General features: G+C 43.1%; 15 protein-coding genes, 2 long non-coding RNA genes and 2 other non-coding genes across 40 annotated transcripts in view; 9 read left to right on the top strand and 10 right to left on the bottom strand.

Annotated features, from left to right (window-relative positions):
- Window positions 1–497: 497 nt before the first annotated feature.
- sh3bp5lb (SH3-binding domain protein 5-like, b) lies at window positions 498–19,751 on the bottom strand. 2 transcript variants are annotated; one of them, XM_058047221.2, is made up of 6 exons: window positions 19,123–19,751; window positions 16,206–16,268; window positions 11,728–11,856; window positions 10,951–11,112; window positions 9,184–9,357; window positions 498–7,026 (listed from the first exon to the last, which is right to left on the bottom strand). In XM_058047221.2, exons 1-6 carry the CDS (start codon window positions 19,360–19,362, stop codon window positions 6,433–6,435), a joined length of 1,362 nt encoding a protein of 453 aa, XP_057903204.2. In that variant the 5' UTR covers window positions 19,363–19,751; the 3' UTR covers window positions 498–6,432. The 2 variants fall into 2 exon arrangements, with proteins under 2 accessions (XP_057903204.2, XP_057903205.2); XM_058047222.2 differs by lacking the exon at window positions 11,728–11,856.
- A 68-nt stretch (window positions 19,752–19,819) lies between these two features.
- On the bottom strand, window positions 19,820–31,129 carry gtf2h4 (general transcription factor IIH, polypeptide 4). Of its 2 annotated transcripts, XM_078792224.1 has the most exons (14): window positions 31,047–31,129; window positions 30,795–30,913; window positions 30,607–30,711; window positions 29,378–29,510; window positions 27,683–27,867; window positions 27,300–27,408; window positions 25,913–25,981; window positions 25,723–25,806; window positions 23,804–23,969; window positions 23,389–23,519; window positions 22,464–22,511; window positions 22,312–22,390; window positions 21,133–21,194; window positions 19,820–20,805 (listed from the first exon to the last, which is right to left on the bottom strand). In XM_078792224.1, the coding sequence occupies exons 2-14, from the start codon at window positions 30,908–30,910 to the stop codon at window positions 20,695–20,697; spliced, it is 1,398 nt and encodes a 465-aa protein (XP_078648350.1). In that variant the 5' UTR covers window positions 30,911–30,913; window positions 31,047–31,129; the 3' UTR covers window positions 19,820–20,694. The 2 variants fall into 2 exon arrangements, with proteins under 2 accessions (XP_078648350.1, XP_078648349.1); XM_078792223.1 differs by having other exon boundaries at window positions 30,795–31,065.
- On the top strand, window positions 30,456–32,910 carry LOC131101845 (uncharacterized). Its single transcript, XR_009119327.2, has 3 exons — window positions 30,456–30,489; window positions 30,635–30,720; window positions 32,158–32,910. It is a non-coding gene; the product is annotated as an uncharacterized LOC131101845 (long non-coding RNA).
- Window positions 31,882–34,607, bottom strand: polr1h (RNA polymerase I subunit H). Its single transcript, XM_058047225.2, has 5 exons — window positions 34,438–34,607; window positions 34,033–34,152; window positions 32,968–33,071; window positions 32,068–32,177; window positions 31,882–32,001 (listed from the first exon to the last, which is right to left on the bottom strand). Exons 2-5 carry the CDS (start codon window positions 34,148–34,150, stop codon window positions 31,977–31,979), a joined length of 357 nt encoding a protein of 118 aa, XP_057903208.2. The 5' UTR covers window positions 34,151–34,152; window positions 34,438–34,607; the 3' UTR covers window positions 31,882–31,976.
- Window positions 34,608–36,080: 1,473 nt separating this feature from the next.
- mgat1b (alpha-1,3-mannosyl-glycoprotein 2-beta-N-acetylglucosaminyltransferase b) lies at window positions 36,081–45,180 on the top strand. 3 transcript variants are annotated; one of them, XM_058048075.2, is made up of 3 exons: window positions 36,081–36,434; window positions 41,149–42,262; window positions 42,471–45,180. In XM_058048075.2, exons 2-3 carry the CDS (start codon window positions 41,414–41,416, stop codon window positions 43,170–43,172), a joined length of 1,551 nt encoding a protein of 516 aa, XP_057904058.2. In that variant the 5' UTR covers window positions 36,081–36,434; window positions 41,149–41,413; the 3' UTR covers window positions 43,173–45,180. The 3 variants fall into 3 exon arrangements, with proteins under 3 accessions (XP_057904058.2, XP_057904060.2, XP_057904057.2); XM_058048077.2 differs by lacking the exon at window positions 36,081–36,434 and adding an exon at window positions 36,628–36,960; XM_058048074.2 differs by lacking the exon at window positions 36,081–36,434 and adding an exon at window positions 38,413–39,578.
- On the bottom strand, window positions 45,086–72,613 carry vars2 (valyl-tRNA synthetase 2, mitochondrial). Of its 2 annotated transcripts, none has more exons than XM_058048072.2 (30): window positions 72,395–72,613; window positions 72,092–72,296; window positions 70,296–70,380; window positions 69,610–69,710; window positions 68,059–68,180; window positions 67,915–67,981; window positions 66,792–66,889; window positions 66,600–66,681; window positions 64,922–65,041; window positions 62,734–62,842; window positions 61,632–61,720; window positions 60,001–60,091; window positions 59,686–59,813; window positions 59,449–59,552; window positions 58,596–58,677; window positions 58,452–58,528; window positions 55,751–55,838; window positions 54,553–54,646; window positions 54,064–54,134; window positions 53,875–54,000; window positions 53,688–53,792; window positions 52,633–52,701; window positions 52,479–52,557; window positions 52,124–52,254; window positions 51,201–51,353; window positions 50,838–51,080; window positions 48,310–48,421; window positions 48,032–48,234; window positions 47,789–47,938; window positions 45,086–45,893 (listed from the first exon to the last, which is right to left on the bottom strand). In XM_058048072.2, the coding sequence occupies exons 2-30, from the start codon at window positions 72,278–72,280 to the stop codon at window positions 45,825–45,827; spliced, it is 3,237 nt and encodes a 1,078-aa protein (XP_057904055.2). In that variant the 5' UTR covers window positions 72,281–72,296; window positions 72,395–72,613; the 3' UTR covers window positions 45,086–45,824. The 2 variants fall into 2 exon arrangements, with proteins under 2 accessions (XP_057904055.2, XP_057904054.2); XM_058048071.2 differs by having other exon boundaries at window positions 58,584–58,677.
- Window positions 72,614–72,713: 100 nt separating this feature from the next.
- Window positions 72,714–76,528, top strand: ppp1r11 (protein phosphatase 1, regulatory (inhibitor) subunit 11). Its single transcript, XM_058048079.2, has 3 exons — window positions 72,714–73,161; window positions 74,196–74,304; window positions 75,712–76,528. Exons 1-3 carry the CDS (start codon window positions 73,084–73,086, stop codon window positions 75,894–75,896), a joined length of 372 nt encoding a protein of 123 aa, XP_057904062.2. The 5' UTR covers window positions 72,714–73,083; the 3' UTR covers window positions 75,897–76,528.
- A 2,414-nt stretch (window positions 76,529–78,942) lies between these two features.
- On the bottom strand, window positions 78,943–86,233 carry lg7h6orf47 (linkage group 7 C6orf47 homolog). 3 transcript variants are annotated; one of them, XM_078792225.1, is made up of 4 exons: window positions 86,004–86,233; window positions 85,624–85,783; window positions 84,551–85,525; window positions 78,943–81,397 (listed from the first exon to the last, which is right to left on the bottom strand). In XM_078792225.1, the coding sequence occupies exon 3, from the start codon at window positions 85,463–85,465 to the stop codon at window positions 84,560–84,562; it is 906 nt and encodes a 301-aa protein (XP_078648351.1). In that variant the 5' UTR covers window positions 85,466–85,525; window positions 85,624–85,783; window positions 86,004–86,233; the 3' UTR covers window positions 78,943–81,397; window positions 84,551–84,559. The 3 variants fall into 3 exon arrangements, with proteins under 3 accessions (XP_078648351.1, XP_057904061.2, XP_078648352.1); XM_058048078.2 differs by having other exon boundaries at window positions 84,551–85,783; XM_078792226.1 differs by lacking the exon at window positions 78,943–81,397 and adding an exon at window positions 81,421–84,412 and having other exon boundaries at window positions 84,551–85,783.
- A 914-nt stretch (window positions 86,234–87,147) lies between these two features.
- Window positions 87,148–93,055, bottom strand: LOC144899550 (uncharacterized). Of its 2 annotated transcripts, none has more exons than XR_013627745.1 (7): window positions 92,958–93,055; window positions 92,695–92,767; window positions 91,447–91,523; window positions 91,236–91,267; window positions 90,872–90,913; window positions 90,609–90,643; window positions 87,148–87,363 (listed from the first exon to the last, which is right to left on the bottom strand). It is a non-coding gene; the product is annotated as an uncharacterized LOC144899550 (long non-coding RNA). The 2 variants fall into 2 exon arrangements; XR_013627746.1 differs by having other exon boundaries at window positions 87,148–87,787.
- LOC131102450 (small nucleolar RNA SNORD52) lies at window positions 90,762–90,831 on the bottom strand. The gene has a single exon (XR_009119445.2). It is a non-coding gene; the product is annotated as a small nucleolar RNA SNORD52 (small nucleolar RNA).
- Window positions 91,126–91,195, bottom strand: LOC131102452 (small nucleolar RNA SNORD52). Its single transcript, XR_009119446.1, has one exon. It is a non-coding gene; the product is annotated as a small nucleolar RNA SNORD52 (small nucleolar RNA).
- Window positions 93,056–93,415: 360 nt separating the features above from the next.
- On the top strand, window positions 93,416–119,281 carry sacm1la (SAC1 like phosphatidylinositide phosphatase a). Of its 2 annotated transcripts, XM_058047157.2 has the most exons (20): window positions 93,416–93,589; window positions 95,480–95,577; window positions 96,844–96,918; window positions 96,997–97,124; window positions 99,262–99,411; window positions 100,330–100,389; window positions 101,798–101,831; window positions 101,915–102,016; window positions 110,451–110,536; window positions 110,609–110,695; window positions 110,879–110,947; window positions 113,095–113,174; window positions 113,344–113,442; window positions 113,536–113,674; window positions 114,732–114,801; window positions 114,883–114,955; window positions 115,131–115,224; window positions 115,386–115,478; window positions 115,577–115,634; window positions 116,272–119,281. In XM_058047157.2, the coding sequence occupies exons 1-20, from the start codon at window positions 93,561–93,563 to the stop codon at window positions 116,406–116,408; spliced, it is 1,761 nt and encodes a 586-aa protein (XP_057903140.2). In that variant the 5' UTR covers window positions 93,416–93,560; the 3' UTR covers window positions 116,409–119,281. The 2 variants fall into 2 exon arrangements, with proteins under 2 accessions (XP_057903140.2, XP_057903142.2); XM_058047159.2 differs by lacking the exons at window positions 93,416–93,589; window positions 95,480–95,577; window positions 96,844–96,918 and having other exon boundaries at window positions 99,330–99,411.
- Window positions 119,282–120,942: 1,661 nt separating this feature from the next.
- On the top strand, window positions 120,943–128,319 carry LOC131101804 (tRNA selenocysteine 1-associated protein 1-like). 3 transcript variants are annotated; one of them, XM_078792227.1, is made up of 9 exons: window positions 120,943–121,115; window positions 122,783–122,880; window positions 122,948–123,062; window positions 123,146–123,195; window positions 125,174–125,305; window positions 126,028–126,144; window positions 126,935–127,133; window positions 127,211–127,244; window positions 127,640–128,319. In XM_078792227.1, the coding sequence occupies exons 1-9, from the start codon at window positions 121,092–121,094 to the stop codon at window positions 127,798–127,800; spliced, it is 930 nt and encodes a 309-aa protein (XP_078648353.1). In that variant the 5' UTR covers window positions 120,943–121,091; the 3' UTR covers window positions 127,801–128,319. The 3 variants fall into 3 exon arrangements, with proteins under 3 accessions (XP_078648353.1, XP_057903144.2, XP_057903145.2); XM_058047161.2 differs by having other exon boundaries at window positions 122,963–123,062; XM_058047162.2 differs by having other exon boundaries at window positions 120,945–121,115; window positions 122,966–123,062.
- A 1,341-nt stretch (window positions 128,320–129,660) lies between these two features.
- eny2 (ENY2 transcription and export complex 2 subunit) lies at window positions 129,661–132,757 on the bottom strand. 3 transcript variants are annotated; one of them, XM_058047301.2, is made up of 5 exons: window positions 132,514–132,656; window positions 132,354–132,424; window positions 132,134–132,204; window positions 131,878–131,952; window positions 129,661–129,820 (listed from the first exon to the last, which is right to left on the bottom strand). In XM_058047301.2, exons 2-5 carry the CDS (start codon window positions 132,419–132,421, stop codon window positions 129,744–129,746), a joined length of 291 nt encoding a protein of 96 aa, XP_057903284.1. In that variant the 5' UTR covers window positions 132,422–132,424; window positions 132,514–132,656; the 3' UTR covers window positions 129,661–129,743. The 3 variants fall into 3 exon arrangements, 2 of the variants coding, with proteins under 2 accessions (XP_057903284.1, XP_057903285.1); XM_058047302.2 differs by having other exon boundaries at window positions 132,354–132,440; window positions 132,514–132,647; XR_013627747.1 differs by having other exon boundaries at window positions 129,673–129,820; window positions 131,794–131,952; window positions 132,354–132,440; window positions 132,514–132,757.
- A 12-nt stretch (window positions 132,758–132,769) lies between these two features.
- Window positions 132,770–162,211, top strand: nudcd1 (NudC domain containing 1). The gene is made up of 10 exons (XM_058047300.2): window positions 132,770–133,016; window positions 137,439–137,593; window positions 138,829–139,014; window positions 144,474–144,657; window positions 144,874–145,065; window positions 150,832–151,039; window positions 151,109–151,253; window positions 151,622–151,750; window positions 158,088–158,247; window positions 159,508–162,211. Exons 1-10 carry the CDS (start codon window positions 132,902–132,904, stop codon window positions 159,795–159,797), a joined length of 1,764 nt encoding a protein of 587 aa, XP_057903283.2. The 5' UTR covers window positions 132,770–132,901; the 3' UTR covers window positions 159,798–162,211.
- Window positions 162,212–168,727: 6,516 nt separating this feature from the next.
- On the bottom strand, window positions 168,728–171,418 carry trhrb (thyrotropin-releasing hormone receptor b). The gene is made up of 2 exons (XM_058047866.2): window positions 170,581–171,418; window positions 168,728–169,513 (listed from the first exon to the last, which is right to left on the bottom strand). Exons 1-2 carry the CDS (start codon window positions 171,343–171,345, stop codon window positions 169,082–169,084), a joined length of 1,197 nt encoding a protein of 398 aa, XP_057903849.2. The 5' UTR covers window positions 171,346–171,418; the 3' UTR covers window positions 168,728–169,081.
- A 13,624-nt stretch (window positions 171,419–185,042) lies between these two features.
- LOC131102322 (uncharacterized) lies at window positions 185,043–186,402 on the top strand. The gene has a single exon (XM_058047891.2). It carries the CDS (start codon window positions 185,227–185,229, stop codon window positions 186,163–186,165), a length of 939 nt encoding a protein of 312 aa, XP_057903874.2. The 5' UTR covers window positions 185,043–185,226; the 3' UTR covers window positions 186,166–186,402.
- A 14,710-nt stretch (window positions 186,403–201,112) lies between these two features.
- eif3eb (eukaryotic translation initiation factor 3, subunit E, b) lies at window positions 201,113–207,829 on the top strand. Its single transcript, XM_058048017.2, has 13 exons — window positions 201,113–201,251; window positions 201,620–201,737; window positions 201,981–202,098; window positions 202,170–202,212; window positions 203,592–203,696; window positions 203,841–203,966; window positions 204,030–204,154; window positions 204,223–204,349; window positions 204,420–204,521; window positions 206,388–206,497; window positions 206,566–206,668; window positions 206,752–206,886; window positions 207,759–207,829. The coding sequence occupies exons 1-13, from the start codon at window positions 201,114–201,116 to the stop codon at window positions 207,795–207,797; spliced, it is 1,389 nt and encodes a 462-aa protein (XP_057904000.2). The 5' UTR covers window position 201,113; the 3' UTR covers window positions 207,798–207,829.
- Window positions 207,830–208,240: 411 nt separating this feature from the next.
- pleca (plectin a) overlaps window positions 208,241–237,363 on the top strand; it is a 75,326-nt gene continuing 46,203 nt past the window's right edge. For 3 of the 9 annotated variants that reach the window (XM_078792228.1, XM_058047995.2, XM_058047996.2), the window contains exons 1-4: window positions 208,242–208,819; window positions 209,143–209,180; window positions 210,363–211,289; window positions 217,960–218,173. In XM_078792228.1, coding sequence (XP_078648354.1) covers window positions 208,657–208,819; window positions 209,143–209,180; window positions 210,363–211,289; window positions 217,960–218,173 — 1,342 coding nt within the window. In that variant the 5' untranslated portion in view covers window positions 208,242–208,656. Of the gene's footprint in view, window positions 208,820–208,943; window positions 209,052–209,142; window positions 209,181–210,362; window positions 211,290–217,959; window positions 218,174–220,691; window positions 220,904–225,837; window positions 226,035–234,701; window positions 234,929–237,363 lie in introns of those variants that run through there. The other 6 variants (XM_078792229.1, XM_058047992.2, XM_078792230.1 and 3 more) reach the window with 6 other exon arrangements.

Raw genomic sequence — 237,363 nt, forward strand, 5'->3', positions numbered from 1 at the left:
GGAGCGATGAAGAACTCATTCATTCATTCATTTATTCATTTTGTAACGCTTTTTCCTCACGAGGGTCGCGGGGGTGCTGGAGCCTATCCCAGCTGTCTTGGGGCGAGAGGCGGGGTCCACCCTGGACTGGTGGCCAGCCAATCCCAGGGCACATATAGACAAACAACCATTCGCACTCACATTCATACCTATGGACAATTTGGAGTGGCCAATTAACCTAGCATGTTTTTGGAATGTGTTAATGTTCTTACACACCAACTTAACACTCAAAAGATATAATTATGAAACCAGCTCAGCTCATTCATTTACTACCGCTTTTTCCTCACGAGGGTCACAGGGTTGCTGGAGCCTATCCCGGCTGGACTGGTGGCCAGCCAATCCCAGGGCACATATAGACAAACAACCATTCACACTCACATTCATACCTATGGACTATTTGGAGTGGCCAATTAACCTAGCATGTTTTTGGAATGTGGGAGGAAAACGGAGTACCCGGAGAAAAGCCACGCATGCACGGGGAGAACATGCAAACTCCACACAGAGATGGCCGAGGGGGGAATTGAACCCTGGTCTCCTAGCTGTGAGGTCTGCACACTAACCACTGGTCCGCCATGCCGCCCGATGAAGAAATATGAATGAATGATCACCGTTATGTGGTTGACTACAGCCACATACATATTGAATATAGGAATATTGAATATTACTATTATTATTGCGTTCAATTCTCTCCTTTCATTGCGTTCTTTGCCACCTTGTTCGGGTGATGAATGGCATCACAAAGGGCATCCTGACCGCTTTTCATCATCGGCGCAGTCATCCATCTCCTTCCACACTCCAAGTCCATCAAGTCCCAATATGACTGCTCCCCTCCTCCGTCAGACGTCACCTTCGCCCACCGCAGCCATAAAATGACAGCGGCCGTCCCGTACTTCCACGACCGTGTCACCGCACAGCTGCAGCTCCGTGGAAGCGGCGGCGTGTGGCGGCCACCAACTGACAAGTCATTGCTTTGTGATTCATGATGGTGGACGTGTCAGCGGTGGATTGACTTCAAGGGTCATTTTGAGGCGTGGCAGTAGATCTGTTCAGGAACATCGACAGTCGAAGAGAAGGATGCCGTGAAAGCTTGGAAGAGTTTGGATGACGATTGATTGTCTTCATCACATGTTCTCTTTTTGGCACCATGGACCCTTACAGGAGAGTCCTAGAACGCTATTATTATTCACATATATATATACCATTATTTTCGTATTTGATTCATCTGAAGCTTCCTTAACGGAGTCATCAGTTCGGCAAACACAATCACTGCAGGTCAATTCCAGTTTCATTTGCTCATATGTGACCCGTGTCTCATTTTTTTCAAAAAAGAACATCATGACGGCAGTAAAATGTGGTGGTGGTAGTGTGATGGTCTAAGGCTGTTCCTTCAGGACCTGGAAGGCTTGCTGTGATAAATCTTGAAGGAGAAGGACCTCCACCTGAAAGCAACTTGGGTTCTAGAGCAGGACAATGATCCGAAACACACCAGCGAGTCCTCCTCTGAATATGAAGACTTTGGAGTGGCCTAGTCCAAGTCCTGACCTAAATCCTATTGAGATGCTGTGGCCTGATGCTGGAAAAACCTCCAATGTAGCTGAATGACAACAATTCTACAAAAGAGACTCATTGCAAGTTAGCACAAACGCTTGATTGCAGTTGTTGCTGCTAAGGGTGGCCCAACCAGTTATTAGCTTTTTCACACAGGGCCGTGTAGCTGTGGATTTTTTTTTGGATTGAAGTCGGAGTTACTCAGGGAAGCCAGTGGTTCATAAGCTAAGAACGACAGTCAGGAGGTAGCTGGGATTCAAACACTGACGTGTCAGCTTTCAGTATCCTGAAAGGTCTCAATAGCCACGTTTACATGAGTAGTTGGAGTACCCGGGTGTGCCAGCAATGTTGGCACTCTTCAGCACTCTCTCCTGTGCAAGCCAACTATGTGTTTTGTTGTGCTCTGTGAGAAGTATGAAGTTCCATTCAAGTTTACCCAATGTCAGACGGCCGTTAGATGCCTCCTTCCCCATTAGAGAGTTAGTTGACATTCCGTTTCTCCAGATCCAAGTCCCTGCTCTTAGAGAGTTGACATCCTGTTTATCCAGATCCAAGTCCCTGCTCTTAGAGAGTTGACATTCCGTTTCTCCAGATCCAAGTCCCTGCTCTTAGAGAGTTGACATTCTGTTTCTCCAGATCCAAGTCCCTGCTTTTAGAGAGTTGACACTCAGTTTATCCAAATCCAAGTCCCTGCTTTTAGAGAGTTGACATTCCGTTTATCCAGATCCACGTCCCTGCTTTTAGAGAGTTGACATTCCATTTATCCAGATCCAAGTCCCTGCTTTTAGAGAGTTGACATTCCGTTTATCCAAGTCCCTGCTTTTAGAGAGTTGACATTCCGTTTCTCCAGATCCAAGTCCCTGCTTTTAGAGAGTTGACATTCCGTTTATCCAGATCCAAGTCCCTGCTTTTAGAGAGTTGACATTTCGTTTATCCAGATCCAAGTCCCTGCTCTTACAGAGTTGACATTCCGTTTATCCAGATCCAAGTCCCTGCTTTTAGAGAGTTGACATTCCATTTATCCAGATCCAAGTCCCTGCTTTCGACTGCCACCCGACTCTCTGGGCACAAAATGACATCATTTGCAATCACGTGACAGGAAGTGAGTAATATCTTTACTTTAGGTTTGGTGGAGAACGTCTTCTTTGAGGGGGAACGTAAGCCTAAATGTTCGTTTATCATTTAAATACATTTAGAATTGTTTTATGCACGTGAAACTATAATTGTTAAACAATAAAAACATGTTTTGTCTTAACAATTTTGTCTCGATGAATTGGAGTTAAATTATTTACAAATCAAGACTTTATTTGGTCAAAGCTTGACCTTCTGGAATGGATGAATGATGCTAACCAAGGTTCAGCTGTTCAGCTTGTTAACAGACCGCCGGGGAATTATTGCTCCCTGCTCCGTCGGCGCCCACAAGGCTTCGCACCAGCACACGCTTTCCCCGTCCCATCTTTGTTGCCCTTTCCAAGCTCCTTCTTACCTGAATTCCTTACTTTGGAATACTTTCAGCTCCGCCTTGGAGGCATGCATGCCAACCCCTGCTTATGCCATTTCCAGTATCCCTTTTACGGTCACCATAACTCGGAGTTGTGCGTTTTCCTGTGTTGGTTGTTCTCCTTCCCATATTTTTTCCGTGTTTTAGTGAGACAGCGTGGGATGGGGCAATGAGGCACACTTACACACATTTTCCATGCAATTTGTTTCTTATATTTTGCCCATAACGGGTTTAGTAGCTAAACAATAATAATAAATAATAAGGTGAAGGCAAAACAGCCTTTATGGCACAAGGGCCAGTGCAGTTCCACGCCACTTTAAACTAAACAACTAAACAACAGAATTGATGAAAACATAATATTGAACTCACCATTGTATTTCTATTTTGTATACAATAGTTAGATATTATTTGACAAGCTACCAACCGGTAGATGCAGATGTTAGCTTTGTGCAAATGTACCCTTAAAATATATTTGCTTTAGTTTATTCCCAACATGCAAAACAATGGACATAGCAGTACATCATGTTTCTACTTGCATTTCTCCGAAAAAAAAGTGGAGCTTATTTAATCCCACCCCTTCTGATAGTTATTCACTTCCTGTGTTAGCATGTTCCGCTGTCAATTCCAACGGTTTAGAGTACAGCAGGGGTGGGCAAATATTTTGACTGGTGGGCCGCATTGAGTTAACAAAATTGTCCGGGGGGGCCATAACATATATTTAACATACACACTATTTTATACTTATAATTTTTCTAGATTTTTTTGGTCTAATTTTATCTGTAAAACTTTTTCAGGAGCACTTTAAACATCAGTCATTTAATATATCATACATTTATTTATATATATATATTGTTAATATATATATTTTTTCTTGTTATTTATTTTCATTTAATTTGTAATTTTTTTTTTTTTTTACTAAATAAGACGTCCGACTTGCAAGTTATGTTGCCAGATTGTATGTTAAAATTTGAAATACTGCAACAGGCGGGCCGGATTCAATCGCTTAGTGGGCCGCATGTGGCCCCCGGGCCGTAGTTTGCCCACCCCTGGAGTACAGCCTCAATTTGTGAATAACTTGTTCAGCGAAACAAATGGATAAAGTACAGTGGAACCTTGGTTATCAGCGATCCCAGTTAGCACGTTTTTTGTTAATGTCAAAAATGTATGTTAAAACTTTGTCCCAGTTTGGGCACATTTTCCGGTTAGCTTACAATATGCCGCCTGTCTTGTGTACAAAAGTCACCTTTGTCCCACGTCGTCATGAGTTGTTTATTGTTTTCAAATTAAAGTTTTACGTAGATGAAACTATTCCAAATGCATGTAAATGATGAAAATGATGAAAAACATGTCAGCATACGTTTACCTTCATCGACGACGTGATTGATGCCTATTTTTTGTTGTTTTTGTTGAATTCCATCGTGTTTTTCTCCATCAAAATGCTGCTACTTGCAACTTTCTCCGGCTCCACTTTGGCAGTTTGAGGTGACAAACACTATTGAATTCAGGAAATAATTCATAGGTTTTGATGTGTTGATCTCGCTGCCACGTGGTGTCTTTGGCAGCAATCACGTCTTCAGTGAAGGTAAAAGCATATTTCAATATTAACATTCATTTTGAATTGTTTCCTGCATGTACAGCTAGAATTGTAACTTCATAAAAACATGTTTTGTGTTCACAGTTTTGGCTTTTTGGAAAGGATGAACTCGATGTTCATGAGGGGAACATTGTGGGGAACATTGATTTGGTTAAAGTACACCAGGAGTAGCGCCTTCTAGAATGGCTTTGTGATGATAGGCAAGGTTCACCTGCACCGAGATGACAAGGCACAAGGTAAGAAAATAAAGAATGGTAAATAAATACAAGAGATAAAAGACATCAAATAAGGGAATCAAAGTCACCACAACTTTCATAATAATCATAATACATAAGACATGTTGTATGCTAACATAATCATGCCGCGGTGGACCAGTGGTTAGTGTGGTGGCCACACAGTCGGTAGACTCGTGTGTGGGGTTTCTCCGGGTGCACCCGTTCTCTCCCACATTCCAAAAACATGTGCCTGGCACCGTCCAGGGTGTACCCTGCTTGTCACCCAAAGTCAGCTCGGATAGGAGACCCTAGTTCGACTCCACGCCATCTCTGTGTGGAGTTTGCATGTTCTCCCCGTGCATGCGTGGCTTTTCTCCGGGTACTCCGGTTTCCTCCCACATACCAAAAACATGCTAGGTTAATTGGCCACTCCAAATTGTCCATAGGTATGAATGTGAGTGTGAATGGTTGTTTGTCTATATGTGCCCTGGGATTGGCTGGCCACCAGTCCAGCTGGGATAGGCTCCAGCACCCCCGGACCCTCGTGAGGATAAGCGGTAGAAAATGAATGAACGGTTGGGGTGTTAAAAAAGTATACCTTTCAGTGAGTGACGCTTAAAATAATAATACAGTCATATATTCTGTAATATATATTACAATATACATTATTAGTTTAATAGAATTTTACAGACAATTTTTTGTGTAAAAATGATTTAAAAAAATATGTTATTTAATATTATAAAAAATGCTTTCTGCAGTTGAGGACATATGGTAAATGTCCTTGAAATAGCGGAAAAAGGAATTTTAGTGAATGTGAAGTCATTTACTATGTACTATGTACTATGACATCATCATGGGAGACTGTGATGGCGTACTTGGACTTCCTCCCACAAAAATATGCTGGCCACGCAAAATCGGGGGTCCTCCATTTTGTTGGGCCCTACACGATATTCCAGGTTAGTATAAATGCCCCCTGAGGAGACACCTGAGCACCTTAGCTTGCTTCGTGGAAATTGCACTTTTATCATCCACAATCCTGATGTGACACATGAACACACATCTTTCTCTTTTCTGTGCATTCTAAAGATATAAAAACAGGTAAAAAGAGGCAGCAAACAATGGTTGGGGAAAAGGTTCCTGACCCCTGGGCGAGCTGCTAGCCTAGCTTCGCCACACACTTGCTCAGAGCACGTCAGCGCCAAACTCCCAATGCCTTGGGCCACTAGAGGTAATTAGGGGTACCGCTAATTATTGGGCTGATATCAGCATAGAAATATCGGTTATATCGGCTGATATCGGTATTGGTTTTCCCAATCATGAAAAAAGATATTTAATGGTATTTGAAAAATGGGCTGATATCAGCATAGAAATATCGGTTATATCAGTTGATATTGATATCGGTTTTCCCGATCATGAAAAAGGATATTTAACGATATTTGAAAAAATGCTGTATACAGCATATGCAGATTGTGTTTATTCTACCACAGGAGGTAGGCCACGTGACACATATTGGTATCGGCTGCTTCCTCCAAACGTTAGAGACTCACACTTCTGCGGTGCTTCTTTCCAAAGCTTTCCTGCTTGTCTTTGCCCTCAGCCGCCTCCTTCTGCGGGGGGGTGTCAGTCACCTCCACACCGGGCCCGGGCGAGTTCTTCTTGCTCCAGTCCCACGCCTCGCCAAGCACACTGCCAACATCACTGAGGTCACCCAGGTGATCGACGGAGTCGCACTTCTCCAGGTCGGATGCGATGGTCTGCAGGCTGATGATGGACAAGCGGTCTGAGGCGCCACGTTCTCCCTCCAGCCGCTCCCTCTGGCCCCAGCCGCTCTCCCGGTGCTTCTCCACCCACAGCCGAGTTTTCTCATTGTCCACCCAGGCGGTCTCCACTCCACCCACCCCCGCAAAGCTACAGCTCGGGACCCCGACAGGCACTCGGATCTCTGCCTCGGCGCCGACTGGAGAGCTCCGGCCCCCGCACGTGGTGGGACGCCCCTGACTGACTGGGATTCGTCCTCTCTGCGCGTGGATCTGCTCGCTGATCTGTTCAAGGTTCCGCAGAGCCACGGAATAACGTGTTTTCACTTTGGACACGTGCTGCTCCAGTTGCACTACTTTGGCCTTTTGTTCCTGGAAGATGGCACAGCAACCGTCTTAGGGTTTGGGGTGCCCACGCTCCAAAAGGAGTAGGAAGAAGCAAAGCTTATTAAATCCTACCCCTTCATCTGGTACTTTTACAATCACTAACTCTTACATTTGTTCACTTCCTGCTTTCCATAATACAGTTTAAGGTGTTTTTTTTTTAAATAATCCACCTCGTACGGAAGTACTTGTTGATATGAGCATCCAATGCCATAATGTGTACCATAGTAAGTGTCAATATAGTGATATATATAGCACATCATGACTGGTTCAAGACTCTTCATCCTTGTATTTAGCAAACATCAACTGCTTGTATTGTTTCTTGAATTGGCTCATCGTTGTGCATTGTTTGATTTCCTTACTCAATCCATTCCATAGTTTGATTCCACACACTGAAATGCTATGGCTTTTTAACGTATTCCTAGCATATATGTGTTTCAAATGTACTTCTTCCCTGAGATCATATTTCTCCTCTCTTGTAGAGAAGTATTGGATGACATTTTTAGCTAATTGCTTATTTTTAGCCTTATGGATTATTTTAGCTGTTTGAAGATGAACTTTATCAGCAAGTTGAAGTATTTGTCATTTTACAAATAAGGAGTTAGTATGTTCTCTGTAGGCGGCATTATGAATTATCCTTACTGACCTTTTTTGCAGTACATTTAGCCAGTGAAGATTGCTTTTATAGTTATTAGCCCATATTTCCACACAATAAGTAAGATATGGTAGAACCAGAGAGCAATAAAGAGTGTGGAGTGATTTCTGATTTTGCTTTGTTCAATATTGAAATATTTCTGGCCTTATGTTGTATATTTGTAATATGAGGTTTCCAGCTCATATTTTCATCTATTGTGATCCCCAGAAATGTATTTTCCTTCACCCTTTCAATGTCTACACCGTCTATTTGTATTTGTTGGTGCATGTCCTTTCTGCTGTTACCAAACAGCATGATTTTAGTTTTACTTACTTTTATATTTTCTTCTAATAATTATGATTTTATTCCCATATTCTTTTTACTTTATTTCCATAATATGATCAAATTTTCCACAAATTAACATGTTATTCGACCTTCAAAAATAATCTTTCATATTTCTAAATATGCTACAAAAATTTCCTCATAGGATACAACAATATTCTGGTCAAATGACAACTTCTTTCTCTGAATCATTTGAAAAAGACTGCTGAGTTGTCCACTAACAGGCTGGATGAACACACGTTGTGGGTGATCGCCACTCCAGGGCCCCGTTTCACGAAGCAGGTTCAACCAACTCTGAGCCTAACCCTGAACTCTGAGTTGATCTACTCTGAGACAGGAAACTCTGAGTTACGGGTTTCAGAACAGGTGATTTCATTTGGTTCAATCAACACAGAGTTTGTTCACTCTGAGTTAAGCGTGTGCACCACGAATTTAAAAAGCCCTCATCAATGGAGCCCCGTTCCCTCGATTCACCATGGGTGACCATGTAGTTGGTCTACATTTCTCATCAAATGTCTTTACACTTAAGACACCACATAAAAAGTAACTGGTTTTCAGGCAATTTTCACTTGTTTCACGCACATTTTCAATTGAAATAAGTAGAAATAACAAACTTGCTCCACTGACAGATTTTTCAAATTATTTTTTTAAGTGAAATGTGATTGAAACACGTGAACATTGTCTAAAAACAATTTACCTTTAGGTGTGATTCGTTTTGATCAGAAATTAGACATTTTGACGAGAAATAAGACAAATATTGTTGGTATGATTTTGAGTTTTTGCAGTTTGATGCAGTCTGACATTCAATCTACCTGCACATTGATGCTGTGAATGGATTTTCTGTTCACATAGTCTCCTTCATTTTCTGAAGGAGCAACGATGGGAATGTGCGTCCCATCGATGCACCCTATCACACCAGGGAATCCTAAAAGAAATTAAAATGACAAATCCCAGTGTGAGGTTGCAGCACCATGTCATTAACTGAATATGATTTATAATCATACATTTTAAGTGATTTCTACATTCACCTGCAATTCAGGGTTAACATACTCAGAGTTTTCACTAAACCTGCTTCGTGAAACGGGGCCCAGGTGTCTTACTTTGAGCTTATTCTGTCATCGTGCGACGTCGTGTTGAAAACGTGACGAGAAGGACGGCTTCATACGCACCTCAAGAATGTGGTTGAATTGAGCCTTCAGCTCAAAGTAGGGTTTGGACTTGACGATGACCTTCTTCAGTGATTTCTGCAGGGTTTGGACTCGGGCCTCTGCGTCCTGGCAGAGCTGTGTGACTCGCTGGTGCTCTCGCTCACTACGGAAGCGCTCTTCCTCAGCTTCGTTGACCTGATCCACAAAACAAATGACGTCATGGTACATCACACGTGACATTTCCACAAAGTATTCCCACTTCCTCCCTCATTTCAAAGACACGCATGACACCTACACCTCTCCATGTCGGTGTCAACGTTTAGACGCTGGTCAGATGTTTACTTCACTCTTATCCTGGTCAATCAGGGTCCATAATGATGGATTTGAACAGTTCTGTTTGTGTGATGACATAACTTACATCGGTGCTTTTTAAAAACAACAATTGGGTTTGGATTTACTTTCAATTCTCACAAGGACACAAATATTCATCAGTCTGAAATATACTGTGACACCTTCTCTGATGACTAAAAAACTAGGGAGTCAAAATGTACAAGCAAAGTCAACTCATTTTTATAATATTCCAATAAAAAAAATCTTTTTCCCTTAATATTTCAAGTCTGTGCTACTAAAAGGACTTTTACTCATTATATTATGATTTTTTTTATGATTTTTTTATTTTTATTTTTTTTCTTAATATTTTGACATTCTGGTCAAATCTAGCTGGTTTTTTTCCATTTCTAATGTTGTTTTTATTCCTTTCTTTAACTTTTCCAAATAATTTCTTCTGGTAAATTTTGTGACCTTCTTCCATTTATATTTGGACTTTTTTGTCAACGTAACTTTTTCCCGCAGCCTAATTTTCAAAAAATGTGTTTGTTTCTCCAACATTATGACTTAGACAAAATAACATCTTTTTATAAGCAACTACAATGACGTTATTTTTCCTCATAATATTACATTATGCCTGTAAAACTATAACCTTTTTCTGTTCATATTTGACTTTTATTATGATAAAATAAGCAGTGTTTTCCCCATGTTTGCTGTTGTTGGCGGGGTTTTTTCTTTTAGTTAAAAAACAACAACACAACAAAAAAACAGCCACAGGTGCCAGGGCCACACTTTGAACACCCCTGCTTTAGTTAGTTGGAACTGACTTAATGACACCTCAATTCCATTTTGCTTCAATGACATAAAGATTTGCATTTTTTCCCCCAACTATTTATTCAGTTCTCAACGACTGATGAACATCTCCAACGCCAATAAAGACAAACGTGACAAGCTGACGTTTGACAAAGTACCGTCACTTTATGTGATGTTACATCACATAATGTACTCGCTATTTTCGGAAGAGAAAATGTCCATATTCGGGCCGTCAAAAATCAATTTATTTCACTGATTACTTTAACATTAACAGAGCAAAAACACCTCGGGTCCAACGTCCTCACACAGTCACACGGTGCCAGACATTGTTTTAGAACTTCATTCTGACCTCAACACACAGCAGTACAATGCCAACACCGTGTACTTTATGTATCTCCAACACGTCTCTACCACATTTAGCGTTTCTCATTCTTATTACAAGAATGGCAGATGCATCATTTGGGGCTCTTTAAGCTTACAAATATATACTTTATACATACATAAATTACATATTTCACATGTCATTGTTAGTGGTGATTAATCGTGATTAATTAGTTATGAAACTGTGATTAATCTGATGAATTTGTTCAATCCTTTGACAGCCCTCGCGGATGTCCATTTCTCCCACAGCAGCACCGCCGGGCGTACCTTTGCTGTAGCGTGGTTGAGCATCTCCTGCCAGGTGGGGTCCATGGTGTTCCTGTCGGCCAGCAGACCTTGCTCTGCCACATACACCATCTCTCTGGCTGCAGTGTGCATGGACACGGCCCTCTCATACCGGAGAGCCGCTTTCTGGGTCTCCTGCTGCGCCTGAAACATGAACAGCAGTAGCTTGAGCGAGAGGCCGGGTCCACCCTGGACTGGTGGCCAGCCAATCCCAGGGCACATATAGACAAACAACCATTCACACTCACATTCATACCTATGGACAATTTGGAGTGGCCAATTAACCTAGCATGTTTTTGGAATGGGGGAGGAAACCGGAGTACCCGGAGAAAAGCCACGCATGCACGGGGAGAACACACACAGATAGCCAAGTGGAGGTTCTAACCCAGATCTCCTGACTGTGTTCAATCTCCAGCATGCTAACCACTGCTCCACCGTGCAGCCCGACACTTATCACACACAATAGAAAACGTCCGTCACCGTGTGACTGGGTTTCAACGTGACGTTTGTGTCGTTGGTCAGCAACATGAAAAGTTGTCGTTGTGAGTCATCTCTGGTTTGGAGAATTGACCATTAGCAGTAGATTTCCACAAAGTAGGACTCCTACTTTAGAAATGGCACCAAATTTGAAGTTATGAAGTGTTTGTACAATGTGGACATGGCACCCTGCAAGGTGTGTGAGAAAAGGTCCTTTTGGAAAGAAAGAATAAGAATAAGAATGAGAATGAGAGTGCATGCAGTTCCATGAGTGATGGGCACCTCTTTGGCCAGCCTGCGTGCTTCATAGTAGGGCCTGGCCTTCTCAATGCAGGCCCCCAGCTGGGAACCCTGAGCATTCAGCTTTCTGGCAGAATCTGTGAGGATCTTCCTGTAGCTGGACCTTGCATCCTGAGGAGTACAGTAAAGTCTCGTTATATCGATATCGGTTATATCGAAGTACTGCTTATTACGATACTATTTTCATTTCCCGGCAAATTTCTAGTCTTTTATGATATAATTAGTTCCGTTAGTACCATACCCGGTTATTATGAGAATCCGGTTACTACGATGCCCTTTTCATCTCCCGCCAGCCAATTTGGTCTGCTTATATCGATACAAAAGCAGACATTGTTCTATACCAGGGGTGGGCAAACTTTTTGACTGGCGGGCCGCATTGATTTAACAAAATTGACGGGGGGCCACCTGGAATTATTGTATCTGTAAAAGTGTCATGCAATCTGCTATATGGGCACTTTGAGATCATTTATTTGATGTAAAGTAAGTTATAAATTTATAATAATAAAGTGATTATTATTTGTTATTATTATTATTTGTTATTATTATTATTATTATGTGCCTGTGTCCCTTTTTTCAGGAGCATTTTGTAAATAACAGACCGCATCAAATAACGAAATTATTAAATCTGTAAAAGTGTTATGTAATCTGCTATGTGTGCACTTTAAGATAATTTATTTGATGTAAAGTGCGTTATAAATTTATAATAATAAGAATCAATTTATTATTATTTGATATTATTTTTATTATTATTATTATTATGTAAAGTGTGTTATAAATTTATAAGAAGAATAAATTTAGTATTATTTTATATTATTTTATATTATTATTATTTATTATTTTTTTTATTATTATTATTTATTTTATTTTTATTTTTTTGTCCCGTCCAGCCATTGGGGCAGATAGTATTGTTGATCTAAATGCCCTTACATGCTAGACAGATTTGCTCTGTGTCAGGAAAGGTGTTGGCTACAACTTCCCTGTACCATGAAATTTTATTTGCCGTTATTTGATGTTTTTGTTATGCCATTTGGAGCGACTGGACCGGAGCAAGAAGAAGAACAGAAAAGAAGAGGAGAGAAGAAAAAGGTGGGGTTGGGGGGGGGCAGTAGAGGGAGAGACAAAAACAGCAGCAACAAGAATTCCCAAAACAACAACAGTGACAAACAGAACAGTTAAATGTCAATGATGGCTAAGGGTCACACTGGAGATGATATCAGTGAAATGAAACAGTCCAACTTACCAGTAGCAATAGTAACAATGAAGACATGACCCATGATAGTAAACACAATTGCAACCATACGGTTACAGTAATTAAAATCTGACTGCTTGACATCATTATTACTGTAATAATAGCATACAAATACTATATAAACATCAGGGATAAGATAGTAGTATAGTTGTATAGAGAAGCACCCATGTGCTGTGAGTGCCCATATGGAGGTGTGTTGTGTATGTGAATGCGAGTGTGTGAATGTGTAATTGTCACTGAGAATGACAAAAGGAGAGAGACTGCCTTCTACCACCCAGCAAACCCCGCCCCGCGCAGCCAGGTCAAGCCCCCACTGCCAGAGATCCTCCGGCCCCGTGGGTGCGGGCAAAGCCAGGGCCGACTCCCCAAGACCCGCCCCCGAAGCAACTCCCCGAAGAGACCAGCAAGGCCCCCGTCCCCATGAGCAGGATCAGGCCCCCTCCCAACACACAGCCCGGTCCCCGCAGCAGCCACCACAGCGCAACAACCCCAAGCCACCACCGTAGACTTCCGGCTACCAGCAGCGCGGACCCCACCGCCTGGAGGCTGGTGAAGGCCCCCCCAAGGGCACGTTGGCGCCCGCGACCCAGGACAGACCCAGGGGGGTAGCGCCAGCCATGACACCAGGGCAAGCCCCGGTGTCAGCTGGTTCCAGCGGGACCCCCAGGAAGGCCAGGCAGACCAGACCAAAATATCCTGCAGCCCAGGGCACCCCGAGCAAGCCGCCAAGCCCCAGCAGCCAGCGGGCCAATCGCGGGGGTAGGCAGTAGGCTCTCCGGTCCAGCCCGCTACACCTGTGTGTGTGAAGATGGTATTGTGTAGATTGTGCAATTAAAAATAGGCCTGCCCCGTATGGCTGACCTATGTGTGTGGTGTATGTGTATGTGTATGTGTGTGTGTGTGTGTGTGTGTGTGTGGAGGGAAGCTGAGCAATGGTGGGTCCCATGCCTGCCCAGATCCCCCCCAGAACTGAGTGTCTAAGGTGCGGTTAAAATTGAAGGGTGACCAAGCCAGAGGAATGCCGAGGACAAAAGGGCATCCGCAAGGAAACCCTTCGCCCCCGGCAAAACCAGTTGCAGGCCACCCCCCAAAGTCCTACATGTATGTGAGGTGGTGCAGTGCAGCAGGGAGGATCGGGGCCCCACACACGCCCACCCCGCACTACCGGCCAACCGAGCCGGGCAAGCCAGCCGCCCGGAGCAAGCCCCGGGCCACAGGGCCAACCACGTGCCCCACCCAGCCCATCGTGGCGGCCAGTCCGGCCCGCCAGCTCCCCCCCGGAGGGCCCCACCAGAGATTGTGCCAGCTACGCCACCCCCGGACCACCAGGAGCCGCGGACAAACCACACGCCCCGAGGCGCCCCGGCAACACATCCGTCACCATGGCAGCCCAGGGAGTGACACCACAGAGACCGCAGGAGAACCAGGACCCGCATGGGGAAGAGCCCAACCCCGCCCCCCGGGCATGTGAGCCAAGAGTGCCAGGGCGGGACAGAGACACACACATCAGGCAGCAGAGCCCACCAGGTAGACGACACCCCAACAGCCGCAAAAAGTGAATGCCCCCCCAGTCCTACCCTCCACCACAGCGCCGACCCGTCTCCACCACATCTCCCATCCACCCACGGACCCGCCGAGTAGGACACCCCGGAGGCGGGAAGACCGCCACCAGACCGGAGACAGAAGGGGCCAACCAAACACCGGCAAATAGCAGGGGCCGCCCGTGAGCCACCGGCCAGCCCCACCCCCCAACCCTTGGTCGAGGACCCCCACGACCCAGAGCCCACCCCGCCCCCCAAGCAAGCCCCCCACTAATCCCGGCCCGCGCCGCGCAGAGCACCACCCCCACCGCTATTATTATTATTATTATTATTATTATTATTATTATTATTATTATTATTATTATTATTATGTGCCTGTGTCCCTTTTTTCAGGAGCACTTTGTAAACAACAGACCACATCAAATAACGAAATTGTTATATCTGTAAAAGTGTCATGCAATCTGCTATACGTGCACTTTGAGATCATTTATTTGATGTAAAATGTGTTATAAATTTATAATAAGAATATTTTTTTATTATGTTACATTATTATTATTTGTTATTATTATTATTATTATGTGCCTGTGTCCCTTTTTTCAGGAGCACTTTGTAAATAACAGACCGCATCAAATCTGTAAAAGTGTTATGTAATCTGCTATATGTGCACTTTAAGATAATTTATTTGATGTAAAGTACGTTATAAATTTATAATAATTAGAATAAATGTATTATTATTTGATATTATTTGTTATTATTATTTGATATTATTATTTTTATTTTTATTTATTTTTATTATTATGTAAAGTGTGTTATAAATTTATAATACGATAAATTTAGTATTATTTTATATTATTTGTTATTATTATTTTATATTATTATTATTTGTTATTATTATTATTATTATGTGCCTGTGTCCCTTTTTTCAGGAGCACTTTGTAAACAACAGACCGCATCAAATAACGAAATTATTATATCTGTAAAAGTGTCATGCAATCTGCTATATGTGCACTTTGAGATCATTTATTTGATGTAAAGTGCGTTATAAATTTATAATAATAAGAATATTATTATTATTATTATTATTATGTGCTTGTGTCCCTTTTTCACTTTGAAAACAACAGACCGCATGAAATAACAAAATTGATAAAACCGCCAAACCATGAAAATGTCGGCTCACGCCATGATGCCACATTGTATGTTGACTTTAAATGAAATACTTTGGAAAGAACAGGCGGGCCGTATTCAAACACTTGGCGGGCCGGATGTGGCCCCCGGGCCGTAGTTAGCCCACCCCTGTTCTATACTATAGAACAATGTCGAGTGCATTATTGCCCACTTTTAATGCAGTTCGGCGCAGGATCGGATATATCGACAGTCCGGTTATATCGATATTTTTTCCGACTCCCGACAATATCGATATAACGAGACTTTACTGTATTCGGATATGAAAATGAGTACAAACCAATCCGGCGTGACTCTTCAAGCATCAGGACAAAAAGCTGCCTACACAAGCCGAGAACGTGTGCACCAGGATGCCACTTTTGGAGCTGGGCTACGTAGTCACTCGACTTTTGGGGTTAGGTTTAAGATTGGCCTGGTGTGATCACACCCTGTAGACCCTCAATACGCTGGCAATTAAACGTGGAACCGATAGATCTTTGCTTACTCACATCCAACTGAAGCTCAAGCTTGTTGATCTCATCGCTGGCCTGGTTGAGATGTTCCAGTTCCTCCTGGGAAACACAGGGAAAGTCCTGAGTACTCTACCATATTAACCCTTAAGTTAAGTTAAGTTGGTCCTAAATGACCCAGTCAGGTTGTTTTCTCGAAATATCTTCGTAATGAAACATTTTTATCATTTCATATTCCAGGCATTTTTCAGAAAACATGTTTTTGATATCATGCCATTCACATTTTTAACTTACCTTTTATACATTTAAAGAAATTTTTGTTTTAGTCTTACTACCCCAACCTTCCATAAGTGGGTCCAAAATGACCCAGTCAGGTTGTTTTCTTGAAATATCTTCATAATGAAAAATTGTTGTCATTTCATATTCCAGGTATTCCTCAAAAATCATATTTTTGATATCATGCCATTCACATTTTTAACTTACCTTTATGCAACACACAATGGATCCTCACATTTTCTATTGTTGTACGGGGTCATTTTCTTTTTCAGAGATGTAAAAAAGTGAAAAATGAAGATGTTTCTAACATGAAATCATTCTTGTGTGGTCCTAAATATAATACTAAATATCATACGAGTGATTATTCCTAACCAAAATGGCAACATTGGCATAAAAAGGATTGATTCTAGTATGGGTGATTTTTGAGCAACTGATGGAAGAGTGGAGGGTCCAGTCACTCATGCATCTAAGGGTTAAGCAGCAAAGCAACACAACACTTTAGCATCTAAAAAAGAGGGGGGGGGGGGGGTCTATGACTCCACCTCTCTCCCACATCATAAGCATGGACGACCCAGCATGTCTCCAGAACCACCAAATGGGCACCACAGACCAGCTCAGGGATACATTTTGGATCTTGGGCCTCCTCCTGATGTGCAGCATGACCTGATGGAGCACACATTTTGAGGCAGGATACAAGAGTGGTGATGAAGGGAAAATCCATGTCTTATTTTGACAAGTGCAACATCCACCTGTCATTTGACTGCTTTGTGGCGGCTCATCGAAGACTTCTTAGATTCAAGTTCCATTCCTCTGTTTTCTATGCCACTTATCCTCATTAGCATTGTGGGGTTATGCTGGAGTCTATTCGAGACGACTTCGGGCAAGAGGTTGGCTACAAGTGGTGTGTCGGTCATGAACGAATGGGTCAAAAGAACTGTTTCTTTTTTGTGAGCTGAATGAACAAGGTCACCACCTCTAAAATACCCGTTCAGTCTGTTCAATTGCAAATGTTTTTTTTTTGATTGACTGGAGAGTCAGTTCACCTTTCCTTTGGCAGGGCGGGACTATCTGCGTGCTTGCCTGTCTCATCCTATCGTCTGACTGAAAGACCGAGAAATTGACCGACACTCGACAGTTGAGTCGGAACGAACGTGAACATGAGTGAACGGACTGACTGGACACGGCTGACCGGATCTATGCACAGGGGGAGATCACAGGCTAACCACCAATTGACCGGATCGTTTAACTGAATGAACCGGTTCACTGAAATGAAGGGTTTTGCCCACCACTATGGGGTACACCCTGGACCGGTCGCAGGGTACATACGTACAAATACTCACATGCATACCTATGGACAAGTTGGAGTCGCCCATAAACATGCATGTTTTTGGAATGTGGGAGGAATTAGTTGTACCCGTAGAAAACCCACGCACACATGGAGAGAACATGCAAACTCTACAGAGATGCACAAGTGGAAGTCCAACCCGGGTCTTCTCGATCTCCTGACTGTGTGTCCAACATGCTAACCGTGCGGGTCTGAAGGGGTCACATAGAAACTAGAGGTATGAATATCAGCACTGAGGACGATTGAGTACACGTCTCCATCCACTGCCAGTGTAGTCTAAATTAGTTTTTTAAACAATTGTCTGGGACCAGTGCCACTTAAGGGTCAGTTAACTGGCAGAAAATCAGGGCACAACATCCTGTGTTGTTTCTTCTTCTTATCTTTGCAGGGGTCAGTGCGGGAGAACCAAAAGGCCTTGAGGAATTGACCATGATTGACCATTATTTAGTCAGGAGGCAATGAAGATAATAGGGTGAAGGAGGAGGTATCTGGTCCGGGAACAGGATCCTGATCCATCCCCCACACATACCCCCAACTCCACCCCAGCTAAGGCGATCTACAAAAAGCTCTGGGATGCAAGAATCGGGGCTGACTTTCCTTCTTATCGTCGGGAGGCTGCAGGCGGCCATTGGAAGAGAAACTCCTGTGTTTTTGTGATTTTATTCAGTCTGACCAATTTTACAATACATGATTTTAACTTTTACTAGTGTGTGAGTTTTATTCCTTCTCATAAGTGGAGATTAAAGAATACGCTTGGGGAGATGAAATTGACTTAAACAAGTGGTCTTGGAGACCTGAATTCGGTTGAGGAGAATTTCTTCTCCAACACCAGCAATATAATACTTTAGCGATGCATGCAATTTTCTGGTGATATGATAATTATTTAATTCGAATAAATGCGATCCAATATGACATGGTGCAATTTCTTGCCATATGATACAAAAAAGCATCATATACTCATGTACTCATGACCTGACCATAGTGATGTCGATACCACTGATTTTGTTTGTGATCTGATAGGAAGATTCAGGCTGGTATCTGCGATACCGATACAAATTCACCTCATATGTATGGTACATTTAAAAAGTGATGTATTTCATATTACAGGATAAAGAATACAATGACACTATTAAATAAGACAATAACCGTTTCAATTCATGAAAAGTGCGTGATGTCTCAAAGTGGATGTAAATGTATGTCTGCTTCATCGGTGACTGCCTTTTTTGTAGCCGTAGCTAACATATTTAACATATTTATTCAATATGTACCGTCCTAAATGACTAAATAAATATGTATTTAGCGGCGTATTAGAGAGAAGGTCGTTTTCCGTCCTACCTGAATTCTTGGGTCCAGCTCCTCCTCGTATTTGTCAACATCCTCATCACCTCCACTTTTCATGTGGTCCTCTCCGCCATGTTCACACTTCACATCCTTCAACCTGCCCGCCTGGTCTCCGCCTCTTCGCCCCAACATCACGGTGCTCCCTTCGCCTCCTTCCGCCTCCTCCCCCGGGGTGTTCTCCCGCTGCTGGCACCCCGCGCCGGTTTGACTTTCACGCGAGGTTCCGGGCTCCATATGGGGCCTGTCGCCTTCGGTTCGTCAGCGCTGGTCCACAAAACGAAGCTCGTTCGAATCCTTCGTTAACAATCGTTCAGTTTCAGTGTTGTTGTTTTGTTTGTTTTTTTTACATGCGACAACTCAGCGCTGAGGTCGCCATGTTGTTTCACTACATTACTACTCCTCCGTCCTACTAGCTTAGCGGGCTAACTCCAGCCGAGCTTCTCCTGACAGTGGTTACACGAGACAAGACAAGAGGCTGGCAAAAACAAAACAATACACAACTCTTTGTCTCCGTCTCATAAATATTATTATGGCACGGTGCCTGAGCTGGAAGGACGGCAAGAGACGTAATCAGGACGGCATCCTTGCTCATAGATTTTGCAGCAAAACGTCTCCATCAGTTCATTAACAGTTCCATCTTTTTGAAAATTACTGATCATTCGTATTTTAATTAAAAAATTGCACACATGGAACATAATTTCCGTTCAAAAGCAGATATTGAGAGCTATGCTTAAGTCTCTTCAACATTTTTTAAAATTCCCTGAATAAAAGGTTTCATTTAAAAAGTGCACTTTGTGTCCAGTTGTGTTGTCATTGACTAATATTTACATTTGATGATCTGAAATATTTGTGACAAAAAAAAACACTTCACACCCCTGTATATATAAAACTGAAAATCATGTGAGGCGTTACCTTCTATTTGTGGTCGAAGCCGACATCCTCCAAAAAGCTTTGGAAAAGTCTGTCAGCTGCTTTGCAATACCGTTTACCACTTCCTCGCCAACACCGTGGAAAGATTTAGCAGAATGTGCACCTATTCCAATACCTATTCTGTATTTCCTGTGCTTCCCAACTATGAACAATATAAGGAAGTCTGCCCCTCTGTGACATCACAAAGGCGCTTTTTGACCACGCCTTTTGAAACGGAGCGTTTTGAGCCATCCCAAACTTTTTTCAGTGCTCACTTCCAAATGCGCAAACCTCATTATCTGATACTTTGCCATCGTTTAACAACGGAATACAACATTCTAACAATATTTATAGGTCAGAAAAGTATAAAAGGTCCCCTTTAAGAAAATTATTTTTTTTTTATAACACTGAAATCATACAGAAAATACATTTCTAATACAGTTGAATGGACAAATACACACATTTATTTGACGTCATAATGAGTTTGGTTCTTTTTTCACCTCCCCGGTCTGTGTCACTTTCAATAAAAGATGGGTGTAGACTCCTTCCTAAAATATTAAGTGATGATGTCTTTTCCACATTGAAGAGGAGTACAGTACAATCAGTACAATCACTGCCTTCATCCGTTTGACAGCAGTCATGTGTGCTCGTCCCTGGTTACGCGTGACTCTTCTGTTGTTTCCAGAACCTCTTGACCTCACTGTGTCCGTGCGGCGTCACCACCATCACCCTGTGAGTCACGTCCTGCCACACCAGACACCCAAGTCCCTGCGCCAAAGCAACTCCATTAGAACCTTACAGTATTATCATACAAGTCAAATACTATGCCAACAGCAACAGTACAAGGTCTTTTACAAAATGTTTAGGAGTTGATTCCATCTCTAAGAAGTCAGAGGTTGACAGTTGGAAAGGGAAGTGTTGGAAGGGATCATGGAATCTTTTTTCTAAAGCTCTTCAAAGGCAAAGAAAACAATAATAATATTCATTGGAAAGAAAATCCTGCAGGACTGATGATAAGGTGCAGTTCATTCATTCATTCATTTTCTACTTGATAGTAACAATAATTGAGTTTGTAATGTCATGTCTAAAACCAACCTGAGCTCTGTCTCGAAGCACCTCAAAGTCTGCCTGGGAGAGGAACTGGTTGTAAAGCACTCCTACAAGACCAAGAGATCAAAAGTTGAAGTCTTGTGACTCAAACTGGAGAAAGCATGTGAGTGACTGGTCAATTAAGTCATTCACTAACAAAGAGGTATTGGCGCGAGAGGCACAGAGAGGTGATGATGCAACTCTACAATAGAGATCATGTTTGGTGCAGTTTGAAGCTAAAAAAAAAGAAATGATTTCACCTCCCTGGTTTCCTCGCTTTATTTGTTCACTTTAAAAACTCAAGAAAAAGGAAAAAAGGGGAAAATGTAAAAAATAAAATAAAAATAAATAAATTTAAAAAAATAAAAACTCAAGAAACAATGTGGTCCAATATTTTTTTCCATGACTGTAAAGGTACTCCACCAGGTTTTTGGCTTCATATGTTTAGAAGAAGGGCTGCATGGCGGGTGAGTGGTTAGTGTGCAGGCCACACAGCTAGGAGACCCGAGTTCAATTCCACCCTCGGCTATCTCTGTGTTGAGTTTGCATGTGTGGGTTTTCTCCGGGTACTCCGGTTTCCTCCCACATTCCAAAAAGGTTAATCGGCCACTCCAAATTGTCCATAGGTATGAATGTGAGTGTGAATGGTTGTTTGTCTATACGTGCCCTGGGATTGGCTGGCCACCAGTCCAGCTGGGATAGGCTCCAGCACGCCTGTGACCCTCGTGAGCAAAAGCGGTTGCGAATAAATGAATGTATCCTTTCACTGTTTTTGTTGAGAACTGATATTTTGCTGAAACTGACCCATGTTCTACCGCTGAAAAATACTTTTTTGTGGTTTCTTTTGGTATAGACCATGTCTATATAGCCTAAGAACACAATCATTCAAAATGGCCGATACCAAGAGGGACCATTTTTGAAAAATGGCCGGGTGAGTTAAGTGAGTGTGAAGTGAGTTCACTTTTTGGGGCAATTTTGCCCATTATCCACGATTTGAACACACCCACCCACAGAGCGAGGCGTGACGAAAGTATAAGACAGGCAAGCACGCTGATAGTCCTGAAGTGACTCTCCAGCCAATCATAATAGAATCATCTGCAACTGAACGGACTGAACGGGTATTTTAGGGGCGGTGACCTTGTTCATTCCGTTCACACAAAAGACCGACACACCACTACTGCTCACCCTCTGTGAATTGTAGTCTATCCCTCTCCAGCTCCCAAAGTCGGATCTGATCTGTGATGGTCGGAGGAAGTACGGGTGTCTGCAGGACAGGTGAAGACGCTCCCAAGTTGAGACCCGGACTGTTCAACACCATGGCTGCAGCTCATGCTTACCTGCGTCAGCATCACGGGGTGTGCTCGGGTTCTCAGGAAGTGGATGATCTGTAAAAATGGAAAGAACTCTTACAATGCATATGTGAAGTCTTGTTCATTTGGCACTCATCCGTAACCAAGTTCTAGACGCTCCCCTGGACCTCAACTTTCTCTCATATCATAGAAGCTGCATTATCATATTAGTTGGTAGTTATAATGTTAGGAGAATAATGTCATCATTAGAAGACGAGGACAGCTGAAATAGTCAACTTGCACATAGGTGCCTGTGTGCTAACCACTCGTCCGCCGTGCAGCCCAGCAGCACTTGGTAATGGTAATGGTAATGGTTTTATTTCATTTGAACATGCATCAGATTCCAATTGAGTGCATCCCATAATCAGTTCCCAGTTCCACATGTCCAAAAGGAGTAGGAAGAAGCAAAGCTTATTAAATCCTACCCCTCCATCTGGTACTTTTACAATCAATAACTCTTACATTTGTTCACTTCCTTCTTTCCATAATACAGTTTAAGGTTGTTGTTTTTAATAATGTACCTCGTACGGAAGTACTCGGTGATATGAGCATCCAATGCCATAATGGGTACCATAGTAAGTGTCAATATAGTGATATATATAGCACATCATGACTGGTTCAAGACTTATCACATTGAGAAATGTATCATGGATCCATGTGATCCGCATCAGTAGGAGCTGATTTCAAAAATATCAAAGTGATATCAGTTGCATCCTTTATTTTTCCATTATGTGTCATTCTCTGAAAAAATATTTTGGGCACCCCTGCTATATTTTAATGTGAGAACTCTGATTTCCAACTGATTTCGCCATCTCTACCACTTGGAGGAGGTTTGCCAAGCTGGATAAATCCACCAGATGGCGTCATGGCAGTAGATGATAATAGAAAACATTTGGACGAGTAAGTTGGGTACCTGTTGAGCGGTGATCCCGTTAGAGATGGCCTGTTGCACAGACTCTCGTGTGACCTGAGCCACGACCACATTGGGGAAGCGATACAACATTTCACTGAATAGAGCCACCAGAGCAATCTGAAGTTCTGAGTCTGGGAAGGACACACAGTCAGGGTCACAATCAAATAAGGATCACTTTTAGATGCAATATCGGATTCACTCTGGTGCGACATCAATTTGCTTAAGAAGCACATATATCCATGCTAACAATGCCTTCCTTCCAAAGCACAAATAGGAATGGCAAATGAGATGGGTTCTTCTCCCAAGAAAACTGCCTAATTATGAACATGATAAGCACAAAATGGCAGGTTTTCCCCACAAATGATGAAACAATGGGGATCAGTGTCGGTTGTAAAAGCAGGGTGTTCAGACCAACTTGTGTAGGCGTAGATGCGATAATTAGTTTCAACCACAATGAAGCCTGCATCTGCGGTGCCGGGAATGGAGCCACAGTTGGAGGAGGAGAGAGAAGAGGAGCTGCTCGTAACTCCTGCAGCCAGACTGATGGCCAGCCTGGTGGGATAGTACCGCCTCGACTTTCTCTGCAAAAACCACACAGAAAATAATAGGATATGTATGTAGCACCCCGTTAACAGTTGGAGTTACACGAGTAATGTCATGGACCAAAGGCCAAATCCATGAGTTGAAAAGGTTTCCTGTGGTCCTGAAACACTGGCTGAAGATAAATAAGCTATGCAAACGAGAAATGCATGGTTGGAAATAACCACACGGTGCACCACGAGGCATCGTCCAATTTAGTTGACGATACTCAAACACATTAAATCTAAACATTAGCCAAATAAAACTGTGACCAAGGTGAGTGGAGAGTAGAAACACGGTAACGCCCCAATCGCCATTACTGAGCAGTGGCATCCAAAGTCAAAGGGCCACGTTCGGCCAGGAGCTTGTTTCTAGTGGCTGTCTGCATATTTAAACATAAGATTAATAGCGATAACAGTAATCCCTTGTTTATCAGGCTTCACTGGTTTCAGACCTAAGCATAAGTGAATTTCCACAAAGTAGGATTCCTTACTTATAAATCAAATATGTTCCAAGATAGAGCATAGAAAACCTGTTTACATGGACATGAAGTAACATCTTTACTCGCTCATATTAGCCAATATAATAACAGTCCTATAGTCACTTTTACACTCCTATTATTTATTGTTTACAACACATTGGTCAACAATTATGCTTCAGGGACTCAAGATAGCAGCTAGCTAGCAAGGTAACGAGTTAGCCTCAAATTTATTTATTCTAAACATTAGAAGCCAAAAATGTACCACTTCCACATGAAATGGGAGAAAAACCTTTTTTTCCACTCTGTGATGTCACACATGCCATGGCTGACTTTGTAGTGTTAAGGTCATGTCATGTCTTGGTTAGGGTTTATGTTTTGTTTCATTGCTGCCGCCTAGTGACCAGAATACTACACATAGTACTCATACTACTCATACTGGAGAGGGAGTGAGAGATGACAATGTTTGCATTTTACTTAATGTAGCCATTTTAGAAAAGAAAATACCATAGCTAGAAAAAAAAACCACTTAAAAAATGGAATGAAAATGTTGAAAAAAGGAGTCAGCTTTGGGCATGCTTGATGCCGGTGTTTCCAGGAGGCCAGTGGGAATGGTGTTCCGGGTGGTGAAGGGCATCCGCTGTCTGGAAGTGATGTCCATAAAGGCGGCGGTCAGCTGATGAACAGCATATTTCACTTTGTTTGTTTGCCGACTCTGAACATTTTGTATCACTGCCATATCTTCTATTAGCATTTTAAAGCACTGCTTAGAACCTCAGTGCAAGATGTCAATTCCTGACATTTTTAAAACATGTATGCAGTCCTTGGGAGGGAAAATGTTTGGACACCCCGTCAAGTACCATCATCGACTAGTAAAATACACTACCTTGTGATCATCTCAATAAATTGGAGAAATTGGAGTTCAGTTGAGCCGAAGAGACCGATTAAAGGCTCAGGAAGTTATTTTGAATCTTTTGATTTGAGCATGACGCAGTGGAACAGCAAGTAAAGTCAACTTAAGTGATACGTACAAACAATAAGAGTTATTAAAAAAAGACCTTAGCGACATTTTGCACCATTCAAAGATGTTGCCTGTTTCATCCAACCAAATGCTTTGCTGTCGGAGAAGACACGCAGGCAAGGCGGATAGAAGCTGGAGCTGTTTTGCTGCGGCATCATTGAGCTTCTCCATGAGGACCATGATTTGGTTTCTCATCTCAGCAACTGCTACTGTAAGGGCGTGTTAGCAGATCTTTCCCGTCCCTCTCGGTGCCTACCTTCCTTTGGAAGACCAGCCCAAACTCCCGAAGGTGCTGCAGAAATGTGAGTAATGACTCGCTCATGCCCTCCACTGAGTAATCCTGAGGCCGAAAAAAACACACACCCACAATCAGAACACGGCGATATGCTGACAACATATATTTGTACACACAAAGCAAGACTAAAGGTCCACTGCTGCGTACTCACCCTGCCCAACGTAGAGAAGCTGAGTTGAAACAAGAATGACAATATCTCCACCAGGTCCATCCTTCTGGACTACAACAGAAAGTGAAACATCACACGTGGAAGTACGCTCGCCCTCAAACAGCCTGTTCATAGCGGCCCGTTTAGTAGCGCTGCCCTGCTCATGCTAACAGTTCATCTTTTTATTTATGGGAAAACCCGACCACCAAAATACAGAACCCCCTTGGCAATTGGCGCTTTGAATTTGGATGTTCCATATTTTTGGTCTAAATGAAGCATTTTAAGACTCGTTATGACTCATTTCCTCCGCCAGGGTTGGCCGTCACAGATTGTGTTCATTATTTTTATGGACAGAATTTGTGGTGCAGCCAGGGTGTCGGGATCCGGTCTGATGGCTGCAGGATCGGGTCTATGTTGCCCTGCTGGCTTCATCTGGTTGCCTGATCTTCAGCTCTCACTGGAGCAGGATGAGAATCAACACCTTCAAGCCCAAGTCCATGGTTCTCCCTCAGAAAAGGGTGACGTGCCATCTCCAGGTTGGTGACGAGGAGTTTGGGGTCTTGTTCACGAGTGAGGGACGGCTGGGATGTGAGATCAGCAAGCGGATCGGTGCGCTGTCCGCCGTGTGCGGACCCCGCATTGGTCAGTTGCGGTGAAGAGGGTGTGGAGCCGGAAAGCAAAGCGCTCAATTTACCGGTCAATCTCAGTTCCTACCCTGACCTACAGTCAAGAGCTTTGGTCACCCTTGGAGATGAGCACTGTCATCCAGGAAAAACTCCCAAGTGGAAGCGCTACTCCTCTGCATGAATGGGAGCCAGATGAGGTGGACTGGGAAGGACGCCTCCCGGACGCCTCCCTGGTGAGGTGTTCAGGCCTTGTCCGTCATCTTGCAATGTAGTCCAATCTTTGGAAAGGTGTTTGTGATAGCGCTACACACTGTAAGGATCCACTTTGATCAAAAGTTTCAAGATCGATTGCCTTGAACTTAAAAACTGCATCATGTGCATTTCTTCCTGATGTGAGCATGAAGTGCAAAACGGTAGCTCTGAAGCATACGAGATGTTGCCAAATGAGAACGTGGGTTGAAAGCGTGAAAAAAGCAGTGGCTTAAAGGCCTGAAATGATGGGAAATCCTTTTCCACAGACTGAGCCTATTTGTTCATGAATTGTGTAGATGAACAGTGAGGTGAGGTGCTAAAGCTTCCAACAGCAGCTAGCATACATGTGTGCGTCTTGGGCTGAACAAACACCATGGCACCCTCGGAAGATCTGCGCCAACTTCCTCTGTTCATTTTTTGTATAGCGATTATATACATATTGCATGTTTATGCTAATCAGAGTAAAATCAATATTCTCCAGTTGTAAAGGAAGAACACAGACAGAAAGGTACCTGAGCGGTCTTGAGGTACTGTAGTGTAAAATACCACAACTGAGAGGGCGTGTCCAGGAGGAGGAACTGGAAGCCTGCAGATGTGATGTAAGGTGCTTCCCCCGCCTCACTGAAAAACACAAACGGTAATCCCTCATTTATGGCACCTTGTTGCTTCCCATGATGACCATGATTTCCTGTGAAAACATATCTTGAATGTGGTAAATGGCTTATCTATAATCCAACTGCTAAAATATTCCATTTATAAATAAGAAATCCTAATTGGCAGAAATGGAAAGTAAGCTTTTCCCAATGACAGAATGCGCCTTGAACATGAAATGATTGACAGCACAGTGGCAGGTCCTGGAAGGGTGTGTGTGTGGGGGGGGGGGGGATTAACATACCTTTTCATGAGGCCAGCTTGAGTCAGCAGCTGAGCGAGATCCTGACTGATGGCAGCGGTGGGAGAACCCACCATAAAGTGCAGGATGACCTCCCAGCGTTCCATGGCATAGCGGTCCAGACTCTCGATGTCCCGAGCGTGGCGGTCAGGACCGAGGCTGCTGCCCTCATCGGCCCACGCTCGGCCCCCATACATTGCAAACAAAAGAACTGTGATGAACACCCCCCCTTTTTTCTTCTCCCTTGCATGCAAATTAGGTTGAATTACAGAGCGATGCTAATTGCCCCGTGAGACTGGTGCAGGAAATACTGCATTATGATATATTACTATTATTATTAGTATTATTATCATAGCAGTGCTAACTTTGACAATAATAAAGTTTAGCATCAATTTGTGGACAATGAACACGTCAAAACACAGCTCAATTCTTATTGACTCCAATTTTCCATTTAAAAAGTCAGATTTTTTTCATTGTACTTTTCTTACAATTCATTGATGCTCAAAGATATTCTAACATAGACCAAATCAACCCCTTGTAAGAAGTGCCCAATGTCATTCCCTGAAGCTGCGAACACCAAGATAGGTTGACTTGCACTTAACCCTCCTCTTGTGTTCGGGTCGGCATCGACCCGTTTTACATTTTAATGCATAAAAAGAATCCCATAACATTTGTTTATTGCATCAAGGCTTTTTGACTTTGTCATGAAACTCTATTTCAACAAAATAAAACCAAAAAAATCATTTTTACTACATTTTAAAATGGTCTGGTTGAAATTATGACCACTGTATTGTTAGGGTCGGTTTGGAGCCGGTTATAATAATATGACTTTAAAGCAATATTTTGAGCCAAAACTGAAATCATAAGTGTACAATTAGCCAACACAATGACAACCAGCTCCTCTTCTCATCATGGAAGCTTCAGGGGATTCTCATTTGGACCGCTTTTCCAGTATACCAGCAGAAAAACAAGGTTCAGACATGTGAGGTGAATTCACTCATTTGATTGGCAGATTTCACTTTTACAATTTGGATCATGGAAGGAATGGCAACAAGTACAGTGAACCAAGATCTGGACCACATTTTTGGTGACAAGGAGGGAGAGGACAGACCAGCATAGCCATTGAGACGAGCAGGAGGACAACGTGGAGTATGATCCAGAAGACACAGATGATGCGAGTCAGATGAAGAAGTTGCTGGTGTGAAAGCTGTTCCAAATCCCTCAGTAATAGCCAGGTAACAAAAGAACCTTCAATTATGAATATGATTCTTTTGAGGTTCTTTTGACCATTTTTGTAAATAGAAATGGAGGGGTATAGTGACAAAAAAGGCCTCCCTGCCCACACCAAAAGTATTAAAAGCAACATTTTTATGGATGAGGAAGCCTAAGAAGGTAACCAAGACATGAGAAGCAAATTTGATGGGAACTTATTGTTTTTAGTGTATTTTATAGCTGATTTAATATAATAACAGGTCAAAACCGACCCGTTAACATAAGAGATGATACCAGAAAGCTAACACAAGAGGAAGGTTAATGTGCGCTTCCAAAAATAGCAGTTCCATATTAGTGGATTATCGTTCATAGAAGCCATGCCATTGGCTCTCTGGCCGCCCTGTTCCCGTGTTCTACTTTACAAGAGCGTACAGGAGTGAGACGGCCATGTCAAAGAAAGAGAGGGAAAGAAGGGAAGCGGACGTACCCCCCCAGCAGCGCTATCCTCAGGTTGTCTTTGAAGACGGGGTTGAGGATATATCCCTGCAGACCACCCTGCAGCTGATGACTGTGCCAGAGGCGTAGTCCTGCCAGCACCGACACGCATTCATCATGATCCCTGTGGGGGGGGGGGGGGGGGGGGGCGGGACCACCAAACATTCAAACCATTAATGGACACTCTTGTTTCCATGACAATGACTGTCTTTTTCTGTCTTTTCCCCCTCGTTTTGGCTCTGCATTTCTTTCTCTTTTCCGCTGTGTTGCTGCGTGCCATCGCCTGTCCATTGTTGTGTATGTGATGAAGATACTTTATTGGATCATATCCACTTGGGAAAAAAACGACTGGATCTTCTACATGAATCCATGATTGCAATTTGCTTATGGTTGTTTCAATTCAAACATTACTGTATTTCATGTTTTCCTTTTTATTGTATATTATTGTTGTATTTATTTGTGTATATTAACTGGATATGCCGTTTATGTCTAATTGTAACAGAGTTAAAAATGCACTTTATTACTTTGTCTAAATGTGTGAATTTACTGTCATTTAGTAATTGTTATGTGCATTTGATCTCGGTGAGTTATTTGTTTTTTCTTATCCTATTTTCTCAATTTTATTGCTTTCCTCGTATTATGCCTTATTTCATCCTGCCACTTCTGTTCAACTTCCGTAGTTGCCCTCAGCTCCGATAGTACTTCCTCTCTTTGCCACACAACATGCTTGGCATCGATGAGGGGGGCAGAAGTGGTCAGAAAGACAACTTTTGTTTCATTCTTTTGTCCTTTTGGTCTTTTGGTCTGGTTGGACCACCTACTTGACTTCCTCACCTCTTTCTTTTCCTCTGACTTGAAATAAAGCCAACTTGTGTATTTTCAATCCTTAATGTTATTGTTATCTTGTCGTTCTAACAACCCCCCCCCCCTCCCAAACTAGGGTCAATCACTACAAGACTCTGCCAACAGACGTACTGTATCATGAAATATCTTTTAATGCATTTGGTTGTATATCACTTTTCATTTACAGTACTCACAAGGTTGTTGTCATTTATTCCATCATTATTTTAGTTTCCGGTAAGCATATCGTAATGACACCGGAGGTTATTATACATATAGTTCCTGTATATATATATATATATATATATATATATATATATATATATATTTCCTATATATACATATAGGAAAACTAATTTAAAAAATATTGGGTTACTCACTTGTGGCTCTCTTTTTTCACCCACAAAGCCACAGCTGCCTGCGGGAGAGGCTGATCCAGGAACAGCATTCGCATCACATAATTTTTAGCCAGAGATGGAAGCTCCCTGTGGAAGGTGAAGATATCATATTATCAAATATAGTCCATTAATTAATTATTAATTGTGTCCTGGAGTAAAACAACTTTTACCTGTAGACAGCCAGACATGTTGCGGGATGATTATAAAGTCGGTCCAAAATCTCCGGACCCAGCTCTCTGAGGTATTCATGCAAATTCTTGCACTGTAGCTGGACTCTTAGCTTCATTTTCTACGGGAATAAGGAACGGTCATTGGACCTCATATTAAGTTGAAAAGCTCCATACTATAGCATAACTAAACGGCACATAAAGACGGCATAGTTATCCTTGTATATTTCTGCATGGACATGCTAGCCATGTTACCTTTCTTTGTGGTTGGTTGGCGTCCTTCTTCTCTGACAACACGGGCTGCTATACAACTGGAAGAATGCCGTACTGCCATCTAGTGGATGTTTTTAACATAAGAAATGCCTTTATTCTCCATCAGTGGGGAAATGTGCCATTTTTGACTATTGTCATAAGATTACACATTTTTACAACTATTATACTTTCTCTTTGTAAATTTCCATCTAGGAATTATGACTTTATTGCTATAGTTTGACTTTATTCTTGTAATATAACTTTTTATGCAACAGAATCTGTAATAGTTATCCTAATCAAATGTTATTTTTTTTTCATATTACATTTCTCCGTGAGATTACTGTTTCCCTCTTAATATTTTGACTATGTAAAATGTAAATGTATTTCTGTGTAATGTAAAATAAGGCAAAATTATTTTTGATCACTTTTTTTAATTTGATTTTTTGTGGGTCAATTTAAACATCGCAAATGACCCTCGGGCCGCACATTGGACACCCCTGCATTAGTGACGATATAATGATGTAGTAGTATTCTAGTGTTCTCACGGCCTACAGCTATTTTTTTATTGGCTCATTACACGTTCTAAAAATATGATTAATATTTATTAAGTCAGGGTTGGGCAAAGGTTATAAAGTAAAATATGAGAAAAAATGTACGAGTAGAAATTAGAAATATTTGTTAAAATAAAATCCAAGAATAAAAATAAAGCAAAAAAATTCATAATTACATTTCTATATGACCCCTGGTGAAAAATGTATGGAGACCCCTGATCTAAACAGCAGTATAAATATTATATTGCCATCTTTTGTAAAACGTATAATAATGATATGAGCAAAACTTGGTTTTGGAATATTTTAATTTGAAAAAGATGAAAGAAAAAGTGAAATGATGTGACTGGCCCAACTTGCATCATTGGAGAGCACTGCAATCTTCTCAGGAGTCCTCCTTCTCTTGGTACCTGAAACCACACAATCCCAATCATTAGCAGAGTCCCGGGTTGCCGAGGTTGGCGTGTGGCTATTACCTGCAGTGTGTACACGTGAAGAAGACGGTCTGGCCTTCATCTGCAGACCTCATCTGCCTGGTGTGGTAAATCATGCCTTCTTTGTTGCAGCGAGAGCATCGTCTGTCGATCTACAGCGGTGGGGAATCATCAACAACCCAGTGAGGACAAGTGGAGATCTTTTCGTCTCATAATTTGGCACTTTATTGCTAGTTGTTCATATGCTTGCTTTTTTCCCCCCTAACAGTTCTTGGTGTTAGCCGTTACAATAACGATGTCGCTGTAGTTTGGTTTATAGACAGGTTGGTGATGCAAATAGAACGTTGTTATGTTTTTTGGAGGTGCAAAATGGCAGTTTTCCTTTAAAGTCGTGTCAAATCTTGCAGGGTTTTTTCACTGTGCCTGTGTTATGTGGCAATGCTGGTTTTGCTGTGGTAATGATGGCAATTTCTTTTGAATTCGTTTTCATTTTGGTGAATGTATTATTTTATTTGTATTGTTGTAAGTATTTATTTATATCACTATTGTGTTTAACATGTCACTAAATTCCATTACAATACAATACAAGGCATCATTCATGGACTAAATTTGTACCAGTTTGGCCAACATTTAAGCCCTGGAACCATTTCAAACTGACAGATTTGGCACTGGTTTTGGATATTATGTCAACGATACAAAACTGTACTCCTAAATTCCTTATTTTGTGCATTTTTTCTGTGACAAAAGCAAACAACAAAACAAATGCACACAAAAACAGAACCAAACTCAGAATAGGCAGAGCTGAGAGTGAGAGTGAGAGGAGAGCGCCGGCTCCCACTCCATGCGAATCGGCTCTTCTGATTCACTAAAACCCTTTTGCACATGACACTTGACCAAAACAAAAATCCAGAATAATGCATCCAGCAGGAAATGTCATCTTACCACAGGCCCCTTCATTTCAGAGTCCTCACTGCTCTCCAGAAGCACAGAAGACCTGTCCGCTTGATTGAAGACCACCGTAGAGTGAATTTCTCGACCTGAAAATGCTAAACAAATATAAAAAAATATATTTTTTTTTAAAACAGCAGTTCAGGCTGTTGCAATACTCAATGAATTGCACGGTAAATAAAAACAGACACAATCATTTTTCCAGCCGTGATAGGTTGACATGTGCATGCGTGTTTATTTTTCTCCTCTCTCTACTGATCAGGCCTAAATGAGTAGATTGCAGTGTATTGTTGTGCAAGGTAACATAGGAAGGAAAAAGATGCTTGCAATGCCAAATGCCTGCCACAAATGAGCAAGGTGAGCCTGCAAACATAACTCTATGCGGTCGGTTCTCCCGCTTGTCATATGTGTCCAACAGTGTTGACTGTTTTCTCGGAGCTGTGGTCTTGTCATTTTTTCTAATGCTGCTTCAACGGGAAACAAGTTTTGCACTCAGCTGCAACTTTGGCATACATCACTTCTAATCCTTGCTACTTTGTTAGCATGTTAGCATCCTCTGTTGTTGTGATTACATACTAGGCTCCGTGGACAAGCTGCAGTCCATATAATCTGATCCATTTTTTAAAGCAGATATCAGAATGATATCCAATATCAATATTGGATTCAGACACACACCCCTGCCATCAACACTGCAGGGTCAAAAACAAATGCAAAAGAAAAATCATGCTAACAAAAAAAACCACACAAATCCCAACACAACTCCATGGGAATAGGCAGTTAACGTCTGCCTAACTGGTGTTTGTTGCCATAAAATTGCAGCATTTGAATGGAAGGAATTCCCCAGGGCATAAATAAAGTATCTATCTGTCACTGAATTGTTTTAGATGCTTGTCTGTATATTTGGAATTGTTCTTTTGCATATGTGTATGACTACTTACTGTGTAAGCGATTACAGATTTGTTGACATTTTCCACATGCATTTTAATAATTTTGCTATTGTTTTGGGGTTTGACTCATTTCTGTGTTGAAAGTGAGCTTGGAACATGGTAAACAACATACCTGATACAGGACTGGAGAAAGAACAGCGGGGACAGCAGACTGTGTCTTGCATTCCCGGGAGAGGGAGAACATTCCCACACTCCGGGCAGAAGTTGGGATCGCCGTCAAAATAAGACATTTCTGCAACGGAGATAACCTGTCCGTTCAAGTAACCTTCCCTCTGGAGGCTAAACGTTTGTTTACATCATGTTCACATACTAGTCAAAATGATCAGCAACGGAGACTTAATAGGTAATATCAATCATAGCGTGTTGAAAATGTAGTGGACCAATTGTTAGCTAAAACAGCCAACTTTGGGAGGGCTTGAGGGCAACACGTGAAGAGAAATACTGCATTTGAAAAGAATAAACACATCATTAAAAAGAAGGATAATAGAATACTACAACAAATTATATACATACACACCTTCGACAAACAAACGTCGGGTTTTTAACTTCAAAGCCTCCACTTTACTGTCGTCCCTCTCACAGCGAGTTGATGCGTCGCACAGATATGACGTCACCGTAAAACGCTTCAGCGCTGTTTGTTTTTATTTAAAATGTAGAAATATATTTAATTTAGATTTTTAATTAACTTTACAGTCAATAACAATAATATACTCGCACATGTAAAAGATGAAAATATTAAAAAAACGACGACAAACAAACGTCGGGTTTTAACTTCAAACCCTCCACTTCACTGCCGTCCCTCTCACTGCGAGTTGATGCGTCGCACAAATGTGACGTCATCGTCAGCGCTGTTTGTTTTTATTTAAAATGTAGAAATATATTTAGTTTAGATTTTTTATGAACTTTACAGTCAATGACAATAATATACACGCACATGTAAAAGATCAAAATATAAAAAAAAACAAGTACAAATTCTCTCTCTCTCTCTCTCTCTCTCTCTCTCCGTATGCTGTCGCCCAGCTGTGTTTGGACTGGTGGCCAGCCAATCACAGGTCACGTATAGACAAACAACCATTCACACTCACGTTCATATATTCATGTTTGAGAGTTTAGTGGATCAGCTTTAGCTAGCAGGATAAAAGTCACGGCCTGTCAAGCCACTGTAAAACGGTTCTGAAGCCTTGGGTGGTGAGGTTTTATCCAACTGCAACACACTGCACTTCTCGTTCTTATTCTTAAATACATTTTGTTTGTATTATGCTGTTATAACAAGAAAAATGCAACAAACTGATGGCTCTTGTGTAAAGGTTGCTGATCCTTTACATTACAAAATGACAACAGTTTTTATTCTATTTCTGCTTTTGTGCTTTCCTTTCCCAACTATTTCTACAATATGCTACTAAAATTATGTTTTTTTTTCAAATATTAAATTAATCTTGTAAAATTACAACTTTTCTTGTTAGGTCCCAAATGTCTTGATTTTTCAAGTTTTTAAAGTTTTCTTGTTAAATTATAGTTTTCTGTACATAGAAAAAGTTTGAACAGAACCATCCATCCATTATCTGTACCGGGGTATGTAGACAGGGGTATGTTGGAGCCTATCCCAGCTGACTTTGGCGAGAGGCGGGGTACACCCTGGACTGATCGCCAGCCAATCGCAGTTTTACCAGAACCAGAAGATAAGCAATTGTAAAGTGTGTGGATGAGATATTTCTAGCAGTTTGACTTTCAGTTTGTCTGGCGAGATAAACATGCATGTATGTGAGATTATATATATATATATATATATATATATATATATATATATATATATATATATATATATATATATATATATATATATATATATAATGCTAATTATATATATAATGCTAATTATATATATGTATATATATAATGCTAATTAAGGTAAGCAGAAAATAGTTTCATCTGGGGAAAAAAAACATAGTAAATATTTTAAAATTGTATTTTTCATCTCACCTTCATGTTAAAATGTTTTGTGTTAACATTTGGGCTGTTTGGAACGGATGAGTTATTATTCCTATATGAAATTTTGATTGTGTAACGAATGAATGACTCCAGCCAGGTTTCCACTATATTTTCGTCTGACTGATCTTCGGCTCGACTCGGCTGGGATCGTTCCACACGAGTGAGCAACCCGGAAGTGTAGTCCAATAAAAATGCCGTCATCATACACAAGTGCTTCAAGTATCCCGAGGTCGGAGCAGCCGGAGCATGAGAAACTAAACCACGACAGCCTATGGGTTCCTCGCTGCCGAGGGACGCCGCGGACACACAACAAACATTGTAACGTAGAGTATGTTCCGTTCATAGCGGCGACGCTGCGGGGCCGGAGGTGGCTGTACCGACGCGGCGTCTGAGCCGCGAGTACCAGCATCGAGATGAGCCGTGGAGGACATATGGAAGCGGACGCAAGGATGGCTAACCTCAGCTAACCGTGCCGTGTCTTGCTGTGAATCTTTGCACAATGAAAGGCAGACCGGCATGTTCGAGGTGAGTGACATCCCGCCGCGGACTGCTTCGACGGCGTCCGTCCCGCAGCCATCAGGCTAACGTCACGTCAGCATAGCATGCTAATTGCTTGTTTGGGGCTTTTACGGTCTCCTTGACGGTGTACCACCACGGGAGGCGCTTCGCACTTCTGGCCGCCACTTAACGAGTCGTGTTTGCGGCGAGGTTAGCTTCTGCTTTGGCGTTGGGTGAATGATGAATAAGCGTTAATTACGGGATGGAAAGTGTACGATAACATGGCCGGACAGTCACGGAGACTCCGCCGCGATGTGACGTCTCCGCGGGCTGGTGGTGCCCTTCCACCCTTCCAGGCAGCTCCACGTCTGCTTGAAGGCAAGAGGGGGGCGTTGAAGGAGGATTTCAGCCGGTCTGGGTTGTGAGGCAGCTCCGGTTCCCTCCCACCGCCCTTCCTCCCTCTTGTCCACAGTCATCACCCTCTTTTCGGCAAAGCTCAACTTTGCAACGGCTTTCTTTTCAAAGGGACGACAGTGATCCGATCTCAGGCCAGGTACTGTTTTAGCACCGGTTATTGTTGATTTTGATGTTTGTACTCCTAGCCCTCACATGTGTTTAGTCCTCATTTTTCATGTGTGTTCTGTGAAAATAGACGTTTTGTAAAATATAAACATGACTAGTAGATCTGTTTAGAAAGCGTGGATGCGTGGAGTCTATTCAATCACATGGCTCCAAATATCAAGAGAAAGCAGGTGTAATCTGACTGGAAAAAGTTGTGATTTTAGTTGAAATGGTGAAGAAAAAATATTTTAAAATGTTTTAAAGCTGATGACATGAGATAGTTAAAGTTTTTGGAAATTTTTTGATTGATGTGACAGGAAGAAAATGTACAAAAAGTTGAAATAGTTCCAAACAGGGGATGTCCCGATCAGGTTTTTTTTTTTTTGCCTCGAGTCATTTGATTTTGAGTATCAGCTGATACTGAGATCCGATATGTCTATAATACAATAGAGCAAAAAATGAAAATGTAATATAAAAACAAACAGCCCCTCAACTTACCTGGCAGGCATGTAAGCAAATAAGAAAATAAAAGTGCCTCAGTATGTTCTCTATCTTATGGAGCGCTGGCATGTCATATTGGGGTTCCATAAGCTCCATAAGAATACCAAATCCTGGGTTTGATACAAAGGCCAATGGTAGGTCACTCATTGTTGTCATTGGGCTACCTTGACTGTGATGCCCAGCTCCTTTTGCGTTGCCCCCTTAAAATGTCCTGCAGCGTGGGCTGAGCGGTCTCGGGCCAGGTTGCCAGGGTAAACTGGCTGTATTGTGTCTGGTGTTTGTCTTTGAGGCGTCGTATCAGGTTTGTTGTGCTAAATGCAGCCACTTCCTTCCCACATCTGGAGATCGCAGGTTGACATATTTCACACTTGGGAGGTTTTTGTGTCGGTCATGAACGAACGGATCAAAAGAACTAGTTATTTTTTTGTGAACGGAATGAACGAGGTCACCGCCCCTAAAATACCTGTTCAGTCGCAAATGCTTTTTTGTGATTGGCTGGAGAGTCAGTTCACCTTTCCTTTTGCAAGGCGGGGCTATCTGCGTGCTTGCCTGTCTTATCCTATCATCGCGCCTCGCTCTGTGGCTGGGTGGGGTTAGCTGACTGAAAGAACGAGACCGAGAGATTGACCGACACTCGTGGGCCGTTCATTCTTTTTACATTTATATTGTTTATTTTAATATTTTTGGTATGTTTAATACTCATTTTCAGTCTGTTGACATTTTGTACTTTTTATTATTGTTTTTACTGCACCTCAAGATAGTAAAAACCATTAAAAACCTTATATTTTTTGTTATTCCTACTATAATTTTATGTTACAAGGATTGGGGGGGGTGCAGCGGTCACAGCGTTGGAAGGGCGGGTAACACCGAGACGCTCAAATCTGGAGGGCTGTCATAATACATCCGATTTCAAGGTACATCATCACGTGTTGCGCTGTTGTCGGAACGAAATGATCCAGTTGAAATGAACGGTTTTGCCCACCACTAAAATACTCCAGACCGTAGACCCTAGTCGCACGCCCAGCTTCAAGCTGCTTTCGTGTTCCGCTTGGCTTGACAGCATTCAACCAGTAGTCACGCCGTACATGTTGTAGTATATGTGGTACGGAGTGAAGAGGTCTCACTCGCTGCCATCTCATAACTATAGATCTGACAATAAATATACATATATCTGAGTCCTGATCGGGAGATAACGTCCGATTCCCATTGAGTCTGAAAACATTGCAAAACTGTTCATGTAATTGTAAAGTTGGTTAGAGCACTTAAAGTCAAAGTCTAAAATTCATTCATTCATTTTCTACCGTTTATCCTCACAAGGGTGACGGGGGTGCTGGAGCCTATCCCACCCTGGACTGGTGGCCAGCCAATCCCAGGGCACATATAGACAAACAACCATTCACACTCACATTCATACCTATGGACAATTTGGAGTGGCCAATTAACCTAGCATGTTTTTGGAATGGGGGAGGAAACCAGAGCACCACACATGCAAACTGGATGGCTGAGGGTGAAATTGAACCCGGGTCTCCGAGTTGCGAGCCCTGCGCGCCAACCACCCCGCCACTGTGCAGTCGGAACCAGTATCACTGAAATTCAAACAATGGCCAACCCTAGTCGCCACTTGAAAGGGTTCTGGTTCAGCTTTGCTGAATGTTTTTGTCGTATGAACCCCAACCTGAACATAATCCCAACCTGTGGCTAGTCCTGCCCTCCAAGTGTGTCCCATCCATCCTTACAGGATTATTGGGTCTATATTTGTCATGGCTAATTGGATGGGTTTAGCCTTCCCAATGCTGTCGAGCCCACGTGTAGTCAAAGGGATCCATGAATGTGATGTTCCAGTAAGTCATTACTGCCACCAGAACACTGCGTGGTACACATTGATGACCCACAGGCTGTTTACACTGACCAGAGAATGTCCACAGACCTTGCTCTTTTTTTTTTTAGAGGAAGTTGAACTTTGAGCGAAAAGCAACAACTGATATTGACGAGGCTCATTTCAGTCGGGTGTCTGCACTGTTAGGGTTAGGGTTAGGCAGGGGAACTTCATCTGGAATTTGGGCTTCATTAGCCGTCATCCAAACCAAGCTGATGATACTAAAACATTTCGTAAGTATTCTTTTACTGTGTTTTATAGGCAATGTCTGTTTTTGACGTTGTATGGACCATGTACATAAAGTTGATGATTATTTTCATGTATTTTAATATGGAGACATTGCAATTGCAACTTTAAAGAAAATACTTTGACTGCTACAGGAAGTACAATACAGTAATCCCTCACCACTTGGAAAAATACTAGTCATGCTGTTTTGTGGTTGGATATGTTTAAGCAAATATTTTGTATTATTTGCCTAAATTGAGCATTTCAAACATAAAAACGCACTAAAATACAAATACAGTTGTCCCTCGTTAATGGCCGTTCATTTGTTCTCGACCCCAATGTGAATTTCCTCCAATTAGGATCCTTTATGAAGTGACTATTTTCACACTTAGTAGTAGGAGCTAACAAGAGCTTGTGTCCTAAAATGGTGGGCTAAGCAAAGGCAAAGTGGTGAAAAAGAATCCAAGTTGTTTCATGCGCCTTGGAAGACTCCTCTGAACTTTGACCTTCTGGGTCTCGGCTTTGGAGTTAATCTCAAAGTTAGAGCAGGATGCGCTTATCAGGCTGTCTGCTCGGATAAAACGTCCGTCACTGATGCATGATCCACCATGCGGACATTTAGCATTTAGCATCTGGAATGCAGTGTTTGAACAGTACATTATTGACTTATGGTTATTTTCATACTTATGGTTCAGCTGTCAATATCAAAGTATCAATAAAAACCCTTGTAATATGTTAGTAGCTGTTAAAGGTCCTCATGATGTCTCAAAATGATGTGTGGAATTGACCAGTACTTCCTTGTTTATACCAGGGGTGTCAAAGTGAAAAATCACAGGATGTGGGCAATACTTTCACATGTTTTCATTTGAACTGATTTTTAAACGTTAGTCTTTCTCTTAGTTATATTAGAACTTTTCCTATAACTTTCAATTGGATGCTGTTTTGTCTTGACTCTAAAATGGCCAACTTTGCTAGTTTGCAAGTTTTTCTTCCACTTGTTGGAATAACTCCGTATTGCCAGTTTTTCCTTCATCCGGTCTTGAAATTGAGTTTGGATCAAAAACACAGTTTGCTTAGCAGTCCGGTGCCGACTGCTGGCCTCCATTTTTAAAAGTGAAGAACGTCTGAAGCTGCGTGTTACGTCATATCGGAGCATGCGCTGAAAGAACGTACCTGGGAAAACTTTCAACAGGAAAAGATACAATTAAATTATTATAATTAAACTTGGGACATGTTTTATATAGATACATATATGTTCTTTTTTTAATAAAGTTTATTTTGGCTCTCTTTGAGGTAGTATGTCTTTCCTCTGAACATTTAGCGTTTGTTGCTTTGAGATACCAGCCGTTGGAGGATGGCCTTGCTAACGACTGTAGCGATATAGTTAAAAGTACCCTTGTATTTATGTAGTGCAGCTCCTAAAAGTACTGCATTCTTTTCAGGTTTACTCTTTACTGCTTGAACAGATTAAGACTTGGCATGAATGTTATGTTTGTAATGATGTCATCTACATCAACGTCCATTTGCTCCTTGTTTCATTTTTACTGATGATTTGTGTTTTTTCTGCTCTGTTTCCAGGACGATGGCCAAAGGATAACACTGAATGAGTCACATCCCCTCTACCCAAAGTGACCCCATTTACCCCCACCCTACCCCCCCTTTCCTTTTTGTTCATCCTTATCCTTATAGAGTCAATAATATGATTGTGGGATGATGTGATTTGACATCAACTTCCTGTCCAGCCAAGCTTTCCACTTGGGCCTTTTGGATCGGATCTTTGGCCCGAGCACGTTATCCCTAGCTGGATCTTTTCCTCAGTTTACCCCCCCCGCGTCCTTGGGCCATGGTTCGAAAGAAGGGTTCCTTGATACTATGTGGTGCTTTTCTGTTTGTTGCGTGGAATGCTGTGCTGCTGCTCTACCTTTGGGGTCGCCCTCCAATTGGCCGCCTCGGTGAAGGTGGCGGTGCTGAACCAGGAGGCAAAGAGGAGTGGGATGTGATCAGAGGGAAAGGAAGCCCGGCCAGCCTGGCGAGTGAGGTGATCCGTCTGGCAGAGGAAGTGGAATTTCAGCTGGAGACCCAGAAAAAGCTACTAAAGGTGATCGAGAGCCACAAGGCGGCCTGGTCTAAGTGGAAAGATGTTGGCAAAGGACAAACGGGTGTTACCGAAAAAGCCAATTTGGATGCCGATCGTCAGCCGCCAAAGCCTGCGCTCCCGTTGAAAGACGAGGCGGACACCAAGGATCCAACTCCAAAACAGACGCCCCTGACTTCAGCCGCTCCAGATGCTCTGCACCAATCCCACGTCAAGACGGTCAGCACCGGAAACGGCCAATTGGCAACCTCTGCTGCCAGCCCGGAAGTTGTCATTCCCATCCTAGTCATCGCTTGCGACAGAGTCACCGTAAAACGCAGTCTGGATAAACTCATTCAGTACCGCCCTTCCCCACAACTGCACCCGATCATCGTCAGCCAGGACTGCCGCCATGCCGAGACCGCCAGTGTCATCGACTCGTACGGCCCTCAACTGACGCACATCAGCCAACCGGACCTCTCGGACATCAGAGTACGACCCGAGCACAGGAAGTTCCAGGGCTACTACAAGATTGCCAGACATTACCGATGGGCACTCAACCAAGTGTTCAGCACGTTCTCCCATTCCGCCGTGGTCATCGTGGAGGACGACCTGGAGGTGAGTCCAGGGTAGAACCACAGGGTCATTTTGTCACACACTCTTTTTACTGCTAGCTACTAGCTACTAGCACTCAACTAACAGTCAAGTTTAGCTAGCAGACGCCACACCAGATCAGTTCCCAGACCTTCTTAAATACTTTGACCTTATCTTTGTAGTCTTCTTCATCCCGTCATTCAAACGAATGAGCATTCCCGTTTATGTTCAGGTGGCTCCAGACTTCTTTGAGTACTTCAGAGCCCTCTACCCAGTCCTGCGCTCGGACCCGACCCTGTGGTGTGTATCTGCCTGGAATGACAACGGCAGGGACGCCTTGGTGGATCCATCCAAAGCCGGTCTCCTCCACAGGACAGATTTCTTCCCGGGTTTGGGCTGGATGCTGCTCAAGGAGGTTTGGGCCGAGTTAGAACCCAAATGGCCTTCGGCCTTCTGGGACGATTGGATGCGTCAGCCAGAGCAGCGCAAGGACCGCTCGTGCGTTCGGCCAGAAATCTCCCGGACTATTACGTTTGGGCGGAAAGGGGTCAGTCTAGGTCAGTTCTTTGACCAGTACCTTCGCTATATTCGACTCAACACGGAATTTGTGCCTTTTACCAAACAAGACTTGTCTTATCTGCTGAAAGACAAGTACGATGACCAGTTCATTAAAGAGGTTTACCGTACGCCGCTGGTGAAGATGGAGGAGCTGCAACATGGAGGAACTTTAAGGGGGCCGGGTCCCTACAGAGTCAAGTATTCAAGCAGGGACAGTTTCAAGGTTCTGGCCCGAAATCTGGGGGTGATGGATGACTTGAAGTCTGGGGTCCCACGGACGGGCTACAGGGGTGTTGTCAGTTTCCTCTTCAGAGGTCGAAGGGTGTTCTTGGCTCCGCCAGAAGGTTGGACGCAGTACGATGTCAGCTGGAGCTGAGGCTGATGCTAACAAATAGTCCGAGTGGGAGCACGCTTTCCGAGACCAAACACTGCACTCCGGCAGGGGTGGGGGGCTGTGAGCTGGTCCGTTTCTCACTCAGGATCAGCTGGTGTGGAGGCCACCTCAGAGTTCAACTTTCCAGCTTTGAACCACGTTTGGCAAAGTGCCTTGCTTTCCAGTCCCGTTAGCTTAGCTGTGTTCTTGCATTCTGTTGGTCCGTAGCGCTCAGCCCCAAGGTCACAGCCGCTGTAAATAACCTTGGCGGGGCAGTACCGTTGGGATCGGACACGGCCCGGAAATGTCATGGTTCACTGTCATGATGACAACGTGGACGCCAAGAATGGGAAGAATCGTCACTCTGGGAACTGCACACATGGAACCGACATCGACTCCTCTTTCCATCTCCGCAACTCCTTCAGGGGTGCCCAAAGGGGTGTCCAAAGGGTTTCCAGCCAGGACGCATCCTACAGATTTGGGAGATACGCTGACAAGTTCGATGTAGAAAAGGCCTGTTATTATTCAGAACAGCTTACTCTTTCATATATATATTTTCTATCATTTTATTTTTTATATATTTCTTCTGAAAATAATCCCAGTCATTTCTTGTATTATGACTTCATCGTCATATTTTCACTTTATTCTCATTTTCCAAAAATGTCAACAAATTTTTTATGATTTATTTTTTAAATGTCAACACTCTGGTGCTGAAATGACGTTCTTCCTCACATTATTACTAATTTATTTTCTTTAAATTGCCACTTTTTCTCACAACAACCCAACATTTCTCCCGTTACTTTTGACTTTATTCTCAAAATGACAACTTTTTCTACTCAATTCCAATCATATTTTCACTTTATTCTTATCACAACTTCATTTTCCCAAAATTTTCCATAATACAGTCATCTCTCGTTTATGGTGTTTGGTTGGAGACTCCGCCACAATAAGTACATTTCCTGAAAGTAGGATGTCTTATTTCCCAGGGAAGATTTTTGTAGTTGGGATCATAGGAAAGCTGTTTGCTAGCTTCTAAATACGCTTTAGCATTAGCGTTCATTCACACGTATTTGCTACATTTAAGGATGCTGGAAATGACACCCCCCCCCATTGCTCATAATAACACCTTCATGGTGATTAATGATTAATTCATTTAAAATGTGATTAATCTGATTAAACTAAACACCTGCATTAGACCTGGTCCCCAGTCTTGTGTACGGTGTTACCCTCGGACCGGAGGATGAGTCTTGAAATTTGAACCAGGATGTGGCGAGGGGGGGACTTTGTTGTGGGCGGCAAATGGTCCCCAGGCTGCACCTTGGACACCCCTGATCTGGAGGCTTTTGCCTTTCATGCAACCACTGTTCTTATTTATTGTTCCTCCAAGTTGGTCGGGGAACAAGACTGTAAATGTGGAGTTCAACCTGTGCTTCTCATTCCCGTCATACTGGATTCTCTACGTTTTCCCAAGAGTCTTTGCACCCTCACCAAAAGCTGAAAGAAAGCAGCACACATGCTCTTTCTTCTTCTGTGCTATTTGACAGATGGAGAGTTCCGGGTTTGTCATTTTGGTAGATACCATTACCGACCATCTCTTGGTTTGATTGGTTGATTGTCCACTGTAGCGTTAAAAGGCCAACGTTTCCGTGTCATATTTGTCAAAGTTCAGAGTGTTCTGAATCGGAATTTGACCACTTGAACTTGGTTGGTCCGTGACTAGAGTGAAGGATGAAAGCTGAAGTTGGACGACTTTAGCCAAGCAGAATAACGTTTGACGTTGGCACCCTGGCGGGGGGGGCAGTTATGGCTTGACCACTTGACATCCCAAACCATGGTTTGTTGAAAAACCAATGATTGTCTGCTTTTGTCTTTACTTTCAATGATATGATTATCACTGTACTGTCAAGCTTTGGGGGGGGGGGGGGGGGTAATCCACCATCTGTCATATCTGTACGGTGATATGAAAAACACTGCCCGATGCGTTTGTAACGTTCAAACATTGGAAATAAAATCAACTATTTTGATATTTGTGCACATATTGAATCGGCCTCTTTGTATGTGATTACCTTAAAGGGGACTTTACTATTATGCTAACTTTGCTGTTGTGGAGTTTATCTGGCTTACAGCCACGCCCATATAAGGAAGTCTGCATACATCGTTTATGAACAAAGTTAGCAGCACAATCGAGAATTCTTTCTCTGCACTTGGCAACGTGACTGCAGAGTGGGCGTGCCTGGAGGCGGAGCGTGGGTGGAATACGCGGGAAGGAATACATCCAAGCTTGCGTCTGTCCATTCGCATGTCACGTCAACCACGTTAGCCTGACACGCTAATGCACGCTCTACAACGAGGACTGTTCTAAAGCAGGTGCTCGTTTGCAGCCCAGGGATGCTTTTTTTAGTGGGTCGCAACACGTAACATACATTCTACATTGCATGACGTAACATACATTTCAAACATTCAAGAGAAACAAAAAATAAAGTTTTTAGCATGTGTGAGCAAAGTGGCATTCTTTCATTTTCCATGATGTGGCCCCCCCACTGGATAAACGCTTGCTCTAAACCAGGAGTTCAAAAACTAAAACCACTTCTACCATGATTGCTATTCTTGTTATGATTATGATGAGATTATGATTTCCTGCTGGTGGAATATCATTCATTTGCAAGTCTGCAGCACCTTCAGCTGATCCTCGATCGTCCTCAATTCCTGCTCCAAGGCCGACACCTAAACACACCAGGAAGACATGGAAGAACACATCAGTTACTTTTCCCTTCGTCAGGACAATTTCATTCCACATCTACGAACATTGGGGATTTTATATTTCATACAGAACAATAATACAGCCATCTCCAGATTTGCTTTTTACAGTGCATCCGGAAAGTATTCACAGCGCTTCACTTTTTCTACATTTTGTCATGTTACAGCCTCATTCCAAACTGAATTAAATTAATCTCTTACCTCAAAATTCTACACAAAATACTCCATTATGACAATGTGAAAAAAGTTTTTGTTTTTGAATTTATTAAAAATAGAAAACAAAAAAAATCACATTTACATAAGTATTCACAGCCTTTGCCATGAAGCTCAAAATTGAGCTCAGGGGCATCTTTTTTCCACTGATCATCCTTGAGATCTTTCTACAGCTTAATTGGAGTCCACCTGCAGTAAATTCAGTTGATTGGACATGATCTGGAAATATAATAACTGTCTATATAAGGTCCCACAGTTGACTGTGCATGTCAGAGCACAAACACCAAGCATGAAGTCAAAAGAACTGTCTGTAGACCTGCGAGACAGGATTGTCTTGAGGCACAAATCTGGGGAAGGATACAGAAACATTTCTGCTGCTTTGAAGGTCCCAATGAGCACAGTGGCCTCCATTATTCGTAAATGGAAGACGTTTGGAACCACCAGGACTCTTCCGAGAGCTGGCCGGCCTTCTAAACTGAGCGATCGGGGAAGAAGGGCCTTAGTCAGGGAGGTGACCAAGGCCCCGATGGTCACTTTGTCAGAGCTCCAGCGTTCCTCTGTGGAGAGAGGAGAGCCTTCCAGAAGGACAACCATCTCTGCAGCAATCCACCAATCAGGCCTGTATGGTAGAGTGGCCAGACGAAAGCCACTCCTTAGTAAAAGGAACATGGCAGCCCGTCTGGAATTTGCTTGATTTGATTGATTCAGCCTTCCTATTTTTGGAAGGCACAGCAGGTGAGTGGTTAGCACGCAGGCCACACAGCCAGGAGACCCGAGTTCGATTCCACCCTCCGAGTTTGCATGGGTTTTGGCTTTTCTCCGGGTACTCCGGTTTCCTCCCCCATTCCAAAAACATGCTAGGTTAATTGGCCACTCCAAATTGTCCATAGGTATGAATGTGAGTGTGAATGGTTGTTTGTCTATATGTGCCCTGGGATTGGCTGGCCACCAGTCCAGCTGGGATAGGCTCCAGCATGCCCCCACCCTAATGAATGAATGAACTTTTTTCCTCCTCACATTTCCTTACTAGGTTTGTATGGTTCTCATAATGTTCAGACTTAAAAAAAATAATTTCTTTGCCACTAAAAATATATTTTATTCATCATAATATCACAACGTTATTCCTGCAGTATTACAACTTTATTCTCTTCATATTTTAACTTTGCTCAAATGCTGATTCCTTCCATTTTTGCTGTTTTATTTTGAAATGTTCTTGTTAAACGGTATCGTGACAACCTGGCCTCCCTGGACCCCTTTGGTCTACTTTTCACAATTAGCGCTCCGCTTTCCATGTTGTTTTCACCTCTAAATGGCATCGAGACAAGGCCAGCCTAGCCCGTCTTTTACTCACATGGGAAACATGCGGGTCGAAAGAAAGAAGTGCTATGTTCTAATGTTCCAAGTTGGGCCCCCCATCCAGTAATTAGAGCTATATTCAACTATATATTCAACTATATTCATCTTTTATGTCAAAGCCAAATGTTTTCCGTCTCCGGTGACAAGATTATGAACAAATGTATGCAAGAATGAAGGAATATCAAATCATAAAAGTACACATTCATAGTTGGTTCTACTGGAGACGGGAGACCCGGTTTATGATGGCGGTGTTCAATCTGCGTAAGAGTGCCAGTGATGTGCACACAGCTCACCTTACTGTCCATCTGCTGCCTGACTTGCGCCGGGACGTTGATCGGGTAGTCCGGAGCTTGAACTTTAGCCAGGATCTCCTCCAGCTTGGGGACAAGCTTCCGTCTCCGCTGGGAGAGCTGGATCACTTGATTGTCAATGTTCACGCCACCCTGGGAGATGGTTGCAACGGCTAGCATCATTAGCATCATTAGCATATGGACATACACAGTCAATGTTTCAGATCACCAAAAGGATGCTGGTACCTGAACGAGAAGGTGCAGCTGACACGTGTGGTCCACCACCCCAACCAGGCAGCCCTCTGGTGGGGGAGGGGCGTCCAGGGGGGAGAGGCTTTGCCCTTCTTCAGGACAGTAGACATTGACACGCGAGACCCGGCTCAGGGTCCAAACAACAGATCCAAAGTCAAGGAGAACCTGGGCCTGACCCGCTGAACACACAATCCACACTGCGGCACACAAACATTGGCAAGAACGTACACACTTGGCACACTTTCCACCGCTGACGACCAACACTTACTCACTTTCAGGCTTTTCCTTGGTCATCCCACACTGGGCCCTGAGGGAACGAGCCACTCCGATCACTTCCTTGACCAGAAGGAAATCCCTTTCCACTTGGGGAAAATACCAGTGTTCCTGGCGGGACGGAGGAAACACAATAAAACACAATAAAACACAATAAAGCTGCTGAATGGGCTAAAATGGCTGCTGAGTGGACAAGGTCAGCAAAAGGATCAGTACTGGACAGTACTCGGAGTTCTGTGTCAGTTTCAGGCGCCAGCAGGCTACTTCAGCTGCTCATTCGACCAAAATCCATCCTATTTTTCCAGATCACGGGTGGGCAAACTTTTTAGACTCACGGTGAACAAAACACGACACATCCACAGCAACTTAACGCATCCTATAAATCAACAGCTAACGGCTAGCTTAACACAGCACATACCTTAAACCGCTATTTAGTGCCGCAAGGTATGCCGGGTAGTCCAGCAGCAACAGCAACTTGAGCTATGCGCAATGAAACGCCGGAGTACATCCAAAGTACGTCAACGTCCCCTCTTGCTTCCCTGACGACGGTGCTACCCAGCATGCCTTGTGGCAAGACTGTATGGATGTATTTGTATGGATATTTACTTATTTACACATATTGCGGTAAGTCGGTCACGTGTTGAATTTTTTTGTTGTTTGTGTCGTCTTTTTATACAAGCTTTGAAGTTGAAGGTTTTTTTTAATAATGTTGGAAATGGCCGTTGGGCCAGATTAAGACAGTTTCCCACGGACTGCAGTTTGCCCACCCCTGGTCTACATGGATTACGTTGGCATCAAAGTGAGTCAGGAACCGTTCTTGGGTGGTTGGGAGAAGTTGCTTTCAGAGTAAAGGTACGTAACGTATACTTTGGAGGAAGTCCTGACGCCTGCTGGACTTTCTCAGGTTCCCTCAAGCCTTCTTCAGAACTACTCAACCTCTCCTCTCCTTCAAGTTGTTCATTAGCTAATGAATGCTTGTTGATTAGCTAATGAATGCTTGTTGATTAGCTAATGAACGCTTGTTGATTAGCTAATAAACGCTTGTTGATTGGCTAATGAACGCTTGTTGATTGGCTAATGAACGCTTGTTGATTGGCTAATGAACGCTTGTTGATTGGCTAATGAACGCTTGTTGATTGGCTAATGAACGCTTGTTGATTAGCTAATGAACGCTTGTTGATTGGCTAATGAATGCTTGTTGATTGGCTAATAAATGCTTGTTGATTGGCTAACGAATGCTTGTTGATTGGCTAACGAATGCTTGTTGATTGGCTAACGAATGCTTGCTGATTAGCTAACGAATGCTTGCTGATTAGCTAACGAATGCTTGTTGATTAGCTAACGAATGCTTGTTGATTAGCTAACGAATGCTTGTTGATTAGCTAACGAATGCTTGTTGATTAGCTAACGAATGCTTGTTGATTAGCTAACGAATGCTTGTTGATTAGCTAACGAATGCTTGTTGATTAGCTAACAAATGCTTGTTGATTAGCTAACGAATGCTTGTTGATTAGCTAATAAATGCTTTTTGATTAGCTAATGAATGCTTTTTGATTAGCTAATAAATGCTTGTTGATTAGCTAATAAATGCTTTTTGATTAGCTAATGAATGCTTTTTGATTAGCTAATGAATGCTTGTTGATTAGTTAATAAGTGCTTGTTGATTAGCTAATAAATGCTTGTTGATTAGCTAATAAATGCTTGTTGATTAGCTAATGAATGCTTGTTGATTAGCTAATGAATGCTTGTTGATTAGCTAATGAAAGCTTGTTGATTAGATAATGAAAGCTTGTTGATTAGATAATGAAAGCTTGTTGATTGGCTAATAAATGCTTGTTGATTGGCTAATAAATGCTTGTTGATTGGCTAATAAATGCTTGTTGATTAGCTAATGAATGCTTGTTGATTAGCTAATGAATGCTTGTTGATTAGCTAATGAATGCTTGTTGATTAGCTAATGAATGCTTGTTGATTAGCTAATAAGTGCTTGTTGATTAGCTAATGAATGCTTGTTGATTAGCTAATGAATGCTTGTTGATTAGCTAATGAATGCTTTTTGATTAGCTAATGAATGCTTGTTGATTAGCTAATAAATGCTTGTTGATTAGCTAATAAATGCTTGTTGATTGGCTAATAAATGCTTGTTGATTGGCTAATAAATGCTTGTTGATTGGCTAATAAATGCTTGTTGATTGGCTAATAAATGCTTGTTGATTGGCTAATGAATGCTTGTTGATTAGCTAATGAATGCTTGTTGATTAGCTAATGAATGCTTGTTGATTAGCTAATGAATGCTTGTTGATTAGCTAATAAATGCTTTTTGATTGGCTCATGAATGCTTGTTGATTAGCTAATGAATGCTTGTTGATTAGCTAATAAATGCGCCTGCTTGTGAAGGCTTTTTGGCGCCATGATGACTGCAGGTGTTTCCTTCCTGTTAGCCACGATGGTTAACAGAGGAAAAACAAAGATTTCAAGCATATTGAGCCATGTATTTAGCGGCGGCGATGCGGCGCACGAACGGTACCAGGTGAGAGGAGTTTGGGTAAGGCTGCAGACCCAAGCTGCCCTGGGCCGCCTCTTCGGCTCTGAAGGTCTGGAGCCTCTGCCACAGCTCCTCGGTGATGAATGGCATGAACGGGGAGAGGAGGGCCAAGGTCGTGGACACGCAGTGGTACAGGATGACGGCGGGCGCCGGTCTCGCTCTATGCCCGTCCCCGGTGACCGCCGCTTCCTCACGCCGCTCCTGCAGCAAAGGCTTCACACTCTCCTGCAACGCGTACACACAAAGGGGCGTGGCTGACGGATGCATCGCATTGACGACGTTAGCTCAGCTCAGGTATCAGGGGCTCCTGCTCCTCGGGTCCCCTTGGGGTGCACCCCTCCTCACCATGTAGACGTCACACAGGTTGTGGACCCAGAAGGAGTACAGGGCAGCAGTGACGGTGTGCAGGTCATATTCTTCAAAGGCCTTCTGGCATTGGGCCGCCGTGCTGTACAGGCGGGAGCAGATCCATCGATCCATGCTGGTCAGAGGAACCGTCTACAAGGCAAACATGGAAAAGACATCCAACGTTGACATCCTGATACAACGTATGCTCTTCAAAGGATACTTTTGGGATATCATGAAGGATGTCAACATCTACTGGATTGGCTCGTGAGTGTAAAGGTGGCTATAGGGGTGCTATTTCACGCCTAGAGGACTCTAATCATTGCATTATGAAAGGTTGCAAATAGGTTCCCTTTGTCCTAACTACCACCATTTTCCGACTTTGCAGAAATTCACTTCCCACTGTTGGGTGTGGAGCCAATCAACCGCCATAAACGAGGGATTACTTTATTCCAAAGGGAATAACCTTCTGTTTCATTTGAGTCTTTGGCAAGTGTTTTCAGTATTTAGGCCAAACTATAGAATAAAATTCCAGGAAAAATTTAATTCTAATTGCAACGGAACATCATGTTTTCCTGCTGCCATCAAGGTTATTTGTCTTTGAGATAATGGCTTCTTCTGCCTGCAAGGTCCAAGCCAAACACCAAGCCACCAAGCAGCACACTGACAGCTCAAAAGTGTTGCACGGGACAGGATGAACAATACGGACTTCCTGTTTTTCCCATCCCTTTTGGATACTGAAGCAAGTCAGCACATTTTGGGGCAAACATCTGGAGAAGGAAGCTAGCCTTTGACTACATCTTATAAACACATTTTGTCTCATGTTCTTATCCAAAATCATGTAGAATACTACAATATAATCATCTTATCATATACTATATAGTATAATATACTGAGAAATAATCAGACGGCGACCGTGGTACCTCCTTCAGCGTCCCCACTGGTGCAGTGCCGGCATCCAGGGCTCGCAGGGTGAACCTCAATGTCTGCCACATCTTGTTACAGAAGTGTCTGCACTTCAGGATCTCAGAGATGGAGAGACTGATGTCTTGTCCTAAACAAGATCAAGATCAAGGTGGTCCAGGGTTGTCTAACTCGGAGACAGGGGGCCAAAACCAGACCAACATATTCAAAGAGTATGACAGAAGTGGGGATTATTTGTACATTAAGATAACTTATTACAAAATGGACGTCCATTTCAGACCACATCATCTCTTCCTGTATGCTATCCGTATCTCCAAAGATCATTTTCTGATGTGTGAGACGATCATCACTCACCCTGGACCTTGTGAGAGCAAAGGGCAAATCTCAAAGCGTCAGTTCCACACTGAGGGATCCCCCGGGGGAAGTCTTTCCTCTGTGGGAAGCAGATGGAACGGTTAGATAAGAGAAAAGGTCACGAGCACGCTCTGTCCTTCACAAAGGATCTGACCTGAGCTTCCATGGCGACCACCTTCTCCCTGGGATCAAGGTTCCCCTCCGTAACTTTCTGTTGGAGCCTCTGAGAGGAAAACACACAAACGTCGTTGAAAGGCATTTTCACAATCAGTCGTACCTTTAGCTACTTGAAGCTACTTGTTGGTGTGTACTACATTGGATTTCCAAGATAGAATTGCTCTTTTTTACCCCCATTCTTGCTAGTTTTCAAATAAATGTACATTATATGTATGTAGAAATATTGAAAGTTTCTCCTTAAATAAGCCTTATTTGCATTTTGTCATACGTTGACTTTATTCCCCACAACCTGCAACTTTGTTTCAATTGTTTCTCATTAAACTACAACTTGAAAAAAAACCACATTTTTTGGTGAATATTTCAAAAATCTGATTATTTTTCCTCATTAGGAGTTTATTCTTGGAAAATAAATGCATTTTTTCCTGTTAAGATTTGGACTTTTTAGAGTAAAATTACAGCTGGGTTTTTTCCTTTTTTGATGTTTGTTTGAACTTTAATCTTGAAAATGTCCTTCTCGTAATTATGACTTTATTTCCATAATATTTTGACTTGATTATCGTAATACATTAACGTTTTGCACAACCATAATTTGCCCCAAATTTTCAACTTTATTATTTTGTGTTTTTCATCATCTTTTTTCCAATTTCAATTTAAAAAATGGGACATTATTTTTCCTCATAATATTATTCTCCTAAAACTACAAGTTTTTTTCTCTTAATATTTTGACTTTGTCCTTCTAAAATGATAACTGTATGTTGTTTTTTTTATAGTTTTGTTGTTAATGAAATATGATGACACCTAGTGGCCAGTGTATACAACTACATAACATCACAAAGTCTTTTAATGCATCTTGTGAATGTCAAACGTGTACATTTTAGTTGAACAATGCATATGCTTTGACTAATAATCAGCAACAGTCAAGCATGAAACAACATAAAGTGGATTTATTCATGAGTATATTTTTGCCACGCCGTGATAAAGTGAAAGGGGAAATTGGAAGGTATAAAAATGGCGAGGGTTGACTGTACACACCTCCAGGGAGACTCCATGTATAACATCCAGGGGGTCGATGACGTTTCCCAAAGATTTGGTCATCTTCCTGCCATGTTTATCTCGGACCAAAGGGTGAAGTAGAACCTCCAGTAGAAAAAGGAGAAAACACGCGATGATGAAAAAGTATGAATATAGCATTTTGCTATGCATGTATTTATTCACGTACCTGCTGGAAAGGCAACTGGCCTGTCAGCTCCGTGCCCAGCATTACCATCCTGGCCACCCAGAAGAATATGAGGTCGCTGCCCGTCTCCAGGAGGGAGAGCGGGTAGAAGTGTTGGAGGTCACTGGTCTGTGGAAAGGAGGTCATGTTTACATCCGTTGGGCTGCCATTTTGCTGGAGGTGGTGCCGTACCTGCCGAGGCCAGCCCAGCATTGCGAAAGGAAACAGCCCAGAGGAGAACCATGTATCCAGAACATCCGGGTCTGACTCACACGGGGTACACATACACAAAAACAAATCAATAATCAATAAACAATGGCATACCCATATCAGCTTTATGCTGATGATGATAATGTTGGGGGATTATTTCTACCTTTGTTCTTTGGACTGCAAATATGTAAATTGGAATGCAAGCGTCAGCTATGTGTGCACGTTCTAAAAATATCATCTAACAGCTGGCCTTCCTTATATGGGCATGCCTGAGTACAAGCTGTAGGCATGCCCTCCTCCCCGCTCTGCTGCACTGTTTTGTCCTGGGAGTGTGAGTGTCAGGAATAGGTGCTGATTCTGGAAGACCTAGAAAGCTTCCTGTGCGCTTTATGGTGTGGCGCTGCTCTATAAGAGTCCAAAGTAAATATTCCAGAAGATGTGGAAACGCTTGAGGTTCATGAGGTTAGTCACCCTGAGTCAGGCTGATGTCTTCTGGCTGCACTCCGTGTTTGATGGCCGCTCTCTTACGGGCCTCCTCCTCGTTCCGTCCCCACATCCACTCTTCCTGCATAAGTACACGCAAGTTATGCAATTTCCATCATTAACTGGAACACAATTTTAAAAAGGGACAATATTCAACAATGACATGCTTAAGAAAAAAAAAATACAGTAAAGTCTCGTTATATCAATATCGGTTATAACGAATTACTGCTTATTACGATACTATTTTCATTTCCCGGCAAATTTCTAGTCTTTTATGATATAATTAGTTCCGTTAGTACGATACCCGGTTATTATGATAATCCGGTTACTACGATGCCCTTTTCATCTCCCGCCAGCCAATTTGGTCAATTTGGTCGATACAAAAGCAGCTTAAATCAATCTTTGCTAAAGGATTTCAATACCAAAAAAGAACACGGCGAACGGCTGCTTCCAGTCAACTTTATTTTTCACACTTCCACCACCAGAGCACAGCACACACACCGATTCCAGCACTTCCTGGTTCACAGGTCATGCTCAACCCGCCCCACATAGCTGGCCAAACACATGCCTGCAACAGAAGAACCAACTGACATAGCATACACACCTATTCCAACGAAGACACAAGCGTACAAATACATGTATTTAATTGTGTTCAGATATCTTTTTATCGCTTGCAATAATCACTGTTTTTCATATGTACATGCTGGCGTTCGTGGTTTCTCTCGTGTTTATAGATTCTATACACACGAGAGAAGTTTAGTCTGCTAAACATACTGCTAATATGAATGCGCTAGCAGCTAGGCTAATACAGCAGTGAGGAGCAGAATGTGGAAAACTTGTACCCTTTTTAAATTGTTTTTCAGGAAGAAGCCAACTGCAAGCGCAAAATAACGATGGTGCATTCACGGCACCTGGGGAACCGCATATGGGGTGCAGTTTAACATGAATAAGATTTTACCGATACCCACAAACGCATCGAGATGAATCCGCATCTCACCCGTCAACTGCATCCATAGCCAGTGAATGAGCCGACGCACTGGCATGGATTAATAGCGATTAATTTCCACCCCCTTAGTGGAGAAGCTTCAGAAAAGTTGCTAACTGGTGGATGGCAGCAGGATGATCAAATCATTCATCATCAAAGGATTATTTGGTATTCATAATTTGGTATTACTACCGGCCCTACCTGTTGTTGGTCACCAGCACCCAGGACCTTCACTCTGTAAGCAGGGATCCGATGCCCCCACCAAAGCTGTCTGGAAATGCACCAGTCACTGCAAAGCAAACACATATGCATCGTTTACGTCCCAAACAATCCCAACATGGATGCCTTCATCACCACAAAATATGACTGGTGAGATTAATTCTTAAGTTCACAACCATCGTTCGCCATTCTCCAACACATCTTTCCCGGTTAGCTCAAGGCAGCTAACAATGCATGGAATGGGACACACTTTTCACCCAACACCAATCAGGTGTAAGCCACCGTGATATTGATTAGAACACATGCAGCACATGGCGCTAAAAACACAGTCCGCCTAGCGTGTAAAAACATAACTCATCATTTGGGTGCTTCTTGTTTCCCAGTCAGTACAGATTGGCGTCCTATCGTATCGTTTTGGAGCGGGGCCCATTACATCACAGCGGTGGCGTCAGGCACCGTGTCACTACACCGGAAAAATAGTTCTTTGTTTTAGCTGCTCCAATAACAACAGCTTGACTTGTATACAGGTCAGTCAGAGGCCTTGCAGCTCAACAATCACACTGTGTTCAAAGAGAGAAAGCTTGTTTGCCTTTGCCATCAAGAGCTCAAAAGCCCAAAAAAAATGACATTCAATTCACGTTTTTGCCAACATTTTGCCAACTTTGGATGAGATGAAAAACAGCCTATTTCACTTTAACCCTTAGATGCATAAGTGGGTCCAAAATGACCCGGTCAGGTTGTTTTCTTGAAATATCTTTGTAATGAAAAATTGTTATCATTTCATATTCCAGCTATTCCTCAAAAAACATGTTTTTGATATCATGCCATTCACATTTTTAACTTACCTTTTATACATTTGAAGAAATTGTAGATTTTGTGTTACTACCCCAACCTTCCAGAAGTGGGTCCAAAATGACCTCCATGCATTTTCTATGGAATCCAATAGGAACCTTTGATTCTTATCAACTTTGGCTGTCAGGAAGAAATGAAGTGTAGACCACACAGACTATATCAGAAGTGTCACACCTCAGGAAGATTATTTCACACATCAAGTGTTCATACATGCAAGTATTATCTTCATATGATATTGTGTGTGTGTCCTTCATGATAGTGTTCATATTACTGATCAACAAATGAGCCTACTTTATAACTAGCTGACACGAGCTGGCTAACATGACTATATGTATTGTTGGCCATACTTTATCGATAGCTAACACTAGCAGGGTTTTTGTAAAATATAATATGCAGTATAGGTATTACACCTGTCAGAGATACTGTCAATCTGGAATACTATAGCATTGGCATAGTCAAGTATGCTATAGCATTAGCTATAGCATTATTCCTAACCAAAATGGCAAAATGGCTTCAAAAGGCATTGATTCTAATATGGGTGATTTTTGAGCCACTTATGGAAGAGTGTAGGGTCCAGTCATTCATTCATCTAAGGCAGGGGTCGGCAACCTTTACTATGAAAAGAGCCATTTTACCCAATGCCCACTGAAGAAAAATAGCCTGGAGCCGCAAAACATATAGTATGTTTAAAACAACATTGGAGGGAATTTGGGGGTATCAAAGTAGTTCAGATAAGAAAAGACGAGTTGGAGTACTCTTGCTAGTTTTAGAGATAAACTTACATAAATGTATGTGTAAACTACTGTAAACGTAAAAACAAGTTCCCATGCCGCTGTTTTTAAATTATCTCGAATTTATTTTTTAGATTTGTAGGTAAGTATTACTTGTTTTTCTTCATGTACTGAACTGGATAGCAGTCAGAACTCACTCAGGATGCATTCATGGTCTCAGACAAAGTTGGATTTTTTAAAACTCATTACAAAAGACGTGCATTTTCCCCACTCGGGTGTTAAAAATATTCAAGCATCGCAAAGGGAGCCACAATAAAGAGGCTGAAGAGCCACATGCGGCTCTGGAGCCGCAGGTTGCTGACCCCTGATCTAAGGGTTAAAAGTAGACTTATTGCTGATATCCGGCCTTTGTATCGACTTGTGGACTCCTATAGAGCAGCCAGACACAATAACCCGCACAGAGAGCTTTCTAGATCTTCCAGAATCTGCACCTATTCCAGCTGCGTTTCCTTGGATTTGCTGGCGACTCCAGGCATGCCCACTCTACTGTGACCGCTCCCACTCCCAAGCTCTGGAGGACGTCTGGACTACTGCCAAGCCCCACTTTCTCATTTTGTGAGAAGGAGTTGATAACAAATGAATAAACCTTTGGACAGCCACTTGAGCTCATGAGCTACTAACTGGAGACTAACTGGTTGGTACACATTTATTGGGTGCAGACAATCTCGACAACACCTGGAGCGGAAGTGTGGTCGTTCCCTGTTTTCCACGAGACTGCCCGTGTTTAAAAACACCCGGGTAGACCCACTGAAAAGGCTGTTAGCAACTCCACACATCAGAGAGCTTGTACTTTGCATGCATGCAGGTAACACTGGCTCCACTCCACATAGACAAGCCGTTTTGCGTCATGACTTCCACCAAATGAGCTTATGACCAAGAAACCCCAACCACTTCTGCCTGATACATTTATTTGTCAGAAAGTGGAAAATGCTTGTTTGTTATACATGTTTTGTCTCACTCCCATTTCATTTTTGCATTATTGGAGTTCTACTTCAAACATCCGATGATCCAACAGTGCAAAATGTCAATTCTGCTCTTACCTGATGTTGGACAGCCAGTTTTTCCACGTTTTGGTGTAAAAGTGGGGAATGATTTCCAGTCGGCCATCCTCCACCGCCTGATAATAAAATGGTTTGAGAGGTTGCATGCCAGCAGGTTACCTGTGTGGTTACCTGTGTAGTTACCTGTGTAGCTTTTCTGGCCATCTCCTTACAGCGGACAAACCATTGCTCCTTCAGAAGAGGCTCAATGACGTCCCCTGAGCGGCTGAGACAACGTGGAGGAGAATCAGGTCAATAACTAAATAAATCAGTCCTGCAGGACTTTTTCAGCCACAATAAGGCAAGATGTGGTAAACAGTGCTCTTATTTTGAAGGCTGAAAGTGTGTTGGTTAACTCTGGACTCCCACTGAATTTGTCACAGCTGTCCATTTGGGGGATAACTTTTTTTTTTTCTCTGGTCAAGCTGTGGGCTTCCGTAGCCGGCGCAGGAGCTCGCCGATGCGTCAACCGGATCAAGCCCGGAGCGGCAATGGATTCAGTATGAGCTTGGGGTGACTGTTAAGACGGCTCACAGCTGGCCTCCCGGCGGAGCTGGAGGGGGTGGCCGGGCACCGGGAAGTCTGGGCTTCCCTACTGAGGCTGCTGACCCCGGGACCCGGATAAGCGGAGGAAAGTGGATGGATGGAATAGAAGTTGTAATTGTTGGAAATTAACTTATTACAGTCAGTCATGCATTCATGAAAACAAGGGATTGCTGTGACTCCATTACAAGCATGGAATTCCATTTGACCTTTGTCCATAAACATGGAATAGAAGATCCTTGTCAACATGTCATATACAACATGAAGCCAGAAGCCAGAAAGACGGCATTAGGAAGCAGCACTGCAAATATTTGCCATATCTGCAAATCTGTTTCTCTTCTTATGACGATGAACATGGAAACTCATCTTTATGGAGATAATCACGGGCACCGTTGGAATACAGCCATTGTATTGGATTGTTGTGTAATTGGTGTCGGTGTGGAACGCAACCAACCTGCAAACGGGTAAGGCCATAGCGTGACCTTTCTTCCCTCTGAACAGCTTTTTCTCAACCAAAGCGTCGACTACCATCTGTCTAGCGTCGAAACGCTTTACTCCCTTTAACGATACAAAGAGATATAAAAAGATGTTTATCAAAATTTGATGGAAAAATACTTTACAAAACTCAAATCTATAAGGAGATATATGGTCATATAGCCCATAAATGAATACAAGAATGAAGCTCACACACCTTCATCCATTGACCACACAGTGGAGTCATCTTCCCATCTCCTCCAATCACGGTGACGCGTGGTAGTGCATGTCTCTGGGACAATAAGAAGTCCGAGTGGTCATGAGCAGGTGTGACCTTCACTGCGCCTACGCAAATATAGAAATAGAAATATACTTCAGCACAACAGTTTCTTACTCGACCATATGCTACTTATGACATATAAAAGATAGCTCACTGCCATATGCTACTTATGATATATAAAAGATAGCTCACTGCCATATGCTACTTATGACATATAAAAGACAAAAAAAGATGGAAAAAAAGTGTGGTGACCTGTTCCCAGCTCCATGTCCACCATGGCATCAGTAACAAAGGGCAGCAGTCTGTCAGTGAAGGGGTGGCGGCAATGCTTTCCATGGAAAGCCTGAAACGCAAAAGTCATTCAGGATACAGGATTTCATTCCATTTTTCATAGGCAACTTTCCCAATCCAGGTGAGTTCTCTTCTTTTTTTTTTTTTTTAACATCCCATCGCAATGGACAATATGCCCGGGGGCCATTATAATAGTATTAACCATATTACTATATTATATCGCACGGTGGAGAGTGGTTAGCACATAGGCCTCACAGCTAGGAGACCTAGCGTGGCTTTTCTCCGGGTACTCCGGTTTCCTCCCACATTCCAAAAACATGCTAGGTTAATTAGCCACTCCAAATTGTCCATAGGTATGAATGTGAGTGTGAATGGCTGTTTGTCTATATGTGCCCTGGGATTGGCTGGCCACCAGTCCAGCTGGGATAGGCTCCAGCACCCCCGCCACCCTGGTGAGGATAAGCGGTAGAAAATGAATGAACGATTTGGGCCACATTTACAGAAATCAATTCAATAAAAATGTGAAAAAAGGAAAGTTACACACAATAAAGTTACATATAATATGAGAATATTGAATAGAATATAGTTAGAATAAAGTATAATTATAAGGAAAAAGGCAAAAACAGCTTTAATTTTATAAAACATTAAGAAACTAAAGAAAAAATTCACAATTTTATGAGAATAAACCTGTAATATTATGAGAAAGAGTAATGTCATTTTAGTAGCATAGATTTGAAATATTCAAGAAAAAATGAGTAATAAAAAAGTGGAAATACTATAAGGAACCAAACAATTAATTTGTCATTTGTGTAAACTTTGGTTAGGGAAAAGTTATAATATTATGGGAATTAAGGCCAAATATAATGGGAATAAAGTCATAATATAAGTACATTTACAGAGAATATTTCAAAAGGGGACATGTTTTAAAAAGTAGTGAAAAGGTAACTTTTTCTAAAATGTAACGCATAAGACTGATAGAAGTCTGTGAAATGTTAAATGTAAGCCTAGCTTTGGTCCTCCCGCTTAGCTTATCTCCACGTGTTGCTTTACAAAACAGCAAAGTAGCCAACTTGGATCCTTTCATTTTTGACTTTGTGGCCTTTGTTGGAAAACCTTTGGACATCGTGGCCACGATTATTGTATTCACGCAAAATAGCATTCCTTATTTATAAATGGTATATTTTCATAGTTAAAAGGATAGCAAATCTGGTTCCGACCTTCCAAATATCCTTTTTGACATGAATATAACCCTCTATGCATGAAATGACACTCCTATTCATCAATATGGTAGACATTATAAGAGGAAAGACAGGAAGTGATGTCAGGGGTTACGTTGGCGTGGATTACAGTTGCATGAGCAGCCCGCGTTAGAGATTATTGTGCCTGTTGTTTTGCCAATCAAGTCTGGTGCTTGTGTGTCTCTCTCCACATTACTCCGCTGTAACATGACTGCCTGAGTGACCAGTGTAGAATACACACCGTCACAACATCATTGAACGAGTCATCTGATAAGTCATTAGTATATGTTGGAAAAATACTGATAGAGTGACGCCGCAAAATGCCAAGGAGTTACTGCATTAAAAACATCTGGCCTGGTATCGAGGATCACTCGGATGAACAGCAATGGCCACATCGCCCAGCATGGTCTCTGGACGGGTTGTCGACACTTCCACCTCTCCATCTAAAACCAAAGGAACACAGCAAACCTTCAACAAAGTGAATAGCTTAAGAAGTCACGCTTCCAGGAATAAACTGTTCACATCATAAAACCTTGAGGACGTGTACAGGTTTTATTTTTAGAACAACGTGTTAACATTGATAAAGTGTAAGCTCAGTAAATGTTAAAGGATGGACCCCTTTCCAAATATAGTCATGGGAAAAAAAAACTCAAACGAGGTCTGTCAACTTATGCTGACATAAGACAGAATTCCAATACATGAAAGCACTCTGGTGTTTTCTACGGGCCGCTGTTTATTTCCCCCTTAGGGCAAAAGGTGTCCAAAGTGTGGTCCAGGGGCCATTTGGGTCCCAAAGCTGTTTTAGCCATTTTAAATATAAAATATGATTTAATAAGAAAAGCCAACAAAAATAATAAAGCAATAATTTGACAAGAATAAAGTTAAATTCATGGTTAGTTGACCGCGTTTGGGGGAAGACCTGTAACATCCCAACCAAAGCAGGCAGCCAAACACCCGCTTCCCCTCCATTCCTCAAGCTCACCCATGCAATCACAAGTCAGAGTCACAAGTCTGATTAAAAAAAAAAAAAAAACTCATTACAAAGATGCATATTTTCCCCATTCGGGCCTGGAGCCATGGTTTCCTGACCCCTGTTTTAGTTGCATAAAGTTAAAAATAATAATAATAAATAATATGAGAAACAAACAAAACAACAAAGGGAAAGTTAGGTGGCTGAAAAAGTTAAGGCTACAATTGTTACAAGAATAAATTCAAAATATGATGGGAATAAAGTTATAATATTACGAGAAGAAAATAAAATAACTGTAAAGCTGTAATTTGACTAAATTTTGAAGTACTAGGTTGAGGTCAGGGCTCTATGCGGGCCGGTCATGTCCTTGTGCACCACTCACCCAAACCAGATGGCCACGGCCACAATAACTCTGGACCTTGTGGTTGCTAAAGAGGTGTCTGGTTAGGTGCCATATTTCAACCCCCCATCAACACCGGTACTAACCGCAGCCTTCTAAGGGGTAGGCGAATGTGACCATGGTTCCAAACTCCACTTTGTGTTGATAGCCAGGCACAGACAGCATGGTTTCTCCAGATAGTTCCTTGGAATCGACCTGATGACAAAACACAGAGGAAGACCATCAAGTCATATTTCAACATTGACTATTTAGAAATAGTGAAATATGGGGGGGGGCGGGGGGCGGGGGGGTTACAACTGCAGTTGGTGGAGACTGAGACTGGATTCAAGTAGATCCCGCTATTTATACGGTCCGCTCCAGCACCCTCCCCGTCTCTCTTCAGTTGTGACAAAGAAAGCTAACAAGCTAAATGCATGGTAGCGCCATCCAGGTTTAACCCTAACAATGGGGCCCAGTACCACTCCGTGGGCGGGGCCAAATCAGACAGTGGAAAACATTTAAAACATTTTTGAAAAAAGGTTTTGCTAGTAACTCCATCCATTTTACATGAATACATATCAATTGTGGAAACATGGGCTATTGTTTTACTGATTTTCCCAGCCAAATGGTGCCATTTGCTACATTGTTAAAGGGCTGGTCAGCCAGTGCTATCATCCATAATAAAACCCTACATCGCTTTAGCCCTCAGGTCGTCTTTGGCAAAGGTTTCAAATGTCGCAGAGATAGGAACAAGCCCATCTCGTTGTAGCGATGCTGGCGTCTCATGTGGCTGATAAGGTTTGATGTGTTGAAGCTCCGTGTTTTTCCCCATGTGGTGCAACTATCATGTGAAAGGTCTTCCGAGGACAGTGAATGGTAACGGTGAAAACGACTTTGCACATTCACGCATTCATACATAATAGCATAGTTAGGAAGTCAGGACGTCATTCAAGCCAGAACCGCCACTGGAAGGCATAAAGGTAACTCCCATCGGATCTGCTCTGACCCCACACACCCCCAGCATGGACTGTTCTCTCGCCTGGCATCGGGGAGAAGGCTCTGCAGCATCCGCTGTAGGACGACCAGATTCAGAGACAGCTACTTCCCCCTGGCCATCAGACTGCTCAATGCCAAATAAGACCCCTTACTTACATTATTATTATTTATTTAAATTATTTAAATTATTTGGGCAATTTACTGTTCACGCTGCACTTTACATTATGTTGTTCATATTTGGTGTCTATTCTATCTATTTATTCTCCACATTATTATTATTATTATTATTATTTATTATTACTTATCTTCTTTTGTGTCTGTTATTATATGGGAGCCAGGCAACAACATTTCGTTGGCAATTTCACTACTGTGTTTTTGTGCAATGACAATAAAGGGAGTCTATTTAATGATAACTTCAAGTTCATTCATGCTAGCAAACTTCCTGCCACGTACACATCAAACGATGACATGATCAACTCCAGGCTCGTCATTTTAATTTAGTAATATTATATTATTATTAGAATATTGTTGGAAGCTACTTTTCTGATTTGGTTCAGTACAGTCAGACAAAATGAATAAAAGGGTAGTGCTTTTATTGTGAAAGGGGCGGGAAGTGTGTTGTTCGTCTTGAGCATCCTTTCGTGTTAACGTAACAATGTAAGGACAACGTCAGTAAGCATTAGTGGTGTGTCGGTCATGAATGAACGGGTCAAAAGAACTGGTTCTTTTTTGTGAACGGAATGAACGAGGCCACCGCCCCAAAAATACCCGTTCAGTCGCAAATGCTTTTTTTGATTGGCTGGAGAGTCAGCTCACCATTCCTTTTGCGGGGTGGGTCTATCGTCGCGCCTCACTTTGTGGGTGGGTGGGCGGGGATTCTAGCTGACTGAAAGACTGAGGCCGAGAGATTGACCGGGTCTATCTCTCCGTCTCGGTTCCACACCGGGGAGCTGAGACGCTCGGATCCGCAGGGCTGTCATAGTACTTCAGATTTCAACGTACGTCATCACATGTTGTTGCGCTGTTGAGTCGGAACGAAGGTGAACATGAGTGAACGGAATGACTCGACACGGCTGACCAGGTCTATGCACAGGGGGAGATCACAAGCTAACCACCAATTGACCCAAATGACCTAAATGAACGGATCTTTTTACGGAATGAACCGGTTGACTGAAATGAATGGTGTTGCCCACCACTAGTAAGCATTCAGTTGCATTGTCTTTCTTTTCTACACCACAGAAAATAGCATAAAATGACATGACCCCACCAGACGTCCATGGATGGTACAGGTTTCATCACCTCTATATCGGAGATTGCCGACTCCAGGGCACAGCTCCAATTGACGAGTCCCTCTGCGCGATAGATCAGACCGGCGTCACACAGACGGACGAAGGCCTCGGTTACTGCCTGACTGAAACCCTAAAAGCAAGAAGACAGCAACATCAAACATCACGGCCAACATGGACAGCGCTATTGTTACCACTGAATGGAACTAAGGTTGAAAACACCACATTGAGATCACTTAAAAACATCATTTGAAACAAAAACATGATGAAAAAGGATGACTGTGACAAAGAGTCACACGAGTCCAAGTCTTGCTTGGAGCTACCATACAAAAAAACCTCAAAAACTCCTATGTCATGTCTGTCAACGCAACCCCTCATCGCTCAGAATAACGCGATTGGAAAAGTGGGATTCAAATGTTTGACTAGTAATAAATATGTACGTTTTAAACAAATAAATATTTTAGCTTGACTGACATATTCAGTTGACTTTTAGTACAAATATACATCATTTACCTTGCTGTGAAGTAAATACAGTATAAATGGCCATGCTACAGACATAGTTGCTAGTGGTGATTAATCATGATCAATTAGTTCAAATCTGTGATTTAATCAAATTAGTCATTTGCCAGCCTTATACACATACACACATTGTATAATCATGACTTAACAGTAGGCAGGTGCCTCAATGTGGGCACCCCAACAGAAAAAACACATCAATTTTTTGTAGAGAAATAAATGCTTGCTATAGTTTCCAGTCAGGGTCTGGATTCTGGTTCAAGGGATTTTGGACCATTCCTCTTTCCCAAACATCTCCGGTTGAGTCAGGTTTTATGGTTCCGAGCATGGAAAGCCCGCTTTAAATCAATAGTATTTAGGTCTGGGGACCGAGATGGCCGTTCCACAACGTTCCACAATGTTCCTCTGCATGGATGCCTTAGTAGAATTGGAGCAGCGTTTAAGGTCATTGTCTTGTTGGATGTATCAACAACAATCAACAACATGCCGCTTTCAACTTGAAGATTTCCAGTGCCCCCACTGCCACCCACCACCAAATGTTACTGTGGTTAGCAAGGGTTGGTCTTGGAATGCCGTGTTCTTCATCCGCCAAGCAACTCCATTTGACTTTCAAATTGTACCTCAAGCCACTCCGTTTGTGGCATGTGATCAGAAAAGCTTCTTCCATACGACGTTCCCGTACAGTATCTGTCTCTAATCGTTGAAGGATGCACAGTGACACCAGTGGTCTTCCATTTCCTCTCCATGTTCCTCAGAGTGGAACCTGACAATCTTTTTCTTTCAGGTCATTTGACCTGTTTTAACCTTGAATACGCTTTTGTCACGATTGGCTTCACTCTTGTATGCAGGTCAAAGGTCAATGAGCTTACCAAACTCATTTTGTGTGCCAATAATTAGTTCTAAAGGTATTCAAGTGAATAAAAAACAACAAGGGTGCCCAAATGTATGCACCTGCCTACTTTTGTTGAAATAATTACTGCACACTTTCTGTAAATCCAATTAATTCATTTCAATTGTCACTTGTCACCCATCACCGTGTTGGTATGCTATATGATATATTTATATTTCAATTTCTGATCCCAACAAGCAGTCATTTATAGAGGAAGATTTTGACAATGACCAGGGGTGCCCAAACTCTTTCATACATGCCAGCTTGTGGAAAACATCCATCTTACTTCATCCATAGTGAAACAGGCTCTGCTCCAGTCCAGGGAAGCACCGAGTTTTCTCAACTGGTGATAGATCTCCTCTCCCTTCCTAACAGCAAAGCAGTACAAACGTGTATTTAGTGGCGGTGACATAGCCAGTACAGCAGTACCATCAAGTATCATCATCAAGTATATACGTATAGACCAGAGAACACTCACTCGTGTTTCCATTTCCAAACCTCCTGTAAAAATTCTTCTCTGGTGAAATCTTGTCTGTGCTTCGCCGTTTCCTGGAGCAACATCCTCTCCACCACAGTCTGAGTCCAACACATAATATTAAGACCGATCATGAAGACCTTCACTACCAATATTTGCTATTGGAAGTCAGCAGTAAATGTGTTTTGACAGCTGCTTTTCCTCAGGAGTGTCCAACAGCGATTCCGGCCACCATATTACGATTGTATTTGGAGCGTGTCATGAGATCCAGTTGGGGGGGGGGCATGCACAGTGATCCCTTATTTATCCCAGTTACCTCCAGACACAAGAATTTGATTACATATACACCTTATTTCATGTTATTTAACATTTAACACCTGCAACAGGCTGGACTTAAAAGGACAATAAAAAAGGTTTACATGTGACTTTTCTTCTCTATGGAAGTACAACAGTGATAAGCACCTTCCAGGTCATGCTTTTGTTTTTTTAATCATTATTTTTTCTGAGCTGTTTTTAATGTTATTGGATTTATCGGTGTGATGTCATAATTCCCTCATATCGGTCTGATAATTGCCATGCACCCCTAGAAAATACATTTAGAATAAAGCCTCATGGACAAATATGAATATGTATTTTATGTTACTGATTTTGATATTTTTGGTCAAACAGTATTTTCATTCATTCATTCATTTTCTACCGCTTATCCTCACGAGGATCGCAGGCGTGCTGGAGCCTATCCCAGCTGTCCACCCTGGACTGGTGGCCAGCCAATCCCAGGGCACATATAGACACACTCACATTCATACCTATGGACAATTTGGAGTGGCCAATTAACCTAGCATGTTTTTGGAATGGGGGAGGAAAAGCCACACATGCAAACTCCACACAGAGATTGCTGAGGGTGGGATTGAACACGGGTCTCCTAGCTGTGAGGCCTGCCTGCTAACCACTCGAACACCGTGCAGCCCCAAACAGTATTCTGACTCATGTAAATCAGCTAAATACCAGGTGACATTTTCCCATCTTTATTTCAACAAGTTGATGAGGTTCTATGCTGTCAGTCTGCCCCACGGTGACAGAAAAGAAGATGATGAAATATACGGGAGTAGAGAGTCAGCCATCTTACCTGAGTTGCTATGCCTGCATGGTCGCATCCGGGGATCCATAATACTCTATAACCCTGCATCCTCCTCCTATTGAACAAAACCAAGTAACATTACTGCTTTGTGTCGGCCGATGCCATCTGCCATTCATCAACTGTTGGAGGTACCATCGGACCACAGCATCTTCTATAGCTACAGTCATAGCATGGCCCAGATGAAGAGTCCCGGTGACATTTGGTGGAGGGATACACAGAACAAAGTTCTGATCCACAGCATGAGGCACTTTTGCCTGAAAAGGAAATATATGATATATAATATATGAGAGGACACGCTGCCTTGCTGATAGTGTATACTGTATCCTAATGGTAGGTTCACACAGACAAATATAGGCAGAATGCAAATAAAACATGCAGACAAACACAATAAAGGTCATATATTCATTTGTATTTGTTTGATGGAAAGAAGTAAAGACTCAAAATGGGGATGAAATGATGACAAAAAGGAATTGCTGTCATTCCAGACAGTATTTTTCATGTCATGATAACATTACAACAATGGCAATGATCACAAAAATATTAGATATTTTGATATTTTGAAAAAGCCATCATTTGTGGAAAAGCAAATTAGTAAGAGAAAGAGTACGCACAAACACCTGGCACTATCAAAGATTAAAGGTCGTGGTAAATAAATGTTGCTATTGCTGCCATACTTGACATATGCAACAAATGATATCATATTCTTTGATAAACTGTCCAAAGGAAGGGGAGAAAGGTAGCACTGAAGACATATTAGCTGTGGAACTGTTTACAATGATATTATTGACTGCTTGATGTTGGTTAAAATTAGTATTAATATGAATGGAACACATATTATTATTATTTATTTTTATTTCTGCATGCCATCATTGTTTGTCAATGTAAAGTAGGAAAGCTCTTATGTCAATACTGGTATCTCATACCGGTATAATACTGGTATCTCATACCGGTATAATACTGGTATCTCATACTGGTATCTCATACTGGTATAATACTGGTATCTCATACTGGTATAATACTGGTATAATACTGGTATAATACTTGTAAGAGCCAGTCAATCGTAGAGTTTATTTATGCTATGATGCACACCTTAAATATTGTTTGAAATATGAAATGGGAATATTTATTTTAATCAATTTTTGTTGCTGTTTTTGTTTCAAATAATGGTGCTGCTTATTATAAAAACTCCATTCAGGTGTGCGGCCAGGCACATGTTGGGGGAGGTGCTGTGTCACACGGTGAGGTGGAAGTTTTGGACTGCTGTGGAGGCACACGATTTTCTTTTACCGTGTCTGATTTGAGTTATCTTTTTTGAACAATTAACCTTTTTGTCATAGCATTCTATAAAATAAAACCTTTCATTTTTTGCAACTATATGGACTTTGTGTGGATCTCATCGATTGGACACGAGTAAACCAGGGCCTCACACAGAGGTGTCAATCTGCACCTACAATACTGGTATCTCATACTGGTATAATACTGGTATCTCATACTGGTGTAATACTGGTATCTCATACTGGTGTAATACTGGTATCTCATACTGGTGTAATACTGGTATCTCATACTGGTGTAATACTGGTATCTCATACTGGTGTAATACTGGTATCTCATACTGGTGTAATACTGGTATCTCATACTGGTATCTCATACTGGTATAATACTGGTATCTTTGCAATATCTCACGTGATGCTCGGGGCTGAAAAATCCTTCTTTCTCCCACCACTGATACCAGCTGGACTCCACATAGTCTGGACTGTACGAGGATGGGAAAGGTCCTGTTGTGTCTGCAAATGGCCATACGTGAGAAGACATTTGAAAAGCTGCATGGAGTGCCAAACTATGTACAGTGGCTATGGGGGCAAATGCTCCAAACAGAGAAATGATCAAAAGCTCGTTATAAACCAGTATCTGTTAAGGATAATGACTTTTTGCCAGGTACGAGTGTGAAATGAGTACCTTGTGTCGTTATCTGTATTCGTCAACAATTGTAAACATTATTTGAAACCAAATAAACCGCTGTTATGATAATAATAATAATACAGCTCACTGTTTTTGTCGTATGTCTTTGTCTAATTACGTCAGGGATGTCCAGGGGTCCGTTGATATTAAATTGCTCATTTTTGGACCATTGTTGTGGTCTCCTATAGAGCAGCTACATACTGTTCATTTTTTTTTCAACATTTTTTTCCACACCAGGTGCTAACTTCACGGTAGTCTGGCAAACGTCCATTTTGTTTTGTGACCTAGGATTTTGTCACTTATTTTCCCAGTGATGTGCTTCTTGCTTTGGTTTGGATCGTTTCTATGTTTTGAGCGTTTGCCACTGTTGGTCACTAAACTAATGTCGTAAAAACACAAACAATACACACCTTTCTTTGACCCGGGGGGGGTGGGAACAGTGTAGAGAATTCTCTCCTTCTCCCTCCATTTTATGGCAAGTTCTTCATCAGCATTCTAAAACCAAAACATGTCAGAGACTATGTTAAAACAGGCAGATCAACTCACTCACACCTACCAAAAGGAAAGCACAACATAACGGGACTGTGGGAATATACTGTAGCTTTAGTCACTACAACTCCATATAGCGATCACTTATACAGAATATATGAGGAGGACATGAGTGCTTGCTTTGCTCAATCACACTGTGCCTCATTGCAGCGTTTTTTTTATTCATCTGCGCTACTTGTACGTCATAATTCCTTCATATTGGCGCGATTATTATTTTGCACCCCGACTAGAAATCTTGCTGCTGTGTATAGCGCCATCAACGCGTATTAATGCAAGTTTCCAAATCGCATAATGCGAGTATGCTAATCTCGTTTTTAAAAAGTTGAACTCTATCCGTCCATCCATTTTCTACCGCTTATCCTTACAAGGGTCGCGGGGGTGCTGGAGCCTATCCCAGCTGGACTGGTGGCCAGACAATCCCAGGGCACATATAGACAAACAACCATTCACACTCACATTCATACCTATGGACAATTTGGAGTGGCCAATTAACCTAGCATGTTTTTGGAATGGGGGAGGAAACTGGAGTACAGGGAGAATATGCAAACTCCACAGGGTGGACTTGAACTCGGGTCACCTAGCTGTGAGGCCTGTGCGCTAACCACTCTCTACCGTGCAGCTGATGATTTTGAACAACAGTGTCCAAATGCCCCCCACCTAAAAGAGTAGGAGAAAGCCAAGCCAAATTGCTAAAACATTTGTTTACTTCCTGTATACAACATAGGCCATTTACCAAACCGGAGTACTCGGAGAAAAGCCACACATGCACGGGGAGAACATGTAAACTCCACACAGAGATGGCCGAGGGTGGAATTGAACTCAGGTCTCCTAGCTATGTGACCTGCGTCCGAACCACTCGCTCGTCGTGCAGCCCTGAACACAATCTAAATAGACATTAAACATGAAGAATTACGACATCATACCAATAAACCCAAAAACATTACTAAACAGCCTGGATCTTTTAAAAAGCGCTCCAATGACGCAAAATGACCTGCGCTGTAGGGTGAGAATGAGCAAATCAAGCGCTCTTTTTCTCCTGCCTTTGACACGCAAACTCACTTGTAAACAAACATGGCATCCATGGAGTGACATTTCTTCACTGTTTTGCAGGCTAGCAACACCAAATGTTCTACAAACAATTAACAATGAGGGACAAACATGGAGCTTCAACATATCAAACCTTATCTTATCAGCCACCAGCATTGCAATCATACCTGGGGCTTGTTCCTATCGCTACGGCTTTAGAAAAGCGCTAAAGTTTGTCAGAGATGACCCCCAGGGTTAAAGCTGTCAGTGTACGCTCCCCGTTAGGCATACAGTAGTCCCTCATTTATAGCGCTTTATGGGTTCCAGACATAACCGTGATAAGTGAATTTCCACAAAGCAGGATTCGCCTGGGTGCTGCTTGGGCCCCCATCCCATTGAAAAGGAAGCACCATCTTATCACATAAGGAAAAACAAAAGGAAGAAATAAAGTCCATTGTAGTTCTAAACCTTTTTGTTTCTCATGTACTTTACTCACTTTTTGTGTCTTGCTCCTACAGCATTACAATTCCAAATGCATCATAGGCCAATGATGCAACCATTAGCCTCCATGTCAGCAGTGTAGGCTCACCAATATATGACAATTCTGTGGCAAACTGTAATGAGTACTTACATTGTGTTGAGTTGACAGTATGGCATTTTCCCTCTGTTTTTTCCGCTTTTGCTTTACAGCTTGAAGACGCAGATGCGGTCTTGACTTAATGCTTGGTGAGGTTGAAGGCGAGATACTTGAACAGAGTCGAATTACTTCTGTCCGCGCCAGCCTTTGAACAGAACATGCCCTCCACATCCTTAAAGGCATGCTGCTCCTGCTGCTGCTGCGATTTCAAATTGACAAGTGGAAACACAGTGGATTGGATATCAAATGGAAGAAGGATGTTTCAGAGCTGGCTGCTCATATTTACGTGATACTTACTAGTGCTTTCCACAGCGGTGCCTTCGGTGACCTTTCAATTTTAAAACGTTTCAAACTATTTAATGTAGTTTTTTAAACAAATCAAATCACCACAGCAACGCAATGAATTGGGACATTTTTTAATATTTGCTGAAATCTCCTAATAATCTCTTCAAATGCCAGCAAATTGTGTCCCACACATTTTTACTGAACAGACAACAAGTCCTACCTGTCCGTCAACTAATATCTTCCCCCGACATACAAACAGAAATACAGCATCCGGCTATTTTTCAAAATAAAACAATTCAATTGTCGTATACTCACCCAAACTGCAACAGGAACGCGTCAATCGCTGGTGTTTCGTCTACAATATAATACTATGACTGCTTACTGTGCGCTTTTTTATTATATGTTTCAGAACGTTGTGATTTTACATTAAATAGTTCAACAACATTTCACACTTCCGTTTCGAATCTGTCAACATTTTGTTATCTCCTTATTCTTTACTATATTGGTGGTCCACATCCCATCAGAGTGCTAATTCATCCGCCCTTCTGTTTTTTCAATATTCGGTTTATATCACCGTCGATTGTTATTGACGTTTTCGAGACAGGCGATCAAGAGGCGACTGGCGACTGTCGGACGCCAAACAGTTCTCGTCGTAAAAGTTAGCTAACGTTAGCGTTAGCGTTAGCGAAGCAGCCGCGGGGATGGCAGAGGTTCCTGGGACGTCAAGTGAGACGATAACCGAGACCGTTGAAAGCAGCACGCCGCCGCCACCTCAGCAGGTAAAGCACACGGACTGCACTTCTTCGGCTGACTGCGCCTTGCAATCACTTGCAATGACAGTTGCTAACCCAAACAAGGCCTCGCTGCACCTAAGCCCAACCTTGCAGACGTTAAATGTTGGCCACCTGAAATAACAAGCATCATGCTGGGGACCAAAAGGCCGCGTTAAGACCCATCCATGTATTTGGGCCTAAATTAAGCATTTTCAAGCATAAAAATGAATGAAGTACAGTATGAATTAAAGACGTTCAATTGATGCATTTGAAGATTTTATGATATGCAAATATGATCTATTTGTGCCCTGTGATTGGCTGGCGATCAGCCAAGGGTGTGTCCCGCCTCTTACCCCAAGACAGCTGGGATAGGCTCCAGCATGCCCCCTAATGAGGATAAGCAATGTAGTGTAAAGGGTGTTATTTAATGAACGAGGTTGACGCCCCTAAAATACCCATTCAGTCCGTTCAGTTGCAAATGCTTTTTTTTTTGATTGGCTGGAGAGTCAGTTCACTGATCCTTTTGCAGGGCGGGACCATCTGCGTGCTTGCCTGTCTTATCCTATCGCTGCGCCTCGCTCTGTGGGTGGGTGGGGTTAGCTGACTGAAAGGCCGAGAGATTGACCGACACTGTCGGTGACCTCGTTCAGGCCGTTCACAAAAAAAGAACTAGTTCTTTTGACCCGTTCGTTCATGACCGACACACCTCTAGTCATCACGTGTTGTTGCGCTGTTGAGTCGGAACGGGCTGACTCGACACAACTGACCGGGTCTATGCACAGGGGGAGATCACAGGCTAACCACCAACTGACCCAAATGAACGGCTCTTTATACTGAATGAATACGGAGTGATCCGGTTGACTGAAATGAAGGGTTTTGCCCACCACTGCTTCTGTGTGTGCTTCCACTGTCTCCACCCACTGAGGAAACAGTGACTGTATAACTGACAAAAGGGCTCACTCTGTTCATGCCGTTGTTCTACGGACCAACTGGTTGCGTGTCGACACTGCTGTCCTCATGAAGTATTTGTCACGGTTCAGGAGGGCCGCAGCCTGACAATCAAGCTGAGGAAGAGGAAGACGGAGAAGAAGGTGGAGTGGTCCAGTGACACGGTGGACAATGAGCACCTGGGGAGGAGGTCTTCCAAATGTGAGTGGATCTTTATGAATCATATTTGGATAACCAGAAAGACTTTGACTGACGTGTCCTATTTTAAAATCCATAACTGCATTGTCAAACTGTCAAACGCAATCTTAATTGAAATGATAAAGGAATAATATGAAGATTATTTGGATAGCAGATGCGCAGCTCACTTTTTAAAGTGTGAAAAAGCCACAAGGCATGCTGGGAACACCAAGTGCACTCGACCCCAAGAAGAAGTTGCCCAGCATGCCTTGTGGGGTATAAATGTACTCGGTGATGTAGTTACATTGGAAAGGCGTACGGGATGGCTCAAAATGCTCACTTTCAGAGGGCGTTGTAAAACCCTTCTTTTGTGATGTCACAGAGGGGTGGGCTTCCTTATGGGCGTGGCTGTAGGTGAAATTCACAATCGTAGTTGGTGATTCCCGGCAAGAGAAAAATATTCTCATTCCGTTTTTGTGGACGTCAAATATCCGCCAAAGTGTTGCTGAAGTTGGATGTTGGATGGAGAGATCCACGGTGCTCACCAATGTCCCACCAAAAACGTGTCATGACATTTCCACTACCGATGTTCTGCCAAGATTGTCCGCCGTCAGTAAACGCGGCACCCTCACGTCCACCTTCTGAGCTCCACGACACCAGCGGTGCCTCTGACACAGTGTGTCCGACAGTGTGTGCTCCCCCTCGTGCAGGCGAGATTAGAGGAGCACCAGGGTTGCCTCCACTTTGAGTTCATCCACAGTAAGTCGGGGGTCTCCATCCAAGAGATCATGAGCTCCTAAACACTTTAATTAGCTCGCTAAAGACTTCAGAAGAAAAAAAAAAGAATTCATTTATTGTCAACTCCTATACCCGCCATATTGGGCGTGCCTGGGGGCGGGCCGGGCTGGGAATAAATTAAAACAGAGCGTTTTGGCGGGAAGCACGTATCCAAGGACATACAGCTGGAATAGGGGCAGATCCTGGAAGTTCACGTTCAAGTTCACATTCCAGTTTTCTGTGTGTGTTATTGTGTGTAGCTGCTCTATAGGAGTCCACACCTCAATGAAACGGGTGGATAAATGATCATGATAGGTCCCCTTTAAGAAAAGTACAAGGAAAAAATCAAAACACGACACATTTAATTTGGACTAGGTTACTCCTCTGCACCCTTCTGTGTATGCTAGAAGCCCCGCCTCCACCCACTGGTACCAAGACACTGTCTGATTGACAAACGGGTTGCTCCATTCATGCCATTAACAGCAAGGTTCTGAATTCAATGCACAGAGTGAGTGCTCTTCCTGCCTGTATGGAGGAAAGAGCTGTGGAAAACGTATGTGTGATTAATGTCTGATGAATTCATGAATTTTCATGGCACGTTTTAATCTTGCGCCGCCACAGTTTTCCATACTAATCCAGTGTGCTGCGTTTCAGGCTGCTGTATTTATGAGAAGCCCCGGCAGTTTGGAGAATCGTCCTCTGAAAGCGAGGGAGACGACGACGACGAAGGGTGCGGCAGCGCACACTGTATCCTTGGCCACGGTCGGAGGGATCACGGACAGAGGGGGTCCGGGGGAGCCACGGTGCCCGCAAATTCTGGAAGGTCTCATGCTCACTAGGGGGCTCTGCAAAGGGGGAAGGGGGGCTGTATTTGGGGCGAGGGGAAGCCTTCCTCATCTGAGCAACGCCACAAAGCGACTTGAAGTTGAGCCCGATGACAGAAAAGGACAGAAAGATCCAACGCAGCCTTCATCGTATGCTACTGCCGCCCCCAAGGTGACTTCATCCCACATATCCATCGTGTCGCACACACCGCGTCTGTACCGATCACTACTCAGGTGTGTGGGGGGGGGGGGGCAGTGACGGCCTTGACGATGATGATGTTGCACTTCCACAAGCCAGAGTGTCCGCTCCAATGAAAAGTTGCCATCGTCGGCCACTTCCTCTAAATCGGGGGCGTCCATCTGTCCTCCAACGGCCAGCGGAACGTTCTAAAAAAAGGAAATGACAGCAAGCTATGCAGTTGTGGTGTGGTTCTTAGTGGTGTTGTTGTGAAGGTGCATGACTGCTGGCTCAAGCTTCGTACCCATATCGCCACTTGGCACAACTCACATGGCATTTTTTTGATGATACATATGTCCCACTTGCACAGTGATTCACCATCATCATCATCATAATAAAATGTACATTGGTCTTGTACTGGTAATGTGTAAATACAATAAAGCATCATACCAAGTGAATGTTCATTCAACGTTTTGAAGTGTGATTCCTGTTTGCGTCTTGTGTACACTACAGTAGTAAAACATCACGTCTTTTGCTTCCTGTGCTTCAGGGGGAGAGAAACACGGATACGCCACATAGTGGAGTGACACCGGACATCATCACAGTGCTTTCGTTTGATTAGGTTCCGGTCTGAAATTATGAACGACCCATGTATCTCAGCGCTTCTACTTTCTCATTGATTAGCCTTTTTATCGCTTCAATTTTGAACTTGATTTTCTTATTTGTCAGGAAAATGGAATTATCTATAGTTTCTTCCATTGTACAAAATTGGGGAATTTTTGACAGTTTTTTTGGATGTTGGTGTTTCCAACAATAAAATATGAGGTTAGTCTGCCTTCTTAGTACTATTCCTAATAATACACTTGATAATATTCCTGATAATGCCCCATGTTGCTCTTTTATTGTTATTTATCTAAACAGAACAGAATAATCTTAATAATTAATTATTAGACATGTTCAAGATTGTTGTCAACATATTTTTGTCAGTTTTTTTGTCGCATCTTTTGTTTGTAGTATAATACATTTATTGTATAATAAAAATGTAATATTTTTCGATTTTTTTAGACCTTTTGTCATCCGTGGACATTTCATTCGGTACACGGTAACTCTGTAGCCGCAAGCTGGAACAAATATTGATGGGAAACGGACAAAGAAAGGAGTATTTACATTGGTAATGTTAGCTTCAAAGCCCTGGCAGATGGCTCTTGTAGCAAGACCAAAGTTATTTGGATCTACTGTCGCTGTTTTTGACTTACTAGGAGGCCATTGCCTGCCAGAAACCGGAGCAGTGCAGGTATCGTGTATTGCTAGGTTGCTGGTACATAATTCACCACGGAACCATTGACAGGGGAGTGGTTGCCACCCGGAGGGGCGGGCGTGAGGAGACAGGGGTGTTGTTGTTGTTGTTGTTGTTGCTGCTGCTGACTTGGCTGTTATGTCTGACGGGGCGAGGAGTTTCAGTTAATGTTCTGTAAAAGAATAAAGTTCGCTCCCGAGTTCGACACCCCGCCTCAGACTCCGGTTCTTCGGCGCTTCAATTGTTTTTATTGACATATCCATGCTACCTTGGCATAAGAGTGGCCCAGCTAACCAGTGCTAACCACATTTTGACATCTCTGATGATGTTAGCATTGAACTGCCGGCTAAATTGGACTTCCGGCTGCTATTGGCGGGATGTCTATGTGATGACGTGGATGAAGTCCAGTGTTTAGCTAGCCTTAGCCATTTAGCATGGAACTACCACAATGATGCACATTAGCACTCGAAGTAATCAAATCTTACCTTAATGTATTCCCACATAGTATCAGCATTCGGCAGAAAGTACGAGGTGAAAGAAAAAGGGGTGAAGTCCATCCAAATCCATCCAATACAGCCCTCTTTGCATCGGACAACGGTAGGATGGTGCGTTCAATGGCCGTCGAAAAAGTAGCAAATCGCAATAAACATTCCAAAACTGTGGACATAGTTAGAATTTTGTAATAGAATAATATTGACTATAATATACTGATTAATTTCTATGTATTTTAAAACAGAAATTAAATGACAGGTTTGCAATTTGGATGAAATGTTTTCTGACTGCCCTGTTTTAGCTATTTTCATTTGTACATTTCATGAAGGAAAGGTGCATTGAGGCAATTCTTTCATAATAATCCTTTTTCAATGTTCCTAAATAGGCTTTTTTTACTCAAACATTTAAAACCAGTATCATAAATAAACAAAGCTTATTTTGAGCGGACACAAAAGCATGTTCGTGTGAGAGGTCTCACTCACTCACATTTTGGATTTGCTGAACGTTTGTGGGCGAGTTTAAGAGCTAATATGCTAATAATTCATTCATTCATTCATTTTCTACCACTTTTCCTCAAGAGGGTCTGGGGGGTGCTGGAGCCTATCCCAGCTGTCTTGGGGCGAGAGGCGGGGTCCAACGGGGACTGGTAAATTGATATCGTTTTACATGAAATTTGATGTCATTAGTTGCACATGGAATGCTTTAGCACAAAGCACTTTCCCCTACTTATTAGAGATCAAAACTTCTTTCCATCTGCGTTTAAATGTGATTGTCAGTTAACTATGGACAAAATGCTATTAATCCATTGACAGGCCTCGTATTCATATGTATCATTCAACATCGTTAAGAAAGGAAAATCTTGAAAATGATCAGGGGTGCCCAAACGTTTCCATACCACTGTATATTACATATGGCCCAGTGCTTCAATGTGTGTGTGTGTGTGTGTGTGTGCGCGTGTGTGTGCAGGTCCTCGTCCCGAGTGAGGGAAAATCCCATTTCCAACATGGGGGACCCCTGCTGTATAGGACATATGATAATATCATACGTCATAAGCTGTCCAAGTGATCAACTAATGGAGTCTTGTTTTTTCCAACACATGCAGTATTTAATATCGTAGAAACGCCAGTCAGAACGTGGCAGTGGAGTTGTACGCCACGTGAAAGTACAACCACAGTAACAAAGCGAAAACAAGGATTCTTGTTGCGTCTGTGCCTATTAAAATGTCCATACAGAAATTCCCACGCCAGCTTATGGATCTCGACAAACGACAAACAAACGGCTTCAATGTGAGGAAGAAGTTTAGTGCGGACTTGGAGCAATTCCCACCACCGTGACCTTATCACCGCTCTGCATCAAGGTCATTTCCATCACACGCGTGTTGGGTCTGATAGCAGTATGACGCAATCAGCATGTCGTGCTGTCAGGACTAAAAGTACTACAAGTATTTATACTGGAGTAGGATGTGATGTTCAGCCTCATTCTTGAAAGGAGGACCAAGAACCTCCAACCTATCTGCAGAGCAGGGGTGTCCAAAGTACAGACTGGGGGCCATTTGGGGCCGGCGGCTGTTTTTTATTGGCTCGCAAAGAAAATACCCCAAAATGTCCCCAACAGCAAAAAGGGAAAAATCTGCAGTAATTTTACAGAAAAAAAGATCAAAAAATGTAGAGAAAATACTATTCATATGATATATGACGTAGGATACAGTTGAAATATTAACATTTTAACAGATTTAACAGACCAGAGTTGGCTAGCTTTTCCGTGCCTGACAAAAACTAGCTAACTCTGATCTATAAAGATAATAAAGATCTATAAACTGTTTAGAATGTAGGAATGGTAGACCAAATCAACCTCATTATTTTTTTAAGTTGGAATATTATGAGTAAATTTTTTGGAAATTAGGTTGTAGCAAAAGATTGAAGTCAAAATATTATGGGAATAAAGTCGTATTCCACCATTTTATATACATACATACACACACACACACATATACATATATATATATATATATATATATAAACACAGTTGTAACATAAGGAGAAATAAAACAAAACATGTAATTTTTGAAAAATGACATTGGGGAAATTTTTTGTATTACGGAAATAAAGTCATATTAGGATAAGAAAGGAATTAAAGCTGGAATATATGAGAATACAAATACAAACAAAAACAGCAGACAAGGAAAAAAAGCTTATGAAAAAAAAAAGTTTATGAAAATGACGTACAAATATTAAGAGACAAAAGGTGCAATATTATGAGAAGGAAAAGTAACATCATTTTAGTAGCACAGAATTAAAAAAACATTTGACATTTGAATATCAGAATTGAAGCAACATTAGGTTGGGGGAAAAGTTGCAATATTATAAGAAAAGTCATATTACAAAAAGAACAATTCCAAAAAGAACTTTCTAAATATTTGGATCAAAAACATGAAGGAAAACTAAAGAGTGAAGACTTTCATCGATATGCCAAAGCTGGGATGCATTTTTTCTTGAAATCAATTTATACATAGAATTTCTTAGCATATGACAAAACATTAAAGTAGCAGCATTCAAGTTGCATTTTTCACAATGCGGCCCTCAGTTTGGACACCCCTGCTTTGGTGCAAAGCCCATCTTCGGGTTAGGTCGATCCAACCCTTTGGTGGCTACGTGGGTACGACTAGCTGCTTTCAGCAGCACGCCCATGGATCTTGCTAGCGGCAGGTGGATACGTCCTACGTGTGTCTCATTCACCGCTACACCGATAACCAATAACCTGGCTTAGGAATCAACCTTTTGCACGTGGTTGTGGCAACCCAAGTGTAAAGCAGCTTCTCCCATCGGAAGCGTGCCGAGACAAAGACAGGCGTCGCCATGACGGTGAACGCGGGCATCCTCGCAAGCTCCGAGAGAGGAAGTGTGACGTCCGGCATGATGGAAGCATGGCAGTGGTTTTATCAGCGACATGGGAAGGTCGTTTGGGAAGAAGGCAAACGGGACAGTATGTCCTGTCGTGAGGATTCCACATCCTGTCCATGTCAATCTGGGAAGGAAACCGCCAAGTAACCCAAGGACCACCTGGACCAGTCCTCATGCTAGCAATAGCAATAGCGGCGTGCTGGAAAAGAGGCCGCTACAGGCTAGACGGAGATGCTCACAGCTCTCCTGGCATTCCAATCAGGTGGTGTGGAGTCACAAGTGGAGTCATGCCCCCCCTCCACACGTCAAAAGGCAAAGTCCAAAGGCAGATTTCAAACAGTGGGCTAGAAGTTAGCAACAGCTAGCAGGCCGATTACAAACGTGATCAACTTTCAGCAGTTATCGATTGTGTTCTTTTAGCTTGAATCTGCTGTGACTTTCCAATTGGGACCGCACCAAAGACCCCCCCCCCCAGTACTCCACCTTCTACCATCATCATGGTGGTGACAACTACAAGATAAGCTGACAGCACAGAAGAAAGTGTTGTGTAATTAATATACGTGCAATGCAATGTCCAAGTGGCGCACGCTTGCTCGTCCTGTGTGATGTCCTCCATGGTCAAGGACGCTCGTGACAGCTGGAATTCCTCCTGGAGAAGATGGAACACAGAGTACACTTCAGATGGATCGGGAGGATTTGACTTGGAGAGAATGACACTAAAGTGCTATTTCATGACAAGAATTCCCTCCTTGACGACATATTAGGGTTGGGGCAGGTTTGGTCATTTGGGGGCCAGAAAAAGCCAGCCGTGACCCCCCCACGTGCACGCATTAAAATCTCCCCTCAATGCGCTACACGGCGACAATCCTTTCACTTCCTGCTTCCTGTGGGAGAGATCCATTGCAAGTGCTTAGAAAATGTTCTTATGCCACCTTGTGAAACTGCACCAAACATGATCTCTTCAAGTGTGGAGTTCCATCATCACCCGCTAAAAGGGTCAAAGACATAAATACGTCTTTGGGAGCCAGCGCTTGGGTTGAAAAAAGAATAACGTCTAAATACGTCTTTGGCAGTGAATGAGTTAAGAAGCCAAATAGGTACCACTTCCACACAAAATGGGAGGACATTTTTTCACCCACTCTCAATGTTGTGTCATTACTGCTACCCAGTGACTAGAATACTACATATGACTTGTATTACAATATAGTTTGGCTCATATTGGACTATATTCTACCACCAAGCAGCAATCATTTCTTCATGACTTTCTGCCAAAGAAATATAGATATCTATATACTATATGTATAGGTATCATAGATACCATACATATAGCGAGGCAGCAATAAAGGCTGAACAGGAAGCGTGATTTCAAGTTGAACAGGATGGCAGATGGATTTCCAGAAGTGGCAATTAAAAACCAAATCTGGAACGTTGCCCGAAGTGAAACGCTGTAACCTTGAGGAGGAACATTCCCATGAGCAAGGCACCTCGACGATAGCGCCGTGTCTTCACAAACATGACCGCCCCCTCCTGAACTAAACATGTTGAGACATGGAATAAACTTTGACTCTTGTCACCCAGCGACAGCAATAGCCAGTTAGCGCAGCTCAGTGGACCATTGGGGACACAAAATGGATGGATGGACCATTGTGCTTTCGTTCTTGTTAAAGGAGCAAGTGTTTTGGTTGGTCTCTAGCTAGTCAGTCATAAGATCACTGGAACAATGGTCTTACAACAGGCACAATCATAATAATCATCATCATAACCATAAAAATAATACTTCCTGTCCGCCAGCCATTGGCTCCACTGTCTTCATGGTTGTATGGATTCTTGGTAACGTCCTAGCATGCTAAGAGCCGGCCAGAGAGTGCCAGCTCCTTTTTCTTGGCTCCCAAGGTGAACATTCCAGAAGGTTATTTTGGTGGGGGCGTTCCTCGGCAGCCTGCATTGTGGAACTTGAAGCAGCATAGAAGATACCTTCTTCTAATCCAAACCCTGACACTTCATTGGTCTTTTGGGAAGAGAAATAATATCTCTCAATAGGTCAGGGGTGTCCAAAATGCAGCCCAGGACCTACATGCGGCCCGCACTTGTTGTTTTGATTGATTGATTGATTGATTGATTGATTTATTATTATTAGCTCATGGCATATTCTTAAAATAGAATAAAAAAAACATAAATTTGACACAGCAGAATTCAAAATATAAAGAGCAAAAAGTCTGAATCTTATTGAGAAAAATATTTTAATAATTTGACAAGAAAAACCATTTTAGTAGCATAAAAATATTGAAATTCGTATTAGGAAAAACTACATTCAAATATGAAAATTAGGATGTGGAAAAAGTAAGATTTTTTATAATTAACAAAAAATGAACAAAACAAAAAATAAGTTGGATTTTTTTTAAAAAGCAGTTTTCTTTTACGAGAAGGAAATCAAAATGGGGGGGCAGTGGCTGAATTTTAGGTGCAAATTGGTGGGCATGTTTGTGTCAGTCTACCCCTGGGCAGCTGTGTCCATAGATGTAGTTTACCACCACCGCTGTGTACTTTAGTAAACAGGCGCTATAGAAATACTATACTAAATACTATTATTACTACTATTATTGGGGGTGAACAGACTCTATACTGTGCTTCTCCTGATATTAGTATCCATCCATTTTCTATGCCGCTTATCGCAGGGGTAAGCTGGAGCCTATCCCAGCTGACTTTGGAAAATGTTGGAGTACACCGGTTGACTGCTTTCTTTTTTATCCCAGTTTCCAAAATGATGGAGAAGCTATTCAATAACAAGTTGGTCAATTCATTCATTCATTCATTCATTCATTCATTCATTTTCTACCGCTTAGCCTCATGCTGGAGCCTATCCCAGCTGTCTTAGAGCAAGAGGCGGGGTCCACCCTGGACTGGTGGCCAGCCAATCCCAGGGCACAAATAGACAAACAACCATTCCCACCCACAATCACGTACATCAGTTATCGGTATGATGTCAGTCTTATCGATATTGCTTTGGAAAAAATGTGTTTCTCTAATTAGCATGATTAAATATTAAGCATAAAATGCCGCAATTTTAGAAGAATGAAGCTATCAGGAAGGGGCAAAGCTTTTTCTCCGCCGTATGAGTAGTCAGTATGTAAACTGGAGAGCCGCAGGCGGAAGTACTGCACTGAGGGTCTCCAAGAAGAATCCTTGTGTTCAGTGTTGGTGGTTTACCACCATGCACAAAATGTCACACTTTATTGACTTTGCTGAGCTAACCTAAAGTAGCATAGCCTTACTTCCTGTCCTTTCTGTCTACCAATGGCGACATGCGCTTCAAATTCATTATTGCATGAAATGGCTTGAAATCAGCTTATAAACACGCAAGCAGTCACCACACTGGTGGTGTTTGGCTTTTTAAGGATGAATGATGAATTAACAACACCAGATGATACCATCGGAAACTGCTTGTCTTGCATGTCTTTGCTCCAAGAGCAGAGAAGGTGGACCTGCCAGTCACCACGCTGGGATACTACACAGAATTCACGGTTACGGTTACGGTTATCTCTAATCGGAGTGGGTACAAAACAAGAAAATCCTTCTTTGTGGTTGAAGCTGCAGGTGCGTCTTATCTTCAGGTCCGATACCTTAGGCCACATCAAATAAGATTGAGGAAGTGGTCCAAGGATCCCTGGAAGCCACATAAGATGAAATAAAGGCGCATCTTATCTTCAGGTCCGATACCTTAGGCCAGATCAAATAGACAATAAGATTGAGGAAGTGGTCCAAGGATCCCTGGAAGCCACGTAAGATGAAATATGAGGCTTACCAGAAGCTTTTAACTTGTGTTCATCTTGTCTTTGGAACAAATGAGCTTTTCTTTCCGGTCTTCATCCATCAAGTCCATTTCCTTGTTCTCCTCCTCCGTTACGGCTTCATCTTCTTCCATTCCAAAGAGCACACTCTTTTTGACGCTGACAGAGATGACCAACGCTTGCACAATACCGTAAATCAAAGCAAACTCTGGGAGATGCTCCTGGATCAGCCAAAGTAGTCCTGCCATTCCGACCGTAGACACAAAGAACATGGCCATGCCATGCAGCCAGAGCTTCAGCGGTCCCTGGAGCCCCAGAATCTCCAGAATCAGCTTGACGGGAGGCGATACGATCCACAGGAATCCCACCACAAACAAGTCAAACAAGTGGCGGAGGAAGTTAAAGCAGATCTCGTAGTGCTCTGGGAATAGTTGCATATTCTTGTTGTGCACAAAGAGTCGGAAGGGAGATGTTAGCTTGGAAAGCGGCGTCGGGGATGGAGGAGGCGTTCCATAGTCAGAGAATTCCCCGTCAATGTCGCTGCTCTTCACGTGACATTTCCTTTGCCTGAGCCTTGGTTGCGTCGTCTTTGTCCAGGGAAGGGAAGCCGTCGGAAGATACTTAGTCCACCATTTGGGAACGGGTTGAACAGCTGCTTGTGGTTCTTGTTTCCCTGCTCCCAGATCTTCGATTTCCACAGGCTGAAGCTTCTCCTGAGCCTCCCAGTACTCGTCCTCCACAGGACATTCTTCTTTTTGCCGATTCCATCCTCCCCAAATCCAGGAAGTCCAGGTTTTTGGACTTGCGGTACCTTTGCTGGTGTCACTCGGCTTTCCCACCTCAGCTTTGGCCATCACGGTTCTTTCCGACACAGGACTGTTGCCCCAGGGGCGCAGCCACCCCCATGCTCTTCCAACCACGCCTGCCATTCCTGCTCTGCTTAACCTGACAAATGTTCTCCTTGGATTGTCTTCTTAATTTGGTGGAGGCTTATTGGAAAAGCACAATCCGGTTAATACAAAAATATGGGTGCGCTTCTGTCATAACATGCTTGCATTGCTTTATCGTTAACACACAGAAAACATACTATTTCCATATTCCGATTTGGCCTACACCAAGTCCCTGGAATGCGGAAGTAAATGGCGGCCAGAGTCGATTTGGTCGATTTGATGTTTTGATGTCATCCAGCTGACTTTGTTGTTCGTCCAACTTGTCCGACGTTGCCGGAGTCGCTTCACTCCACGAATCTGCAAATGTGACAAAACAATTTTGGTCAAGTCGCGAAGTCGTCCTTTCCACGTCGACTGTTGAGGGCAGCTAACGCTGCTCACATCTGCATGTTTGTTCTTTCGATACGGCACAAGTTAACGACTCATAGAAGGCATAACTACGCTGTGGAATCTGCGTAAATACAAAAGTAACCACAATAAGTGCTAAAATTCATTTTTGCGATAAAAGAAAGATCACCTTCATCGACGTTAGCCGAGTGTCACTGCTAGCTCTTCTGATAGTTAGCTCGCATTCCTGCTTCACCACCCTGAGGCCAAACCCCCAAACTTCGGGATGCTGTCATAGACTCGCCAATCAAGAATTTTGAAGTAGTTTCCAATTCGTGTAAGGCTTGCGGTGGAGACTGGAGCACAACTTGCCAGTGAACTCAACACTGGATGCACAATAGAGATGCACGTATCATTAACGAGTTGTTCATAACTGCCTTTCCCTCCGATTCTACACGAATCAAAGATTATTGAACATGTGCGAGTCCCGACACTGTAGGAACTCCCTGAGCTTCCGTTTCGTCCTGAGAGTATCCGATTCACTTCGGTGGCTCATAAATTGAGTCAGTAAAATGAATCGTTTCCCAACACAAATGCGCAATACAGGATACAGAACAGGGCGGACTACCGGTCTACGATCCACCTTCAAAATAAAACACGTTGACCTGTTTTGTTGTGACTTCATATCCGCGTCCATTACAAAAATACAGTTTTGTCTTGTCTGGCTCTACCCCGGGGGTGTCCAAAGCACGGCCCATGGGTCATTTCTTCAAAATCTAATTTAGCAAAAAATTTTACAAAAATGAGAAAATATCTGACAAAAGGCATTTTAGTAAAGTATAACAACAAAGTATAAGACAACATTTTAGTAACAAAGTTAAAAAATGTAAAAGTTGTAATATATTTCTGGAAAATTGCGGCAAAACCATTTGACAATTCTGACTAATTTAAGTGACAAGTTCAGATAATTGGAAAATGTATCGAAAGGCTCTTTAGCATCCATCCATTTTCTATCCCGCTTGTCCTCACCAGGGGGGTATTTGACAAATACCAAGGTGCCCTTGCACCCTTTCATTTGTCAGTGTGAGGCCCTCAGTATAAACAAACATTTTATACCCCTGGCCTACACACTTGCTGGTTACCATCAACTATATTCTCTCCTGGATCGTCAGTCAATGTTGAAAGGCATGTTTATGCGACTAAGGTGAAATGTCAAATTGTCATTCATTAAGAGTTCTCCAAATTTCTAGATGCTACAGATTTACATGTCTGAACGTTTAAATGACCAGTCAAAACAAAAGTCAACCATTTTAAATCACATTTCATAAAAAGCAGACTGTTGAATAGCTTTATTAATAAATTGATATCACAACAAATGTTTACAGCATAGCTACTCCAACCAATTCGGTTGGATAACTTTGAGCAAACAAAGGAACATTTCAGCCATGTTCCATCATTAAAATGCTTAAGTTGGGTATGAGAAGGTTGTAAACATCAAGCCTTCCATAAACCGTCCATTCAAAGCAGTCAAGTTGTGTCCCCGCAATAACCTGTGAAAACACAGACGGAAACACACAACAAAAGACAGTTTCAGTTTCTTACCAACACTGAAGTTGCAATTCTTGGGTAAACAGATCTCCAGTGGTCTGCGTGTCTCAGTGCGCTGCGAGTATAACTTCATTTAGGAATCAGTTTAACCTACTCAGTCATCATTGACCAAACAGACCATCATACTGAAGACCAAGTCAATCCATTTGTGGGAGAACAGAACATAGGATGGGGGTGTGTACAATGAGTCATGGTGAGAATGATGAAGAGGACCAAATGGTGGAAGCTGACAATAACAAGAAGAGTGTTGTAGGGTTTTTAGGCAGGAGTTGACGGGCTCTGGATGGTCAGGAGGTGCTTCCAGATGATTGGACAACTATAGCAAATGGGATGAGGGAGACGGTAGGAGAGTACTTGGTGTGTCATCTGGAAAGAAAGCAGACAAGGAGACTTGGTGGTGGAATGGGGGGGGGGCAGGAGTGTATACTAGTGGGACGTGGAGAGTACAGAGTACTACCGAAGAGTACAGAGAAATGAATGCAAAGGAGAAAGTAGAGGTGGCAAAGGCCAAACAAGAGGTCTATGATGCCTTGTACACCAAGTTGAACAGCAAGGGGGGAGAGATGGATCTCTACAGGTTGGCAAGGCAGAGAGGCAGATGGGAAGGACGTGCAGCAGGTTAGGGTGGTCAACAATTAGAACGGAAGTGGACTGACAGATGCCAGTGGAGGTATGGGAAGATGGAAAGAGTACTGTATTTTGAGTCTTTAATTATAAACCAGAGAACTCCATGAAATATGCACAGCATGTAGCTTAACGTCCGCCCAAAGTACAGCACTTAATGAATGAGGAAAATGAGAGAGAAGGAAGAGAAGAGGTGTTTGCTGCTGGACAGGAAGTAGCAAAGAATTGTAAAGAAGTGAGAAGAGCATTGAAGAGGATGAAGAGTGGGAAGGGACTTGGTTGTACAGATCCAGTATTTTCTATAAGAATGTTAATAGACAAGTACAGAGGGAGTTACATTGGGTCTTTGTAGATGTGCCACAAGAGTTTCAGCTAAAATGAAAGGAAAGGTATACAAAACTGTGGTGGGACCAGTCATGTTTGGTCTAGAGCAGGGGTGCTCATTAAGTCGATCGCGATCTACCGGTCGATCGCGGCGTGACATTAAAAAAATATCCTAGCATCAATGCTGTCACTTGATTGCTATACAGGGCAGCCATTCAGATGACAACTGAATGTTGCCCTTCCGGTGACCAATCAAATCAAACAACGTCTCTAAGTGCAGCAGAACTTACGATGTCAGCCTCATCCATCCCCGTTACTTGATTGACATACAGGACAACCAATCAGATGACAACTAAATTTTGACCTTTAGGTCACCGCTCATGCGTAAACAACAATGCAAAGTGCTAAGCTAGTCAGCGAATAGCGTCAGATTTTAAGCCCTCGCTAAAGTTTATGGTCACTAAAATGAGTGAAGTAGCTGGACCAAGTAAAAAGGCAAAAACATCACTTCCATACGGAATGGGAGGTGGACTTTTTTTCCCACAATGTCTTTTTCGAAGTGCGTTTGCCTGGCTAACCTGGCTATCAGCAGCTACTGTCCGGACTATGCATCCCTGGCTGATTCAATTCAGTGCAAGTCATCAAAGTAAACTCAGGTAATTACAAAAAATGTTAATAGTTAATTATGTGTGTTTTGCAATATTGGCTCATTTGGTTAAGTAAGGTACATCAACATACATTTTATGTACAAATAATCCTCAATACATTTGAAAATAAATAGATGTTTTGCATTTTTGTAGTGGGTAGATCATTTTGACTCGGTCATTTTTAAAAGTAGCTCGCATGCTGAAAAAGTGTGAGCACCCCTGGTCTAGAGTAAGGATGGACCGATACATGGGCCGGCCGATATTTGCGTTCTTTAGTTGAATCTGTATCAGCCAATACGCGTGTGGGTTCGCCGATGTATTTTTCGGCCGCATGATTTACAGAGAGGCATCCGCCGGGCAGCTTCGTGTTGCCAGAGGACCCTGCAACACACGGTACCCCTCCCACACTGCAAGAGTGGTGAATCACTGGGGTACTTTTAACTTTTAATTATCCTCTAATAGTTAAACTTGAACATGGAAACATGAACGCCAAGTGCATACAATATATGTGCCTGGAAATATAGTTTAGTTTGGGTGTGAAAGGCAGGAATGCTGCTGAATGCTTCATCTTTAAAAGGAATTAGGGCGCTGTTGATGTAGTTGGAGGCTAAGATGTACAGCTGTTCCCAACACCGCTTTCATGGCAACCTTGGCAATTCAGTCCCATGGTGTTTGGACCACTTTCATTCAGACAACGCCAAGCTCAGGTTGAACGCGTGTCGTGTTATGCGCACGGGTTTGGACTTTGAGAGAAATGTTTTATATATTGTACTAAATTGTGTCAGTGCGATGTGTTTGTGTGTATGGAGGCGTGGGGGGGGTCTCACTGCGGAGGAGCAGTTATCACATCAATGCTAGATAAAACTTAAACTATGACAAAGGTTTTGCACATGGTTGAATAGTTATTCCTTTTAAAGTTGACAATGCCATTTAAATGTGTGTTTACGAAAGCTGAATCCTACAGTGTTTACATTTCAATAAATATTTGTTTCAACTTGAGACCTTGAATATTTATCATTGTCATTTTTTCATGTAAATTGAGGGAGCAAAAAAGCAGTATCGGCACAAATATCGGCCCAAGCAAAATCGGCCATCAGCTAAGGGTGATTAAAAAAAATCGGTATCAGCAACAGCCCAAAAAAAACCATAACAGTAGATCTAGTCTAGAGACAGTGCCACTGGGGAAAAGACAGGAAGCAGAACTGGAGGTGGCAGAGATGAGGATGCCGAGGTTCTCATTGGGAGTGACCAGGATGGATAGGATCAGGAAGGAGTACATCAGAGGGACATTACATGTTAGAGGCCTCGGCCAGACTGAGATGTTGGGACACGTCCAGAGGAGAGATAGTGAATATATTGGTAGAAGGATTCTGCCAGGTAGGACGCGTAGAGGAAGACCAAAGAGGAGCTTTATGGATGTAGTGAAGGAGGACATGCAAGAGACAGATGCAGAAGACAGGGTTGGATGGAGGAGGTTGGTTTGCTGTGGCAACCCCTGAAGGGAAAAGCCCAAAGAGTTTTTTCCAAGGAACTGAAGGTTATTTCTACAATGGTGTCAGTTGATCCATCTGTATTCTAACAAATATACTTACATCTGCATGGATAGCATCCTTTACTGTGCCAGGAGCTGCAACATTAAAAATGTGAGCTCAGTCGTGACAATTCCGAAATTGATGTAAAAATGTGAAAGGCAGTAGCCCATTGTATGCAATATCACGTGAATTTATTGGTTTTACTGCGTTTTGTGGTCAGTACACTGTGAAAACAACTTCATGCCGTTTTTCAGAGACTCTAGTCTATAGCATCATCATTCCACATTTAGAGCAGGAACATGCCTGTCAGTTGTCAAACATACCTTGCGAGACAGCAGTGGTCCCGTTGCACCCTTTAAATACACCTGTGGAGGTCAAATATATAGAACATTAAAGACTACACAAAGTAGCAGAGTAAAAATCCATATATCCATCGTTATAATGCACAGAAAAGGGAAAGATATGTCTTCATGTTTCACACGGAATGTGAATGATGGGAAAAATAAAAAGTGCAGTTCCCCTTTAAGTGTAAAAAAAAAAGGATGTGAATTTATTGGGTTAAAGCTACTGCGTTTTGTGGTCAGTGCACTGTGAAAACAACTTCATGCTGTTTTTCAGAGACTCTAGTCTATTGCATCATCATTCCACATTTAGAGCAGGAACAGGCCTGTCAGTTGTCAAACATACCTTGCAAGACAGCAGTTGACCCCTTCATACACCTGAGAAGGTCAAATAAATATAGATCATTAAGACTACACAAAGTAGTGGAGTGAAAATCCATAAATGCATACTCAGGTGTACTGTACAACAGCTTCATTGTGTATTCAGAGACTCTAGTCTTGCAATTCATCATTGTAGCAAAACAATTACATCAGTACAAGATCAAGCAAATACTCACCATCCATGAGAGAGTAGTAATCCCTGGACCAGCATAGCTCAGGGGCTACTTTCCGGGCGATTGTATCCAAGCATAACCTTCAACAGATGTACACATACCAAGTAGTGTTAGCATAGCTACACAACGCTTTCAAATAGGGCTGGGCGGTATGGCCCAAAATTCATCCATATTCATATATTTGGGTTGCATATCAATATACATCCCCATATTTTTCCCACAAAGTGAGTTTAGACAAAGATCAAAGCTAAATATGGGCGCAAAGTATTAAAATGTCCATTTTATAGAATAGACGCTGAAATAGAATAAAATAGAATCTCTATACAGCAACCTTTATACCGTCTTCACGGTTCACTCCCGCTATGCAGCGTCGTCTCTGCATCGCCAGTCGCTCAAAGTTATCAGCTTCTCCCGAGTGCAAACAATCGCGCAAGAAGCTCCATTTCCCATATCTGCAACCTTGTTTTATGGGCTCGGTAGGGAACCAAAAAGTCAGAATGTAACAAATAAAGTAATATTAAACACTAAAAATGTTGGGCAGCGCCATCTTGAAACATGAGACCTTATCAAATCCAGTCTACTTAGATATGAACGATGTGCGTGTTTGTGCTTAAAATATCAATATTTTTGAAAAAATTATATCACTAAGCCATAATTTAAATTCATTCATAGAAAAAGCAGTTTGATAGTCGTCATTTTACAAACCTCATATTTTAGCAAAAAATCTGACAGCGAGCGTGCACAATCTTGTAGGAGGTTCCGTGCAGACGTCCTTCAAAATGCTTTTTTTGTATGAGGTGTGTATTAAGCCATCGGCAAAACAGGATTAGTAAATTAGTAAAATTAGTAAATATATTGGGAGTGTGTAACTAATCTCAGCTTTACCCAACAAGTGGACCTGATCTGAATTATCTATGGCCCCCTGGATGATAATTGCACCAACACTACATTGCCCACAATGCAACGGTAGCCCGCAAAGTTGTTTGATTAACAGCAACCCCTAGTAGACTTTCAAGGTTTTCACAGCCTCCGTGGGTGGAGCACAGCTTTTATCGTGACTCGATATTAAAGCTATAGTGACCAAAGGTACCATTTTTAATATACTTTAATATTTAGGGTACAGATGTGAATGAGGTGTCAAATTCAAGTATACTTAAGTACACGGACTTCCCATTCATACACACGCACCATCTCATTACAGATCTGCAGTCAAGATGATGAACAGGCCACATAAATCTTAATACCACTCACCTCCTCTCGTCTCGTAGGAGTTAGTTCTTTCGAGACACGCCATCATCGATGGGGATATCGTTGCGGACATTGTCTGAAACAATCATAAAATCATTAAAGACCGCTTCGAAGAGACAAAAGTCAACTTTGTTTCATTGCCAAACCACGTTCTACACAACAGCGCTAAAGTATTACCACATAATAATCCATTCCCAATCCTTCAAATGTAATGAATAAAACAACTATACGTTATTCTGGTTGTGAGCGATATTAATTATACATACACAAAGGACCGACGTGTAATCCCGGCAGCCATTGTACATACACAAAGGACCGACGTGTAAACCCGGCAGCCATTGAACAAAAGAGAGAGACTGAAATGGCTTCCATAGCTTTAAGCGGGGTCCTTCATAGCGTGTTATAGCTGTCCATGGCAGTGCCTGTTACTGGAGAGCAGCAATGCAATGCAGGAAATGTATTTATTCTGTTTAAACCATATATAACGACGATATTTATACTAAACAAAATTGAAGCCAATATGCGAATTAACTGATTGCTTCTCATTAAAGCAACGACAAATGGCATTCTAACCTAGGACGATTTCACACTAACTTGTAACGTTCTATTTCTTACGATTATTGTTTATTATTCTGCACTTATTGATCAAAATAAATATGCACATTTTGTGAAATATGCGTGCGTGGATTATTATACAGTATCACATCCGGATTTGGGTGCGGTAGCTCCGCCAAAGTCACGCCTTCGGTAGTTGCCAGGTAGTATAGAAATCAGTCATTTAAACAAGAGGGTGCCACTTGTACGACCTGGCAACACAAACTCAGAAGCTGTCAAGTCTCACGGCGCTCAGGTTTGGAGACGGAACAAAGATGGCGACTACCTATGAGAGATACAATCTGTAAGTACATGAAATACACATTCATCTAAAACACATGAATTCGACGTCTGCCAAAACGCGCTTACTAAGTGTGCGAACGCCCCGGTAGCTTAAAGCTGGACTAAATAGATGTTAGCATGTAGCCTAAATGACACAATAGCTAAAGTTCGCAGACAGGCTCGGCTGGTACAGCAGGAAGTAGCAAGTTTAACTGGCCCCTAATGAATGAGGAGAGCTCTTCTGTCCCCCCAAGTTGATATGGCAGAATATGTTATTAACATAACACACAGAGCTTTTGTTCTGTTCGTAGCCCTTTTGAAAATTGGTGCGTTCAGCTCGCAGTTTAAGCAATATTTTTTTTCAAACAACTTTGTCATTTGCCATTTCGGTGTGTCGATAATATCACATGGAGATGAAGAAAGATGTTTTGTACAGTAGTAGTCTTCTCCCCTTGCCCCTTACGTGTTGATTGTCATCTTCTTCTCAAACATTTCAGGAAACTATTGTTTTTTTAAATGATTAATGTCATTATTTAGGATTTTTTAAAAATTATATTGAAATTTATATTTCAATTATTTGTAATTATTTATTTTTAAAAAAAATTTATGTAGTGGACAATATTGTGGTATTCATAATAATATCAAACAAAAAGACCACGTTGTCATGAAATACCAGTCCCTCATTGTTGTAACATGGTTTTGCAGTTCATGAAATAAAAGAGCACAGGAATAATACTACAAAAACCCAGTGCAAGTTTTCAGCATGTAGGAATGTCGGTGTGGCCGTGTACAGAGTATTAGTGTAGTTTGGATTATGAAAGTACAATGGTGTGTTTGACTACATACAGTTTGTCACTGTGACTGAGCAAATAGTCACATGGGGGGATGCTGATTTTTGTTTCATCAGAGTCTATTAATTATTCAGAAGGTTAGTTTGATACATTTTCTCTGTCACTATGTTTACTGTGTGACGTGTACTTTTTTTTTAAAGTGTTCATGACACACAATAACAAAATGAAAGCACTTTTCTTGTCATACAGACATTCTCAACACAGAGAGAACACACTACGGCCTTCAAAATAAGAGCGCCATTTGCCGACCAACTGTGTAAACAATATAAGAGTGTCTTAAGCATTCATATATGCATCTAGAATTGCAGGCAGTCAGTACATCTTAATCACAAGCACAGGCATTGCAGTTTGTTGAATATTTAGTAGTGACCAGGCTGCCACTTTGTTACCAATCAATACATGTTTTACAATTTTAAACAAGTGTTTGTAGCTTTTTATACAACACTCAACTGAATTTCATATTGCGATACATCGCAAAAATATATGCTGAAGTCCATATCGCCCAACGCTAGTAACAAAATAATTGTCCTAAAAGATTGCCATATGGGACCATTTTCAGCAAACCCCACAAAAAATGGTCAGAGCACTTGGGAAATAAATGGAGGACATTTTTCCAACAGGTTCTACAAAATATCAAAGACTGATCCAAAAAATGTAGGATTATTTTTGTGTGAATTGTAGTTTTGTAGTGTGGAATCATACTGGGGATTTTTGCCCATCATCCACAATCCCTGTGAGACATGAACACGCATGTCTTTCTCTTTTCTCTGCGTGATATAAACCAGCTAAAAAGAGGCATGCTATGAGATGCAGCTACTCCGCCTATAAAGCCGTCTGACGAAACCCCCAAAAAGTGGCAACAAGGCTCCCCTGACATCATGTGACCTGCATATGAACCAGGCGACTGCAACATTGTTGTTGTTGTTGTTGTTATTTTTATTAACATTGTTACGCCAAAGAATTGCATGACTGGAGTCATGGATGACGCCTCGCCACGCTACACTGGCGAGCTGCTGTAGCTGCCATGAAATGAAATCTTATTTTTGCCTCATTTTCTCCAGGCACACGACTCCAGAGAGGTTTTTCATTGAGGCCTGCGATGAAGGGGCCGATGCTGTCCTGGCAATAGACAGGGTCTCCAATGAGATGAACCTCACAGGTAAGAAGCATCTTCACACAGACTACATGTTGCGAGCAACCTCCTTCATCTCATCCTAAACTTGCTCAATAATGTTCCTGCCTGGTGACTGCGCTGGCCAATCCTGGAGCATCTTCTTCCCTGTCAGGAACTTTGATATAGAGACTGAAGAATGACAACAAGCACCATCCTGCTGAAAAATGGACCCTCTCTTGGGATTTGGATGCTAATAGGCAGCAGGAATTTCAAGCCAGTTAAATGGTGTTGCATTTGTCAAGGTCCACAGCTTGCAGAAAGGATGGACAGCGGTTGATTGAAATGGACCAATGAAATTGTTACATGAGCAAAGATGGCCGACATCAGAGTGTTTCATCGCTTCTGTTCTTTAAAGTGAAGCAATATGTGGGCTTGCAAATACTGTATAAGCAAGCAAAAAGCGCTTGGGAAAATAGCTATAACCAGCATGGTTCTGAGGGCATCCATGTTTTTTGACGTAAAAACGAGTCACGTGAGTGACTTCAGCATGCGTTGTCGTGGGTCTGCTGGGAAACATAAAACTCTATTTATTATTTATTATTGGCGTTATTGGCGTCCATACCCAAACACATAATCACCCAAACACTCCATCAGATCAGATTTTTCTCCAAATGTACACTTTGGCGGAGGTTTGGAAAACCTTTGTTTTTAGTACCAAATATCTCTGGAGTCGTGAGGATGATGGGCCAAATGGTGGGCAAAATAACTTCATTTGATGAGGTAGCGCTGACGTGTCGACAGTTGCTAATAGCCTTTTTCACGACAATTGGTGTACCTGACCGTGTTTTCTGGTAGTCCCGCAAAGAAACCGTGAAATGACCACATTTCCACTCCCAATGTTGTGCCACTCTTGGAGTTCATACACAGCAAGCCAGCAAGTCAGGGGTCCCCAGCCAGTAGGTCAGGAGCCACCAGGAGCTCCCAACCACTTCAACCAGCTCTCCAAAGGGTTAATTCATTTATCATCCTACTCCTATTCCGGCAAAATCAGAAAGTGGTGTTTGGCAGTGGTCCGATCCAGACGTCCTCGAGCGAGCTTGGGAGTGGGACTAATCACAGCGGAGTGGAGGAGGGCCTGGTTGGAAGAAACTAGAACAGAAATACAGCTGGAATAGGTGCTAATTTGGAAGCTCTAGAAAGCTTTCTGTGCGGGTCATTATGTGTAGCTGCTCTATTGGAGTTCACAACTCAAGGGTGGAAATGAGCATAATAGGTCCCCTTCTAAGCATGTCATTATTGGTGTTTTCCCAGGTAAAAAGGATATCCCTTCCTCGGCGGTGACCAGGCCTATCTGTGGCATCATGGGAACCATTCGCCTCGTTGCTGGTATGCACTGTGCTACGGGATGCTGCACTGTCATCTTCTGTTCAGCATTCTAGTGACGCACTGGCTGACTTTGCATAGGGATGTACCTGATCGTCATCACCAGGAAGAGGAATGTGGGCAACCTCCTGGGTCATGCTGTGTGGAAAGCAGTGGATTTTGATATCATCTCTTACAAGAAAACCGTGTTGCATTTATCAGAGATCCAGGTATGAGAACCTGTGCCATTGACCATACCATTGACAACATGTTCTTGCTGCAAGGCAGCAATGCTAAACACACTTGTAGCATTTATCAGTATGGCAAAACAAACCAAAAAAAATGCGAAAAATGATTACAAACTCCATAAAGCTCTATTCTATTCACCGCCGGAGGATTGAACCAGCAGCCATCACGTTGTGAGACAACCTCTGTGACCTATGCCATGACGCCGACGCCGTGCGCAAAAATAAACAATGTGTTCCATGTAATGTGTAGAATGAATTTGTTTTAAATGGGAAATATTGGATTATGGATTACGCTCAAAGATCATAACACGCTTTATACTCATTGAATGACATAGTTACAACCTGTAGGAAGTCATTGGAAGTAGTTCCAGACAGAGCGAGCAAGCATGCTGCTCCTGTGGAACACCATATCAGTCGTGTGCAGATATCATTAGCAGCAGAAAAAAACCATACCGATGGGATCAGATAGTATCTAATTTTTATGCCGGTATTGGTTGACCAATATTTTCTGTATTGCCATTCATTCAAATAAATCATGAAAAAGACATTCATTCCCATGATGTGCAAATACTGTAAACGGCTGACTGGAACTACTTAGTCTGTCATTCTGCAATATATTCAAAAATCCACGTCTTAATAAGCAGTCCGTACATTGTGCTGAAGCAGTAGAGAGAACAATGTCCTATGCACACTTGAAATGGAAAGGCTAAGAGCATACGGAGTGTTTGAAGACATGCTGTAGGTTTCACCGTTGTGCTTAGTGGCTTTGCAGTTTAATCCTATTATTCCAGCAGGCATCCACAACCCAAACAGGCTTGATTCCCTCGTGGATTATTAGTTATTAACTTCATTTATTTGTCTGGACGTACATGGACTAAATGAGGTTGCGCCAATTCCAAAAGATTCCTGGCAACCTTGTGAAACACAGAATCTTCGATGCGTTTTTGTCCATTTGTTGTTTTTATGGCAGCTAATTGTTAAGTGAAAAGTTCATTTCCTTTAAAGCAGGATTCAATATTAGGAACGTTTTTGTGGTTGGAGCATAGAAAACCTGTTTTGACTTTTGAAATACAGGTTTTAACATCATTGCAGCTCTGCAGACATGAAATAACACATAAATAGTCACTTTTACATTCTTATTATTCTTTGTTTTCATCGCATTGGGCAGGATACTGGATTGCTGCAGAGTTGGCTGCCGCTAGCATCGTAAACTAGCGAGCTAACTAAGTTTAGAATAAGTCAATTGGAGAGAGTAAGTGAGAAGAAGGACGCGTCCGTCTCGGCCATGGCGCGTCAGCTCTGCTCTGCTGGCTAAGTAGCCAGTCTCCATGAATAGTGTGAAATGTAATGTAACATCATATCTCATTACATTACTGAGGCCTAGTGTATACTACATATCATTTGTCTTTAAAGATTTCTTCACTAATAATAGTCACAAAATCCTTTATTAATTGTATTTTATTTTTTACAATCCAACCTCTATAACCACCTTTGACGGACGGTCTGTGATGGTTGCTGTCTATTAATTGTACACTTCTTCCCTGTTGTCAATGAATGGAAATAAATGATGGATGATTTAAATATATTCTTTTGTTGAATGTAAGCAAATGCAAATTTAGGGTTGCAAACCGATGTGAACTGTACCACTTTTGAGAAGTGCTAATTAAGGAACTCAAAGGATGAGCCAATTCAAGAAATAATACCAGCAGTGGATGTTTGCTAAATAGAAGGTAGAAGAGTTTCAAAGAGTCATGTCATGTTTATTTGTTCTTAAATATGACTATTTTGATGGTTATCATGGTTAGCATTATGTCATATATGGTTACATCGCCTTATACATCTGTATGTGGAAAAAAACAAAAGAAAAGTCATACTAGGAAGTGAACAAATGTAATGGGTAGGATTTGTAAGCTTTGCTTCTTCCTACTCCTTTTGCAGATGTAGAACTGCCAATTGAATATATGACACATTCCATTGTAACCTGATGCATGTTCAAATCCCATTAAACCTGAACTTTGAAAATAGCAGCTGACCCCTCCATAGCTGCTACTGTATTTGGGTATATGCTGGTTTGCCACGCCCATATTTGTAAAAGATGTTGTTTTCTGTCCTTTTCTAGTCTCAGGAGAATAAGACCTTCCTGTCCATGCTTAACAATGTGCTGACTACAGACGGTTTCTACTTTAGCACTGACTACGACCTGACACACACCCTACAGCGGCTGGCCAACACCAGCCCCGACTTCCACGAGATGAGTCTGCTGGAGAGGGTGAGTGGTCCAACCAACCACGTTCCATTTCATTTCACTGATTTAGTTCCATGGGGACAGAAATATTTAGGGTATGTTGGAAGGTCTGCAGTAACATTGAAAGTACTCCCTGCCACTCACACAACCCTGACAGTTCACTGCGCCCCCCTCAGGCGGGCCCGCCCCACTATTTGAAAAGCACCGCAGTATGATGACATGTGTTCAAGAAAAGCCAACTATTGAAGTCCATAATGACATATGTATCTATTGATAAATACTGCGTAATACAGCTTACTGCACACGTACTGTATGTATGGACACCCTCCACTGTGTAATACAGCTTACTGCACATGTACTGTATGTATGTATGGACACCCTCCACCGTGTAATACAGCTTACTGCACATGTACTGCACATGTACTGTATGTGTGGACACCCTCCACAGTTTTCCACAGTCAACTTTGATACAAATTGGCTTCAAAATTTGCTACGAGGTAAACGCATGTAAATACTGAGGAATAATGAGGTCATTTAATTTGTTTCTGTTGTAGAAAACAATTTGACATCAAAAGACAAAGAAGCAGAGAACAACATTTCAGCTTTGATTTCCAAGTATTTGCATTTCAATTGGATACACAACTTAGAAGCGTTTTGTTTCAACTCCAGATCAGGGTATTATACTGTATAGTATACTAGCTATTACGATGCCACTATCACAAGGTTTAACTGTACATTTCTAAGATAAGATATGCCTTTATTAGTCCCTCAAGGGCAATTTTCTCTTTGTTTTTTTTCTTATTTTTTAATGTATTTCTTCCTGCAAGCAAACAGTCATGAGACCATAGCCTATTTGCTATGGATTTAGTTCCATGGACAAAATGACCAATACAGGTGACAGGATGTCTCACTGAGTTTCTTATGCAGCCGCTTGTGTTTTAGGCCGATCAGAGGTTTGTGTGGAATGCAAATCTCCTCCGAGAGTTGGCAGCACAGCCAGAGGTAAGCTGTCTCTCCAGGTGCCACTTGCTTGCTTTTTAAACCATGTATTCTGGAAAGATGATTTTTTTTTCTTTTTTTACACACACTGTACATAGTGTGGGGGCATGAAATGTGAAATGACACTACCTTTTGGAATTTTTTTTTTTCCTCACCCTAACGAGACCAAAAGGGCCACTTTGGTAAATTGAAGTTCAGGCAATTTCATTTCCCCATTTCGCATTTTCTTTATTCTCCTCTTATGAGAAGGGGAAAAAAATATTCCAAAACTGGTGTTAGATTTATGTTTAGTTTAGTTTATTTCCAACATAAAAGAATACAACAAACGAACAAATCAATACAAAATTAAAAAAAAGAAAATACATATGTGTATACATATATACATATAAACACATATATATATTTACTATTTTTATATTTCATTATTATTATTTGATAATAAGTGATTGCTGTTTTGAGGTTGCTTATTATTAGTCCAAAATATTGAAAGACAAGCTGTGTGTAGCCTTCCGATCTCTAGGCGTCAGTAATTAAGAATTTTTAACCCTTAGATGCACGAGTGACTGGACCCTCCAGTGGCTCAAAAATGACCCATACTAGAATCAATGCCTTTTTATGACAATTTTGCCATTTTGGTTAGGAATAATCACTTGTATTATATTTAGGACCACACAAGAATGATTTCATGTTAGAAACATCTTCATTTTTCACTTTTTTACATCTCTGAAAAAGAAAATGACCCCGTACAACAATAGAAAATGTGAGGATCCATTGTGTGTTGCATAGGGGATGCATGCGTCACACACCCAGAAGATCTTTAGTCCAACCCCGTTACTGCCTCTCCATCATCAAGCATCTGTAGGACCATTTCAGCTGTGTATCAAGCAGCCAAGGCATGGATGAGGAAACAAAAGAGTAATGGCCAACAATACATATAGTCATGTTAGCCAGCTAGTGTCAGCTAGTTATAAAGTATTATAATTTTTCATTTCGAAGATATTTCAAGAAACAACCTGACCGCGTCATTTTGGACCCACTTATGCATCTAAGGGTTAATTACCTGATATGATTTAAATTCCCACTGCATGGAGTAACCTTGGTCCAACACGACATAGTGACAAAGTTCTCCTCCTGGATTGGTTTTAGCTTGGTGACGAATGTCCAAATGGCCTCTCACATCTGTGGGTTTTTGTGTATGAGGCCAACAAGCCACCCCTGGACCACAATCATGACAAAGCCAAAAGGTCAAAAAGCTGCTGTTAGATGTGAAAATGTAAAGACACATCAGCACACCGGGGTGCTGTAATTCTTCATCCTTGAATGTCATTGGACCAACAGTGTTGTTATCAAGCATCTTTGCAGAGTTGTGTATTCTTCCAAGCAATCCTAACAATATCTAACTTCACCTTAGCTCCATAGGTTTGCACTACCGGTAGTACATGGCTGTATCCTTTTTATAAATATATTCCACTGAAGATGCTTTTTAAATGAACTCTTAACAGAATTGTTCCTTAATGTATTGCTCCAGTTATTGTCATGAAACCGTGTCGGATAAATGGGAAGATCTTTGAATGGATCCTTATATCCCGGAGAAGCTGCTTCCGAGCTGGTGTCAGATATTTTGTCAGAGGTAAGGCACAAAGCGAGCCAGTTAAACATCCACTTTGCCTGATGTTTGTAGTTCCAATATGCATTTACCGTATGCTGTCATATGCACCTATGCAGCACGTCTCTAACACGGTCATGAAGGAACAAAGATGATTCATCTTACAGAAATTGTGTACAGATTTTTCTAACAAGCGTCCGTGCATTATCAAGCTGCAACATGAAGGGACGGTCGGTCTATGAATGGCACTAACGAGGCTCTCATCACGGTATCTCTATCCAGTCCAAAGGCCATCACTAAAATGTACCTGTGTTTGCCCGTACTATGACCCACCCACCTGTGGACCACTCCATTCACAATGACTACGCCATACCTGCCCTGTATGCTCAAACTGGGATTCCTCTATAAAGGAGTTAGCATGTTCTCCCCGTGCATGCGTGGGTTTCCTCCCCCATTCCAAAAACATGCTAGGTTAATTGGCCACTCCAAATTGTCCATAGGTATCAATGTGGGTGGGAATGGCTGGCCAACAGTCCAGCTGGGATAGGCTCCAGCACCCCCGCCACCCGCGTGGAGATAAGTGGTAGAAAATGAATGAATAGTGACTTTTGCACTCCTGTTCCCCAATGTAGTAGCCAAAATAAGACAATGTAGACTCACACGTTTGCATTGAGAAGAGAGTTCCTTGTTTTTTTACTTCATGGACTTCTTGTGGTGGCTAACATAACATGACTGACACTTAGCAACCGCTGGGGAATACTACATCACATCACTACGGCAAATAATAGACCACAGTCAAGCATATAACAGCAACTATTTATGAATATATTTAGAAAAAAACTGACACTGCAAAATTGAAAGCACAACTGTACCGTTCTCTGATACGCTTTGGAGATGGTTCCTGCTGGAGGAATAACATTCCATGAATGGGCAACAGCTCTGGTGGACATTCCCTCCGTCAGCAGGCCAATTGCCCGTGCTAATCAGTGGTATTATTGTGCTCTGTGATAAAACTGCACATATCAAAACCTAATGAACATTTTGATATGTCTCAATGTTCCTAAAAACTCAACGTCAACGTGTTCTTAAACCTCAGAATTGTTTGTAGCTCTGTTGTTAAAATGATGAAGCCCATCCCCTCGTCAACTGAAAGCGTGTGCGGGTGAGCTGAAGGAACACATGATTAGATTTGTTTAAACAGCCCATCAGTGCCCATAAGAGGCCACGAGACTGCAGGGTCGGGAACAGATGCTGTTTTTTTTTGAATGACTTGAAATTGCAAATGAATTGGAGCACAGCAGGGGAAGAAATCCTAGACTAGAAAATATTCCTGAGAACGTTGTAAGCAGGACCAAACTTGCTTTGAACCATTGGTGAATGAGACCCAGTATTGAGAAGAATGAAGCCTTTTGTGTACATGGGTGTCAGGTTCAAAATCCCGACACTTGTAAAAAACACTGCCTGTACAAAGGAAGACACAGAGAGGTGAGTTTCTTTTTACTTGCAAGGAGAGTGATCAGGAACCGTTCAGTAACAATTCGCCACCTCACTCTGAAGCAGCTCCTGCCCTCTTGCCTTTTTATTGAAGGAAGGCCCTGGTTACAATCAGGTTTCAATGGCTGAGGGAAGGGGGGGTTTAATTATTCCAGTTGAAACCAGTTTCTTCGCACAACATGTTATCCATAATGTGTGGATATCTCATCCTTGGCATGTGATTCTCTGGGGACACACACACACATATACCTTGAGGTCATATCTCCTTCTGACTCGTGCCTATGTCCCCTGAGGGTGTTAAAACTATCTGCTGAGGAATGTTCTGTCATGTTCTGTTTTCCCTTAATCATGATGTACACCACAAGTGCAGGCGTCACAGCATTAATCTTACATTGTTATGTGAGTGATATGAAGCACATGTACAGCGTTAATCTTACTTTGTTATTTGAGTGATACGAAATGTTTGTAGGTCATAAGAAAAATAGGTCATAAGAATATAGTAAAAACAGGTCATAAGAATATAGTAAAAATAGAATAACTTTATGTACAATTCTTCCAACATTTCCCTCCTGTTTATTCATTTTTCACTATATTCTCCCATCCTCCGTTGACCTCTTCTTTTTTTAGATTTTCAGTCCTGGCAAGTCCGAAAAATGCCATGATGTTTCATCATTTATCTCTTCAGTTTCGGTGTCTTCATTGTCGCTGTCTTCTTGGGGCTCCCCTTTTGGAGTAAGGAGCGCATACATTTCTGACACCTCTTGCTTAATTGGTTGGATAGTAGTGGTGCACAAAACCCTAATGCAACAACATCCACATAAGGTGAGAATAGCTGCAAATACAGCGATTAACATTAAAACTGACTATCAGTTGTTTATATTTGCCAAACACGTCTCCAAAACCATCCCACATTGACGTGTCAACTCCAGAATGGTCTTTCATCTTGCTGTTAAGGGACCTTAGACCTTCTAAGGCCTTGGTGAGACTCCCGTCCGCTGCTGTGTTGTTCGGAATGAACGTGCAGCACTGATCACCAAAAAATGGCACATACTCCGCCCTTCTCCGCCAGGAGCATGTCAACAGCAATTCTGTTTTGGAAAGCCATGAGGGAGGTAGCTGACAGTTGTTCATGGATGGCGGAGAACCCTCTTTCAGTGTTGTTTCCTAATTTCTGCACGTTATAGTGGATGTAGTTGATTTGTCTACATTTTTGTTAATTGTGCACCACCAGCAAATTGATGATTCGAAACCCGCTGCTATCTGGTTGACTAATTTGTATTTATCAGGGACTCCTCTCGGAACTCCAATACTGTCTATGTTGGTGGGATCATTTTTATCCCACCCTGACACTGATCTCTTTGATTCTGGGTTTGAATGTTATGTCTACCATCTCTATTGATTGACACTGAGTATCATTCAATCTTCCTAATTTGATTCCAACACCTGTCCTGTTTATGCATGAGAAATTTCCTACAGCTACCTTTTTAGAAAATACTGGTTTTTGTTTTTTAGTGGAAGTAAGAGGATAGACCTTATCCCATCGTGAACAATATATATATATATTTTTTTTCTTTTTTTTTTTTTTTCTTTCTTATGCAATGGTTTTATTCATTACTTCGATCAAACAATCTATTCCCATAGTTGAAGGCATTACTTGTAACAGTGGTCTGGCTCCCATACATACTACATAATCTCCATAATTTGACATGTTTGCTGCCTGTTCCACTAGCAGCAGCCAGTTATTACTTTGTTGTGAAATGCCCGTAGTGACCTGAAACCAATCATCTGTATTTCGAATTACGGCTATTTTAACTCCAGCGTGATGTGTGTAGTTATTTGTGATTGGCAGTTCAACAGGGGTCATAGATTTTTGCAAATAATTATAGGGGTCTGCCCCAGAAGAGTAGGCCCATAAAGGGAAACCCCAACACGGGGTATTTAAAATAGTGCCCAATGGTTGGTCATATGGGTTGAGCTTAGCTGAGCTAAAAGCAAATGTCATACTTAATATGGCCCCATGTTTCTTTAACATAATTTTATTATGGAAATGCCTGGCTTCTAATGTGGTACCAGGTGCCCAGTAATCACCTTCCTGTGTGGTAATCAATGTGTCCCAACTTAAATCTAACAAGTGTCCAGTAACATACCACCAATAACTAGCATATGTCTCCCCTGACACCTGATGTCTATTTGTAAATCCTTTCAACGATGATATTGGTATTTGGAGTTCGGTAGTCGAATTTGGGGCTATGGTCATACATATGGAGTTGTTGTATGCCCACCTAATTATCCAAGGTGTTTGATCTGCGTTTGTGATCGGCTAGGGTCCCCACCCTTCTTTTCTGCATGTTAACATTTTTTATTTTTATTTTTTCCATAGTGGCAGTGACATCACTATTATTGCTCCGATCAGTCCTCCTACTGCTGCTAATTAATTACTTTTTATTTTTTATTTTTATGCGTCTGAGTGATCATCTTACCAGCAGGCTTGCAACCCCTCCTAATAACGCAACAGAGTTGTGGACAATCTTCACCGGTTTGAGACGACTGCAAACTAGAATTACAGCCCCCTTTGTAGCCGGACTTCCTCTGAAGGTTGTTGAGGAGCTACAAATCTACAGCAGATACCACAATGCTATTATCATGACGCAAATAGGTACAGTTAGGGTAAATACTAAGATGGAGATGCATAATTTAGTCATAGTTTATCACTTTAAATTTTTTCTGGAATACCATAGCGTGGAATTATGTCTTTGCATAGAGCTACTGTTAGTGCATCTGGATGTTTTGTAGGAAACAGTTCTATCCATTTTGAAAATGAGTCTATTATCATTAAACAGAATTTTTCCCCTTCACTGTTGTTGAGTTCAATGAAGTCCATGTGTATTTCTTGAAATAAGTATTGTGGTTCTTTGAAATTGGCCACGCCGAGGTTGCAAGCTGCCCTGGGCATTGTGTTTTGCACACGTTAAACACGCTCTACAAAATTTTTTTGAATAAGAATTCAATCCCTACGTAGTAAAGTGGGTGTTAATAGCACACTATTGTGCCACAGCACATCCCTCCTGTTGAGACATGTGTAAAACCATGGCTCAAAATAGCGTCCCACTTATGCAATTTTTTGGCAAGATTGTTTTATTATCTGTCGACATATTAACATTTTTGTCCAGGATTGCTTTATTCCTTAGCCAGTGGTCAATTTCTTGCTTTGGACTCTGTTGTTGCATGTCTGCCAGGATCTCAAAGTGTACTTGTAATTTTTTCTGTGTTAAGAAGGTTCAGTTCCTTTAGTGTCGCTTGTTTTACCATTTTATCAGCGAACATATTTCCTAAAAATATTGGATCTGAATTATTAGTATGCGCCGTGCCTTTACATACAGCAATTTGTTTTGGCAATTGCACTGCTTCTAGTAAAGTTGTTAATAATCCTGCATGAGTTACTGGTTTTCCCGTTTATGTTATCATACCTCTGTTTTGCCAATATTGTGCAAAGATATGTACTGTTCAATATTCATATTGGCTATCAGTATAAATTGTCACCTTTTGACCTTTCATTAATTTGCATGCTTCTGTAAGTGCTATGACTGCATAGCCTGTTATTATTTTTCCCAAATAATTTTTCTTTGAGGAACCATCTACAAAAATCACACCTTTTTGTTAGAATGGAGAAGAATGCCTGATGTCTACTATGGTGAACCATGTGACATCTGTTGGTAAAGAATTTAACAATGTGTGTGGGTCAGGCACACAAGGTGCTCTCGCCACCACAGCTTGATTTACAACTTGTCCTATATCATTCTCCATCCCACAGAGAGTGGCACTTTTCTCACTGGGAAAATAGGGATGTTACATGGTGGGTTATCGCATTCTACTAAGACTTAAGTTTTTTTTTAACAAATCTTCTATTGCTGGTTTTATTCCTTCATATGAATTTAGTTTTATTTGGTGTACTTGTAATTATACTACTGGTTCATCATTTGGTTCTGGTTGTATTTGTTAAGACAAGCCTAGTCATGCTGAATATAGCTTTTGGATTTAGCGAATTCAGCAGCGTGTGTGGATCTGCAACACACGGAGATCTTTGGATTACTGCGTTGTTTACTGCTATTAAGTCCTGAACCATCCTCCACCCTGTTGATGGAGGTGCCTTTTTCACAGGAAATATTGGTGTGTTTACTGGGGAGTCAGCACATTCTATTAGTACATCTGCCTTCTTTAGATCTTCAATCACTGGCTCTATTCCTGCCATTGCATCTGGTTTTAGAGGGTATTGTTTTATCTTGGGACGATGCTCTGTTTTGGGTCTAATTATGACAGGTGCTGCTCCTTTCGCTAATCCTACGTCTGTCATTTGAGGTGTACACTGCGGGGGTTGCTCTCCTAATTCTTCATTTGGTGCTGATGCTCCCACTGGCTGTTCCAATTGTTGCCTCAACACGTTGTAAGGACCTGAATATTCATTATCTTCCCTCCTATGAAACGTTACGGGTTTTTCTTTCTCTTCACTTTCTTTTTCTTTCTCTTCACTTTCTTTTTCTTTCTTGTTCACTTTCTTTTTCTTTCTGCTGTCTTTCCTTCTCCTGTTTATTTATTTATTTATTTATTTATTTATTTTATCCAGACTTGTGTCTGCTCATAATCTTATCCTCCTCCCGTCTAAACTTACTCTGAACCTTCACAATATTATCCCAACTCTGCCCTTCACACACTTCCCACGTACCATCTGTCTATCTTCTTATCCTGACTTTCCAAACCACTCATAACCTGACCTTCCACAAGACCAAACAACTCACTTTCTTTTTCATTCTCTTCTCGTTTTGCTTACATTTCTTTTTTATGTTTTGTTGTAACTCCTTAATACATGCTGTAGATAATTTTCCGTGAATTTGTACTGTTTTATCCAATAATATAGGGGGTCTACTGCTAGACTATCCTCTCTGCACGAGAGTTTTTCAAGGACTTTTTGTTTTTCTTTACTTTGTCCCTTCCCCATTTTGAACTAAATTTGGACCCAGTGGTTCTTAACACCTGTCGTGTTCTAACACTGGGGTTATTTTCAACAAGATGGTGATCAACAACCTTTTGTGGTAAAATTCTCTTCAACCTTTTCAGGTGGAATTTTCTTGCCTACAAGCATCCACAAAGGCTCACCATTTGTTTCTTGTTGGTTTGGTATAAAACACAGTTACCTAGTGGTAATTGTATTTTCATTCATACATTCACATTCACACTTCGCGCGTCTTTATTTTCCAGCCCAGAGGACTCCGCATATCCTATGTAGAGTTTAACTAGTCTGTTTCAACTAGGGGCGTCTACTCCACCTACGGAATTTAACTGTCGGACCTGATAGAGTCTAGAATTGTCAGGGTTTGTACTTCTTCTTCTTTTTATACTTTTTCTCTATTTTGCTTTTCTCTTCTTCTTCTATTTTACTTATTCTCTTCTTCTTGTTCTATTTTACTTATTCTCTTCTATTTTACTTCTTCTCACTTTCATTCTTTTTAAACAAAATTTGTACTCACAATCTCTGTGTCTCTGGATTTCCTTCAACCTTCGGATCCCAGCCCGCAAGAGAGGGACCAGTCCCGGAAAGGGTCTTAATGCTGTGGCCACAGTCTTGCCTGGATCTCGCTTGCCCGCTGGGATCGTCAGGTGTCTTGGAATCCGGCTCGAAGGACCAATAAAATGTCAGGTTCAAAATCCCGACACTTGTAAAAAACACTGCCTGTACAAAGGAAGACACAGAGAGGTGAGTTTCTTTTTACTTGCAAGGAGAGTGATCAGGAACCGTTCAGTAACAATTCGCCACCTCACTCTGAAGCAGCTCCTGCCCTCTTGCCTTTTTATTGAAGGAAGGCCCTGGTTACAATCAGGTTTCAATGGCTGAGGGAAGGGGGGGTTTAATTATTCCAGTTGAAACCAGTTTCTTCGCACAACATGTTATCCATAATGTGTGGATATCTCATCCTTGGCATGTGATTCTCTGGGGACACACACACACATACACCTTGAGGTCATATCTCCTTCTGACCCGTGCCTATGTCCCCTGAGGGTGTTAAAACTATCTGCTGAGGAATGTTCTGCCATGTTCTGTTTTCCCTTAATCATGATGTACACCACAAGTGCAGGCGTCACAGCATTAATCTTACATTGTTATGTGAGTGATATGAAGCACATGTACAGCGTTAATCTTACTTTGTTATTTGAGTGATACGAAATGTTTGTAGGTCATAAGAAAAATAGGTCATAAGAATATAGTAAAAATAGGTCATAAGAATATAGTAAAAATAGAATAACTTTATGTACAATTCTTCCAACAATGGGAAGATTTTCACATCAATGGGTTGTAATTTTGTGGGTGTGCCAACACACCAGGGGAGGTGTCCACATCTTGGTGCAGTGACAATTTCATGACAAAACAGCAAGCCAAAAGGTGCGCCCAAAGCTGGCCACCTTCACCCTCTACTCCAGCCTGCCAGTAGTCAATTGGCTGACAGGCGGGGGGGGGGCTGCGAGTACAGCATCAAAGGTTCTTCTAGTTGGCGTTGTAGAGCAGGAATGCTGGTGGCAAACCAGCAGGATGCCCGGATGATCTCAATGCTGTCTTTTTAATGGAACTGTCAGGAACAGATGACATGTCCCTCAAAGTGGTTTACGTGGTGCATGATGAACATGGTGGCCTCCGATACACAGTCCAGTCCGGCGAATTTAAAAAGACAATGAGAGGCGTTCATTTGATTGGTTGAGATGACACTCTGCTGTGTTAAACCCTCTCACGCCTTCTCTCCTCCATGGAGCTGTGGGTGCGCGGCGCTGCGCCTGGTCGACAAAATTGGAGTTTAGGCAATGAAAAATGGGAAGAAAAACAAAAGTGTATAAGTTTAGATTTGTGTATTACTGTGATTGACAAGGAAAACTGGCATGTTGTGGCTATACTATGTCAGCCCCGTTCTCTTTTCTTCAGGCATTGACTCTGAAGGCCATGCTGCTAACTTTGTGGAAACGGAGCAGATAGTTTTGTACGAGGGAGCCAAGGCTTCATTTGTGCAGGCAAGTACGATGTTTGGTTGAAGGAAAGTTCAACGTGTTATTGACAATGGCATTTCTATTTGTATCCCACAGACACGAGGTTCTATGCCCTTTTACTGGAGTCAAAGGCCCAACCTTAAATATAAACCAAAGCCCATCATCAGCAAAACAACAAGCCATGTAAGGACAGGACTTCGGTTTGTGTGTTGTTCTTTCAACAAAGCTCAGAGGTCCTTTCTTCGTGTAGACCTGGTGCACCCACCACCAGGGAAACGAGAAGATTACGCTTTCCTCCATTCAGTCTTTAGCGGAATAAAGACCAGTGTTAAATGTTGATGCTAACCACCAACCAACATTTTTCAGATGGATGGTTTCCAGAGGCATTTTGACTCTCAGCTCCTCATCTATGGGAAACAAACCCTTCTTAACCTGGTAAGCTATGTTCATTTATTTTATTTATTTGGACCAAACATTGGAAAGGGAAATTAGACAAACACACACACAGCAACATTTTTTGGAAAAAACGCTGGTCACAACTGTGTATATATATATATACATGTGTGTAGTATAAATATGTCGGGAGTCGGAAAAAATATCGATATAACCGGACTGTCGATATATCCGATCCTGCGCCGAACTGCATTAAAAGTGGGCAATAATGCACTCATTGTTCTATAGTATAGAACAATGTCGAGCAGCTTAAATCAATCTTTGCTTAAGGATTTCAATACCAAAAAAGAACACGGCGAACTGCTGCTTCCAGTCAACTTTATTTTTCACACTTCCACCACCAGACCACAGCACACACACCGATTCCCGCACTTCCTGGTTCACAGGTCATGCTCAACCCGCCGCACATAGCTGGCCAAACACATGCCTGCAACAGAACAACCAACAAACGCCAGCATGTACATATAAAAAACAGTGATTATTGCAAGCGATAAAAAGATATCTGAATACAACACAATTAAATACATGTATTTGTACGCTTGTGTCTTCGTTGGAATAGGTGTGTATGCTATGTCAGTTGGTTCTTCTGTTGCAGGCATGTGTTTGGCCAGCTATGTGGGGCGGGTTGAGCATGACCTGTGAACCAGGAAGTGCGGGAATCGGTGTGTGTGCTGTGCTCTGGTGGTGGAAGTGTGAAAAATAAAGTTGACTTGAAGCAGCTGTTTGCCGTGTTCTTTTTTGGTATTGAAATCCTTAAGCAAAGATTGATTTAAGCTGCTTTTGTATCGATATAAGCAGACCAAATTGGCTGGCGGGAGATGAAAAGGGCATCGTAGTAACCGGATTATCATAATAACCGGGTATCGTACTAACGGAACTAATTATATCATAAAAGACTAGAAATTTGCCGGGAAATGAAAATAGTCGTAATAAGCAGTACTTTGATATAACCGATATCGATATAACAATACTTTACTGTATATATATATATATATATATATATATATATATATATACGTATATATATACAGTGAGGGTCATAAGAATTACACCCCCTGCGATTTTGTTCTCCCACTTAGAAAATAGGAAGAGATCTGAAATTGTCATCATAGATGCATTTCCACTCTTAGAGACATAATCTAAAAATAAATCCAAAAATCACATTGTATGATTTTTTTACAATGATTTATTTGTAAATGACTATGGTTCATAAGTATTTGCACCCTTGAGAATCGGCAATAATTTTGACTGTCAAAGAGCTCTGTCCACCCTAAAAAAGTCCACCTTTACCCCACGCGTAACCCCCCAACTACCCCCCCTTTGAGCTCATTAATATGACCTGTCATAATCCAACTGCTCCCACGGGCAAGACGAGAGAGCTTTCCAAAGACACCAGAGACAAAATAGGAGAGCTCCACAAAACTGGAAAAGACTACGGAACAATTGGAAAGCAGCTTGGTGAGAATAAATCAACACTTTTCTAACACTGCAGTTTTTAGAAAAGGCTAAACATGACTGCTAATCTACCTCGGACCGGGGCTCCATGTAGCATCTCTGATTAGAAAAGTGATGAATCAGCCCAGAATGACATGGCAGGATCTGGTCAATGACCTGAAGAGATCTGGAACCACAGTTTGAAAGTCTACTGTCAGTACAAGACTATGGCGTAATGCTTTAAAAGCATGCATTGCATAGAAGGTTCCCCTGTTGAAGTCCGCACATGTGGGCTCATCTAAAGTTTGCCAGGGACCGTCTGGATGATCCAGAGGGGTCATGGGAGATTGTCATGTGGTCAGATGAGACAAAAATGTAGCTTTGTGGTTCAAACTCCACTCGTGGTGTGTGGAAGAAAGAGAAGGCTGAGTTGCATCCAAGAACACCATCCCTACCTACTGTTAAGTATGGGGGTGGAAACATCATGCTTTGGGGGTGCTTTTCAGCAAAGGGGACAGGACGACTGTACTGTATTAAAAAGAGAATGAATGGGGCCTCGTATTGTCAGATTTTGGACGACAGCCTCCTCCCCTCAGCCAGAGCATTGAAGATGAGTCGTGGCTGGATCTTCCAACATTCATGAAACATCAGTATTTCATAAGTATTTTTTATCCCACATGGTCTATTTTTTTCAGATAAATCAGAAGGGTTCTGAAAAGCCACTTGAACAGGCATTTGCCAAGATGGTGTCCAGTATGAACAACGGTATGATCAAGTAAGTTGGGCTCATTTCATCATGTTATTTGGACTTTTTAGATCTAAAATATTTGTTTCTTTCATCACTATCCTAAACATTGTTGTGGTGTTGACATTTTAAGGATATTTTCTTTGACAGCTTTCCAGTCGTTATGATTTTTCAGACAGGTATCTTCTTCTATATTTAGTTACGTAGCCTTCGACTTCCACAAAGAGTGCAGCCACATGAGATGGGATCGTCTCCAAATCTTGGTGGAAGCGGTTGCTGAGACACAAGATGAATACGGGTATTCTATCAGCAGCTTCATGAATGATGTCATTGCTATTAGGGTAGTGGTAGACGTCAAAGAAGAGGGAAATTAAGTTCTTTCTGTGTACAGTTACTTCATGGTGAACTCGGACGGAAAGGCGCTTGTCCAGCAGAAAGGAGTCTTCCGCAGTAACTGTATGGACTGCTTGGACAGAACCAATGTCATCCAGAGTCTATTGGCACGACGCTCTTTACAGTCTCAGCTCCAGGTACCACATACCACATACCAGCACAAAGTACACATTTAAGAGCCGCCTTTCTGACACAATATGATTTATAATTTACTTGGGATTTAAAAAGACTCAGGCTGTCCCAGATAAGTTTCACCCTGCTACTAAGTACTAGCAAAAGAAGAGAACTGTAACGCGGAGGAAGATATTCAGCTTTATTTAGAAATGATGAAAATGTATGAAAGAATAGCTGACAAGCTGGCGGTTAATGAAGGGCCCATGCTGAAACTCATTTGTGCCACATTAACGTTTAGGAGGAGTTTTCCTATTTCCCAATGGAATGGTATCCATGGAAAGGAATATTCCAATCTCTTGTCTGCGTGTGCCGCTATAATCAGACACAATAGTCAGTGGGGCATGCCCAGTAAAGCGTAAACACCAACACCACGTGCTGGATTGGTGGCCAGCCAATCCCATTCCCACTCACATTCATACCTATGGACAATTTGGAGTGGCCAATTAACCTAGCATGTTTTTGGAATGGGGGAGGAAACCGGAGTACCCGGAGAAAAGCCACGCATGCACGGGGAGAACATGCTAACTCCACACAGAGATGACCGAGGGTGTAATTGAACTCCGGTCTCTTAGCTTTCAGGCCTGCGCATTAACCACTCTGCTGGTATAAAGTATAATAATTATTATTATAATAATAATAACATGAGTAATACACATGTCGTGTGAGGCTGGAGAACAAGTTCTGTGGTGCGGTTTGGATGATTGACAGGTTTAATCATTGCAAACAAGGACAAAAAAACGTACGGCATCTTCTCCTCCACACAAGCAGCTCTCGGGTGACGACGTATCGACGTGCAGTTATTGCATGGACGTACCGATGACATTGACGCCTCGTTCAATGTCATCGATACGTCGATAGCTAGTTAACCAGGTTTTATGTGCTAACTAACTACTATGTGCTAACTACGGAAAAGAATGAATTGAACTTGACCAAATTGAACCAAATAGCCACAATAAAAGAGAGATTACTGTACCTGTAAATTCAATGATCATTGTATACTTTATCACCGTTTGTCCTCAGAGAATGGGGGTTCTCAACGTGGGACAGCGGCTTGAAGAACAAGCTGACTTTGAAAAGATCTACAAAAACGGTGTGGTAATAAACCCTTTGTGGTGGCACGGCAACTATTGTGTTTGAGTGTAACCTCCAACTGTTGCTGCTTCCTAACCAGCCTGGGCTGACAACGCCAATGCATGTGCTGTGCAGTACGCAGGAACCGGAGCCTTGAAAACCGACTTCACAAGGTACACTAACCGTTTTGTCTTGGTCGGTCTGCATTCTGAGGTTCATGTGCTGTACGATATGGCGCGTGTCTTGTTGTGTTATTAGCACACTACGTGCTGTTGGATCAATCAATCATCTCATCGGTGGTGTTGATGTTTCTCTCCATTTCCTTCGCAAAACCTTTTTGTTCCACAGGACAGGCAAGAGAACCCGCTGGGGATTATTGATGGATGGTTGGAACTCCATGATACGCTACTACAAAAACAACTTCTCTGACGGATTCAGACAAGTATTTTTCATATACCTACCATTGTATTAACATTGGTTACCAAGTGTGCGCATAAAGCATGTAGAATAAACACAATCATATAATATTGTGCTTGGCTTTGGAATAGAATGTGACTTAAGATCAATTATATTATCTCCATTCTTTTTTTTTACGTTTTTCAGGATTCAATTGACTTGTTTCTGGGTAATTTTGCCCTTGATGAATCGGATGGCCCAAGTCCTCTTCGGGTGCAGAAGGACTGGAAGTTTCTCACGGTTAGTTGCTGAGTATTTATTATTATTTATTTGTTTTTCAGCTCCCCATCATCATGTTGGTGTATGAACTAAAATGAACTATGATTCCTGTTTTTCAGCTCCCCATCATCATGTTGGTGGCATTCTCCATGTGCATCGTATGCCTTCTCATGTCTGGTAGGTTGCTAGGTTGCTCGACTTCTGGACAGTCCGTAGCAGGGCTAGGGAACCTTTGGCTTGCGAGTGCTTTTGATGAGACTCTGACATTTCTTATACATACATACATACATATGTATATAAATATACACACATGCAGCTCCAAAATGCACATTAATGGTAAGAGGTATTTAATTATTGTGTTGTTGTTATTAATGTAGCATTATTGGTTAGCTTCAGGATAAAGTTATTAAAAATAAATACATTTAGAGATTATTTTTATTGTGTTTTGAAATTGTAGATGGTAAATTGTTTCTGAAAAATAGATGCATTTACTTGTACTCTATTAAAAACTAGGCTATAACTCTCACGGAAATACATTTTAAAACATGTGGCTTTCATGACTCTCTTGACTCTAATAATGTTAATATGCGTATTTAGAAGCTTGTAAATACGTTTTCTATCCTCGAACTAGCAAAATATTCAATTCATAAATAAGGAATCCTACTTTGTGGAAATTCACTTCCTGTATCACGGCCGGGTCGGGAACCAATGAACCGCAACAGAGTATGTCATTGTTGGGATGGGTGTCGTGGTTTTTGGCCTCTGTTGGGGAGTAGAAGTCCAGCTTGATGATGGATCTGTTGTCGTCTGTCAGGTGACACGTGGACAGAGACCTTTGCTTATGTGATGTTCTGGGGAGTTTGCAGCGCCATTACAGCCACCATCATCTTGTTTAATGGACAAGACTTTGTGGACGCTCCCAAACTTGTTCACAAAGAGAAGATGGACTGAGCGGGCTGTGCCTGCACCACCACCCGCATACCTCAACACTGCTGTTCTTCCTCCCTTTTCCATGGCGGTCCGGTCCAGTATGGAGCGTCCATGCCTGCCTCCATTCGGCAAAGGTTTATTCCATCACCGCATAACACATCACTCCAATGGCCATTCCTTTCTGCCGACGACGTCGGGAACGACACAGACATCTGATTTGATATACACGAGGTCAAAGGTCATGTCAAGGTTTGCGTTGGGTCAGTGCACCACTTATTCCGGCTACCGACATACATTTCCACACGCTGTCAACTTTTCCAGCTTCCGGTTCCTCACACTGCTCCTCCAATTTACTTCATAAGATTCAATCATGTTAATTAAGCGTTCCGTTCCCGTCGTAGTATGCAAATTGTATACTTCAATAGTTCATCCCTTCAAATTTAAATGTCCAAATATGACCAAAATGGTTGGTGATGGATCAGTAATTGATAACTGTCTTATGGAGTTTAAACTATTACAGTATGTCAAGGCCGTTTATGAATAATGATAATTACTGGTCCCGTAATATCTGATTGAAAGTTGCAATATGACTTTAGAGCTTTCATGTCTTCTAAGCATTCCAAGCACCGGACTAAGTGGAAAATTACTTTCATTCTCTCTCTCTCTCGCTCACATACATACACCTTCACACTTCTAATTCACTCTTATCACAGTTTTTCAAATATACAAATATATATTCATCAATAAATCATGTTGTTTTGCGGTTGAATACAGCCTGTTATTAGTAAAAAAAAAAAAACACACACACATTTATACAAATGTTAATTTTGGGGGTGTAAATTAAGCGTTTTCCAGCATTAAAATGGCTAAATGAAGTAAAATACAAATACAGTATGAAGCATTCAGAAGACTGATTCAAACACCTTGTGACATGTGGGGTACACTGGTCAGTAGGCGTCACTAATCTTACTGTAGTGATGGGTGCAAGAACAGGATTTTATTTCAGGTGTGAACGAACTCACAACAGGGACAGTAATCCCAAACACGAGCTCCTCTTGCTGCCATAACCACTCCAAGCTAGACCCAACTCTCAACTCCCAACGTCACTTCCTGTTGGCTCAGGTCTAATATGTCTGAAAATGTCTTATTTTCTATCTTGGGTAGTGTTGTGGTCACTATAGGGGTGTTATTTCATGTCAAGAGGGCTCTAATGCATCTCTACAAGGTCGTAAGCAGGTTTTCTATGCTAACTATGAAAATGTTCCATTTCTAAATAAGGACCCTTGCAAAGAGGACGGGTCTGGAACCAATTAGCATGTATGAACAAGGGATTACTGTATTGTGTTTGTCAATGGCCGTTGTTTATTCATTGGCCTATGAAAGCACTTCTCTTCCTCGTGGTTTGCAAAAGCTGGACTGACACATTTGTTACACACAAAGCCATTTTCTTTTTTTAAAGCTGATCTTGGAATTGGCAAGACTGTCAGATGGATGAATGGTGTGCAGTACAACATCAGCTAATACAGTACATGTACCAAGCACACAAGGTCATCATACAGTATGGGTCATTCTCCCGTAAGCGCTACCAGAGACTAGTGGTGTGTCGTCATGAACCAACGGGTCAAAAGAACTCTCGCCTCTAAAATACCCGTCCAGTCCGTTCAGTTACAAATGCTTTTTGGTGATTGGCTGGAGAGTCACTTCACCTTTTGCAGGGCGGTACTATTTATCCTATCGTCGTCTCCGTCTGTGGGTGGGTGGGGTTAGCTGACTGAAAGACCGAGAGATTGACCGACACACGGTGACCTCGTTCAGTCTGTTCACAAAAAAGAACTAGTTCTTTTGACCCGTTCGTTCATGACCGACTGACCTCTAGTCATCACGTGTTGTTGCGCTGTAGAGTCGTAACGAACGTGAACATGAGTGAACGGACTGACTCGACACGGCTGACCGGGTCTATGCACAGGGGGAGATCACAGGCTAACCACCAATTGACCCAAATGACCGGATCTTTTTCCTGAATGAACCGGAATGATCGGGTTCACTGAAATGAAGGGTTTTGCCCACCACTACCTGAGAGGGTCACTTGGAGGTACTTAGACGTACCGACTACAGTGAAACATACTGCAAACACATTAAATAAACACGGGAAAAGCTATTGAATACTTTTTTGTGTCTTGTGTCGGGCTGGTGACGTCAACGCAAAAAATAGATTAGAATAGAATAGAATTTAAAAAATGGTGCCGCCCGCCTCGGTACCAAATCACAGCAGGTTGGGAAGATGAAAAGATCTTGCAATTGGATGTCAAAAGTATGGGAGTACTTTACACTTATAGGAAACTTAAAGGTGGTCTGGCAAGTAGAGTACTACCGCGATGCACCAGCACCAGGAAGTTTTCAGCAATGAAATATACCAAATGATCACATGTTCCTGCATGTTTTTCTTCATCAACTGAAACAGAACAATTGTGCTTTATTTTTGTATGCAAATGTGTTGGAAAGTAACACCTTCAATTTTTGTTTGCTATGTCTAGCTTTTGGTACCCCTTTCAGGAGAATGACCCACGTGTCAAATATGTCCTATTCATAAAAAGAATGGAAGGAACATTATAGGTATTCATAATATGCGACAAAAATGATTCAGTACATACACAATGTTGTTTTCTTTTATTACCATCTTTCCTCAGATAAATGTATACAGTACAGAATTAGCATATTTTGGTTCCAAGGTGAAGAATGTGTACAATCATTGCAGGTTTGTATTTAGGGTAGTGGTCATGTATCAATGTAATATGGACATTGAAGCCTAATTATATTGCTTATATGGGATATAAAACGATACAGTGAATAAAGACTTTGTTTTTGTTGCAGTCCAATGTCATTGTATAACGATCAATAAACTCAAGTCAACCCACTTCCTTTTCAGGATGATGGCTGCCGAGGCACCGCAATGCTGCTTCTGTCCATCAGTGGGCACCAGAGAAGCCTAAACAGAGGCTGACGTAATTGCAGCGCCCCTGCTCGTATTGTTACTATATTTCTGAAGCTACCTTTTGCTTTGGGATGATTTGAGCGTTCTTTGTAAGATAACACCATAAGGTTATGTTGAGTGATGACCTTCTGCAATTTCCATTGGGCTGACAAGCTCATTGTGACTATTTTTTGACAGCTCATGATTGGTTCCTGTCAAATAAAGAGCTACCACGACTGCTACATTTTATCATGTGGATAAAATGTGGCTTATAGTCCCGCCGGTACACAAAACAAGGAGGAATGACCACCACTTCGAAGTCACATCTTGTTCAGATGTCTTCTAAACACTCCAATGATGGTGACATGGCCGCAAAGCATTAGACGTCTTTGGGATTCAACATTTCATAGCAACCCAGCAGTTTTTACAGCGTCGTGTTCAATAGTGATGGCAAAGTCGGAACAGTGTTCTGGTATGTACCGAAACCTATAGCGGAACCCATTGACTCTGTGCTTTTTGTGGATTTGGACGGCGTCCTGGCGGCCAGCTGGTCTAAACAAGAGCATCTGCATCACCTCACCATCTTCTTTTGGCCAAGTCTTGCGTCTTCTTCGTCTTTCTTTTTGGGCTTTTCCCACAGCAGATCAACCGCCTCCATCCAAGCCTGTCTTCTTCATCTGTCTCTCTCATGTCCTCTTCCACGACATCCATAAAGCTCCTCTCCTGGTAAATACTCACTTGGTCCATGACTTGGCCTAACGTACATTTGCATGACCTTTAATACTGCATTCTTGTGGGCTACTTGTAAATACTCACCTGGTCCATGACTTAATGCTTGATAACTCTACTGTATTTATTTGGAGACTTAGACGGATTTACTTATGATGACTGCATCACTAAACACTTCTGAAATGTAATACTTTGAGCAGACTCTGTTAACACTTTGACTTCTATGATATCACATACTAATTATGTTGAAATACTATTGCTAAATTGCTACTATTGCTAAATCTCCAATCTCGTTGTACATCTTGTATAATGACAATAAAGGCATTCCATTCCTAAATCACACAATAATATTGTTATAATGCTCTGTGAAATGAAGTTAAAATCCCTCTGCTGTTAAAAGTGTAAGTGCATGATGCTAACTCAATAGCTACATGATTCAGAAACATCAGTAAAAGTATTTTTTATCCCACATGGTCTATTTTTAAATAGATAAATGAGAAGTGTTCACTTGAACAGGCATTTGCCAAGATGGTGTCCAGTATGAACAACGGTATGATCAGGTAAGTTGGGCTCATTTCATCAGGTTATTTGGACTTTTTAGATCTGATTGGATTTGGTCTTCCTCTCCGCCTCCTGCCTGGTAGCATCCTTCTACCAACATATTGACCATCTCTCCTCTGGACATGTCCCAACCATCTCAGTCTGGCCCATAACTGACTTCATCTCCAAGGCCTCTAACATGTAATGTCCCTCTGATGGACTCCTTCCTGGTCCTGCTCCTGATCCTGATCCTATTCATCCTATCCTGTCTATTTGTGCATGGCAGCCCCGTGGTGATCATGTGACATACACGAGTGACGCATTGCGTTCGTTGGTGACGTCACCGCGTAGCAGCGTGCGTCCTTCCGTCGACGTTTTGTTAGCATGCGGATGCTAAACTCTTTTGTTTGGAATTGAGCCTTATTCTAAATGATAGTTTGAAACGATATACTGTCGACGGCACCATGAGCACTCTCTGGATGGGAAACGTAAGTTCATAGCTACTTTTCTTATTCTCATAAATATTGTTACTGTATGACTTGGCGCCCATGTTAGTTAGCCTTCCATGCTTGATAGGGAATGTATTCCTTTCCACACTATTTCCATCCAACAGCCAAGTGTGTACAATGCTAACGGTATACCGTGGCTATTTGTCCTGGAGGTACACTAATTGTCTCATTGTCCTGGAGGGAGACGAGACTGTCTCAAACTCCAGGCAGTCCTATGTTAGTGGAAGACAGGATCCCCCCCCGACCCCAAAGGAATTGAACTGCCACCATCACGACGTCATTTGGGGGGAAATACATGTACTTACATGTACCGTGTACTTTTTAAAAGACAGTTTTCACCTTCCAAAAAGCAATGTTAAACTATACAAAATGGCGGCGACGCCGATCTTGAAGTTAAGTTAGCTTCGGATTGGATACACTAACATGTGGTAGAAGCTAATATACTTACTGTGCTGACGTTTGTCCACTCAATGATTTATGTGACACTTCTCGGTGTGAAGATATGTTAAAGTATGTTAGGTTACCTGAAGCCACTATTGTTTTTGTCAAACCTTCACTCTATCAATGGACGTTTCTCTCTGTTTTCCTTCTCTTGGCCACATTAGACCTGCTCTACTCGGCTTTACAGCAGCTAAAGCACATCAGGCCCTAAAAAGTACCAAATCAACGTTATAGAAATACACACATCAACAAGTTAGATATGCAGTATTCAGCTGTGTACATGTTGATCAATCCACAGGTTTATTCATCCGGATTTGGAAAGTCTTGGCTTCATGCTTTTCTAAATGGACTTCATGGATTCATTGCTGGAGCCTATCCCAGCTGTTGGGGCAAGAGGCGGGGTCCACCCTGGACTGGTGGCCAGCCAATCCCAGGGCACATATAGACAAACAACCATTCACACTCACATTCATACCTATGGACAATTTGGAGTGGCCAATGAACCTAGCATGTTTTTGGAATAGGGGAGGAAACCGGAGTACCCAGAGAAAAGCCACGTATGCACGGGGAGAGCATGCAAACTCCACACAGATGGCAGAGGGTGGAAACTAACTCCGGTCTCCTAGCTGTGTGGCCTGGCACTAACCACTTTATCGCCGTGCAGCCCTAATATGGACTTGAAGCTATTTATTATTTATGCAGTTCCTGTCTGTTTGTGCTTATGCCAGCCTGTTGTGTCCCCTTCCAGTTCTGGAATTAGATGGCTATCTGAATTCCGTCCATTGCCGCCACACATATTTGCATTTACTTGTTATGAACAATAGCCACAATGTCACCAGCAGAAAATGTAGTCAACCTAACAGTTGAATGCTGAAAAAGAAATGAAATATTATTGTACACGGAAGTAAAAGATGGAGTCGGGTTAATGACGTCAAATCAAATGACGCTCTTCATCGTAGCTTTATACGGTAACCAAAATGACCAAATCTTTTCTTGCGATTATGTTCTCCATTACAACCACATCAATAAATATACTGTAAAAGTCAAATATACAAACCTAAAATTGATGAAGTATTGAATAGCGTCATTTTGGAGTCTGTCACATTGTGGCCAACATCATTGATTGAATTTTTAATTTCCCTTCAAAAAAAAAAATCCCAAATGCAATGAAAGTTAAATTTGATATATTTTTTCACTGGATGCAGCTGGACTCCTATATGGATGAGAAGTTCATCACCAGAGCCTTTTCCACCATGGGAGAGCAGGCGGTCAGTGTTCGAATTATACGCAACAAGATAACAGGGTGAGTGCCAAAAGCACACATGCTATGGCTGCTCATGTTGCTGTCAATGTAGTTTGACTTTAAACAGTGTCCCATCCTCCAGCAGCGCTCTAGGCTATTGTTTCGTGGAGATGGCGGACGAGGCCACGGCTGAGAGGTGTCTTCGCAAAATCAATGGGAAATCACTGCCTGGAGCCAGCCCGGTATGAACAAAATCCCGGGAAATGTTTTGTTATTATTCCAGCTTGATGACACGTTTGATCATTATTGTGCTTCTACCTGGCAGCCCACAAGATTCAAGTTAAATCGAGCCACCTTTGGAAAACAAGAGACTGGGTGAGTCCGAACAAAAAGCAGGATATCAATCAAAAGGCTGAAGACACAAAAACCTCCAGTGCATGTGGAAAGTTCACACAGGGCTGGAATGTTGACTTTTTACCATACGGTCATGTTGTGATGCTCTTTCTCCAAGATCTCCCCTGGGAAGAGGGCAGTAAGAGGTTTATCGGACCGTGAACAGAAGTCTAAGCGTCATTGGGATGAAAAGCTGTATCACCAGAACAGAACAGGGTAGCACATCATGTGTTGTACACGCATCTTGCAATACAACCCACTTTGGTGTTCACAGCGTCACCCTTAGTGACCCTTAGTGAGTGAAGCGTGGCTGCTTTTTCCGTTGGAGTTAATACCTGATGTCCAAGCAGTGATGGTACTTTTGTCACTAATGAGTAATCTCACGCACTAATTTTTCAAAACAAGTCATCTGATTTGAAGTTGCTTCTCCACAGTCACTCCGCGTTGCTATCGCTAATCGGGATGGCTGTATTCAGTTGGCCCTTTATTTTCCAAAACAACATAAGACCCTTACTGTCCTGCCGGCAGACCTGGCTACTCGTGTGAATGTACAGCAGTACTTCCTGACAACTCTTGTTCTACTCCCTTTTCTGAACCCGATGGGCCTCCAGTGTCCACACACCAAACAGCAGCTGGGAAGAACAACCCATCCAACGCCACACTATTTTACAGCAAATAGAACGCTTTTTGTCTCTCCTATGAGGTTCTTATTTCTAAATAAAAATACTGTTCAAAGAAAAGTTAGGGCTGTGGGAAATACTCTATTGTCATGCAGACATTGGCAATTATTAATCCATCCATAAATGTCAATCAATGCCGAACCAAACAAAAGTAGAAGTGCCGCCCGGACAGTTGATGTTTGTGCATCTCTTTAAGCGTAGACACGAGCTGGACAAGAGCCCGACGTATGCTAGCTTTGTCACAAGCTTCAAATATTTTGGGAACACGACAAATATGAGAAACCACATAGCGCGTTTCCACATGGACGAGAACCGAGCTGAAGTTGCTGCCACCCAGAGAACCATAGAGCAGGTGATCAATACATTTCAGCCCAACTCTTCAGTCAGTTGCAACTTTTAGAGCCACATTTGGTAGTGGAGTCCCACTCGCTCGCTCGCTCGCTCGCTTGCTTTACTAAAGTCTATACGAGAACCACATGAATATGGTGACATTTGGTAATCATATCCATAGTGTTACTGGTATACTTGACTTTTCCCACTGGTTCTGTACAGTGGGAAGTGTGTTGGTAGTAACGTTCCTTATCAACGTTCCACATAAGCATTTATACTGGGATAAGTCTTTTTTTCTTATGGAAGAGTCCATAGCAGTATATCCACATATGGCCCAACCCTACTCCTTGGTATCATAATTTTTTGTTTTTTTATTGCATGTAACATGACCTTGGGTGTTTGAAAGGCACCAACAAATGAAAATGTATTCTTTTGCCAGGTTTCTAGTGTTTCCCCTTTGCGTGTTGGTTTTTGTGAATTTGGAGTTTATCATATTTAGCACATTTCTCCTCCTCCAATGCCAAGTACCTCCACACACGACTCCTGCTTCCTGCCTCATCGATAAGCTTTTCCTGTACTTATTGAAGCCATTTTTCTTCTTCGGCACTGCAGAGAGAAATATGCAACCAGTGTTGTGAAAAGTAGTCCAAAACACCCGGACCATGGAAACGAGTGAACCAAGCCCAAAGTCACTTCCAATAAGCAGACTTAGCATCACTGCTGCTCTTCCTCATTGCTTATACACGTTATTGTTCATACAAGTCATATTACTCATGTCAGTCACGTCGATACGTTTTGCCGAGGGAAGTGGAATATTCAATGTATATTTTCCCTTTCTATTGACTTTGTATGAAAGTAGGATGGTCCTTGTGAGTACTTTACAGATAGTGTGTACATTGGTACTTCATATGTTGTCATCTATTACCAAGCCCTTCTCCCTTTTCTCTTAGTCAGATGTATTCTTTGTTTGTGGGAGATCTGACTCCAGAGGTGGATGATGGGATGCTGTACGAATTCTTCTACAATCGCTATCCTTCTTGTCGTGGAGGAAAAGTAGTGCTGGACAGCATGGGAAACTCCAAGTAAGTTGGTTTTTATTAGCCAGATAGGAAGTGGAAACTTCCTGCACTGCCTGGTCTAAAGAAGGTCACCACTTGGATCCACCATTGCATGAAATCATCCACCATTGCATGAAATCATCCACCATTGCATGAAATCATCCACCATTGCATGAAATCATCCACCATTGCATGAAAGCATCCACCATTGCATGAAATCATCCAAGTATGTGACAAGCGAGGCTAAGTATGTGACAAGCGAGGCTAAGTATGTGACAAGCGAGGCTAAGTATGTGACAAGCGAGGCTAAGTATGTGACAAGCTAGGCTAAGTATGTGACAAGCGAGGCTAAGTATGTGACAAGCGAGGCTAAGTATGTGACAAGCGATTGTTCATTCTCCCGACAAGAAGAAGGTGACAGGCAACACAAAACACGATTGAGCAACGTTGTGTGTCACTAGGGTTAAAATTGGAGATGGTATCGACGGATATCAGTGAAGTAGGACGGTATGGACAGTATTTGCTTTAAACCGCTGATCCCCTTGAGTATCCAGAACAAGCATGTCTGGCGTGTGTGGGACTGCTGTCCCGTATTTATGGCTAAAACGGGAAAAGCCAGCCACTGTTGGTGGTGAGCACTGTGGGCCATGAACGCATCATTGTGGCGCCACTACATTGTTTATAAAAGTGTAGCTGATAATTGTTGTGTTGGAGTAACACGGCGCACCATATCATTCTTCCTGCAGGGGTTGCGGCTTTGTTCAATTCCCAGACGAGCGGTTGCAGAAGCGGGCATTGGACGAATGTCAGGGAGCTGTGGGACTGGGAAGCAAACCTCTGCGCCTCAGCTTGGCGGCTAACAAGTAAAGTAACTTTCTTTTCTGGGCTTACCTTTTTAAAGTGAAGATGTTTTAGGACACCCTGAAATTCCAAGATTCTAAAATCACCAGCGTGAATCATGAAAGTGGGAGTTTTTCCTTACCCTTGAGCAAGGCATGGGCGAGTCATCAAACAATATCATTGGCTCATTTTGAGTGTCATCACCTCATTGGCCGTCACCGGAACAACTGCCGTTGTGATGGGTCTGTGAGTATGATGATAAGTTATGAAGGCTGGCCAATAATTCCCAACTCCATATTGGCATCAAAATGGTAGACGTTGGTGTTGACTTTTTTGAAAAACGCAGACATTTGAATGTTCCCATGGCCTGGATGACACCATGGTTTTTGCGTCTGATTGTGCTGAAGTAGGCTAGCTCCTCACATTGGCCTCTGGGACACCAGCCCTCGGGCAAATCCTCCTCGATGTGAAACTTCCTCTATGGAAAACCTGGTCGTGGTTTATTTAACACTTTGGTCATCAGACACGAGCCTGCGGTTTGTTGTCCTCCTGTTGGTCTGTCTGGCTTCTACACCATATTCTGTTGGGCCCATGTCACAATAAACTTGGCAGATTGGCCTGTTGTAAAGCCAAGGTGTTGGAGCAGTCAACCATGCAGGTCATCTGTCCGACAGGACAGGTTAAAAAAATCAAGTTGTTTCATGTTTTTTTAAGCCCTATTTAACAACAAGTTCAGTGGTATTTTTTCCTTCATGTATCCTTAAAATTTCCCATCTGATGGCAAAAGTGGGCGTGTGAATTCCTGCTGTGCAGTTTAAGGAACCGGCCCCCACAGACGGAGACCAAAACCTGGCCATCGGGCACCTCCTACACGCCCACCTATGACCAGTACAGCCAGTACCAGCAGCAGGCCTATCCCAGCTATTACTCCTCCTGGGGCTACGATCAGACCGCAGCAGGGTACAACTACACCTATCCGCAGTATGACTACTCGCAGTACGCCCAAGCACAGGTACCTTCTTGTACTGCATTGTTCTCTGCATGACGGACGTGGGAATGATGAATGATGACACCTTTGTTGTGTTTCAGGAACCAGAAGTACCTGAAGATGACGGACTTGAAGGTTGGTGTTGCTGCTTGCATGTTGGGGATTTTAAACAGGCATTTAGCAGGGGGGGGGGGGGGGGGCTGCGTTCAGGTAGGTGGTCCTGTGGTTACGTCTTGGACTCCCACTTGTTTTCACGCTGGAGCCTATCCCAGCTATTTTCTGGCGACAGGCGGGACGCACCACTAAGCCATCAAACTAACTTTAGTTTCTCGTCATGAGTCCAACTATAAGCTCTTACTACCCTACTACTATCAGAGTAACATCAATAAAGATGGAAGTTGCATCCCCCCCCCCCCCCGCCCCCCGCATAGCAGCCCCCTGTTAGCCCAGTGAGGACAAGCGGCACAGAAAGAAAAAGACTGCATTTCAGTCCAGTCACATGTACTGAAGGTTTGCTGTTTGTGTTGCAGATCCATCACCACATCTGGATGTGGTGGAAACCAACCAGAGGTTCTTGGAGAACAGTGAAGAACTGTACGATGCTCTCATTGAGTGTCCTTGGATATCAGAGGCCTTCTCCTTGGAACAGGACCAAGTGGCGGCTAGCATACCGGAACCGCTTTGCTACTAGTCCATGAAGTTGATTTCCATCCGTCTGCTGGACTTTGGACAACATGGTCGCTTTTAGAAAGGAAAAAGAATGTTGGCGTTCAGGCGACACCGTGGGAGCAAGAATGCTCACAAGATGACCCAATAAAAACTGGTGATGGCAGTTAATTGGTTGAATATTAATAAATAGAATATGTTCAGAATTTGAGCGTAGAAAAACAATGTTAGTCATGTAGACGTGAAATAACAGACGGCTGCTAAGCTAACTAGTTAGCCTTTCATTGAATTATTCCAAACTTAAATGGCTTCAAAGTGAGGGGCTAAGAAGGACAAAGAACGGGACAACTTTTTCTGACCATTCCGTGTCGGACTCCACTTGGCCAATAGAATAAGGGCGCCATGTAGCAAAGGTTAGCTTTCATTTGTACGCCGCAGCAAATGTCCATCTCGTGTTAATATGAAACATTTCCACAATCTTCTTGTCAAATCACATGACAGATGTTTCTATTTTGTGCTATAATAAACAACTGCAAGTGTTGCATTGAGTGATGCTTCTTTTGCCCCCTCCAGCCATTGGGGCAGATGGTGGTGTTGATCTAAATGCCCCCATATGCACACCTCTACCATGTAGTGGATGGAGGAACTACTATGTTGGCATGTTGACATGTTGGCATCAATATTACTGTCATCATAGCATAATGACATCATGGAGAAGTTGCTGAGATGTGCAGAGAACTACTTATATACTGTCTATATACTGTATATATATATATATATATATATAAGTCAATGTTTCATGTCAATATGAAACGGAGAGGGACGGCCACCTGCCACCCAGAAAACCCACACATACACGGGGAGAACATGCAAACCGAGGGTGGGATTGAACTCGAGTCTCCTAGCTGCGAGGCCCGCGCGCTAACCACTTCACCAATCAGTATCGTCTAAACCACCAGTCAGCATCCAGAACAAGCATGTCTGCCGTGTGTGGGACTTCCTGTCTTGGTGAGAGCGTTACGTGTTGTGGCAACATTTCAACGTCATCTTCTTGTAATCGGCCTTCTTGCTGTTGTTTTAGTCCTGTACTGTGTTTTTAGAACTAGTTGAACTGTGGGCTGCAAATGTCCAAAGGGCCCCACTTTAGACGCATCCAATTCCACCCCTAATCAGGAATCTTTTTTATTCAATTGTTTGTCATCTCCCGGAACCATCTGCACAATGACTCATCAGTTTTCGTTCATTCGTGTTGGCGTTGACAAGGATTATCACCAATGCTGGTTTTTCTTTGTTATTTGTTGACACACAATGTGCATCATCGGGGGTGGACCTGTTCTTGTGGTTTTGTTTTTGCCATAACCTCCCACCGTGTTCATTCAATGCCCGTCCCCAGAGCCCCAAAACTCTGAGCGCTAAATCTAGTTGTGTTCCAAACCCTCGTGGCGACATATTTTCTCAGAAGCGACGATCAACAAATCATGCCTTTTCTGCCGTCATTGGACTTTTCTTGTATTCAGGGACTTAACAGCTGGTATTGATCTGCGGGTTCTGTTCAGAGCGGCTGATAGTAATGCTGAAAAGTCTGCCCGACCCCAAAGCGGTCCCAAGCCGTCAGTGTACAGTCGCCTCCCGCGGCGCACCGGGAGCATTGTGGAATCTATGACTCACACATGCAGGGGGCGCCATGGCGCCAGGCATTACGACTCATTGCTACTCATTACTACTCATTCCACTCAAGCCTCGTTCTGACTTGGAGTATCGGCGCTTCTTTGTGCATCAACACCAAAATAGGTGGCCTGACTTTTATTTCTTTTTTCAACCCCCCCCCCCCCCCCCCCCAAAAAAAAACTGTCATTGATAACACATGACAGCACATCATACATAAATGAAAACACTTGTTTTAATGTCAACATGGGGGTGTGTGTTGGGGGTTATTAAAAAAAATACTGTGGACAGCAGAGGTAGCGTTCACAAGGTTGCATGTTGAGCTAGAAACGCTCGGATTCTCTGCAGGAGCTCCTTTTTCACGCTGTCGGGAACGAGCGCTGCAGAAAGACACACACAGACATACATGTTAGAATTCCAACACCCGGATATCATTGAAAACATTTGCCTGGGTACTTTTCATATCATGTACCAGTGTGAGCTACATTAGCTTGACACAGACCTGCCCATGTGTATTGTTATGTAATATTTCTGCCATATAACGTATTGAATGCTTAGCCATGACGCGGTCTGTGAGCACACGCCATTTTGGACTGTTTTGTTTATATTTACATTGGCCACCAAACACCTCAGTAGGTGTCGATTGTCAGGATGAAGGATCTGTTGCGCCTCCAGTGGTATTTTATTTTTGATTGTTCGATGAATCAACTTATTGATTATCGTCACAGGCCTACATACGGTTGAAATATTTTTAAAAATGTACTTTCGTAAATAGTGGTAAAAACACACAAATCTTGTGAATCCATCCATCCACTTTCTACGCCCGCTTATACTCATTACCATGGGTATACTCATGGGTATGCTGGAGCCTATCCCAGCTGACTTCAGGCAAGAGGCGGGGTCCACCCTGGACTGGTGGCCGGCCAATCACAGGGCAAAATTGGGAAAAGAAGAGCAAAGGGTAACGTTGGCGTTTCTAATAGGCAATCACAAAGATACCATTTTTCTTGAATCTTTTAGGGTTAAGTTGCTGCATGATGACTATAGTGTCCTTTGTAAGACGACACCTTGAGTCAGGCTTATATGGAGTCATGACCTCCTGCACTTTCCCACGCTTGTTGTGAGTTGGCTCATACCTTGTGATTAGCTTGCGTGAAAGAAAGAGCTACCATTTCCTGACTGACTTGCGAGTGGCACAGCATTGAAATATTGAGTTCTGAAGTAAAGGACACTTTAGTCACTAGTTGAAAACATGGCCATAGGTTAGCCCAGGGGTGGGCAAACTTTTTGACTCGCGGGCCGCATTGATTTAACAAAATTGACAGGGGGGGGGCTTCTTATTATCACATACTATTTAATCATGAGCTTATTATCACGTACTATTTAATCAAAAGACCATTTTGTTTCCAGAAAATGTTCAGTTTATTACATGCAGCAGTCTTATCTTATCAATGTCTGACAATTAAAGTTCCATTAATCAAGTTTGGGTTTTTTGGTGACTGGAGAAGCACTTGGAACTAAGCACTCGTGTGCTGTTCTCTGATTGGTTGTTTCACGGGCATGATACCAGAGCAGCGCGCTCTGAGTGGACAGCTACGGGGGCTGATACTGGACATGGTTAAACTCTGGGCTCAGGTTAAGCCCTGGGCTTTGACACAGTATCATTTCGGCCTTTTCCCGTATCATTCATGGTTTCTAGGGTAAAGGGACAATTAATACTGTAGTATGTGATAATCTATAGTATTTTACACGTAACAGCCCATTTTTACAAGTAAAAGTGTCATGCAATCTGCTATTAGTGCACTTTGAGATAATTTATTTGATGTAAAGTGTGTTATAAATTAAATTTATTATTGTTATCATTTTATTATTATTATTGTTATTTTTATTATGTGTTTGTGTCCCTTTTTTCAGAAGCATTTTGTAAACAGCTGTCTTTGGGTGAGAGGCAGGGTACACCCTGGACTGGTCGCTAGCCAATCACAGGGCACATGTAGACAACCATTCACACTCACATTTCTACCTATGCACATTTTGGAGCCCAGTGAGGATAAGCGGTAGAAAATGAATGAATGAATGAATTTTGTAAACAACAGACCACATCAAATAACGAAATTGATAAAACAGCTACTTCCACCGTCAAAAGGTTGGCTCAAGCCGTGATGCCAGGTTGTATGTTGAGTTTAAATGAAATACTTTGGAAAGAACAGGCGGGCCGTATTCAAACACTTGTCGGGCCGGATGTGGCCACCGGGCCGTAGTTTGCCCACCCCTGGGTTAGCCTCACCGCTTCATGAGAAGTATTGTTTGTACAGTGTAGTATAGTTTGAATAGTAATGGTGGAATAACTCACCAAAATGCTGAAAGATGCCTTTTTACTCTCAAAATGGAACGTAATTGCACATTTAATTGTCAATGTAGCTACGAGTGCCGTCACCTCTCCCTTTGGGTGTGATTTCTGTGACCAGGTCCTCCACGGTGACATGCTCCAAGCCTTTTTCTCGAATCACGTCTGGGAAGAGACAAGGAATGCAATGGGAAGAGACAAGGAATGCAATGGGAAGAGACAAGGAATGCAATGGGAAGAGACAAGGAATGCAATGGAGCGAGCACTCAACAGAGCCAAGGTTGGCGGCGGAGGACAAACATTAAAAACATAGATTAAAGCAACTTTGAAAGAGTAACTTGCGCACCTTTGCAATGTGCCTTCAGTTGATCCTTCCATCCACACTCCACCAGCTTTGCTCTCAGCAGCTCCTTCAACCTAAGGGACCACATTTAGTCAAGGACCGGGTCTCATTCAGCACTTTGTGTGATTTAAAGTGAAGACTCAAACATGTAAACCAAGCATAGATGTTCACAATAAGGCCAGATCGTGTAAGTGGAGGACGTGTCTTGAGTGACTTTTCTTACCGCTCCCGTTCCCCCATTTCTATCAGCTTCTGGTTAATCGCAGCCCTCATCTGGGAGTCTTTGCTCATGGTCTACCGGGGAAAAACACTATTTACAACATGTAAATACACTTCCATGGAAAAGGAACAATCTCTTTAGCACGCAAATGAGCGCCATTTACCTTCCTTGGGATGTATCAGCTGGGGAAGCGCACGGTCCCTCATTCAAATGCATCCGCCAAAACAGAAACATCACAACATTAGTTCCATCTTCGTGGTCGATGCTCGGGGAAATGAATACAACGTGATCTTGCACAAACCAAACTAAACACGAATTAACACGCTTAACAGATCAGGATATATATGACCATAACTGTGATTATCCATTGAGTTGATTAAAAACACAACAACAACATGCCGCCACAGGGCTATTTCCGGTTCGCCGTCAAATGTCCTCGGCTTGAAAAAAGAGGCAGACACGTCACAGGTGCTTGGCAAAAAACAACCTCCTCCATACATTTGGTCAAATCTGTCCCATAAATATCAACGGCTAAAATAAAGAACAGCATCATGGCTGCACCTAATTATTCCCTGAAAACCAACAGAGAGCTGTTGGACCCCAACTTTGAGAGCTACCGGCTGTCTCTGGACGCCATACCGACGTACAACGTAGAGCTGGACGCTGGTGAGACAAGCTAGCATAATGAGCATAAACACGTCAAACGTATTATTAACGTAATATTGCCGATTTTAAAGCTTCTTAGCGTTGTGGCAGTCGTTGTGCAATGTGGGCACCGTTTGAAAAATGATACAAATGGCTTTTAAACTAGCTTTAAGCTAGCCAGTGCTTGAAAGTACAGCTAAAGTCATATAGAGAAATATAGATCATCTCATTTTATATTCATACCTGTATATCTATATTTGGAGATGCAGGGAGGAAGCCTCCTGAGGCTTTGAACCATTTCAGTCAATTGTTGTAGAAGGGGTTCGGATTTGATTGATTTGTATTCAAATGAAGAAAGTGACGTCACGCAGGGGCCTCCACACCCACCAGCGGAGGATGAAATGGAGAAGGCAGACAGACCACCATCCTGGCACTGCCAAGCAGATCAGACCACAGGGAGCCAAAGCCGGGTTTGCAACCACAGCGCTGCAGGACCCAACAGTGCTGGGACGTCTGAGGTGGCGGAGGTCGCCCTGGGAGGGAGGTGGACCCCAGCGCAGACGAGAGCCGTCCACAAGTAAAAGCAGCAGCAAAGTGCCCTGTAAGATCAAGCGGCCAAAGGCGAGCGACCCGGCAGGCTGGCGGAAGCTTGATGCGGAGTCGAGTCAGTTGTTGGAATTGAGCTGAGAGCAAGCTCAACACCTTTGGCGAGATTATCTTGGAAGGATGCAAGGAGAGGTTCGGCAAGGTCAAAAAGAGGCAGCCCCAGGGAAAGGAAGGAGGGAGAGGGACATGGAGCAGCTTGTCAGAGACGGGTGGAAAGCTCCACCTGAGGAGAAAGCTGGCCTTAAGGAGCGGTGGGAGGAGCTTAGGCAAAGCTCTCCAGGCTGCACAGGGTGGAGAGGATCAGAAGGAGGAGGAAGAGAGAACCAGCTTCCTTAAAGACCCATTCAAGTACGCTCGGCAGTTGCTGGATGAGAAGCGGAGCAGGAAGCTCGATGCCTCCGAGGAAGAGCTGGAGAGGAACATCAAGAACCAGTATGGTGACAACAGACGAGCCATCCCGCTCGGCTCCCCAGGATATGTCCCACGCCCAAACCCACCAGCGACACAGTTTCACACCTCCCCACCCAAGTTGCGGGAAGTGGAGGATGTCATCAGGAAGGCAAGGTCAGCATCAGGTGAGGATACTGTGGAGACTCATGAGGACAGCTTGGAGGAGCCAGCAAGGACCACCAAAGTGGCAGCAAGCAATTGGTGTATTCATAGCAAAAGAGGACAACTCCAGTACCATCAGCCAATTTAGAAGCAGTGCCTTGCTCGACGTGGAGGAGAAGATGTTCTTCTCCATCCTGGCCAGGAGGATGACCAACTTCCTCATGGCAAATGATTACATCGACACAAGCTGCCAGAAGGCTGGAATCCCTGGTTTCCCTGGATGCATTGAGCACTCCTCCATGATTTGGGAACAAATCTAGCAGGCAAAGAGGGAAAAGCGGGACCTGCACGTCGTGTGGCTAGATGTCGCCAATGCATAGTTCAGTGCCACACAAGTTGATAGACTTGGACTTCTTCCATGTTCCAGAGTATGCAAAGAACATCATCACCTGATACTTTGACAACCTGCACAACTGGATGGCAACGGCTAGAATGAGGAACCGCCATGGGATGCGCCATCTTCCTTTCGAATTCCTTCCGAGTCATCCACAGAGGGGCCAGGCAGGTCGTTGGAGGGATCAGGCTACCATCAGGGGAGAGGCTCCCACCACTAAGGAGCTACATGGACGACATCACGACCATCCTTCAGACAGCACCATGCACAACACGACTCCTCGAGCGTTTTGACCAGCTGATCACGTGGGCGAGAATGAAGGTAAAGGCAACAAAATCAAGAAGTCCTTCAATAAGGAAAGGAGTCCCCCAAGTCAAGACCACCTTTGTGGCGGGAGGAGAGCCAATTCCACAGCTTGCTGAAAAGCCACTCAGGAGCCTGGGGAGGCGGCATACTGTGGACTTGGATGACAGACAGATGGGAATGATTGGAATGCGGGTTAAACAACAACTTGCCTAAGGGCTGGCAAGGACAGACCAAACCAGCTGCCAGGGAAGCACAAGACGTGGTGCTACCAACACACACGATACCAACGTGTGATGTGGCCACTTAAGATCTGCCAGGTCCACATTTCAGAGGTCAGCAAGATGGACGGCCTCACCAACAGATACATCAGGAAGTGGATGGGACCTGGCTGCTCCTCAGATTGGATGGAACATGCTGGAGCTCCCTTTGAAATCCATCAGTCTCGGGTACAAGCAGGAGAAGGCACGCCTTGTACTTGAGATGAAGGACTCTGCTGACCATCTAGTAAGGAGTCCAAAAGTCCCAACCCGCACAGGCCGTAAATGGAAAGCACCTGCCGAGGTAGAGAACGCCATCTCCAGCCTGCAACACAAAGAGGTGATGGGGTCAACCCAGGTAGGTCGCACTGGCCTAGGCTGGGCAGCGCCGCCACTTTTCTGGTCCAAAGCTACCATGAGGCAGAGGAAGACCACGGTGGTGGACGAAGTCACCAGGGTGGAGCAGGAGCACTTCCGCATAAAGGCGATATCCCAGGGCAGCCAAGGAGTCTGGACACGATGGGATTCTACTGTTAGCTGGGCAGACATCTGGAGGACGCCACAGAGCAGACTAAGCTTCCTGATCAGAGCAGGAACCTCACTCAGTGGTTCAGGAGCGAGGTAGGCTGTCCGCTGTGCAGTCCCACCAAGGCTAGCCTCCAAGGTGGACCCAGGGACGGTTCTGGTGGTGCCACGACCAGGTGCTAGCCAAGCTGACAGAGCACCTTGAAAGATGCAGATGCAATCGTAAGGCCGACGCTAGCTGCTTTCGTCAAGCCAGGCGAAATGCGCAGAGCACCCACCCGGGGAGTTAGCATCCTGAGACCAGGCAAGGTGTGGCAAATGTTGGTGGATCTCAGAAGACAACCGGTGTTACCGAGAGAGATCATGACAACTACTCTCAGCCCAGATATTGCCATGTGGTCTGCAGTGGAGAGATCAGTCCACTTGATGGAGCTAACCATCCCCTGGGAAGAAGCATGGCAGCAGCCCACCAGGGCGAAACATCTGTGAACGGTGGCCTCCAGCTGATGACCCTGCAGCTGCCTGCATCGGCACTGGAGGAGGTGCGACAGGCCGGAAGGTCGAAGCAGGAACCAACAGCCGACCTGTGCAACAATCTGAAAATACACTTTCTCTACAATTTTTGCTTCTTTGACACTATTTTGAAAAAATGATTTCACATGGCACCGAGTATGCAGGCCCTTAGGTGCCTCCCTTTTAGGGGTGGGCAAAAGCGTTCATTTCAGTGAACCGGTTCATTCAGTAAAAAGATCCGTTCATTTGGGTCAATTGGTGGTTAGCCTGTGATCTCCCCCTGTGCATAGACCCGGTTCGCCGTGTCCAGTCAGTCCGTCACTCATGTTCACGTTCGTTCCGCCTCAACAGCGCAACAACACGTGATGGCGTGACAAAAAAGAACTAGTTCTTTTGAGCCGTTCCGTTATGCCAATCAAGCTAATAGCTAGCACACTAGCACAGTAAGGAAGGATACTGCAAGGCCACATGGTCTCCAGCAAGGCCACATGGTCTCCAGCAAGGCCACATGGTCTCCAGCAAGGCCACATGGTCTCCAGCAAGGCCACATGGTCTCCAGCAAGGCTACATGGTCTCCAGCAAGGCCACATGGTCTCCAGCAAGGCCACATGGTCTCCAGCAAGGCCACATGGTCTCCAGCAAGGCCACATGGTCTCCAGCAAGGCCACATGGTCTCCAGCAAGGCCACATGGTCTCCAGCAAGGCCACATGGTCTCCAGCAAGGCCACATGGTCTCCAGCAAGGCCACATGGTCTCCAGCAAGGCCACATGGTCTCCAGCAAAGCCAGAGTTCCTAGGCATACTAGAGGATGAAATACACATGAATGAAAATATATTCTTTCAAGTTATTTTCTGGATTTTCTTTTTGATATTTTCTGTTTCCATGTTAGAATACGCCTCCCATTAGAAGTATAGGATGATCATGGTCCAAACCACCAAAATCAGCCAGGGATCAAATACTTTTTATTCTCACTGTACAGCTGGAATGGGTGCAAAATGGAAGAGGTTTTCTGTGCGGGTTATTCCATGTAGCTGCTGTAACTCAACACAAAGGGTCCAAAATGGGCATAATAGGCCCCTTTAAGCACCGACTCTGGCGGTCTTCTGGGATTCATAGAACCGTAGTTACAGTCAGAACTTTTGTAAGAAGAAGCCAGTTTTTTGAGCGGCTCTTTGAGAAGATCAGTTCCTTAAGATCCAACTCAGTCAAGCTAATGAAGTTGTTTTAAGTCCAGTAATTGGAGCAGCAATGAGGCTTAATAGGTCTTTTGGCTTGTCATTTGCGTGCAGCTGTGGAGGAGGTGAAGTTGAAGGATTGTCAGTACACGCTGGAGCACATGCGTGCCTTTGGCATGTACAATTACCTCCACTTGGACCCCTGGTACGAAGATAGCGTTGTGTTTGTGGACTGCAAAGGCCGAGTTCTCAGCCTCACCGTGACTTTGGTAAGACTTGACTAACATGTTGTTTTTCTTAGCAGGATCCTGCACCTTTACATTATGCCACCGGTGTCCAAACTTTTTCCAGCAAGGGTTGTGCTCTGAAAAGTCAGTGGAAGCCACTATTTTGTAAAGCATAGAATTAATGTATCGTTTTTTTTAGTCTTTAATATTATAACTCCTAGCCTTAGTTTTTAGCCTGATTGAGCTCACTGTTTTGATTAGATTAGATTAGATTAGATTAGATTAGATTAGATTAGATATACCTTTATTGATCCCTCAGTGGAGAAATTTACATTGCAAAGAGGACAGAACCAGTTAAATAGTAAAAAAATAAACAACCTAAAAAGTATAAAAAATTTGACCCAGGATTATATACAGTTACAGGATAATATGAAATGTATGAAATATATGACCAGTATATACGCTATGAGATCTTGCTAGTAAATGAAATATGAAATATGAAGCATTAAGAATTTTGCACTTGGAACTTGATCAGATATTGCACAGTGAATGGAGTCTAGAATAAGTATAGCGAATATAAAAGTACTGCACAGATGTAGTACATAGCAGTGTAGTGTATTGGCAGCAGTGCTGGTTGTACAGCCTGACAGCTGCAGGAAGAAAAGACCTGCGATATCGCTCCTTCACACACTTGGGGGTAAGCAGTCTATCGCTGAAGGAGCTCTCCACTGCTGTCAAAGTGTCCTGTGGGAGGTGGGAGTCGATCTCCAACATGGATGGCAGCTTAGCCATCGTCCTCCTCTCTCCCACCACCTCCCAACCCAGGGCAGAGCTGGCCAGTCTCTTCCTGTCCGCAGCCCAAATGCTGCTACTCCAGCAGATTACTCCTTGGAAAATGGCTGACACCACAACAGTCATAGAAGACCTCCATCTTCTGAGCAGGTTCCTTGTTGTTAATGTGTAGCGTCACTCAGTTATCGTGTTTGGACCTTTTTACGTGCGTGCTTGCATGCTGCTGGCTCATTCCCGCCCCACATGCTGCAGGAAAGCATCCTGAAGGCCAGCGGAGCAGCTTGAGGTGCTCAGGCCCTCGCCATGGCAACACTAATAAGTCACAATGTTTATGTTTGTGGAGGTTCTGTTTGGAAGCAAGGTGCTTTCTTCAACGTCCTAATCAAGTGGCCGACTTGGAGTCCCAGAGAATATGGTGCTTTACATCTGCATTGCTGTGGGACACTCCAGTCAAAAAGCGCAATTTCTTTGTGTTTTGAATGCAGGACACGGCGCTAGGCAAGCCAAAAGAGGTCTTCTGCTTAGAGACTGATGCCGCCGCACACGAGGAGCGCCTCTGCGCCTCCCTCAGCTTCACGTCGGCTACTTGGGCCGCCCTCTCCGACGGGACCGGCAGACTGTACCTCCTTCGCACGAGCCAACGGGGGCAGAGCACCCACTGCAAATGGGAGGTGGGTGCACACTCACTTTGGGGTTTCTGGTTCATGGATGATGGTGGTGGCCCATCACTACAAAATAAAAGCCCTACACCTTAAAACTAATGTCAGGTTTAAAAACCCGACACTTGTAAAAAACACTGCCTGTACAAAAGAAGACGCAGAGAGATGGTTTCTTTTTACTTGCAAGGAGAGTGATCAGGAACCGTTCAGTAACAATTCGCCACCTCACTCTGAAGCAGTTCCTGCCCTCTTGCCTTTTTATTGAAGGAAGGCCCTGGTTACAATCAGTTTTCTGAGGGAAGGGGGGTTTAATTATTCCAGTTGAAACCAGTTTCTTTGTACAACATGTTATCCATAATGTGTGGACAATCTTCATCCTTGACATGTGATTCTCTGGTGATACACACATACCCTTTGAGGTCATCTACTTCTGACCCGTGCCTATGTCCCACGAGGGTGTTAAAACTATCTGCTGAGGAATGTTCTGTCATGTTCTGTTTTCCCTTAATCATGATGTACACCACAAGTGCAGGCGTCACAGCGTTAATCTTACATTGTTATGTGAGTGATATGAAGCACATGTACAGCGTTAATCTTACTTTGTTATGTGAGTGATACGAAATGTTTGTAGGTCATAAAGAAAAATAGGTCATAAGAATATAGTAAAAATAGGTCATAAGAATATAGTAAAAATAGAATAACTTTATGTACAATTATTCCAACAACTAACTTCAAGACAATGTTGACTAATATATTGTATAAATGTATTCACAGCATATTTTATATAGTTTATTGTTTACACGCTTATTGACTACTATTACTCTGAAAACAATTTAAAACATCTTAAGAATGTTTCACTTCATTTCATTTTGAAAAACATGCACTGGAATCGCCAGTCTGCCGTGTCGGCACTTGCTCACGTTGGGGGACTCGGCTTTGTTAGCGTCTTCGCTTTATTATCTCTTTATTATCATGCCAATACAAATAGTCAGTAAAATGTTTATCAATCGATGAGAGCTCGTCACATGCGAAGGCACTCCCGTTTCAATCTCATTCCACATTCTGGCATCTTTTAACCATTTGCACTGCCTGCCTGGTTTTAGCTCCCTGGGTCACGGTGGATCAAGTGTCATATAACAATCCAGCTGGCTTGTAATAATAAGAGAGGGATATGCCGTTGTTAGTCCCACCAAGGGAATGGAAAGGTGGAGATCCCAGCGCGGCCAGCAGCCAACCACAGCCAGCCACAGCCCCATGCAGTTGCCATTATCAATTTCACAAAAATTAAGTCAAAATATTATGAGGAAAAATCTGTTATCTAACTGGAAAAAGTCATAATTAGTATATGAGAATACTGTTGTAATAAGGTTATAAGGGATACATTTATAATGTCATGTGTAGCATAAAGTTAAATGATTAAAGAAAAACATTTTTTTTTTGTAGTTGTAATATGAAAAACAAATGAAAAAAATCAAATTGTAATTTAGGTTGCAGAAAAACGTCTATTTTGAGAAGAAAGTCAAAACATCATTGCACTAAAGTCATAATATCACAAGAAGAACATTTACGAAAAGAAAGTTGAAATAGTTGTAAAACAGCTGTAATATTCAGAGGATATACTCATAATATTATGAGCATATGTCATTTTAATAGGGTCGTTGGTGTGAGAGAGACAGATGCGGAACACAGGGTTGGATGGAGGAGATTGATTTGCTGTGGTGACCCCTGGAGGGAAACGCCCAAAGAGAAAGAAGGAGAATGTAATTTTAACAGCATGGAGTTGAAGTATAATATAAAACACCATTTTTTGTATTATATAATATTAACATGCTTTAGGTTGCGGAAAAAGTTCCAAGAAGAATGTTAAAATAGCTTGGAGGGAAAAACAGCAACAGCAGAAATGGAAAAAAAACAGCTGTAATTTTACAAGGAAAAAAGCCCAAACAGAATAAAGTCGTATTCTATTGAGAAAAAAGTCACCATTTAACCACAATAAACTCTTAAAAGTCTGATTAAAAATGTCATTTTACTAACATAGACTTGAAATATTAAAGAAAAACTATTTTGTCAATACACATAGTCATAGTCCTAATAATAACTTTTTGGCTATAAAAGCCATATTTCTAGGTTCTTTTTTCAAAGCGACCGCTTGCTCCCAAAGACGTCCATCTATTATATGGAGAGGCAAAAAGAGGAGATGACACAATATCTGATCACAATAAAAGAGAGCATGTTTGGTGCAGTTTTAAGTGGGAAAATGGCTACAAGATGGCAGGAGTGCATTTTTCTAAGAACTTGCGGCGTTCCCATATTAATGCGCGGTTACCAGGAAGGGAAAAATAACAGAGTCTTGAAGTCTTGAAGAGATTATATACATTGAGGGGAAATTGAAACACATGCACACACATAGTTCAGTTCCAAATGTGAAAATGGGGTTACATTTGTCAATAAACTCTTATTTTTATGTAAAACAACAATTATTTTGATCAATAAATATGGCTGTGTCAAAGTGAAAGTTATGCTTGAAATGTACCTGTAGCTGTTTTTCTCCTTTTTGTTAAGAACTGATATTTTGTTGTTACTTTACTATTACAAAAGAATAGAAAAGGTAGAAAGAAACATTTTTTGAAAGATGAGCATCTAACCTTTCTTTTGGTATATTCCAATATTCTCTGTGCCTTGGAAAATCAGTCAAAATCATGAAAAAGTGCCTGTACAGAGAGGGGGCGTCTTTTGAAAAATGGCTGGGATTGAATGAGCGAGAAGAACATTTACAAAAAAGAAAGTGGAAATATGAAAAAAAACAACAACTTATCATCTTACTAATGATGCGCTCTTTCACTGATCTCACAAGAAGTGTTAAGTGTGTAAATAGAATTTAAATGTTCATTCATTCATTTTCTACCACTTTTCCTCACAAGGGTCGCGGGGAGTGCTGGAGCCTATCCCAGCTGTCTTCGGGCGAGAGGCGGGTTACACCCTGGACTGGTGGCCAGCCAATCCCAGGGCACATATAGACAAACAACCATTCACACTCACATTCATACCTATGGACAATTTGGAGTGGCCAATTAACCGAGCATGTTTTTGGAATGGGGGAGGAAACCGGAGTACCCGGAGAAAAGCCACGCATGCACGGGGAGAACATGCAAACTCCACACAGAGATGGCCGAGGATGGAATTGAACCCTGGTCTTCTAGCTGTGAGGTCTGCGCGCTAACTACTCGTCCGCTGTGCAGCCAGAATTGAAATGTTGTGGAATAAAACTAAAATAAAACTTTTCAAGACAGCGTTAAGCAGCACTGACCCCTAGTGGCGAATTCTAATCTTTTCGAGAGTTAGTTTGTGTGTCCATTCAGAACTTGCTCTTAATCCAATATGTGCTCACATAACTTCATCACAACTACAGTGCATCCGGAAAGTATTCACAGCGCTTCACTTTTTCTACAGTTTGTCATGTTACAGCCTCATTCCAAACTGAATTAAATTAATCTCTTACCTCAAAATTCTACACAAAATACTCCATTATGACAATGTGAAAAAAGTTTTTTTTTGACATGTTTTGAATTTATTAAAAATAGAAAACAAAAAAAATCACATTTACATAAGTATTCACAGCCTTTGCTTAATACTTTCTTGATCCACCTTTGGCAGCAATTACAGCCTCAAGTCTTTTTGAATATGATTCCACAAGTTTAGCACACCTATCTTTAGGCAGTTTTGCCCATTCTTTTTTGCAATAAGTCTCAAGCTCCATCAGGTTGGATGGGAGACGTCTGTGCACAGCCATTTTCAGATCTCTCCAGAGATGTTCGATCGGATTCAAGTCTGGACTCTGGCTGGGCCACTCCAGGACATTCACGGAGTGGTTCTGAAGCCAATCTTTTGAGATCTTGGCTGTGTGCTAATGTCTACTGTCTATATGGTCAAGGTACATGACCAGTCTACTGAGGTCAAGAGCGCTCTGGAGCAGGTTTTCATCCAGGATATCTCTATATATTGCTGCATTCATTTTTCCTTCTATCCTGACTAGTCTGCCAGTTCCTGCTGCTGAAAAACATCCCCACAGCATGATGCTGCCACCACCATGCTTCACTGTAGGGATAGTATTGGCCTGGTGATGAGCAGTGCCTGGTTTCCTCCAAACATGGCGCCTGGCATTCACACCAAAGAGTTCAATCTTTGTCTCATCAGACCAGAGAATTTTGTTTCTCATGGTCTGAGAGTCATTCAGGTGCTTTTTGGCAAATTCCAGACGGGCTGCCATGTTCCTTTTACTAAGGAGTAACTTTCGTCTGGCCACTCTACCATACAGGCCTGATTGGTGGATTGCGGCAGAGATGGTTGTCCTTCTGGAAGGCTCTCCTCTCTCCACAGAGGAACGCTGGAGCTCTGACAGAGTGACCATCGGGACCTTGGTCACCTCCCTGACTAAGGCCCTTCTTCCCCGATCGCTCAGTTTAGAAGGCCGGCCAGCTCTAGGAAGAGTCCTGGTGGTTCCAAACGTCTTCCATTTACGAATAACGGAGGCCACTGTGCTCATTGGGACCTTCAAAGCAGCAGAAATTTTTCTGTATCCTTCCCCAGATTTGTGCCTCAAGACAATCGCAGGTCTACAGACAGTTCTTTTGACTTCATGCTTGGTGTTTGTGCTCTGACATGCACAGTCAACTGTGGGACCTTATATAGACAGTTATTATATTTCCAAATCTTGTCCAATCAACTGAATTTACTGCAGGTGGACTCCAATTAAGCTGTAGAAAGATCTCAAGGATGATCAGTGGAAAAAAGATGCACCTGAGCTCAATTTTGAGCTTCATGGCAAAGGCTGTGAATACTTATGTAAATGTGATTTTTTTGTTTTCTATTTTTAATAAATTCAAAACATGTCAAAAAAACCTTTTTTCACATTGTCATAATGGAGTATTTTGTGTAGAATTTTGAGGTAAGAGATTAATTTAATACAATTTGGAATGAGGCTGTAACATGACAAAATGTAGAAAAAGTGAAGCGCTGTGAATACTTTCCGGATGCACTGTAAGACACTCCAGAAACTGTCCAGAAACAAAAATCTGTCTCTAGTCAAATGCTACCTGAGCTATTAACATCGGACCTGATGTCTGCTGTGCCAAGCCGCCGATCAATGCCGTGCATACATTACATGAGGAATTTAGCAAAAAAATGCTAAAATGCTAACAGTTAGCATGTACCATCAGGCAAGAGAGCACCAAGTCCCAAAAGTGTTCAGGCAGTCCCATAATGTCCCTACATGGCAGCGCATACCCATAACTAACCATCCCGAGGAATATTAAGATGGGCTGCTGTGCATTGACTGCTGCTTTGCAGTGCATGCCCATAATAATAATGGTGTTGTTAAATGAATGCCTCTCTGCATCAGACCAATACTTTATAGGCGGCAGAGTGCCAATGGTGGTGAATAAATGGCTGATTTGTAGTGTTTGTCTCATCAGCCTCTGTTCAGCGAGGACTTGGGGGAGCCCTTCATCATCCTCCATAGCACGGCACACGTTCAGGCGGGCATCCACACCATGGAGGTCCTGCTGCTCAGCATCCTCAAGGACACCCAGGAAACCACTGGAAGTGGCTACTCTGTGTCACTTGAGTGGATCACCGTCGCCAACACGGCAGGGCCGGGTGGGTACTGATTGTGCGATTTCCATGTTGATTAAACAAGCAGAGGGTGGACACGTGCAGATGCAAACTCAGCCATGCTTCACCGTCTGATGGATTGAGGAATCCGGCAGTTGCTGATGTTGCAGAACTTTGCTGTCAAATCTGCCAAGAAGCTGTGACACATTGTTCTTTTAAACGCCACCTCGGGGACTCATATAGGAAGTGTCCTCCTCTCAGGTCTGGAGAAGAATTACAAAGTGACGAAGAGGCGCGTCTTGAGGGGGAAGTCGGTGCCTCATTACGCTGTGGTGACGCCACGTGGTGATGGCCTGATGGTGGCCTCAGAGAAGCCGTTTGTCTTCACGCACGTCGACAGCCGTCCCGTCAAGCAGCCCGCCACGGAGGCCATGGAGGTGGAGGAGACGACAGGTGGGTGCAAGGGGAAAGGATCACAACTGATTTCACAGGCTTTTACGGAGCCACCAAAACAAGACAAGATGGTCCAACATCACCATACAGTTGACGTTCGATTAACACTTAGTTACGACAAAAAAAAACAAAAAATCAATAACTAATAATAATAACAACACATGCAAATCAACTTTTGCAAGCTCAACAATTTATCATTAATATCCAATTTAAGGTTCAAGTACGGACTGAGCTTTTTTTTCTGCATTCATACATTTTTATTTTAAATCTATGAGTATCTGCACAACCTTTTCAATCTTGTGATTGGGAATTCCCTTTTTTTGTGTGTGATTGGGAATTCCATATTTTTACACAATTAATCAAAATACACATTAGTTTTAGGCCAGGGTGATATTTTCAAGATATCGATATTTGCTTGGTTAGCATGGTGGCCACACAGTCAGGAGATCAGGAAGGCCTGGGTTCGAATCTCCACTTGAGTTCAGATGTTCTGTGCGTGCGTGGGTTTTGACCCCTGGTTTCCTCCGACACATGAGCATGTTAGGTTAATAGGCGACTCCAAGTCGTTTGTAGGTATGAATGGGAATGGTTGAATATGTGCCCTGTGATTGGCTGGCCACCAGTCCAGGGTGTACCCTGTTTATCACACCAAGTCAGCTGGTATAGGCTCCAGTAAACCCCCACCACCCTAATGAGGATAAGCGTCATGGAAAATGGATGGACTTTTTCCACCATTTGTATTGAGTTGTGGACTCCTGTAGAGCAGCTCCACGCAGGCTTCAGCATCTGGGATGAAAGAAGTAGTCAGGAAGGAATAAGCAGTATCTTGGTCGGTACTTCCAATTCACAGCAGTAAAAAAAATCTTTATCACCACCTTAAAATGTATGAAGCTGCACACTGTCGGCTGAGTTCCCAACGCGTTTCTCACGAAAGGGAAATTGCTAAGACGTGATTTCCATTGAAACAGTAGAAAAAAACGTGTGCTTTAGAAACCTGCTGAAAACCATGGACTCGCGATGTCCAGTGAGATCCGCAGTCACAACAAGCTCTACCACAAATGTACTACACTGGCCAAGCTGACGGACAAGTGCCGGCATTTGGTCTCCTCTTTGGCTACAGAAGAGGAGTCGGCTGTAAGAAAAATGCCTTGGTGACCCTTAAAATAGCCAGTAGCACATGTAATCATATGGATCCATTTCACCCATGGATTATTGGGATCGGTATCAGCAGCATAAAACCCTGATCTGAACATCCGTAGACTCCATATTTGTTGTTTACTTTTATTGAAAAAAACAAAAAACTGAAAGTAAAACCAACCATTTTCCGATCTCTTCAGGAAAACTTAGTCTAAATCGTCCTCCATCCATACATTTTATATACCGCTTATCCTCACAAGGGTCGCAGATGAGGGTCCTCACTGGAGCCTATACCAGCTTGGGGCAAGTGGCGGGGTACACTCTGGACTGGTGGCCAGCCAATCCCAGGGCACATGTAGACAAACAACCATTCACACTCACATTCATACCTATGGACAATTTGGAGTGGCCAATTAACCTAGCATGTTTTTGGAATGTGGGAGGAAACCAGAGTACCCGGAGAAAACGTATACACGTACGGGCAGAACATGCAAACTCCACACAGAGATGTCCAAGCGGAGAAGCAAACCCAGGTTCCAATCTAGGCCACCATGCCCGTTTCATCCTGTTTCCGGTAAATCCGGCCATCCAAATAAAATTACGCTAGCACTACATGCATGGTTAAACTAATTTAAGCTTAAACTTAAGCTCATTTGAAAAGTTAAAGGGGAACTGAACTTTTTTGTTGAAATAGGTGTATCCCAATGACAGCGTTGTAAACTACTTGAAATGAACTTGTAATGCACAGAAAAGAGAAAGAGATGTGTTCATGTTTCCCAAAAGGATGGAAAATGAGGGCAAAATTCCCCCAAAAGTGCAGCTTCCCTTTAAAGTCAGCGTTCATGACACCAACATGAGAGAGACACACAAAACCAAATCCAAAAACCAAAACCACAGCTGAACAAAAAGAACATTAAGGCTAGTCTCAATTTTGCCAGTAAACATCTTGATGATCCCAAGACCTCTGGGAAATACTCTGTGGTCTGACGAGACAAAAGTTGAACTTTCTGAAAGGTGTGTGTCCCATTCCATCTGGCGTAAAAGGAACGCCACATTTCAGAAAAACAACATCATAGCAACAGTCAAATATAGCGGTGGTAGTGTGATGGTCTGGGGCTGTTTGCTGCTTCATGACCCGGAAGACTTGCTGTGATATTAACCAAGGCCTAGTCAAAGTTCTGACTTGAATCCTATGGAGATGCCGGGCCTGCAGGGTGGCCCAACCAGTTATTAGGTTTTGGGTTTAGGTCTCTGCAGCCACATAAAGGATATGTGTTATTTCATTACAGCTGCAAATTAACTTTTTCATATTTAAATATTGCATCCATTCCGAGATTCAGGACTTCAGGACAAATTCAAAAGCCTGAACCAGAGCCCCCCCCATCCCATCTACATATAATATACACATACATATAATATAATATAAAATACACATAATATTTATCTTTTTATGATCTGAGCCGAGCTTTCACATCCCACTCTTTGCATCAGCTCCTTTTTATCAAGCAGTCGTAGTCGTACCCCCCCCCCCCCCCCCCCCCCACACACACACACATACGCCTGCTGGTGGAATAATGGCAGCTCTTTTAGCCGCTCCTTTCATCAGCGCTTTCACGGAGTCAAGAGAGGAGGCCCTCGCCACACTCATGGGGCATGCAAATGGAAAATGGCACGACCTGAGGGTTTTTTTGGCCAATATTTGACCACATATAAAAAAAAACATGGTTATACAACTAAAATCACAGCTTTCATCTCCATCTAATAGGTATAAATGTTGATTCAATCACTTAGAGAAGATGAATGTGTTCTAGTTGATTGACAGGTATGGGGTTAAACTGTGTTTTACTAAAACGGCCCCCACCCCTTTTACGCCAAGATTTGGTGTGATTATCTTGGCGTGGTCAAAGTATTGCACACATTGTGTGATGACTGTGGTCAGGCTAATTCTTCACCATGCATGGGCGTCATTGCCAGATAACGAACGTTTAGGTCCCCTACAGTAGTGCTTCACAGTGAAGTGAACCTATTATTCATTCGCTCCTCATCCACACACTGGTGGCGGTATCTACATCTGTATCACAGCTGCCTTGGGGTAGAATGCTGGAAACGTGGCTGCTAAGTCGTGCCTACAACCTTGGCGACCGCTACCGAACATTCATTGACACTCATACACCAGTGTGGCCAGCACTGGAGTCTCTGGTGTCGCTCTTTCATTGCTTTGGAATTGTTGAACTGCATTAGCGAGACTTCCCGCTGCTGTGGTTGGACACGGCCAGACAGTCATTACAGACAGTAACGTAGACCTGGAGCAAAACCACCGCTAGCGTCCTGGAAACATGCCCAAACCCCACGTAATAGCCACGTTTAAATGAGGAGTTTTTCCTCTTTCCGAATGGAATCTTTTCCGAAAACAATGGTACCCATGGAAAGGAATATTCCAATCTCTTGTCTACATGCGCCGCTATAATCAAACAGAATAGTCAATGGGGCATGCCCGGTAAAACGTAAACATCAACATCACGTGATACCGACTTATTATATTACTCCGTATTACCAGTTTTTCCTTCGTCCGGTCTTGAAATTTAGTTTGGATCAAAAACAAACTTTCCGCAGCAGTCCAGTGCCTGCATTTTTAAAAGTGAACGCACCCGGGATAAATTTAAACAGGAAAAGCATAGAAGGGTTTAGATTGTGTTCCACAGATGGCGCTAATGCACACGAAAGCTGCTTGCCAACCGACAATAAACAACAGAAGAAGAAGACAACTTTCCGTTTGAGCGGGTACAAGATACCTCAATCGGATTGGGGAAAGGAATATTCCACCCCTGGGAATCCCATTATATGTTCATTTTTCTTTGGGAATGAGGTGTATACAAAGGTTCAATTCTTTCCCTTTGAGCAATTGGAATATTTGGCTTCATGTATATGTGGCTAATGGCACATTTACCCATTACTGACTCATTTTTTAAACATTTAATTTCTATTTTAGCAGGTGTTTGTTTGTTTTTTTACTCTTAAACTTTAGATGAGCTGATGTAACATCTATACAGCCTATTTGACTCTAACGCCCGTTTGCAATTAATTGTTTACTCAGTTTTTGTCTCATTCCCATGAAGGTTTACTTAAGAACCTTGTTACGATATGAACTCTCTTTTTCAACTGGTCTTCCATTTTTGATTAGGATTGTATGTGTCTTAAGAGGCGGTGCCGTATTTCAAAGAAAGAGATTTCTGGAATGTGCTTCTGTTTGACAGGAATGATAGCATTACTCTTTTAGTATTTCCCTGATTAAATCCTCTCCAACCCAAGGGAGGAAATCTTTTCACCCGAGGCTGCAATGCGGAGAAAGGAGCAAAATGTAGTTGCCTGAAGGGAATCAGTCGCGGGGCGTCTCTCCCTTTCCCCAGGTCATCAAAGGACAGCTTGTTGTTTGTGAACATATCACCATCAACTTGAGTGCGAGACTGCAAAATGGCTTGTGATGGAAGCGTTAACAGCGGGGCAAAGTCATTTCTTCAAGCCTTGTTGTTTGGCCTCTCAGCGGAGAAGCTAAAGCAGGAAAATTGATCAGGATCTAACTGGCCAGATACTGCATGTATCTCACTCTATTTGACGCTACTCTTATCTATATGTATACGTTAGGGTGCTCCCATCCATCGGCCGCAGATCGTATCAGCTAATATCAGTGAAAAAGGACGTTATTGACATTTGCCGATACTTGCTGTCAAACGCCCATCCCATTCACCAATCAGCTCCGCCCATGTTCTCCCGTTTTTTTTTTTTAACGAGGGCTCGTTTTAAGGAGTATCCGTTACGAATAATCCATTTTTGCCGGATACGAGTATGAAACAAGTACATTTCATCATTATCCATATTGGTGTTTTAAAGATAATTATCATGATGTATTCACTCTTCATGCTCTGTGATTGGCCAGTCATGTCCCTAGGCGGCCACAGAGGAGCTGAGGGGTGTCTCACAGGGTGCAATTGGGAAATTGAAAACGGCTCAGGTTGCCTTGGTCACACTGCCGAACAGTTTTGGTCATATGAGAATAAAGTCATAGTTATGAGAAGAAAATAAATGTAAATTTAAAGGGGACCTAATATGCTATTTTTTCCACCCTTTGTATTGAGTTTTGGACTCCTATAGATGAGCTACACACAATAACCCGCACAGAAAACTTTGTAGATCTTCCAGAATCTGCACTTATTTCCTAAGATTTGTATTACAAACTTTGGCATTACAAGAAGAAAGCTGGTAACAAACAGCAATAATGCCAAGCAAAAACAGTAATCTTGCAAGAATAATATCAAAATATTAGAGAAACAACAATAAAGTCCTAGTCTTATGAGGAAAAATGTTTTTTTCACCATTTTTGATGACAAAGTTGTCATTTTTTGACAATTTGATTGGAATTTGGAACTTCTTAGCATATCTACATGTGTGCTTTACAAAACATTAAAGTGGAAAAGTTGCTTCCTTAAATGTTTCATTATGTGACCCTCCCTAGAAAAGGTGTACACAGTACACGTATTTAAGCACACCCATGGAAATATTCCATTTTCAGTCAGAGCCTTTGTCATCACAGTGATCAGTTTTTTGACTAACTCCAGCAGCTCTTGCATCCAGACCCCTTCTACTACTGGCAGCAGACGGCGGAGGACATCACGGCCAGCGTGCGCATGCCCGAGGGCATCAACAAAGAAGCCGTCCACTTCCGGCTGATGGCGGACAACATTAGCGTTGGTGTGCAGGGCTTTGCTCCCTTACTGGAAGGCCAGCTGTACGCCTCGGTGGACCCAGAGGCCAGCACATGGATCTTCAAGGAAGACAAGAGGTGTGCAAACCTCCTCCATCATGCATTTTTACACCATTTAAACGGAACCCTTATTTGCTGTCCCCTCAGCCTGGAAGTGACCCTTCAGAAGCATACTGAGGGGCCGATGTGGCCTGAACTGGTTATCGGCGACCGCAGGGGGGAGCACGTGATGAATAATGAGCAGGCCGCCCTCATCCATGAGAGGCTGACCCACCTGACCTCCGAAGACCTGGTGAGGCCCCTGTCATGCCACTGAGTTAAATACTGTATGTTTGATGCCCAAACTGCAGGTTCTTGGAGAAGGATAAAGTTTGAAGAGTACTACATCCCTGTGGTACTTGGTGTAGAAAGAAGTCTTCTCTTACTGTTTGTTTGACCTCCCCTTCATTCAATTTGTCTTCTCCAACTTTTAAATGAACCTCCGTCCTACCCCCGCCCCCCACAACACAACCCCTTCAGTTGCTCCGAGCCCCCCTTCAGCCTCCGCGTTAGCATCGTCTGTTCCCACTGGAGGACCTCCATGCTAAGCAGGCCCTACTACGCTGCTAATCGATGCAAACACCGCACTGACCCGCCTTCTCCATCTCCTCCCACGGCCAGCATAGCGCCAAACCTGACAGGGACGAGCCAGCCTGCAACCCCCAGGAGCTGGAGGACTGCGACGGCTTCCCAGAAGACACCTCCAGCCTCACACACTTTGATGGCGAGTCGCTCAAGCCCACTCAGGTGGTGAGTAGTAAACACTTGAACATCAACGCTCACATTCTGTTAGCACCTTGGACATCCTTGAGCACCTCCACCCCCGCAAGTGTTGATTCACAAGGCAGTCAGGTACTTTTAAAAACACTTCAATTGCTATTTCCATCACACATTCAGGAAAGGAACCGTATCTCACCAGTTGGACTACCAATAATCAATAATCAATAATGTATTTAGAAATGTTTCTATTTGTGGGAGTGCGACGTCAGACGTCACTGTTCTCATACCCCCCCCCCTCCCAAACTAACTGGGGTGATGGCTCAACTGACGAGACAACAAATTCTGGTTTCATTTGTGATTGCAACCATTGAACTGACTTTTGTAAATATTCCCACATTTACAGTCATTTAATATTGTTGAAAATGTTCAGCTTACTCTGTGTAAGTGGGCTGGGTAGTCTAAAATGACTTATCCCCCCAAAGCAGCCGTGCTGCATGATCGCCCCTCCCTTCCCTCAGTCAACATCCAATCACTGTTAGTATGCAAATGAGCCAAGACGCAGAAATAGAGAGTGGCCCATTAGACAACTAAAAACAAAGATTCATATAATATTGGTTGTTAAAATCTTGCTGTAGGATATTTTATTTTGGTTTCCCCCCTAAAGAGTTGTGTTTGTGTATATATACGCACAACACACCATCTTGTAAAAAAATTATTATTATTGTTAAATGATTTATGTTGGCATTCATGCTGCAGCAAAGGTGTCATTTGTCATTTAAAGCCACCTTCAAATGTGTACTGTTGTGTGTTTGGCTTCAAGTGGACTTGCTGTAAGCAGCAGGAAGTACTCTGGTCGTCGGCTGGCTGCCCTGCATGGTATCCTCCAAGGTTAACAACGCGTCATGCTTGGCTATTTCATCACAAGCTGAGCAGTCGCGCGGAAAACATGTGATGACGTTTTTTCCTCCGCTTATTTTCAGTCAAAACTGACCTTTTTTATACTGTTGCAAATCTGTAGAGAATATTTTGGGGCGATAGAGTAAGGTTCGGTCTGGTACTATTTCTGGTAGAGGTGGACCCCAACCCAAATACCATGTTCAGCCAATGTAATGAGTGACTGATGTTCAGCAGTCGTGGCGGTGACACAACGACACAGAGCAGTCTGCCTGCCCCTCACAAGTCACGGAGGAGGAGACGGAGGAGGTTATTACTGTTATTACGGTTAGTACTGTGGACTAGTCCACAAACTTGCTGAAGCCGGACACCTTTCCAACGTTACCTGGTGGTGTGGAAGAGTCAGAAGAACAAGCAGTCAGTAACAGTTTATCAGGGTCTTCATTTTGGGGAAGTCATGGAGCAAAAGCAGTTGTCTGTGTAGCATTATAGAGTGTGCATACAGGTAGCAGGGTTGCTAATAGCCGTTTCCCACCACAATTATTGGCCGCTAAACACTGGTAGTCCTGCACAACACATTACATGTTACTGATGATGTAGAAAACTAAGGCAAAAATGCTAAAGCTACTTACCATTGAGAGACATATTGAAGTAACCTCTTTTCTTGACAAACTTTGGACTGTCCGGTATCAACTTCTGGATCGGATTCGGGATCCTGCACAGACGGTATGGCTGAAAACAACATGGAAATAAAAGAAATCATCGCCGTGAATGCATTAAAACAGACCGTTTTTGCGAGAAGCACAAAGAAATATAGCTGAAGAAATACCAGCTTTCTGTGCTGGTCATTGTGTGTCGCTGCTCTATAGGAGTCCACAACTCAATCCAAAAGGACGAAAAATTTGCATCATAGATCCCCTTTAAAACATAACTTGAAGGAGTAGTTGAGATGTATTTTTTGACATGTAGTTGTATGACAAAATTAGAGAAACAACAAATTTAGACTTATTTTCCATGCTAGAATATGACTTTTTTCTTTTAATATTTTGACTTTATTCTCGTAAAATTCCAAGTTTTTTTTAAATGTTCTATTTCAACTTTCTTCTTTTACATTCTCTTCTTAGAATTATGACTTTATTGCCTTAATATGTATTACTTTATTCTTGTAACAACATTTTGTTCCCCAACCTAATTTTCCATAAATGTCAACTTTATTCCAAGTACCATCATTTCCGATGCATAATGTGCTGTTTTTTCTCTTTCTTAAACCAGAACTCTGCGTCTTATACAGTGATGCGGCCCATTTATGACCACGTTCTAATCTCATGACATCCCCTTTACTTCAGAACTACTACTGATCATTGAAATCCTGCGCTGTAGCCCTTTCTTTGGCAGGAGCCAATTACGAGCAATCGATGCACTCAGGACGTCCAGTACGCTCAGACTGTTATATTGAGTAATGTAATGACCTCCTGCAATTTCAAACTGGCTTTGAGTGGACTCGTGTACCCCACCATATGGCATTTTATGACATGGACATGGTGCAGTGCAGTGCATATATATATATATATATATATATATATATATATATATATATATATATATATGCCGTATGGACACGTCTGTTTTTCTCTGTAAATGTAGTGGCTTTGGCTTGAACAACGGAAATGACTGTATACGACTAAGATAGCATTATTTTTCCTCATAATAGTATGAGTTAATCGAGTGGTTAGCGTGCAGGCCACACAGCTAGGAGACCACGAGTTTGATTCCACCCTCGGGCATCTCTGTGGGTACTCTGGTTTCCTCCCACATTCCAAAAACATGCTAGGTTAGACTCCAACTGTTTATATGTGCCCTGTGATTGGCTGGCGAACCAGTCCAGGGTTTACCCCGCCTCCCGCCCCAAGACAGCTGGGATAGGGTCCAGAATGCCCACGACCCTCACCCTAAAATTGTGACTTTTTTCCTCATTCGAATAGGATTTTTTTTCTTGTATTATTTTGACTTTGAATAAGACTAGACTAGACTAATAATAGACGTTGGAGGCCCCCCTGTTTTAAAGTTTTCTTTTAGACACTAAACTTGTACGTTTGTTCTGTCAAGGAAAGCATGGAGTAAAAAAACCAAAAACCCTAAACAATCTAAACGGCGGATTAAAGTGGATTAAACGGAAAGAGCATCCTCCCGTAGTCTTCCATCATTGAAGGATGACCTTGTGAGCTTCTAATGAAGAGGAAGCTGAATGTCCACAGCTAATGTTCCTCTTTCACTTTCATTTTGTGTCCATTACAAAGCTCCCACAGGAGTCCACTCTACTGTGTAATGAATGGAAGGCTTATAATTAGCGTGGATGTAAGCAATGCTGAGTCTTTCCATTGAAAGCCCTTTTAATGTTCCTCTGCTGCCCACAAATAACCAGAAGCCTTTTGAAGACCACCAGCATCTGTGCAAGCGTGTGTGCGTGTGTTTGTTTATCTCAACCTCATCCGGAAAGCCTTCCCCTCCTGTTTTTCTTCACCTGCTCATTGTGTCGGCCTGAATGCTTGGCCCTGCTCTCTGAGATATCTGCTGACCTTCTTTTCTCCCCTTTCATCTTGAAATTGTAGCACATCCCATTCATTTAGCGTCTTTTGTCCATCCGTCTCTCCGCGGCCACGCTCGCCGGCGAAGACGGAGAATGTATGTGAGTCACGTTTAGTAGACTTATTCTGGTTGCTCTTTACAGTGGAGCCAATTGTTCAAGTTGAAGTCATCGTCTAAGCGGTGATGTGCAGCGCTCCCCTGCAAGGTGTTTGTGTGGGGGGGTTGATGACATCATTTTGACAACATTTTGGAACCCCCGGTATAGAATAACAACAGCGTTACCTCACTATCACACAAACACGGAATATATGTAAAGAATTCAAACAAAAAAGGTATCTTGGTGAAAGGTAGGCACCAGGCCACCCTTGTTTGGCCTTCAGAGGAAAATCTGGCACTTTAGTTTTTTGTTGCTTTTATAATGTCACCCCTTTCACTCCACTTCTTTAGAGCTCACAGTCCTTGTAAGCTTTTGTGATTTGGGAACAGGTCCTTGGTCATTTATTCTGAAAAGCCACAGCGGTGTTGCTAGCGCAGCTGGAAGTGTCCGCCAATAATAATTAGATAACGTTTCTTTTCCAATTTATTCAACAACCTCCTGGGGAATTGAATATCGTCGATTGGCTATTCAACACACCAAAATGCACAATGAGTGGAGGCTGGAATATTATTTTGAAGATGCATTTATTGGCTTGCGGTCGATTCAAAAGGTGAATAACAGACATGGGACATGGGTGAGCGCCATAGATAAAAGTGTTAAAAACTAAAGCATTTTTGGAAAATGAGATTGGGGGAACGTTATACATAATATAATGGGAATAGAGCCAAAAATGTGATGAAAATGAAGTCAAAGTATAGCAAGAATAAAATGTACAAAGGTGATATATTATTTGATATATTTGGAATATTAAAGAGTGAAAGTGGGGGGGGGGGTGATACTAATAATAGGATTTGTTCTATTATATTATTTATAATATATAGTCATGGAAAAAATGATCCGACCAGCCTTCTTTCTTCAGTTTAATGATCAATTTGAATGCCTGATACAACTAAAGGCGACATAAAACAATGAGAACAATAACAGCTCATAAGTAGGGTTGGGCGATATTTTTAAAACATAGATTCTTCCATTAATAAGAAAATGATTTATACCGCTACAAATAGATACATGAGACCAATCAAATGCTTTCATGGTGAGAAGGAACGTTAGTGTGGGGAAGTATTTACTCGGCGGACCTCCCGACAGAAACGGGTTAAAGTGGTGACAAACGCCGCCGAAATCTGGCTGAATCTCCTCGTCCACAGCGTGAATAGGTACTAGCAGAGGTTAGCTTCATTTCGGACGCCAAGTCGTTGTGTGTGTGCGTGACTCGGGCTCAATTAGTATGGTATTTTTTCCTAGGTTGGCTGTTCCTGCCACTTATACTCCAGAGCGACTTATACATGAAAAAAGTGTTTGTTCCATAAACACTGGACGCCTTTTCTGTAGCTGTAGCTGAATAAGCAACGTGTTAGCATATCTTACACCTACTCAGCCTGTTCTCTATTCTTTTATTCATGTTAGAACTTGCCTTCCAAGATGGCGTAATGTCTGTTTTGGTCAAGTAGTTTGGAAAATAAATTACCTGCAAAAAAATGCTACTTATACTCCAGTGCGACTTATGTATGTTTTATGTTTATGTATGTTTGACTTATGTATGTTTTTTTTCTACCTGATGTGGATGAGTGGTTAGCATGTTGGCCACACACTGAGGAGATTGGGAAGACCTGGATTTGAATCTCCGCTTGGTCACTTGTGTGTAGTTTTCTCCAGTTACTCCAGTCTACTCCCACATTCCAAAAACATGCACGTTAAGCTAAGTTAAATGGCGACTGGAAATTGTCCGTTACACTCCAGATTGTGCAAATGAAGTCTATATGTGCCCTTCCATTGGCTGGCTGACCCCGCCTCTCACCCAAAGTCAGCTGGGATAGGCTCCAGCATACCCCTGCTATCCTAATGGAGATATTCAGCATAGAAAATGGATGGATAGATTACGTAGGGCTGGTACTTCTCCAGAAGAGACCATCTACAAGAAATACATTTTTACCTGCAATTGGGTCTTCATCTCTGCATCCTGGGCTCGCACCGTGAAGCTCTCAAGCCCGATCCTGGGATCGCACCGTGAAGCTCTCAAGCCCGATCGTGACAGTTTTGGGATCCTGAAAGTTGGATCATATTGCACATGTGAACTCTCTTCTTCTTCTCGAAGTGAAAGTGGGAGACACGCAAAACAGACAAACATTGCAAATGGCAAAATATTCAAGCCACCAAAATGATGGAGTTCATTTTCATTTATTTTGTGATTCATGATTTATTATGGTCCCAGCGCAAGTGCTCACAAGATATTTTGTGACACCCCTAATAATATTATTTCATGCCAGTTTGTGGGACAATAAACATTAGAAGACACACCTGCATCGTTTTGTCATAGTTTGGTCTTTTACTTTGAAAAATGAATGCTCATATTGAAGAATGCTCAGGCTCCCACATTCCTTCACCGGGTTTGCATCTCCTCTCCGTCACGCTTGGTTAGTGTTCATACCAGAATGCTCCCATCTTCCTCCTCCTCCTCTTCCTCCTCGCCTCCTCGCCGCCTCGCTTCTGTGTTTGTCAGCCGACAAGCGTGCCGACTGCCAAATAGTGCAAAAATGAGTTTTGGAGTGGAGGCGTGATGGCTGGAAGGCTTGTACTGGGGTCCACGGGGTTAGGTGGGATGCTGGGTGTTTTTCAGTCCCTGACAGTCTCGCTCCACGCCTCAGTGGGATCATCTCATGCACACAAAACACACGGCAAATGGTGGCCATTATGAATCATAAATAACCATCAGTGAATGTTATTCTGCCACAGGTGAATCTGGGCAGCCATCAGTACCTCTTCACCGTGGATGTCCATCCCGCCCAGATGCCGTGTCTCTGCCTGCGGCACGACGTGGACGCCCTGCTGTGGCAGCCCCAGCCCGACCAGCCTGCCGACATGTGGGAACACGTCGCCACCTTCAACGCCCTGGGTAAGACAGACGCCCGTGGTACCCCGGCTTATTTTATTTGTGCGGCCAGCGGCGAGTACGTTTGGACCGCCACAGCTCCATTTGTGGCATTTTCTTTGGAACTAACAAATTGTAATTGATTGACAGTCTGTCTGGCTACTGGTTCCAACGTTGTACTGTAGATGTACTGTAGATGTACTCTAGATGTACTGTAGACGCACTGTAGATGTACTGTAGATGTACTGTAGATGATGGCATTATCACTCTACTCAAAAGTGAGTATATGTGTTGAATGTTGTTGCTGTGGACATCAAGTACACGCAAAGCACATACGTTTTTGATGAAAACATTTCTCATCTCTTGGACTGCTGTCAGTACCCTTGGATTAGCCGCCATGATGTCTACTTGCCGTGTGCCACTGCCGGAAGCCGTTTGATTCCCGTTTGACAGCCGCGTTCATGCCTTTCCATTATTAGTCTGAGCAGGTTCCTGTTTTGCTAGCGGCATGCTGATTGCCATTTGCTGTGTCTGCGTGTATATGTTATTTATGATCACTGTGAGTCTTCAAAAAAGATTTGATGGTAAGACGGGGTGTCCAAAGTGCCGACAATCTTATTATTCATCATCATATTATTATTATTCATCATATTATTTTATTACTGCAATACTGCAACTATTAGAAATCCCACAGTTTTTTAAATCAATCTGAGCTGCGATTTGTCCTACTTTTTGGACGGTCATTGAACGCACCATGGACCATAGATGTATTTGGATGTGTTATTCTCTCGCCTTCATATTTGCTCCGGAAAGCTGCTCCGATGTGGGAATGGAATGCATAAAGGTAAGCTGTGATGACTTTGGGATGCAGTTCTTTATTAAATATGGGATATGACTTCATAGCAAATATGACAAAGCCGCCATGCTTGCATCCTTTCATTTTTTGTACGCCGTCCTTGCTGGAAAAGGTTGTGTGTGTTTAGCATGTAATGATCATTTTGGATCATGAACGTCGGCAAATAATCACTTTGCATGTTTTTGTAGCGAGAGCTGGAGGCTCACAAACTTTATTAGTCTTCATTAGGGGGGGTTGAACAAAAGCTGGCTGGTGGGGCAGGACTACATTGGCTAATCCCATTTTAGGAGAGTGGAAAAGATCATTGGTTTTCACTTTGTCATGTGACACGCCCACCCCCGTCTTCAACATTGTGCGTGTGTGTGTGTGTGTGTGTGTGTGTGCGCGCGTGTGCGCGTGTGTGTGCGTGTGTGTGTCCCCCCCGGCAGGCTATGTGCAGGCCTCCAAGCGGGACAAGAAGTTTGCCACGTGTGCCCCCAACTTCTCCTACGCCTCACTGTGCGAGTGCCTACGCCGTGCTTTCATCTACCGGCAGCCGTCCCCGGTGGACGGCGTCCTCTTCAACCGGAAGCAGGGGCGGCAGGTAGGGCAGGTTGCCAAGCAACAGGTGGCCAGCCTGGACTCTGACAAAAGCATCCTGGGCTTCAGGGCCTCCAACGAGAGGCTGTACGTCCTGACTGCTGCTCACCTCTTTGTGCTGAAGGTTAATAATAATTAGATGGGAAGCTGAGCATCCAAAAATACTCTACAGTACATCAGGGCTGTTCAAAGTGTATCCTTTGACATATTGGAGAAATAAATGCATTATTCATGACATATATCACACAAATGTGTTGTCATCTATAACTCAAAGCCGAGAGCTTTTGCTCAGATAGCTTAGCATACGTTGGATTGTTTAGGCCACCTCTGCCTTCTGCCCACAGACTGAAAGTCTTCCATGTCAAATGTCTGCTTGCATTAGCTGAATACACAAAACGCTGTGTTCCAATAGAGAGCGGTGCCGTTGGATAACTACATCACGTCTTTAAGTGAATGAAATCCACACGCTAACGTTCATCTAAAGTGGCGACTCGTCAATGCAGGCTTGTCGTTCCACCGTTATTCCACATATTCATCATTTCCTCCCCCCCTGTGTGTCCATTAGATTTGTTAGCGTTTCTCCATAGCTGGACTTCTTCCAGCATCCCTCCTTTGCTGCTTTGACAGAATTGAAGCCTTGTTTCCATGAATTGACATCGTCCATCTCGGTCTGAGCCGCAGCTATTATCGCCATGTTCCGTACTCACTGGGATGTCTACGGATACTCACACAGCCCTTGAGTGCAGTGCAGTGCAGTTTAGTCCAAGCACAGTAATAATTAAATATTGTTAAATGAACATCTGCACAACCAAATCTTACCTTTATACATTCCCGCATAGTAGCAGCATTTCCGACCAAACATGAAAAAGAAAATGAAAAAACGTCAGCACACACACAACTGTGGTGCGTTCAAGACGCCGTTCACAGAAACACAATGGTCCATATTTCACAAATACTTACAAATGTTGTTGTTGTTGGTGGATTTTTGATTTATTTGAACATACACAAGCTTAACATTGTGCTACATCAGATATTACAATTCACAACTAGAAAATTCCTGCTGAAATGTTGATGGGCATGCAACCTGTGCTGTGAACCTCGGGCCCGTGTCTGCTGTGCCACGCCGCCGAGCCATGCCGTGCATACATTACAGGAGGAATTTAGCAAAAAAGCTAACATGCTAAATGTTAGCACACTAGCATCTAGCGAGATGGCACTCTATAGCGAAAGCGTCAACACGGTCCTACAATATCCCTGCATCATCCTTTAAACAGGATACAGCTAAAATGTTAGCATGCTAACAGTTCACATGGTAGCATCTAGCAAGAAAGCACCAAGTCCCAAAAGTGTTGAGGCAGTCCCATAGTGTCCCTACATCATGCCATGTGTGTATTTGCCTTTGGACATGAGTAAATTAGCTTAAATGCTAATATGCTAACGGTTATCATGCTAGCACCTAACAACAGAGCCTCAAGTACCCAAAGTGCCAAGGCTTTCCTATAACCTCCCCGCATAATGCCATGTGTGTATTTGCCTTTGGACATGAGTAAATTAGCTAAAATGCTAATATGCTAACGGTTATCATGCTAGCACCAAGCAACAGAGCCTCAAGCATCCAAAGTGCCAAGGCTTTCCTTTAACCTCCCTGCATAATGCCATGTGTGTATTTGCCTTTGGACATGAGTAAATTAGCTTAAATGCTAAAATGCCAATATGCTAACGGTTATCATGCTAGCACCTAGCAACAGAGCCTCAAGCATCCAAAGTGCCAAGGCTTTCCTTTAACCTCCTTACATAATGCCATGTGTGTATTTGCCTTTGGACATGAGTAAATTAGCTTAAATGCTAACATGCTAACGGTTATCATGCTAGCATCTAGCAACAGAGCCTCAAGTATCCAAAGTGCCAAGGCTGTCCTATAACCTCCCTGCATAATGCCATGTGTGTATTTGCCTTTGGACATGAGTAAATTAGCTTAAATGCTAACATGCTAACTGTTATCATGCTAGCACCTAGCAACAGAGCCTGAAGTACCCAAAGTGCCAAGGCTGTCCTATAACCTCCCTGCATAATGCCATGAAGACATGAAATAACCTGGGATGTCCGATATAGGCTTTTTTGGCAATAACCAATATGCCGATATTGCCCAACTCTCAATTTTCAATTACGATATCAACCAATACGATATGTGTAACATATGTTTTTTTTGAGTTTACATAAAGTAAAGTAACAATACTTCTAACTGAGTACAGTTGGTTTTTGGACTATCTGAGTAGCTCATTCATGTATTATGAATATTTTTTTATATAAGAATACATTTGTATTTTTGTGCCTTGATTTTTTTTTTGAAAGATTGAATGTATTTTTAGTTAAAGGCAGTATTTTATAGCTGATGACATTACTACTATGTGGGATCAAAGTTCTTATGCTAACCAAATGAGAAGATGAAATACATTGTTTCCCAAGAATACTAGGGTGTGTTTGAGCGTATGGATTTATTACCACAAATTGGGGAAAGACCCAAATGATCAGACGGAACAAGAGAATATACCATTGAAGACCAATAAAAGCTGTTTATGTTGCTGCTTTATGTTGATGACTTTATGAAAATATTTGATTACGGTTAATCACAATTTGTCCATAGTTAACTCGCAATTAATTGCATTTCATGGTAAACATTTGGATGTGCAACTACAACGATAATTACATCAGATACAGTCAGCAAGCAAATTTTTGTCTGACTATTTTTCAGTATTATTAGCATATTAGCTCTTGAACTCGCCCACAAACATTCAGAAAATCCAAAATGTTTTTGTTTATTTGTGTGAGCTGAAAATAAGATACTGCTTTTCAATTGTAAATGCCATTTATGAACATTGAGAAAGGATTATTATGAAAGATTTGCCTCAATGCACTTCAATTCACTTCATGACATGGACAAATGAAAATCGTCTTTAGCAAGAGAAGAAGTCATTTCAAAGCTAGCAAACCAGTTTATGAGCTTTTAAATAAGGTTTTTCCACATTATTAAAGCCCTCTAGACATGAAGTAACAACCCTATAGTCATTGTTACACTCCTATGACCCTATTTAGTTCCGGAGACATAATAAGAGGAAATTGAAGACCTAGAAAACGTTTTATCCTCTACAGTTTTCATGAAATAACACTTCTAACGGCACCTTTACGCTCCTGCTGCCCAAATGCGTGTATTTGCAATAACACGGAATATCTCACGTTGATCAACAGCCTTGCTTTTTGCTGGTTGTGTCTCTGGAAAAGCTCTGCTTTAATCCAATTGGCTGCGTTCAATTGAATCCCACCGTCCCGCCCCTTTTCCTTATTAGCAACACATGCTTGTTGTGTTGCCATAACTCAGTTCCCTCACGTTCTCACGGCTTGTCAGCCCAAGTCAAGGTCCCGGGTGACGTCACCTGACAGGCCGAGAGAGCGAGGCTTGCATCACGCCATCGTTTGGACTCCAGAGTTGCTAATATGCTCGTGCACTTTAATCCCGCCGTCTTGCAATTAGGTGGTGATAGAATTAGCGTCTAATGGGGAACAATGTGATGAAGGTGATGAAATCATGGCGGGTTGGGCCAGTCGAAGACTCCATTCAAATATGACAATATTTATAATAATATAGACAACTTATGTCTGACTTCAATTCACTTTAAGATTTTAGTTTCATTTCTTTTATTTGTTCAAATTTGATTTGTCGTCTTCATTTCCTTGACAGGATGCCTTAAGAAATTCCTTTACGATGCACATTATGGACATAATTAATAATTATGGATGTTCATGTTTCAAAGGATGACTTAACGTCTGATTACTTCAATAAATAATACATGAAAGAATAAACATAAATAAATTTAGAAAGTGTAAAAATACATACTTTTATTAGTGTAAAAACATTTCATTAAAGACTTAAATATGATTTTTTTGTTTGTTTCTTTCGGCTGAGAAAGTAATACAAATACATTAAAAAAATACTTAAAAGTGTAAAAATAACAAATTTAAACATTTAAATGACTTAAAGGGTACCTGTGAGTTGTGAGCAGCTGTAGCTATAGAGCAGCTACACACAATAACCAGCACATAAAGCTTTCTAGAGGAGAGGAGCGCCGCTTGGGGGAGGGCAAAGGGGCAGTTTTACCACGCCTTTTGGAACCGAGCGTTTTGAGCCATCCCAAATTTCTTTCGGGGCTCACTTCCAAATGTCCAAACCTCATGATCTGAAACTTTAACACCAGAATACTACATTCTAACTACATTTAGTAAAAGTCATATATATTTATCTTCATCTTATATATGACGTACGTATATAAGAGTAAAGCAACTTAATGACCACAAGAAGATATATTTATCTTCATCTTATATATGACGTATATAAGCGTAAAGCAACTTAATGACCAAAAGAAGATGCGGGTCTCAAGTTGAGACCATTTCAGAGGCGCCAGGACAAGGACGATTTCGTTCTCGTATCACAAATGAAGAAATGTTATTTCCAACACAAAACTTTCAGCACATTCCCACTGTTGGCACGACCCGGCGTCTCTGCAACGAGCGCTCACGGGCCATTTCATTAGGTACATCAAATGACACCGAATGCAGGAGCTGCCTTTACTAGGATCCTAACGCCACCCTCGGAAGACATGGAGCTTAGCTAATCTTAGTCTCCTTTTTTGGACAAAGAAAAACTCCTGACTGAAGACAACTTTATTTTGAACACAGCACAGTTTGACCGTCGGCAGCACATTTTATGCAAATAAACAACATCCATGTGTTCATGACAGGCAATAATGAGTCACACTGAAACATTGTTTTCCACGCCATAAAGGTCACATTCATAAGCATTCATAAGCATAGGCTTGCAACATCTAATCAGCGTGTGTGAAGACATGCCCGCTGTCAACATATTCCACACACACATGCAAAGAGTAATTATATTTCATCTCCACTTCACCGATGCACATATAAGCACGGAAATAAGCACAGAAAAGCAAAGAAAACCCAACTTCTTTCATTCTTTCATAGCAACAAACGCATGAAAACAACAAGCACAAGCGTCAACGCCAACCACCATGACAAACGTCTTACTGATGGGGGCGTCATTAGCCGCTACACCCGCTGCATTCGTTTGGACTTAATTAACATCTTGTCATTCTGGGATACGGTTGCTAGGAGACCTGGACCGCTACACAAAGGCCTTCTTCCATCGCCACTGTTGGGCTTTTTTGGTGATTAGGATGGCTAACCTACCAGGGGTGTCCAAATATTATTTTACTTTCACTTTTCTTTCTGCATTTATTTGAATTCAACACGCAAAAAAATCACTCCAGTGTGGCTGAAGATATGCTCAGCCAGGGTTTATTATTATTATTATTTTTAATTATTATTATTATTGGTCTGAGGCACAAAAAACTAAAAACAAAAATGAAAAAATCAGCAGTAAAAGAATGAAGTCATAATATTGAGAGAAAGAAATCATTTTACCAGCATAATGTAGTATGAAAAACAAATTATGTCATTATAGTTAAATTATGTTGTTAAATATTAAAGTAAGATGTTATTTTTTTTAAATCCTAATGTGACAAAACTAACGAAGTTTGCAAAATATATATATATATATATATACGTATATGTATATTAAGTTAGATAAAGTTATGTCATGACTATGACAAGAAAATGAAGAAATAATAAATATAAATATAAAATAAAATATAAATTAAATAATTGGACATTTAAATGAAAAACAGCAAAAATGAAAAAGAAACAGCCGTAAATTTCTGATAATACTTTTACTGTAAAGAGAAAATAGTAAAGATTTTAGGTGAATAAACTTGTAATATTGTGAATTGTAGTGATATGAGGAAAAATGTAATTCTCCTTGCATTTAGTTGAAATGGAATTGGGGGGACCTGTTGTGCTCATTTTTGGCCTTTTGCATTGAGTTGTGGACTCCTATAGAGTCGCTACACACAATAACCAGCACAGAAAGCTTTCTAGATCTTCCAGAATCTACTTCAGTACCTATTCATTTATTCCACCCACAGTCTGCCTCCGGGCACGCCTACTCCACTGTGATTGGTCCCACTCAGCTTGTACAGGACATGCCCATATAACTTCTGGCAAGAGTCACTGTGAAGTCACAGTGAACTCTCTGAAACCAAACGTTTCCGAGCCATCCTAAACTTCTTCCAGGGCTCACTTCCAAATGCGCGAACCCCGCTATCTGAAACTTTGGGATGGTTTAACGCCGGAATGCAACATTCTAACTACTTTTATGGGTCAGAAAAGGGGAATAATAATAATAATAATAATAATAGGTCCCCTTAAATAATTTTTTTAAAGGCATAATGAAGAAACCCATTTTGAGGTAAATTAGGCTGGGGAAAGTTGTATTATGGGAATAAAGTCAAAATATACTCAGTTAAAGTCATATTATGAGAAGAAAATGTAAGATTACTTTAAATATTACTTTACTTTAAATATTACTTTACTTTAAAATAGTTATTATTATTATAAATTATAAAAACAACAACCACAAAAAAAGGGGGGGGGGCTTTTATTTTTAAACCTATATCACAAATCTGTGATGTTATTGCTTGAAAATATTAATTTTAGCATTTCTACATGTGTTGCATTACCAAATATCAAAATTCCATTTCATTTTTCACTATATGTAAAAGTTTGTCTAGCTAAGTTGTTAAATATGTCAATAATTCGAATTGTTAGTTTGACATTCAATATTTCACATTTTTCACTTTTTAATGTGGCCCTAAACCTCCTTCATAATATTTGATTTTATTCCTAAAATATTCCCCTGAGGCCATTTTTTTAAAGCTGCGGTATGTGAATAGCACGAGCCCCACACTTTGGACACCCCTGCTCTAACCAGATGAACTCTAAGAAGACATTTGCGGGCTGTTGGGCACAGGCCAATGCAGCAGGTGGCGCTATAACCATTAGAGTGCAGCGTTTTAGCAAGTCAAAGGCCGAAGAAACATACCTGCTAACCCTCCCATTTTCCATCCATCCATTTTCTACGTCGCTTATTCTCATTAGGGTCGCGGGTGTACACTGGAGCCTATCCCATCCATTTTCCTTGGGGAAACGCCCCCCCCCCCGCTCAAATAGTTTCCTGTAAATCTTTCATTGGAAAAAAGCCCACTGAGTGGTAACAGGACCCATGCTTGAGCCGCAGGCAAGCTGCCAAGACAATGGTGCATGGCTTTGGCCGCAGGCAGGTTGCCAAGACAATGGTGCATGGCTTTGGCCGCAGGCAGGCCAGTCTTTCCACCTCGTCACTTGAAGGAGAGGATGACTCCCTCACTTGTTTTCAAATGCAAATGTTGCATAAAAGGTTTCCAGTGGAAGCCCGTTATGTTGACACCCCTGACACATACGTACCTGGAAGTGGTTGTGGACATAACCATAACCATAACTGTTGGAAGAATTGTACATAAAGTTATTCTATTTTTACTATATTCTTATGACCTATTTTTACTATATTCTTATGACCTATTCTCTTCTACCCACATGTGTTTCATATCACTCACATGGCAAAGTAAGATTAATGCTGTGTCCTTGCACATGTGTGTACATTATGATTAGAGAAAACAGGACGTTCTCATAGCAGATAGTTTAATCACATCCTTGAGAGGGAATAGCTGCACGCGTCAGAAGTAGATGTGACCTTGGTGTGTGTGTGAGTATGTCCAGGAGATTGTTTTAACTTGTTTAGTTAAACCCCCCTTCACTTAGAAATTGAAATTGTAACTAGGGCATCCCTAACTAAATAAAAGGCAGGAGAAATGGGGACTGTTCAGAGTTGGTTGGGAGGATTGTAACAGTGCAGTCTCCATCATCTCTCCTTGCAAGAAAAAGAAACTCATCTCTCTGTGTCTTCCTTTGTACAGGCAGTGTTTTTTTTACAAGCGTTGGGGTTTAAACCTGACAATAACCATAACCAAAATCAAAAACCAAAGCAGGCATTTGCTTGCACACAATAATTAACAATTTGTCGCCCCATGGCCGTTTATTTAACGTGTTTCCTCCATTTGTGCTTATTTTCATTCATATTCTTTAGTTTTATTTGTCTATGTGCCCTCGACTACCGACCGACCCGTTCAGGGTCTACCCCGCTTCTCGTCTGAGGTCAGCTGGGATAGGCTCCAGCATACCCCCGGAATAGGAAACGTCAAGCCATATTTCTCTGTTATGATCGCGTCCCCACAGCATCTGCCGCTATTTAGCGTATTTTCTGGAATATAAGTCGCTCTGGAGTATAAGTCGCACAAGGCCAAAAATGCATAATTAGGTAGAAAAAACCATAAGTGGCTCTGGAGTATAAGTCGCAGGAACAGCCAACCTATGAAAAAAAGTGCAACTTATCGTTCGTACCTTTACTCTGACCTGAAGACATCAAGAAGAATGCAACATTATGCTTGGAAATCCCATGAAATCCACCCAAAAGTTGAGCTTGAATGAGAAAAGCCTCTGAGAGAGCAGACCAATCACCATAGTTCCCCCATTTAGCGATTTACACCATAATTATTATTCCTATATTTATTTCATGTACACATTTAGACTCCCTCACCACAACAACATAACATTAGCAAACGGATTGATGATCATATCAATATTAGTTCAGTCGTTATTCACAAAAAATGTATTTTCCGTGACAGTGGTTTTCTTCTGGATCTAGCGGGTTCGCGTTCGGGCTATTTTATACTCTCATCCAACAGAGCGGCTGCGCTACTTTCTGTTTCGAACAATAAAGTTTTCGTACATGTGACAATTTTTCTTTCAGTGATGAAAAAGCTAAAAATCAAGCTTTTATTCTGGAGCTTATTTTGCTCTGAAAAGGAAGTCCCTGCAGCTTCATGGCTCGCCAGTCGTTGGCATTTCACACTGTTAGCGATGACCAAGCTGGTAATACTCGTAATACTCGTCAACTTCATCGTAGAACATTTGGCGACCACTTTGTTGACCAAAGCAGTCAGCCGTGTGTGTTGATGTCGACTTAAGCGGAGCGTTTGTTCAGGAATAATTAGAACACGGGGTGGGGGGACTTAATGAGTTGCCAGATTGTTTCCAGGTTGTTGACGTGGAGGTATTCCACTGTACTACAGTACCATATAGTTATAACACTCATATTCACATTTACATGGACTTCTAATGTTACAACGTTAGAAGGAGTCCATGATGTCCTCAGACATCATGGACTCCTTTCATCCCAGAAAACCGATCTGAACTGATCTGATGGCTTTTGGGGAATGTGTCCAGTGGTTTGGATCTGGTCTGTGGAAGGCTGTGAGTGACCCAAGATGGCATCTGTGCAACCTTTGCAGGATCTCCTCTTCAGTCTTTGGAAGATTTCCGTCACTCTCAAAGAACTCAAAGAAGAACCTTCTCCCGGACTCAAGCCTCAAGCTTGAAGTCCACTTTCCCATCAGAAGAGGAGCGGGGGTACCGGTTCTTGTGCTCTGACAGCAGCTCATCGGTGACGGTGAGCTCCTCCAGGTCGGTGGTGAAGTGCTCCGTGCTCTCCGCCATGGACGTGTCCTTGGTGGCGCTGTAGCTCAGCGCCACGCTGTAGGCGGCGGAGGGTTTGTCGGAGCTCCGGCGTCCACAGCCACAGATCTTGAGGAAGGCGGCGCGGAACTTCTGCGACATGGCATTGTAGATGACGGGGTTGACGGCGCTGTTGAGGTAGACGCACACCCGGCAGAAGAGCAGGAACCAGCTGTCCAGGTACGGGCGGTCCAGGAAGGAGTTGACCACCACCAGCGTGCGGTACGGCATCCACAGGCCGGCGAACAGAACCACCACCACCGCCAGCATCTTGGTTACCTGACATCGCCAGGACAAATTCACATTCTAAGACGGTTGCTGGAGCCAACACACCAGCTACTTCTTCTTTGATATTATTATTATTATTATTATTATTAGCGTATAGTTCCGTCAGCGGAGAAGCAGGGGCGTCCAAACTTTTCCATGTATCAACACGCGACAAAGACAACTCCTTTTTACCACCAAAGTGACGCTGATGGCGCTTAGCCATTCACATGAAAGCACAGCAAACACAACATTCATTCATTCATTTTCTACCGCTTATCCTCACCAGGGTCACAGGCGTGCTGGAGCCTATCCCAGCTGTCTTGGAGCGGGAGGTGGGATACAACTATAATTTTCACTTAAAAACAAAGTGGGATGACTTTTCTGTAAACATTAAAAAAACAACAGTTTGGAGCATAAAAGAAAACAGTCCGAGTGGTTAGAGTGCAGGCCACACAGGTAGGAGGCCCGAGTTCGATTCCACCTGTGCGTGCGTGGGTTTTCCTCCCCCATTCCAAAAACATGCTAGGTTCATTGGCCACTCCAAATTGTCCATAGGTATGAATGTGAGTGTGAATGGTTGTTTGTCTATATGTGCCCTAGGATTGGCTGGCCACCAGTCCAGCTGGGATAGGCTCCAGCACCCCCGCCACCCTGGTGAGGATAAGCGGTGGAAAATGAATGAATGCCAGTAAATGAATGAATGAATCAAACGGTGCTAACGTTCCCATTTCTATGGTAGTTTTAGCTGCCTTTCCTATTTATAGTATTTGCAATTTTAGCTTTTTGCGTTTTTTGTTTGCCATCTGTTCTCATTGCAGTTTTTAAATGACATTTTTGGAAGTCGGACCACGAAAAAAACCCAACATGCATACCACAAGCGGCCCCCGGGCCGGACTTTGGACACCCCTGCCTTAGCTCAAACGACATGAATTAGATGACAATTCCTGTTTAAGTCTGCCAGCCTGTTAGTAGTTGTAGTAGTACTACAGTAGCAGTACTTCTGCCTCCTATGATTTTCCGCGTGTCGCACATATCATCACGCCATCGGGTCCCTAAGGGGTGTCCATGCAGGGGCGCACCTGTCTCCTGGAGGCGGCGGTGGAGCCGGAGTTCCCGCAGCCGCTGCTCTTTTTGCCGCCGCCGCCGTCGTCGCGGGGATCCTTGGCGTCTGAGGGCAGCGGGTTGAGGAAGAGGATGCGCCCGATGAGGCCGTAGAGGACGGCGGACAGCAGCAGCGGCACCGCGAAGAAGACGCCGAAGTCGAAGAAGTAGACGGGCAGGTAGAACTTCCTGGAGACGCGGTAGCCGCACGTCGTGACGGCGGCGTTGTCGTACACCAGCACCTGCAGGTCGGCCAGGTAGAACCACATGACGCAGTAGACGGAGGTGAGGGTCCAGACCAGCAGGATGATCTTCTTGGCGCGGGACAGCGTGCACAGGAACTGGGCCCTGATGGGGTGGCAGATGGCGATGTACCTTTCCACGGTGAAGGCGGTGATGGAGCACGACGAGGCGTTGATGCCCAGGTACTGCAGGTAGGTGATGCACAGGCACCCGGAGTGGCCGAACACCCACGAGCCGAACACGCCGTCCGCGGCCGCGGGCAAGCCCGCCGCGACCAGCACCGTCAGGTCGGCCGCCGCCAGGCTGACCAGGTAGCAGTTGGTGGGCGTCCTCATGTGCTTGGTGGTCAGCACCACCAGCACCACCATGGCGTTGCCCGCCACGCCCGCCGAGCAGATGAGCAGCAGCACCGCCGTGCTGACCACCTTGTACGCCACGCTGTGGTCCGTCCACACGCCCAGGGTGCGGTTGAGCCCCCCCGGAGCGCTCGAGTTGTCCATCGTCGCTGAGCCGACTGAACGCCGACGAGAGCGCGCCGAGCGAGCGGATTTTACGCGCGGGTCCGACGGCGGATCGGCGGGCTCCCGGAGGGGTGACACGTGCGAATTGCCCACCTTCGGTGGGGCGCGCGCTCGTGGACGCGCGCGGAGAGGAGGCGCCCGCGCGCTTCCGCGGGTGGAACCGCGCGTAAAAGTCCTTCCTGGTGCTCGTATCTGGCGTGCGTGTCATTTAGGACTAGGAGATCCGAAGGCAACCTCAGGTGGATTTTTAAGCCCTCAAATCCTTCGGGTCGTTTTCCCCGCTGAAAGTTTAAAGATCGTTTTTTATCTCGCTCGGAGAAAGTTAGAAATATGACATCAATAATTGAAAATATGACATCAAGTCATCGTTGATTACAAATGATGAGAAATGATGAGAAAGATGAGATAAAACTACTGTAACTGTAACATCAAAAGTCATCATTATGTGATGAAAAGTGGAAATAAATCATGAGATGCAAAGTGCGCATGTGACCAGCGCAGTTTCTATCTCGTCATTTCGACTTTTGAATTCCGGAATTTGTACTTTTTACGTCATAAATGACGTACAGTTGGGATATGATTTTTTATTTCTTTATGTGACCTAAGCAGGTTTCCCTGGTTTTTAGCCCATCATAACATATAATATATATGTACTTTTCACTGTACGGACATCTTTGTTGTTCCTCCCCCATCCGGTCATTGGGTCCACCTGCACAACAGATGGGATGGAACACTTTTGACTGACAGGTATCCATTGAATAACGTGTATTTTGGTGGTATTTTTGGTGTATTTGATATGTATTTTATTGGATGGGGTGTATTTATTAATATATTTACTAGGCCAAACTGCACACACACACACACACACACACACACACACACATATATATATATATATATATATATATATATATATATATATATATATATATCCCTTATAATGAATGGATGTGACAAAGAGGCGCAGACCAGTTGTTGTTTTTTAACGGCATGTCCTTCTGCAGTTGTCGCTTCTGTGGCCGGCGTCCACGCGTGGAGGCGGGATAGGCTCCTCCACACCAACTGTGCACGTCCGTCAGAACGCACGTCTGTTTTATTCACAGCTCTCACTGTGCTGCCCTTAAGGCAATTTTATAAGTTAATGGGTTTAAATAAGCTGCACGGAACGTTGTGGATGTTACCCACGTTGAGTTATCACGCAGGAATGCCGTGAGTTTGACTGCATTGTGATTTATTTTGGCATATTTGGATATAGTTTTTTGTGATTGATTGGGCTTGGGGCATTTTATAATGTAGCAGCCGCTCAAGATGTTGAGATGCACCTTTTCTGTTACAGTACGCACAGACATATCTGTAAAAGAAGACAATTAAACTTTCCAGTGGAACTCCAGGGTCTTCGTTCGTGGTTTAGCTTGGTGTCACCAACATCCCCGTTGAAAACACTACACTCACAAATGCATCTGAACAAGAACCATGTGGCCGGTTCTCATCGGGGGCTTAAGAGGTGAGTCAAAATTCACATATTTGGTGTTCGTTGTGGCAAATCTCATTCAATCTTCCGGGTAGACTTGATTGCTGTGACCGCATGTGTCAATCATCCTCTCGGGTCAGCGGTTCGACTCCAGCAGCTGGTGGGATCAGTAGGAAGGTTTTTACCGCCACCTAGCGGACAAGGGTGTCCAGCACCCTGCATTTAGAGCAGGTTAGCATGCAGCACTCCTGTCTAAGGGAGCATTTTAACGGAGCCCGGCCTAAAAAAGCCCGGCCTAAAGAGTCTAAAGCAGGGGTGAGCAAACTATGGCCCGGGGGCAACATCTGGCCCGTTCTTACCAAAGTATTTAATCTAAAATTAACATCCAACCTGGCATGGCTTGAGCCGTTTGATGGTTTAAGCAGCCTTTTTTCCATCAATTTGGTTATTTATTATTTGGTTCTGCTGTTTCCAAAGTGCTCCTGAAAAAAGGGACACTAGCACATATACACTGGTATGAAAAAGTATCTCAACTTTTGGAATTTCTCACATTTGTGCATAAAAACACCATCAAATGTGATCTGAATCTAAATCACACAGATTGAAAAACGGTGTCTGCTTGAACTAAAACCACCCAAACATTTATAGGTTTTCATATTTTAATGAGGATAGCATGCAAACAATGACAGAAGGGGAAGGAATAAATAACTGAACCATCTGCTTAAGGAGACTTAAATTGAGACCAGTTTTTACAACAATTGAAGTCAGGTGTTTGCCCAATCACTGATGAATGGCTTAAAGCTGCCCCGCCCACTATAAAACACACACCTGGTAAGAATTGTCTTGATGAGAAGCATCGTCTGATGTGCACCATGGTTCGCTCAAAAGAGCTGTCTGAAGACCTGCCATCAAGAATTGTTGATTTGTACGAAGCTGCGAAAGGATACAAGACCATCTCTAAAAGTCTGGATGTTCACCATTGGACAGTCAGAGAAGTTGTCTACAAATGGAGAGAGTTTGTCACTGTTAATTCTCTCCAAAGAAGTGGCCGTCTACCAAAGATGACGCCAAAAGTTTAGCGCAGAATACTCAGAGAGGGAAAAAAGAACCCTCGAGTGTCTGCTTAAGACTTCCAGAAATCACTGGCACAGTCCAATATCCGTGTGCACACATCAACTATATGGAAAACTGTTGCCAAGAATGGTGTCGGCGACCCGGACCCGGATAAGCAGAGGAAAATGGATGGATGGATGGTGTTCATGGGAGGACTCCACGGAGGAAGTCTAAAAAAAACATTGTTGCTGGTTTAATGTTGGCAAAAAGGCACTTGGACACTCCACAGAAGTTTTGGCAAAATATTTTGTGGACTGAAACCAAAGTTGAATTGTTTGGGAGGAACACACAACGTCACGTGTGGAGGAAAATTCCAAAGTTCATCAGGATGTTTTGCAGGAACACCTGAGGTCGTCTGTCGGACAGTTGAAGCTCAAAAGAGGATGGATGCTGCAACCAGACAATGATCCAAAACACAGAAGTAAATCAACTTCAGCATGGTTTCAGAAGAACAAAATACACGTTCTGGGGTGGCCAAGTCAAAGTCCAGACTTGAACCCCATTGAGATGCTGTCGCATGACCTCAAAACAGCAATTCATGCCAGACATCCCAGGAATCTGACTGAACTACAGCAGTTTTGGAAAGAAGAACGGGCCAAGATTAGTCCTGATCCATGTGCCAGACTGATCTGCAGCTACAGGAAGCATCTGGTTGAAGTTAGTGCTGCCAAAGGGGGGGGGCACAAAATATTCAATGTGATGGTTCAGTTCCTTATTCCTCCCCCTTCGTCATTGTTTGCGTGCTATCCTCATTAAAATATGAAAACCTATAAATGTTTGGGTGGTTTTGGTTAAAACAGACACTGTTTTTCCATCTGTGTGATTTTGGCAAAGATCAGATCACATTTGATGGTGATTTTATGCAGAAATGGAAGAAATTCCAAAAGGTCCAGATCCCTTTTCATCCCACTGTAGCAGATACATGACACTTTTACAGATACAATAAATCCAGGTGGGCTGTTACGTGTAAAATATATAGTCTGGACCGCCGTCAATTTGGTTAAATCAGTGCAGCCCGCAAGTCAAAAAGTTTGCCCACTCCTGGTCTAAAGAGTGAATTAAGAAAGAGCCATTTTCAGTGGCCTTTTATTGTACCCATGCTGTCTAATCAGCATCTTGATATGTTTGTTTTCTTTACTTCAGCTCATGAAAAATGGCAGCAAAAACAAAAGTGTCGTATTCATATTTGTGTTGATCTCCAGCAGGAGTTCATTGTTGGCCAAACATGTCTTCTTTGGAAACAGCCAAGCCAAAGATGATGAATATGTCCGTACAGTATGTGACCATATAGTGCTGGATGGTATATAGTACGTATATATATTCCCTTTATGTGCAGACATTGGACATGTTTGTTTGTTGACAGATCGTTTTGAAAGCCTGTCGAGAAAATCAAGGTCAAGCCCAGTCGACTGACCCTGACCTCCTTCAGCGTGACGCCGAGTCCATTAGTTTCCGCTGACAGGACGCTTTTCACTTTACTGCACACTGCAGATAAAATCCAGCACACACGTGTGGTGCTTTGCACTCTTCTGTACAGACGAGTCGGGACTCATGGGTACTCGTCTCTGTTCACTCGTTCACACGCACCCCTGCTGTTGCTGCCGAAATTATCAAAAGGGAACCATCAAAAGTCCAGGGAAGAAAAATGTTCATGTCGGCTCATTAAAACGAGTCAGAAATGAGTCAATGTGGCGGCCAAGGTGCGACCATTCTTCACATACAGTCACGGGAAAAAGGACGGCAGGTACAACTAAAGGTACATTTTTACAAATGGAATATGACAACAAAAGTAGCTTGTAAGAATTTCAAGCATAGTGTCTTGATAATAACCACTTCTACTCGTGCGACCATTCCTCACATACAGTCATAGAAAAAGGATGGCGGGTACAACTAAAGGTACATTTTTACAAATGAAATATGACAACAAAAGTAGCTTGTAAGAATTTCAAGCATAGTTTCTTGATACTAACCACTTCCACTCGTGGTGGTACCAGCCACCAAATGAACAGGAAATGGAAGGTCTAATAATAAACCTTGGGGTGGCCACGGCCACACCATTGCTCCGCCACTGCAGCTGCACGCCGTATTGGTTTCTACATCACACTACAATGCATGTACACAGTAATTCCGTGCCAAAATCAACATATTTATTTCATATTTCATACAGGGTTAGGCAAAATGATCTGACACATTTGAAGGTTCAATAAAAGGCAAATAGTGCAGTTTTCCTTTAAAAAGGAATATATATATATATATATATATTAAAAAATATATATATGAAACATGTCCCCAGTTTAATTATGAAATATTAGCAAGATTGAAATTGATCTTTTCCTGTTTAAGTTCTTTCAGCGCATGCTCAGATATGACGGCACCGGACTGCTGTGGAGAGTTTGTTTTTGATCCAAACTAAATGTCAAGACCGGACGAAGGAAAAACTGGCAATATGGAGTTATTCCAACAAGTGACAGAAAAACTCGAGGAAGCAGATGTTTACGTTTTACTGGGCATGCCCCATTGACTATTCTGGTTTATTATAGCGGCGCTATCCTTTCCATGATACCATGTTTTGGGAAAGGTGTGAAAGAGGAAAAAGTCCTGATGTGAACGTGGCTACTGACTCACAGGGACTTGGCAAGCATCGACAGCTCGCCTGCCAAATGTGATGTGCATGCGTGAGTTTTTGCGACGGGTGATGAAAGTGAAACGCGTGCCGGATTCACTTGAGTGAGACCCTCTTAAGAACTCGACTCAGCAAAATTAGTTTCCCATCACTAATTCCTATCCTTTCTGACTTTGACAGCGCCGTGGGTCCCTCGCGTCCATTCCCGTACACCCCCCCACACCCGCCATGGAGCGGGCCTGCTGGTTGCGAGCGTCCCCAGAGGATATGACCGATCACTTTGCGTCAGCAAGAAGCCAGCCCTGCTGTCCTGGGTCTGGTTTTGGGAGTACAGTTGAGCCATCTTTGGCCAGGGGAGTCGGTTTTCTCAGTAGTGCAGATTGTTTGCGGAAGGAAATGATGTTTAATTTTTCAGTATTAATACAAGAAAATGATTGATTGTTTTTGATGGATTATTGTGTTTGTCCTGAACTGCATTGGACCACATCGATCCCAGACCCGTTTTGGTTGGCCGTACGTGAAGCTTCTTGAATGTGTGACATGATCTGCATCTACAAACATAAGCTAAGTTAAGCTCGTCTTTTGACAAAACCCACAAGCGTTTTATGATGAATTGTGTTCTTGTGTGAATATGAATATACCCCCAGTGCACGCCATCACCACCAACACAAAATGATTTTGCACCTCACGCTTGCTGATGGATATTTACTCAGTAATGGTTGTGTTGACCGCCATCCCGGTTCGCCAATCCAGATGTACCGTTCCCGACTTCCATGCAATGTTAAAGATACGTGTTGTCCAACGTAGTTCCACAACATCCATCTCCTCCCTGGTCAGCTGCTTCAGGAGTCCCCGAGCCATCCTGCTGGGGACTCCTTCTTCAGTCTGATGGTAGCCCTCACCTCTGGTGTCCACCATGGTGTTTGGAGTTTGCCCCCACAGCTTTGATGGGCTGCCTGAGCAACGGAGGCCTGGAATACGACCCATTCCGACTCAATATCCCGGTCCTCCCTCAGGATGCCAAGGAAGCTCAGCAGAAGGTGAGAGTTGAATACTCTGCCAGACATTCCCAACGTTTGGGTCTGGCTTTCTCCACTGTCATGTGACCCAACTCAGCTCAGAGTCAAAAGTCTTAAAAATAAAAATTACTTTTATAAATGTGTTAAAAAAAGAAAAAGTCATGAAAATCTAAATGACTTAAATAATATTGTAAAGTAATAAAAATGATTTAAAAGTGCTAAAAAATGAACTAAAAAAATTAAAGAAAAATTACCTAAATAAAAGCACAAAAAGTAAGAAAAATGACTCTAAAGTGTAAAACTAATAAAAATGACTTCAAAAGGGACCTATTATGTGTTTCCACTTTTCTGACCTATAAATGTAAACGTTAGAATGTCGTATTCTCCCGTTAAACCAGGCCAAAGTTTCACATCATGAGGTTTGGTATTTGGTAGCGAGGCCAGAATGAAGTCTGGGATGGCTCGAAATGCTCCCTTTCAAAAGGCGTGGCTAAACTCTCCCTTTCTGATGTCACAGAGCATATATATATATGTGTGTGTGTGTGAAATGTAAAATATATATGTGAAATGCCCTTGACAGGAACTCCAACCACTTGTGCGCTTATCTGCTTTTATATATGTGTGTATATATATATATATATATATATATATATGTATATATATATGCTTATCTGCTTACGGCCATGTCTATATATATATAACATATATATGCTTATATATATAATATATATGTCTATATATATATATATATATATATATATATATATATATATATATATACATGTATACATATACACACACATATATATACAGTGAAGAAAATAAGTATTTGAACACCCTGCTATTTTGCTATTTCTCCCACTTAGAAATCATGGAGGGGTCTGAAATTTTCATCGTAGGTGCATGTCCACTGTGAGAGAGATAAACTAAAAAGAAAAATCCAGAAATCACAATGCATGATTTTTTAACAATTTATTTGTGTGATACAGCTGCAAATAAGTATTTGAACACCTGTGTATCATCTAGAATTCTGACCCTGAAAGACCTGTTAGTCTGCCCATTAGAAGTCCACCTGCACTCCATGTATCATCCTGAATCAGATGCACCTGAGGTCGTTAGCTGCATAAAGACACCTGTCCACCCCATACAATCAGTAAGACTTTAACTTGTAACATGGCGAAGACCAAAGAGCTGTCCAAAGACACCAGAGACAAAATTGTACACCTCCACAAGGCTGGAAAGGGCTACGGAGCAATTACCAAGCAGCTTGGTGAAAAAAGGTCCACTGTTGGAGCTATCATTAGAAAATGGAAGAAGCTAAACATGACGGTCAATCTCAATCGGAGTGGAGCCCCATGCAAGATATCACCTCGTGGGGTCTCAATGATTCTAAGAAAGGTGAGGAATCAGCCCAGAACTACACGACAGGACTTGGTCAATGACCTGAAAAGAGCTGGGACCACCGTTTCCAAGGTTACTGTAGGTAATACACTAAGACGTCATGATGTGAAATCATGCATGGCACGAAAGGTTCCCCTGCTTAAACCAGCACATGTCAAGGCCCGTCTTAAGTTTGCATATGACCATTTGGATGATACAGAGGAGTCATGGGAGAAAGTTTTATGGTCAGATGAGACCAAAATAGAACTTTTTGGTCATAATTCCAATAAGCGTGTTTGGAGGAAGAAGAATGAAGAGTACAATCCGAAGAACACCATCCCTACTGTGAAGCATGGGGGTGGTAGCATCATGCTTTGGGGGTGTTTTTCTGCACATGGGACAGGACGAGTGCACTGCATTAAAGAGAGGATGACTGGGGCCGTGTATTGTGAGATTTTGGGGAACAACCTCCTTCCCTCTGTCAGAGCATTGAAGATGGGTCGTGGCTGGGTCTTCCAACACGACAACGACCCGAAGCACACAGCCAGGAAAACCAAGGAGTGGCTCCGTAAGAAGCATATCAAGGTTCTAGCATGGCCCAGCCAGTCTCCAGACCTGAACCCAATCGAAAATCTTTGGAGGGAGCTCAAACTCCGTGTTTCTCAGCGACAGCCCAGAAACCTGACTGATCTAGAGAAGATCTGTGTGGAGGAGTGGGCCAAGATCCCTCCTGCAGTGTGTGCAAACCTGGTGAAAAACTACAGGAAACGTTTGACCTCTGTAATAGCAAACAAAGGCTACTGTACCAAATATTAACATTCATTTTCTCAGGTGTTCAAATACTTATTAGCAGCTGTATCACACAAATAAATTGTTAAAAAATCATGCATTGTGATTTCTGGATTTTTCTTTTTAGTTTATCTCTCTCACAGTGGACATGCACCTACGATGAAAATTTCAGACCCCTCCATGATTTCTAAGTGGGAGAAATAGCAAAATAGCAGGGTGTTCAAATACTTATTTTCTTCACTGTATATATATGCTTATCTGCTTACAGCCATGTCTATATATAACATATATATGTTTATAGATATAATATATATGTCTATATAATCAGCGCACAAGTGGTTGGAGTTCCTGATTCCCTACCAGCAAAAGAAATGCATTTTCATCTGCCAAGGGCATTTCACACTGGACTGTGAACATGGGCCACTATGCAGCTGGACCAACCGACAAACTGCTGCTGAAACAGAGCTAAACACAAGTTATCACAACAAGCCTGTCAACACATTGGAAAACCAGGAGTTCAGTATATAGAACAGTATACAATATAACAGTCTGACCCTCAGTCTGTCATCTTACACATAAAACTAAACTCATCGCACAACACCTTAATACTGAGATATCTCGGAAATACACCAACATGTACCAATATGAGTGTAAAATTGAAAAAAGTTTTCTGACTGGTACCATTGGGGTGCTGAAATGTTGTCAGCCTCCCTCTGGGCTCCTTTGGCTCCCTCTGGTGGACAGAGACAGCATTTCAGAACCACCAGTATGTTGCTCGTCTTCCAATGAAATGCCTTGCTCAGAAAACTTGTATTAGTACATCATCATAAACATGAACACATACGTCTTTCCCTTTTTGTGCGTTCTCACACGCATTACAGAGCTAACAATGCAAGTCAATAAAGCCGATTTTGACCATAAAGCCCTAAAATAAAAGAAAAAACATGCATGTGTTCCATTAACCAAGCTACAGCAATATAATATATATAATATATATATATAATATAATATGTGTTGTAGCAGCTAACAAGAAAAAAATGTATTTATCATCTGGTGGAGTAACACAACGTCCGACTCGTCGACTACTTGCTCTCCATTTCGCTCCAAGACTCAACAAGATGCTTGTTTGCTGTCCATGTTTGGCATAAGGATTGTGGATGATGGGCAATTGGAATTTTGTCCATCATCCACAATCTTTATGTGAAACATGGACACATATTTCTTTACCTTTTCTCTGCATTCCAGCGCTAGAAAACAAGTTATTATGAGATAGCTAACAATGGATGTCATTGGAACGACTTATTTTGATGCTAAAGCACTCACAAAAAGAAAAAAAACAAAACAAAAAAACATTTACCCTTTCCATAAGTGAGTTGTTTGTTCATCAAAAAAGAATATTTATCTATATTTAACACGTCATCTTGCTACCCTCTTGTCTCAGCATCATTCATAGACGGAAGAGTGGATGGCTAGCTCTTCATTTCCCTCCCAAGACTCAATAAGATGCTTGTTTTTTGACCTGAGGACTAGAGCACACGTCTTGTGCTGGAAGATACGGCCATCCCAAGGAGGGCGGACATAAGTGCTGTTGCTGTATCAATGCTGGTGTTGTTGACGGTTGAAGTATGTGCATGACAAGTATGCGCCTAGGAAATAAGTTTTTGTAGTGTTTTAAATCATCAAGTACAGATACTGCAATGGTTACAATGATTGTAATTATTACATATATTAGTGCATGATCACAGCATTTATATCAAAAGATGGATTTTTTTGATGCCTTCATAGCCAAACTAGATGTGTCACAATGACATGCATTGTTAGCTAGCTCATTAACCCGTTTTCTCGTATTATAATGCACAAAAAAGGGAAATAAATATGTGTTCATGTTTCACATAAGGATTGGGGAATGATGGGCAAAATTATTAGAAAAGTGTGGTTCCCCTTTAAGTTGCTGTGTGATGACTTTAGTGTTGTTTATAGTCAGACTGCAATGAAGCGTGTTCTATGATACCACTCATGTTCGGAAGACGGGAGAGAAGCAAATACAGTAAAGTCTCGTTATATCAATATTGTCGGGAGTCAGAAAAAATATCGATATAACCGGACTATCCATATATCCGATCCTGCGCCGAACTGCATTAAAAGTGGGCAATAATGCACTCGACATTGTTCTATAGCAGGGGTCGGGAACCTTTTTGGCTAAGAGAGCCATGAAGGCCAGATATTTTAAAATGTGTGTCTGTGAGAGCCATATACATTTTTGTAAACATTGAATGCAATAAAATGTGTGCATTTTTATGTAAGACCAACAGTTTTAGATATAATGGGCTCTAATTGTGTAGACCAGGCACACTACCCCACGCCAATGGGGTGTGGCCAGCACACTTTCGTGAGCAGCGCAGTGTCTAATAATAAATCAAATACTTGTTGCCATTAATACAACTTCTGCTGCTTCATAATTTTGCACCATACTCAGTATATTTCATTCTTTTGGCCATCTTTGCCAGAAGGCTTGGTTCTGCAGCTTTAGCTAGGTGACTATTTGACTAAAGGAGAAAAGTTTATATTTACATGTTGACATCTCAATGACCGAGGTAGACTACCGCATTACCCAGTAATAATCGAGTTTTGGTGTTTGACCTGGAGAATATCAGGAAAGATGGATATGGTCGGCCGTATTGCAGTAAAAAATAGATGGACGGATTAAAATGCATAAAAAAGTTGTTGATTTTTAATATTATTTTTAACAGTCATTTCTGTGATGTTTACTTTAAAATGTTAGCAAAAATACATTTTTATTGTGGTAAGAAATGCTTGAGAGCCAGATACAGTCATCAAAAGAGCCCTACCTGGCTCCCGAGCCATAGGTTCCCTACCTCTGTTCTATAGTATAGAACAATGTCGAGCAGCTTAAATCAATCTTTGCTTAAGGATTTCAATACCAAAAAATAACACGGCGAACGGCTGCTTCCAGTCAACTTTATTTTTCACACTTCCACCACCAGAGCACAGCACACACACCGATTCCCGCACTTCCTGGTTCACAGGTCATGCTCAACCCGCCCCACATAGCTGGCCAAACACATGCCTGCAACAGAAGAACCAACTGCGTTCGTGGTTTCTCTCGAGTGTATAGAATCTATACACACGAGAGAAACCACGAACGCCAGCATGTACATATGAAAAACAGTGATTATTGCAAGCGATAAAAAGATATCTGAATACAACACAATTAAATACATGTATTTGTACGCTTGTGTCTTCGTTGGAATAGGTGTGTATGCTATGTCAGTTGGTTCTTCTGTTGCAGGCATGTGTTTGGCCAGCTATGTGGGGCGGGTTGAGCATGACCTCTGAACCAGGAAGTGCGGGAATCGGTGTGTGTGCTGCGCTCTGGTGGTGGAAGTGTGAAAAATAAAGTTGACTGGAAGCAGCCGTTCGCCGTGTTCTTTTTTGGTATTGAAATCCTTAAGCAAAGATTGATTTAAGCTGCTTTTGTATCGATATAAGCAGACCAAATTGGCTGGCGGGAGATGAAAAGGGCATCGTAGTAACCGGATTATCATAATAACCGGGTATCGTACTAACGGAACTAATTATATCATAAAAAACTAGAAATTTGCCAGGAAATGAAAATAGTATCGTAATAAGCAGTAATTCGTTATAACCGATCGATATAACGAGACTTTACTGTAAATATGTTGGTTTGGCGTTATGCCACTCGGGGGGAGAAGAGACAAAGGCGGGTGGAGAACTAAAAAAAAGGAAATAAAAACGACGGGCGAGTGGTTAGCGTGCAGACCTCACAGCTAGGAGATCAGGGTTCAATTCCACCCTCGGCCATCTCTGTGTGGAGTTTGCATGTTCTCCCCGTGCATGCGTGGGTTTCCTCCGGGTACTCCGGTTTCCTCCCACATTCCAAAAACATGCTAGGTTAATTGGCCACTCCAAATTGTCCATTGTGAGTGTGAATGGTTGTTTGTCTATATGTGCCCTGTGATTGGCTGGCCACCAGTCCAGGGTGGACCCCGCCTCTCGCCCCAAGACAGCTGGGATAGGCTCCAGCACCCCCGTGACCCTGGTGAGGAAAAGTGGTAGAAAATGACAAAAACGATAAAACGACAATGATAAAAACGACAAAAGTTTCACAGTCACGAGTACAGCAAGGCTGCTACTGTCAAGCGAGGAGAATACATCAACTTAAATGTTGCTTAATGTTCAGGAAACAGAATAATAAACATTCATATTTCAAATAGTTTTTGTCGGGGGGGTATGTAAACATGGCAGTTTTAGTTTTTGGTGGAGGTATGTAAACATGGCAGTTTGGACAATAATGACACTGATTTTCAAAGCACTGCTGCTCTATAAGCTGTACACTGACTACTTTAAAGTGTATCCCAAGTTTACTGTATAAATATTGCTGTCCCTTGACAAGACATACACGCTACTTGGTGGGACATGACTTAGCATCCACATCAAAGGATGCTTCAACACATGAATGAAAGCTTGGAAATAGCAAAGCTTTTTCCTCTCCCGTTCATCCAGAAGGTGTTGCTACTGCAGCAAAGGAGGAATATCATATTTTCACACCTCCAGCAGGACGCCAAATGAAGGAGAAGCGTGTTCAAAAAAATCCCCTGCCAGCATGTTTAGTGTGCTTCACCTTGCAGCGTGTCCACGACATGAAGATGAAGGTTGAAGGTTGGACTCCCAGCACAAGCACAAACAGTTGGGGAGCTCTCAAGTGTTTTATATTCATGACCTTTGGTAAAGTCTAACCTACATCTGCTGCAGCGCTCCTCTGCACGTACGCACACACACACACGCACACACAGTCAGAAGGATTTTCATAAGGAGCTCAGCAAGTGGAAGTATAAAATCCCCCCTTTTTTACGCCACTTTGCAACATTTATATAAACCTTTTCATCTTACTTGACACATTGCTGCTTCGCTTTCAGAAACCTAAGAACACAATTATTATAATAATAATTGTTAAAACTACTAATATTATTAATTATTATTATTTTCTTCAAATGTTTATATCAACAAATGGGTAATATAATCAGGAATAAAATAAAAGTGAGGCCAAAGTCAAAATCCAAACAACAATACAATATATTTGTTCATGCTGCAGTCAAAGATCCTCCATATGACAGGATGGCTTTGTAAAATGCAAATCAAAGATCGTGTATTTATAGGACTCTGCAGTTTTGATGGCCCCGCTGCGAAACTTTATTCAAAAGAGATATGACAGGAAAACTACTGCAAAAACGCTACAGTCAAACATCCTTTATATGACAGGACAAGGACTCCGTGAAAAAAACCCAGTCAAAGATCCTCTAGTACAGAGGAGCATGCTGGTGTTTAAAAAGGCTTGTCAATGCCGTTTTTAGATGCATACTAAAGAATTGCCTGCCAAAGATCCTCTATGACAGGACCACCCGCTCCAAAATACAACAGTAAAGATGATTTTTAAAGTTAGAAAAGGGCATCATGCGTGTTCTATTTTTAGTAACGAACAAGAAACAGCCAAACATCCACGCACAGGAGTGGGAGGGGCCTTCCCACCAATTGACTCATCTTCTTTCCCGACGCCAAATCCCACCGATTGTCCTCCGCGGGAAGAGAAGAGGCGCAGGAAAGAACATGCGCCGCGGATACTTTGCAAACTTTGGATCCACGCGTGCGTCTCCCCATGGGGGCGAGGAGAGCGTCTTCAAATGGCTCACCGGAACTTGGACGGAGACGACCCCTCCCCGGAGCGGACAGGAGCATGTGTCACCCAGGCATGCCGCAGCGGTCCCGCCGGAGGAGCAGCGTGGGCGCCGCGGACGGAGAGCATGAGCCCAGCCGAGGACGAGACGTCTCCCGAGGGGGTCCGCCTGATGGGTCCCACGTCTTCAAGTGGACCGCGTGAGGACGAGGAAGAGGAAGAGGAGGAGCAGGAGGACGTCCCCGAACTTTACTATCCAACCGAGGAGGACCTTTCTTCCGAAGGCTCCGGTAGCTCGGTGGATTACGGCTTCGTCGCCGCCGTCTCCTGCTTGGTCACGGGCATCTCCCTGGTGGCCATCTCCTACGCGGTGCCCCGGGAGGCGCGCGTCGACCCGGAGAGCGTCCCTGCCCGGGAGATGGAGCGCCTGGAGCGGGACAAAGCCCGGCTGGGCGCCCACCTGGACCGTTGCGTCATCGCCGGGCTGTGCCTGCTCACCCTCGGCGGCGTGCTGCTCTCCACCCTGCTCATGGCGTCCATGTGGAAGGGCGAGATGATGCGCAGGAGGGCCTTGGCGCACGCCCGGCACGCGCCAAAGTTGTACGGGTCTATGGGATGGGGGGCGGAGTCCGGTCCGGTTCGGGACTCTTTCCCGCATTTGTCTGACGAGGAGCCAGAGTTGCTCAGCTGAGTTTGGGCGCTGGACTAACAACTTCCGCTTTCATTTGGCGCTTCCGTTTGGTGGAATGGCCACAGCATTAGGTACCCCTGTTGTCATCATAGCCGCTACTACCGTGCTAGCTTTTATCCCTAAACATTATATAGATATTATTTGACCACATTAAAGCATAGCATGATGGCTTTGTGTGTGTTGTCCTTTTTAATCACATGGAAAAATACTAAAATGATGCCGAAAGACCATAAGGTGGCTTTTGAACACACTGGAATCAAATGACTAGTAGTAGTGCAGAGTATTGTACGCCGTTATGTAAAATTATTATATGAATACCTCTCTGAAAAGCTCAGCTCATGAATGAATGAATGAATGAATGAATGGTTTGACGCCCTTTAATTGTGTGACCCAGGCTAAATACTGTGTGTGCTAAATACTTGATAAAATAAATCATGCTATTATTGGATGCATTTGCATCATGGCTATAAATATCAGTGGACTCATGAGTCACGCGAAATATAAAAAACATCTTCTATTGTAGTATTTGTGTAGTAATGAGTATAAGAAAGAGTAGAAGTACTCCATGAGGACACTTAGTTGAGACTAAAGAGTCCACTTTACAGGAAATACAAGCTAACTCAATTGGACTGCACTTTTACGCTTTGCTGTAATTGGGTAGTGACTTGGACACACACATGCACACACACATGCACATGCACACACATGCAGGGTAGTGCCACAGGAGACCTAATTAGATGTTTCGGTTGAATGCCAGAGTTTAGGCCAAAGGCACTTGGGGGCTGATGTTTGACGGCAGATGTTGTGTTGCTAACAGCGCATCAAGCGTCTTGTGTGTTCATTTAACAAAAAAAACAAAAACGCATCTGCAGTGTTTGGAGAGCAATGTTGCATCTTCAGCGTTGTTGGTTCAAATGGCCACTAGAGAGATGAGGAGAAGACTAGCATACACGAATCATGAAATTAGCATCAGCACGTAGAGGAAGGAGTGTTGTCATACGGGTCGTGTCCAACTTATGGAGCAAGTGATTTGTGACGCCCAGTTGCCTGCCGCCTACCCTCCACGAGAAACCATAGCTTTTAGATTGTGAGTGCAGTATGCCACTTGTGTGCTGCGTTTGCTTCATGGAAGGCGTTCGTAAGTTTCACTCACTGGGAACTTGTGAAGCCGACTCACTTCCATTGCAAGTATAGGGCCATATGCTAACGTCCATATCAACATTAGCATATGTCACCATATGAACATGCTAACATAAATAAATCACTTCCATTGCAAGTAGGGTTGGGTGATATGGACGTTAGCATATGTCACCATATGAACATGCTAACGTAAACAAATCACTTCCATTGCAAGTAGGGACATATGCTAACGTCCATATCAACATTAGCATATGTCACCATATGAGCATGCTAACATAAATATATCACTTCCATTGCAAGTAGGGTTGGGTGATATGGACGTTAGCATATGTCACCATATGAACATGCTAACATAAACAAATCACTTACATCCGGTCTAACAAGCGTTTGAATCCGGACTGCGAGTTGTTTCCAAAGTATTATATGTAAACAAGCTGGCAACACGACTTCCAAGGAGTCAATCTGAGACACCTTTTTGATGCTTTAAGTCGCCTTTCACAAGCAGCAATAAAGAAAAGTACTTCACCCGTGGGGCCAAACAAACGACTATGGGACACAACAGAGTATAAAAGAAAAGAGAAAAGGGCTAAATCAAATATTCCAGAGCTTCCTTCTGGGTTTTTTGTTTTTATCACATGGACATGGTTTGATAGAAATGTAAGAAAAATAGTCTGCATTCTGACGTTCTCAATAAAGCAGATTTCATTTGGAGTTGAGTATATTTTCCTAAAACAAGACGAGTGGTCCTTCAGAAATAACGGCAGCAAGATGTTAAATGAAGCTTTTTTCAGCTGTGACATATGACTCAAAACAAGATGTTTTCAACTCCCTTTGACTTAACTAAATCTTCAGGCTCTGTTGTCTAAGAAAAGTTCTTAAAGTCCCACTGAAAAATGACTCTTTATGTCATTCTGTCTTATATTAAAGGGGATCTGCTATGCTCATTTTCGGCCCTTTGTGTTGACTTGTGGAGAGCAGCTGCACACAATAACTCATACAGAAAGTTTTTTACATCTTAGATATGCCTCCATCAGCGTAAACCAGCGTACACCAGCATGTTCCTCCAGCTAAACCAGCACAGACCAGCTGTTCAGTTCTTGATTTTCTTCCCACCGAAAGGGATCGCCAGGAAGACACGTTGTTATAACTCAATGTAGACTTTTATTCATCTATTTATTTACTTTATCTTCTCCAGCAGATTTGTCCACAAATGATGGCTGATAGGCTACACAGCCGACGAGCGGTTAGTGCGCAGGCCTCACAGCTAGGAGACCAGGGTTCAATTCCACTCTTGGCCATCTCTGTGTGGAGTTTCCTCCCCCATTCCAAAAACATGCTAGGTTAATTGGCCACTCCAAATTGTCCATAGGTATGAATGTGAGTGTGAATGGTTGTTTGTCTATATGTGCCCTGGGATTGGCTGGCCACCAGTCCAGGGTGTACCCCGCTTCTCGCCCCAAGACAACCGGGATAGGCTCCAGCACCCCCGTGACCCTCGTGAGGATAAGCAGTAGAAAATGAATGAATGATGCAATTCAACATGATGCAAATAAGCAAAAAAAAAATCAAATAAAAGGTGGAATTGAACCCTATTCTCCACTAACCACTTGACCGCCGTGCAGCCCATTTGTCACGGGCGCGCTCGACGGTGTTGCGGTGCGACCCTAGGATGCAGAGAGCAGGACCAAATGCAGGTAAATTATATTTATTTAAAGCAATAATTGCAGCAGCAGCGAAAACACAACTCGACTTGCTGACGGACAAACCAACAATGATCCCACACCGGGAGAAGCGCACACCTGAACTAAATAAGAGAACAAATTAGGGACAGGTGTGAATGATTAAGGAAACAAAGGCAGAGGCGGCAAAACAGGAAGTCAAGTACAAAATAAGAGTGTTCAAAAGGGAAATCAAAGCCCAAACGGGGAACATAAACAAACTGTCACCTGGAAACCCACACAGGACGTGACAGTACACCCCCCTCAAGGACGGATCCCAGACGTCCAAAACAGAAGTCAAAGAGGGATGGGTGGTGGGGGGACCGGAGGTGGGTCGCCGACGGGACCCTTCTGGGGGCCGGCCGGGGCGGCAGGCCCGGCGGAGCCAGCAAGACCCCTCCAAGTGATGGAGGGAATGGTTGGGTCGGCGGAGGTGGTAAGCACTCTCCGGGGGGCGCCCTCGACTATGCGCGGGGTAGGCCTCCTCAGGGGGGCGCCCTGGGTGCAGAACCTGAGCCCCGGCAGAGAGTCTAGAGGTAGGCGGCGTCCGGCCCTGACGCGGAGACGGCGAAGCAGCAGGCGTCCGGCCCTGACGCGGAGACGGCGAAGCAGCAGGCGTCCGGCCCTGACGCGGAGACGGCGAAGCAGCAGGCGTCCGGCCCTGACGCGGAGACGGCGAAGCAGCAGGCGTCCGGCCCTGACGCGGAGACGGCGAAGCAGCAGGCGTCCGGCCCTGACGCGGAGACGGCGAAGCAGCAGGCGTCCGGCCCTGACGCGGAGACGGCGAAGCAGCAGGCGTCCGGCCCTGACGCGGAGACGGCGAAGCAGCAGGCGTCCGGCCCTGACGCGGAGACGGCGAAGAAGCAGGCGTCCGGCCCTGACGCGGAGACGGCGAAGAAGCAGGCGTCCGGCCCTGACGCGGAGACGGCGAAGAAGCAGGCGTCCGGCCCTGACGCGGAGACGGCGAAGAAGCAGGCGTCCGGCCCTGACGCGGAGACGGCGAAGAAGCAGGCGTCCGGCCCTGACGCGGAGACGGCGAAGAAGCAGGCGTCCGGCCCTGACGCGGAGACGGCGAAGAAGCAGGCGTCCGGCCCTGACGCGGAGACGGCGAAGAAGCAGGCGTCCGGCCCTCACGCGGAGACGGCGAAGAAGCAGGCGTCCGGCCCTCACGCGGAGACGGCGAAGAAGCAGGCGTCCGGCCCTCACGCGGAGACGGCGAAGAAGCAGGTGTCGTCTCTGCCAGAGCCTCTCCATCTGCTCCAGCAGGCCCTGCTCCTCGTCTTGCCGGTGGAGTGGGCTGTGCCTCCTCACTCCCCCCGCAGGTGGCGCCATCCTCCCTTGCTATTGGCAGGCTGGGCTGTGCCTCCAGCGTAGCCCAGCAGGTGGTACTAGCCCCCCCTCTCGTAGGCGGATCCCAGACGCCGTCATCAGAGGGAGCCGAAACCAGGGAAGGGAGGAGGGGGGCTTGGAGGAGGGTCACTGGCTCCTCCAGGCCAGCAGTCCCGGCCGCAGCCACTTGTGTAGGCTTGAAGCCGCGCGGCTTGGGCACAGGCGGGATCAGGGATGCCACGCAGCTTGGCACGGGAGCCGGGTCTTGGGAACCCCAGTGGCTGCGCGGCTTGGGCACAGGCGGAATCCGGGGTGCCACGCAGCTTGGCACAGGAGCCGGGTCTTAGGAACCCCAGTGGCTGCGCGGCTTGGGCACAGGCGGAATCCGGGGTGCCGCGCAGCTTGGCATGGAAGCCGGGTCTTGGGAACCCCTGGGGCTGCGCGGCTTGGGGACTGGAGGAAACTGTGAGGCCACACAGCTTGGCGCGGGAGCCGGGGTTTGAGGAACCTTGAAGCTGCGTGGCTTGGGGACTGGAGGAATCCGTAACGCCATGCAGCTTGGCACAGGAGCCGGGTCTTGGAAACCCCTGGGGCTGCGTGGCCTGGGAACTGGAGGAATCTGTGATGCCACGCAGCTTGGCACGGGAGCCGGGTCTTGGAAACACCTGGGACTGCGTGGCTTGGGAACTGGAGGAACCTGAGAGGCCACGCAGCTTGGCACGGGAGCCGGGTCTTGGAAACCCCTGGGACTGCGTGGCTTGGGAACTGGAGGAATCTGAGAGGCCACGCAGCTTGGCCCGGGAGCCGGGTCTTGCAAACACTTGAAGCTGCGTGGCTTGGGGACTGGAGGAATCCAGGGCGCCTCGCCACTTGGCACGGGAGCCGTCGGTGGGTGCACGACCGGCTGCGACTCGGCAACAGCGAAAGGATACAGCTGTGCCGAGGCGTGACATGGCGAGGCGGAAGAGGGCGGCCACACCTCTTGACGACGTGCCGTGCGTTGGCGACGCCGCCGCGTCGGAGGGTGTGCAGCGGGTACTGGGAACACCGAAGTCATGGGCACTAACGTGCAGTTCGGCCCCCATACCATAGTCCCCAGCTCCTCCGGCGTGTACATCGCACACGCCTGCTCCAACGCCTTGAAAAACTGCCGGGTCCACTCGTCGAACTCGAGATCACCGTCGGGCTCGTCGAAGCCGGCAGGGCAGGAGGGCGGGTGCACCTTGGCTTTGCATGGAGGAGAGAACGAGCGTGGCTTCGCCTTCCGGAGCCGCGGCTTGCGTCGGCGTCGCGGCCGGTCTGGAGTGTCGTCGGTGGGTCCGGGATAAAACCACGCCATTGAAGCGAGCGTGTCGCCCGGCCCGCGCACCATTTCCTCCAGTTCCCATGGCGGTCTCGCCATTTCCTCCTCTTCCAAGGCTTTGAGAAGCTGCCAGGTCCAAAAATCACTCTCCGCGAGGTCGTCGTCATATGGTGGGATCATTCTGTCACGGGCGCGCTCGACGGTGTTGCGGTGCGACCCCAGGATGCAGAGAGCAGGACCAAATGCAGGTAAATTATATTTATTTAAAGCAATAATTGCAGCAGCAGCGAAAACACAACTCGACTTGCTGACGGACAAACCAACAATGATCCCACACCGGGAGAAGCGCACACCTGAACCAAATAAGAGGACAAATTAGGGACAGGTGTGAATGATTAAGGAAACAAAGGCAGAGGCGGCAAAACAGGAAGTCAAGTACAAAATAAGAGTGTTCAAAAGGGAAATCAAAGCCCAAACGGGGAACATAAACAAACTGTCACCTGGAAACCCACACAGGACGTGACACCATTGGTGTGACAACACTGAAAACATTGCATATCACTGTACACAGCACACACACACATATATATATATATATATATATATATATATATATATATATATACGTACACTGTACGTAATGCATACACTGTATGCATTTGTATAAATATACATCAATAAACCGCAGTCTTTTATAAATTTAATGAGTAGTTATAAGTAAGATAAGTGAGGGTTAATCTAGGTAGTCAAGATAAGACCATCAAATATTAGTGTGAAGTATTGTTGTGTGCCGTAGTTTATAGTATAGTTTTTTATAGTAACGCCGCACATTGAAATCCCTCAACGATGACAACAGCGACTACATTACCCAGCATGCAATGTGAACAGAAAGGCAACCAACCAGCACCACAAACAAGAAGTATCCTTGTCCCATTGAAAGCGCTACAAATCAACGCTACGTGGATTCAATTAACCCAACATCAACACACAAGGCTGCACATAACGGCGGACATACGCACCAGCGGCACCAAAAATGGACGTAGATGTTTTAGCTTACCGGTGGCGTCTCCTCCCGACAAGTCGACCCGCCAACTCTGTGCTAGCTCCCGCTTATAGTCCGTGCTCATTCATTTCCACCATCATTTGGTGTGTCAACCAGTTCACTTCGAATCAGGCAAGTTAAAAAAGTAGGACAAATCGTAGCTCGCATTAAACATTCAAAAACTGTGAGATTTCTAATGAATAGTTATTGTAATAATAGTATTGTAATACAATAATATTTACAAGTTTTTTTTACAGTTTAGCTGGTCGCAAACTGCTGAGCTAAGTTAGCCATTGCCACTAATTCATGCTATTGTTAGCATGCTATTTCAGTGTGTTTAATGTACCGCTTATAGCTGAGATGTATGTTGCTGTGCATTTGTTTATGTTGCTAACTGCCAGCTTTATAAACATTGCAGTAGGATAGCTGAATATCATTCATTGTTGCCAATAACATGTAGTTAAAGGCAAATTGGCTATTTGACAAGTGTGTATCAAACTAGTAGCCCTTCACATTCATCAGGACCCAACAAGTAACTCTCTGTTTCAAAAAGGTTGATGACCCTGGTCTAAAACAGAAATGCAAATAAAAACAATAAGTGGATATTCTTCTCACTCTCTTTGTAACGATAAATGCTCAGTACATTGTTTAATAATAAGGATCGACCGATATGGTTTTTTTTCCCAGCCGATGCCGATACCGATTTTTTTCCATCACCCTTAGCCGATGGCCGATTTTGCTTGGGCCGATATTTGTGGCCGATACTGCTTTTGCTTCCTCAATTTACATTAAAAAATGACAATAATAACAAATATTACAGGTGTCAAGTTTAAACAAATATTGATTGAAATGTAAACACAGCAGCTTTCTTAAACCACACATTTAAACAGCATTAAACGCTCGGTTTGAAAAGGCGTGGTAATCTATTATCCACAGTATGTAGGTGATGTCATGTGGGAGGCGTGTTTGGATGGCAATGGGGTCGGCGCCATGACGTCGTGTGGATGCTCCACGATGTAAGAGGATGGCGGCCCTGTGTAGGTTTTTAATTGGCGTCTGTTTGTTTGGCCAGGAGGCTTTTGCAGACACAAAATCAAAGCTCTGATAAAAAGCCTCATGCAGTCAACACACACAGTCATCAGTCAGGGCAGATGGCAGCAGGAAATAAAGAGTATTGCTTGAAGATTTATTGGGGTCAACAGCTAAAGATGTGCTTGTTGAGTATCAAGAAGAAAAGCCTTTCATCGCCACAATATTATTATTATTATTATTTTGCTATGCCATCCTTTGGAGACATCCAGGTATATCTCAGGAAGCCTGTTGGAGCGTTAACGACTTATTCAATAAGCATTGTCGTTAGGACATTGTTGCATAGCAACCCCAGGCTGCAGGCAGGAGAGCGACGACCCGAGCTTATGGAGATTTGTCTTAAAAAGAAAAGAGTTGGGAACAAAATCACGACGCCTGCGGTTCATCAGCTTAACTCCTTTGGCTCGAAGGATTAAAAGTGCAAAAAAGGGGCTGCGATACCTGTCGCCTTAACTCAGGCAGACTGGGACTTTATCTTCACTTCTGCTGCTTGGAGACCACATCCACAATGCTTCCTCGTGCAGGAACCACCTGCTGAGGCCTGCTGGCTGGAAGACAAGCCGAAGGGACATTACCATAGTAACAAGGTCGCCCTGTTGCTACGGAGGAACGTCTGCAAGGGGAAAGAGAAGAGGAGGAGGAGGGGGGGGGGGCATCGTGGAGGATGTGGGCGCTCTCCATCCTCCTCTCCTCTCAAAGTGACACCGCGTTTGGTTTACTCCTAGAAGGTGCCGCCAGGTGCCTCTTGTCTTCATCAACAAGTGAACAGGAAGTGCTTCCTTACGTCTGCACCCACGCGCTATTCATTAGGAACACATGCACTGTTCCTGCCATGCCACAGCACTGCACTAAATATGAGCTTAATGTGGTAACTGCACTCACTTTATGTAGTTTATGTAGTGGGGATTTTGTATAGAAGTGAATATCATAATTCTCGGCAGCAATGGTTAAAGCGTTTGATTGAAGGAAAAGTTGGCATCCTCACAGTGAGGCTCACTTTTCACGGTGAAATCAAGTCGACATCTGGCAGTGGAGCACATTACACGCTCGCTGGAAGTTGGAAAATCCTATTAGTCCTCAATAGAAGTTTTTTTTTTACTATGGATTTTTCTAGAAAGATTTTGGGTTTTCATTTTTGCTTCACTAAGTCACTGACTTGGTGCAGTCCGCCTTTTTGTTTGAAGCAGTTTGAAGGCTCCAGTTCACCTGGTACCCTGAATGTTTTGCACTCAGCACCTCCAAATCCGATGCCATGGTTCTCTTGGCACCCTCTGGGCTGGGAGGAAGGTAGTATCTGGGAGTCTTGTTCACAACTGCAAGGCTGACAGTTTGCAGTAATGCGGTCCCTGTACCTGATCTTCATGGTGAAGAAAGAGCTGAGCCCAAAGACAAATTTAACTTTTCCCACCCTCAACTATGGTCATGAGCTTTGGAGATCACAGATGCAAGCGGTCTAAACATGTTTTCTCCGCAGGGTGGGTGGACTCACCCCAAGGGATCGGGTGAGGACCTTGGCCTTCCAGGAGAGGCTCACAGTAGAGCCGCTGCCTGGCATGCCTCCTAGATGCCTCCCTGGTGAGGTGTTCCAGTCGGGAGGAGATGCTGTTGGGATGTGAGATGTCTTACAGCTGGCCTGGGAACTTTGGAGATGAAACCTCTCCTCAAACTATGGAGCCCAAAACAGACCACTTATTAATTAAGCCAGATTCATCTCTCCTTATGTGTTCTATTAATTTCTGGTGATGAGAAGGAAAAAAGACTCACAAACTGGCATTAGATTTTCCAAAATGTATTCAAATCCTATTCAACAAAATAGAATTGGACAATGACTCAGACAGAATCGAATAGCAGCTTTCGGGGGCCGCCAAGTCTCTTCCCTTGTCCTCCCGAGATCACCACAAAGTGAAAGAGAGTTTCTCCGTCCCCCTTAACTAAGATTAAGATTAAGATTAAGATATGCCTTTATTCGTCCCTCAGTGGGGAAATTTGTATTGCACAGCAGCAAGAGTACAGAGTCAGTTAAGCAGTACAAAATACACAATATAGAAAAATAAACAATATAAACAGCCCAAGTATTAACAGAAATCAACAGTTTTTCCCAGAGTTATATACAATACAGTATGTAGATAATATGAAACCAGATGAGATATGTGACCAGTCTATACACTGAGATCTTGTTAGAGAGTTAATATGAGGCATTATGGAAATACTTCACATAGAACTTAGTATATTGCATTAGAGCCCATAATATTGCACATGGAGGTTTATCAGATATTGCACAGTGAATGGGGTCTGGAGTAACTATACTGACTAAAAGCAAGTATTACACAGATGTACATAGCAGTGTAGAAGTCTATTGTGAGCGGTGCTGGTTGTACAGCCTGACAGCTGCAGGAAGAAAAGACCTGCGATATCGCTCCTTCACACACTTGGGGTGAAGCAGTCTATCGCTGAAGGAGCTCTCAAGTGCTGTCAAAGTGTCCTGCAGGGGGTGGGAGTCGTTCTCCAACATGGATGATAGCTTAGCCAACATCCTCCTCTCTCCCACCACCTCCACTGGGTCAAGAGGGCAACCCAGTGCAGAGCTGGCCTTCCTGATGATCTTATCCAGTCTCTTCCTATCCGCAGCCGAAATGCTGCTGCCCCAGCAGACCACTCCCTGGAAAATGGCTGAAGCCACAACAGAGTCATAGAACGTCTTGAGGAGTGCCCCTTGCACTCCAAAAGACCTCAGTCTCCTGAGCAGATAGAGTCTGCTCATGCCCTTCCTGTAAAGTAACTAGTCTCAGACGATCCAAGATCTCCAGCATCCTGTATTGTGATATCCCGTTCCTTCTGCTGATGAGTAGAGCTGGGTTAAACGATTATTTTAGTCATTGTAGTAATTACTGGTCAGCAATCACTAGGGTGTCGGGTCTGGACAGCAATTCTGTACAGGTGAGCCCAGTCTAAGGAGGGTTGGTCCGCATCCACATTGATGTCTTCTTTGATTATTTGTAGCCACGTGACACATGACAAATAAGCGGGTGTGCATGGGGGGTTGTGTAAGATTAAGATATGCCTTTATTCGTCCCTCAGTGTGTATGTGTATCAGTGGGTATGAGGACATGCGGTTTACAATGCATAAACACTTATGAGCCTAGAAGTGGCTACAATGAAAGCAAACATAAGCACAAGGCCTGCTACAGTCCACATTAGTTAGCAACATGCGCACAATTGAACAGCAAAACATCGAGTGGCGATGCTAACAAGGCTAACTAGCCAGGCAGTTAGCAACCAGCTTGGTGGTTGGATGAAGTCGCAATCTACAGTTAGGTCCATATATATTTGGCCACTGACAAAAGTTGTGTTTTTTTTACCCTTTTACTGAAACATACTCCAAAGATGGTGATATCATAGACATGGACAAGTGCAGACTCAGCTTTCATTTGAGGGTATCCACATTCAAATTGGATGAGGGGTTTAGGAGTTTCAGCTCTTTAACATGGGTCACCCTCTTTTTAAAGGGACCAAAAGTAATTGGACAACTGACCAAAAGGCTATTTCAGGGGCAGGCTTGGCCATTCATTCCTGATATCAATATAAATGAAGTAGATATAAGGCGAGGAATTGATCTGAGGTGTGCAGTTTGCATTCGGAAGATTTTGCTGTGACGACAACATGCAGTCAAAGGAGCGCTCCATGCAGGTGAACCAAGCCATCCTTAGGCTGGGAGAACAGAAAAAACCCATCAGAGAAATGGCTACAATATTAGGAGTGGTAAAATGTACACTTTGGTACATCCTGAGAAAGAAATCAGGCACTGGTCAACTCAGCAACGCAAAAAGACCTGGACGTCCACGGAAGACAATGGTGGTAGATGATAGCAGAATAATTTCTGTGGTGAAGAGACACCCCTTCACAACAGCCAGTGACGTGAACCCGACCTCCTGGAGAGTGCTCCAGGAGGTCGGAATATCAATACCCAAGTCTACCATTAAGAGAAGACTGCACTAGTAAATACAGATGGTTCACTGCAAGTACAGGCCACTCGTAATTCTGAAGAATCGAACGGCTAGATTGGACATTGCTGAGAAAGATCTAAAAAAGCCAGAATGTTTCTGAAAGAACATTTTTTGGACAGATGAAACCAAGATCAACAACCTCTACCAGAGTGATGGCAAGAAAGCACACTACATCCTGGGTAAAATACAGGGGAGGCAGTGTGATGGCCTGGGCCTGCATGCCTGCCAGTGGCACTGGGTCACTCGTGTTTATTGATAATGTAACACAGGACAGAAGCAGCCGGATGAATTCTGCTGTGTTCAGAGACGTTCTATCTGCTATCTGCTATCTGCTCAGATCCAGTCAAATTCAGCCAAATTGATTGGGTGGGGGTCATCATTCAGATGGACAATGAAGCAAAAGATACAGCAAAAGCAACCCAGGAGTTTATTAAAGCAAAGAAGTGGAATATTCGTGAGTGGCCAAGTCAGTCACCTGATCTCCATCCAATTGAGCCTGCATTTCACTGTTAAAGACTAAAGTTAGGACAGAAAGGCCCACAAACAAACAGCAAATGCAAGCTGCTGCAGTCAAGGCCTGGCAGAGCATTGGAATGGAGGAAACCCAGCGTCTGGTGATGTCCAGGAGTTCAAGGGTCCGAAAAGTCATTGCCAGCAAAGAGGGTACCGGCATGCCGGAGGACGGCCAACCCCCAAGACCAGCGAGAGACCACACCCCCGGTGTCGGGCACTGGGGACCAAACACCAGCGGGCCCAGAGGTGCCCCCGCCAGCCATCCACGTTTGACCTGATCTGAACTTCTTGCTGCCCCTTGTTCAGTTTCCATGTCAACCAAAACATACTTCAAATGCAAATAAAGAAGACGGCAATGTAAAACAAGTGTTCACTTGAGCACAACGCTAAAGCACAACATAGACCGAAAACATGCATGCATATGCAAAGTAAATACAGTAAAGTCTCATTATATCGATATTGTCGGGAGTCGGAAAAAATATCGATATAACCGGACTGTCGATATATCCGATCCTGCGCCGAACTGCATTAAAAGTGGGCAATAATGCACTCGACATTGTTCTATAGTATAGAACAATGTCGAGCAGCTTAAATCAATCTTTGCTTAAGGATTTCAATACCAAAAAAGAACACGGCGAACGGCTGCTTCCAGTCAACTTTATTTTTCACACTTCCACCACCAGAGCGCAGCACGCACACCGATTCCCGCACTTCCTGGTTCACAGGTCCACTTTTTTTGGTATTGAAATCCTTAAGCAAAGATTGATTTAAGCTGCTTTTGTATCGATATAAGCAGACCAAATTGGCTGGCGGGAGATGAAAAGGGCATCGTAGTAACTGGATTATCATAATAACCGGGTGTCGTACTAACGGAACTAATTATATCATAAAAGACTAGAAATTTGCCGGGAAATGAAAATAGTATCGTAATAAGCAGTAATTTGTTTTAACAGATATCGATATAACGAGACTTTACTGTAACTTATATTATAACTTATAATCATCCGTATGAAGTCATCACTTGATTATGTAATCACTGGAAAATGACATCTATAGATATATAGACTTCCTTTATTGTCATTGCACAATAACACAGCAGTGAAATTGCCAACGAAATGTCGTTGCCTGGCTCCCGTATAATAATAAATAATAATAATAACAATGTGGAGAATAAATAGATGACATCAAATATGAACAACAATGTACAGCATGAACAGTCAATTGCTCAAATAATTTCAATAATTTAGAATAAATAATAATAATTTACAGTTTTGCGTGTGCGTGTGGGCAGGTAGAGGGGCTTATTTGGTATTACTATGTTGCCCACTCTGACATACTGGCTTCTATCTGTGAGGAAGTCAAGCAGCCAGTTGCACAGGAGGTCTTGAGGCCCAGCGGCTCCAACTTGCATACCAGGTCCGGGGGGATGATCGTGTTGAATGCTGAGCTGAAGTCCAGGAACAGCACCCGTACGTGGATGTTTCTCTTCTCCAGGTGCTCCAGGCTCAGGTGGAGAGCAGTGAAGATGGTGTCCTCAGTGGAGCGGTTTGGCTGGTATGTGAATTGGAACGGGTCGAGGGATGGGGGGAGTATGGGGGTGTTAATGGTGGATGTGAGTGCAATGGGCCGAAAGTCGTTTAGACATGTAATGGATGGTTTCTTGGGCACTGGAATTATTGTGGCAGACTTGAAACACACGGGGGAGTGACAGCCTGGGCCAGTGAGGTGTTGAAGATGTCCGTGAGCACGTGGGCCAGCTGGTCTGCACATTCCTTGATCACCCATCCTGGAATGGCATCGAGGCCTGCAGCTTTCCGCATGTTGACCTTCCTCAGGACTCTCCACACTGCAGCGGTATCCAACCTGACTGCCTGTTCATTGGGGTGGGGGGTAGCCTTCCTAGCAGGGTTGTTGTCCAGAGCCTTGAACCTTCCAAATAAGTTATTTAGCTCATTGAGGAAGCTGCTGTCATTCTGGCAGGGTGCAGGTGTGGCTTTGTAGCCAGTGACAGACCGGATGCCCTGCCACAGTTGTCTGGTGTTGCATAGGTCCTGGAAGAAGCTTTGGATCTACTGACTGTAGGCACGCTTTGCTACTCTGGTGGCACGGTTCAGATTTGCCCTTGCTGAGCTGAGTGGCCCGTGTGATAATGGTCTTGGTGACTGTAACCTCCTCCATGCACCACTGTATGTAGCCTGTTAATCTTTAACAACTCAAAAAGTAGATAGCACAAACGTTCATTTTAACTGCACAAAACAGCACTAAAATATATAATATAATAAATATGTAATATAATAATACAATAATAATTATTAGTCTATTTGACCGGACTTTTGAGTGGGGTGGTGGGCCAACTTCACTCAGGTTAAGATCTCGACGACAAGGAAGTAAAAGACTCAAATGGAAAAGACGTGATGCAGCTGAAGTCATAATTAACTAACCCTACTAATAACGTAGATTATAGATGATACAAAAATTCAACAATATTAATCAATACAGTTATTTCATTAAACGGTATGATTTAATCAACATACACAAATTACTAGTGAATTGTGAAATTTAATCAATTATTTTTTCTCCAGTATTTATCCATATTTACAGTATGTCTTGATTTACTTATCCATATCCCAGCGTATATATTTTCAATGTACTATTTGATTTTTTTAAGTTTTTAAACCAAACAAGTCTATGTTGTGACTTAAAAAATGTTAATGTCTTTATCATTTTTTTCTTCACACAATAAGAACCGCGTTTTTGTTTTTTTTAATCCGACAAGTAAAGGCTGGGAAAGGAAGTGACATACATTTGCTATGTTATACGCGATTGTCAATAAAGTTTCCTTTTTCAAAGCAGCCAAGATGGCGGAGTACGACCTGACAACCAAGATAGCACATTTTCTCGACCGGCATTTGGTTTTCCCCTTGTTGGAATTTCTTTCCGTTAAAGAGGTGCCTCTGTTTCCATGTCGGATGTGACTTAATTATAGCGAAGCTGTTTTATTTGGCCATTTCATTCGGGGAAATGAGTTTATAAGCCGGTCAGCCACTGCCTGTTAGCTTCCAGTCACGTTGGCTAGTTAGCTGGCCTAGTTGAGGCTAAATTTTATAATTGTAAATAATCGCTCCCGTTTTTGTTCTTGTTGTTTATTTGCATGCCTTACTATAGTTTGCATAAGAGCAGCAAGTAGTCTGACCTAAATGTGTTGTCAACTTATTTATGGGTATTTGTTAGCCTAGCTAGCTATACATTAGCATTGGGTATTAGGTGTTTGTGATTTAGAGGAACCGGCAAAACCATGTGTCTTTCGTGCAAACAGATCTACAATGAAAAGGAACTTCTCCAAGGGAAGTTGGATCTTCTCAGCGACACGAACATGGTGGACTTTGCCATGGATGTGTACACAAATCTTTATCCTGACAAGGATATCCCACATTGTAAGTAGACTAGCCAAGCAGAGCGTGATGTAGCATATGTTGCATGCAAAAATAAAAAAATATGTTATTTTTATAAAGGACGTATCTCCAGTTGAGCAATTTTGCAATCAGCAGTAACTAGTTGTAGATTCTAAAAACATTTTCACTTGGTTGATTGGTTTGTCCAACCCAAGTACACACTGTCTTAGAAATAACTTTTCACACCCTATGTGTGCTATTCTTACTAACTGATGTCCCCGACAGCTTTGAGAGAGAAGAGGACCACCGTGGTGACTCAGCTGAAGCAGCTCCAATCGGAAACAGAGCGTATTGTCAAGATGTTTGAGGACCCGGAGACAACACGGCAGATGCAGTCCACCAGGTCGGCATTCTTCTTACAAAAATACAACAATGTTACAGTCGTAGCTAAAATTGTCTTTTATCACCCAACAGAGATGGGAGGATGCTCTTCGAGTACCTATCTGACAAACACAATGTGAGTATTGAAATCTCATCATTGACTCCCTCTGCTAACTGCTTTTAATATCTCAAAGCAGGCGGAAACAGTCACTCTGTTTCCATAACAATTAACTGCCTGCAGAGGACATCACTCACTCACGATGTACAATTGAACATACAAGGATCTCCATTTACAGGCACTTTACTGCATTTTTGTCAGAGAATATTTGTATTTATCATACAAGAGATATATGAATAGCGAGTCATGTGATTTATGATGTATGTATTGTTCAGGGGAGGCAAATTCAACTATTCACTTTTTTTTTTTTTACATTAGTCTAATTTTTAATCTCGAACTTTACTGTTGCTGCATGCCAATTGCCTTTTTTATAAAATCCACTTTCATGCATTGGCTCCTTGGACTTGACTTGTCGGGGTTGGGGAAACAATGGTCCGTCACACTTAAGCCTGTCATGGTAACAATTTTTGCTCGTTGACAACTGTGCTACAAATTGTTGTCTGAAAAAATGTTGATAGACCTTTTTTTCATTAATTATATGGCGCAGAATGTATGCCATATAGCCGTTATTGAATGGTTACATTTCTTTTACAATGTAGCAAGCAGCACTGTTCATGAGTGTGCACCTTTTTGCGTCTCAGAAAGCTTTGGCTAGAGGGACCAAGGCTGTGTTGTGCCTCCAATTGCATTTGTTTTTCCACAGTTGGGAAAACTGAAAAGGATGCTTGTGTGTCAGGTGTGCATACAAGTTTGTCGTGTTCCCCTTCTTCCTCAAATGCTACATATCGGTTTGTCAGTATTCATGCCTTGTTGCCTACCTTGTTCATTCTTTGGAAAAACTAAATATTCCCACACTTGGGCTGTTGCATTAGCATTAAAACCATTGTTGCGTATGTGCCTTCATTCATGTTAGTGTATGCTTTCTCAAGGCTGATTTGCTGCTGTATCTACTCACGAGTAGCCCCGCCTCTCTAATGAGGTTGAATGACATGGTTCACTCTCTCTGTCATTTCATCATAGAACCAATGCGCTTACACTGATACAGAATGAATTGAATTATCATCCAGCCTGTGTGGTACAGATATACGAGGAAATGCTGCATGCTGAGTAGCGTAAAGTAGATGGTCTTAACTTATGGTTTCACTGGACACTTTTGGTTGGCTTTTCTCAACGAGCAGCAGGTCCTGCTGTGGGCTGCCCATCTAAAAGCACTCAGAGGTGGCTTCGTCTTGCTTGTAACATTAAAAACTCCAAGCAGAAGTGACAGGAGAAAGTTCATTTGTGTCTGTGAACACATTTGTGTATTCAGGCATACGCTAATCATGGCCAATTAATGCAAATGCTGCCATCAACTCCACTAAATATTACTTCAATCTTTCTATGTTGCGATTCCTCAGTTCCGCCAAGAGTACCTGGACACCCTGTACAGCTACGCCAAGTTCCAGTACGAGTGCGGAAACTACTCTGGGGCAGCGGAGTACCTCTACTTCTTCCGTGTGCTGGTAAGAAAAACAACACAGGACCGATTTTATTAGCTTAAAAATAAATGTCAGCACAGTGGAGCCTCTAACCTTGGACTGTAGAGGTTTCACTGCATGTGTTTTATTACACATCTGTATGCACTGACTGTCTGGCTCCGGTTTAAGGTTCCGGCCACAGACAGGAACGCCTTGAGCTCTCTGTGGGGTAAACTCGCTTCGGAGATTCTCATGCAGAACTGGGAAGCTGCCATGGAGGATTTGACGCGACTGAGAGAGACCATTGATAACAATGTAAGCAAGCATGTTGGTTCTTCCAGCTTCAACCGGAAGAGTCATTATTGTCCTCCTTTGCAGTCGGTGAGCTCTCCTCTTCAGTCGCTCCAGCAGAGGACGTGGCTCATCCACTGGTCCCTCTTTGTCTTCTTCAACCACCCGAAAGGCCGAGACAATATCATCGAGCTGTTTCTTTACCAGCCCCAGTGAGTGGTCATGGTAAACATCTTTGACATTAAACACCATCGTCCTCCTACAACATCACATCTTGCAGGTACCTGAACGTCATCCAGACAATGTGCCCACACATCCTGCGCTACCTCACCACCGCTGTCATCACCAACAAAGATGTGCGGAAGCGCAGACAAGTGCTCAAGGACTTGGTGAAGGTCATTCAGCAGGTAAGGTGGAGGATGCCTTTGAACGAGTGCCGCAAATGCCTGCCTGCTATTAAACACGTCTTGTGTGTAGGAGTCATACACGTACAAGGACCCCATCACTGAATTTGTGGAGTGTCTCTACGTCAACTTCGACTTTGACAGTGCCCAGAAGAAGCTGAGGGAGTGCGAGTCGGTAAGGACCGGTTTTCTGTCCGTCAGGCATGAACGGACCTCCTTTGCTGTGTGAAGTCCCGCCCCTTTAACTTCCCCTGTGTTTAACTTTTACTCCGCCTCAGTGAATCCATGTCTGACCGATTCAGCTGTCAGCTTCGAGTGTGTGCTGTCACACTTGGGGGCTCACATAAATGCAACATTGCTTAGCCTTTTAGCCGCTTCGTGTCAACAAGTCCGCCTCGCTTATCCTGTCCGAAAACAGCATGGCAGATTGTCAGTTGTCAGGGTTCATTTTTTTTTTGTGCCTGAAGTGATGAAGATGGGTCAAGTGCAGATGTGGTCGCTATGATGGGTGCAACGATTTGTTTTAATAACGATTTCATGATTCACAGTTGCCAATATGGTTCAAGGATGATGGTTTATTTTGAACGATGCGACCTGAAACGATTCTGTAACTTTAAATTGTCACTTTTTAGCCTAAAATTCAACCAGTCTGACTTTGAAATACCTGGATACCTGACAGTGCAGGTAAAATTTCCTGGATTCCTGTCGTTTTTGTAATGTGGCGGAAAATGTGGCTAAACAACAATGTGTATCCGTTGGAACGCGGCACTTGCATATCACAAAAAGAGTACCCCCTGATGGGCCATTGACGACGTGCGGCAACAATGAAATCTCCATGCTTGCTGGTGTGGCTGATGGATAAAAGCGCCATGCGGTAAGCTGCACACACCTTTCCCAATTGCCACCTGTGGTATTTGAAGCCGCTATCTTGTCTAGGTTGTGTGGAACCTTTTTTTTGGGTCCTGTTTAAGCATTGGGGCAAATGGTATTATTGTTCTAAATGCTCTTACATGATAAACAGATTTGCTCTGTCGGGGAGAAGTGTAAGCTACAGCTTCCCTGTTATATGGAGTATTATCTGGCTTTATTTGATGTTTTGTTGTTATGCACATTTGGAGCGGCTGGACCGGAACAGGAGGGAATAGAAAAGAAGAAGAAAGAAAAGACAGGAGTGTGGGGAAGAGGGGTGACAAAACGAACAGCAATGCAATGGCATTAACAGAACAACAGGAAAAAAACTGGACTACATCAGCAAATGTCTATGCTAGTTATAAACCATCATAACGGACAGGACAAAGTAATGGTAATGGTTTAATTTCATTTGAACATGCTTCAGATTACAATTGAGTGCATCACATAATCTCTCCTGTGACATTGCCTGTCACGGTCTTAGTCACGAATCATGCCTTCATGTGATGAAGCTCTACTCAAGACACAAAAAGGCCAAACACGCCACTTGACGGTTTTGGGTTGCTATAAAAACACAAACGTTTAGGACTAAGATATGCTGACAGTGCAGAAACACTCCCAATTTAACACACACTCGATCCCGAAGGCTGCTTAATGACTTGACAAGAACAGCTCATAGGAGGCGTTTAGGGCTGCAGCTATCGAACATTTGTCATCGAGTGTTGTACTGACATTTTTGGCGATTAATCAGACAATTGATTGCGTTGATTTGGTTAAAGAGCAATAATTAATTCTAAAGAATAAATTAAACAATTTTATAACATTTAAATAATGAACCACCTGATGGTTTCATTTTTTTATTTCTTAATTTGACTTTGGGCATTGTGTAACTGGTGATTATTTTTAGGGCTATATACACTATTTACAATTGGACTGTTCTTCAGGGAGTCTAGTGTGAATGAAGCAGGTCAACAAAAAATACATTGAAATGAAATCATGATATGTGTTTTGGAAAAAGGGCTCAGTGGAACGAAATGTGACAAAACAACCAGCCAATAAAGCAATGAATGAATGTTTTGTAACATGACTGCAAGGATGTTTGTATGAGATAACGGCCGTGTGTTCCTCTTAGGTTCTCGTGAATGACTTCTTCTTGGTGGCGTGTCTTGAGGACTTCATCGAGAACGCACGAATCTTCATCTTCGAGACCTTTTGCCGAATCCATCAGTGCATCAGCATTAGGTGCTTGTCACACCACGCGTATTTAAGCATGGATTTTCCTGAACTCACCAGTCGTCTTCTCCACTCAGCATGCTGGCCGACAAGCTCAACATGACGCCCGAGGAGGCCGAGCGGTGGATCGTCAACCTCATCCGCAACGCCAGGCTCGACGCCAAGATCGACTCCAAGCTGGTGAGCACACACGGCTGACGCAGACTCAAAATGCCGTCTGTCTTTTTTGCTTATTGACCACTTCTGTTGTCTGCCCTCCTCAGGGTCATGTGGTGATGGGCAACAACGCCGTGTCGCCCTACCAGCAGGTCATCGAGAAAACCAAGAGCTTGTCCTTCCGCAGCCAGATGTTGGCCATGAACATCGAGAAGAAGGTGGCTCACAGCAACAGGAATGAGGTACACCGTTTTTATTTGATATTTTTATTGATGTGTATATTATATTTTATGACTTCCCCCTATTGTCACCTTTACACTCCTAATGGCCAACACGGTAGACATAATAAGAGAAAATAAGCCTCGTGCTCGGCGGTGCTGCAATAAATGTATTGGATGAGTGGATGGGAAGTGATGTCAGGGTTCCGAGTGGTTTGAACTAGATTACAGCCGCAAAACTAGCCCGTTTCATGATTATTACGTCATTGTGTCTGTCAAGGGATAATTCAAATGTGTAATAAAAGTGTGTTGTTCCTGTGATCAAGTCTAGTGCTCGTGTAACTAGTGACGCCTAGTGGCCAGTGTATAATACTACATTAGTTTATTTTAAGCTTGAAAACGCAGAATTTAGGCCAAGAATGCACAACATTAGCTTGAATATAGTTTTTTGTCTAGTAGCCAATAGGTAACCACCAAAGGCATTTATTGATTAATTTTGGAAAAAACGCAATAGAGTGAGGCCACGATGTTGGACACATGAAGTGGCGTGGGACGACTTTAGTAGTAAAAAATATGCACATCCCTCAAGTGACAGCATAGTATGTGCTCGGTTATTATATAACCGTATAACCATATTATATATTGACATGTTAAGCATACTCAAATATTTTGGCAACTAAATTGCCTTTTAACTTGTGGAAGCATGGAACGAGCCATGACTTACTGGTGGTCAGCCATTTTGGGACCATTCCTAGGTTTTCTTTGTTTTCTGGGCCAAGTTCTAATGAGGGCCGTGTTTGATCCTGTGTGTCCACACTTTGGCCACTTTTTCCATTGAAGACTCGTTCAGCCTCTCCTCTTACTCAATTTTTGTTCCTACTGTCTCGTTTGCACAGACGCCAAACTGGGCTGCTCAAGACTCCGGTTTCTACTAAAAAAAGAGAAATAAAAGTGGCTTTTTGTGGGATGCTGGACTCTGTTCTTCTTCCAGTGGTGGTTCGCGGCTCAAACAGGCATCACAGGAGTCATGCAAGGGGTATTGATCTTTCAGATATGTCTCCTTTATTATTACCCCTTTTAGCTCAAATGTTATTTTATACCCCACATATTCTGAAAGCAGAAGAAAATGTCAAATCAACATTAAAAGTTTGGCCTCTCCCTACAAGTGTTTTCTTCCTTTAATTCCCTCATTTGTCCACTAGATGATGCCATCGTGTCAGTTTGCTGTGTGACGTGGTCCACTACGGATTGTGTAATGTGTACTAGTTAAGGAATACCGACTATGGGTACTTGACTTGAATGCAGGTTGGTCATGTTACTGTTTTTCACTTTGTGCTTTTTACACCACACCTCCTTACAATTTCACGTCACTGTTAAACTCGACGTGGAGTTCTCTAAGTTGTGCAAATATTTGGCTTGAGAAAGCAGCCATCAAGCATTGTCAGGGCACCATGGTGCCATTTAAAACTGGTTTGTCAAATGAGTCTCCTGCTTTGTCTGAGGGCAAAGTGCCTGAGGTGCATTTTCAAGTTCTTTTTAGTGGTGTGAGGATTCCCCTCAGATGTCGAGGCTCTCAGGGAGAGGCTGCTGGCCACGCCCCCTTCTCTCTCGCTCCTTTTCCTTTCCAGTAAAATGCAGCCGACTTGCACGCAGGGCTGACGTGGGCTGACAGCTGGAATCCATCAGTGTGCGGTCGGCCTGCTGGCTGCTACTTCCTGCTCCCGTTGCAGACGCCATCCGGCCCGCTCCACTCCGCTCCACAGTGACTGCTCCGTTCCAGAGGGACTTTTCATCATGGACACGCTGACAGTCTGGGCTGTCACTAACCCGGCTGTGGCCCGGCTCCTCTGGATCCTGGTCCTGGTGTTGGCCACCCTGCTGGTGTGGTTCTTCTCCTTCTGCTGCTACACATGGAACCAGAGCTCCTCCTCGGCCTCCATGGAGCGCTACCTGGCAGGTAGGCGGACTCTCGCTTCCTTCCCCCGCCCTCCTTTGTGATTGGCCTGCACACGTTCTACTTCCTGTTTCCACTCACTTTTGCTTTCCTGTGTTCGTTCTTGGGTTGTCTCAATTGTCACTGCATGCTTCCTCTCCAAGACTTCTGCAACCGCACTGGCTCTGCTGCCACTTAGTGGCTGGAAATATTTGGGTTGGCCACACAAAGGCTCTCTTTCACACACATAATTACGGTACTGACGTTTACATCCAGAAAGTGAAACTATACACTGGCTTCATGCTTCAATGCAAACATTCCAACAATCATGCTTTCTTTCCACGCAGTGATGGTGAAGCGCCCTGGAACTAAAGCTCCCACTCAGGTGAGCAAACCTGCTCCTAATTGCATCAATTTACGATCCATGTCCGCATACGGTACCGTACATGCCTGCAATGAACTGTAATGGAATTCTCTCTCACCTGTAGGGGTCCTCATTCGCTTTCACTTGAGGGCCCATATGCTGGCCCAATGACGTCACTGTCACGCCCCTGACTTTTTCCAGAAAAAGCACCTGATAAATGGCTCTGACTCATATGCAAATATAACTAAATGGTACTTTTCGCCCAGTTATGGAATAAAAACAAAAACTAAACAAAATAAAAACACCCCAGACACCAATAAGGTACACCTATATCCTTAAGTGCAAGGCTCTGGACCAAAACCTCCAAAGAACTTGCATTCTTCCTTTTTCCTCCAAAACGTCACTTCCTGAGGTGTTTGATCATCTTTCAAAAAAACTGGCACACCTTTTAGAGCAAGTTTTATATTCTACGTGAACACCATGTAGACCACAACTACTGGGCCTACTGAGCCTACTGGGTCTACTGGGTGTATTGGCACATGGTATCTGGCCGGGAGTTCTACCAGGATGCCACTGGCGTCGTGGCGTCATTATCAACAATTAAATAATACAATACAAATCATGAGTTAAATGTTTGATATTAAAAACAGAGTAAGTATATGTAATCATTTTAGGCTTTTCTGGTTATGGGGGAGAAGTTGATCAAATATTTATTGATATTATATAGTATTATTATTTGAATTGTATAATACATGCATTTTTGCCCGTGTCCTGGCTTGGAGGGAATTTTGGGGTATCAAAGTAGTTCAGATAAGAAAAGTACTCTTGCTAGTATTGAAGATAAACTTCCATAAATGTATGTGTACACTTACCTGATATGTTTAGTCTGGAGCAACACCTTTTTCCCTCCACGTTTACCTGTGTGAGAGAGAAGAACTCGACCAGGATGCGTTCATGGTCTCATACAATGTTGGATTTTTAGGTCACTACAAAGTCGTTAATTTTCCCCCACTTGGGTGTTTAAAAAAAATATGCAAGCGTTCCCAAGGCAGCCACAACAAAAAGACTGAAGAGCCGCATGCAGCTCTGGAGCCTTGTGTTGCTGACCCCTGGTGTATGATATGCCTCCCTCGCTTATTAAAGGCACTTTCATTTGTAAAATCCATGCAAATGGATGCAAATAGTCTTACTTTGTTGTTTCAGAGGAAGAAAAGGACCAAAGAGAAGCACATGGACATCTTCCTGGAGGAGGAGGTGGTGAAGGATGCAAAGGAGATGAAAAAGGAGGTGGTGAAGGACGCAAAGGAGGTGAAAAAGGAGAAGCTGGTGAAGGATGCAAAGGAGATGAAAAAGGAGGTGGTGAAAGGTGCAAAGAAGACTAAAGAGAAGGAGGTGGTGACGGATGCAAAGGAGGTGAAAAAGGAGAAGCTGGTGAAGAATGCAAAGGAGGTGAAAAGGGAGGTGGTGAAAGGTGCAAAGGAGACTAAGAAGGAGAAGGAGGTGGTGACGGATGCAAAGGAGGTGAAAAAGGAGAAGGTGATGAAGGATGCAAAGGAGATGAAAAAGGACAAGACTGTGAAAGATGCAAAGGAGATGAAAAAGGAGAAGGAGGTGGTGAAGGATGCAAAGGAGAATGTGGTGGTGAAGGATGCAAAGGAGATGAAAAAGGAGAAGGAGGTGGTGAAGGATGCACAGGAGAAGGTGGTGGTGAAGGATGCAAAGGAGATGAAAAAGGAGAAGGTGGTGAAGGATGCAAAGGAGATGAAAAAGGAGAAGGTGGTGAAGGATGCAAAGGAGATGAAAAAGGAGAAGGAGGTGGTGAAGGATGCAAAGGAGATGACAAAGGAAAATGAGGTGTTGAGGGATGCAAAGGAGATGAAAAAGGAGAAGGAGGTGGTGAAGGATGCAAAGGAGATGACAAAGGAAAAGGAGGTGTTGATTGATGCAAAGGAGATGAAAAAGGAGGAGCAGCAGCAGCAGCAGCAGAAGAAGAAGAAGAAGGTGAAGGTGGTCCTGGAGCTGAAGGAAGCGAAGGAGGTGGCGTCCAAAGAAGTACACGAGTCCCCGCACCCCTCTGTGAGGAAGAGGCGGCGGCGACCCCTCAAAGTGGAGAATGTGACCTCACAAAAGGTGAGAGGAACCACAATATTTGTTTCTCTTGGTCTCCTTTAAGGTCCATTATTATTATTATTATTATTATTATTATTATTATTATTATCCATTAGGAACTATAGGGCCAGGTGATGCAGACAGTTGGAAAGGTTGAGTAATACCGTTTGGTTCGTGTGGCAAAGCTTTGGATTGCATTTTGGGATGTGAAAAATAAAGCAGCAAACAAGTGAGGAAGAGGGTATTTTTGGCGCTCCGTGTACATACATTACTTACTGTAAGAAATTATTCAAAAGGCACTTTTACATGTGACATGTCTTTGGCCCCTAAGGGTTATGATAGATGCTGTATCCATCAAAAATTCCCAATTGTAGATGAAAAGTCATTTTCTCACGGAGGAGCCCCCAGACAAAGCTGGCACGGGGACCACACGATGGCATGCGGAGCGAAGCAGCACACTGAAGACACAATAACAAACAGTCATTGTGTTGCTTATTGCCCTTTCATTGCACTCGGAGCTTTATTATTATTATTAGGATTACTGAGGCTCGTTCATATAAAAGCAGCTCTTAAGATGCCACATGGACAAAAGTATATACTAAGTACACAGCTATTATTCCATGACGGGTGGTTCATTATTTTCCTGGTTTTGACCTTCAGTTTGGTCATCAAAGGGGGTGGGACCAGAGAAATAGAAGCTTTGGAAGCAACTGCAGATATTTCATGATAGAAAACAAATTCATACATTTATGTTTTACAATTATCTATAAATGATATATTTTATGGGATGTAGAATCATACTTGATATTTTATAATTAATATTGAATAATCTGAATATATTTTGTAGAATTCTTTAAATCATATATTTTATGGCAGGTTTAGAAGGTAATTCAGACATTAAATATAAAAATGTTTCATTATAGATTCTAAGAACATTTTAATGATAATAATGTTTAATAATGCCATACATATATTTTGTAGCATTTTAAAAACATATTTTATAGTAGATTTGGAAGGTACATTGAATATTTAAAACATGTTTAACATATATTTAATATTAAACCTTTATTATACATGTATTTTTAATGTTTTATTTGTGTAGCGCTTTTCAAAATACTCAAATACGCTTTAGTGAATAAAAATAGAGTCGAGTTGACTTTTAGAACATTTAATGATATGAAAAATATTTTATATATTTTCAGTTCTTAATAAATTATATATGTATGATATCCTTTCCGATTAAAGTTTAGAAGGTACTTCAGACATTTAATAAAATACGAAATATTACAAAATTATCACAACATAAATCATGTTCAAGAACATGAATATACAATAAATACTCTAATATAAATAGATATTTGCCTACAAATACATTATATTTGAACACTATGATCAATAAAGTTAAAGTTTTACAATTTAGTCCATGTATTTTGTGGAAGATGCAACTTTTCCTGGCATGGTCACGTGCTCAGTGCCCCACATTGGTATAGTATGTATATAGCGTATAGTAGGTGCTGTACCTTTAACACTGGTATAGTATATACTATGTAGTGCAGGGGTGGGCAAACTGCCAAGTGTTTGAATCCGGCCCGCCAGTTGCTTTCTAAGTATTTCAACTTTTAACATAAAAACTGGCCACATGACTTGCAAGTGGAATGTCTTATTTAGTTAAAAAAAACAACAAAAAAATTAAACAAAACTGTCAAATGAAATGACATAGTTTGATGTGGTCTGATGTTTAAAGTGCTCCTGAAAAAAGGGATATGAGAACATACAGCTGATAGTATAACACTTTTACACATAAAATTAGACAAATAATTCAAGGAAAATTATAAGCATAAAATAGTGTGTGTGTGTGTGTGTGTTAAATATATGTTCTGGCCCCCCGGGCAATTTTGTTAACTCAATGTGGCCCACGAGTCAAAATATTTGCCCACCCCTGATGTAGTGTATAGTAGGTGCTGTACCTTTAACACTGGTAGAGTATATACTATGTAGTGTATAGTAGGTGCTGTACCTTTAACACTGGTATAGAATATACTATGTAGTTAGGGTTAGTAGGTGCTGTACCTTTAACACTGCTATAGTATATACTATGTAGTTAGGGTTAGTAGGTGCTGTACCTTTAACACTGGTATAGTATATACTATGTAGTTAGGGTTAGTAGGTGCTGTACCTTTAACACTGGTATAGTATATACTATGTAGTGTATAGTAGGTGCTGTACCTTTAACACTGGTATAGTATATACTATGTAGTGTATAGTAGGTGCTGTACCTTTAACACTGGTATAGAATATACTATGTAGTGTATAGTAGGTGCTGTACCTTTAACACTGGTATAGAATATACTATGTAGTTAGGGTTAGTAGGTGCTGTACCTTTAACACTGGTATAGAATATACTATGTAGTGTATAGTAGGTGCTGTACCTTTAACACTGGTATAGTATATACTATGTAGTGTATAGTAGGTGCTGTACCTTTAACACTGGTATAGAATATACTATGTAGTGTATAGTAGGTGCTGTACCTTTAACACTGGTATAGTATATACTATGTAGTGTATAGTAGGTGCTGTACCTTTAACACTGGTATAGAATATACTATGTAGTGTATAGTAGGTGCTGTACCTTTAACACTGGTATAGTATATACCAGGGGTCGGCAACCTTTACTATCAAAAGAGCCATTTTACCCCCTCACTCACTGAAGAAAAATAGAATGGAGCCGCGAAACATAATTTAACAGCAGAATATAGGGGCTGCATAGCGGTCGAGTGGGTAGCGTGCAGACCTCACAGCTAGGAGACCCGAGTTCAATCCCACTCTCGGCTATCTCTGTGTGGAGTTTGCATGTTCTCCCCATGCACGCCTTAAGAAATGTGTAGCAACATGCTCACATCCAGAGCAATTTGCTAGTCTCCCAAGATTTTGATTGAGGGAATTTTGGGATATCAAAGTAGAGAAAAAGCGGAGTTGATCAAGTACTCTTGCTAGTATACGGCCTCACTGAAAGTCAGATTTTGTTCAAAAGATGCATATTTTCCTCATTTGGGTGTTAAAACAAATATTTGAGCATTGCAAAGGGAGCCACAACAAAGAGGCTGAAGAGCCACATGCGGCTCTGGAGCCGTAGGTTGCTGACCCCTGGTATATACTATGTAGTTAGGGTTAGTAGGTGCTGTACCTTTAACACTGGTATAGTATATACTATGTAGTTAGGGTTAGTAGGTGCTGTACCTTTAACACTGGTATAGTATATACTATGTAGTTAGGGTTAGTAGGTGCTGTACCTTTAACACTGGTATAGTATATACTATGTAGTTAGGGTTAGTAGGTGCTGTACCTTTAAGTCGTGCTATCCCACCCATACGACATGTAAGACATCGTCGTGTATATATATATATATATATATATATATATGAATATACGTATATGGTGCGACACAAATAGTATGGTGCAGTATGGTGTACTCGCTTAAGCACCCCCCCCCCCCTCCCCCATCCCAGTAGCAGCAGCCAGGACGCAGGCGCGCCTCTCCCGCTGCAGAGAGAGGAGGATGAAGGCGATTTAAATAGGACGCTTGCTTTTGATTGAAATATAAAGAAGCTCTGTCATCGTACGGGACCATCACAGAAGCAGAACTTGCTGCGGACCTTTGTGGCGTGAGTACCGTGATGATGAGATCGGCAAGTTTCATGTTCGCCGGTCCTGCGGATGACGGCGGGGCGGGGTGTGTTTGCATCAGAAGCCGGGCAGAGAGCGAGCAGGTGCAGCCTGCAGGTCTCTCCTCCCTGCGGTACCTCTATTCCTGGGGTATACATCTATTCCTATACCTCTATGTGGTCCTGGGATCAGCTCTATCACTGCGGTCATGCTGTGACAAAAAGTAAAGGGGTGGATGAGGAGAGCTCTTAACTTGCTCTCCTGGCACCTGCTGAGGGTTTGAGCTTGTGTTGTGGTAGGCCTCCATCCTTAGAAGATGGATTTGTGTCATCCATTGTCTTCACATCCATTATGAAACACGTACATAGTAAAAAGATTTAAGAATATATTGTTTAGTGTCACATGCCTGTACGAGTATGACAATTCTAATGAGGGTTATGGTGATATAAGTGAAACAAATTATATGATGACTTGTATGATACCAATTTGACAATATAGCCACGTTTACACCAGGAGTTTTTCCTCTTTCCCAATGACCTTTCCGAAAACAACTGTATCCATGGAAAGAAATATTCCAATCTCTTGTCTAAATGCGCCGCTATAATCAAACAGAATAGTCAACGAGGCATGCCCAGTAAAAGGTAAACACCAACATCACGTGTCAAATAAAACTGAAGAAAATCCTCTCTGATCTTCTCAGCCTGTCCAAGTGCTAGCTGGCATACGCCCAAAAGAACTTGACACTTGGAAAAAGTTTCATTTAACTCGCCCGAGCCAGTCTAGTGACCAATCATATGAAATGTAGCCTTATAGCCAATCAGAAGGGCTGAAAAAGAATGTGACGACCTGGAAAAGCAGGTGACTGAAATCCACAAGCTCCTCAACATGGCGCACGTGGGTACTGCAGAATGAGGCCAAGGACATTGAACTAACTCTAAGATGTTCGCTCGGCATGTTGACATTAATCCACAGCGAGCCACTATGCGCCACCATGCGCCAGTCACATAATCTTTGGCGCCAACTGGCACCTGCCCAGTGAACTCCTAGCATCATTGGCGCAACTTGGCTCGTGCCGTTACATTCCAGTGGATTCCAATTGTTTGGTTCAACTTGGTAGACACTTTGCGCTGAAGTGGCGAGACGAAAATTTTAAGCATTTTGAAATGTTCTTGCCACCAAACTCATTTTTTTGATTGGCTGGAGAGTCAGTTCACCGTTCCTTTTGCAGGGCGGGACTATCTGCGTGCTTGCCTGTCTTATCCTATCGTCGCCTCGCCCTGTGGGTGGGGTTAGCTGACTGAAAGAACGAGACCGAGAGATTGACGGACACTGTCGGTGACCTCGTTCAGTCCGTTCACAAAAAAGAACTCGTTTTTTTGACCCGTTCGTTCATGACCGACACACCTCTAGTCATCACGTGTTGTTGCGCTCTTGAGTCGGAACGAACGTGAACATGAGTGAACGGACTGACTCGACACGGCTGACCGGGTCTATGCACAGGGGGAGATCACACGCTAACCACCAATTCACTGAAATGAACGGATCTTTTTACAAAATGTAGCGGAATGATCGGGTTCACTGAAATGAAGGGTTTTGCCCACCACTACTCGGCGCCACAGCAAATTGCATTGGCGTGAACTGGCACTAACTGGCGCCGGCCCAGTCAACTCCTAGCATAAGGGGCGACACAATCTCAATTCCGCACCCCAAAGGCTGAGAAGCACCATCAGCACCTGGCCTTCAGTGTGGCTTAACTGTTAACTGTTTAAGTGTCTTAATCTCAGTTATCTAAATACAGAAAGATACTGTAAGTATTACACGTTGTGGTCAATGTACTTGTTAATGCCTGTTCACAGCATGTGTATCAAACCATAAAGCAGAGGTTTTTTTTTTTAGTGTTTCATAGTTAAAATAGGTAGGTCCCAATGATGTGCATTGTTAGCTAGTTCATATTGATTCATTTTCTCTTGTTATCATGCACAATAAGGAAATAAATATGTGTTCATGTGTCACAGGGATTGTGGATGATGGGCAAAATGATTTGTACTTTTCAAACATTTATTTAATTAGTAAAAATAAACAGAGAAGGAGCCCAACCAACAATACCAGAAGTCCAGCCCATAATACCCACAGAGACAAAGACAAAAAACAACTAGCATGAGAAGACACACAAATACATCATCCGAAAAAAAGATGTTCTCCTTAAAAGCCTCCCTTACTTACTTTTCGTCTTTAAATAACTACATTCTATGCTCTACATTTGTGACATCCCCTATAGGTTGAAAATGGTGTTCCAAAGGTGTTCCAAAGTTACAGTGCATATTTTGTAGCGCTGTGTGAGAAATAACAGTACAGGCAACACAGACATTTTTACCTTTTTTTCAGGAGTAGAACGGTGCTAATTTATTCCCAACTGTAAATACAGTACATCTTGATGTACACTCGTGCTAGAAATCTATACAAATAAGTAAGGAGTTGGAATGATATCGATACAAAAAACTCCTAATCCTGTCTAGGGAAAAAAGAAACCTTGAGAAGGGACCGCAGAGATAAATTGAAATAACATAATAGTCCAGTTCATAGATGAGGTGATATTAGGTCGATGATAATACTGAGATGAAATTAAGAAAACACGCCATATAAGATCTGAATAACATCGTTTTGGAGTGATACTACAGTAGTTGTTTTATTAGAGCCATCCATGTAAATATAGCGGAGTAGATATCTACAGTGCTTAGCAGCAGAAGTCCTGTGGGGATATTTCTGATTTTTTTCATACTCCCGGCTGGCTCTCATCCAATCAGAGAGTCTGTGATGGTGCAGCCAGCGCCCAGTGGGGGGGGCACGCTTTGTACCGGATGGTGACTCAGCAGAGTACGTCCTTCACATGCACACTCCTGCACAAGCTGCAGAGAGACAGTGATGCTATACTATACTATACTATACTATACTGTACTGTATTAGGTATGTTTATTTACTCACTCAAAGTTTCCAACAACATGCACGTGATGTCTGTGTCTGCATGCAGGCCATGGAGGAAGTCCAGGAGAAGCTCAAGAGAAGGCCTCTGGTACGGGCGGCATCCGAGGAGAGCGCGGGTGACCTGAGCTCAGCGGGAGGTTCGCCATCTCTGGGGGACACGCTGCCGTGGAACCTGCCCAAACATCACCGCATCAAGCGCTCCAAGTCCGCCTCGGGGGATGTGCTTGACCCGGCCGAGCGGGCTGTCATCCGCATCGCAGGTATCGAACGGGGTGATGGCTCTGTCCCGTGTTTGGTCACCATTCAGCCATGTTTTGGTCACACTTGGTCGTGTTCCGGCCGCGTTTCCTTGTATTTTGGTCACGTTTGGTCAGGATTTGACCGTATTTCAGTCGTTTTATCACAAATCGTTAAGTTCAGTCACAAGTAGTCAGGATTAGTCATGACCGTCTTACAGTCATGTCCACTCATGTATAGACAAGATTCGGTTGTGTTTTAGTCATTTTTGGTCAGGATTATTCATGATTCTGTTGTGTTTCGGTCAAGTTCTGTCATATTTGGTCATGATTTGGCCATGCTTTTTTGGTGGTTTGGTCACGTTCAGACACGTTTGGTCATGTTTTAGTCACGTTCAGACACGTTTGAGTCGCGTTTGAGTCACGTTCAGACACGTTTGAGTCGCGTTTGAGTCACGTTCAGACATGTTTGGTCATGTTTTAGTCACGTTCAGACATGTTTGGACATGTTTTAGTCACGTTCAGACACGTTTTGGTCATGTTTTAGTCACGTTCAGACACGTTTTGGTCATGTTTTAGTCACGTTCAGACACGTTTGAGTCGCGTTTGAGTCACGTTCAGACACGTTTGAGTCGCGTTTGAGTCACGTTCAGACATGTTTGGTCATGTTTTAGTCACGTTCAGACATGTTTGGACATGTTTTAGTCACGTTCAGACACGTTTTGGTCACGTTCAGACACGTTTTGGTCACGTTCAGACACGTTTTGGTCACGTTCAGACACGTTTTGGTCACGTTCAGACACGTTTTGGTCACGTTCAGACACGTTTTGGTCACGTTCAGACACGTTTTGGTCACGTTCAGACACGTTTTGGTCACGTTCAGACACGTTTAGTCACGTTCAGACACGTTTGGTCATGCTTGAGTCACGTTTAGTCACGTTCAGACACGTTTGGTCATGCTTGAGTCACGTTTAGTCACGTTCAGACACGTTTGGTCATGCTTGAGTCACGTTTGAGTCACGCTCAGACACGTTTGAGTCACGCTCAGACACGTTTTAGTCACGCTCAGACACGTTTTAGTCACGCTCAGACACGTTTTAGTCACGCTCAGACACGTTTTAGTCACGCTCAGACACGTTTGCTCATGTTTGAGGCACGTTCAGGCACGTTTGGCCACGATTTGGTTCCGATTGGTCATGTTCGGTCACGATTGGTTGTGATTCAATTGTGTTATGTTGGTGTTTGGGCCATCTTCATCATGTTTGGTCACATTCGGTCATGAGTCAGACAGGTTTTGATCATGTACACACTTTTGGTCATGATTTTGTTTGGCTTTTGTCACGTACAGTATGGACACCATTTTGTAGATTTTTGTTGTGCTTTTGTCACATTCGGTCATGTTTTGTCACTTTCGGTTACGCTCGATCACGTTCAGTCACATTCGGTCATGATTGGTCATGATTTGGCCTTAGTCAGGTTTCTGTGGTGTTCAGACACGTTTGGTCATGTTTTAGTCATATTGGGTCATGTTGGGTCTTGATTTGGTTGGGTGTTGGTGACAGTTGGACATGACTTAGTCATGTTTGATCATGATTCGGACATGTTTTGGTTGTGTTCAGACACCTTGAGTCATGTTTGTTTGTGTTTGCTCATCATTCAGACGTGTTTCGCTAATCTTCAGTCATGTTCTTTCAGGTTTGCTCATGTTTGGGTTGTGTAACTAATGAGGTGTCCAGTCAGTGCTTCAACACTTCCGCATAGATCCATTTACAAGTGGCCGTGTGGTATGAAACAAGACTCCCCACCCCTCAACCTCGAATCCCCCACTGCCTCAGATATTGATCAGTCAGGGTGGGGTACTGCAGTATTGTGATGCCACACAGGACATATGATAGCTGATCTACTGGTGGGTGAGGAGTTTTCGAAGTCCCCATGTGATCATAGCACCTGTCAGAGACGCTAGGATGGCCCTGCCACTTTATCTCAGCACTCATGACTTATCAAGCCTTTTGAGAGGCTGGCAGAAGAACACAGCACCCCCTTAGAGGCCCCCATCTTGTACCAAATGACTTTGAATGATATTCTTATGAGCAGTGGTTTGCTCTTTTGAAGGCTTCACTACGCATCATGAAAAAATCCATGACATGTCCTGGGTTCCAAGTGTGTGCTCAACTTCAAAATAATGTACAGTATCCGTCACTGCACATCTAATGACCCACTATACGGTCGTGTCGAGGGGAGTTTACACTGGAGTGCCCAGCATGCCTTTTGGGCGCTTGGTAAAATAATTTTTACCAAATTTGCGCTTGCAAATAAATTGTGAGAGAATGGTCAGGTGTTATGAATGGTGGTCCAAATGAAATCTTGTGAACATGGTTTGCCCTCATCAGAAGGTGCTTAACCTTTTTATCGTCTGTTTGTCTGTCAGGCTTATGCAGGTCTGCGCCTTTAAGAGGAGGGTCTGACATGATACTGTGTGTGTGTGTGTTACTGGGGGGCATAGGCGGGGGCGTTGGAGGGACTTGGTGGGCACAGACGGTCAGGCCAGGCCATCACCACCAACTGGCACTTGAATTTCCTCATTTCCGTTTATGTGCGCAAAGATGAGTGACAGCGAGGTCGTGGCAAGCGTGATGGAAAGCATGCGTCCCCTGGAGGAGTGCGCCAAGCCGCCCGTGCTGACCCCAGGTCAGCGTCTGCCGGAGGAGCAGGACTACATGCAAGCCTATGAGAACGTGAGGGAGAAGTATAAAGGTACAGTGCACATTTGTCACGTAATTTAACTGGTTTACATGGAGGAGGAAGTGGAATACTTTCACAATAAAGCGCACCAACTACCTTTTTTATAAAAGGGGGTGTGTCTGTGTCATAAGTGTGAGTTCATAAGGGAAGGAACGTTTGTGGAAAAACAAACAAAACTCTTGAGACAAGCCTCCAACATCTAGACTCTTTCCCACGCGTCCCCCCCCCCACCCCCCACCCCCCCATGGTCGCCGCTATTTCTGCTGTGTTATCACTGTAGATGTTTGGCCCAAATGTGTGTATTGTTTTGTCGGGTGCTGCTGGCTGATCCACATTGAATGCAATCCAAACATTGGTTGCTGTATTTTGAAGTACTTCCTGTACTTCAACGCCACCTTTTACTTAGTCAGCTGTCTTTCTGTAAGTTACAGCAGGAATGGTAATTGGAATGCTAAGCGACATTCACAGACAGTCCCGTTATAAAGTGCTTATGAGCAAAGGGGAACAGGTAGCGCCAAACCTCCAATATGTTCATTTCAAAAGTGGTCAATCTATAAATAGTAATAGTAAACGTAAATCTATCTCTGGCAGTTCAAATTCTTTTGTGGCGGGCTGCAAATGTTTAGTTCCACTTGCCACAAGTATAAGTTAATTCCAGCAAGCTGATCCATTCTAGCAAATCAAAGGATCCTCTGTGAAGTAAACATCTAAAAACATCCTGGCAGGACATGTGCCACACCCACATCTTAGACCCCCAAAATACACACTTGGAGAGAAGCAAGCTCCAGCTTAGTGTGTGCGTGTGCGTGTGTGTGTGTGTGTGTGTGTGTTTGTGTGTGTGCAAATGCCAGCACAGTTCACGTCTGAAGCGGCAATGTGATGAGTTTGTTTTGGGAATGGCTGTCAAACCCCCCCCCCACCGCCCCAATGCCGTGACTCCTTGCGTTGCCTGGGATCACTTTCATAGAACGCCAAAATAGTTATCACACACACACAGTTGTGAGTGGAGATAATAACCAGGTGTGTCATGTGACTATGGTGTCTGCGTCCACCGGGGTGATGGCCACCCTCCGGTGACAGAGGTCAGACTCGTAAATTACCTCCGCATATGTTGGCACCAACGTGGCATCCCGCAGCGGGACAGAAGAAGCTTCTCGATCCTGTGAGACTTCACAGTAGCTTGAGACCTTTGTGGCGTCCAACCGCACTGGGAACCCAAAAATGGACTCCTCAACAATTATTTCTAAGATGAAGAATTAAGATTGGAGGTCATGTTCCAGCTACGTTCCCTCACATTTGCTCATTTGGTCACGTTTTGGTCATGTTCACACACGTTTGGTCATGGTTGGTCGTGATTCGGTCATGTTTTGGTTGCGTTCAGCCATGTTTCCGTCACTTGTGGTTATCATTTGTTGTGTTTCAGTCATGTTCAGACACGTTTGGTCATGGTTGGTCGTGATTCGGTCATGTTTTGGTTGCGTTCAGACCTGGTTGGTCGTGATTCTGTCATGTACAGACACGCTCATGTTTGGTCCTGTTGGTGATGATTCGGTCTTCTTTCAGTCATGTTTCTGTCTTGTTTCCGTCCCATTGGTCACATTCAGTAATGTCTGGTCACGCTTGGTTGTGTTTTATTGTCTTTTGTTCGTTCGGACATGTTTGGGCGATGCTCAGACACGTTTGGTTGTGGCTTGGTCGTGTTTGGTAACATTTGATGATAATTTGTTTAGGTTGTGTTTTGTTTATGATTTGATAATGTTTCTGCTGTGTTTTGGTCATGTTTGGTCAAAATTCATATCTGTCATGTGTGGAATGATGACTGGAAGCAATCAATTATTACGGAAGCGAAGATTGAGGGACAGTTTGGGACTGGTGTCTCAATACCTCTGTCCCCCAAAAAGACAACTGTATTTTGATTTGTGACACCAGGATGTAATCAGCGTGTCCTTTTGGGGCTGTAATTGATCTGGGATATGAGTACCAGCGGGGGAAGGGGGAGTATTAGTGTCTTCCTCCAATCTGAACACAGAGCGTTAGCAACAGCTGACATGAATTATGCAATCTTGCGCCTAAAAACAGAAAGTTCCCAAGAGCTTTGAGTCGTGCTTCACCTTCCTGTGGATTGGAGTGGAAGCCCGGAAAGGTCAAATGACTTATTGGAAGTCTATTTCTGGGGTAATTCTATTATCACATACTATGCATGCCACCACCTACAGGGCTGGAGCAGAACTGTACGGGCTCGTGATTGTTTTTGCAAAAGCAGATTTTGTTCAAAGTGCAGGTGCTGGATTTTAAACATGAGGCTGCCGGCTTTTCATCCCTCTTGTTGCGAGAACAATGGTGCTAAGACCCGAGGCTCGGGCATGCCACAGCTAGCCCGACTCATGCATGGAATGTCAGCAATGGGACTGTCCAGGTTATCCGACAGCCCCCCTCCGCTTTGTCAGCTCAACTTTCAATGACTCTGATTTAAAGCATCAAGTCATCCACGTGCTCAGACGGTGCCGCACACAAACATCCGCCAGGCCGCATTCACATTGTGTCTAATCTGGATCAAATCCACAGCAGCCATTAACCGCATGTACACATTGTTCCATATTCCATTTGGATAAGATTTGACATTGTATTATTATTATGATATATATCCAGTAATAATAGAGACACATTTTTCAAATGATGTCAAATTTTTCGGGCTGCAGCTATGGAATATATCCTCCTGAAAATGGAAAAACGTTGTACGATTTGACTGCACGCAGAACAAAGCGGAAGATGTTGAGCTAGTCTAACTGGTGTGACTGGAGCAGACAAAGAAAGATTAGGTTTGAATGAATTTGTATATTATAAAGGTTTTGGAAAAGTGGAACCAAATAACAATAAAAGAGAAGCTATGACACGCATCGCCACCTAAAACCGCTTACAGTTGACATGATGTATTGGCCTAGTGTAGTGTAGTGGCCTATAAGAGACCATATTGAATGCAAACTGGTTTTCTTGATGTGTTTTAGTCTCTGCATGTTGATTTCTACACGCCCTGCAAACAAAAGCCACAACGACAAGCCATGTCGTGTATCATGCAATCAAATCAATTGGTCAATGCGGAGGTACGTCTCCGGAAGTTCTCTGGAGCGTTTGGGATTGTGACCAATCACAACAGAGTGGCCGTACCTCGAGGAGGACTGGGGTGGAGTCAATGAAACGGACCATTTAGCTCTCAATACGAATGCACATATGGATTGGGACATACGTATGGATCTCCTTAGGGTGCCATCTTCATCCTCCACACGACCATTTGTGTTTGTGTCACTTAGCAAATCATTAAAGGCCCCTCCCATATCTTATGGGACAGTGTAAACTCATTCACATGATTGACAATCTCACATCTCTCATATCCGTGATTTGGACTCATTGAGTCAAAGACCTGGGTGGAGTTCATCAAAGTAGCCCCTGGTTGTCTGCCAAAATGGCCGGTCCAAACCAAAATGGTTGACTTCCAGTTTGTTTTCAATCACGGAACCTGGAGACTTTTTTTGTGCGTCCTGTCATAGACCAGTGACCACCAGCAGGACCAGTAAAATATCAACAGGTTCACCACAACAAAAGTTAATCTTAATCTTAATCTTAATCTTCACCACAACAAAAGTTGATTCACACGCAGTCATGGACTTCACCGTTTGTCTCTTGTCGTTATGTCGGGTTTGGGTGCAAACTTGTGAAGGTGAACAAGCTCTCAGTGTGGTTGTTGAATTCTGCAGCTCCGTGTGAGGAAAGAAGAGCTTGTCTGCATCCAGGTGACGCTTCTCCTGGTTAGAATCTGTCCACTGGCTTTGCCAGCTTGGTCAAATAGTTGTGGGTGTCATGTATCCGTTCACTCATTCATTTATTCATTTTCTACCGCTTATCCTCACGAGGGTGGCGGGGGTGCTGGAGCCTATCCCAGCTGGACTGGTGACCAGCCAATCCCAGGGCACATATAGACAAACCATTCACACTCACATTCATACCCACTCCACACAGAGATGGCCGAGGATGGACACTTGATGGTGATTCTATCATTTCAACCTTTATAGTTGCTCATTAGATGGATGGATAGATATAGATAGATAGATAGATAGATAGATAGATAGATGGACTTTCTTTATTGTCATTGCACAATATGACAGCAGTGAAATTGCCATCATGAGTACTACTTATTAGGGATGGGCCAGATACTTCAATTACAAATGAGCCTAATTGGCAATGACGCACAGGAAGGATATTTGTATGGGTGTCTTTTTTTCATGTCACAAGCAAGTTGGAGCTGCCCGAGAGGGACGAAACAGATAGTGCCAAATTAATTTGTGGCCGTCCAAATTTATTTGCACGCCGCCCCCCAAATGAAAGTATGGGAAACACTGCATTTTAATTCATGTGGATATTGTTTGTTGCTAAAAAAAAAAGTTTTTTAAATCCAATTAGTTAAGTCCGATACTTGTTTTTTTTTGTTGAAAATCAATATGCCAATATTGTCCAAATCTCAATTTCCGATATCAATATCGGATGATACCGATATGTGTAACATGATTGGGACAAAATCCTGATAGCGATATCCAATTTTTATAGCCACATCTTAACTTAAAATAGAAAAAAAAATCCTGAATAAAATATGTGTACCCTGCTGACATCCGTGATGCTTTGTGCCGCTTTGTTAGGCACGTGGAGTAATGTTTTTATGGCGGATAATGCTGAGTCAGCAACAATGAGCATTCAATGTAAAATGTATGCATGTTGAAAAGAAATGAAACATAAGCAGCCCCTCCTTATGGCGCTGGTGACCTCTACAATTCCTGTCCTCATTCCCAGTGCAGCAGCATCAGGACGCTGACACGGGATGTTGTCGGGTGGGGCTGGAGGTGGAGAGAGTGGAGGTGTGTGGTTTTTTTTGTTGCACAATTTCACCAATGTGTGCAAGGCAGGAGGGGGAGGGAAGGAAGCAAACACAAAGCTAGACGGAGGGAGAGCGAGAGGCAGGGAGAATAAGCTTTGCTTGTCCACGGTGGGACTGTTCCATCCTCATCCTCATCCACATCCTCCAGCCCGCCTTAGCGAAAGCATCACAGCATGGATCCTTCCAGGTCCATCCAGCATGAGATCAGCTCTCTTAAAGGTACAGTCTCCTATTGATCATCGTTCTTCTCCTAGACGAGGCTGTAAAAAGTTCATTTATTGCACTTGCAGTGTGGAAGTGGGACTCCGGGCCTGTGGATGTCTTTTAGTGGCAATGAAAAGCTTTTTGTTCTCTTTTGTGTCCCGCTGAAGGGGCCTTGGGGGGGGGGGGGGGGGTTGGGGTTTGAGCAAGTCTGTGAGAGGTTGAGCTGCTGCTGTTGCTGCATGCGGCAAAAGCTGAGTGTCCGCTGCAGCATCGCCGTGGCAACAACAGCCAGCCACCCGCCACTCTGGGAGCAGGCGGGATATGGAATATCTGCTCTATTCCCATGTTGGGATGATGCTCTGATCATGTGGACTTTAAAGGGGGTGTGGCCACCAGCAGGATGTGTTTGGCCAATGGGACATTTGATTAGGTACACTATTTAAACGCGACCCAATGAAAGATAATCACATGAAGTTTAGTATTATTATTATTATTACACAGGGAAAATACTACACTACTCCAACTGCACCTTTTCACCATTTTCACGACTAACCCGCATAAATGAAAAGACTTGATTTTAGGAATGCGCCGATTCACATTTTCCCACTTTGGAACCAATCACGATACCGAATATCTGCAATAGCCATGCAGTTCTAGAGATACAAGAGCTCTGTTTGATTTCATATTTCATGTTTCCTGTTTCACATGCGGCCCACCGAGCGTTTCTAAGTATTTCAACTTTAACATGCAAACTGGCAACATGACAAGTCGGATGTCTTATTTAGTAAAAAAAAAGTAAACAAAACTATCAAATTAAATGATAGTTTGATGTTTAAAGTGCTCTTGAAAACATGAGAACAGCTGATAGTATAACACTTTTACAGATCAAATTAGACAAATAAATCAAGGAAAATTACTATAAGCATAAAATAGTGTGTGTGTTAAATATATGTTCTGCCCCCCCCCCCGGACAATTTTGTCCACAATAGTTGTCCACACCTGGCTTAGACACAAAGGGGCTTCTATATATAAACGCATTACATTTAACAATTTTGGAGTCATTTTTACTTGCATGAAAATGGTCAAGGAAAGCATATCTCTATCTGACCACAAACTGCTGAGTCAGCATGAATTCTATTTGTGTTACTAGGACTTTCAAAGCGACAGCGACAGAGTATAGCAACATTTTAAAGTGCATGAAATGCTGACCAACCGTGGCACTATGCAACTAGTTGTGTCTCACCGATTCTGTAAAAATGACACTGGAAGGTTGCCTACAGCCACAGTTGCCAACAGAGGCAATTATGTGTTTTGTTACATGTCGACGCACCTGGCGAATATAGGAGACTCTGCTGCTAATTGGTTACTACCATGTCAATAGACAATATGCTTATTGTGGTTGTTTACGTTCAGCCAAAAGCTGTATTTGTCCTTTCTGGATCTCGTTAGCTTCTAGTGTAGAAGCTAATGTGGTGTTTTGGGAGAGCTGCATGGCATGAGGTGAAGCAACGGATTTTAGCGGCTTCTGTGTGAATCTTAGGAGCATTCTGGTCCAACAAAAAGACCCAGTCTTGCAGAGTTCTGGCCCACAGAGATTGGCCAGTTGGGGTGGGGGGGCTTGTTTTTGACTGCGGAGACAAAAGCTCCCTCACCGCCCCAATTGAGCGCTCTCCAAGGAATGCCTCAACATATTGGGAAAACACGGCTTTCTCTCTCAGGTTCTGATCATTTGCAAGCCCGCCGTCACCTCAGCACCACCAGAAGACTCCACGACTCCACAGACACTTGCTTCTGAATGGACCCACTAGCTACTGATCAGCTTTAGTTCTTGACCCAAATCTCATTCTGCCCTGAATACCAACAAGCTCAATAAATACAATTTCACCCTTTTTTGCACTTTTGCACCCTTGGGTTGCTTCCACTTGTGGCGATCCCCTAAAAAGACGCCACTCGACCCGTGTACGGTGTCGTGTTGCACAAGTGTGTCACTCACGCACTGTTGCCCTTTGACATTTGGGCCAGTCCACTCTTCAGGTTTGTAGACATGAAAACACAGCAGTGTATACTGTACACACCCCCGTGGTGAAAGTGCTAATAAAGATAGCTGACATTGGGTCGTAGAAAGGTGAGCAAACCGGAAGTGATGTCAGGCTTGTTTTCTATATCATATTTACTATTTATAATGTTTACTTTAATATTCCATTTTCCATGTCCAAATATCATAATAGCTTCTCCACGCTGAACACTAGTTTTTGAAGAACTAAAAAACTTGTTCTTTTTTGTGAACTGAATGAAGGAGGTCACCGCCCCTAAAATACCCGTTCAGTTGGAAATGCTTTTTTTTAATGGGAATGATCCAGTTGACTGAAATGAAGGGTTTTGCCCACCACTGACTGTAACATGAATGAACCAATGAATTATCTTCCATATTTCAAGTGAATTAACATCATAAGGTTTATGTTTTTGAGTGGCTGCACGGCGGAGATGTGGTTAGTCCACAGGCCTCACAGTTAGGAGACCCGAGTTCAATTTCCCCTCCATCTCTGTGTGGAGTTTGCATGCGTGGGTTTTCTTTGGGTACTCCGGTTTCCTCCCACATTCCAAAAACATGCTAGGTTAATTGGCCACTCCAAATTGTCCATAGGTATGAATGTGAGTGTGAATGGTTGTTTGTCTATATGTGCCCTGGGATTGGCTGGCCACCAGTCATGAATGAATGAATGTTTTTGATGTGTGCAGGAGGGGGGGGGGGTACATGGCTTCAGGTCAAATGACCGAAGGGGTATGTGACTGTCAAAAGTTTGGTAACCACGGCGATGGCCAACTTGACCTGCATGCAGTAGATGGAACCATCTAGAACGGACCCACTGGATCCATGTCTCTCATTGATTTCTTCACTGGCCTCCGGTATTCGTCGCTGCAATCATATTGGGATTCTTGCATGACTTGAACCCATCCAGCATGCCTCAGCATTACACCCTCCACCCCCACCCCCAACGCTGCTGTACTTCCGGCTTGCCAGGAATTAGCCAGCATCTCCTCCTGCATCACAGCCAAGAGGGCTCCGTTTATCCTGCCATTAGGGCAACGTTGCTGACGCACACTTTCACACTTACAGGACATCTCAGATGTCACTTTGGAGCTCAGAGGCCTCTGCTGCTAATTTGAGTGACAGGAATTCATGCTAACATATCCTGCCTCCTCCTATCCGATATGGGAATGGAAGAAGTCTCCATCCTGATGACACTGTGTGGAATTCATGACTTTTAATCACGATAGAGATGATTAAATGATGATGTCATCTCTTTTTTAGAGGTCATGTGATCTTTGTAGGGGGACTAAATGACTTTGCTAACGAGGGAATATGTTTGAGGCGCTTTAGTGCTCTACCTAGAGTGGCCAAAGGAGGGCGCTGTTGGCTGGTTGCCGTCATAAAGCAGTGGAAAATTATGCAAAGATGCTTCTTTTCACTCTTATTTCTTTCAATTAGTGTGAATCCAATCAGACATCCAGCCTCTAAGGCCCTGGATCTTATAACTTATCATTTCAAAGGTTGCTAGCTAGCTGTTTATGATGGACATAAATAAATAAAGAGCCTATTTATATTTACTATTAGTTCATTCATTCATTTTCTACCGCTTATCCTCACGAGGGTCACGGGGGTGCTGGAGCCTATCCCAGCTGGACTGGTGGCCAGCCAATCCCAGGGCACATATAGACAAACAACCATTCACACTCACATTCATACCTCTGGACAATTTGGAGTGGCCAATTAACCTAGCATGTTTTTGGAATGGGGGAGGAAAATTTTATATTAGTATTAAAACATATTAAAACAAGTTAAAAAGCATTTAAAATGAATATATAGCTCATGTATAAAATATATTGGTGTTGAAATACAAATAAAACAATTCAAAGTATATTTTATTATTTCCTTTTATTATAATAATGTAGCACTAATATAGCACGTTCTGTCAGATTAAAATGTGAAATAATAAAATCAAATCTCTAAATTTCTCATGTATTAAATATGATGGTCATACACAAACAATTTCCTTTGAGGTTATATTTCATAATAGATATTATATAATCTATATCATCATATAGCTTCATTTCGGTTATTTTATGATTACATTATGAAATCCAGTCTAACCTTGAATGAAATTAGCATGATTTATCAAATGATTTCATGACCAATATATTTCATACATGAGAAACTTCTTTAAAAGTTATGGAATTGTTTGACATTGGAAGCTTTGCCAGTAGTCTTCAGGGTCTACAAAAGGCCGCAGGACCCCCACAGGTCTCAAAGGAGACCCGTTCTAGACCAGACTAGACTAGACCCCCTCCCTCTCCCATATTTCTTGTTGACAAGGCGACCTCAGTCTTGACTCTTCCAGTGGCATCCAGGGGGATTTGGGTGGGTGGGGGTCAGTGGTGTTGGAGTCATGCTAATATAGTTTTTTTTCCCCTTCATCTTTATGCATGCATGTGTGCGTGCGTGCGTGTGTGTGTGTGTGCGTGTGTGTATGGTGGTCAGTGTGACTCGTCGGTAGAAATATGTGCCTTGCAGTGAAATAGGAAAAATTTAGTTACTTTAGTTCTTTTTCTAAAGTGCTGCCAGTAGCAGCGATGTTAGCGTTTCAGCTTCCACTGTACGGGAGGGACACGTTTCCATGGTTACAGGCCACGCCCCATTCTGGCTTCTTCTTTTCCTTCTGGATAATTTTCCTCTCTCACACAGAAACACACTGTCACACAAACTCCAGTTTAGTCACCTTTGTGCTAAATCCACGTTTTAGTAGTCAGAGTTCAATTTCCTGCTAGCATAGCAGTCTTTCTTTTCGACATCTTTCAAAGCTTAGGATATTATATGTGCTGTTGTTGTTGTGTTGCATAACCAGTACCATTTTTTGCATGGAAAGAGAGACACTATTCTGCCACAAAACACAACATGCGGTGTCCCACAGGGCTCACTTCTAGAACCCCTACAATTGAAACGTTACAAACATGTCTTGTCATGTGAATTCTTTCTAATTTAACTTTTTGCTCTGTCGTCAAAGTAGGATTACGATATCGACTCCCAGCCTTGTTGTTGTTCTCCAGACGTGTGAGCGGAGCCCTTTTCTCATCTGCGAGGCTAGGCCTGTAGGTTAGCATCCGTGTTTACATTTTACATCCTGTCCTGTCCCATGAAAATCCAAAAAGAGCGTCACCCAGTGTCTTGTACGATATAAAAGAGTACGCAGTATTGTTCCAAATAACAAAGTAACAGGTCCTTCTGATCGCTAATAGATGAGCACATTTTGCCTGGGCCTAACAAAGAGAAAGAAAGCCTAAAATGGGGAGCAGTAAACGGTCTAGCGTCATGTTCAATATCAACTGGTTACTCCATTGTGTGTGGTATGGATGTAGCAGGTAGTTTGTGATTACCTGACTAAACCAAGTCGTTAGTCGGGGGGGTGCACACGCTTGAATGAGAAGAAATGTGGTCTTGCACCAACTTGGTAACTCAGACTTAAACATTCAATATTCTTGCTTTTTTCACGTCTGAGCCGTTTGCTGGAACAAACTAAATCTGTTTTTTCTGCTTGTTTGTTGAAGAGCCAGATTGGGTGAAAGGTGAACAACCTTCCCAAGAATCCCCTCCCAGATGTTCCTGTACGCTCCCACGCCTGCAAGCTCCAAGTACTGGACTTGCTTTTAACAGCTTGGAAGACAACCAGGGCTCTTAAATCCTTCTTCATAAACCGTGGTCAGGAATGCAGTTTTCTTCCGTGACTGATGTTGGAAAACTGCAAACAGACAGCGAGAATTCCGATTATTTGGTGAGGCAAAGGTTGCGGTGGAATTAGTCTGTTTTTTACGTTTGGGTTTGATTGTGGTACATCATCTGTTTTTTTGGATGTGACGGCACAGCTGATGAAGAGAGACACCTCTCAGACGTCCATCACTCTCTGCTTGGCATCTGACACTTTCCAAGTTGTGCCATTTGCTCAGTCATCAGGGAGCATGTTTGCACCAAACACGGGTTTACCTTTGGACCAGTGGGTCTCAAGTGGTGGATTGCAGCCTCCAATTGGGCTCAGAAATGACTTCTGGGTGGCTTGTAGTGACCTATTTTCTTTTGTTCAAATCCAAATGTTGCGCAGCAGATGGGTTTTTACGACCACCAGTTGGTTGTGTTGGTGTTGATACGACCTGGAGAAACTAAAGTCTATTAGTGATTTTTCCTGTGAAGCCTTTTAAAAAAAGATATGAAATATTAAATGTATTTCCTTCCCCATTCCAAAAACATGCTAGGTTAATTGGCCACTCCAAATTGTCCATAGGTATGAATGTGAGTGTGAATGGTTGTTTGTCTATATGTGCTCTGGGATTGGCTGGCCACCAGTCCAGCTGGGATAGGCTCCAGCACCCCGCGGCCCTCGTGGGGATAAGCGGTAGAAAATTAATGAATGCTATGAAAACGACATTGTTTACCTGCCAAATCATTTATTGTTGTAAAATGAGAGCTGTTTCTTCCTAGCAACTGATTGATCCACGACTTTCCGCTCAAACGCCGGTTGACCTTCTTCTAAATCAATTAGTGTTATCATCACGCCGTTATCTTATTCCACCGTCGCCATCTTCTTGTTGAGTCGATAATGTGATTTGCTCAAGACAAAAGCGATGATCTTGTCCTTTTTGATGAAGTTGAACAAGAAGCAGGCGAGTCAGTTGACTTCCTGTAGGACCATTATGATTATGATTGACAATTAGAAAGGTTGCTAAGCTTGTATCATACACTGCAGCTTCACTGTTTGTCACTCGGGTATAGAAATATAGAAAACACAACATTTTAAGCCCACAAGGCATGCTGGGTTGGGTAAGTTTCTCCAATGTTTGAGCATATCATGCATCATCGTTATTCTAGACATGACTAACAGCTGCTAAAAGTAGGAGTTTGGTCGGGCAAACGGGAGTCATGTTTTCCCAGCAGGGAGGGTGCAGGCGGGCAGTAGTGGTGCAACATGTGGCTGCGCCCCCCCCCTTTTCACGTGTCTCTGGGCCGGGCTGCTGGCTGTCGTGGCGCACGACAAAGCAGCCTCGTGAGCCGCCATGGAGGTGCTGCGTAGTCCGGACTTCATGGAGGTCCTCATCCAGAAGGCTCAAGGTAGGAAGGACACTTCTGTCTTTGGACCAAAAGGTGTCAGCACATGCAAGAGGACGGCAGCTTAGCATCTGTGTGTGTGTGTTCAATTCCGTTTTCCTCCCCCATTCCAAAAACATGCTAGGTTAATTGGCCACTCCAAATTGTCCATAGGTATGAATGTGAGTGTGAATGGTTGTTTGTCTATATGTGCCCTGGGATTGGCTGGCCACCAGCCCAGCTTGGATAGGCTCCAGCACCTCCGCCACCCTTGTGAGGATAAGCGGTAGAAAATGAATGAATGAATGAATATATATATTAAATATACATTTATACAACAACAGATGGGGGGGGGTAGGATTAAATAAGCTTTGCTTTCTCTTACTACTTTTGGACTAAAACTACGAGTTGTACTATACGTATGGTGTATGTAATTTGCATGGCTGTTCAGGTAAAATGAAACCATGACCTTACCCAAAAATGGGTAATTCCTAATCAAATGAGTAATTCACGATGCCGCAGTCAAGCTTTTTCCCCCGTGGCATGTCTTGGTAGCTCACTTCCACACAGCAGAAACGATTGCTTCTGTTTAGAGGAAAAGCGAGAGGACGACACCGCCCAAGACGCTACTTGGGGCAAGACATGACACCGCAGGAAAGGCTGCAGTAGTGCTATGGCGCTAGCTACAGGTGATGGACTTTTATGATCCTACCTGAGCATCACCACAAATGACCACTAGGTAGCGTGGTTGTCTCCTTTTTTCATTCTCATCATTGCCGTCATTTAATGGACGTTGTCAGTGACAAAAAGTGAGCAAAAAGCAAAGAAAAATGCTTCGAAATGCCAACAGGCTTTTGTAATGTCCCATGACGTATGTGACACGAGAACCCTGCTGCTTGTACTTTTATTTTAGAGCCCAGAAAAACCTTTTTTGTTTCTTTGGGCTTTTTCCAGATTTAAAACTGAAATTGAATGTCGTGTTCCTGAGATTCCTTCCGACTTCCCAGCATACCTTGCGGCACTCCTGAATATTTATCTAAGTTGCTAAAATGATGTGTTTTGAGGTCGTGATAGTGCCAAGTTTATTTGCGGCGGTCTAAATGTGCTTATGGCGAGTCGCCTACTAATAGAAATGGATGGGGCAAAACAGGAAGTACTTTTACCTATAAAGCGGTACGTTGGTGTATGCTTGTTAGGGGGGACCCTGGCTGGTTCACAGATGTTGGTGTTGGCTGGAGGTGTTTTTGGGTTGCCATGGTGACAGGACAGATGCTTAGCAAGCAGAAAGAGAACTTTTCAGCCATCAGCAAGAAATGTGACTGAGCCGCATCATGTGGACGAGGAGCAGCGGCGTCAACGCTGTCCAACTTTCTCCGGCATCCACAGAGGACTCTTTGTTTGAGCGCTTTTCCGCCCTTTGTCCAGATCCTGTTTTTTTTTTCCCCCTCCCTCCTGCACACATGGAAGCCATCCAGCGGCGCTTGTCAGGAAAAGCAGCGAGCATGAGATGCTCTTTCCACTGAGGAGAACCTCGTCAATGACATGCAACGCTTCGCTTTGCACTTCCCGGCCGAGCCTCCGCTTTTGGCTTCTTTTTTTTTCGTCAGCCTCTGTTTTTCCTAGCAGGCCCCCTCCTCCCCCCTTGGGTTGTGATTAGAACTCCCAATGTTGTGAGGTCAGGACTGCCGAGGCATTCCAGCTTTTTCTCTAAAAGTGGTGAGCACGCGGAAGGACAGGATGGACTTTTGCTGCTGCGTCTGTCCAGGATCTCCTGGTGGTAGGTTCTTGTTTTGCTATTTCCAGCTTCTTTAAACTCCTTCTAGAACATTTCCCAATGAGAACATCTGCTTTTGCTCCCCTGGCTGGTGTTGACGTGGTGTTAATGGATGCCGAAGCAGCGTTTATGGACGCGTCCGTGGGTGATCGTGCACTTTTAGCGTGAGGATGCTGAGCGCTGTTTGTGTCGCACGTGTGGGGAGCGGCCTGACTCCTCCCCGGGAGGAGGGTGGGAATTCCAGACATCTGTTCAGCTTCTTCTCTCAAATTGTTGGATGTGCCGACTTCTCTAGCTTTTTTTCACATACTAAACATTTTTCAATGTTTCTCTTATTCAATGTTCTATTTGCAATTCATCCTCACAGGCGGTCTGTCTCTTTAAATCCAGGACATACGCTTAACACTTCATTAGGTACCTCTAGTACCACTAATACACACTAAGGCCAGTATTGTATTAACATTGCAGCAGTGCAGCTACTTTGTACTGCATCAATATCAGGAACAGGAACAGGAATATTTTGGTGACCAAATGGATAAAAACAGAGCTGTGTGCACGCCAGGCCACCAGTTGGCGACATCCTTTGGTCAAAAACATTATGCATGCCCAGCAACTTCCTGCCGGGGTCTGTGTGTTGAATACACTGAAGTGGGTTGTACAATTTTAATAATAACTAGAAAATTCCCGCGGAAATTTTGATGGACTGGCCACCTGTGCTGTGAACCTCGGGCCCGGTGTGCCAACGGCTACCGCGGTAGCACCTAGCAAGAAAGCCTCAAGTACGGAAAAGGTTGATGCAGTCCCATAGTGTCCCCACATCATGCCAAGTGTGTATTTGCCTTTAAACTTGAGTAAATTAGCTAAAATGCTAAAATGCTAACATGATAACGGCTACGTGCTAACACGTAGCAAAACAGCCTCAGGTCCTGAAAAGTTTGGGGCAGTCCTACAGTGTCCCCACATCATGCCATGTGTGTATTTTCCTTTAGACATGAGTAAATGAGGTAAAATGCTAACATATTAACAGTCATCATGCTAGCACCTAGCAAGAGGGCCTCAAGTTTAGAAAGTACCAAGGTTGTCCTATAACCTCCCCACATCATGACATGTGCTTAGTAGCCTTTAGGCACGAGTAAATTAGCTTAAATGCTAACATGCTAACAGTCATCATGCTAGCACTTAGCAAGAGAGCATCAAGTTGAAAAAGTGCCAAGGTTGTCCTATAACCTCCCTACATCATGCCATGTGTGTATTTGCCTTTAGACATGAGTAAATTAGCTTAAATGCTAACATGTTAACGGCTACCATGCTAGCAGCTAGCAAGAGGCCCTCAAGTTTAGAAACTGCCAAGGTTGTCCTATAACCTCCCTGCATCATGCCATGTGTGTATTTGCCTTTAAACATGAGTAAACTACCTTAAATGCTAACATGCTAACAGTCATCATGCTAGCACCAAGCAAGAGAGTCTCAAGTTTAGAAAGTGCCAAGGTTGTCCTATAACCTCTCGACATCATGCCATGTGTGTATTTGCCTTTAGACATGAGTAAATTAGCTTAAATGCTAACATGCTAACGGCTACCATGCTAGCACTTAGCAAGAGAGCCTCAAGTTTAGAAAGTGCCAAGGTTGTCCTATAACCTCCGTACATCATGCCATGTGTGTATTTGCCTTTAGACATGAGTAAATTACCTTAAATGCTAACATGCTAACGGCTACCATGCTAGCACCTAGCAAGAGGGTTTCAAGTTTAGAAACTGCCAAGGTTGTCCTATAACCTCCCTACATCATGCCATGTGTGTATTTGCCTTTAAATGTGAGTAAATTAGCTTAAATGCTAACATGCTAACAGTCATCATGCTAGCACCTAGCAAGAGAGCCTCAACTTTAGAAAGTGCAAAGGTTGTCCTATAACCTCCCTACATCATGCCATGTGTGTATTTGCCTTTAGACATGAGTAAATTAGCTTAAATGCTAACGGGTACCATGCTAGCACTTAGCAAGAGAGCCTCAACTTTAGAAAGTGCCAAGGTTGTCCTATAACCTCCCTGCATCATGCCATGAGTGTATTTGCCTTTAAACATGAGTAAATTAGCTTAAATGCTAACATGCTAGCAGTCGTCATGCTAGCACCTAGCAAGAGGACCTCAAGTTTAGAAACTGCCAAGGTTGTCCTATAACCTCCCTACATCATGCCATGTGTGTATTTGCCTTTAAATGTGAGTAAATTAGCTTAAATGCTAACATGCTAACAGTTATCATGCTAGCACCTAGCAAGAGAGCCTCAAGTTTGGAAAGGGCCAAGGTTGTCCTATAACCTCCCTACATCATGCCATGTGTGTATTTGCCTTTGCACATGAGTAAATTAGCTTAAATGCTAACATGCTAACGGCTACCATGCTAGCACCTAGCAAGAGGGCCTCAAGTTTAGAAACTGCCAA

The sequence above is a fragment of the Doryrhamphus excisus genome, linkage group LG7, assembly GCF_037039965.1.
Source record: "Doryrhamphus excisus strain RoL-2023G ecotype Guam linkage group LG7, RoL_Dexc_Guam_v1.1, whole genome shotgun sequence".
Classification (NCBI taxonomy): domain Eukaryota; kingdom Metazoa; phylum Chordata; class Actinopteri; order Syngnathiformes; family Syngnathidae; genus Doryrhamphus; species Doryrhamphus excisus.

Excerpts from the sequence above, each read along its gene's own strand:
- lg7h6orf47 (XM_078792225.1), bottom strand. The coding sequence starts at position 85,465 with ATGGCAGGCGTGGTTGGAAGAGCATGGGGGTGGCTGCGCCCCTGGGGC.
- polr1h (XM_058047225.2), bottom strand. The coding sequence starts at position 34,150 with ATGTCTTATTTTGACGGCGATCCCAACTTCTGCCCGGAGTGTGGGAAT. Across the intron at positions 33,072-34,032 it reads TTTCTCCAGTCCTGTATCAG|CATTTTCAGGTCGAGAAATT; the intron begins GTATGTTGTTTA and ends ATATTTGTTTAG. Across the intron at positions 32,178-32,967 it reads CTGAAATGAAGGGGCCTGTG|ATCGACAGACGATGCTCTCG; the intron begins GTAAGATGACAT and ends CCACCGCTGTAG.
- vars2 (XM_058048071.2), bottom strand. The coding sequence starts at position 72,280 with ATGCCTTTAAGGATGTGGAGGGCATGTTCTGTTCAAAGGCTGGCGCGG. Across the intron at positions 61,721-62,733 it reads CTACCCCTTAGAAGGCTGCG|ATGGAGAGGTGGAAGTGTCG; the intron begins GTTAGTACCGGT and ends CTTTGGTTTTAG. Across the intron at positions 58,529-58,583 it reads CTACACAGGTAACTACACAG|GCGGTGGAGGATGGCCGACT; the intron begins GTAACCACACAG and ends TTTTATTATCAG.
- sh3bp5lb (XM_058047221.2), bottom strand. The coding sequence starts at position 19,362 with ATGGAGCCCGGAACCTCGCGTGAAAGTCAAACCGGCGCGGGGTGCCAG. Across the intron at positions 11,113-11,727 it reads CACGCAGGCTGGCCAAAGAG|GCGCAGCAGGAGACCCAGAA; the intron begins GTGCCCATCACT and ends TTCATGTTTCAG. Across the intron at positions 9,358-10,950 it reads TCAACCACGCTACAGCAAAG|GTCAACGAAGCTGAGGAAGA; the intron begins GTACGCCCGGCG and ends TTTGTGGATCAG.
- LOC131102322 (XM_058047891.2), top strand. The coding sequence starts at position 185,227 with ATGATTTTTAAAGTTAGAAAAGGGCATCATGCGTGTTCTATTTTTAGT.
- ppp1r11 (XM_058048079.2), top strand. The coding sequence starts at position 73,084 with ATGGCAGAGGTTCCTGGGACGTCAAGTGAGACGATAACCGAGACCGTT. Across the intron at positions 73,162-74,195 it reads CGCCGCCGCCACCTCAGCAG|GAGGGCCGCAGCCTGACAAT; the intron begins GTAAAGCACACG and ends GTCACGGTTCAG. Across the intron at positions 74,305-75,711 it reads GGGGAGGAGGTCTTCCAAAT|GCTGCTGTATTTATGAGAAG; the intron begins GTGAGTGGATCT and ends GCTGCGTTTCAG.
- mgat1b (XM_058048075.2), top strand. The coding sequence starts at position 41,414 with ATGGTTCGAAAGAAGGGTTCCTTGATACTATGTGGTGCTTTTCTGTTT. Across the intron at positions 42,263-42,470 it reads TCGTGGAGGACGACCTGGAG|GTGGCTCCAGACTTCTTTGA; the intron begins GTGAGTCCAGGG and ends GTTTATGTTCAG.
- gtf2h4 (XM_078792224.1), bottom strand. The coding sequence starts at position 30,910 with ATGAAGCTAAGAGTCCAGCTACAGTGCAAGAATTTGCATGAATACCTC. Across the intron at positions 29,511-30,606 it reads GTGAAAAAAGAGAGCCACAA|GGATCATGATGAATGCGTGT; the intron begins GTGAGTAACCCA and ends CCCCCCCCACAG. Across the intron at positions 25,807-25,912 it reads GCTTCTCTACGTTGGGCAGG|GATTACTCAGTGGAGGGCAT; the intron begins GTGAGTACGCAG and ends TTTCGGCCTCAG.
- nudcd1 (XM_058047300.2), top strand. The coding sequence starts at position 132,902 with ATGGCTGCACCTAATTATTCCCTGAAAACCAACAGAGAGCTGTTGGAC. Across the intron at positions 133,017-137,438 it reads CAACGTAGAGCTGGACGCTG|CTGTGGAGGAGGTGAAGTTG; the intron begins GTGAGACAAGCT and ends ATTTGCGTGCAG. Across the intron at positions 158,248-159,507 it reads CGCCACCTTCAACGCCCTGG|GCTATGTGCAGGCCTCCAAG; the intron begins GTAAGACAGACG and ends CCCCCCCGGCAG.
- eif3eb (XM_058048017.2), top strand. The coding sequence starts at position 201,114 with ATGTTATACGCGATTGTCAATAAAGTTTCCTTTTTCAAAGCAGCCAAG. Across the intron at positions 202,099-202,169 it reads CGGCAGATGCAGTCCACCAG|AGATGGGAGGATGCTCTTCG; the intron begins GTCGGCATTCTT and ends ATCACCCAACAG. Across the intron at positions 204,350-204,419 it reads TGGTGAAGGTCATTCAGCAG|GAGTCATACACGTACAAGGA; the intron begins GTAAGGTGGAGG and ends TCTTGTGTGTAG.
- sacm1la (XM_058047157.2), top strand. The coding sequence starts at position 93,561 with ATGGCGACTACCTATGAGAGATACAATCT. Across the intron at positions 95,578-96,843 it reads CAATGAGATGAACCTCACAG|GTAAAAAGGATATCCCTTCC; the intron begins GTAAGAAGCATC and ends GTGTTTTCCCAG. Across the intron at positions 114,802-114,882 it reads TGAAAAGATCTACAAAAACG|CCTGGGCTGACAACGCCAAT; the intron begins GTGTGGTAATAA and ends CTTCCTAACCAG.
- trhrb (XM_058047866.2), bottom strand. The coding sequence starts at position 171,345 with ATGGACAACTCGAGCGCTCCGGGGGGGCTCAACCGCACCCTGGGCGTG. Across the intron at positions 169,514-170,580 it reads CCGCCGCCTCCAGGAGACAG|GTAACCAAGATGCTGGCGGT; the intron begins GTGCGCCCCTGC and ends TGGCGATGTCAG.
- eny2 (XM_058047301.2), bottom strand. The coding sequence starts at position 132,421 with ATGAGCAAAGACTCCCAGATGAGGGCTGCGATTAACCAGAAGCTGATA. Across the intron at positions 131,953-132,133 it reads ACTGAAGGCACATTGCAAAG|ACGTGATTCGAGAAAAAGGC; the intron begins GTGCGCAAGTTA and ends GTCTCTTCCCAG. Across the intron at positions 129,821-131,877 it reads AATCACACCCAAAGGGAGAG|CGCTCGTTCCCGACAGCGTG; the intron begins GTGACGGCACTC and ends GTCTTTCTGCAG.
- LOC131101804 (XM_078792227.1), top strand. The coding sequence starts at position 121,092 with ATGAGCACTCTCTGGATGGGAAAC. Across the intron at positions 121,116-122,782 it reads GCACTCTCTGGATGGGAAAC|CTGGACTCCTATATGGATGA; the intron begins GTAAGTTCATAG and ends CACTGGATGCAG. Across the intron at positions 126,145-126,934 it reads CTCAGCTTGGCGGCTAACAA|TTTAAGGAACCGGCCCCCAC; the intron begins GTAAAGTAACTT and ends CCTGCTGTGCAG.